Raw genomic sequence first — 288,358 nt, forward strand, 5'->3', positions numbered from 1 at the left:
TGTGCCAGCGCTGCAGTTTCCTCACTTGGGGAGGATAAACTATCAAAATAAGCAGCAATGTTGCCTTGATATCAGGCAGAGAAGCTGCAATTTGTGGGGTTTTGTCAGTTGTAAAGGTCAGCCTCATCAGCTTTGACATCCACAAGGGGAAGCCAAGCAAGAGCTCTGTAAATACACCTCGAAGCAGGAAAATCACACCTGTGGTAAATCAGGAGTTTGTATCTGGTGTGAAGCCAGTGACAAAGCAACACCTTGGTGGGGATGGGGAATTACAAACAACCCCTCCTGACTGGCCACCAACACTGCTCTCCTTCATTTCCCAGAGCAGCCTCCGTGCAGAAAAGTTGGGATTTGTGGTTTAGCTTCCTTCCACAAAAGACAAAAATCAGGTTGATTTTCTTTGGAAAAGTTGTAGCTACAACTGAGAGAGCCCCAGCTTTTTGTTCATCTTGATGGCACACAGACTCCTCACCAGACCTGCAGATGTGCAGCTCTATCTTGGTCTTGGCACACGCAGGCAGACCAGAGGTTTCCACAGTTATTGTGTATTTAATATCTGCCAGTTTCTTGTTGTCGGGGACTGGTGCAGCAATTAAATACTTGGGAAAATAATTGTGAAACATTAACAGGTCCTTATTGTTAACAGGTATTTTTGGCAGAGATTCTTTCAGGGCAGCTTGGACGAGGCACTCTGGTGGAGCTGGCAATGGCATTTTTCCCAGAGGGACCTTCAAACCCTCTTGTGTGGGGCTTTGTTTTGCTGGCAGCAGAAACCCAGCAGAAACCCAGTTTTCAACATCCTCCTTCATGCCCACTCAAAGTAAAACATTAATTTATTGGTCATGATGATTTTCACATCTCCCCTGCCTTGGCATGTGATGCTGCAGCGCCATTTATGTACTCGAGATAACAAGGGCTGCAGACCCATCCCTGCTCCAGCTCCTCAAGGGTCCAGGGGCTTTCTGCTTGCACAAGCCCTCACTGAGACATGCATCAAAATGGATTTTTACTGCTGAAATCATCCTGTCCCACGTGCTTACAGGAATTTTTGGGATTTTCCTCAAAGGAGGCAGCCCTGTCTCTCTAGAGGACCTTTGTGTGGTGGGTGGGGTTCTTCACATATTTTTTAAAAAGGCAAAAAAACCAATGCTTTTTTTTTTAGCTAGAAATAAAAAATGAGATAAAATCCACTGCAAATTCAAATACTTTTGCACCAAATCGCACATCTTGTTATCCTTTGTAGAGAGCACATTATCAGAGCAGTGACACTGAACTACCAAATCAATCCTCAAAGCTTCTCCCCAGCTAACACCCCACAGCAAAAGAGTTTGCAGCAAGAAACCAAACCCACACAGCCCCTACCAATGCTCTTTTCAAAGCCATAAAGATTTCCAGGTGCTTGACATCCACGTTAACTTTTTAAGTAATAAAACTTGAACAGAGGATTCCCGTTGGATCAGAGGGGAGGCTTTGCTACAACAATGGCTCTGCTGGCAAACTGACTCCTTTCAACACATTCTTGAGTTTGTATTTTAAGTGGTTTTGCCACATTGGCAGCCAAAAATAACTATTTTCTGATCAAATTCACTGGTCCTTGTAAAATATTTTAACACGCTAACTATGACCGTGAGCAGTTCTAACAGTCTTTTCAAGCTGCCTGTTCAGACCTCTTAGTTTTGAGAGGGTGAAGGGGCTCCACAAAAGGCTCCAGCAGAGTGATGCCATCCATGGCTGCTGCTCCTGCAGCATTCCCAGCCCTCATTACCCAGGGATACAGCCTCTAATTAATGTGATGCTATTTGCTGCTTTGTACTTCATACATACCCTTAATGTAAAGTAATAATTAAGGGCAGCCTTCCCCTGTGCCTGTTAGTGCAAGGCCAAGATCCACAACAGCCACCACAGTCGAAATGTCAGGGAAAAGGGGGAAAAAGCAAATGGACAGGCAGGAATTACCACACAGTCTCTACTAGCACCAATCTTGCTCTTTGATGATGATGTACAGCAAGAAGTCTCAGTGCGGTTCTTAGAAGAGAAATAAATAATTTAGAAACTGGATTTCTGGTTGAAAAAAGCCTCCTTCAGCTGCAAAAATCAGAGAATTTTCATTAAGTCACTTTGTAAGTAATTGATGGTACTTTAAGACTTACCAAGTAACAGAGAAATGACAGGCTGGTTTGAGTGGGAACAGGGCAGAACCTGTGGGACATGGGGCATTTCCACCCCAAATGTGGCTCCACTTACCCAGCCAGCATGAGCCCAGGTCACAGTGCTGCTCCCACTGGGAAACCTCCATGGGCACCTCCAAAGAGCTGAAACAACCCCTGGGTTTCTGGATGAACCAAGGGCTTGTAGGCAGAAAGAAAACACAGTACAGAACCCACTCCAAATGGCAAAGCTGCAGCTTTTGTACCCCTTTAAAAGGTAGGAGATCAGTGAGGTCACCTGAGCAGGTGGATCTCAGTAACCATGGGCCAACATGGTGGTCTTGGATAACAGACCTTAATTAATTAATTAATTAATTATCATTAGGCTCTTGGAATCACCAGGGGGAGAAGCGAGCACATGCCTTAAATCAGGATGTTACATCTGGATGGGAAAAAAACACCCAGTAGACGATGGCATGAAGCATTTAAGCATTAACTATAATATCTACACCACATGCAGCTTCTCAAGATGTTTTGCTGTCATCAGCTTAGTAGAAGATAAAGATTTATTGGGCAATTACTGAAAAGGAAGCTAGATGCTGCCAAATGGCACGGACAGTTAGATGACTACTTGCTGACATCTTTATTCATATATAAAACAACACAACTGAGTTGTGTTTTTTTTTAACAACCATGCTTGAAGGAATCAACAAAGAAGTGCCTTATCATACAGCACTTTTAAGTCATTTTTAAACCATTCAGGGGGTTTGGATGGTTGTTTTTATTGTGTGCATACAGAATATTCTATGAGCACCCCGTGAACTCCTGGTGCTGGCTAAAAGAAGAGATAAGCAGTGCTGGCTGCAGATGGGGGTGATGATTTCTGAAGGTGCTGAGGGACAATCCCATGGAACAGCATTCCCTGGACACAGTCACAAGGTCACTCTGGTCCCACATATCTCAGATATCAGAAAAAAAACCTCTACTGTGAGGGTGGTGAGGGACTGGCAAAGGGTGCCCACAGAAGTTGTGGCTGCCCCACATTTAGTTGGAAATAAATGGTCCCTTCCAACCCAAACCATTCCATGATTTATGAACATTTCAACTGCTGCAGAGGCACGGCTTTTTAAAGGTTTAAAACACAGATCAATGCTAACTCTGCAGAGGCTGAGAATATTCTGGTTTAATATTCCATGCCTAGTTTTTGATCAGCTTTTAACAGCAATCTGAGAGGTTAAAATCAACACGATATGTTGATATTACAGGATAACATCAACAGCTTCTAAGAATAGTATGAATATGTCTTCTAATAAAGAAATTACTGGATAAGTTGCAAGGATTATAGAATTATTTTTAGAACATATGTCAAAAAGATGACAAACCAAATGAACTTAATTATTCTGTTCCTTGTTGAAAACTGCAGGAAGAGTGAAGTAAATCACGCCAGACAGAACCCTGCAGCATTACACAGCTCGACTCAAAATGTTTGCCCTGAAATTTCAAAAGGAATCCAAGCCTGCTCTCCCAGAAAGCACCAAGCCAGAGCTGCCCACTTTTTCTCTGACAGCTTGATCTACTGTCCCCTCTTTGTTACACATTTTGAATTCAATTTAGCCTGCTACTTCCAATTAACCAGCGCACTCTTACTGCATTATTTGGCATTAAGCAGGCACACATGCTCCTTCAGCCCCTGCCAATGTGGGAAGACAATACCCTGAAGGTGAACCAGGCCGTTTGCTGGCAGAGCTGGGCTCTGGGAAGTGCCCAAGCAGGCTGATGGGAGGCTGCAGGTGTGTGGTTTCAAATGCCTTCAAAGCGCTCCGTGCCCAAGTCTTCCCAAAATGTTACACTTCACAACCATCCTCTCCCAGCGAGATTTATGCTGTGTTTTGATTATTTCTAATACTCTGGAGTGCCAGAAAGCTCCATTTGTCAGGCTCAGTCACTGGCCAGGTTGCCCTGGTCAGGGATCATGTACAAACCCATTTGGGCACAGGCCATTATTTACTCTATACAAACTACCAAAAGCAGGTGTGATTTCAGCCTGTTTGCCCTGAATGTCAATTAGTTCGGTATAATAAAATCTCATCCACAATATAAGCCTGTTGCTTCAAAACTAGCAATGAGGGAAAATCAAGACCAAGTTTTAATGACAAGTTTATATTAAAAAAAATCAGCATCCTTTCACTACAACACGTCTACAACAGAAAGTACAGTACAAACCCGAGATACATCCCACACATTTCTTGAAGAGGGACAACAAATTCACAGAGACATAATATTGCTATGCAAGTGCTTATTAAAAGCAATAAAAAGAACAGAACAAACAATTTATGCTCTACAAGGCTGAGATTTGGTGTTTACTGCTGGCAATTGCTTTACACAGTGTCAGAACTTAAAGCTGTGACCTTGCAAAAGAATTACTGGGCACAGTTGCAGCCCATGCATGGAGCTACTCAGGTCAACCTGAAGGAAAGTCCTTCAAAAAATGGGGGCTGAGGAGGTTTCTAGCTTAAATATAAAAGTATTCACACAAGAATGGGAGGATGGAGGCTTCTTGGTCCACCAGCACTCTCAAAGATTGTTCCTGAGCTTTACTTGGCTCTGATAAGAAGCTGAATTCTAACAGAGTCACCATTTGATCTGCACACTGAAGCCACGATGGCTCCCAAATGTGTCTTTGCCTCTTCTGGGAAGGACATGAAGGTATTATTTCCATGTTTGTCCCGTTGGCAACTCCTGACACTGTGCTGGTTATTACTTACACAAACAGAAACCTGCAGCCAATCAAAATAATATGGTTGGCAAGGAATCTGGGCAAACTTTAATAGCTATGGTTCTTCAACATAAAAAGGATAAAAGTAGAATAATAATTTTTGGCAGGGGAAGCAGGGAATTTTTTAAATTCTGATTGTTTTCCTATGAGGATAGTGTTAGTGAAGTCTAACTTAAAACATGCTGTTCTGGTTTCATGAATTCACAGGGAGCGAGGTTCTGCTGGGCCCACTGAGTTACACTCAGCTCCTTCCCTCTCCTGCTGGAGTTATCTGGAGCTCACAAGGTAAGAGAGGGGGGTTTGGCACGGGAGCTGCATGGCTGAAATAATTCCAATGTCCTTCTGAAAGGAGTTATCTGCACGTGCAAGTGCGCTGCAGAGGAATCAGAGAAATACACAGAGCTCTCTCTGCAAGGAAGTGTAATTAACTTCAGCCTCCTGGGAAACACAAAGGCCTTCACCAAGAGCAAGATGGACATCAATTCAACTATAAACCCCATTTTCATTGAGTTTTTCACTTCCATTTTCAACAAGCCCCAGTGCTGTGCTCAGGACTGCATCAGCCTGACACTCTTCCACTGGAATCTGATGAAGCAAATAAGCAGAGTTGTGTTAATTTAGTAGCAACTGCACTCACTTGCCACAAAATTGATCCCTGGAAAAGCTGATTTAGTCAGTTTTCCATTAAAAATTCCATCCTGTCTAATAAAGACTATTTTGTAGGAAAAGAATTAGGTAAATCTGTTAAACTGTAGTAAGGAGCAGAATCAGAACAGTAATATCAGAAGCAAATAAACTTCCTTAATTAGTAGTTAATAATGCAACGTTGTGGCTCTTCTAGAAAACAAAATCCTGTAAACATTTTCTCTGCCTTATGAAAAAAATAAGAACCAAGATAAGATACTCCAACTATCTTAATAAAAATTTGTCTTTTAACATTTTTGAAATATTTAATTCTGATTTTTACCTGTATATGACTGTGCTTTGTTTTGGAACAAAAGTCATGCAGAGCCACAAATCAGAATGGTCTGTTTGATGGCACTGAAGTGAACTTCTTTTCCAAAGGTAATAACATAAAGAAGCTAAGAAGCATTTTGAATAAAAAAGTCTATTGCATATAGAGTGGTTTGTATGAACTGGCATTTTTTGATTTAAGAAAAGTTTGCTGAAATATTTCCCAAAGCAGATCAACTTGGGCCCTTAATTCATTGGCAAAGACTCAGTATCAGTCATTTAAAATATGTGTTTCATCATGTACCTAAAACAGTGACATCCTTTAAAAACACGTAATACAAAAATCTTTTATTTCCTTATACTACATATTTACAATTCTATTATCAAGGTACTGTGGAAAATGTAAACAAGAATACATGGGTGTAAATAATATGGCTTGAGAAAGGTTCCCCCTTTGATTAGCTGCTCAAATCACACATCAATCTACAAAAATAAGAGAAAAACAGTACATTTGATACACTCTGCTGTCTGACAGCAGTGTAAAGGGTTTTGTGTGCTGAGTAACCACACCAGTCTCTGGGCAGCTGGAAGGAACTGGAATGCCTGAGGTACTGGAATGTGGCCAGTGGATGGGCTGTCCTCAGAAGAGAAGACCAAGGCTGTAGCCAACATCCCCACGGGGGCTGTGGGGAGAGGAAGCCAAAGGCCCCTCAGAGATCCACTCTGAAAGGATGAGAAGCAGTGGAACAAAGATGAAACTGAAGAAATTCTGATTAGGAACCGAAGGAAAAAAAAAAAAAAGGAAGAAAATGAAATCTCCACTAGGACAGGTTCAAAGAGGTGGTGGGATCTCCATTCTTGGAGATATTCAAAACTTGGTGGGATGAATCTCTGAAATTTTACTTGAATGATGAAATTCTGACCCGTTTGACTCTGAAGTTGATCAGGCTTTAAAGGGAAGCTCAGACCTCCAGAGGTTTTCTACAGCTTTACTCACTCAATCATTCTACAAAAAAAGTATCTTAAGTTCAGTGTGACACTTGCACTGCTGTTGTGTTTAGCTCTGCAGTAAATGCAGGGCTAAGACCAAAATATGCCAACTGCTAAACTTGAATTGTTCTTCTCCAGCAGTTGCTAAGATTGTATCTCATTGTCTTACAGGAGATTTACCTTACAGGTTCCTGTTCAGTGAAACTGCCCCAAACTCACACAATTGTAGGATCAGACCCAGGCCATCACACCTCTGAAAGAACATTTAAAATATCACTGTCTTGCTGAGAGTCACACACTTCTGGGACCATAATTTTGCCACATTTACATTGAATGAACTTTCCAGTGACATTCATTGAGCTCTACAGAAGAAATTAAAAGAGATCATCATCAGCCTCAGTGATTTTCTGGCTGGAAGCACAGTTAGTTAATTAATTTTGACACATTCACAAATACCTTTACTTTCAATACCTACAAAGTGATGAGTAACAACAATAAGACTTCCATAAAGGTTGGAAAACACCTCCTAAAACTGTATTGCCTCCCATAGATGACAATTTGAAATAAACTCCCAGGGGAGCAAGCACCACTTGCTTTGGCCTGGACAGTCATTGACTGCAGATTTGTTTAAGCCCTGGGGTGAACCATGGGGGAAAATTGTTACCTCACCTTCCCATCCAACCTCCTGGATGCTGCTTCACCAACTCATCACTTACCCAACCACAACAACAAACTTCTTCAAAAATCCCAAGTTGCCATCAGTTATTGTCATTTTGTCTCTTGCAAAACAAAACCCTGCTCTTGCAGAGCTGCAGTTTGCTCTGGTGGGGAATGGAGTGTCAGCACAAGAGCTGGAACTGCCCATACTCTGTGTCTACCACGGTCCTGATGCCCCTTCTTAAGTGCACTTTTGATACAGTCAGAATCAAGTGGTTACTAAACAGATTTGCATCTCCTAACCTAAAGAGAGGTATAAAGAGGCACTCTGAAATCTTTTAGTCTGGTTAACAGAATATTAAAATACAGAACATACATTTCTTTATAATGAAATAGTTCAATATCTAACGAAAACCTGTCTAAACAGACAAAATAGCACCAAAATGTCTCTGCTCTATGAGGTGGCCACCAGCACCTGAACGGGAGCAGGACTGTTGTGAGATGACTTGATAAAAAAAACCAAATTGCTCAATACAAACACTAACCCCAGAGATAGTATCTTTAAGCATCTCTCCTTGCTTACTATCTGCTTTCTCCATTCAAGATAAAACCTTCTCCGCATTAGCAGATACTGTTTGATGAGAAGTGCTGCACAGTTTGGCTTGACAACCCACTGAGAAATTCATCTGGCAAGATGTGAGAACACAGGGTGCCAGGAGAGTCTGGCAGATGACACCACGCTTTTTGGAAGACAGATTCAGACAGAGACCTTCCAATCAGTCAAACCACACCAGAAATGCAGAAGATGCTCTTAAATAAATTAACAGCATGTTGAGGACTCTTGTTGGATTGTAGCAGATTCTTCTTCAGCTGCAAGTTCAAAATTAGACTGCATGCTTCTCTAGAACACACCACGTTATTCAAAGAGGAATTAACTTGATAAATCCCTCTAGTTTCTGTGCAATGTGATTTTGCAATGAATCTGTAGAGAAATAATCTGTGGAATACTCTTCAAACTTGGTGCTTGTTGTCAAGTGGGTTTAGAAAGTCCCTGATAGGGAGTGTGGCTCATTCCATGGTGATGTGTTACATGCTGCTTATCCTGATACTCTTTGGAGCTGCTCTGATTAAAAACATGTCCAGGCTTTCAAGAAATGAATTATATTAATACCAGAAAGAATGTCCAGAGTAGATTAATGGAGGGGCAAGAGGCTAGGAATGAACACATGAAACAGATTCAACTGTTTAAAAGGATCCAGCTACTAAATGGCCTCTGTAGTCTTCCATAAGAAGTGTGAATACTTCAGTACAATTCAAGCTGAATTGAATAACTGTTTTCATATCCAAATTCAAATACCGTCTGTGCATATAAAACAGTTCATTTATTAGTCCAAATGTTACTGTTGTAGAGCTCTTGGAAAAATACTCCCTCTTTCTTGAGCTTGTTCTTCATAAAAAGGAAGCTTTGGAGGGCCACCTAGAGAATTAAGTAGAAACACGGTTTCAGGTCCATATAACCTAATACTGAAATATTATATAGATTATACAATTTACACTTAAATAATTCAATCAATGGCAGCCTTGAAAAGAAGGTAGAGGAGGGACTTACAGCAGCCTCCTCATAGAGGCAGAGAGCAGGCAAAACTATAAAACACCTCCAAATCTGAAGGTTCCCAAAGTTTTTCCTAAACTAAAAGAGGAATTGTGATTACATCACAACTGAGAGGAAACTTTCCCTCCGCACTCTATTTCATTAAGAAGAGAAATTACCCAAACAACTTAACGAGTTGACCCTCCCATCCAAGCAGACCACCAGCACAGCCAGAGGTGTTTTCCCCCCCAGGGAAGGCTGCACCCCAGGCTGGTTACCTTCAGTGCAGGCTGGGCCCCTCCAGGAGCCGGGGCAGGCGCAGCTCCCGTTGCGGGGATCGCAGCGGGATCTGCCGCCGCACTGGCACCGCAAGGAGCAGCCGGGGCCGTACCTGTCTGCCCTGCACCCTGCAAGGACAGGAGGGTTTGGGGCACGGGGAACACTCCTGGCAGCCTCCCCCTGCTGTGGGATCAGGAAGCTGCTCAGACACCCACATCTGCTCACATTCAAACACGACATTTGGGAAAGCGCGGCAGTCGTCGAGTTTCGTCTGCCACACGCTCTGCCCAAGCTGCAGCCCAGCTGTCCCCAAGAGTTCCCAGAATGGAAATCATTGCTGGTGTAAAAACAGGGGTTGACAGCCCAACAGAGAACATCTTGGGATCTGCTCAGGAAAGTTGCTGTCAGCATCCTGGATCCACACTATCTCCTGCCCCTGTCCCTCCTGCGTGGCTGGGCTGTCAGTACGTGCTTTCCCTCACAGAATGTGACACTGAGAATTAATCCGTTTTATAGACACTCATGTCTTGCACAATTCTGCTGCATCCTGGCAAATTAAACCCACAAATAAAACCCAAAAACCTCACTTTCAAATGCAAATACATTCATACCTAGGCTGGTAAATCCTCGCTGCAATTTTTTAAGCATCAGAGGACAGGCAGGAAAGGAAAGTGAGCAGCAGGGTCGCAAGGCAGGGTGTGAAACACACAGCAAACAATGCCCCTCTCTCCCTCACCTCTCTGAAAACCCTGTAAGCAGGGAATTTGCCTTCTCCCACGAGCACCCTCAGGTAAATAAAGTCCTGCTGAGCCCTGAAGCCCCAGCACGTGGGAGAACTTGCCCCGTGCGCTCCGAGCTTGGCCTTTTCAATTAGGAAATGTTATGAGAAAAGGTCTCCCCAAACACCTCTGGACCTGATTTTAATTTATGTAATACCACATTTTCATGTTAATAACAATGTGTATTTAAGACATCTGTTTGAAAGTCTGCAATGTTAATTTACCACAGAAAAAGAACGCCCATAAAAGTCTGTTATATTCTCTCTCTCTTTTTTTTTTTTTAATTAACATTTTGCCTGTTTAATGGGTGCTTTACCAGAGTTCAAATTAAAATCAGGCCTTTTATCTTTATGGCTGCTGCACAGTCACAGCTGCTCACAGTTATATCACAGATGAACTGAACCTAATTGAAAATAAAAATGCAAATAAAACCTACCCCATAACAGCTTTTCATGGATGGGGGTTACCCTCGCTGATTTAAGAAAAATAAAAATGACTCGCAGAGTTTGTGAGGAAGAAAACCTCAATTCCCATTTTTGGTGCTGAACTTCCCCCTTGCGTTCCAATTCTGCCTAAAGTTTTACTGGAAAGGCCCAGGGACACCCAGGGCTGTGTGGGCACTGAGGGTGGCTCATGTTCCCACTGGAGCAGCGCTGCAGACTGAGAGATTCATTTCCTGACCACAGGACACTGCCCAGAGGGAAACAAACGATTTTCCATTTTAGTTCTGCAAGTTGCACTAACGCTTAAGCTCACAGCAATTTGTATTAATAACAGCCTGCTTAAATCTATTTCTGCCCCATCCTAGAACAAAAGGAGAAATAATTTTCCCCCTCTGCTCCAGGGGCTCAGGAGGATTTTGGTTCCTGGTGAAGCTCCACAGCAGCACATGGATGTTCACTCCTTTTATCTTGTTTGTCACAGCATTGGGATCAAATTCTGACTCTCAGTTTAACCACTGCAATTCCTTTTACTCCAGTGATTACCCTAAAACTGCTCCATCATAATCACAGAATCCCAGAACAGCTGGGTTAGAAGAGACCTTTAAACTCCCCTGGTTCCATCCACAGGCTTGGGACACTTTTCACCAGACCAGGCTGCTCCAAGCCCTGTCCAACCCTGCCCTGAGCTCTGATCAGAGCCACAGCTGTAACCAGAGACTGGCTCAGGATCTGCCACTGCTGCCTCTCAAGCCTGCACCCAACCCCACCAGGGTACAGCAGTGGGGCTGGTTTTACCTACAGGAAAAATTCCTCACCTATTTTTATATCCTTGTTACAGAAGAATTCTGCTCCTGTGGGCCAGCACAGAGCCCAAGTGCAGCCCGTGCTGCAAAGGAGGGAATTACATTTGGGTTAAAAGTCCCTGGGCTGCTGCAGCTCCACACCCTCGTCTGTGGGGATTTCAGGAGAATCAAATTCAGATCTGGACATACTCCTGCATTGGTCTGAAAAGGGTTACAAGTGTCAGTGTGACAAAGCACACAGCAACTGGAGCCCCTGGTGACCAACTGCACCCTCTGGAGTCCTCCCCACTACATTTGCAAAAGTTTCTTGATCTATTCTTCCTGTGCTGTGTTCTCCAAAACTCAAGGCAAATGACATTTTACAGCTGACCCATGAACAGTTTTCCTATCAGGATATCAATTTAAATATTGATTAAATCAAGAGGTACAAGCCTGCTGATAAAGGTGTCGATAACCACAAAGCGCAATTTTCTACAAACAATGTGTTCTTGAACACCAGCAAATGTCCTTTCACAGTTATTCAGAAGCCAACAGGTCAGAGTGGTTTAACAATTCACAGTCCAGCCCTTAAAAATATTGCCCTTACCAATGTCACACTTGTCTCCAGTCTTCCCAGGTGGGCAAAGGCACTTCCCAGTCTCTGGATCACAAGGAGCATCTCCACAGTCACACTGATGCTGGCACCCCTCACCAAACCAGCCCCTGGCACAGCCTGACAGCAAGAGAACAGTTTAGATGCATGTTTGAGTGGCAAAATGTACAACAAACCCAGAGTTTTCCCAGGATGTCTCAGGGGAAAGCTCATAAAAGAAATAAGTGTAAATGCCAAGTTTAATGAAGAAATCAAACATAGTGGAATGGGCACGTTATTTATACGAGCTCTCCTTCTGTTGGGGTTGTCTAATCTAAGTTCTCAAAGGTATCTGTAAATCTGCCCCAGAAATGTAGTTGGCACTTATTTTTATTTTTAATTAGAACTCTCTAGAAGACCCCTCCATAACACTCAACAGGTTTGACATGCACCTATTTAATAAACTTATTTGGAGTTTTAGAAGCAAATTTAGAATCAGTAAAAGGGACTTATTTTTAATAAATGGCATGTGGAACTCATTGCTGCAAGACATCACGGAGACCAGGACTTTCACTGTATTAATTGGAACCAGATTAGTTAATTTATAAGGGAATGGGAACACCCAGCTGTAGAACAGGAAATCTGTCCCAAATTCAGTGTTTCAGGATATTCATTAAGCTCAAAATATGGAAGAAGTGGCTCTCAACAAATATTTCAGTAATTATATGATGTTTTTTACAATGAGTTCTGCTTTTGGGGTTTTTTGGTGTTTTTTTTTTAATTTTCTTTTTTTTTTCCTTTTTCTTTTTTCTTTCCCATCAGAGGTGTACCAGTACCTTTTTCACAGAGGACACCATGGTAACCCAAAGGACAAAGACACTGTCCTGTCACTGCATCACAGCTCGCTCCATTTTTACAGGCACAGGCCTGAAGACAGCCCAGCCCATAAAATCCAAGGGGGCACCCTGAAAAATTAAAGTGAAGAAGGTTCATGGAGAAAATCATACACACCATTAAAATCCTCTGTATTCTCTGTGACATTCCCTGGCAGCCAACAAAAAATTGTATTTATCCTTATATCTTATAATGCCATGGGCTTTTAAACTTGTACCACCCAGCATCAGAGACATGCAAGATCTGGAAGGAGGTGGATGATTTGGGTCATGCCAAAATTTTAACTGAACCAGTGAGGTGGTTCTTGACCCCTCTGAAGCCCCAAACCTGTGACAATTACCAATTATTACCAATTATTACCAATTACCCCGAGTGCCTCCACTTACTGTGCTCACAGGAGTGTCCGTAGAAGCCCCTGGGGCAGCTGCAGCACCCTGTGAACCTGTCACAGGTGCCATTGTGCTGGCACAGGCAGTCCAGGGAGCAGCCTGCCCCATACTTTCCTGGGAGGCACTCTGCTGACAGGACATGGACAGAAAAACAGACAAAAATCACTGCCCTCACCCAGAAAAGCTGATATGTGATAGACTGCATTGCCAAGGGAAGATACCCAAAGAGTAATTTGCAGACCAATGAATATTTGTTATGAAGACACAGGATTTCTGCACAACTATGATGCATTTACATACTTTGGTGAGAAATCTTTTATGATATATAGATGTTTGAACAGCAATTTCCTCACTTTTAACAGTCTGCCTTTTTCAATTTCTCTCTTCACAGACTCGATGCTGAACCCACACCATGTGTTGTAAAGCCTTGTAGTGAATAGCATAAATTAGATTTTCTTTTTTCTTTCTTTATCTACAGCAATATTTTCTTTTAGGCACTTAAAAAGTGTGAAAGAAAACATGAAGCTTTTCCTCCTCTGTGTTATCATTGGAGTTCACACTATTCAAATTCCTAATAAAACCAGGAGGATCTTTTTCACACATAGCAACAGTCTGTCCATGTATAATGAGCTATCTGCCTTTACAGAACTAAACACGTCTCAAATTACTGAAAGGCAAGTCATGCAGAAGGGACTGTGCCAATATAATTAACCTCAGCATCATCTCTGAATAAGTTAACTTCCCACTGCTGGGATAATTTGAATCTGGGCAGACGAACTTAAACGAGCGTGGCCGTCCAAATAATCAGACTGAGAACCCTGCAAATGCCAGACAGGATCTTCCAGGAACATCATATCTAAGCTCTATTAAAAGGATGCCTGATTAGCTGTCTTTGATTTCCAGTCACAACACACTCAAACCCACACTGCTGTGGAGATCAAAACTCAATTTTCCAATAATTTCACTCCCTCTGTCAGAAGATAAATAGTGAAGCTCTCTCTAGTGATACAACACACAGTTCCTTATGCAGTGTGTGCATGTCTGCCTCCTGTGCTCCACTCTAGAGATGTTTTATCTATGAGATACACCCATAATCCACTTCTCCATGTGGGGCTACCTGCACCATCCTGCTGAGCCTTGGCAGCCCCAACTCAGACTATGGGTGACTACAGGAACAGGCAAATGGAGATGACCACAGGTGGCCTTTGCTAGGTCACCCAGACATTGGTTAAGTGCAAATGTTTTAGAGCTGTGCCCAGAGAGCATTCACAGCCCATTGAATCCTCACAGCACTCAGACTGTGAGCAGCTGCATCTTTCCTGTCCTCCCTGCTCCTCCTCTGCACACAGATGCACGGCAGGGCTCTGAGTCTCCTCAGATGCAGAGTGGAACAGCTGCATCTCTGAATGCTGCTAAAAAGTGTCATTTCTAGATGACACTTTTATATAGGGACACTCCCCTGTAACAACCAGTTCTTGGTACAGATAGATATGGAGTTTGAGGTGAATATTTGAGGTGTCAAGGACAAAAGCGCTGTAAATGAGAATCTGGGAAGGTGTTGAAGGGCTTGAACCATGGCAGTTATGATTTAATGATGACATTTGTCTTGAATGTGTACTTATAACTATTTACTTGTATTTCATATGAGTAAACTTGTTTCCTGAACATTCAAGTCCATAACTGTTCAGATATCTCTTACCTACAGAGAAAAACAGGAACACAGAAATGCAGAATGGTTTCTGGGAGATGGACAGGACAGTTGTGGGAAGACAGGGCTGGCAGGAGAGATTCTGGAGTACGAAATGAGCTTATTCTGTTAGTGTGCTTTGTCTTGCACAAGGGACAGGTGTCATGGAGAGTAAGGGTGAGAGAGCAGGACAATCTCAATTGATTTGGACAGATGTCAGAATATCTAGAAAGTCTACACATGGGAAGCTTAACTCCAGAGTCAAATGAAAGAGAACACAACCAGTGAGGGGGAAGACAGGCTTCTCCATGCTCTGAGGATCACATGGAAGAAGACAAAACCCAACATTCGTATAGACAAAAGAACACAAAAGTTGGACTGGAGAAGAAATAACAGAGCAAAGAAGAAATAAGGAGTGTGCAAGGGAATTCCTGAGCAGGACTCAGGAGGAAAACTATCCTTAAAAAAAGACTTGAAGCTCTAACTAGGGGCAGTTCTGAAACTGTCCTTGTCTGTGGGTATCTGGGGACACTGCAAACCCCAGTTTGAGTGTACAAATCCACTGTGATGGAAGCAGGAAATCACCTTCCTCACAGGATCTTCCTGTCCAGCCGAGCCCGCAGGTGCAGTTGCCATCCACGTGGTCACAGATGCCACCGTTCTGACAGGTACACCTCCCATGGCAGTTGGGGCCATACTGTCCCTGGGGACACACTACAGAGAATTAACAAAGTTTGAAAAAACCCAAAAATTAGCACCCCAAGGAAAGGATGAAGGTGACAGGGAATAAATACAAACACATATATCCCCAGTTACTGGAGTCTACCTAGGGTGGTGGGACACCACCATGATTATTATCAGTTTCCATGATTATTATTAGTTTCCATGATTATTATTAGTTTCACCCAAACACTCTTTCCTGACCTATCCCCTTAGCTTCCTGCAGAGCCCAGTGCCCCAGAGGGTGGCAGGGAGGTGTGGGCAGGATTAGGCTGGGTGATGGAGCGGGGAGGGACAGAGGCTGCATGCCCCAAACCGCAGCCTTATCAGCAAAGGCCCTGGCTGTGAACAATGTCTGGCACTGGGTTTATTTGCTGGGTACTTTAATGTGCCACCCCTGGGAGGTGAGCTGGTGCTGCTCTGTTACCTTGCTGACAGGCAGGTCCTGTGTGGCCGGGGGCACAGGCGCATTCGCCGGTCCGTGGGTCACACTGGCCTCTGCCACAGGCGCAGGGCTGGGCACAGTCCTTCCCATACCAGCTCTCAGGGCAGGCTGAGGGAACACAGGATTTGTTAAACACCCACAGGATCCAATGGCAATTTTCATTTTTAACATAGCTACAATCTTTGGGGAAGAGCTGGCTTTGTTTTTATTCCCCTTAATGCACTTCAAAGCATCAACTGTGAAGCCAAAACCCACCCAAAGACACAACTGCTTTACCTTCTGAGACTACTTGTAATTATAAATATAACCCATTATTATAATGTGATTATAATAATTAATAATAAATGTGTGATTATAAATGCAATCCATAACTTCACACAGAATATTTACTGTCTTTCTTATCAGAAGGGTTAATGTACAACTGAAATATCAGCTGCTCATCCTTCCAGCTTAAAACATCTTTCCTTCCTTAATACTGATGCTGCCCAGCAATGAAGAGCAAAGCTATAGGCAGCCAAACATTCAAACATTGCCTCTCTGTGAATAAGCTGAAGAGAACTTCACAGAGACCAGAGCTTCGGAAGCAGCACAGAAATTCAGCCACAGCATTTAGCTCTGAAACAGAGAAGTAACAGTAGGGTTGCCATGGAGTCTTTACCAGTTTTGCCATGACAAAACTTGATCTTTTTCCCATTTATTGAAACTAATGGCACCATAGTGTGAAGCAAAATATTGAGATAATTTCTCAACCTCGAAATTTTGGACAGGAAGAAGGAACTTGAGCAATTCATGCTGAGCTGGCTCTAGAAATAAACTTGGGCAAGCAGGTTGTAATCCTGGGGTAAGTGTCCTTGCTTCTATGCATGCAGGAGTGAGGGAAAATATTTTGCAAGAGATTTTTTTACAAAGCTGGAATCCTGATTTACAATTCAAGGAAGAGGTAGCTGGGATCTGTCTGTTTTTCTTCAGACAAGCTCTTATGCAAATGATTCTCTTTGCTGTGTTTTGACAGAAGCAGAACATGAATGTTGGCTTACTTTTGCTGCAGTTGGCTCCGATGAAACCGGGAGCGCAATCACAAGCTCCTGACGCGGGGTCACAGCGGCCTCCGTTCATGCATTTACAGGGATTTTGGCAGTTTGAACCATAAGTACCTTCTGGACACCCTGTTTTAAAAGAAAAAATAGCCAGCAATTAGGTTAGGTTGCTCCTGGGCCTGTTGCATTTCATGCCTTATGCGCTTTGTTGCTTTCAATCAAAGTTTGATTTTCATTTTTCTAATGTTATTCGCTTCCAGAGGGCCAGTAGTAGGCATTGAGGAGGAGGTAGCTCCCTGGGACAAAGTGCCCTTGGGACAGCTCTGATTGCACTGTCAAATCCTGGAGAGCTGGACTGAGCGCTGCTGCTCCTGGCTCTGTGCTCTCCCATTCCCCTGATGTGACAGTAGCAAAAAAAAAAGCAAAAAAAAAAAAGCAAACCCCATTCTACAGAGGTTTTCCTCTTGGGATTTCTGTTCCAAATGAATGTACACCCTGTTTCCTTCCTACACAGGAGAGATGGGTAATTCTCCCTCTTCCTTGGGCAGCAGCCACCTGGTTTGTCCAAGTCAGTGAGAAGCTGTGAGCCATTTCTGCCTCTTTTAGCAGCTGTTCCATGGACATAGGTTAGGTCACGTCTTCTTAAAATGTGTAAATTGGAGAAAGTTTGTTTCCTCTATAATCTACTCCTTCCCTGCAAACTGGAGCTGGCATTGTTAGCAGTTGTCCTGAGAAGCTGTGGATTCCCCATCCTTGGAAGTGTCCAAGGGCAGGCTGGACAGGGCTTGGAGCAACCTGAGATAGTGGAAGGTGGATGGACTGGAACTGGATGGGCTTTAACTTCCCTTCCAACCCTGTGGATGGAAGACCATGAAAATGTGCACATGACAACAACTCAGAATTTCAGAACACCTCCTCAGAAGATAGATATGACAGGAGCATTATTTAAATGCAAAGCCAGAAATTCTCTGAGAAAAAAACCAAAACAACAAAACAGCTGTATTTTGTAAAGAACCACGAGAATCACCACACCTGGATGGATTGCTGAGCCTGTGTTACATGGCAACAAACTGTCTGTGGAGAGGTTTTCCAGGGGTAGTCAGGATTTCTGGTTTCTTTTTGGACAGCTAATGTTCAAGGAGAATTGAACAAAAGATCAGGAAGATGTAAATGCATTTGCCACACTTTACACCTTCTGCATGATCTTTAGTGATGTTGGCTGGAACTGAGGGGAAGAGCTGGGCAGAACTGCTGGGCAGGGGCACCAGTGAGCCTCCAGTGTGCCACCTCTGAACTCCAGAAATGCAGGTTATTCCCCTAATTTTCCAGTGTAGTGGAAGAAGGAGTAGCTGGTGCTCAAGCAGCATGATCATCATCCAACAGTTCCACTTGTGCTACTACCTCCAAATGCCATTTCTTTGCTCGCCCCTTCCTTCTCTTCCCTGGCAGAAGGAAAGTCTGTGGCTACTTTAGAAAACCTGGTTGAAAATATATTTGCTCACGTCTCCAAGCAACAGATCCCTTGCAATCTGTGCACAAATAACTTCATGTATTCTGTCTTTCCTAAAGGCACGAAAGCAGGGCCTGAGTGGCTGGAGAAATCTCTGGCTTTTCTGAGCTATTCAATAGTGAGGGAGAGCTTATGGGAAGCTTTGAAGGGGTGCCTTTTAAAATAAAACTGAACCTTGGCTTCTGCTCAAACCAGGATAGCAGATCTTCAGGACTAAGCAGATACACGCTTTTATAATGTGCAGATACTCTCCCCAGCCCTTCCCAAACACAGATTCTTCTCAATGAATGCTCTGTCATCAGTGCTTCCATCTGCCAGGAGGCAAAATCTGTTTCATGTGCAAGCCCTGGCATCAAGGAGGTAGCCCTGCAACACCCCCTTCATTCCCACCAGGACTTCAAGTGAAGGACTCATCCAGATTCAATGATTTAATTACTCTGTGTGAGTTTCTCTTTTCCTCCTTCTTTTCCTTTTGGTCATCATTTGGATTTTCGCCTTTTTAAAAAAATTCTGTCTCCCAGACTCCAAAAGATGCTGCTTCTCCCTGGCAAAGCTTTCAGAGCTATTCCTTAGCTCAAGGCTAGCAGAAGCTGCTCCATGCTAGGGATGCAGTAATTCCCTCCTTCCCAAATTCTTTGTCCTTGCAGTATTTCCTGTATTTTGGCTCAAGAAGGAGCAGCACATGCAGGGCATGTTCAGCTGCTGCACCGTGCACATGCTCAATAACAAGGCCACCTCATCTGTTAGTACTTTGCAGAAGAATTTTGAGGCAGATAACGAGGGCAATTTGCACCATGTCCCACCATTTCAGTAGGCTCTGCCTTTGCAAAGAGGGCTATTCTTGCACCACCAGTTATCTCATAAAGACATTTTCTAATTTAACAGTTTCCTGCGCTTCTGAGTTATGTTTTTTCTACGAACAAAAGAGTGGCAGCCAGATTTCCACCTCATTTCCTGATTTTCCTTCTGCTTTGAGTGGGTTTGTCATGACCAAGAGCTCCTAAATCTTTCCATAGCAATTGCACACACTGAGGTTTTCTGACCAATGCTATTAAATCACATTGTCAAATAATCCCTTCTGACACATCCTGTCACTTTCAGCCTGAGGGTGAAGCTGGTGAGATCTTTCTGGCTCTGGGTACTCCCAGCCCAGTCAATGTCACAGAAAAATACCATGCTTTTAAAAAAAAATAATAATTTCACCACTACTTATTGCTTTTTACTCCTTTTAACAAGTAGATCTGCCCATCCACCAAGTTATGGACAAGTGATGGGAACCTTATTGCTAGTTTGTCTGCTTCCTCTGCACCATGCCAAGAGACTTTTTCAGCTCCTCACTCCAAAATTTGTGAACATGAAAGCCCCGTTGCTCTTGGCTCCTGGAAATTTGACTTCCCAGCCAACTACACCTTTTATAGATACTTTCTTGAACCTTTTTTTCATAAATACAGCAACAGTTGCCAGGAACTGTTTCCAGCAGCATCCAACCACATGTTGACTGGACCAGAGCCCGTTTGGGAGCGGCTCCCTGTGCTGGTTTAATATTCCATCGAGAGCTTCTTCACCCTGGAGCAGCCCCAGCTTTCCCTGCAGGCAGGACAGCAGGAGCTTGGAGCATTCCCACCAAAGTCACGCCAGCCATCTCTGGTTTTCAGTCAGTCACTTCAGAATCAGGCCCACAATCTATCCTCCCACTGATCTGAACTTAAAATAATCCACAATTAACTGTTCTCCTTCTATTTTTTGTGTCTGTCTACAAGTGGCACAAGGGAGAACAGGAAAAACACCAACATAGATGAGTATTTTTCTGTGAGCTTCCATCATTTCATTATTTCTCCAATAAATATCCAACAAACCCATGCTGAAGAATTTGCTGTACATTTTTGGAATGTCAGAGTACAAAACACCATGAAATCATATGCTTTAGGTTTAACCCCAGCTACACAGAAATCCACGGCAAAAATACCCCCTGAATGCAGCAAAACTGATTTTATTTTGCAATGAGTCTTATTGTATCTTTTCTATCAGAACTTCAGTGTAATTGTTTAAGCATTAAATTTTAAAATTCTGAAATAAAACCTTTAGTATCTAAGTAAGTTTGAGGACGTTTACTGTAATGAGAGATTTAGTGCTACACGCACAGGCAATGACTACTGAGAAATTGCTACATAAAGGTAATAGGCTGACCATGATTAAGTCTTTTAAAATGATCCTGTTAAATAGTTGATCTCCACTACTGCTTTACTACAACATTTATTATAATCTAATGTATAATGGATCCAGATGGCTCCAGCCCCAGTGTTGAAGGCCAGGTTTCGATCTCACTCACAGCAAAAACTGATGCACAGAGGAGGACAGGATCAATCCTTTGTATTTTATTTATAATTTATATTTTAAAGAATAACTTGTGATGACGTGATGGCAATACAAAGGCCCATCTCTAAAGTGAGTCTTTCTCCTATTTCTGCTCAAGGAATAAAACAATGGTTTAACCCTTACTAGAGCTCTGAATGCGACAACTGGCTTTTGTCACCCCAAAAGGCAATTAAGCCAAACAGAGCTGTGCTGGATTCCCAAGAAAGAGAAATCAGCACTCTCCAAAGAGACAAAAACAGAGCAAGAAAGACAACAGCTTTTTCTTTTTTCCCTTTTTTTCTCCTCTAAATGAGACTACTACAAGCCGTGGAGTAAAACCAAAATTAAAGTTGTAAATAAAAAGGTAATTAACTGTCTCTTTTATTGGCTGCTTTGGTATATGTTTCTTATCAGTTGCCACATTCCACCAAAAACAACTTTACAGATGTCCTAAAATACCAGCATGAGCCATGTGGATCTGGGAATTTTTTTTATGATGGAGCATTGGGCCAATTGGCATTTTGTCCTCTACACTAGTCACCATTTTTCAATCCAGAGTAACAGTTGGTTTAATTTGATTGTTCCTCAGAAGGCTCTGTAACTGAAAGGACTTTATGAATCACTTGGATTTATTGCCAATTTCAGCTTGTTGTTTTCTCATAACCATTTGTCCTTACTTGAGCACGCAGAGATTTCGGGAAGTATTTCGGACTTGGTATTTGGAAATGAGAGAGCTGCACAAAATCCAGGTGTAGCTGAGAGATGCAACGCAGAGAATGATCTTTACATTCTTTAGCGTGGCTTGAGATTGGGAAGAATTTAGCTGGTAAATCTGGTGGGCTTAAAAATTAATTTGAAGGACTGAATTAATTACATTTTTGAACTAACAATATTAATTAATTTTTTTTAGAATTAAAAAAAGTTATAAAAATTTTAAAAATTAATTCCTTGCAATAATACAACTACTTTTTCAGTGTAAATTAACGCAATCTATGCTTACTTCCTATACTGTAATTTATTTGTAATGCTGTAACTTTCATATTATAATTAGTCTCTACTTCTCTCAGTCACCACTGTACTGACACGGATGAACCCAAAGCTCCAGCAGATGTTCCTGCAAGACTCAGTTCTCTTTCAGAAAGGCAGAAACCCCCAAAAATACTCACGGAGGTGGCACTGGGCTCCATGGTAGCCCGGGCTGCAGGAGCAGTGGCCGGTGACAGGGTGGCATTCCTGATTCTCAGCAGAGCACTGGCACACTCCCTGACAGTCCTGCCCATACGTGCCCGCTGGACAAGCTTTGGGAAGAAGAAATGCAAGCCAATAAATTAAATTTGTCTTGGTAAATATAGTGCTCAAACAAAGCGCGGGCTGAAATTTATTAAATAAAATCCCTGCCTACGGAATGACGCTCTCCTGCGGGACTTTGGATTTATTACATTTACTTGGGGGTTACTTGAACGCTTGATTTTGTTTTGTTCAGTCAATTTGTGCCCAACTGTCAAGGGCCAGATACAATTTTCTTGTCACTAGAAAAAAAATCATAGGGAAATGTCAGGTGAAATTGACTAAAATAACAGTATAACTCCCAAGGGACCAGGCGTGTGGATAAAGACATTCTGCGTTTTGCAGAGAGTTTAAACTTGCAAAGCTGCTGAAACATCAACATCAACAGGTTTCACTCTGCCTGCTGACAGCCACATTGCCTACAGGTTTTGGACCTTCCACATTTAATTCTTACATCTCATTTCCATTAAGCTGCCCTGGTTGTGGGTCAGCATTTAGAGTCCTCTGGTGGAGGATAATGGACACTGATGTCAGTCCTTTCAATTCTTATTTATTGCTGGCTCTCCTTTGGCTAAAACAGGGCTCAGGCAAAGTTTTGTAGGGAGGAACAAAATCAGGGTGTGGCAGCTGGGGTCAAAACAGGAGCCTGCTTTTAAATACAGCTCTGGGGGACCAAACTCCATGCTAAGAAAGCAGAAAATGTCCTTTCCACGAGCTCTGAGAGCAGGAATAGATAGTCTAGCACAAGGATAAGACAAACAGAAGCTGAGCTGCTGCTTTACTGGCCGTGGGCAGGGCAGGGCTCCACTGGCACATCCTCAGCCTATTTGGGGCCAGTTCAGCCCCTGGCTAGCAGCCCAAACAGAACTCAGAGCTGGCCAAACCACCCAGGTGAGGGACAAGCACCCTTGGCCATCTCCCCTCCCATCACGTTGGTGTCTCCTCCCTCCTCAGGCACCACACCACCACATTCTGATTCCGTAAACAGATTACGAAGGGAAGCATTTGAGGTGTGCCAAGGAACTCACCCTTGTGGCAGCCGTGGCCGGTGGCTCCCGGGGGACATCCGCAGGCGCCCGTCCGGTGGTGGCAGGGCCGTCCCGCGGGGCAGCGGCAGCGCCGCGCGCACCCCGCGCCGTACCGGCCCGGCAGGCAGGCTGCGGGGACACCGACCCATCAGGGACAGCAAGGGGACAGAGCCACCCGCTGCAGCCCTGCCCACTCAGAATGTCACACTCGCTGCCCCAACAGGCGCTGACCGCCAAGAGAATACTGTGCGTTAGACCTGAGGGCGCGGGGAAGGCTTCCAAAATGGAATGATGGAACTGGGATTGTGGGTGTGGAGTTTGAACAGAAGTGCGTGATATCACATGGTGGAAAACTTAAGAGTTTAAAGTATTAACAGATAAAGTTTTAGAATACAGTAATTTATAGTATCAAATATAATTAGAATATAGTATATATGGAATATATATGTAGGAAAGGCACTTTGTGCTGTTCTTGTGAGCCAGCGAAGGCTTCCTGAAGATAAGGAAAGTCCTGTATCTCTCCCAAGGAAGACACCAAGGCTATCCCCATGACAACATGATGGAAGAGAGAAAGTTAAAATAAACAGACTCTAGCTGGCTCACAGAATGACGTGGCTCCTTGTTCACCTATTGAGAACTTCGTTTCTTTATGACCAATGGGCAGTGAATGTGTCTGTTAAGTAAATGTAAATATCTTGAAAAATTATAAAAGCAACATGTTGCTATAATAAATCTCTCTTATACACTTTTCTGGTGGAGCCTTGGTGCTTTGCGCCATGCCGCGCTCTACAGCGACATCTATATATTTAGAATATAGATGTGGTATTTACATTCTCTGAACATGATCTTTTTTGCTCAAGGTTTTTCTCTTGGGAAGCTGAAAGGCAGAGAGAAGCCTCAGAGAAAAGGAAAACAATTCCTATCTCATTTGCTTCTCCTGTGTTTGGCTTATGTGGAATGAGTTTGGAGATTGTTTTACTCAAGGTGATTGTTTGATTGGACTCCAGTGTGAGTTGTTTTAACTCATTGGCCAATTAGGGCCAAGCTGTGTCGGGACTCTGAAAGGAGTCAAAAGTTTTCATTATTATTATCTTAGCATTCAGTAAGTATCTGTTCTGTATTCTCTAGTATAGTATAGTATAGTATAGCATTCTTTAATATAATATAGTATAATAAAGTAATAAATTAGCCTTCTAATAAGATAGAGTCAGATATATCATTCTCTCCCCTTGTCAGTGGGCCTAAATTTACAATATATAGTAATATATATAAAGCAAGATAGAAGTTTTAGGCTAGAAGCTAGTCCTCTTTCTTCACCTTCTTCTTCATGGGTTTGTGTGGTATTATGTAATTAGACAAAACAGTGCACATAACAAACCACAAGTAGTTAGTTATTAAGTTAAAAATAAAAAATAATTTAAGTATCATTTCTTAATTAGACAGTTTATCCTTAAAAAAACCTTATAAAAATACAACTCCATTTTTAATTTATTAAAATAAAATACTATAAAACTCATGCACCCACCCCTGCGAGCACCCCCAGCCCAACCCCACGGAACGAGGGTGTGGAAATGCCCAGCCACAGCCATGAGCTTGGCTTTGGGGGGACGTGCACCCCAAGCTGAGCTGTCCCCTCATCACTCACGTTTGTCACAGTGCCTCCCTCGCCACCCCCTCTCGCAGTGGCAGGCTCCAGTCTGGGGGTGGCAGGACCTGCCGTGGGCGCAGTCACAGCGCTCCTCGCAGCGCTCGCCGAAAAATCCTGGGGGGCAGCCTGGGGGCAAGCAGAGACAGCAACGTTCCACCTGCTGGGGCATTGATCTGCAAGGCTCAGGCCACAGAGTGCAGCAACCAGGCTGCTTCTAGTTACTCTTATTAGCACCCTCAGGAGTTCATCAAGGTTACCTGTGGCATTCACTTTTTCTGGAAAAATCCCTTTGCCCAGGATTTTTCTCCTGGGAAGCTGGGAAGCCTCAGAGAAAAAGGAAAACAATAATTATCTCATTTGCTTCTCCTGTGTTTTCCTGCTTTGGAATGTGTTTGGAGATTGTCTATCACAGGTGATTGTTTTATTTGTTTCTGCTGTGGGTTGTTTTCACTCTTTGGCCAATCAGGGTCAAGCTGTGTCAGGGGCTCTGGAAAGAGTCACAAGTTTTCATTTTTATCTTGTTAATCTTCTGTAAGTATCCTTTTTGTATTCTTTAGTATAGTTTAGTATGGCATTCCTTAATATAATATAGCACCATAAAATAATAAATTAGCCTTCTGAGAGCATGGAGTCAGATTCATCACTCCTCCCTTAGTTGGGTCACCCCACAAATACAATAGTTACCAAGACATAAACTGTGCTAAATTAAGGAAGAAGAGGCTGAGAAACAGAATACCAAGACTGCAAGAACGAGATAAAACAGAGGGCTGTGAACCACCTGGACTGTAACCAATACTCTGAGAAGTGCATGCAGAACACATGGACAAGATAGAAGCACCAGTCAAGAAGTGTGTAATTAGCATGTGCAGTAGTTTGTAGAATGTGGTATAATCTGAACAATAAATGGCTTCTGCTTAATCATATTGGTTAGTCCTACAGGAGTCCTGCTTCCTGCATCCTGTTGCCTGGGGAGCAGCTTCCACTGGCCACCAGCCAGGATCCTCCCTGCCTGAGCTCCTGCTTAGGAGGATATTTAGCAGATTGCATGGCCAGAAAATATCAGTAAAGATATTAAAAATATTAGACGCAGTTAATGCTGGCTGCTAGTGAGTGCACCGGAAAGTTTGCAAAGAATGAGTCACAGCCTGGACTGCAAATCCAGACAGGTCCATGGAGAGGGTGATGCTGTTTGCTTTGAAACAACTCTGCACACAGGGACAGATGTTTGAGCAGTGTGAACTGTGCCCATGAACTGCCAGCAGGCAGGGGACAGAGATAGGAGGAGATAAAATTATTTCAACAAGAGCATGGTTGGAGAGAGACTTGCCTGTGGGTCTGAGATGGGGTGAGAGTGCACAAATCCTGACTGGCCTGCAGGATACTGGAAATTTAAGATAAAAAAATAGAAAACTGGCAGAAATGGCTGATGGTTCAAATGAAGGATGTGCAGAAGGAGCTGCCCTTACCAATATCACAGCGGTCCCCGGTCCAGCCAGCGTGGCAGAGGCACTTCCCTGAGGGCTGGTCACACACCCCATGGTGGCAGCTGCAGTTCTGCTCACAGCCCTCTCCGAACTGCCCGGCTCCACACTCTGAAATGGGATGGGGAGGATGATGAGGGCCAGGCTGCAGCAACCTCAGCAGGAACTCCCTCATGCCCCTGCAATATGATGAACCACCTAAACTGGGCTTAAAAACCTTCAGTGAAGGAAACTTTGAAGCCTCCTTTAAGAAAATTCTCTAGAAATACACCACTTTCCTCTTTAAGCCTTTCTTTCCTTCTTTCTCCTTAAATGGAGCTCATTACCTGTCTTCCCTGTTCCCAAGGGACAAAGAATAGATAATTTCTCTCCTCTGCCAGCAAATTTCCAGCACCATGGATATGTTCAAGTTCCAATATCATGTCTCATTTCTGACTAAACACCCCCTTTTTTTTTTAACTTCTCCCCACCTGTTGTTTTCCATCCTTTTTCCTCTCGGTCATCTCAAACCAGACCCCAGCACAACTGAACTTCTTTCCAGAGTGACTGAACCGAGGTGCTGGAGGGCTGCAGGGGGTGGTGGCACTCACCCAGCTCACAGGCTGTCCCTGTCCAGCCCTGGGGACACTGGCACTGGCCGCTCACAGGGTCACAGGTGGCCTGGCCGTGGCACAGGCAGCGCTGCAGGCAGTTTGCTCCGTACCACCCTGGGGGACAGGCTGCAAGGGGAGACAGGGAAAACCTTCCATCAGGAGGTGCAGGAGAAGGACACAGGTTCAACACCACCTCTCCCACCTTCTGGAAGGTGTTGTGGGAGGTACAACCAAGCAGCAATGGCAAGACAACCAGTAAGGAATTGCTCTGATCATTGTAAAGCTGGTCTGGAACAAAGTAGGTGATGAAGTGAATTAGTGATTCACCAAATAACCTTGAGACTTTCTGTTTGTACCTACAAAATCCATTTTTTTTGTTCCTTCCAGCTTTCTCAACACTGGGGAGTGCAGCTCCTGATTTCCCTGTCCTCAGAATTTCTTTGTACAGTCCTCCTACAATCACAGCTCCTTCTCTAACTGATCCTGCTGCCCACAGCTGGCTGATGACATTTCATCATTTACCTGATTTTAATTAGAGAAGTCTATGAATTCCTATCACAACCAGTTGCTATGGATAGAACATAATTTTCTGGAAAAACATCACACAGCTCTGCCATATGCTAGAGTGACACCTCTTTAAGACAGAAACAGGGACAAGATCTGCCTTTGAAAAGCACAGGCACCAGTGGATGGCTCCTCAAGTCTCACATAATTATTCTACCTCCTCACTTCAAAGAGAAAAGAAATCTCCATACGTGTATTTGAAGAGAAAAGGTGTATTTGAAACAGCTTTTGTAACTTTCATTTTGGTTTTGTATTTGTGGCCTTCGGACAAAACAAAAATTTAGGTACATGTCATCAAGAACTGCTTTGTGTCTTCCCAATTTTTTATTCCTTCATGGAAGGATTTAAAAATTCACATCAAGTTTTGAAAGGGGAATGTGCTAAATTTAAATATCACTCTACCCCTGCCAGCTTTCATCCCCTTTCCCTAGCAATCCCCTTGGGATGCTGAAGGGCAGTGTCTGAGTGGAGGTGCTGACTCCAAATCCCTGCTCACCAGGGATTGGTGTCAGATGTCACCCACAGCAGCATTCCCAGCTCCATGGTACTGCTGCCACCCCAGGGACCTCATGGGGAAGGCACAGAACAAGGAGTTCTGCAATGGGGATGGACAGACTTTTCCTACTGCCTGGGATGCATGGATTAGGATGTGCAGTGCAAGCCACAGTGCAGCCTTTCTTTGCCAGCCTCTTCTTAAGGCTCTGTGGAGCTGGGCTTGTGCTTAAGCCTCATGTATGGCTCTGATTGCCAAGGCTGGAAGGCTCAATGCCTTTCACATGTTCTGGATTTAGGCTCTGTCTGGAACAGCACAAGGTAATGCCGAGGATCAGTCTGGTGCATGAGACAGCAAAGCAGCCCAGGGAAAAGAAACAGAGCTTCATTTCAGCATCATAATTGGGAGTTTTATGGACCTTTTCTCCCTTCATCAGCCTTCCAAATCAGCTCTCTTTCCAGTTTATGGCTGTTTCACCCCTCTGCCCTGTGCACTCTGGGATCCTACAACACAGTGCCACGGATTAATTTAATGGACCAATTCACGTCACCGCAGATCCAAACCCAACCACAACACAGGGCAACGAGCTGAGAGCTAAAATACCAGTGGGCTTTCCCCAAACACAGGTTTTATTTTTCCCCCCTAAAATCCAGAGGCAGGGGTTTGAATTTCCAACTGTACCTTCTTGGCAGGTGGCTCCTTTCCAGCCGGGGCCACAGAGGCACGTCCCGGTTTCGTGGTGACAGAGAGCTCCATTGTGACACTGACAAGTGCTCCTGCAGCCCGGCCCGTAGCTGTTCCCCTGGCAGGCTGCAATGACAGAATTCCATAAAACCCCGTCAGGAAGTGTCCAAGGAAGCACAGAGCACAATGCAGTGCCAGGGAAATCAGGTTGGAGCTGTGCTCCAGTGACACTTTTCACTTCATAAGGTGCCTAAGTCCATATAAAATCACAGAATATTAAGGTTGGAAAAGATCTTCGAGATCATCAGTCCTTTGGCCAAATACCATCATGATCCTTAAACCAATCACAAAGTGCTGTGTCTACTTGCTTTTTGCACACTTCAAGGAATGGTGACTTCATAATTCCTGGAAATATACATTTATATATAAAACCCCATATATTAGCCATGTCTGACTCTAGAAACAATAATAGAAGCATTTAGGTTTGAAAAGACCTTTAAGATCATCAAGTTCTACTGTTAACTCAGCACTGCTAAGTCTACAATAGCAGCCAACACATAAACTGCAAAAGGCATTTAAAAAAATGTTCTGCAAATTAAGGTCACATAAACTGAAACTGCTCTGCAACACTCTGCAGTTTAGAGATAATGTGCCTTATGAAAGCCTAACCTAATAATGTGGGTTAAAAATATGTATCACAGCCCATTCTGGAGAGGTTTCTATGGAGGGGCTGGATCACTGGGGGTGATGGATCAGCTGTCATCCCCTGCTCTACAGAATGTCTTTGTGCTAAACTAATGGTCCAGCAGAACTGCCAGCCTGACAGAGCCCGTATTTATTTGCATCCTGGTCAGAGAACTGACAACTTCATTGTTTTCAGTGTTCATTTTTCACAGCTGAGTGCCTGTGCTCAGCCAGACTCTCATTCTTTGGTCAGAGAGGGGTGATATTTTCAATGAGTTTGGCTAAGCAGCTGGCTCCCAGGTGAAAACTTAACGCAGTCATCTGGTAAGCAAACGCTCTGCTTTCAGTGCTGCAGCCTGTGAAAAATGGCAGTGATAAAATTCCTGCAGTCTCCACTGCACTGGAGATTTGGATAGCTTTGGATGGTGGAGAACAGACAGTTCTGCTACCCTGTTTTCTTCAGATATCACCCAAAATAATACAAAGGGTGTTGGTGGAGCTCATTGCCTCCTTGCACGGTTTTTGTTCTGCATTGCAGGGGCTCCTGTCAGAGCCTCTCATCCCTGCAGCACCTCTGGCATGCACTGGAGAGGCAAACAGCCTGGATCCCTGATCCAGGAGAGTGTCCTGCACTTGCTGAATGTGACATCTTCCAGGTTTCACAGCCAAACAGTGAATTTTCACCCAAACTTCTCTGCCTTTCAGGGTGTCAGTGAACACAATGCAGTGCTGTGGGAGAGCAAGTCCCTGGAGACAGAAGGGAGGTGTGAAACCACCTTGATCTTGGAGGTGAGCTTGGTTGACAGCCTCTGACCCATTCTCAGCCCTTTTCTCCTCATTTGAGAAAGGCCTCCAGCTTCCCAGCCTGGTTCTCAGACACCATTTCTCCCTGGACTTCTTTTCTACACTGCTCGTTCTTGTCATCACTTGGACCCCATCCATGTTGAAACCACAAGAAAGAGCAGGAGCTCAATCCCATCACAGCTAAAAGTTTGCTCTGTAAATGAAGCTTGGTTGCCAAGTGAAAAGTTCGGCACATCTACAGAGCTCTGGCTCGGGTTTTGGGAGCAGAACTAAATATTTCCACAATACAGACCAGAACTATAGCACAACCAAGCCAAAGGAAAAACCAGCTCATCACCAGATCCCTTGACTGGTTACCAGTGGTTTGTGGGAGGTTTTTGGAGTATGTGTGCAAAGCTCTTGTTACACTTACCAAAAAGACAATAGGGTGTTTCTGTGAAAATTCTGGTAAGAACGCAGAAATTGGTGGAGAAGAAAATTTTAACTATTCTACTGGGTAGACACAAATGTTTTGCTTCCTGGTGGGACAATCCTGATTTTCAAAGTATTTTTGTGAAGATTTAGGAAAAAAGTGATACTGAAGCTATTTAATGGAGTCCCACATCTGAATGTACAGATATCCCTGGGCATTTTCCTTCTTCACGATGAGAGAAAAGACATAACTTAATCCAAAGGTTTAAATTAATAGATTTCCTCCTGGTTCAAAATTTTCCTCTTAGTGTCTTTCCTCTGCAAGAGGAGGATTTATTTGTTTGCAGTCTTTAAAATTCCTTTTTGCATGCAGAGTAAGGAACACATGAAACTGGAGACTTTTCTTCCAGTGTAGAAGTCAACAGCCATCAAAACAGGAGAAAGGAAAATGATGGGCTCTAATGTCCTATAGGGTGTCCAATAGCTTGGATTTCAAGTGACTTTAATGGATTATTCTCCACAAAATGAAGCTTTAGCTTTAAAAGAACAGGGAATCTGCATATTCAAGTGCTCACACACCACGAAATGTCAAACCCCTGTTATCAGTGCCTCTGGCTGAGCACATTTTTCTGTAGTTATTTGTTTTTCAAACCAGTGTGGTCTCTTTTTTTACCACAAGGAGCCACTTCAGTCAAGATTCTGCTGAGCTCCAACAGCCCCAGAAAGAGGCATGTTTAGTATACTGACAGAATTAAGGCAAAATTCAGATGTTGAATTGTGTACATCTGCTACAGACCATATGCAGCATGAGATTTTTGGAGGGTTTGGTTGGCTTTTTTCAAGTTTGCAAACTTTGGAAGAATTTGCAGTGAATCAGAATGGTTTGGGTTGGAAGGGGCCCTAAAGATCATCAATTTCCAAGCCCCCTGTCAAGAACAAGGATGCCCTGTCATGATCAGGTTGTTCCTTGCATCCAATCTGGCCTTGAAGACTTCCAGGGATGGGGTATTCAGAAAGGAAGGTTACATCACTATCACAAAGAAATGCCAAATGTCAGGTCAAAAACCAAAACCAAAACCAAACCAAACCAACAAAACCAAAACAAACAAACCCAAAACAAACAAACAAACAAGAAAAGAAAAAAGAGAGAGAGAGAATAGGCAACATACCTTTCCTAAGCCTCTTTCTTGGAAACCTAAAATACCTCAGGTGGACACTCCGAAAAATCCCCAAATAAAATCTCCAAGCACAAACTGAAGCTGAGGCAGAGCTTGCTTGGCAGATTTCAGCCCAGATTAACATAATTCATTTTCAAACAACTGAAACCCAGGGTCTGGTAATGGAAAGCATTAGGCAGCTTCAACAAAAGGCATCACTGTCCGTACTGCCTGTAATTAGATAGCAGAGTATAAAACTCACTGCATGGCTGGCTTAGGATCAATTCAAATCCCATGATGCCAAAATTATTCCTCAATATCCTCCAGCACATTGCCTGCAATCTGATTACTTCCACACGAGTGCTGTCCTTCCAGCTGCTGGAGCTGGTGGGTCCCAGGAACAGGCAAGGTGAATATTAAACACCCTGGGAGGATGGGGAGGGCTGAGCTCCCTCCCACCTGAGCAGCTCTGGAGCAGCGAGGATGTAAAATCAAAATGAAGATCCCTCACTTGGCCAAGAGGAAAGGAGGAGACAGCCTGCACTGTGAGCTGACCTCTCACTCATGGAGGCCTTGGGGGCTTTGGCACCTTCACCAGCAGGAGGAATAACTCAGCCCAGCATGAAGCTCTAATGGCTCTGGCACAAGACAATAAATAGGGTTGCTTCCCTAATGTGAGCAGAGCAGGGCACCAGAGGCCATGGAGAAGGAGCTGCAACTCTGAATTGAATTGAATGAAATATACAGCAAAGCTTCCCATCCCTAATGCTAAGGACTGGGGAAGGGGCAAGGTGACACATTGCCAATGCTGTGGCAGGAAAAACAGGCTGTGACCAAGGAGCAAATATTGCACCTGTTCAGCAGCAACTCTTCTGACCTGTGGGATGGGAAAGTGACCATGGGCTGCTTCTGTTCTGTGCTCACTCCACTAATCCACACTCAAAGGCTGTGCTACCACAGCATCTTCAGGTGGAGAGCCAAGTGCTCCTCTGGGAGGGCATGAGGAGGCAAAAACCTGCAGTGGTGGGATGTAAGGAAAAGTGTCTAAAATGGGGAAGATTCAGCAGAACTGACCCACCTGTAAACAACAGAGCCAAGGATTTTGCAGGAGAAGATGGGCTGTGTTGAGTGGTGGGGGAAAATATTATGAAGAGCAAGCACTGCCCTCAAACAGGGCTGATGATAAAATAGTGTATGGCTGAAGAACAGCACTGCCTCAATACAAGCCACATTTCTCTCTATTTTCTAAAGTAAACCACTTTTCTATTGCAGAAAGCCATGACCTATGTATTAAAGTGTTCCCTCCCAGAGCTGGCTCACTGTGAAGCAGCCCCGGAGCCCAGCTCTGCACCCCAGTCCTGCAGACAGCACTCATATTTTCAAAAGGAAGCTTAGACCATGACATCATCCTAAAGGAAAACAAGGAAGCTGAGAAGCTAAAACCTGAAAATCTTAAAAAAGCCCACTTATTTGCTAAACTTTGCAAATAGGCTCAGTGATCTCTATATGTAACGCTATGCAGCTAAAGAAAATTACCTAAATTCCCATGAAATGCAATGAAAAATTTCTCAGAATAGCCAATTTTATACATGGATATATACAAGCACTTTGTTGGCTTAAAAATTGTGGGATAATCAACACTTTTGAACACATAGGAAGCTGAAATTTATTTTAAAACAAATAATTTCCCTAGTAATTATTAAAAACCTATTTTGTCACACTCAAATAACAAAATAGTCCCAGGTCTGATTTTTCCACTTTGCACATTTTGTAATCTGACACTTTATAATTGATAATTAGATGAGATACACCAGAAACAGATACACAACATTTACTCTCTTAATGTCACACAAAAATAAAAAAGCAGGGAGCTGTCATATGGCAGGAGACAGCTCTGCTATTTAAAACCTGATGCTTATCGTGTTTGATGAGTTAAAAAAACAAACTATTAGAAAGAGCTGGCGATTTAACACAGCCACCAAAAATTGTTCCTTTTTTGGGCATATTTGGGAAGGGAGGTGAGCTGTCTGGAAGAGCGTCCTGCAGGGCACTGTCCCATTCCCAGAGGAGGTTTGGGGTGATTCTGTTCTGTACTCACGCTGCTCGCAGCTCTCCCCCAGCCAGCCTGGCAGGCAGTGGCACGAGCCCAGCACGTGGTCACAGCCAGCAGCATTCTTGCACTTGCACACCTGGTGGCAGTCAATCCCAAAGAATCCGTCTGGACAAGCTGGAAATGCAAAACATTCCTTTTTAGCACAGTTTTTCTGCACAAACTCCACCTTGTCTTTCCACGGATTCTTAAGAAGCGAAGTCGCACCAAGGGTTAAGCCTGCCCAGTTCTGCTACAGTGCATCTTGGAAAAATGTGACCCCTTTACACAAGCAACAGATTCCTGCACAGGGAAACAGGGCTGAGAATATTGAAAAGCCATAAAACAAGTGAAAGAATGGAGCTGGGTTCACACAAGCTGCTCCTTGTGCCTCTGTAATGGACAGAGGAAATAATTCAACACAACACCAGACTCCAGGGCCGTCCCTGCTGACCTTCCTCCCTTTGGAAACTCAAAACTTCTGCTCCCATTTACTGTCCTGACACTTTTCTAAAGATTCTTTAACAGTGAACCTAAGCTACAGTGGTGCAGTTCAGTGCTGGAATGAAAAACTGGCAAAGTGAATGAGCAGAGAAAGCCAAGACAAATTAAAAGTAGCAAAACAACCCCAGGGAGCTGAAGGAGCTCTGCACCTACATCTGGAACTGAACCTGGACTAAGGAAGAGCAGCCCCATGGATTCAATTTTTATCTGTACCGGTGCTGACAGCAGTGAACATAAGGATCAGTGCTTGTCAGTGGGCCACATCATACCCCAAATGCTGCATTACAAGAACAATAAGGCTGCTATGCAGAGTTTAAAAATATATTCTCCATTTAGCCTTAATTTAACTTCTCTGTGTGTGTTTAGATTATATAAGTGCATATATTATGTCACACAGTACAGTATCTTATGCTACACTAAATAATAACAGATCTATAGATACACAACTGCACATCATTCTTTCCACAGAATCCCTGAATCAACCTCAGGAGTGATGGTGCTCACAAAATAAGCAGCAATTCAGTAAAATAAGCAGTAAATTCAGTAAATAAGCAGTAAATTCAGTAAAATAAGCAGTAAATTCAGTAAATAAGCAGTAGTTCAGTAAAACTTGTCTCTTTGTCCTCCTTGTTCAATATAAACTCTTATTTAAAATCCATTTCTTACACTTCTACCATGAAATCAGAATGATTTCTGGATTCCCAAGAGAATCTTACAATGATTGCCACCATCTACACTGACCAACAGCCCTCCACACTAATTCACAGCTCTCTACCAGGTCAGAGTAACACTGGTGTCATCCAAGAATGGTTTAGGCTGAAAGGGACCTTAAGGATCACCTGCCATCAACGCCCCTGCCATGGGCAGGGACACCTTCCACTGCTGCTGCAGCCCCATCCAACCTGGCCTTGCACATTCCCAGTGAGCTCTCAGTGTTCATCTTCCACTTCTGGACTCTTCTGTCCCTTTTTTTGCCACTCACATACAGAAGCTGACTGGTGGCACTGCTAGCAGCATCCACCAAAAATGATTCATTTTCCTCTGGTAATGCGAGACCTTGTGAAGGAACAGACATTATTTCATCAGTGTTCTGCTTGTATCACTTGCTGCTTTCAAGAAAATTCAAAGGAAGCCTTTCCTAAATTGCTCTCACAGACTGAAATAATTTCTTTGTAGATTATTTTGTTTTCAGCCTTATTTGCAATCGTTACCCGCTCTGCAACTGAAACAGTTTTGCTGCTTTTGAAACTCCTTTGAAAGAGTCACAAGATTCACAAGGTTCATTTTCACAAAGCACTGAGCAGAGCTGAAAGACGGAGCAGGCATGTAGCACCTTCAGAAATGTCTAATTTTCTTTCACAGAGTGTCTTGATAGCTTTATTCTTCCCCATCATTATTACATGTGACCACAGCACAACTGCAGAGGCAGCAGCACCACTGAGGGGTACCAGATGAAGAGCAGCTGGTCAAAGGTGACTCAGGGCAGAGCAGAACTGAGGTGCTGATGGACAGACAAAAGTACTTTGAAGAGTGTGAGGTCCTTTGTCAGCATCCTGTGGCTCAGAGCACAGAAGTTCAGTCAGCTCCTGAATAATTCACAGTAAGGTCTCATGAAACAGCAGCCCTGGAGCAAAAGTGTCTCCTGCTATGAGTGAGCTTGGAAACTGTCCTGTGCTGCTGGGTGGTGATGATGATGATGGTGTGGGTTTGGCTGTTATCTGTATTACTGACAGATTATATAGATAGATTCAGACTCAGCAAGGACTAAGATTACATTAACAATTCTAATAAATATTAATAAAACATTATAGAAATTTGTGGCAAATAAACTTGGAAATGGTCACTGAAGTGGTGTTTATCAACAGGGGCTGGTAGCTAAACCTATGAAGCCTTAATTCATACTGAGGGCAGCAAACTAATGAAAGAAACAGCAGCTTCCCACAAAAATGGGAAGAAACTTTCCCAAATGAAAATCAAAAATCCAAAGGCATATTTTGGGATTTCTGCAGTCTCAGCTTGAATCCAGATCCCGTGCTGCCACAATGCAAAACACCAAAAGCAATGACTGCAGGTTCAAACACCCTTGCTGTGCAGGGGTGATATTAATTATTAATATCAACCAAAATCCCATTTTGTAAGGGACTGTCTTCTCCCAGGACTCTGAACTTAGAAGAGTGCAAAAGCCTGAGTTTCAACATTTCTGTGATGACGGAGCAGTCCTTCCCAGCCACGGGCTGAGGCACCAGCAGGATGTGTGAAGTCCAAGGCAGCCAGGGCTCGATGTGAATTTCTGCCTGCAAGGCACAGAGCCTGGCCAACGTGGGTGGATTGCCAAGAGGACGGCAAAAAGCACATCCCTGCCAGAAGGAAACCCTGCCAGTCTCCCAGTCACTCCAAACAGAAGCGCTGCAGCTCCTCCGAGGGAAGGTGCCAAGAAGGTTCTACCAAGGGCAAACCACCCACATGTTCTCCTCCCTCGGCGCCTTTTGGAAGCTGCCAAACTGTTCTGGTTGAAACTTCCTAAGTTAAGAGGTAACCTGGGTCAGCTGAGAGCAAACACTCTGCCTTCCTGAGGGAAAACACACGGAAAACGGTGTTTTACAGAGCCTTAAATTTCACTCTCCCCTCCACAATCTTCTTTCAGGAATTAAAAAAAAGACAAAAATGTCCAACATTACTGATTTGGAAGCTGAGATTTGTTCTTTTTTTTCCCACCAATAGAATCCCCCAGTTTTCTCCATATTGCTCACACCTATTCTGGCAAAGACTGTTTAGCCTCTTTGTTCCCCTTATAATTCCTGTTGGAATGAAGAGATTTACACAACACAGATAACTGCCTTGTTTTTTTCCAATAAAAATACAATAACTTAAAAAAACCCAGTAGATTTGGGAAAACATATTTCAGCTAAATTGTATTAGAAAGGGACATAGTGGAGATAGCATTAATTATGAGGTGCAATTTGCAGCAGGACCTTGGAAAGAATTTTTATTTTGTATCATAGTCCTTGGTAAGAAAGCGAGGGAAACAACAATCAGGAATATTAACTCCAACCTGTGGGTGCCTTGCCACACTCCTGGTCAGGCTGTGGACCATCTTCCTTCCCATGAGAGGGCAGCAGCTGCCTGCAAGAGTTGTCACTTCCCTCCACCCTCGCTGCTGAAACTGGCTGATAAAGCTGCTTTCCATGCAAAACAGTTGTGACTTTGGTTCAAATACCATAATTTGCAGAATCTTCAATCACCTACACTTAAACTTCACAGTGCCTGAATGGCCCTGTGTTGTTTCTCTTTTATTTTTTATACAAAAAATCTGCAAAATGATGCAGCACAACAGCAACCTCCTGTGATAATGCCACGGACTGACTCACCATAGTGTAGCTAAAGAATCCAGTCCAACCTTTCCAACATTTTATCAAATGACTAGGTGATAGAAGAGTAGATAGAATAGAATTGGATTTATTTAAGTTAGAAGTGAATCTGTTCTTGAAGAGTTCCACAGGGATGATGCACACATCCATGTTTTTCTTGAAAGCACTTCAGGGAGGCACTGGAAACAAGCAAGCCATAAGGCTAAACAAGCTTCTCCCTGCTCAGTGCTCAAATAGTGGGACTCTGCTTGAAAAGAGTCTTCACAAAGATGTGATACAGCAGAAGCCTTAAGCATATTTCTAATTTTAACCATGTGAAAACACGTGCCCAACATTTGGCACCCAGCACGATGCTCTGCTGAGTTAGGAGGGGAGCTCACATTTCAGTATCGGCTTCTAATAAAGTTCAGTGGTTCATTTAGATCCAATGCTGTCAATTGTAAAACTTTCTCTCTGAACAAAAACCAAGACAAATTCTCCATGAATCCTAAAGGGACCAGGGGAGCAGCAGTACCTTTTTCACAGAAGGTTCCTGTCCAGCCCGCCGTGCAGGTGCAGGCTCCGCTGACGTGGTCGCAGGCAGCCCCGTTCTGGCACTGACAGCTGGACTCACAGCCCGGGCCAAAGCTCCCCTCGGGGCACCCTGCAGCACAGGAACCACAACCAGAGCATGGGTTAATGCCAGAGCAGATCAGGGATCAATGGGGAATTTTTACATGCATGGGAAATCTGACTATTTCCAAAATAATCAAGGCGTAAAGGTAACGGATTAAAAGTAAGATCTGAGTGTCCCCCCTGAGGTTCAGGTAAGTTGGGCTGCATTCAAGATCTATTTTAGAAAAATTCCAGAGTGCTGGGAGACTAAATTCTGCACAGAAAACGAACACCTTCTATTGTAAAGCCTGAGACTTCACAGGTTCTGCATGATGACACTTTGCCCACTGGTCTGGAGTTGCTTATGTGCACATCTCCACTGAGACTTCATCAGCTGGGAGGGGAGAAGCTCCTCTGTTTTCCTGCAAATCCTCTTTCCCCAGAAAGTTGGAGAAAATATGAAATGTGTTGGTTGCCTTCACAAAGCTCCAAATTGAATGCTGCACATTTTACTTTCAGGCTCTGCTTTGAAAGATTCAAGTGAAAACATTACATCTGGGGGACAGATTAACAATTACATTTCCACAGCAGTTAATGTCAGGAGTTTTAAAAGATTTGCATGGTACTAACTATCAGCAGAAAGAAAACATTTGAGAATGAAAATAATTTCTTCCAGGATTATAGGAAAATCAATTAAGACCAGGGCCAGTTGCCTAATTCACATTGGATATTTTGGACAGGCTGAAACACAGAGATAGACTTGGCTAAATACAATATTACAGGGCCTTTACTCATGTTTGAAGGTCTTGTGAACATCCCTCTAAATGAGTTATGGAGATTACTGCCAGATCTCTTCTAGAAGTCTATGATTTTAGCATTTACAGCTACAAAGTGATTTTCAGGCAATCTGGAAGGAATCAGAGAGAACAGAAAACAAGAATCCTCAAAAACAGCTCTGTGTCTGGAATAGGGGGGTGGGTTTGGTGTTGTTTGTTTGGTGCCATGGGTGGGCAGTGATTGGAGCTGGCAGGAATTCAGCAGCTCCTGCAGCTCAGTGACTCTGCCAACTGTGTGTCTTACAGAGGAGCTGGGAGAAGAGCAAGGTACATTAAGTATTTCTTGGCTTTCAAAGAGTCAAAAAATGGGATGTTTTTTAAATGTATGTTAGGATCTATTTTTTTGCACTTACAGGTGAAATGCCTTCCTCTTCCCAAAGATGCACATCACTGCTTAACAAATAAATACATAAAAGTGCACTTGTGCCTTAAAAGCCTGATCCTTCTCCATGTTTCCCTTTCAGCTGAAATTTCAGTCAGAGAATCTGTGCAAGGGAAATGGTGCTGCAGTGCAGCAAGAGGTGTGGGGCTCTCAGCAGAGCTCCCTTCAGGTGTTTAGCCCAGAGCTGAGGCTTTTCAAGGTGATGGCAAAGGGTCAGAGCACTTCACAAATGATTTCACAGTCCACAGCACAGAGAATCTGCCCCTGCTCCAGCAGGAACAGGCTGCTGTGATGCGTGTCAGGATCCAGCCACCCCGACAGAGAACTGAGCTCCTGCCAGGGGAAGGAGCCCAGCCTGCAGGGTGAAGAAAGGGATGCCTGGGGAGCAGAGGAAATATCCAGGGATAGTGAGGATTTCACCTCCAAAGCAGCATAAAATTATGGGAAGAGCAATCATTTTCATAATCTTGTGCACACACACACACATATATATGTGCAATTTAAAACATATACATATACACACACACACAAAATAAGGGGCAAAAAGCAGACTAAATACAACAGAAAGCCCACAGATAGAACTTTAAAACTGCCTGATGTTTTGTCAGTGGTGATGGCTTCACTGATTCCCTTCCCAGCGAGGATTACAAGCAGCTATTTGGCCACTCTGTCTCTGCATAGATGCTATTTTGAGAGAGATCAAGAGTGAAAGAGAAGCAGAGCTGGCAGCTCCTTCTCTGGGAGCTGGTCCTCCCCACACACTGTCCTTCCATTCTCCCTGTGCCAACAGCAACAAGGGCTGCACGATCAACTTTCCAGGCCTTCTTGTCTTAGGTCACGGTTCCAGATTAATTGTTTTGACATTTCTGTGTGACACCAGCAGTTAATCCTGCCCACGCTACTGAGGCTCTGGTAGCTACATCTGTGCTACTGTAAGATTGCTAAACTAGTAGATAAAATGTTTGTTTTATTTAACAACATCAATATAATCAATAATAATAGTAATAGCAGCTTAACTATGCAACTTACTGCCACAAGACGAAGTGGATTCCAAATGCTTGCATGAAATGAAAAAGAAAATAGGCACATTAATTGGAAAAAAAAATTAAATCAAGCAGTATTAAATACAGAGATATTGCTTCTGTCTCATGGTGCTCCTGAATGAGAAATTGATGGTACCTGGGGAGACATATGAGAAATTGACTCTGAGCCTGTTTTCATATGCTTGAAGCATCTGCTACTGACCTCAGTTAGAGGTGAATGTTGAGGTGAGGGTTATGGGCCTCTGATAAGACCAATGCACATTTTTGTTTTTAATAAATACAGGACTCAAAAAATTCCTGGTTTTCCTTCTGTTATGTACATGTGAAGTATTTCCATGTGCCTGACCTGAAATAGAGATTTACGAAGGGTAAGTGTTGCCCTAAAACTGAATAAGTAAAACCAATACGGAAACTCTTAGGCCACAACCCAAATACACATCAATCCTATCCCTCTCGAGAGATCCTAACACTAAAAATAGCTGCTGGGTCCAAAACAAGGCTGAAAATACCTTTTCTGGAAATCCAATTAGGCAAAGCATCTAACCCCGGTGAAACGCGAGAGCGCGGCGCGGGGCACAGCGGGGGCGGAACAGCCTGGGAGCGTTCCTGTGGGGAACGAGCAGGAAAACACAACTTCCAGGGATGTGGGAGCTGGGGTTGGGGAGGCAGGCACTTACTGAGCTGGCAGTGCTGCCCGGTGAACCCTGGCTGGCAGGAGCAGGTGCCCGTGGCGGGGTCGCAGCCGCCGTCGCCGCCGTCGCAGGCGCAGGGGTTGGCGCAGGCCCGGCCCCAGCGGCCGCTGCTGCAGGCTGCCAAGGGAAACGGGGTCACATCCAGCACCACCCCAAAACCCTGCTGCACTTCCACGTGAGAGAACACAGAGCACACAAAATTCTGCAGGACTGAACTCCCAGCTGCAGCACAGGCAAAAACTGTGGAAATGAAGACTGGTTTTGCTGGTCCCTTTCAGCTGGAAACAGGCAGATATTGTCTCATCCACATAAAACTAATCATTTGAAGTCATAAAACTAATAATTCATTATCTGGCCCAAGGGAAATTTAGGTTAGATGTTAGGAAAAGTTTTTACTGAAAGAATGTGTCCTGGTTTAGGACAAATTTGGGAAGAACCTTTGGAGGGTTCCTCTAGAAAGCAGATTCAAGCGGCACATTCAAGCGGCTGAAGAGTGACAAAGATATTGCTCTTATCTTTATCCAGAGTGATAAAGTTCTGGAACCAGCTGCCCAGGGAGGTGGTTGAATTACCACCCCTGGGTGGGTTTAAAAAAAGAGTGGATGTGGCACTTGGTGCCATGGTTTAGTTGAGGTGGTGTTAAGGCATGGGCTGGACTTGGTGATCTTAAAGATCTCTTCCAACCCGGTGATGCTGTGAACCCACACCCAACAGTCACAAATCTATAATTTCATGGAAAAAAAATCTCAGCTATTGACTCACTCACTGAAAATCTGCATAACCAGAATTAGCTAATGAGTTTAACCAGACAGATTTGGGAGCATCCTCCATGATTTCCCCAAAATACTGGGAAATGCAGCATGGACACAAAGGAATCCCACAATGTTTGTTAAAGCAACTTACTGCTTTCATCCTAAAATCACATAGCACTGACACAATTACACCAGTGTACCACAAAATGTCCTTTCTTTCGAGTAAAGGATGGAGATGAAAGTGCCAATTAGGGCAACAGAAACCTGGTTTTGGAGTTGGGAATCTGTTTAATGCCTGGTCTGCAATAGCTGGAAGAGCTGCTGTACCAAGATACCACTGCAAAACAATTTTTCTCAGATCTTATCCTGAATAGAAATAAAATCTTTCCTTTGTCATGGTCTCACAATTCTCTAGACAGCTCAGGGAGTTGTGAAAAGCCATCTCAGTGGCTCTACACACTACCAACTGGCTTGATTTTTAAAATATGCATACGGGTGGAAACTTCAGATTTTCCCAGCATTTTCTTCAGTAGAGAGCCTGAGAAGTCAGGTGCAAAACTTGCCGCAATCAACACTGCCAATTAAGTGACTTTATGTGTTTAAGACCAAGTTTAGAGAGTGGTTTGTCTCTGTTGGCTTTTTGCAAGAAGCATCACAATGAATCAAGCAGAAGAGATGTGTCACAGGAAAAGAGAGGATGGCTTCACATTTATATGGTGCCATCCAAAAAGGGCAAATCTACTCTCTCACACAGCCACCAATATGGAGAGCGATGCTAAAGTCAACAGAAGGATGCTCTGCTCTTCCAGAGAACAGAAATTTTCACAGCATTTATATTCCCAAGTTAAAAAGTGACCTTTAGACACACGACTGTACATGCCACTCACTTGTTGAATAAATCTCCCCTAAACAAAATGAGAAATGGAAAATTAATCTCAAAACTAATCTGCACTGAAAATGAAAAACAAAACTGTCTGTCAGTCAAAATGCTGACAGGACAGATGGTATTGGGCAAAGGGATCCATAGTGTTGAAATAAGAGCTTATATCAATACTTTGCGCTTCATCAGCCATCTATTTCAATGCTTTGAACCTGGATAATGTAGGATTATAACCACCCAGGCTGTGCAAACCCACAAACACACCGTTTCAGAAGCAGCAAGATTAGCAAAACTATATTAAAAAAACTGTAATAAACTAAGAGCAAACAGAGCAGGTCCCCAGGAGGCGCCGTGTGCCCTGACTTACGGTGCTTGCAGTCGTGGCCAGTCCAGCCCGGGGGACAGGAGCACTCCCCGGTGACGTGGTGACACTGAGCACTGCTGCCACAGCTGCACAGCCACAGGCAGCCCTGTCCATAGTGTCCATCGGGGCAGGCTGCAAACAGAGACAGCTGAGAGTTCACCCAGATCACAGCCTGGCCACAAACAGCCACAGCTCACCCCCTAAAAATGGCTTCAGCTGAATCCAGGAGTCAAAACAGCAACACTGAAATATCTGGGATCCCCACCCTGGGCATCTGGGGCTGAGTCCTGGAATGTGGGAACAGCCTGCATGGCTTTTGGGTACTCCTGTGCATCAGGCTGTTTCCTCAGAGGAGGAAAACCTTCCTCAAAAGGCATTTTATGACTAACAAGAATTAAAAACGTGCCACCACCAAGGTTTGCACAAAGCAGAGCTGTTCTGAGAGCCTCTGTGCAGCTCAACAGCCACACTCAGGCAGCCTTTTAACACCCAGAGGCTGAAGAGCAGCACAGAACAGTTCCCTGAACTGCTCCCATGGTCTCTGGCTGCAGGGATAGCACTGATACTGCTCCCTCATCTTCAGTATTATTTAATCCTAAATTATCTACACCAAGGAGTGCTGCTGCAAACATAACTCAAGATTGATGGCACGGGGGCCAGCTGGTCACACCTCTTGCCAGACAGCCAGGATTACAGCACCAGTGGTGTGGCTGTTAAACACTGTATTTTCAAGTACAGCTTGCCATAAATTAGGTCTAATGATAACATCCATTTGGGATGCAGCTTAGCTGATCACGTGCATTTATCTGCAATCTGCCTCCCACAAATAATGTCAAATCCAACCTGGGGAATTCCTGGAGATGAAGGGCACTTAATCTCAGATCAGCATGCTTTATCTCACAAAAGAGTAAGAAGGCAGAAATCAGACCATAACCTGAAATTTTACTTTCTTTCCTGGGGAAGGCTGAGGCAAGGACTTACTGTCAGAGCAGGATGGCCCAGTGTAGCCAGGGGGACAGTCACAGGCTCCAGTTTCCCTGTTGCACTGTCCCCTGTTGGCACAGGGCTCGCAGGAGTTCTGGCAGTCTGGTCCCCATTGACCATGTGGGCAATCTGCAGAAAAAGCACATGAGGTGTAACCAGTGCCATTTGCTGTTTCAGGACAGTTGTAGATTTCTGCTGCTACCCTGAAGAATTTAAAAATAATAGTAAAACTGAGCTGGATTGTGACATTATATTGTTATATATCCCTGTCAGCCCTGTCATTAAACTGCAGCATGCAAGAACACAGCTAGAGAGACCAAAGGCTCTCTCCCAATTTCCACCACAGTTTGTTTGTTTATTGGTTTGGGAAACAGCCAAATTCTACTTCTTATCACATCTTCCAAAGCCAGGCACTCCCTACCTTGGTCCAGCACCTCACACACCTTGCTCACACGTAGCACCAGTTTTCCCAGCTGGGCAAACACACTGCCCTGTCCTCGGATCACACGGGGCTCCTCCACAGCTGCACCTCTGCCTGCAGCCCATCCCGAAGCTGCCAGGCTGACAAGCTGCACAAAAAACCCCAAAGTCATGGTTAGGAACATTTTGAAGACTTTAGGAGGCACCACGGCCACCAATTTTAAACTGAACTGTGCTGGTAGAAGTGATCAGTGTTAGCAGTGGAGTCTGAGCAACTGGTGGTCTGAAATGAACTGCAGCAGAGCCCTGCAAAATCTGTGCCTGAAGCTTTAAAAGTAACTATTGTTACCTGGGCAAATGTTAGTTTGGGTAACTGGCCTCAGCCTTGTGCCTTGACCTTTGCAGGGAGAGAGAGAGAAAGAGAGACAGCATTTGCCAGGCTCCAAATTTCCCCACTGGTTTCAGTGGGGAACTGCCAGCTCAAATCAACAACAAATGTACCTGCTTATCTGCAGCTTCTAGATCTGAACCTAAGTTTCCTGAATCAGCTTTCCCATCCCAAGTGTATCTCCCAGGGAAACACGCAGTGAGTACCTACACAAATGGCATTTTTCTCCATGAAACCCAGCTGGACACGGATGTTTGCAGGCTCCTGTCTCAGGATCACACAGAACATCAGGAGGACAGCTGCATCTCAGTTTGCAACCAGCCCCATAAAACCCCGGGGTGCACTCTGGAAATAGAAGCAGGTACAGAACATGCGTAAGAAAAAGGAAAAGTTAAGAGAAGTGAACAAAAATCAGAAAATAATTTGGCAGAAACTTGCAGAGAATATATTATAATGTACATTTTAGAGGTGTTGCTAACAAAGTGTAAATACTTAATAAATGCTTACATTTCAAAGAGGTTACTGCTTAAATGTAACCCAGAAACAGAGTGGCAGAATGCTTAAAGATTTATTCAATTGGAATACTTGAGGATGTATTCAATTAAATACATGATGGAATTATTTTCTTTGATGTCTAAGTTCTGCTGCTCTCTGCCTTGGTGCACAGCCAGTGCTGGGCAAGGCATGCTCCCTGTCAGAATTCAGCCCATCAACAAGAATGATAAAAGTATTAAATATTGTCATTATTGCTCTCCACCAAACCCACCAGAATTACTGCCATAAATCCAACACAGTCCTGCCTGGCCAGAGAAAAATCTGAAGGGAGAATCTTTTTTGTGTTACTCCACTGCTGTCTGGAAAGGGCTACTGAGACATGCAAACATGAATGCAGGATACAATTCTCTTTGAACTACCCCCAAAAACTACAAAGAGTAACTTGAATTCAAAGAGCTGCAAATCTGAAGGAAAAGCAGCATTACTGAACCTGTTTACAAATCACCCCACTGCCATAAACCACAAATTTTGCCACTTATTTACTGACTGTGTCAAAAAAGCACAGAAATGAAAACTCACATGATTTTCATTACTTAAGGCTGTATTAGGATTTAGGTTCTGCATTTCTGTTGTCATTTAACCAGGCTAAAACTCCTTCAGTTCCTGAGCTCTATTCCCCTCAGTGTCCCTGCAAGCCTAGCAGGGTTCAAACCCCACAAAACCATTAGTAGGATAGGAATATGTGAGTAGCAGCAGCCAAACAAAGCCAATGGGTGGAAGAGGGAGAAGTTGCTGGGACAAAGGCACAAGCAAATGTGGGGACCTGGCTGGGGGTGGTACCTTTGTGGCACTTTTTGCCGTGGTATCCGGGCTGGCAGGTGCAGGAGCCGTCCCTGGGGCTGCACTCCAGCGTGTGCTCCTTCACACACTGACACTCCTCCGAGCAGCCCGCGCCAAAGGCCCACCTGGGACAGGCTGCAGCCACAAGGAAAGGAAGCATCAGCTCTGTAATTATGCAGGAGCTGGCTGAAACTGCACACTGCTGCAGAACACAACTGCTGCAGAAGCAAAACCTCGGGTCTGCTTTCAGCCAGCACACCCCCGTTCCACGGCAGCACCTGTTCATGTGTGGGTGAGTAAGAGAAGAGTTTACATGATCCCTGAGCTGGGTCATTCAGTTCATGTCAAGCAAAATGTGGTGAATGCAAGAACCAGAAACATTTCAAAGCAAACTCAGCTGATTTTTCGAATGAAAAAAAACTTGGGTGCACTCCAAGACAAAAGCTTTCATAATAAAACCCAAAACAAAGCTAAACAAAAGATTTTTGATATTGCAGAGATTTTAAAAACAAAATCTGTAAGTACAAAGAAACTTGATCATCTATGTTGCAAAGTTTTTGTTTTAATTCTTTTTATTCTATCTAATGTCTGATCCTCATCCTGTCCCAGCCAGCCCTGCTCCCCAGCTCCCACTCCAATCCATCAGCAGTCACAAACTAGCTCCAACCAGATTGCAACCTCAGCAATAACCCTAATGTTAACCTGTCCACCCCACCTATAATCCTCACCTTTGAGCATCAGTAAATCTCAGTCCTTATGGCAAAAATTAATCACTAGAGAAAAGGATTAATGAAGCTTCTGGGGCTTCCTGGCACATTTCAAAAGGCCTGTCCCTCCTGCTACTCCCAGACTATTGCAGAACCCAAAGTCATGATCATTTTATCAGAAACAGAAGGGTTTGGGTTGAAAGGTCCCATAAAACCCATCTCATTCCAGCCCTCTGCCATGGGCAGGGATGCCTTCCACTATCCCAGGCTGCTCCAAACCCTGTCCAACCTGGCCTTGGGCACTTCCAGGGATCCAGGGGCAGCCACAGCTTCTCTGGGCACCCTCTGCCAGGGCCTCCCCACCCTCACAGCAAAGAATATTTGCTGTTAAGCAACTTTTTTCCAACATCTAAACTAAACCTCCACTGTTTTAGTAAATCCATTCCTCCTTGTCCTAGCACTGCCTGACTGTGTAGGAAGTCACTCTCCTTGCTTTCTGCCAGCCCCCTTTAGGTTATGTGGAATCTTTTACAGACTGTCACACTGTGCACACATTGAGCAGATCCCAAAAACGCCGGGGACTTACTGAGGTGGCAGAAGCGGCCGTAGAGCCCGGGGTCACACAGGCAGGCTCCATAGAGTCTGTGGCAGTGGCCCTTGTTGGCACAGTTGCATGGCTTGTTGCAGTTCTTCCCAAAGAAACCTTTTGGGCAACCTTTGGAGTGCACAAACACAGGAAGGCATCAGTGGCTACAGGTCCAAGCCCCAAACCCAAAGCAGTTTGTGAGGCTGAGCTGGGGCTCTGCGCAGCCTCACCACCACTGGCTTGTCTCACCCTCTGTTCTGCTCATTACTTCAAAAAGGATCAGGGGGCAAAAGTGGGGAACTGAGGCAGAGCTGGAGCCATACCATCCTCGCAGAGCTGGCCCAGCACCCCGGGAGGGCAGTGGCACTGTCCTGTGCCAGGGTCACACCAGCCTCCGTTCTGGCACCTGCAGACACCGGCGCATCCTCTGCCGAACGTCCCAGGGGGACAGGCTGTGGAGAGAGCAGGGAGTGTGAGCACTGCAAGAAACACCTCCCCTCTGCTGCAAAGGAAGCAAAACAGGGCTCTGGGCACTGAGAAGGGCAGCAAGGCTGATGGAGGGTCTGGGACACAAGTGGTGTGAGGAGCAGCTGAGGGAGCTGGGGGCGTTCAGCCTGGAGAACTCATGGAGACCTCATTGCTCCCTACAACTCCCTGAGAGGAGAGTGCACTAGCTGGGGTTTGATCTCTTCTCCCAGGTAGCCAGCAACAGGGCAAGAGGACACAGCTTTAAGCTGCACCAGGGGAGATTCAGGTCTGATATCAAGAGAAATTTCCTCACAGAGAGCGCGACTGGGCATTGGAATGGGTCGCCCTGGTAAGTAGTGGAGTCACCATCCCTGGAGGTGTTAGAAGAGACTGGATGTGGCACTCAGTGAAGGTTGTGTTGGGTCATAGGTTGGACTCGATTGCAAAGGTCTTTTCCAGCCTAATTGTTTCTGTGATTCTGTGAAAACTGAGCATGGACAGAGTTTTAGTTGAGCAGGCTCTAAACAAAGTCATATTCTTCTTCTTGTAAAGGACATCAACCTGATATTTACTAGGACATCTCAAAGGACACTGAATTAACCAAGTTTTGGGAAGTACTGTCATGTATCCAACCCTCCCCAGAACATGCTGCCCTCCCCACAAAGCACAGGCTCAAAAACCATTGCCTGTCAAGCCCAAAGCTTAAACATCAGAGCACAGCTTGGAACACTTGGACAGAAATATTTTAAACATTCTTTCTTTCTCTCCCAAACACTATTATAAAAATAATATCTTGTTTTTCAAATGCAGTTTCTGAAAGTCCCCAGGTAATCATGGCAGCAATGGATCCACAACAGCAAAAACAAGCCGTGAGATGCAGCCCTGCTCTGCTGTTTGCAGCCTGAGCTGCCTGAGTGGATACAGTTGCTGGAGTCATCTGACTTCACTGACGTTTTATCAATGTACATTAAGAAAGTTGACATTTCACATCAATTTCCATTCGGCTTCTTTAGTGCATTATTAGAGAAATTTAGTTCCAGTTTTCTCCGCTGTTTTAGCTTATCCTAAACCTGCTCACCCTAAACCCATGAATTGTGCTGTATATTAAAAAATGCAAGAGAAAAGAGTGAAAGCAATCACAGATGAGTAATTAATACAGATTAGATACTGTGTTTATCACTGTCCCTGCTGACTTCATCAGACAGCAGGTTTAGCTCAATAATACAGTCCTATTAAAGTTCTTTAAATTCCAGAGGTGAATTCCATTAGACTACATGCATGGATGTCTAGTGCAAATATACATAATAAATTTTATTATTTATGAAATGAACTAAAGAATTTGGATACTGCCTTGAAATTTTTATAATCTATCCTGAACTACCAGCACACCAGGGACAGAAGTAAGAATATCCTCACTTGATAGCTTGAACTGTCATAGACAGACTGGAAATTATCCTTTTAATCCTCCCCATTCCTATTCTCTTAGGTGCCCCCAGAGTTTACAAACCAAACCCACCATCAGTCTCCCAAAATAACCACAGGCAGACTGCTGGTTTCAATCACTTGCTTGATTTTTCTACATTTCTGTCCATGTGATGACGTCTCCTAAACAATCTTGATGGCAATTAACCTGAAGAGTGCTGTCTACTGATGTCAAGTAATAAATTTTCATCGACTTTTTGTCTCCCCAGTGACAGCAAAGACTTTCTGAGAATGATGGGCCATCATGTCACACACCACGAAATGGAGGGACCCATCTCAAAGAGGAAATCTGCTGTATGATGTCTCAGACAAGCAGCAGACAAGTTTTGCCAAACTGCAGATGAAGAACAGCACATCAAGAAATCACCACTCTCTTTCCTATGGGTTTTGACACCTACTTCTGAATCAGAAAGATCTTCTGCCAGGAAACAGGAGCAAGAAGACTGAAAACCTGTTATAAAGGGCACTGACTTGGCAAGAGAATTCTGAAAAATACCATTTCCAATGTGAAAAATTAACTGCTCCAAGAAAGTGATGCTAATAATAAAAAGAATTATAAGGAAAAAGAAATGGAAAACATAAGAAAAAAAAATTTAAAGGCAATGTCTTGGGGTGCTACAATGGAAAAACTCAATTTTAGCATACGTGTTCACCCAGGCTGTCACACCAACTTCTGGGACTGATTTCTGGAGTCACCAAGGCAGGTTGTGGAACAAAGCATGGCCAGCAAACTTTGGCAGCTTTTTGCAGCAGAGCAAATATGAATGAACAACCACCAAATACTCAGGACAGGGATGATTCTGTCCTGACCTCCACCGGAGCGCAGGGACCTCTGTGTACTGCAGCATCATTTACAGCTCCTATTTACCGTGCCCCAGCACAACAAATCTGGTTGTGAGACAGCATAGGAGCCTCAGGAGCCTCACAGATGAGAAGCACAGGACGTTCCTCCCATTGCCCACCCGCAGAGGCCCTGCAGGAGGATCAGCCCCCTGCCAGCCCTGTACTCACTCTCGTTGCAGATGAGCCCAGCCCGGCCGGGCGGGCAGACGCAGCCGCTGCGCTCGCTGTTGCAGCGGCCCCCGTGCAGGCAATCCTCACACCTCAGGCTGCAGTCCTGGCCAAACGTGTCACCCAGGCACACTGCCAGCAAGAAACACACAGGGCTGAGTGAGCAGCTGGGCAAAAACCTTTCCACAAGCTCTTACCTGCGGCTGGGTTGTGAACGCCGCCGGTTCAGCACAAAAGGCACGGCAAAGTGGGCATTCCTGAATTTCCCTCTTCGTGTTTCTGACTCTAAGTACAAGGAAAGCTGGGTGTTTAGCTGGAATTTGCTGCCCTAAATGCTGTAATTCTTCAGCTAAGAGCTACTTTTTAAAAGCAAGAGTTTTGCCTTCAGAAAAAGTGAATTTGCACCTAATGCTTGATAACATTGTATATAACTAGAAGAATTTATTGGGACTTTCCTTCTCCCCTTGCTAGCCTATCCCTGTTGTTTGATTGCAGTAAATGGATATAGTGCTATTTAAACATAGTTCAGTGGTATTTTCAACCATTCAGTGTGTTCTAGGAAAACAAAGCAAAATACACATTTATCATGTCTCTTCTCTTCATGGATATGAAGAGTTTTATATAGGAAACCCGACATGAAAATGCATTTTTTTCCTCTCCTTCCCCACCCTCCTTTTATCCCTTGCCACCCTCACATTCTCTTTGTTGGGTATATTGAGACAGGCATGCAAAATAAAGTGACTGTCTGGTAAAATACTTCAGTGGCATTGAAGATCCCATCCACACAGTTTAGAGCCTTCAAGGCTTAATGGCTGTGGCTGGAGGCTTTTTGAAAGGGGATTTTTAACAGCACCTGAAAGTGAGCTGGCAGCTTATTCAGCCTTATTTCAGTAAGTTACAGGCTGGTTGCATTTCACCAACAGTTTTCTGTGTGAGGCCAGATTTCCTCTAGGTCTGAGCACCCAACTGTTCCCTTTTCTGTAGCTGAACAAATGCCCAAGCTTTCAGGGACATTTAGAATCCCAGTGCTACCACTTAGAAAAGGGTACAAATTCATACTTTAGGAGAAGAATACAGACCACCATTGAAAACATCATGCTTCCATCATAAAAAGTCATTAAAGTTAGAGAAAATATTTAATTATTTGCACCAGCTTACTGTTAAAGCAGGCTTTTTTATAATACAGATAGCAGCACAAAACCAGGTCTGAAAACACAAGGAATAAATTGCTATTTAGAAGGTAAAAGAACTTACTAAACCATTTAAAGTTCCTTTTTTCCATCACCTTTTCATACAAACCACTACATGCTGCAAAGCCTGAGCCTTAGAAAAAGTGCAGCTGCTCAGCTGTGACTGATAATACCCAAATTTCTGTAGCTAAATATAAATAAAACATGCAAAAAGTGGTCAATAAATATTTGATTGTGGTTTCTAGGCCTGATAATTTTGCCTGTGGTTATCTCATTTATCAGTTTCCCAGTCGGTTATCAGTGTTGTTGAGTCTGGCTTGATGCTGTGTGATTTGGGAGGGCCTTAACAGTTTTGTTCACAAAAATAAGGTAATTTTTTTATTAAAGTCAAGACCAGCTCCTGATTTTTGCCTGTAGGGCACAGTCCTCAGACGGGTAATTATAGAGTTTATATAAAAATCACAGGGCACACATAGGAAAAAGCAAGAAATCCTCCCTGGTGATCCACCAGCACTCAGCACAAAGCAAACACAGGGTTTCACCTCATAATACTCCTAAAATTGTGAAGTTTCCACCTTTGGGTGGAAAGACTGAATCATGCAAAGCCCAGGTGGGTGCAAAGCTGTCCTGCACCCACTCCTGTGCTGTTTGCCACCACTTGAGCTGAGCAACACGTAGATGGGTTGGTGTTTTTCCCAGAGAGTCAAGGGAAACCTGAATCTTCAGAGGACTGTTTTTAACACAGATAAAATGCAAATATTTTAAACAAAAAGCCTCCAGTTGTTATAAAATGGTTTGTAAACAGGGACCCATGCTCCTAGCTCTAGGAGGAAGGGAGTTTCTCCAGGTTATAAACCATGCCATCCTCTTAGCCCTGGCATGATGAGCACTCTGTGGCTGCTGCCTGGGCTCTGGGCAGACACTCTGCTTTCCAAGGAGCCTGTGCTGCTCACTCTTCCCCTGCCTCCCTCCCAAAACATCTAGGCACCTCCTGGCTCCTCAAACATGTCCCATTTGGGATGGAACATGGCGACAGGCAGGATGCAGGATGCAGGATTAACGCTCCTGATGCTGAGCCCCGCCAGCCCAGCCCCAAATCCTCTCCCAGGACGAAGCCCCCAGGTTGCAGTGCTGGCTCAGGGCCCTGCTGGTCACTCACCGACCCTGTGCACCAGGGTGAGCTCTCCTCGGGGGTCTCCATCCTCAGCCAGGGCCCCGAGGGCGAGGTGGAGCAGCTGTGGGGGCCCTCGGAAGTGCAGCCCCGGGGCACCAGCCAGCCCTGCTGCCTCCTCTGCATCGGCCTCCTCTGCACCTAGGGCTGGACAAACACAGCCATCAGCACCCCAGCCCGCCCCCACCACCTCTCATCTACATCTTTTCTTACTATTATGATGCCTTTAGATGTTCAAGTCACACCTCTCCCCAGCATTCCCAGCCCAGGCATCTTCTCACAGAGTTCCTGCTATCCAAAAAAAGAAAATAGACAGGAAATGGGAGACACCCTCCCCACCCCATCTTTCCCTTTTCCTTCTTCTGGAAAAAAAAACTCTGCTCGCGGAGAATCAAAATTAAATGAGGAGATTCATTTTCCTCACTTGAAGTTTGAGATTATTTTTAGCTAATGAAGGTCATTACTCTTGCTCGTTTTGGAGATGACAAATAGAAAGTGAGGCCGGCTGTGCAATTTATTTTAAGAAACATGAAAACCTGGGCCTTAAAATGACGGGAAATCAGTTGGCTTTCTTTTTGGTGTTGGTTAGAATATCAAACTCTGGGTTAAGGTTTAGCAGTTTCTAAACTTGGTTATAAAGCTGAGTTGCTCTGCTAAACTCTGGACTGGTTACACTGGCAGAAATCCAGAATAACATCACTGACTAATGGAAAAGTTGCCATGGTTGATCAAAGAAAAATCTGGCTACTTTTTTTTTCCCCACAGGATGTTAAACTTCATCAAATAGTGCAAGAAAAGTGTCAAAATAGTCTTAATTTCTAAACCAGGAGCTTTAGATTTTCAAACGTGTCCAGGGGATTTAAGCATTCATCTGCCATTAATCTTTGGCAAAAGCCATTACTGGAGGATGAACTTGGATCCACACACTGCACGTAGCCCTACCCTGGCCACATTCAGAGATGGCTCAAGTTGGGCTCCCAAAATCCCAGGATCTGTGAAAATCCTCACTCCAAAAACCACATTTTAATTCAGTGGGAAGTGCTTAATGGCCCACAAGTTTTGAGAAGAACTCACCCACGCAGGCCCATCTGCTGTCCCCAAGCCTGTAACCCTCCTTACAGGCACACTCGTAGGACCCCAGGGAATTCACACAGAAATGGTCACAGTTGCCGTTATCCAGATGACATTCATCCACATCTAGAAAATCCAGACATAAATGGTGATTAGGAACAAGTACTTCTGCTTGCAGAGCCCATGCTGTGCCCAGCTGCATCTGACAAATTATTCTGTACATAAGAAAACACAATTTTTCTTATGTGTTTTGGAGCTCTCCGTTTCTCTCTGGTATTGGAGGTATGAAAACATTTCAGGGCTACAGGGAGCAGATTATTTCACTGATGTTTTTGTCTCAAGTGAAAACAGATGCTTTAAGCTGTTAAGCTCAGTTGATCCTTCAGTTATTTTGAGGGATCTTTTTTTGGGGGAAGGAGTGTTTTAACACACATCAGCATACAGTGTCCATGGAGAGAGCAGGGAAAGTTTCTCTCTGCTGGCTCCTGTCCCACATCCCCAAATTTGATGCTGGGTTATTCCTGTATTCCAGCCTCACAAAGAGGAAATTACACATTTGTAAAAACCTTACCAGCAAAGCTGGCATAGGGTCAGTGACTCTCATTAGGGCAGTGCCCACAAAGCCCTGCAAAGGGCTTTGACAGCATTTCTTCTACCCTGGGCTGTGATTAGTAAGACCGAGCCACGGGTACCAAAAGGCTTTTGACAAGGGCAGGACTAGTGGGAATGGCTTTAGACTAACAAAGGGAAGGTTTAGACTGGATATTAGGAGGGAATTCTTCCCTGTGAGAGGGGTGAGGCCCTGGCTGCCCAGAGAAGCTGTGGGTGCTGCATCCCTGGATGTGTTCCAGGTCAGGCTGGAGCAGCCTGGTGTCACCACATTTCTCTTCACAGAGAAAAGCAAGGCACAATTTTTCCCAAGAATATTTCTGGGTTTCACATTCTCTGAACCTTAGAGAAAGAAAAACCAATTCTTATCTTATTTGCTGTGCCTGTTTGTGCCAAAGCAGAATGCAATATGGATATTTTTTACCCAGAGTGATGGCGTTTGTTTCTTTGGCCTATCAGTGCCAAGGTGTGTGTGTCGGGACAGTCATGAGATTCAGTGCAGTGGAGTGCAGTTGAGTGCTTGGCAGATTCAGTTTAGATGTAATGCAATATAGTATAGTATAGTATAATAAAGTAATTAATTAGCTTTCTGACAAGATGGAGTCAGATGCCTTATTTCTCTCCCTTTGTTGGGGGCAAAAATATCCACTATGGCCTGGTCTAGTGGGAGGTGTCCCTGCCCACAGCAGGGGTGAAATAAGATGACCTTTAGGTGCTTTGCAGCCCAGCCCAGGCCAGCCCAATCTGGCCCAGCCCTGCCCATCCTGGGCCATCCCAGCCCAGCCTGGCCCAGCATGGCCCAGCCTGGCCTAGTCCGGCCCAGCCCGGCCTAGCTCACCATCGCAGGAGCAGCCGTCGGCGCTGAGCTGGAACCCCGCCTTGCAGGCACACTCGTAGCCCCCCGCGTAGTTGATGCAGAACTGGGAGCAGCAGGACTCCCCAGTCTCACACTCGTCCACATCTGCAAGGAAAGAGCAGCATGTTCAGCCCTTGAGACTCCCCCAGCTGCTGCCACAGCTCTGCTGGGAGCTTTGGTGCCACAGCACTCGCTGCTTTGCACCTTCCTTCAAGCACATATTGAGACATTCACTGTCTGAATCCTGAATCCTGACAGCCACTCCCTTCTACCTTCCCCCTGTCTGAATCCTGAATCCTGACAACAGCTGCCTTCCACCTTCCCCCACAGCAGCCAGGACCCTCCATGTCCTGGGAGAGGCATCTCCTCTCCAAGTCTGAGCTGCCATGAGGGGATTTACAAACACCAGCTGGCATCAAGGATAGGACCCAAGGGAATGGTTAGAGTTGTGTCAGGTTGGATATCAGAAAAGGTTCTTCCCCCAACCCAGAGGGTGCTGGGCACTGCCCAGGCTGCCCAGGGAATTGGCACAGCCCTGAGGCTGCCAGAGCTCCAGAGGTTTGGACAATGCTCCCAGGGATGTACAAGGTGGGATTGTTGGACTCAATGATCCTTGTGTGTCCCTTCCAACTCAGAATATTCTATGGTTCTACGAAGAGACAACAGCAAGGACCCACCAGCCCTCAAAAACATTCTGTTTAACAGCAACCTACATTTGACTATTTAGACCTTCTCTACATTCAACCTTACTCAATGCAAACTACCAATGCTCTGATCCACCCAGGCCCTTGCTGGACAGCAGCAGCCTGGAAGGTTCAGCTGCAGCTTCTGGAAACTGATTTCCTCTTGCCTCCTCTTGCTCTGTGCCCGCTCAGAAATTGGTATCATTGACACCACTGCTCTGGTGATTAGATAGGAGAGCTGAGCTGTTATCTGTGCACTGCAGGCTCCTGGCTGCTGTCAGGCTGCTGAGCAGGTCAGTGGCCATCCAAGGGCCACCTTGTCAATGCTGAGTCTGCAAAATGCTTCTGAACGTGGCCTGGCTGAGCAGCTGCAGATGGGAAAGGTCAGTGTCTCAATTAACCTTGGAAGGAGCGCCAACTTTATGAGGAAACAAGGACAGGAGAAAGAAAATGTAATTAATCAATCGAGGTGAGGAGGTCAGTGTGAAAATGATTAATGCAGGTTATTTGAAGGCAGTGTTTTCAGAAATGTCACAAGCTGAGCTCCTCTGCAGTACATCAGGTGACGCCTCGCTCTGGGCTCCAGCAACAGCTCCTTGTTTGTGCAGGAATGCAAAATCTGCATCCCACAAAAAGGAGATTTTTGCTGTTAAGAGCAACTTTTCATGTCTTCAGCCCTCCTCTGTGTTCTCCCCCTTCTCTTGCTGTGTCTGGAGTATCTGCTTCCCTCTGAACTCCCCAGCAGCAGGTCACTGAGCTGGGGTGTGGGCAGCAGGCTGCTCTGCCTCCTGTCAGCTGCACAGACAAGACTGTGCAACCCACCCACCCCTGTGAGGCTCTGGCTCCAAATCTGCCTCCCAAACTTCTTCTGGTTTTGATTTTTAAGCTCCATCATCACCCGCCCTTGCAGCCCTCAGTGCTTCCCTCCTCCCCTGCTCCTCCTCTCTCCTGCACTTGGCTTTTTTTCCTTGCAAGACTCCTTTTGTCTGTAATGCCTCTCACACTCATCAGTGCTCCCACTCTCTACCTCTTCTCATCATCTCATATCTCCCTGCACTGCTTTGTGGTGCCTGCTCCTTCTTCCATTCCCCCTCTCTTCCTGGCTATTCTTAAAAATTGTAATGGCACAGTGACAGCAAGCCCAAAGCAGAATGAGATACATTTTGCATGACAAAAGCCATAAACAAAACAAAAACATGAAACAAACACACACACACACACAAAAAGAATCTCATAGTAGAATTGCTTAAAACATGAATGAATTTTTAAGCTTGTGTCTCAAAATAAACCCAAATCTAACTCGGGAGGTGAAAGCAACAAAGTGAGACTTCTCACAGGCAGCAGTGTAACCTCATCACTGAGCAAATCTGATGAGGTTTGTGCAGTTTGTGCAAGCAGCACTTGGGAGCACTTGTGCTGCTGCTCCAGCCAACAGCTGAGAGGGGAAGGCAAACAAAGTCAGCTCTGTGATGTTTGGGCTGCCCGTGGTGAGACACAGCCATGGCAGCGGGTCATGCCGTGTTGTATTGCACTAAATAGTTTGTTTAGTTGTTGTTTTGTTATTGCCACTCCCTGCCCTCCTTGGGGACCCATCCCAGCCCGCTCCTAGGTTACCTGTGCAGGTTTTCCCCCGGCTCATGTTACCTGTGCAGGTTTTGCCCCCATTTCGGGTTACTTGTGCAGGTTTTCCTCCCAGCTGGGGTTACCTGTGCAGATTTTGTCACCTGTGCAGGTTTTGCTCCCATCTTGGGTTACCTGTGCAGTTTCTCCCCCATCTCAGGTTACCTGTGCAGGTTTTCCCCCCGGCTCAGGTTACTTGTTCAGGTTTTGCCCCCATCTCAGGTTACCTGTGCAGGTTTTGCTCCCATCTCAGATACCTGTGCAGGTTTTTCCCCCATCTCAGTTTACCTGTGCAGGTTTTGTTACCTGTGCAGGTTTTGCTCCCATCTCAGTTTACCTGTGCCGGTTTTGCCACCATCTTGGATACCTGTGCAGGTTTTTCCCCATTTCAGGTTACCTGTGCGGGTTTTTCCCCATTTCAGGTTACCTGTGCAGGTTTTGCCCCCATCTCAGGTTACCTGTGCAGGTTTTGCTCCCATCTCAGTTTACCTGTGCCGGTTTTGCCCCCATCTTGGATACCTATGCAGGTTTTTCCCATTTCAGGTTACCTGTGCAGGTTTTGCCCCCACTTCAGGTTACTTGTGCAGGTTTTCCTCCCAGCTGGGGTTACCTGTGCAGGTTTTGTTACTTGTGCAGGTTTTTCCCCCATCTCGGATACCTGTGCAGGTTCTCCCCCACCTCGGATACCTGTGCAGGTTCTCCCGATCTCGGATACCTGTGCAGGCTTTGCCGTCCCCGGCCAGGCGGTGCCCGCGGGGGCAGGAGCAGCGCGGTCCCGCTGCCGTGTGCTCGCAGCCGTGCTCGCAGCCGCCATTCCCGTCCCGGCAGCTGTCCACGATTTCCATCTCGATGCCTGGATGAAATAAATCAGAAGGGAGGTAAAAAGCAAGCCCGAAGGATGTAAAACAGCAGCCAGGAGCGCTGTAGCAGTGAGTGTAACCAGCTCACAGCCCCTCCCCACAAGAGCAGCCCTTTGGAGTCACTGAGCTCCAGGTGTTTGTGTCTCAACAGTGGATGCTCCCAAATTCAGCCATGTGAGGCTGGTCCAGTGTTCAGCAGCCACCTGCTACAGGAGCCTTCCCAGCTTTCCTCAGCTTTATGCTTTGCTCCAAAGGAGGAGCAGAAGCATCTGAGGAGCCCAGGTGGTGTCCTCAACCCAGCCTGATGCACTTCCCAAAGAGCAGCTTGGAGTTCTGCATGGCAATGGCAAAGAGCTCAGTTCTGAAACATCCCCCAAGCACAAAGGCATTGAAACTTCCTCAGCAGAGTCCTGCTGGTGAAATGGACACCCAACAACAATGCAAAACAACCTCCAGGTTTTGGTTCTTGGATGTCCCTTCCAGGGGGACACAGCAGCTCCTCTGCTGAGACTTTGTCCCCTACAGGGTGGTACAGTGCCACTGCCAGCTCCCCTTCCTCTGACAGACTTCCATGCCCTCCTCATGGGGCTGCACTGGACAGTCCTCAGAACATCCTGGCCATTTCATGTCCTCAGAACATCCTGGCCTTTTCCTTCACATGAAAAATGGAACGCCTGGCCACCTCATTGCCACCCAGCTACTTCATCAGATGATTTCTCCAGGATGCAAAGAAACCACAGGGTCAGTTATGAAGTTTTTCCACAAAGGATTAGCCAGCTTTTGTTACAGAGCTATTTAGAGAGGAAATCATTTCTCCTACTCTGTAGGGAAACTGAGAAACACTCTTCCTAAAGGAGCCACTGTACTTCCAGAAACAGCCCAGCTTAGAGTGGTGGCCATCAGATCTGGCACAGAATTTCCCCAGACACATCTGTGCTGCTGGGGTCTGGTCCTACCCCTGGGAGCAACCTGCTTGCCAACAAGAAATGTAATTCCAGCTGGAAGAGGGTATAAATTAAGAGAATAAATATCTCTACGTCTCATGCAGAGTGTTATTATTTGCACTAGGGAGAAGAAATCTCCCTGGTCTCCTGTCCAGTGTGTTAAGCTGGGATTTAGTAAACCCAGCAATTAAATGCAGAATCTGACTTCATACACAATCTTCATCATTTACTTTGTCCCAGCTCTTCATCAGTAAAACTGAAATACCAGCTCTTCCCCAGCCACTGGGGAAATGAAAGAATAAACAAAGACTGTAAATTGCTCAAACACTGGGATAATCCTGATCATAAATATATGCAGAATGTTTTTATTTTTATTGTTTGTTCTGCAATATTGTACATGAGGCACAGAGAATCACCATCCCCTGAGATCTGCTGAACATCCAGAAAAATTATTATCAGAAAAGCACAATGAAATCTAAGTGGTCTAAACCTCTTTTTTATGACTATGACAGAAGATTTCATATCTATATATTAATCACATTTCCTCTGCCATTGCACCACTCACAGCTCCCCATCACCTATGAAACAACTCTCCAGGATATCTCCCACATAATTGGGTTTTGTTTTTAATCTATGTTAATGCCTTGAAACTGGATTTCATTCTTAATAACTATTTCTTACACACACATTCTTAAATAAAGCACTCATTCTCTGGCATGCAGCATATTTTCCTAAGGAAGCTCTGCTGAAAGCTCTTGCACAGTATTATTAGATTGAATGATCTTTGCCCACCTCTCTGCTAAAACAGGTCATGCTTTTGTCTGCATTCCAGGGAGCTTATGTAAGGTCCATAATAACCCCAACTCTTCCACATCACCTCTTTTATTAATCTAAATTTGCCCTCAAGGGCAGGCCAGGGATCACCTATCGGCTAGCAGCACTGGGAGTCAGTCCCCCTCTCCAGAAACGCTGCGCTGATTAAGAAACCCCGCTGGCAAGAGGTAAGCATGTGAGGAAAGACAACAGGGCTCGCTTTAGCTTGGGAAGTTCGAGTTGTTCAACTAGTTTTTCATCCCAAATCTTTCTTTTTTTGTTGCCTTTTTTTTTTTTTTAAAGCATCCTCTTAACAGTGTCAGTAATCTCAGGAGAAACATAAGCAAACCCAGACAGGTAAAGACAAGAGCAGAACATCATGTTGGTTTTCTCTTGCATCAGGTCTGTAAGAAAGCTGGCAGGAGGAGGAGGAGGGCAGGAATAAATGCACTTCACAGAACAGCAGCATTCTGGTGGCTCTGCAGCAGAATTCACCAGGCTCTGAAGATAAACCAACAGGGCTATTTGCTCTTTGAAAGGCAGTAATTAAGGTCTGTGAACACAGGCTTAGGAACGCGTCGCCCTGCAAACCCAGCAGCAGCAGCAGAGGAAGAAAACAGTATTAAGCCTGATCTTTTGCATACATTTCCTCTGCTGGGGATGGAAATCCCAGAGAATCAGAAGTGAGGCCTGGCAGGGAGCAGAGATGAGAGGAAGAGGAGCAGGGCTCGGCAGGGTCACTCACGGTAGCAGCGCCGCCCGTCCGCGCCCAGCTCGAAGCCGGGGCTGCAGGCACAGCTGAAGGAGCCCGGGGTGTTCACACAGCGATGGGCACACCTGGCACTGCCCTCTGCACACTCATCCACGTCTGCAAGCACACAGAAAGTCGTTCAGCTGGACACTGAAATGAAAAAATAATGCTGCTCTACATGGATGTGGCTGCGTTTCCAAATATCTGCTGGGAGGATTATCCTGGGGTCAGCCTACAAAGGACAGCACCCGGTGAGCCCAGGAACATTAGAGTCACATTATTCTCCAGAACAATCTTTTTCTGAGCACCATTGACCTTGAACTTCTCAGTGTGAACATTTACAGTATCAAACACTATATTTGCAGTATCAGCCAAAGCACCTTATTTATTATTCCTGTAAAAAGAGCAATGGCAAAAGAAGACCTTGTGTGAAGAACTCAGAAGAAACTTCCAAAACTCTGAAATGATCACCGTGTCCTCCAAGCCATTATAGTTAAATGAATGGAACAAGAAATAGCTGATTATTCTCTGAATGTCAAATGATCTGGATTAAGTGGTGGTTGGGTTTCAGGAGGGATGATGGAGACAGATCATCCCTGAATCCTGCAGCTGCTTTACAGCAGTGCAGTGGGAGGCACCTGCTGCAACCACAGCAGCTCCAGCAGCCCTGTGAGGGAAGGAAAAGCTGCAGAGCCTTAAGTGGGGAGGCTGCTCTTCCCCCAGCCCTCTGCCAAGCAGGCTGCTCCTCAGCTTCACACCTGCTGGTCTGTATTTTGGAATTAAATGTCCCCAAAGATGTCCATCTTCCTAAGATCTCAGTGGAATATAAAGTAATTTTAAGGAGTTAGTTAAAACTTTTAATTATTTTAAGAAAACAAACAAACACACAAAAATTTACATTAAATACAGCTGCACAGAACACCGACCTCTATGCAAAGACTGGTATCACACATGGCAAACCCCTGATGCATCTCCTGCTCCTTCCCATTCTGACACCTTTCTGGCAAAATACAGATTATTTATTGCACCAATGCTGGGTCAGTGTCTTGAAGATGGCAGGGAGCAATCTGATGTGCAGCTCTTCACTTTTTATCCCACAAACCACACTTTCTAACAGTTTTGTCCCTCCACACGTGCTGTGCCCAGTGCTGTGCTCGCGGCCCCTGCACTCGAGCACAAGGAGCTTGATGGATGCAATCAGGCTCCTTGCAAAGAGAGGCCCCAGGCAGTGCAAACACCACACACTGGCTCATGAAAATTTCAGGACAAATGACAGCTTCTCTGAAGCAGCCATGGGAGCAGCTGCTGCTTAGAATAAAATGGGTTATTCCTCCTTTTTCTCTAATTGTCAGTTTGCGAGTACACTGCGCTGGCCAGGGCTGTAAATATTCTTTTCTCTTCTTCTTTTTAAATAGAAAAAATTAAAAGTTGAACCACAGCCACCATCCTGCACAGGTTTCTTCCTGTCCTAGAGCTAATAGCTGAAGTATGACACTCCAGCTGCCCTCTGTCTCCTTCCAGCTCAGTTTCCAGAGAGTCAAACAACAGCTTGAATTTTGCAAAAGGCATTGAGTAACTTCTAGGAGAAAAAACCAATAATTGTATATCCATGGTAAGACACACTGCTTAATGATTCAAAAGACTGTTGCCATGAGGCTGGGGAGAAAATTTGTTCCAATGTATAACACTGCAAGTTAACTCTGTGATTCAGTTTATACATAAATCAACAGAAATGTCAATGTGTATCTGAGATAAAACAAACAACAGGCTGACCCTACTGCTAAACCCACTGTTGTTTCCATCCACTCATTATCAGTACATTACTTGAAAACAGTTTTTATTTTCAGTAATTACTCATGAGTAATTCCAGTAAGAGAGAATCACTAAGATGTGCCATTCTACTCACAGAAGGACTTACAGGCAACTAAGTAAAATACTCAGGGTAGGAAGTAAATATTTTGAAAGGCACCCAGCACCCTTTATCTGAGACAATAATTTACATTTTGGCCACGTTTTCAAAAGAGGAGTGCAAAATTAGTGTATGTATGTGTATATATATATATATATATATATATATATGTATATACACACACCTTGATCCTGACTTGGCTGTTAAGAATCTGTGCACCATTAAGTCCACAAATGCTGTTTATTTCATAAAACTGCTAAACTATCTTCCAAGAACTTCACTGAAAGAGAAAAGCAGGTATTTTGATCTCTAGTTCTCCCAAATTTCAGGTCAGAAATGCTACAGATTCTTTTGACAACCCCAGACTAAACACAGGACTTCAGAATTCAACTTTTTAAGCTCCTCTCTTTGGAAATCTTACACATCATGATTTCTTCCTTCACAGTAGTTTCTCCATTAATATGGAAACAGCTCTCCAGCTAAAAAAGCCCTTTGAATTCTAAATAGGTTTTCAGTGACCTGGTTCAGAGTTTTACTTGAACCAATTTTCCAGGAGCTGTATCTGGGACATTATTTTAAAGGCACCCTACAAGAATAACACTACAGCATTCACAAATCCAGTTGCTAGAAAGCATGACTTAGGAGATCACAGGGACATTTTCATCACTAAAAAAGTCCTTCAAGACTGTGGGCTGATGTGAGTATCACAGAGAGAAAGGCAGTTTCAAAATGCACACACATATTTGTCTAATATATTCCTTTCCACTCACAGCTCAGTAAGGCAGAGCGCTGATTAATAACATTCTTCACAATAAAGAGTCCAGAGTTTCTTACCTAAACAGGACTTTTTGTCTGCAGCAAGAGAATGCCCTGGATGACACTCGCATTTTGCAATTCCTCTCTCATTCTGACAGATTTGTGAGCATCCTCCGTTCCCACTTGTGCAGGGGTCTATCACTGAAACCAATTAGAGCACACTGTCAACTGAAAGGTCACTTTTTGCCTGGAAATGGTCTTACCTGCCATTGTTACAACTAATGACGAAGTAGCTGTAAGAGATTAGACTGGGGAAAAATGTGACAGCATCTGGTGAGTGAAGCTGCTGTTTTTCTGGATGCTTTTTGTTGCTGGACAACATTTTTCACAGAGCAGCAACAAGGCTTTAAACAGCAGGAAACCAAGCTTGTATTACATTGGAAGTAGGACAAAAAAAGTACATTTTATTGTTATTTTGCTGTACCTGAACAGATTTCAAGAGTTCTCTAAACAACAGCAATTAGCACTCCAGTATGTGTGAATCCATAAACACACACAATGATGGAGTTCACCACAAAACAATGAATATTTAAAAGGCTTGAGAGGAAATAAACGCTGAAGAGCCCCCAAAGACATCTTTCAGTCTATAAACATATGCCATTCATGTTGTACATCAAGGCTTTTTCCTCTTCTTGAACAATAACATACCTTTTCAAGGATAAGCTGCCCTAAGTGGCAAGTACTTAGAAAAACTTTTATGAAGTGCCTACAGAAGGCTCCATCTCGAAGATTTCATTGTGTTGTATGGGTTTATTTCTGGAACATGTGCCCAAATAGAGACTTGGCACACCCCAAAACAGACCCACCACGACTGTTCAGACAGGTCTGACTTGGGTTAAGCCCTGACATTCTGCATCAGGCTGAGGTTTTGCTTTGGAGCACTCATTACACCAAAACTCTGGTGAATAACATTCCACAGGCAAATTTGGAGGGCACCTTGAAAATGTGTCCTCTACAGTTCTGTTTAGCTTTGAATAAAATTTCTGAAAGTTATATTTGTTTCTCTATAATTCCAGCTCTGATTCAGCTTTAGCATTTCACTAATTACTGTCTGATTTGAGACAGATGAGCAATATTCCTCACTTGCCCTGCTCTGTACAAGCCAACTTCTCTCAGAGCCCTAGAGGAAAGTCACCATCAGTTCAACACCACTGGAGTCAGGGTTTGAGGAGCCCTGGGAAGGGCTGAAGGAGTTTTGCTCTGACCTGGCTGCTTTGCTCTGTTACACAGAGGGAGGGAACAGGAGAGAAATTCCTCTTCTTCATGTGGATTTAAATAAATATGGGGCAGGGCATTTTTTTGTCCCTTTTTCTGTGCAGCCAAGTGGCATTTTGTGCCACCATTTGGTAAAGGAGGAAGCAGCCACAGAACATCCTCAAACTGCCTCATGTCACCTCCTGCCATTTCAGGAACACACAACGCACAAACCGTTCCAGTCCGCAGGGCTGAGTTTGACTTGACAGTATTAAACAAAAAAAAACCAACTAAAAATATAAAATAAAAGCACAGTTAGGGATGTAGAACTGAAATTGGACTTCTGACACGATAGGTTGCAAATAGGTTTCCAAGGAACAGCAGCACTTCATCGTGCATGACACTTCCAAGGCTGACAACTTGGCTCTGCAGCTCGACAATTTGCGGTCTACAAAGGATTTAGCTCCAAGCAAGAACTCGCTCCTTGCTGATATGAAATATTGAGTTATTTGCCGATTCCTTTTCTATTTGGGTAAATTAAATGAAATCACTATCAAACAGCATCTGTTAAACCTGCATATTATGAAGGTTTTCAGAGCAGCTAAAGCTTTAATTTGAGAATGATTACAGCGCGGGGTAAAGCTTGTAATGCTCTGTGACATGACAACAGGCAAACAACAAATTACACGGTGGATGTTAGTAAAACATAGTAATTCAAATAAAGGTAGCAGCCTTGGAAGTCCTTGCATGAGGTAAGTTTGTAAAGGAAAGATCTTCAGGACATGAGGCAGTCAGTGATTGACTTGCTTTCCAGTGATATGTATGTTCCTGTTAGAAGCAGGTTTCAGGAAAAGCCAAAAATAACTCATTAGTGTTCTTTTTTCACACATTTGCCTCTTACTGGTTCATTTAATAACGTTAGTAGATAACAGACTCCATCCTACAAAGCTCTACTCCAAGCTGTTAAACACTATGGTGCAAAATTTACTGGCATGGTTTCATTTCCCAGGTGCCTCAGGACACAGAATCCCAGAAAGGTTTGGGTTGGAAGGGACCTTAAAGCTCATCCAGCTCCACCCTCTGCCATGGGCAGGGACCCCTTCCACTATCCCAGGCTGCTCCAAGCCCCATCCAGCCTGGCCTTGGGCATTGCCAGGGATGGGGCAGACAGGGCTGTAAACAACAGGGTCTCCAGTCCTATCAGCCATGACCTCTAGAGCACCTCAAGAAAAGAGGCTTGGGCTTTATTAAATAAATTTTCTTGTTCACAGCAACCATGACTTCACACTGGAGAAAATATAAAGTGATAAAGATGAAAACTGCCAGGCTTGAGTGTTTCTCCAAGCTTTGCAGGGCTGTGGGTGCAGTATTAACTCCTAAAAGTCCACATGGATGAATCCATATCTGCACAGCACCTTCACCTGCTGTGGCAAACACTCTCATGACACTGTGGTTTCTCCATCCAAACCATGACTCCAGCAGCCAAGCTTTGGGTGGAAAATAAAAAAACATCCAGACTCACCTCCTCTCACCTCTTCTACTTAAAATATCTCTGAACTGACAACCCAAATGCATTCATGACCACTTCATCCTCATTTGTTCTGGTAAAAATCTTGTCCATGGCCTTACCTAGCACTTTTCCCAGGCATTCATTCACTCAGGTATTTATGGGAGAGAAAAGCATCCTACTCAGTCTTCATTTTGCAAGCTGAGCTCTGCTTACAAGGCAGATCCTCCTTCCTCCAGGCACAGCTGCTCTCCTGGGGAGGGCTGAAGTGATTTATTTTGGCTCAAACACCCTGGGGTAACCAGGTAATGGGTGCCCACCTGCAGAAAGGCTGACCTGCCCCTCTCTAGTGTTCAGTATCCACAGGCTGGTGACAAACCACTGCCTTTGGTGAGTGGGTGACTCTCTTCAGCCTCACCACGTGAGGGGGTGAACAGTGGTGACAAAACCTCCCCTTTTAGGGGTCCCAGCTGAGACAGAGCATGGAAATGGTCCATGGGAGCTTGAACTGTGTCCTGGGCACTGCAGGAGAACTCCCACCCCACCTGGCATCACTCAGACCCCTCTGACCCAACCACTGTCCCACCACTCCAAAATCCCACCCCAAAGCCCTGTTCAGGCTCTGCACAGCCAGCTGGCCAAACACATCTCGAGATGTTTGGGAAAGGGATGGAGAACAGCAGAGGAAGCTCTGTGACACCCCATTCTCCCCAAATCTCCCCTTTTCTGGCTCTGTGATAATCTCAGGGAAAAACGTGGCCACCTCATGAGAGACAGAGAGGCCAGCAGGCTGTGGGTGCTCCCTGGGGTGCAGCCCCCATTTGGGGCAGGATTTGGGGGGAACCAAACCAAAGGGAAAGGGTTCTCTGCACCCAGCAGGAGCTGGGAGCCATCTGAACAGCAGCATTTACTTACACTTCATCCACAGCGTGCAAAATCTCCGAGCAGAAGAGGAGCCATATGGAAACGGTTTTGTGACAGGAATTTCAGCTCAATAAATCCATAAATTTGGCCTTATCTTTCTCTGGCATGTTCAAGGGTGTGTGTGTGTGTGCTTGTGTTGGGGAATGGAGGGGTTGCCTTCAAAACTGATGAATATGTTAAGATATACAAGAAAAGAAAAGCAACAATCAAACCCAAAGGTAGCATTGCTTGAGAGGGTGCTTAGAAACCTGAAGGGCAGGATGAATGAATCAGCCTGTGATAAGCCAAAAGGAGATAAAGAGAAGACTTTTTTGTAGAATAAAACATGTAATGCAGGCCAACTCTATATGCAACTTGATGAGCAATAAAATGTTAGAATTAATTCACGATTAAGTTCCTAACCTATGTCATCACCATCATTGTGCAAGGAGCAGCCAGGGATCTAGGAGGCCAAAATCTTGTTCAAACCTGTGATTCAAAGTGAGCTTCACACCTCAAACACGTGTTATATTTAAAAGTCTGTCATTAAGCAATTCCCAAAGCTGCTTTTGGAAATAGGAATGGACACAGTGACCCAAAACACCATCCTGGGGTCTGTTAAATTGCCTTTACTGTGTGTCTTTAGCACAGGACTCACCTTCACAGGATTTGGCATCTGCCTTCAGCTGGTAGCCTGGCTGGCACTGGCACTTGTAGTGGTCCTCACTGAGCTGAACACAGTCCTGCTCACAGCCCCCGTTGTTAATGCTGCAGGAATTGACAGCTGGAGCCAAGGAAGCAGGGAAGGAAAGCACATCAACAACTTGGGAGGACCTATTTCCTATTTTAAATACATAAATGACAGCAGAAGCAGGCAAACCTCGCTGAGCAGCTTCCAGAAATGCTCCTGTCCCCTCCCCTGAGTGACTGCCCTCCCTTGTGCTCACGGAGCCTGGCTGGCACAGCATCCCACACCAGTGAAACCCTGATTCACAGAGCCTGACGGACACCACACCAGTGAAATCCCAATTCACAGAGCCTGGCTGACACAGCATCTCACCCCAGTGAAATCCTCATTCACAGAGCGTGACACTGTCCCACACCAGTGAAATCCTCATTCACAGAGCCTGCTGACACAGCCCCACAGCAGTGAAATCCTGATTCCAGGGAGAGGCAGGTGAGATCTGAGGGCTGTAATGCTGACTGAAGCACAGCACCCTTTGATCTGACAGCACCAAAGCGCTGCCAATCCACCGAGGCAAGGAGGGGAGAAAAGAACAGCCCTGCTGGCACTTGCCCATTGATTATCTTTTTCTATTCCTTGCTTTCATTGATTAAAAATAGTAATTGTCGTTCAGGCTGATTTCCTCAGCCTCATAAATAAAAAAAAAGCCTCATAAATAAAAAAAATTCAAATAACAGGAGCCACAAGCCCTGCAGAACAGAGTCACACAGCAAACCACAGGAACAGAGGGTCCTCTGTACATCTTTAGAGATGCTGCTTCTTTCACCCCAGCAAATTAATATTCTTTTTTGTTCAACACATATCCCTGGCCTCTGGAGAAACATTTCTCCTCCTGACAAAACATGTTAACACACACCCACACCTATTCACAGGCTGCATGTAAAAATAAGAGTGATGGTTTGACTCTGCTATTGTGCTGTGCTGATGGGTGTGTGTGGCTGCATTGAGACTCCCACAGCAGAGATGTAGTATGGAGAGATTTAAATGGATATTAGGAAGAAATTCTTGACTCTGAGGGTGGGCAGGCCCTGGCACAGGTTGCCCAGGGAAGCTGTGGCTGCCCCTGGATCCCTGGAAGTGTCCGAGGCCAGTTTGGATGGGGATTGGAACAATTTGGGGTAGTGGAAGGTGGGGGATGGGGTGGGACTGGATGAGCTTTAAGGTCCTTTGCAACCCAAACCATTCTGGGATTCTGTGTTCTCTATGGGCAGCTGGAAAGATTACTTGGTCCATCATGGGCTGCACCAAACTCTGAACCCAATGAAGTCAGCGAAGAGCTTTTATAATTATTTATTCATAATAATTTTAGCAATATTTGTCTTTCTTGATGTATCTGTAACAGACATTAGTAAATGTTAGCTACAAAACCCACTACAGGACTCGTTTCACCCTGTGCCACCAATTAGCAAACACTGAGTTTGTGCAGTCAAGTATGTGTTAAAAAGGCGAAAAGAAAAGCAAATTTTCACGTTCTCCTGGCTGCACACACAGCAGGAGGCAGGAGGCACCTCAGAGCCCAGAAACCTGACCCTGGCTTCTGATCCCCACCTGTGCCCAGGAGCCTCCTGCCCTGCCACAGACAGGCCCTGAAAGCAGCTCCAGCACACCCCACACACTCTGGGCTCCCAGCTCCCTGTACGTTTGCATCCAAAAACCTGTTTTTCAGCAAGAATATTCAAATAAGATGAAAATATTTCAGGAGACGAAAAACATCTTAAATCCAAGTGACAGAATATACATGTTGGCTTTTAAAAGTGCCGTTTTCTCCCTCAGTTTCTGGGCAGGAGCCAATCTGGCTGCGATGGGAGATAACAGCAACCTGTCATGGTGAGGGTTTGGGAGGCTCTGAAGGTGGGAGGGGACAGGTGTGAAACCCACGAGCCCCCGTTTGGTGTGTGGCTGTGCCAGCTGCCAGGGGCTGCTCTGGAGCAGCCAGGGCAGGTTTGTCACCAGGCTGGATCCCTGAGAGGAGGTGCCAGACTGAAGGAGAAGAGCCCCAGGGACAGGACAGGGCTGTGCTGGTGGCTGCCAGGCACCAGCAGCGCCTCTGTGAGCACAGAGAGACTTGGCATCTCCTGGATATGGCTCCAGCTGTCACCAAGGGGCTGTGGCTGGAGGGATGGGCACCTGCACAGGCAGAAATATGGCCTGGCATTCATTTTTCAAAGATTTACTCTCAGAATTTGGTAGGAACCCAGCCCTGATGTGGATTCCAGACAGGCTGGGTGTGATGGCAGGTGATGCCAAGAGAGGGAGGGGGTATCTGGGCAGGGGGGCAGTGGTGGGAGACAGCAGGTGGGAAACACAAGGATCACAGAATGGTTTGGGTTCATCCTAAAGATGATTTTATTCCACCCCTTGCCATGGCAGGGACAGCTTCCACTGTCCCAGCTTGCTCCAGCCTGGCTTTGGACACTTCCATGGATCCAGGGGCAGCCACAGCTGCTCTGGGCACCCTGTGCCATGGCCTCCTCACCCTCACAGGGAACAATTCCTTCCTAATATCCAGTCTAACCCTGCTTTCTGACAATTCAAAGCCCTTCTGCCTTGTCTATCACAATATGCCCTTGTAAAAACTCCCTCTCCAGCTCTCTTGTAGCCCCCTGATCTGATAACAGTTAAGAAATACACATTTCTCAACCCATTATTTTTTATAATAAAGGTGATATTTTTACAAAGAGCTGGCTCTGAAGCCATAGTTAGACATGTGCATAGACACCATGGGGTTAGAACATGCAATCTCTTCCAACCTGTGTTTCACATCACCTTAAATCCAACCTTAGCAGTGACAAGAAATGTAACTTCAGACATACAGGGCTTATATTTACATTGGAAAACACAGATTATAGGGTTGTAGAGACGTTTTCTTTGTTACTTTCTCAATATAGAAGAGCCTTAGTGTGCTAAAATCTCCATAAAAAACAGCATCTCAACAGCTTCTCCACATAAAGCAGACATCAAAGGTAACAGCTGGCACCAGAGATGAATCAGGGTCTAATGGCTGTGCCCTGTTTCCACTTCTAGGAGTTCAAACAGGAATAAATTCCACTGAAGACAATGAATCTATAACAGTCCAAACCCACAGCCTGATACCACAATAAACATGTTCTTTCTGAGTTTCAGCTTTTCAGATACCAGCTGGTTAAACTCCAGCGAAGTCAAACTCATTGCATTAACATAATCAAGGCATTACAAACAAAGCAAACAAAAAACTTGGACAGGGTTGCAGTGAATATTTGGTCTGGCACGTGTGTTTATAAATTAATTCAATGCTGAACAAAATTTGTAGGACCAAAAAGCTGAAGGAAAAAAAGGAGCATTGAAAGAGATGGGATTTTATCATGGCATGAAGTACTGGGTAGCATCAAAGGATGAAGGAATTAAATAGTTTACTCTCACACACTGGTCATCACTGAACAAGTCAACTCATTCTGGAGATTTTTGGGTCTGAGCAGAGTATGAGTGGAGTTCTCTGCCTTAGAGTATGAGCAGAAGTTTCCAGTCAGAGCAGGAAGAATGGCAAAAGCAGATTTCCTCTCCCGTATTTTAAGGCTCATACTGGCAGAGGAGGGATGGACCACCAGCAACAAGTCAGGATCCCAAACACCCTGTGCTGAGGTGGCAGGAGGGCAGATTTACTGCAAAACTTGGACAGTAGCTCACTAATATTCCATGATCACACGAGGAAGTATCTCATCCCAGGTTTTAGAGTCCTCAGATGTAGGCTGAATATCTTTTAAGATGATAGATCCACTTCCTTATGTATGGGAGATTTCCAAGCCATCCAGGCTGCAAAATCTGCTTCCCCTCAAATGATTTTGGCACTTTTGTTCCCACAAACACAGGGCTGCCAAAAAAGAAGAGCAGGACGTGGAAAGAAAGAACCTAACAGCAATCTGGGCTGGGCTCCTCTGAAAAGCCTGTCTAGGGGGACTCGTTTCTTATTTCTGCAGCTGAGATAATCACCTTCCATAAACAGCTCAGTGCCAGAATGGGGTCCCTTTTCTTTCTCAGCATGCAGGAGAGATCCTTACATTCTCTGAAGTATCCATGGAATAAACAGCAGTGCTAATCCAAGCCTGTTTGAGATGCTGGATGCTCTGCTGAGCTGCACTGGGTCAGAGGAGAGGGGCATTTGTGGTTTGCTCCTCATCAGATGAGTGATGGAAGCTGAATGTGCAGCCTGGTGCTGCACAAGGGGCAAACCCTCCGTCCCCAGCAAGCAGCTACAGCCCAGATCCTGATCCTGGGCACTCCTGATTTATATGGAATGCTTCTCCCTGTCCTCATCAATTAGTAACTGTCTTGTTCTCCAATGCATGAGAGCTTATTGTACCCATTTGTTTTGGTGTCTTGTCTAAACAGCTGGAACAGGGCTCAATATCCTCCCTCGGTATCTTGTACATCCATTATTATGATAGCAGAGCTCTCTCAAATTCCTGCCTCCCATCTCAGGATTTATTTTTGTTTCTCCTTGATAGTTTCTGAGACATTGCAAACAAAGCTGGTCACTGTATGAAGTACTCTGAATAACTTCTTGAGAATATTTACATTTACAAAATGAAAACTTGTTCTCTGGTATTGTTCACAGCTTGGACAAAGCTAAACTGAGCTTGCTGATTATGTGAGGCAAGAAAAAACCTAATTATTTTGTGTCCACAGAAAGTTTTACATATTACACAAGTAAATTCATTTAATTGCCATTAACATCTACTTTTTGCCTTTATCACACAGTTCTTTTTCTCTTTTTCCCCCCAAATTCCCTTTAGTCTCCTTTTCATATAAAAATCCCTCTCCACCACAAATGAGACTATTCAGAGGGAGTAATACAGCTCAAACAACACATCTTTCACTTCTGGGTCTTCCCTGGTCAGATCTGAGCAAGATTAACTTCTCTTTTAATCCAAAGAAAACCACAATTGCTTCTAGTTAATTATGAATCACTCTGCTTTTACATGATTTTTTTCCCCTCTCACTATGGCGTTCCCTTGTCCACTCCTTCACCAACTAAGACTGAGACTTCATCACATTTTTAATTGCACTTAATTACAAAACAGTGAAAGTCTCTGTATGTGATAAACTCAAAAAACCTAAAAGAATAAGTTTTAAAATTAAAAAAAAAAAAATCCATTATTCCCACAGCTTGAGCACTGGTACTTCCTGTGTCCTGGTGGCATCAGGGAATGTATTGCTGTGATAATTCCAGCAATGACTGATGACATCTCTGGCTGAAGTTCAGCACAACCAAGGGACTTTGTGCAGGAATTGAGGCAATGCCCAAACTGCGAGTGAACTTATTCTGCAGATGTGGTCTGACTGTACTTAACTGTTCTTCCCATCTTACCTCAAATCAGGCTTAAAAACTTAAACAAAAGGTGCCCTTTTCTTCTTCCCAGATGAAAGAACATTTTAATCCTTTCTGTAGAATTCAAAAATTTGACTTTTGTACTGATTTAAACACAATGCAAGAACCATGTATTTCATATTATTGTTTTTAACAACAAGCAGAATTAACTCAGGTGTGCCTTGTTTCAGGCTTTAGAGTCCAACCTAAGAAACACAGAGTTTATTTTTGCAATTCTCTCCACATAAACAGGCAATGTGTCATGGCTGAGCTCCATGGTGCTCTCATGGACACGAGCACACACAGGGTGACTGTTTAGAGATTGTGTAAATCACAATCTCTAAACTCACCAAGTCCCAGGGCAGTGCTGGCATGTGCCACAAAGAAAAAGCACTCAGAATTAAAAAAAATGCCATTTGAAATGAAACCCCCTAAGCTCTTCAATGTCTCCTGCAAAAGAATTTTTGCCAACATGAGACACCATCAAAAAACGAAACAAAATAAAGAGTAATTTTAGCAATACCTTTATCCTCACAGGTTGCTGGAACCAGAGTCGGTAATATATTTAGTGAAAACTCAGATTGGAGAGTCTAGAAGATTTTGCAGTTAGAGAAAAGCCAGAGTTGGAGGATGAGAGGGTTCCTTACCGAGGCAGGTGCGGCCGTCGGCGTGGAGCTGCAGTGTTGAAAGGGGGGTTCTTTCAACAAAAAAACCCCCAAAACTAAACAAAATAAAGAGTAATTTTGGCAATACCTGAACTCTCACAGGCTGCTTGAACCAGAGTGGGTAATATATTTAATGAAAACTCAGATTGGAGAGTCTAGAAGATTTTGCAGTTAAGAGAAAAGCCAGATGTAGGGAGGATGAAAGGGTTTCTTACCGAGGCAGGTGCGGCCATCAGCATGGAGCTGCAGTGTTGAAAGGGGGGTTCTTTCAACAAAAAAACCAAATAAAGAGTAATTTTGGCAATACCTGAACCAGAATAGATAATGATATTTAGTGAAAACTCAGATTGGAGAGCCAGGAAGCTTTGCAGTTAGACAAAACCCAGATGTTGGGAGGATGAGAGGGTTCCCTACCAAGGCAGGTGCGGCCGTCGGCGTGGAGCTGCAGTGTTGAAAGGGGGGTTCTTTCAACAAAGAAACAAAAACCAAAACAAAATAAAGAGTAATTTTGGCAATATCTGAACCCTCACAGGCTGCTTGAACCAGAGTGGGTAACGATATTTAGTGAAAGCTCAGACTGGAGAGCCAGAAGGCTTTGCAGTTAGATGAGAGGGTTCCTTACCGAGGCAGGTGCGGCCGTCGGCGTGGAGCCGGAACCCCGGCTGGCACTGGCACTGGAAGGAGCCCTGGGTGTTGGCACAGCGCTGCTGGCAGCCCCCGTTCAGCACCTCACACTCATCCACGTCTGCAGAAAGAAGGGAGGGACACGGTGAGAGAGGATTGCAAGAGAGCCTGGTTCTCCTGCAGGGCTCATCCAGAATGCAGGGAGCCCGGGCTGGGTTGTTGTTTACTTCGTTTTGGCAGCAAAGAAAAGGGGAATTTGAAAAGTGGAATTTTATGGTGTTTTTCCAAGCTCCTGCAGGCACTGCCTCTGTAGTCTCTGCTTCTGAAGTCCTGGTTAATTAGAGTGATTTGTGACATGGCTGAGGAAAATATAAGGGAAGAATTAGGGTTAGATAATACATCTGAGCCAGTAGGAACTGCTGGTCAAACCTTTGGCTTTTATGAAAACTTGCTCTATGAACATTTCCTTCTGCATCAGGCTTTAAATCCTATTGTTCTTGGGGGTACAAGCAGGTAAAACTGACATGAATGGAAAACAGACACATTCTCCATCACCATTACATTTTCAACCATGGATAGCACAGAGAGCTTAAAGAGAAAACTTTAGAAGAGTGAGGAACTTGCGCTGCATTTTCTGTGCCCCTTGCCATACAAACATAGAATCACACAATGGTTGGGGCTGGATGGGACCCTAAAGCTCCTCTCATTCCAACCTCCTGGCCCTGTTCAGGGACACCTCCCACTATCCCAGGTTGCTCCAAGCTTCATCCAGCCTGGCCTTGGACACTTCCAGGGAAGGGGAAAACATCGTGCCTTGTTCTTCCTTGTGCTCACCTAAACTGTCCACAGCATCTTCTCAGACAACCTCCCAGAAAAATGATGTGAGCTCCTGCTGATACCTTTTCCAAAGCTAAGCAGGCATCATTCCATATTTCAGGGGATTTTAGAGGATTACATTCGGTCAAATGAAGAGGCAAGCAAGCATTAAACCAGCTTGAGAACGCTGCTGCAAAGTTCCAGCTGAAAATGATGGACAATGATGGACAAAGATCAAGAACAGTTTAAGTAAACAGGTGAAGGTCTAAGACAGAATCATAAAAAAACTGAATTTCCAGAAGTACCACATAAGCAGTTTCTGCACCTCTTCAGCAACGCTGGCCTACTGTAAATAGCATTTGATTGACATGTTGACACCGTTACCTTAAAAATCAACACGGGGTCGTTGGAAATAAGGGTCAATTAGTCCATTCCCTGAAAAAAATCCACCTGGCAGATATTTGCCTAGATTTTGTCTCTCCTTTCCTTAGCAGTCCCCAGGGACAGCAGCTCCACCTCCCACCATCTCCCCCAGGGGCGATTCTTGTCCCAGATTATCCAAATGCCAAAGATATTTTCTTCCCCAAGTCAAGCCTCCCTCCTGCAACAGACATCTCTGAAAACCCCCCCTTTCAACACTGCAGCCTCCTGCTGATTTAATTGCTCTTCAGATCATGTTCTGAAATTATCTAATGGGAGGCAAGTCCACAACTGCTCCTGTGGGGGAAGTGAAGGAATTTTCTCCTCCATATTGCTCTTGAGGAACAAGGGGTCTGGCTTTCATATCTTTGCTCTGGTTGTATCTGTTTTGCATTTAACTTTCATGGTTTACATATTTTTTTAATGCTTTTATGTTTATTCCATTTTAGAAAATCTAATCGTAATTAACTGAAAGAGGAAGCTTTAAAGAAGACTTGGAAATGCACAACATCCCACTCCTGAGGAAATACGTTTATGAAGTTCAATTTTAATACTTCACATGTGAATTCCCCTCACCTAAAATGAAGTCCTGGTGTTGACTGGTGTTTAAATTCAGACCATTTGCTAACATGCACCACTTTTTGATCCTTCTGCTGTATTTGTTGTTTTATTAGACTGTATACTACATACATGTCCTGCTGCCTGGAGACATCTGGAATATGCTTTTTTGAAACAGAAATTTTGCCTTTTAAAATGTAAACAGTAAACAGAAAATGTTTTTCACCTTGTTTAATTCCATGCCACTAAGAACCAGACTGCTGAAAAATGCCAGGACGAAATCAGACCCAGGACACCCTTTGTACGGAGTGTCAGAGAAATAAAATAAGCAAAAAGACTCAGAAAAATAGAACAAGGAAGCAGCTGAACCACATAGTACACCACATTCCAGTATTTATACCTCAATAAACTCAAACACTGGGAGATTCAGTATTTTAATTTTATAGGCTACGATCAGCTGGAGAATTTCTCTCATATACCAAACACAGTTTTAAGTTCGGATATTGGCACTTACGAAGGAGAGAAAATAGTCCAGCTAATAAAAACGAGCTGAGAGTTAGTGATATTTGTTAGTCTCCATTTGGAGATTTAGAGGAGCGGCTTGGTTTATGGGGCAGCTCTGCACCCAGCAGCAGCTCTTCCCTGAGCAGCACTTCCCTCGTGCTGGCACATCCCAGAGCAGTGATATTGCTGAAAGGCAGCACAATTCAATGCAAAATAAAAGATCCTAAACCACTTGTGCCCACGAGCTACACCCAGCCCCAGCCTGAGCCTCCCTGCAGCAAGAGGAGGCGAGAGGCAGGAGCTGAAAATGCAGCTCCACGACGCCACATCAACAGCAAATCTGATGACAGATGATCCCTTCCAGCCCCAGACTTCCTCTGCAAGATCAATATTTTAAGGATTATATGCTGAAAGATCCCTTCACATCCAGCAGATAAAATCAAGAGAAATGCAAGGCGCAGTCGCCTTTCCACGTCTCCTCCATCTCAAGGCCAGGAAACAGCTTCGCCCCCAGTTACAGCAGAAAAATTCCCTAATTATTTTGTCTGGGGAGCAGTCTGCAAAGCAGACACTGATCTAAATGCCTGAACTGCATTTGGAAATTTTAAATGTCTAAACTATTTGGACTTTCACATTTTAATTGCTGTACTAGTAAAGGACACATGTAGCAGCAAAACAACAGCTTCTGCTTTTGTAGGTACACAAGTGGACATATTTTTTCTACTTGGCTACAGAAAGATGAAATTATTCTAGAATAGCAGATGTATAAAAAAATATTTGAAAGCATTCTTGAAATATGAAGCCCTTCCATTTAAATTCTAGACCATCACAGGATTATGGAAGATTGTATCTGCATCTGTGATTAAATTTGGATTAGTTTCCAGTGCAGATCAAACTGAAACACCTTCCTGCTCGAATTTCTATAGTTACAACCCATGATGCTTATCTGAATAACCTGAATTTCAAGCCACTTATGGCTTGCTTATCACAAGCCAGGCTGTGATGAAAGCAGCTGCATCCCCACAAGACAGAGGGAGAGCAATTCCTGGAGACAAGAAGGAAAATGAGAGCTGTGTGCTGTCCCCAGGCTGTCTTGCCAAGGAGATTACACTGCTGGGTGAACACAGCAAAGGGGGTGTGTGGATGTTCCCCTTCTCACCTTCAGAACATTGCAGAGATGCTTTACAGGGGGATTCCACACTGAAGGTACCTTCCTGTGTCTTTGTTTGTTCACCTTTCATCAGGAATTACCTAATAGTCAAACAAACCAAAGCCTGTGTGTTCCCAAGATATTTTAAAATATTTTAACCACATCTTTTTTAGCTCCTCATGCTCCTGAGGGCTGTGCACTTGGACTGACCCTTCCTGCATCCCAACACCTCAAGTTCCAAACACAACAGAAGAGGATGTGATGTACAAATGCCCAACCCACTGCCAGCTCCTTTCCCTTTCCAAGGGCAGATCCCTCAGGCTTGTTATCCTGTTTTTCTTTCTTTTTGGAGTTCCAGGTTGTGAAATCCTCCACACCCCTGACTGAGGGCCTTGCTAATCACCAAGATGGTTGGTCCCTAATTGACTTGATTAATCACATTAAAAGTCCATTTGCCCCGTCCAAAACCAGTTTCAGCGCAGAGCTGTGTGACTGCTTGTTTGGAATTCAGGATTGTCACATTAGCAGCTATTTTTCATATCACTATAAAAATGCTCAGGAACAGCTATGATCAATCAGCTCCTCAAAAATACACAGAGAGCAGTAATAAACATGGATAATTAGTGAACCTGCAATCATGGTTTTTATAAAGGAAGAAAGAAAGCAAGATCCTGCCAGAAATCAATTCTCTACTAACAGAAAGCTTTGCTTTTTAAGACCACTAAGAAATGCAAACAAGATACAGAACTGAACTCCAAAAAGAAAGAAAAACAGGATAACAAGCCTCCATTTTGAGAATCCTGGATGGAGGAGAGATGATGTGCCAGAGGTATGCCAGGGATGGTGTTCTCACTGAGGAGGACACTGCCAAAAGCTTTATGTGACACAAGGTGACAGCAAGGTTTGCCTCTCAAGGAGCTTCCCCCAGCCAGGGGCATTTCTGGAGGGTGACAAATGAACAGGCTTTCCCTCCTTTGACTATTGAAATTTACAGATTGAGAACTGTTCAGAGTCAGTGTTTTCTGAGAGATAAGCAGACAAAAATCTTCCTAGTGCCCAGTCACCGATGGAGAAAGAAACCAGAACTGGGCAGGACCAACCTCACCATTTAGAGCAGATACTGGGAACAATTTGGTCCTGGAAGGGGTCATAAAGCATTGGAACAGGCTGCTGGGGCAGTGATGGAAATGCCACCATCCCTGGACATGGCTTAATGGTGAACACAGTGGTGGTGCTGGGCTGACTGCTGGACTTGGTCTGGAAGGAATTTTCCAACCTCAGGGGTTGTATGATTTCAGGATTTATTCAATAATTAATTAGTTTTCGGCAAAATCTCTTCACTTTATCAACCAGAGAACAACACAGAGAGGCAGAGATCAAACAGCTGTGAGCATCACCTACCCCACAAACACCAGAATATGGTGGTTTTCCATATGGATGGAAAGATTTCTGTCCAGCTGGGGGCTGATGTGAGAACCCATTCCTTGCTGGTACCTGCACACAGGGACCCAAACACAGCATCTGTGGATCTGGCCCAAATGACTTTCACTACACCCTTTTTATTAAATTCCTAAGAAATACTACATGAAACAGGAATGAATGACACACAAGCATTTCCTCTTTCCAGCCACCACAATCCCCCAGCCTGCTGCAGAAAGGATGAGACCAGCAGAAGCAGGGAAACGCAAACCCCTACTTGGATTTACTCAGAGAATGGTTTATGCTGATGGTTTTAAAGTCAGATTATAATTAAAAATAATTACAATGATTATTTATTTTAAAAATCCAGACCAGAAAGAAGAAACATGGTCTAGTTTTTGCAGCATTATCTTAAAATTCACTAAAATCAGGGTTTGACCCCTCTGTACCCAGGGAGCTCCATGGGTCACTGGTACTCACAAAATATTCACTAAAATCACTAAAATCAGGGTTTTAAAAATCACTTAAAATTAACTAAAATTCACTAAAATCGGGATTTGACCCCTTTTTACCCAGGGAGCTCTGTGGGTCACTGGTCCCCACAAAATATTCACTAAAATCACTAAAATCAGGGTTTTGAAAATCACTTAAAATTCACTAAAATCAGGGTTTGACCCCTCTTTACCAGGGAGCTCTGTGGGTCACTGGTCCCCACAAAATATTGTGAGGCTCAGTCAGGAATGATGGTGACAGAAAAAGAGGAAAGATTGGGTCTTAAGTAAAGTACCAGAACAAGAAACCTTAAGAGTCTCCATTTAAAATTATCACAAGTGGATAAACTGTTCAACTCCAACACAGATTTGGAAATAAGCTCCAACAATCTGGCTCACCCCTCCCTTGCCCCCAGACTCTTCAGCTGCAGATCATTTCGTACATCTGATAGGAAAACTCTGATTGTTTGCTATTTAATGTGATATTTTAAATCAACAAAGATGCATGACAGTGCTTTGCCTTCTGTTATTTGTAACTACACTGTTACTACTCTCTTTTCTATATTCCAAAGGGTGTTTAAACCTCACAAAAGTTACGGAGTGAAAATATCATATGGTCTTTCCCCGCTAATTACATGGAGGATTTTACACATTATTTAGTGTGTTTTTCAGTTAAATAATTTATGTACTCATGGGAAGGAAGGGAAAAGGCTTGGTTCCCAGACATTCTTAAGCTGATCACAAAAGTCAGAAATTCTTCTATAAAGTAAAACTTAAAATAAATAAGCCTCTGTTATTGTTGTAAATATATATACATATATAAATTTATATATAAAAATTTATATAAATATATATAAATTTACCTACATATATATATATATATATATATATATAGGTAAATTTATAACAGATTCAACTCACAGCTTCCTTTAAATCACAGAACTGCTCAAGTTTCAAGCTCAGAAATGTCCAAAATTTGAGAACCATTGTGAATTCCCTCACAAAGCATGGCATGATTTGCTCTTGCAGCAGAAGTTTTGAAAAGGATCTCTCCCCTTTTACTAACACAGAAATTATTTTCAGGGTCTGAAACTCCTGTTGCTAGAAAAATATTTGGCCATCTTTTCTACAATGAAAGTAGTTTTACATTGGTATTGACTCTAGGAAGGAAAATACAAGTTTGAAGTCTGGTCCAAAACAAAGCCTAAAATTAAAACAAAAAAGAAAAAACAAAACCAGTTCATATTAATAAAAAACTTATTTCTTTTTCATTGAACCAAACTGAGCAGCAAAGATTGAGAAAAGCAGTTTTGGGTGGCTGGGAAGTTTTAAACTGCAAAACTCCTGGTTTGGGGCTTTTTTTTAATGTTCCACAAAACACCACAAATACTCCACAAGCTCCTTTGAGTGGTTTCCTAGAACCTGGCGTTGAAACACCTCCACCAAACAGCTTCCAGCACAGATAAATGTGCTCCTGCAGAGCCAGCTGGGTCATTTGGAACTGTTAGTGCTTTTATTTTTGCTCCTCAGCTATTTGCTCTGCCCTTTGCTGGCCCTGCCATGGATGAGATGAGCATCCCTTGTCTGAGCCAGCTGGGTCAGCCCCGACTGCTGCAGGTTCCTCACTGCCAGGTGTCCCATCCAAGGCTGCTCCGACAGGATTGACTCATGGCAGGGCTCCAGCAAGCCAAAAGGAGCTGGTTAAAAGGCAAGGTTAAGGATTCCTCACCCAGTTTAGCCCCTGCAAACTGGTTTCACAATGGAGGAGCACCCTCGTTGGAGCAGCCAGTTTTCTACCACATTTCTTCACCCAGGATAAAGGACAAAGCAACTTCTACCAGCACCCATTTTGCAGGCAAAGAAAGGTGATCTGATTATTTACCTGCTCCTGAAAATGGGGAAGGTCAATAATGGCATTAGACCACCACAGCTTCTTTGTCTGACAGTCTCCCCCTGGAGATTTGGTCCATCATGGAGAGACATTTTCTACCCTGTAGCTGGTACCCTGTCCTACACCTCATGTGCTTTCCCAGGTGGCTTTAAGGACTTCCAGCTGTGCCTAGGCCAGGTTTCACTTCTCTCCTTCTGGTTTATATCTCTCTACATACAGGAAACACCAAAAGATGGAAATCACAGTGCTGTGAAACGCTGAACAGCAGAGTCATCAATGGGACCTTGTGCTAGGTAATAAATATTTATGTCCAGATCTGAAAGGAGATGCATCTCCTGATGCCTGTTTTCAAGGGAAAAGGACAGAGGCATCTCCAAGGTGCCTCCATGGCATTCTTGACAGATCCATGGAGCAGGAGCTGCCCCACAACCGGCTTTTAGGGAGAAGACCTCTGTGAGCACTGCAAGGGACAATCCACACCATCAAGTCTAAGAGAATTGAATTTCATTTCCTGGTCTGTCACTGGCCTTACTGGGGAGTAAAGAGACGAATAAATTGTCATTTATTCATGAGAAATCATGCAGCCCTGTTAGTGGGGGCCACAGGTGACTGGAAAGAACAACATTGACCTGACACAGATCCTGAAAATGTGATTTCATTGACTTTGAACTTGGTATGGCAAAGCCTCCATTCTTTTCCTTCCTTCCTTTCCTTCCTTCCTCATTTCCTTTCCTTTCCTTTCTCCCTTTCCTTTCCTTTCCTTTCCTTTCCTTTCCTTTCCTTTCCTTTCCTTTCCTTTCCTTTCCTTTCCTTTCCTTTCCTTTCCTTTCCTTCTCTCTTCCTCTCTCTCTTTCTTCCTCTCCTTTCCTTTCCCTTTCCCTCCCTTCAATATTCCTTTCAAGCTAAGACTGGCACCAGACAACCACTTAAATTGGTGACTTGTTTTTCCCAATGCCTGGACCCTGCCACCACAGTTCATTTCCCAGCTGTCCCCCAGGACAGAGATCTCCTGCACAGAGCGATGAGAAAAGAGAAAATTGGCCAATATTTGTGCTGCCCATTTCTGCTTACTCCCCATGCCTGACATGCCACTCTCTCACGAGATATTTAACAGTGGTTTAGCTCAATAAACATCCAAGAGCCCCTCATCCACAGCTCTAAATGCAAACCATATGCTGCAGATGAAAACCCTGAAGATTATAATTAGAACTGTCCATTCAATTTAAACAAAGTCAAGAATGAAAACTATTTCAAATTCAATAAACAGGCCATTTCAAAGTGTAGACACTGTGGAGGACAAGCTTAACAACTTAATTGACAGGTAAAGCTTCATTTCTAATCCTCATTTTGATATCATCTGTAGCCTCAGGAGTCAAAACACATCACTGCTCAGTGCTCAAAATATGCAGAGAAAATGAAAATGTCAGCTGAATGAAAAAAAAAGGAGAAGCATCTGTTTGATAGCTGTATAAGCCTGTGATATGTAAACTGCTTTGGAGTCAAGCAGCCCTAATTAGAGTTTCAAGGAATTCTTCATTAAATATACAGACAGAGACATATATATATATATATATACACACACACACACACACACACTTTAAGCAATTATTGAAACCAGACAATTTGCAGGAAAACCAGGCTATAGAATTAAAGCAAGGAACATGACAATTTCACGGCCAGACCTCAGACAACACTGTGATGTTTTCACACAGCCGTGCAGAAATACATTTTCCCATCTTTTCACTAAGCAGTTCTGTATGTTTTTCTCCGCTCAAAGTATTTAAAACAGAAAAAGAATTATCTTTTTTGGGATCTTGGTGTAGCACACAGCATCTCAGCAAAGCAAAGCCAAAAAGGAAGAGTGATGGGGTTACCAGCCCCCTCAGTGGGGTTAGACTAATAGATATTTTGGCAACTGCACCCCCTTGACGACTCCAACTCCCATCAAAATGAAACCCACACAGATGGACACAAACTCTCACTGAAGAGCTGTGCCAGGATAAGTGAATGACCACATGAAATAACAAGGGAGTACAAGTTGAAGAATGACAAACCAGAGAAAAGGGTAATTTAGGCTCCCAAAAAAAAAACCCCAAAAAACCCAGCTTCATTAATATTACTGCTTCCAGTAGAAAAGAAGTAAATGTACTGGCTGTAAACAGGGAAGTTGGAAGGGAATGTTTTAAAGCCAAATATCAAAATTACAGGTGATTTCTGCTAGCAAAAAGACTTTGAGATCACCAGTATCAGCAGCTACTGCAAGATTTTCAGATGTGGGGCGGAACAGCAGAGAGAATATTTGTTATGGGTCTATCAATTTTTAAATACAGCTCCTCAGCACAACCCAGTTGGGCCCTGCTGTGAGGTGGGAGGGTGGCAAAGGAGGAGAGGATCTCTACAAGGAGCTGCACTTAATAAGTGACAGCATGATACAGCCCAAGCTCCTTGTGTGGACTCAGCTCTGAGCTGTGTTAAGGAGGTTTATGTGTTGGGCCATCAGCATCTCCTCTCAGCAGGACGTGGCAGCTTGCAAGAGTAGTCCTGGAATAAAAAGAGAAATGCCTGATGTGATGAGAACACCTGGATTTTGCTAGCAGCAATATTAATGCACACTTGCTGAGCTCCGTGCCTCTGCCACGGCAGAATGCAGAGAAATGTGTTTTCCACACACAGCAGGTAAAACATGCACAAGAAAATTATAATCATGCAAACACCTTCATAATCCTGTGTTTCCAGCTTACAGCACGTGTGCTGGCTGGAATACAGATGTGGCTTGTGACAGGGGGGGCACAGGCACCACTCAGCCTCCAAGCTCCACCTCTGCCCCTCTGAAGCTGAGACCGGAGCACGAGCTCGTGCCCCTGTGTCACAGCTGGCTCTGGCACCGCTCTACAGCCATCAGCTCATGGGCTGCCTCTCCAGGTGCCACCACAAGCACTGATCCCCCAGGGAAGCCATCCCAGCTCCAGGACAATCTAAGAGATAAACTGCCAGGGAGCAAAGGACAGCGTTTTACACAGGTTTTCCAGCTCTCCTTCCTTTATGACATAAATCACCTGTGACTCTGCAGAGGTTCTAGAAGAAGAGTGAAGTGACATGAGCACATCCAAACCTACTCATGCCAACTTCCAGAGCTGGATCCTAACCATCAATCACAGAATGGTTGAAGATCAACCAGTTCTAATTCCCCTGCCATGGGCAGGGACACCTTCCACGAGCCCAGCTTGCTCCAAGCCCTGTCCAGCCTGACACCTTGAACTCTTTCAGGTATTCCACGAATTCTCCGGGAAACCTGTGCCAGTGCTTCACAATCCTCACAGGGAAGAATTTCTTCTCAGTATCTGATCTAAATCTGCCTTCTGTCAGTTTGAAACCATTTCTCTCTCTCTTATCACTCCATGCTTTTGCTGACAGTCCCTCTCCAGCTCTCTTGGAGCCCCTTCAGGCTTTGGAAGAGGCTCTGAGTTCTCCCCAGACACTTCTCATCTCCAGGCTGAGCCACCCCAACTCTCTCACCCTGTCTTTGTATCAATAATGCCACCAGGCATGGAAAAATTTATTTTACTTTCTTTTTTCCTTCCTCTTCCTGAGATTAAAATTCACATCAAATTAACCACTTGATTGCTCCATTTTTATTACTAGGTTATTTTTTTGAGCTCCTTGGCTGACACTGAACCCCTCTTGGGACAGGAGCTGTTCACAGGGTTCTCAGGTGGGCCTTTCACAGAGCTGGCGTGCAACAACAGCAGGTTCACTTCAAGTTGTTCTTCTAATATATCCCAGCTAAAGCCCTCAGGTGCTCCTGTAATTGAAGTTGGAGTAATCCAATATGATGTTGATCAAACTACTGATCTTTTAATAACGCAGTGTAGCTCTCCCAGCAGTTGCTATCTCGCTGACAGTCGTGTCTGGATCGCTTCCTTTGGGCCAGGGCTTTGAACAGAGTTTCTGTTTGCTTTAGATTTTATCACAAATTGTTTTAAAGCTTTTTAAGGTTGTATCAGATGGCTCATAAAATCCACAGGCATTTCAATAATAATAAAGAAAGAAAAAAAAAAAAAAAAAGGGAGTTCTACAAGATGTCCAGGTGAAGAACAGTATTAAATGCTCCCAAAGAAGAGCACAAACACCACTCAGGAGCTGTGCTCTTTCCCGTCCCTATACCTGCCATCAGTTCTTGTTTACACAGCCTGTAGGCAAAGCTACAGAAAAAGCTGTAGCCACTCTGCACAATACCCTCCTCTGAAAGGCAAATGTGCACATTTTTCCGCTCACAATTTCCATTTAAAGTACAAATTTAAGGTTTTTCTAAGCCTTGCCTCTCCACACAAGAATAATTCAGCTGCAATTTGCATTTTCGATGTGCTCGAAATGAACACCAAGATGACTCATGTGCTGTTTATAAGATGCCTGTATTTGCTGGTAAATACCTTGCTACAAACAAGCTATAATTTAAGTATTCAGAAGTCTTGCTTCTGCATAAAATTACTACTAAGTGTAATTTTGGAGACCATGACCAGAGCTTCAATTTCAGGCTTGCAAAGCTCTTCCTACACAATGATTCTTAAAAGTACGAGTGGTTTTCTTCTCTGATAACAGCAATCATTGTATCTCTGTAATTGCAGAAAAGATTACCTGGCTTTTAATTCACATTAGTCAGCTCCAACAATACCCTGCTTCTTTCCTTTCCTTCAAAATAAACTAATTATTGTCAATCAGCCCACTGGAATGTTAACATTCTCTATAACCTGTCTTTCAGATGTAGTCATACATGCAAAAAAACTAGCTAATGTAAACTAATCAGAGGCCTAGAAACATCTCAAAACATATTTGTACTCCAGTCTATCATTTTTTGTCACATTATTTCCAAATATTATCTTTCATCTGGACAATAACAGCCTTTTCTATGAGGCTTTCCATCTAGCTATTCACAGCTCCCCCGTTAATTAAAAGCATTGAGTCCCTGAGTAATATGGCAAACATTTCAGTGCTTCTGAACTTTAGATGTTTTCACTATCAAAAGCTGATCAATACAGCTTTATGCATCAAGTGGTTTGGACAAAGAAAACTCTCCAGGGCAGTTTTTTTTGCCCATGCCCAACTTTCTTGTGCAAAACTCGGGGAGGAACCATGGAGGGGGTGACAGCCGCTGTCCCTGCACATCCCACAACCTGAAGGACATTCCTTCCCAAATATAATGGCAAGTTGAGGTTCCTGCTCCATATTTTCTCCCAGCTGGTGGAGCTGGAGGAAGACAGGGTAGCTGGAAGGCTGGGGAAGCAATCCCTGTGCCGGGTCTATAATCAGCTGTGACGCACGGAGAGCCGCGTGCGCCATATGGGAAACGCCGTGGAGATGGGGCTCCGCCTGTGCTGCTACCTGTGACACCCAGAAACAAGCCTTCCCCTTCAGATCAGCGATCAATAATTCATCTGATAACTGGAATGCAAAGGGAAAAGGTGCCAACTTTCCCTGTGGTATGAGCCATGCTTTTTTAAGAGACGCTGCTGCCTTGGAACGCGGCACAAGCTGAGCTGCAGGGAACGTGTGACACGGTGACAAGCTGCACTACACCTAACCCTGTGTTAGGTAGTGTTCTAACAGTGTACTAACCCTGTAGTCTGACATAACCTGAAAATTAAACTGCCAGTTCCACGGTTTGTTTATGCAAAAGGCTGTTATTAAAACGTGGCAGCTGAATTAAGCGTTCAAAGGCAGAAAAATCTAGGCACCAAAAAACAAGCTCCGTGGAGAGAAAGAGATTTACCAAGATTATCTGGAAATAATCACGGAATCCTTGAAATATAAGTTGTCCCAAAAGTCAAGGGCTTTTGGGTAGAACTCCTTCAACCATTGCATTGGAGCCTCGGATTAGGACAACAACGCCCTTGACCCAACTGGTGCGCACAGAACTTCTGCTTGAAAAGTGACTGCAAACCGACTCAGCCTGTTCTCAGCTCCCGTGGATGAAAACACACATCCAGGATAAACGAGCCCAGCCTGCAGTGGCAGCGCTCGCTTTGGAGGGAGCTGTCACAACTGTGAGCCTGTGCACCCCGAGGGACGGCAGATGTGAGAGTCTGGGGGGTTCGGCTCGCAGCCGCCTTTGCTCGGTGCGTGAGGGAGGAGCAGGGAGCCTTCAGCAGCAGCCAAGCAGGAACTGGGGAGAAACTAAAGCAGGGCAATTAAAAAATTCAAAAATAAAAATTAAAAAAATATTAAAAATTCAAAAATTAAAAATTAAAAAAATAAAAATTCGAAAACAAAAAATTCAAAAGTACAAAATCAACAGTAAATCAATTATCAGAGCATCAGATGCTCTTCTCAGCCCAGACTGACACAGAAATGCTCTGAGCCAGGTGGGAAGTGTCTGCTCTGGCCCGAGCAATATGTCCCTTCCCTGGCTGAAGAGAAACAGACACAAAATGCTGGGATTTGCCGAGTTTAGTATTCAATGTGTTTTTATAAGATTGAGAAGGTTTGTGTAGGTGGGTGATTTTGCTGGGCAGGGCTCACAGAAAGCCACGGGACTGCCCAGCCCAAGCCACTGCCAGCCTGGAATGAGCACCTGAAATTCAGCTCGAGCTCCTGCCTGCTCAGGCTTGCCAGGAATCAGCACTCAGGTAATCCATTTAAAAAGTCCAATAAGCTGAAGTCAGTGTTACCCTTACTACGGCTATGTTGTCATTTTTACCACTTATTTGGAAGGCTTTTTTTGCTGTAGAACTACCAGGAACAGACAAATGCAGACAGATGACACAATTTGCCTGGGAGAGTGTAGCAGCTCCACACAGCTATTGATCCCAGCTGGATCCAACACAGCATGGGAGAGCACGAGGGAGGTCAGGGGAACAACCCCCAGCCATCACTCCTGCTCAGAGAAACGCCTGAAATTGGGAATTCCAAAAGAATGACTCGGGAGTGGAAATAAAATTAGATTTCCCCATCAGGTTTGCAAATGTAGAACATCTCCAGCAGTTTCTGCCCGGAGCTTCTCTGCAGCCATGCACAAAAATCACACAGTCCTCCTGCCTAAATTCAGCAGTCTCCAGAAATACACTGAATATGCTCTGAAATACACTGAAAATACTCTGAGTGCACAATGCCAAACAGTGTTTATAATGCACAATTAATCCCTAATCTCACTTAATACAGTTCCCTCTGTAAGACAAGTAGGGGAACCCTATTTTCTTTTAAATTTCCAACTGGGATCTGAAATCAAAAGCAGTTATTAACCTTTTTACTCATGACTAAAAATAATGATTTGACAGGTAGGAGCAATCATAATACTTAAATGTAAAAAAAGATATTGCTTTTTGTTGAATTCACTTCAAATATAAGACATTTACCAGCATTCTGGATGTACAAACTAATGGAGAAGAAAATGTTTACTCTTCATCCCCCCCCTTGGCAGATTACTGTGAGCTTTTTATACTTTGGAACATAAATACTTGAAATTATCTGACTTAGCTCTAAAAGGCCAAGCTGGAGTCCCAGGATACCCGAGAGCCACTAAAAACAGGTTTGGAAAAATCAGAAATTAGGCTTTACCTCCTCTCCTCTCACAAGCCTTTTTCTTTTGCCTATTCTTTTTCTCTTCTTTTCAAAATTGCTGTAAAATTCCAATACTCTGAAATGCCTCAGTTATCACGATGGTTCACCCAGGTGAGGTGATGAGGTGGAGTCGTCCATTCCCCTCACTCTTAGAGGCAGACATTAGGTGGACAGAGTAATTAATTTACAGATAATTAGATAATTGTGAAACAATTCCTGCAACTGGATTTATTTCCTTGTCTCAAGACAAGGTCTTGAAATAGAGGAAGATGAAGAGGGTTGGGTGCCTTCACTTGAGTGCTGTAAGATTTGAGTTCAGCTGGTCTGGCACTTGCTGCATCTGGAATAAGAACTGGTACTTTTTGATATTTGTAAAATATATTCTCCTTGTTCTCCTTCTGCTGAAGTGTTCCTGGCAATAAGTACCTCAGTGTCGTGGCCTGCCAACAATGTGTGTTGAATCAAATGCAACTGTTGGAGTTACGATCATGCAAAAGCATCCCGAATCCTTCCAGTAGACTAATTTCTGTTAGTCTTCTCTTCTAATAAAAATTAGATAAATATAATTAAAAATTCCTTGGCATTTTCCTCCAAGTGCATGGGGCTATGTCCTTCAGTTTTTTATCACAGGACATGGCAGACACCTGTACATTGATTTGTTGGGCAGGGAAAGCAGCCCAAATGCAGAATTAGCATTTGTTCTCTGCAACAAAACCAGAATTTTGACAAGAGTAAGTTGTGTTTCAGACCTCATTGACTTAATAAATGCTGTCACCTTATTAATAAACACTTTCTTGCTCTCAGACATGTCCCTCAGTATTGCTTTTAGCCCACCATTAACTCTTCCAAGGCAACAAACAGCGTTTGAAGAGTCCCCCCTGCCCTGGGAGCAGGCTCCAGCGGTGACCCCGGTGACTCCTCCATTTTGGGGTAACCAGTGGTGGCCCTGGCACAGTCACACTCTGGCTCTGGAGGCAGCCGCTCCCAAATTCCCCCTGGCAAAGGTCAGGGAAGCAGCCAGAGCTCCGAGGATTGACTGAAACCCCCAGGGATGGGGTTACAGCCACTGCAATATCACTCCAATCAACCACATAGGAGCTCCTTTCCATCAACAGTTAATCACAGGACTTCACTTGTCTCTAAGTTCCTGCAGTTGCCTTGACAGATGAGAGCACAATAATATAAATAAGAAATGACAGTTTACCAAAGAAGGTTAACATAAGGTCACGACCTTTTTCTACTTGACTTCTGCAGCTTATTCATGTGTGAAAACACGCTTTTGTAGCTGTAGCCTCAGCATCCCTTACAGATCTGGACTTCTGCCAACAACTGAGCTTTAAAATTACCATTTAAAATACCATTTTAAATGGTATTTATGTTCAGAAAATACCATTTCTGCATTTCGCGATGCTCGAGTAGAACTGCTTCGCTTCAGAATAAAACATGAAATGAGGATATCTCTGCATTTCACAGCCCATCTCCCTGACACAGTGGTGCCTCTGCTGCACAAACAAGGCACAAACCCATTCCCTCTGCCTTCCTCAGACCAGGGCACACCTTTCTGAGCAAACCCACCTGCCCAGGCTGCCCCAGGAACAGCACACGGATGCACAGGGCACAGCATCAGCCTGACAGTCCTACACTGGTAAATGTCAAATATTAATTTGTCACATTATTTGCGCAGTGATTTAAAGCCAAATCCTGTCTCATCATTCATTTCCATCAGGCGCACGAGGAGCGGGAGGGAAGCAGGAGCTTTCTGTCACAATCTGAAATGCCTGCGCCAGGAGCTGCCAGGAAATATTTCTGTGTCAGAGAAGCAAACTGAAGTTCTGAGCATGAAGGCTGGAGAGTGAAAGCTGCAGAATAACATGGAGATAATTAGCTTTGAAAGGCTAATCAGGTCACTGCTCTGGCTGGCATTTCTATGGGGATGCACAGGCCTCCAGCTCACCACATCTTACTCTCTATACGAGTATCCCTCACCAAAGTGAAGAAAGACCTTACAAACTACATAACTCTGAGTGACATATCCTGCCAAAAGTACCCCCAAATAGCCAGGAAAGATCCCTACAAATAGCCAGGAAATATCCCTACAGCCCTTGGAATGAGGATGGACCCCACAGCACAGGTCTTCCCAATCCCCTTCCCCATGTGGGTCCAACTCACAGAATCACTCAAGAAGGAGAAGGTTAAATCAAAGCTGATGCAATAACTATTTTAAGATTATCCCACCTATTTTATGCTGTTGTCTTGTGCATATTCATGAAGTCTTGTGTCTTGCACACACCTTTGACACCCTAAAAAGTGGAGATGCTGAGCATTGTCAGCCCATTCAAGCTGTGAAATGGGGCCTTTGGGTCTCCAAAAAAAAAATTGCTCACAATCCCCCAGAAATGCTTGATCAAAACAGCAGGGCTCTTCACTAAGTTGTTGGTTAGTGAATTTTTATCCACTTTCCCTTCCTTAGCATTAAACAGCTACAAATGGCTAAAAAAAATATTTTAAAAAACCCAACAATTCTTTCCCAACATCTTTCCCTTTTGTCAGAAGGATGCTCTATTTTGTTTCTGAAAAACACGATCAATCTTTCCAGTAATAATGACTTGCTGAATAAGATCTGTGCTACTTTCCATGCTGCTTTTCTAACAATGCACCTTATTTGTACCTTGGCTTATAAAAAACCCCGTACACTGATCGATCATTGCAGGCACCCGTGAAATAAAACCAACCACGAGACAAATAATGGCAGCAGAACAATGGTGCCCATCTATTTAATGCCTGAGTTTAGACTAAGGGGTAACATAAAGCACAATGATGCCATAAAGGCAGAAAGAATGGAACAACCCAGAACAACAATAAACTTGATTCCTCCGAAACCACTGGTTAACCTGAATGAGGAGCTGTTTTACTCCTACCTGCAAAGTGACTCCTTTGAGCAGTGCAGAGGCATTTATAAAACCCCAGTGCACGCCCTGGAAGTCCTTCCAGCAGCACTCAGGTTTGTTTGAGAGCTCACTTTTCCCTCATGTAGCAACCAACCACTGAGTTACTCATATTGTACCACCTGATGGCCAGAGGTTGGCTGATAGTGGCCTGCTTGCAGGTCAGAACAGCCAAATTCTGTCATTGCCACCTCTCAAAAGTTCAGGTGTATTTAGTGACACCACAACACCCACTCTGTTTTATGGCTTGAGCACTTCCAGTTCATTGTTTTACATTTTTGCCTGAGGACTTAAAAGAAATGGCCTCCCAACACTTAATAACATATTCCCCCTGCAAATCCTGATCAGACAAAATACAGCACAAAAATCAAACACCTTAAGCTCTGTTTGAGTTTTTAAAGACTGTCCAAATGCTTGAGTTTAAAGTGTATTGTCAGAACTGAATTGCGCAGAAGGAACACTAATTTGACTGAATTATTAAAATAAGACTAGTCTAAAGGAAAAATTACTCATGCATGCTAAGGATTATGATGAGTAGGACTCCTGCTTTCAAAAACCTTGGGGTTTGGACAACTTTTAAGCACTGGAAGCAGTAAGTAGGTATCAAAACACAGACCTGTGCACTGGCCCATGGGCATATTGCCAGTCAGCCCCCCAAAGAGGCAAGAGAGGTGAAGTAGCAGGGATCTGTGAATCATAAATGATATTCCTGGGCTGAGCTCTCCAAAGGCCAAAATGAAAACATGGAGGACCATAATGAAATACTTCAATCAAAATAACATAACCATCTACAGCTGATTTTCACTGTCAAGGTGGTTTTTAACTGTCAGGCTGACATAGAAAATAATTCTATTGTCTTTTAGTGAAAAAAGGAGTGCAGTCAAATAAATTATAAAGGTGGGATAAATATGACCATAGACGAGAAACACATTGCATTAGCCAAACCTTAAAAAGGAGTTGAACAACGGTAAAAGGGAAACTTAGAAGAAAGGGGATTTGTGAGACCCTGTGCAATGGGAAAAGCCAGAAAACACAGTTTCTTGTGAGAAGATGATAATACAGCTCATGAAAAGCTGCCCTGAGATTAAAAAAATATCATCACTGATGCATTTACTGCAGTACTAAAATGAAGGGGAGGTGCAATCCAGGCCCACAGCAGAGCACACCAGGTGATGTGGCAGCACATCCCTGCTACCTGTGTTAGGAGAGAGCTCAGGAAAAGAAACTGCTCTGGCCTGCAGCACAGCACACCTTGGGTACCTCACACCTGACCTTCTGCAGCACCCAATGATGCACAAAATGTAGTGACTCTAGGTCAGCACATCATCTGGGCTTGTTTACAGCCACTCTGTTTGCCAGTGAGCCACATATTTCATTTTGTGTACTAACACATTAAGTTTTTGCATAAGAACGAATTTTACCCTATAATGCACTAACTAGACTTAAATTTCCCTTAGGAAAAAGACAAATGGGTTTACATAGCATGTGGTTTTAAATCCTTTTTTATTCAGTTAATCTCTAGCTGTGGAATTGTGATTGAAATATGAAAATGTATGTGTATTTTCTGATAAGAGCCATTTTGCTTAAGAGACAGATGAAATATTATCAAGCGCATACACTTCCCTCAAGTTTTTCAGCTGATGACTGAAATCCCATAATCAGAACATGGCACAGCCAATCCAGGTTAAGTGATAACATTTTTTTTCAACAAAATAAAACAAAGCCCCAACCCTTTGAAGTGTTCTTACAGTTACATCTTCACAATCCAGACACGAGAAGATCCGCGCTCTCGACAACTCTGAGCACACGCTCTTCAGCTGGCTCCACATAAAAGCCAGCATTTCCTTCCCCTTCCTAAGTCTGCTGACTCCTTAATAGCAGTGAGACACGGTACAAAGCATTACCTGCACAGGATTTTCCATCTTCCCCCAGCTTCTGGCCAGCTGGACACTTGCAGTGGTAGCTGCCGATGGTGTTGCAGCAGCGCTCCTGGCAGCCGCCGTTCCCCGTGGTGCACTCGTTGACATCTGCCAGGAGAAAGCACAAGAAACCAGTGAGGGATGGGCACTGACCACAGTACCTGAAGGTCTGAGGGTGGTTGTGTCTGACTGATGTGAAAAAATGAGAATGTTTCTGAGATAACCAGCTCAGGACCCTGAAGCAACATCAGAAGCGACGACTCCCAGCTATGCTGCTGAGCCCTTCCACTCAGCCAGGCTGTGCCAGGGGAGGTTTAGATTGGGTACCACAAAGCATTTCTTCACTGAAAGGATTACCAAGCACTGGAACAGGGTGCTCAGGAAGTGCTGGAGTCACCACCCTCAGAGGGATTTAAAAGATAAATATCATAGAATCATTACAGTTGGAAAACACCTCTGAGATCCTCCAGCCCAGCCATTAGTGGATGTGGCACTTGGGGACTTGTCCTCTAGGTGGGCTTGGCAGTGCTGGGTTAATGGTTGTACTCAATGGTCTTAAAGGTTTTTCCAACCTAAAAGGTTCTTGCTCTCAGGTGAGACAGCAGAAAAGCCAGAAGGAGGAGGATTAAGCAGCAGAAGATAAGCATCATCATGACTGTAAAAACCACAGGCAGTTACTTCGTAATTATGGCACTCCTCATTCCCAAGGGAGAAATGAGGCTTTAAAAAAAACCACTAATTAGTTTGTAAAGAAAAATCATAAAAAAATAATTTCACATTCATGCAAGAGAGGTGAAAGCCTTTCAACTGCAACCCTTCAGTGTTAAAGACTGAGATTTACCAAGGTTTGTTAGTCCTTTGATGAGCTCAAGTTTCACTTGACTGGTTCATTTCTGATCCTGGCTAAAAGCCACAGGTTAAAAGAAATTTTTGAGGAGGCTTCAGACTATTAAAAATCTAAAAGAAAAGTGTATCACAAAACACCAACTTTTGCTAAAGTGTAGCTGAAGAGGCAGAAACCTACTAAAACCACCTCATTTCTCTACAGCTTTAGATTCAATGCAATGACCGACAAAATGGTAATTTCTTTGTCCTCAGTGATACTGGAAAACACTGGCAGGCTAAAAAGAAATAAAAGAAAATTCAGCTATCCCAGAGCTGCACAACAAACCAAATCCTAACTCGCATGAAGCCAACGAGGCTCTTCTCAATTTCACGGGAACGCGATTCAAACAGAAACTTTTCCCGGAGAAAAAACACTCTCCCCCTTCCTCCCCTCCAAAAACAAACGGCACCAAAATAACAGCGTGCGTCTGCTCGCTTCTCCTCAGCAAGAGATGGGGAGAGCATATGACAGCAGGCAGATTTTGGACGTGTTCCCCCGAGCTCTGGGAGGAGGCACGCGAGCGCGCGGAGAGCGGCGCGCGGCCCCTTCCGAGCGGTTTGCTCGATGCGCCTCGTGGTGACAAACAGCGACAAGCCACAAAATAACCCAGCTCCACAGCTTCGACTTCTATTTATACTAACAGGATTGAAAGCTAATAAAATCCCCCTGCTCTTTTTATTATTATTTTTTAAACAAAACTAAGGGAAGAACTGGTGTATTCTTTAGTGCCCACAATGTTACGTGATCTCCTGGCGTAAAATATTGACTGGGTGAGTGGTCTGGGATCTACAGCCCAATTTATTAACACCAGTGTCTATATTTTGAAGCAAATTATTGGAACAAAACCTTTCTACCTGAGGAGCTCATCATTATCCCCTTGATTTCACCAGGGTACAATCCATTCGGAAGTGTACAATGCTGTTGCATGCTGATATATAGGAAGTGTCTCCTTTGATTGCAGAGTGTTCCTGTTAGCAATTAAAAATCTTTTCCTTCCTTGTTCAGCATAAAATGCTGTGGTCCAGCTGTTGGTGCGGTATGACTGAAAATCTCATTTCCTCCTTCTTCTAACCCTACCTTCTTAATGCTCTGTCCAGGATTTCTTTGTCTCTGCCTTAATATTTGTTTTCGTCTTTTGATGAAATATTTTCATTTCTTTGCTGCTTTTTACACCAGAAACCCAACAATCTTCTGTTATACTTGCAAAACCTGACTTTCCATCTCCATGTGCCTTTAAGACAAACACCTTATTTAAAGCTAATCATCATAAAATAAACTATGATTTAATTTCTGAGTAAAGGCACCAATTTTTTTTTTTTTTTTATACAGCTTTACTAGAGAGCAATCACACTAGAAGGAATACACTGAGTGGGAATAAATCTCACCAATTTTAGCCCTAATACTATGAAAATCTGCTCTCTAAGCATCTGCATCCTCTGCTGTCCTGTCTCCTGTTCAAGACCTTCCCCACTGCCTGCTCTCTGCCAAGCTGCTTTCTGCAACTCCTTAATAAAGGTCAGATGTTGCCTCAGTCCAAAGAAGCACAAAAATAAATGATCTGAATGTGAAGTAATGAAGAATGTGTTTTACATTTGTAAAAGGCCGGGTCATAGAGCTTTTACAAGCCACAATCAGCTGTTCCATATTCCTAAAACAGAGTAGTCAGGATTTTAAAATCTGATTACAGCTTTGCCACTGAAAAAAAAAAAAAGAGGAAACTTAAAATAAACTCAACAAAAACAATTCTGTCAAAAGATAAATTTCTGTCTGCTTTCCATATTCAATGTCACTCAAGGTCGCAAATATATTTTGCCTTTTGAATAGTGAGCAAAATGACAGAAAATTTCTGACACGTAACAAGTCTGCCACGTTAGGTCTGACAAAAGTTCAATGTTATCAAGCCTATCAATCCATCTGTAATGACATGCTGTAGGCACTTCAAAAAAAAAAAAAACAAATGTGATGTTTGCTACAGCAATGTTTCACATTTATTTATAGAGCCAATGTTGCAACACAAAAACATTATCCATGGGACATACTGGATGTGAGCCTTCAATCTTGCCATGGGAAAAATAATTTAAAACACCTTGCATCTAGATTAACTTGATATTAACTTTATGTATGATCTGTCTAGCATATATGTGTGGAGAAAAAAATACACAATATATTTTAAATCCAGTAGTATGTTAAAATATGGATTGTTGACATGTGCCCATGTGCCACACTCCCTGCACTCGTGGTATTATAGACAGAACTGTGTGAAAAGGTGTTTTTTTCTCCAAAAATCTTATAAAATACATGATATGGAAGGGAACATACCTTTTTTTTCCATGAAGCAGAACACCTTTGCCCAGTTAACCCTGCCTAGGAACTACATGCTAAATGTAAGGACAATTCCAATCCCTTCACTTCTCTGTTCTTGTTAATGCTGTTCCATCTGAAAATGTCACACATCCTCAGCTCCCGGGAAAACAGGCCTCCACCAAGTTTTTATGAAAATGTAGGTGATTTCAGATTTCCTACAAATAAATGAAGGTTTTACGTAAAAGCAGACACTGGACAAAGTGGTTTTCATTGGTAATTCCATCTTGAAATCTAACAGCAGTGACCTGCTCTATCACTAGCTCTCAAAAGTAGAAAGCAGATGAAGAAAAATCAGTGTGAAAAGCAGAAATAGGTGTTGGCATCAGGGCAGAAGTCTCCTCTCCACTGAGCTGCTGGTGAGGGCTCTGCAGGGTCTGCACCTGGAGCTCAATTGAGCACCTCTAAAATCCAGTGAGGGATTAAACCTGTCCTGGGCACAGCACTGGAGAAAGCACCTGCAATGAGCAGGGGCTCAGCTCTGCAACAGGAAAACCATTAGGTCAAAGACCATCTAATTTTGGCAAGTTTGTGTGTTTAAATCAGTGGAACACAGCACTTAACTCACTGCCTACAGCTTAAGGTATTTTTATTTTCCCCATACGACGAGTTTAATGCCATATTCATTACTATCAAGACTAATTTTTAAGATAACAAAAGGAATCTCATGACTGCCGCACAGTATTTAAAACCCATTTTCCAAGGTTTCTGTATTTATCAGCTGCATATGAGCAATAACTTCATTCACTTAAGGCAGCCACATGCAGATTTGCCATGTGGGTGCCCAGTTTTGGGCTAACCCATGCTCTGACCCGTGAGCCACTGACCCCAGCACGTGTCAGAGCTCCCTGGACTTGAAATAAATCACTGAAGTGGAATAAAATCTGTAAAATCATTGCCATTGTTATTGCAATCCTGCCTGAACAAAGCCCACCAGCACGGAGCAGGGAGGTGATTTTGATTAGTTTAAAAGCGTTAGGGGAACACACCCAGCTTCAGTCAGGGGTCACAGCAACCACAGCACATTCATTTAGAGGGAAGACAAGATTGCATTACCAACACTTGGGACCTTCCTATGAAGACTATGATGAAGATGGGCTGATGTCAGGAATCTAAATGTTAAATATCTTTCAGAAAGCAGTTTGATTCCTCTCTCCAGCAGGCACTGGCAGCTTCTATGAGTTTTATAGCCATTTAAAGATGTGAATTCCTAACTCAGAAAACACTAATGCTGTGGGGCAAAAAAACCCAAACCAAACCCTCATAATGGTTAGGATCTAAGTCTAAATATAGCTTATGATGTACACCTCAAATGGTCCTATATGCATACTTTAATATATCTGAGGGCCTGGCACAGCAAGGTGTAGAACTGCAACTATCTTACAATTTGCTTGTATAAGGAGGTATTCTAGGCAAGTGTCTGTAAATCACAATGCTCATTTGACAACTTCTCATACATCGATCTAAATAATTTGATTCAAGCTTTTAAAAATGCTGAAGATCCAAAAAAAAAGCACCTCCTTAAGTTTTAGATGCTGTTTTTGTTTTTTGTTAATTACAGCTTGGATGGTCTGCAATCAAAACCATATGCCTAAAAAATCTTGAAACCTGAGAAAGTTGATTTGAACTTTAAAGGCCACTCACTGCTACAATGCAACGTAGCACACATGCACATATATCAAAATTACACATACACATAATGTAATGAACAAACACACTGGGACAGGCTGCCAGGCACAACACTTGCACCCCAAAGGCTGCGTTTGTCTTTTGGTTTCCTGCAGAAAGCTTTGCAGCAGTTGTCTGTGAGCAGTAATTGTCTCTAAAACATAAATTACATACATCACTTCCAGCACTAACCATAAATTATCCGCCTGAATGGCAAACAAAGCTGCTCGTTCTGATAGTCAGCACAGCCCTGCCCGGCTATTGATTAAGCACTCTCAATGCTTTATTAGGTTTTCTACCCCCACAAAGTCAATACCAGGATGAATATTTCTTCTTGGGCTGTTATGAAGTATCGTAAATCTGAGTCATTATTAACAAGCGCCTGATTAGTGGAGCAAAGTTATCGGCGAGTTTGGCACAGGCTCCTGGAGCCTCCCCTCCCAGCAAACACCCATCACTGCCACTGCTCCTGCTGGCTGCTCTGCTCCTTGTGCTTCCACAAGTTAGCACCTCCTTTTTCCATTTTTTTTTTTAATATTTTAATTAAGGAAATTGCTGCTGCACTCATTGCTCCTTATCCCCATGCCACATTCCCATATGCAGAGAGCATCCATCACATAACGAGTGTGTGCATGGCCCCAGTTCCCCAGGGATGGGGGGCTCTGCCATGGTTTGCTTTCTTTTCTTACTGTGGCACTAAAGCATTTCATTTAATTCAACTTAGATGCAAAACCAAAAGCAAACAAAGCTCCTTGTTAAATATACTTAGCTAGCATTCATTTCTCCTTATTAAAATCATCATCTGAAGGAAAAAAAAACCAAAACCAAACACATTCATCAATCATTTGCACTTGCTCGCATTAAGAACAACTCCTTTGAAGTCAGAATAAAATCCTGTGGGGGGAAAACACAGACTCAAAGTTTAAATAGGTGAAACCACAAGCTCTTAAAGCCCAAGATGCTGCTGTGTTAGACTGAGCCTGTGGCTCATCTTGTGCCACTACAGAGAACACTCTGTACCTGCTGCAGCTACAGAGATGGCCCCTTCCACCTCAAGCTCTCCTACACTACAGACCAGACTCAGCTCTTAAACCGGCACCTAAAAGTCCTTTTAAAATCTCTGGTCACAGCAGTCCTCCATAACCATATACATGCCTGCTCACTTTTTAAAATTTTTCTTTTTTATTCCTTAAATCCTGCACATTAATGACATTTTGCAACAACTTCCAAAACCAAACCGTTACATGAAAAAACAACAGCTTTAATATCTTTTGATATCTTTCTCTTTAGAATTCTGCATCAAGCAGGAGCTGTTTCCTAGAAGTGAAATGCAGAATGACCTAGATCACGCCCGAAGTTTCCCTCTGTTCACTAAATAGAACTAAACTGAGAGGTGGAGCTGGGAGAAGGTCTGTCAGGGTACAATGAAACCCTGTAATGGTGCTCATTTTTAAACTATGTTTTGCCAGCCAAGGTATGAATAATGCAACCAAACAGCCCAGAACATCTGAATAAAGCAGCAGCAGCCTAGCGGATGCTAATTGGCAGCAATTGGCGCTGATTGTGGAGTGCGGCTGGAGCTGTGATTACAAACAGAGCTGACGCAGCCAGCCCAAACCTCAAGTGCTGCTGCTGCAATTAAAGATATTTTATCAAATTAGACAAGTGTTTGCCTTTCCCTGCTATGATGGTTATGAGCAAAACACAAAAGAGAGCCTGGCTGGCGGTGCGGCACCTTCCCCACTCTGCCGAGGCGAGCTCCTTTCTGCTTTGACTTTCTATGCCACAAAATGGAACCCTTTTAGAAATGATTCAGGGCCTCTGCAGTGCCATCCTTAAAAGCCCTTGCTTTTGTCTAGAAGTGCTTTTGCCCTAAGAATGCATCTCTTTGCAGTGTACCTGACTTCCAGCCCCAACAAGTGCTGGTTATGCATACACAAACACGGAAAGGCTTTGAACTTCCCAAGTCTGATCTCACAATAAGCCCTCAGTATTTTTGCAGGCAGGTAAACACTCTTCAAACATCATTTCCAAGGCAGTGACTCTCAGTGAGGCTTCAGGACTCTTGGCAGCTGGATTGGCGTTTTGAGTGCTAAACCCCGAGCACAAGCCCCACAGGTGACTCCAGCCAAGCCAAGTCCTGGTGCCCAAAGGAGAGCTCAGAAAATGCACCCTGAACTCCAGACATCCCTGCACCCTGCTGCCCTCTGCTTTCCTCAGGGAGCAAGTCACTAAACCACTTGGTCATGAACTAAGGCTGGCTCTTTGCTCGTATTTTCTGTTACTCCAACTCTCCTCTTGCTTCTGGATCTCAAGAAAATTAGCATGAACTTCTGCCTTTTCTCCAGTTTCCTGTAAACATCTATAAAGAGGTCAGCAAAATTGAATTAAAAAATATATAGAAAAAAACCCCATGTGATGGGTCATTTCTGAAAGCTTAGCATTTACAGTAATTTTTACAGATCTCCATGAGAACCAAAAAAAAAAAAAAAAAAATCAAGGTTATGCAAATGTATGGAAGTTGGAAGTTTTCAGGCCACAAGAGCTGGAGAGTGACAGCCAGTGTCATATGAAAGTGTGAATAACCTTAAGATACCCATGGGTTAGCCAGGGCCAACATCCTCAGGACCAAACACAAGCTCAGAGACCACAGCACTGGCATCAAAAAGGAACAGCAAGGAAGCAAAGGCAGCACTTAGTGTACTCTGCTCAACCTGTATTTTAAGGGATTTATGTCAGGTGCTGTGAAGAGCACGGCACTGATCCAACACAGCAATAACAAAAACCAGAGATAAAGATAGATGAGCACGTTGGTGCTGCCTTTGAGGCTCCCCAGGATGAAAGGCGAATGAACAATTTCAAGCAGAAATAAATGCTTGTTCCAAGTAAAACCCGTAAGGATGGGTCAGATTCTACCAATTTAGTGGTGGCACACCACGAGCAACGTGGGTGTTGAGAAGCTCTGCTGTAATATTACTCAAAAATCTGTGTACAGCAGCAGTCTGAGTTTGTGTCAGCAGGAGTGTGAGGGGATGAGCTCGAGCCAGCAGGATGCAGGAACACGGAACTGAGGGCTGCAGGGATGGCTTATCTGGAAATCAGCTCCCAAACATTCAGGGAAAGGACACAAATCACAGCTTTAGCTTCTAGCTGCAGAAGAGACAACAAAGAAAAGTCCTGTTGGAAGTGGAGAATAAAGTTTATTCCAGCTTTGTCCCTGTATTTACTGTGTCCTCAGAAGAACTCATCCATCTGAGCAAGAGAACGCCTCCTGTCTACACAAAATATGGAATAAATGTCTCAAACCCAGAGTGTCCTTGTGTCCACTGCAACGCTGCGGGAAAGGGACACCTGAAGCACTCCACAGCCAATTTTGGCACTCCACCGCCAATTTTGGCACTCCACAGCCAATTTTGGCACTTCAATCCACACCAGAGCAGCTCTCCCCTGGTCCAAAGCAGTCCCTGATGCTGCAGTGCCAGGATTTCAGGTGATGAGTGATGGTGCTGCCACAAGGGAACCCCCAAACAGAAAATGTCCAAGCCCTCCCTGCCCACAGTCCCCTGTGCAGGACCAAAGCCCAGAAGTTGCTGCTTAACCTACAAACAGGCTGAGTGTTACAACAGAATGGGCTGAGCAAGCTGACAAATTAGGCAGCTTAAATCTCAGGGCATTCCTATTGTAATAAGCCAGTTCCTTACAAACTGTGCTTTTTCATAATATAATTAACCCCAGCACTAAGCATGTGAGCAAATGAGTTCATTTTTCACATGAATAATGGAAACGTTTCTTTCTTTTTTTCTCTTTTCTTTTCCTAAACCATTACAAGCAGAAATGAATATAAAAAATTTCTCAGCAGAGATAGGATGATGTGTGCTGGCTTCTAGTTTAGAATAGGAATTCATTACAGAGATTTAAATGGAAGCTCCAATTTTCTTTCCTTAGTTTCTTAATATTTGTCCTTGCCAGTCTAATCCAAAACTTTGCTCATCATCAAGATCTAGCCTGGGGTTAGATCAAACAGCCTATGGCCTGAAATGGGCTGAATTTCTCTTCCTTCCCATATCTCCTTAATATTTTCTTCCATCTTTTGTTTTCCATTTCTAGAAGATCTTTCTAGCAGTCCTGTGGGCAGAATTACTCACTGCCCTGACAAAAATCCTGTGCTAACTTTAAATGTAAACTCACTCCACTTCCTACTACAGAAAATAACATTTCTGTCATCATTTTTGCCTGTTTGCGTGGCTGAAACACAACCACACAACCAGGTCACTCCTTTACAAGAGACACAAATGGGAGCTGGTTATTCAGTTTACAGGAGTGTAAGAACTGGCAGAAGTGTAAGGCACAGCCACTTCCAGAAGCTGATCTTGTGTGTCAAGGGCAAAGCAACCCACAGGAAGGAAAAAAAAAAAAAAAAGAAAGATTAAATCCTCATCAGTTTAATTTGTAAAGAAACCCAAGGGAAGTCATTATTCCCAGAGACTCCATTACCTGATTTGTCTTATGAATTCTTCCAACTTCTCTGACACCAACAGGTGCTGTTAACTATTGCTGACTGAAATTACTGCTGGCTGGCCCTGCTGAAAGGGAGTCCCTTCAAAAGGCAAAAAATGGCATTTAGTACTGAACAGGAGCTAAATATTGCACAGGTCTGAATCCTGCTCATCAGAAACAGCAGCCAGGTGAGCATCCTTTAGCTAAAGGGAATTCCCAGTACGGAATTCAACCAGGGCACTTAAACTTGAAAATGGAGTTACACCAAGCTTGAAAAAAGAGAGATGTACAAACCATTAACTTCCATGCAGATTTCACCAGTGACAAGCTGGAAGCACAGAACTGAAGAAACAGGATTTTCTCTTTCCAGTTAAATTAGCAACGAGGAGCAGAGCACAGCTGGGACTCCTCAGGGCCTTTCCCAGCAGGACAGAGCAGCACAGAACCCTCCTCTAAACCAAACAAACCAGCCCCAGCGTGGTGGGGCAAGGCAGAAACTCTGCAGAAGGAACAATTTGGCAGCCAGCTCCCTCAGCCTGACAGCAGCATTTGAACCTGGGACCTTCCCAGCTCCTGCTCACACATGTGCTCACCACGTGTGTAGCGCTCAGCCTCACACCCCAGCAATTCTGCTCATGAAAATATGGGATCCCAAGGTTTTTCCAACAGACCAGTGTCAAAGGTGATCACAGGCAGAAATTAGAGGGCTGAAATTGTTAATCCTGCATGGCTGAAATTAATTCGTACCAGAGCAGGAAGAGTCAGTTTCGTGTAACCCAAACTTCACATTCTGGTTCCCAACACAAACTAAATTTGCCTTTTAAATCTCTCTGGATGTCAGGCATCTGGTCTTGATGGAAAGCCATACCCTATTTTTTCAGGGGGTATAACCAAAGAAAAATTTGCATTTATGTTTTCAGTGAGACATCAGTGTCTCTTCAGCTTAAATAATTTAAAACTTCAAAGTTACTACATGACTTGGTCTTTTTATATATGATCATTTTATACCTTAAAACATGTGTTCCTCTATCTCTCTCCCTGCAAACAGCTGACATATTTTCATGTTCCTCACTCTTAACAAAGTGTGCACCATAGTAAAATATGAACATCACACCACACTCCTGTAAGATTGTTTGGTTCAGGATAACAAACTCTGGTTTTTTGAGCAACAGTAAGGTCAAAGTATTAAATTTACATCTATTAAACAGAATGTGCATTAGAAATAAACTCAGAGTTTTAAAGATCTATTGAAAATATTCAAAAAATTAAAAACAGACAGCAAAGGGCAAACACTACAAGGAGAGAAAAATTCTAATAGGGCCAGAGGGCTGTGTAAAAATAAATACATATCCAGCACACACTTGTGTGCAGCACACCTAACGTAGGCAAAGACAAGTATATTCCACAGACACGTGTATTGTTTGGAGTCTGAGCCCTGTTTTCAGAAGAGTGAGGAAGTAAATCAATAACTATGTTTACCTTGATCTTTGGCTCACTCTTACAGACCACTCAGAGCATCTCATTTAACCAAAGCTCTTCAAACCCAGCGCTGCAGCTCTTCAGCTGGCGGAAAAACAACGCACGTCAGAGCATCCAAGGCTGAGCAGCCTGGCCTGAGCACATCCCAGCCAGGCCTGGGCACTGATTAAAACCAAAATCCTTTCAGCTATATGAATAAAACACCCCCAAACCTGAGCAGCACTGCAGGGCTGCCGCAGCGCCGCGGGTCGATGCCATTCACAGCTCAGGTTTCCGCGTTCAGAATTCCACCCTTCGGTTCCAATCAAAAAAGAAATTCCTCACATTCAAGCCAGGCTAATTACTTTTTTGCATGGAAGAGGCAGCCAAACTCCCCGTGACGCACAAAGGGGAAGTGTGATCTATGAGCAGAGCACATCCGCCACAGCGTTATGGATGGTTCTGGAAATGCAGCCAGAAACAGACGTCGCTCCCAACATCGCCGCCGTTGCCAACAGTTACCACCTAATGCTGTCTGAGAGGCTGCAGTGATTTCGTGTTCAAAGGGAAAGGCAAAGCCTCTGGTGTCTCAGATCCCACGTTAAAGCTGGCAACGGGGAGCTTTAACACCTGGAGGATATTCTGGGAGGAGGCAGCGATCGCCATCCCCACGTGGGATGCGGCCGCTGCCTGAGCATCCCTGCATTTTACACAAAAAACAACAAACCTCCCCAAAACCCCAAGAGCTGGCCTGGAGCTCTCTGCTGAGGGAATGAATGCAGCAAGACCATAAACTATTCCTCCATTACAGGATATTCCAGTTATTAATTTCACTTTTTTTGCGCTGCCTCTTTGTCCCAGCCAGGAGTGTAAAATGATTGATTCTACTAGATACTCATACCTCCTAATTTTACTAAATACTTGTATCTCTTCTCCAGAATATCTGCAGTATGACCATTAACAAAGAGTGAAAAGTGCAGATAATGTGTGAGCATTTCTCCATATTTATTTTTTTTAATACAGGAAAAGTGTGAACAGTGACCAACACAGGTAATGCTAATACCTGGTTATTACACCACTAGGGCAAAAGACCAGAGGTTCAAAGATGGAAGAGGAGGAAATTAACAGTTTAACTTGACAGGCAAACTTCTACAGAACATAAAGCTAAGAAGGACAATTTATAAGTATTAGACAACCCAAAACTATTAATGGAAATTTTTAGAATTCTTGAGCATCCAGCCACACCATAGACCTCTGAAATGCACATTTTAAAACACAGCTCCTTTTCCTTCACATCTTTCTCTTTTTAGGGATCACTTTCTGAAATATCTTTTGTGCATTATCAAAGGAACCAAGAGACAGCTTTTCCAGGAAGAAATCTCTAGGACTGGGCAAAGACCAACAAATCTCCTTAGGCCAAGATTTAGGCTGTGTTAACTGCTCCCATAACCCTGCAACCCAGAGAGGCAACACTCCCCTGTAAAACAGACCTCAAGCTTAACTTACAATATCTGCTTCATCTTCAGGTGAAAGTTCTTCACATGGTGCAAAATACTTTCAAACATTTTTTTCTCCTTATTTCTTCCTTCTCCCTCACCTCGACAGTCCCATGCTTCCAATTAAATCAAAAACTGGACCAGTGCAGTTTTGTGGGATTTTCCCCTCCAATGCTAAAGTATAATTATAAAATGGGGGGAATAAAATTACAAATTCCACCAAGGTCATTAATGTACAAAATGCAAATTGTCTCCCATTTGTCAAAGACCCTGGGGAAGTCTAGAGATAATTGAAATGATAGATGAACAGAGGAGACTAACTGCTAATGGTCTGTATATCAATGAATCAATGTCACATTTATGAAGGGCTTTGGGAAATTATTCTAAATACTTCATCTACAACAGCTGAAGTTTAGCCTACTTTTTCTTTCTAATGCTGAAAATATAATGAAAAAGTTCACTTTGTAGTTACACAAGTATAAACCTGGGGTAATTTAAGGTGGATGGCACAAAATTGAAGTGCTACTTATGTTTGTGCCAGATGTGGCCAAAATTGTCAGGTACTGGGGATTATGGGATAAATAAAAGCAATATGTATTTCAGAGATAATCAAATATAGGACCATCCTTGCCCTCAAAGCATTTAACTCAGCTATTCACCTTTGCAACCCATTTTCTTCAGAATATGAATAAACTAAAAAAACAAGGAGTACACATAACACTGATTTCTGTGCTTTCCTATTTTCTTCCTATTTTCAATTACAAACTAAACTGCTCAGATCAGGGGCTGTTTTCAGATGCATTTATGGGGCACTGACCAAACAGGAACAGGGAGCAGAGAGGGGAAAACCCAAAATATTTCCTTTTCAAATGAAAGGTGAAACAAATCCTGCAGGTAGCTTTGGCACAATTTCATAGAAAATCATATTTCCACTTCAAAAGAAGAAAAGCTACAACCAGTAAGTCCCTCTGAAGAGCATTCTCCCAGTTGTGTGCTGGTCAGGCTACACTAGCAAGGGACAGTGAAGAGGAGACGTAAATAAAAAGAAAATTTGAACATTAAGACGTCCTTTTGTTTGAATCTGTAAATAATTTGGGGAGCTCAGTCAGTTTAGACAGTTTCTTCTATTATTATAATTATTATTACTTTTTTTTCCTGCTTTTGCTTCCCACACACCAGAAAGGTCTGGATGAAGGTAAACCAGAAGGACAACTGCAGGCTTCTTTTGCGAAAAAAATCTTTTTCTAGCAAAAATAAATAAACCATCACACCCCACACAGAGGCAGTTTACACTGCAACAGGTACCATCACCACCAAATCACACACATTAAACCCTTTTCCATCTTGATTTCACTGTACAAAGTCACAGGAAGGGGATGGGGAGAGGAGGTGAATTTTCTTGTCTGTGGGAATGAGGGAGATTTGTTTCATCTGGAAATAGCACCACAATTGTGGAAACATGAAGAATCCAGAAAGACACCTGATTTCCCCAGAACCTGAATGAAATGGTCCTGTCTGAAACCCAGAACTGCTTCTCCTGTTACAGCACTTGGCACATGAGACAAGAAGGGAACAAGGCTCAGGAAAACAGCACTGAGAGGAAACTCTGCTGCTGTCTGAGAAAACATAACAAAACCTGCAGGTTAAATGATCACACTGCATTTTCTGTTCATTCCAACCACAAATATTCATAAAATAAATCAAGAAGTCCCATCAAGCTGCTGAGAAAACAAGGAGGGATATCCACGTGTTGGAAGCTGCCTTTTCAATTATAAAATATCACTAAGGATGATGGAGATCTGGAGCAGCTTTCCTTACAATAAAACTTGGGGCAAAACTGGTCAGAAATGTAAAGTCCACATCAAAAAGGAACCCCCAAGACCAATCTGCTGGGTCACTGACATTAATCAGCACTGGTCATACTGACTGTCTTTTCTAATAAAGATCTGTGAATAAATACTCAAAGAAAACCCCTCCATAGGAAGGTGATGGTGCTATGGGGTAAAACAAAATTTTCAGTGCCTATTTTAAGGGAGAGAGGGAGGGAAGGAAAACTAGCAGCACAAATGGAACAAGGTATCTTGCAAACTACAGGACACTTGTGGAGATAGCCTGTTTAGGATGTTTCAGTTGGTTGTCAAAACCTGAAAACACACAAAACCACTGTCTGCTTGATGCTGATTTGCTAATATTCTGTCTTTTCTCCCCCACTGCCCTGTCAGTCTTGCTCAGTGCAAGCTCAAACCACTCTAAACCCAGCAATCTAACAGCCCAGCTTAGCTAAATGAACACAATTTGTCTCCTTTTATCCACTGTTAGATATTTACCAGCTAGAGGGGAGCAGGAGTGTTCCCTCTCCAGGGTCTCAGAGCTGCCCCAAATCCTTCCCCTGAGGAAGACCACAGAGAGGAGAAAGAAAAAGGTCCCCACCAAAGAGCAAAGCTACCCCAAAGAAATAAACTGAGTTTTACAGAACTCCCTAGCTGCCAGGGAAGGTGGATCTCAAGGGCTTTCTCTGAGCATCTCAGTTTTACAGCTTCCCATCCCTGCTGGACTCCCACCTGGGCTTTCCTGGAGATGCTGAAGGAGCACAGCCCTGGCCTTTTTGGGTTTTCATGCTCTGAAATCTGCTCAGGCTCTGATGCCTGTGAACTCTGGAGCCAGGTAACCCAAAAGGGCAGTCAGTAACTTCACCCCACAGGCGTGCCAGGGGGTGAGGTGCAGCCCCTCTCTGCTGCTGCCACAGCCTCCCAAGGAGCCAATTAACAGAACATCCAATTCCTCCATTTGCTGAAGCACATTTGTTCTGCTAGATCTTAATTTTCTGAATGAGTGAAATAGGAGTTAGGACAATTTATGTGAGTTAATGATACAGTGCAAGTTAACTGATGGGTTATTCTGGCTTTTTGCAGGCAACAATTTGCACGCAGCCTTTCTTTCAGGGCCATAATTACTCGCAATGCCAGAGCCTCGGCACACTCTTCCCTTTTTTATTTTTTTGCTGTTTTACAGATGTGTCACTCTCTCAGTACTAAGTGAAAACAGATTACCTGCCACTGATCACCCAACACATCCTCAGAGGAAGGTGGGGGAAGCGTCTCTCCAGTGACAAGTTTTGATTTGTGGATTAAATTCCCCTCTTAATTGAGCCATGCTTCTTCTGCTAACAAATTCCTGTGGAAACCCCAGGATAAATTTACCTCTTTGCAGAGTAACTTTTCCTCACATCACATCCTCCCCTTTCCTTCTCCCTATTTCATTAAGATCTTGAGCTGTACGTGCAAACCCTTCATCTCAAACACTCATTATGGAAATACTGCAAACCCAGAAGATGTCACAGCCGTTTCTTTTACAGCTTTTCTTTTTGTAGGCGACATTCATATTGCAGAATAATTTAGACAGTAATTTAATCACAGGGTTTAGAGGTCCAGCAAATGTTACATTTACATAATGTCAGTCTTTCAGCAGATAATTTGGTCCTTTGCATGTGTTAAAAGACGACATTGCTTGTTAAGTTCATGTTAGTACGTTTAACCCAGCAGATGAATGGCTGCTTCCTTAATCTGCCATATATTTCTAATTTTCCCAAGGATGATTAGAAAATTTTATTTAGAGTAAATTCACGAGCACAGTCATTCCACTGGAGTGACAAATCAAAAAGATTATTAAATCTCAGGGTCCAGAAATCTCCATAAAATGGTCATAAAGTCCTTGCAACACAGAAAGTGCCATTTTTTTCCTAGTATAAGTTCTTCACTGGTCAATATATTGCTTCTGCCTCCTTTGAGTACGTGATTGAAGTTATTGAAATGTGCCTCATTAGTTTCATAATATTCTCCTAAGGACACATGGGTACTTTGTAGTTTGGAAATGTACTGTTCTTTGTCTTGGCAAATGCTGTTAAAGAGAACGAAATAGGTTATAAGAAATGTGATTTCATTTCAGTGTGCCAATGCTACTATCCTGGGTATCCAAAAGATAAAATAAAAGGTGGTAAATCATCATTACCCAAAGAGAAACAGCAGGTCTGTACAAGTGATTTTCCAAAAGTACTACTGTATTTAAACTTAGAAGAATAATAACCTAGGCAAACATCTCATGAGCCTTAACACTGAATACTTACATTTAATACTGGTTTTCTGCCTTTTTATTTTGAAGTTACACATTACAGACTCACTACTTACCATGTAAATTGAAATCTCCCTTTTAATTTAGGCTTGTACAATATCAGGATTTACAGCAGGAAAAAACCTGTTGCATCATCTGGCCAGCCCATGCCACTGTAGGATATTCCCTTATTTCCCACTGCCTCACTTGTCTGGTTTTAAATCTCCTGAAGCCAACCACAGACCAAATCAATGAGCCAAAAACCACACCAAGAGCTGGGAGCACATTTTGATTATTTAGTTGTAACTTGGCCCCATTTCTGCACCCTTTAAAACAGAAATGTGTTTACCTAGAGGACACATTCATCCAGCCTCCTCTCAATGAAACAGGCAATAGACATCCCCCGTGAGGGGCTGAGAGCAAGGCAGCACAACAGAGCGAGGGGAGACACTCATTATTCTCCTTAATTCACTCAGCTGACTATTGTCACCAGCCTGACTTCTACAGCACACAGAAACCTTTTTTCTCCTGGCTTAAAGTCTTGAAAGATCACATTTCATTCCTAAAAAAAAATTATCTTCTTCCCACCACACACTTCATGACAAACCAGTTTTCAGTCTGTGTCCTTTATCAGTTATTTTTACTTATTAAAGGAGATGAATGGGGTTTTCCATTCATTATTTGTTTTTAAAATTAAATCCAAACACTTTTTCCTCTTATAGCAAGTTTGGGCTGAGGACTGCAGGAAGATAAGGAAACTCAACTTCTTCCAGATGTGAGACAACTGTGGATCCTCTCAGCAATGAAAAAATTGAATTGGTTAATTTGCATTAATACTTGGACGATAAAGCTTTAAAACAATCAGGATTAAATCAGATAAAGATTTAATTACCACTAAGGTTAAAAAAAGGATTATTTGCTATTGCCACTTAAACAGAGAGCGTTCCAAATTTAGAGTTGACACAACTGACATGGGCAACTCAGCATGCACTGATAAGTTTGTCATCAAAGAGATAAAATTCCAAGCTCAAGGCGCTTTTTTTGATTATTCTTTAACAGAGTTTGCAGTGTGGCTGGTAGGACTGGATGATCCATCCCCAAATGCATTTCCTGACTCAGCTGCTGAGTTCTTAGAGAAGTTTAAGGAAATACCTGGATCTCCTTGAGAAGGTCCCACCAGGTGACCCCTTTGTCAATTAGACTGGCACAGATACAACAATTTGTAGATCTGCACCAAGAACACATTGAGAAAACGTGCATGATCTCAAACCAAGCCAAAAATCAATGTGAATATTGATGTACAATGAGATCTTTAATGGAAAAATCCTTACAGTTCTTTACATCAACCAAATAATTAAATTAAAAGGAACTAAATGTTTTCCTAATTAAGCAGCATGAAGTGCCAAATACTGATCTATTTTCATCTCCAACATGTTTCTATCATTTTTCTCCTTGCAGTCCCTGATGTTCCCTGGTTTAAAAAAAAAAAAAATCATAGAAAAAAAAGCTGTCTTACAAATCCAAACTAAACCTCCAAGCCTCACACAAGAAAGCAGAGAAAAGTTATAGAAGTCACTCCAAAATGTTCTCATTAGCACTTCTTTAGGTAAGAATGAGAATGAAAAAATGAGCTCTGTGAGGGCTGAGTGTCACAGCTATTTGCTGAGGCTATTATAATCATATCAGTGGCTTATTGAATTTCATAACCATGGTTCTACATCCTTCACTGACAACTACCAGAGAGCTTAACTCAGAATAAAACTCCAAGTCAGAATGAAGGCATAGACACAATGTGCTTACACACTGAAGAAAATAAAATCTCCGAAGGTCAGATTTGTTTTATGGTTAAATAGGGACACACATAAAGCCCCAGTGCCTGCCTTAACCCCAGTGAAGCCACAAAGGAGTAGGATGTGAGTACACATTGTCTGTGTACTGCCTGCTGTGTATCACCACAGCACAATACACCCTGAGAGAGAACAATTCTCGGGTTTTATCATGGATGTGAACCTCGTCCAGTGTCAGGAAAGAGGCACTAATTCCATTCCTGGAACAGAACTGCCACAAAACTCACTGGGAATCGGCCCCAGCACCACCAGGACCAAACCTGGAGTGGGCAACAACCCTCTACTGGTGTCAGGGACAGGGAGAGCCTCCCTGAGAACCCACAATATGAGTAACTCCAAGCAAACCTTGCAGCATCCTGGCACAGCTCATCCTCCCCTGAGTGCACCACTGAACTGAGTCAGGCAGTGCACAGGGAGGCAGTGCCTTTATGATATATAGGTTTTCCTTACACACAGGTTACACATTTAATTGGCTATTTACTGAAGCCTTCAGACTTGGCAGCAGAGGGAGACTGCATGATTGCCAAAATAACCGGGGAGAATTAGGGCTAGATGGTGCAGTAATGACAAAAGCCTTGGGAGAGATCCCACAGATGTTTCCTAATGCTGAGCAGGAGCTGCATGCAAACGCAGATAGTGAACTGATACAAGTCAACAACCAGGCCAAAAGTGGAATATTCAGTGTGCCAAACCTGCACTGGTGCCATGGCAAAGCCTGGGAGGTGCCACTCTCCAAAGGGCAAGGAGACAAACGAGGTCTGTGACTTCATCAGGCCACAGCGTTATTAACCTGCCTCTTCAGGGAGCTCCCAGTCATCTCTCACACGGGGTACAACCATGATTCATTTTTTAATCATTTCTGTCTGGTAAAAAGCTGTGTCAGTGTTTCCCTCCCTCCTCCTCCTCACAGCCCAGCTCCTCTGAGTAACACAGAAGGATCCAGGTGTGTGTGGGTGCCTTCACAGCCACCACCCCCAGCTGCACCCCGTGTTTTCTGAGGACAGTTTCAGCCCCCCAGGGATGTGCTGGCACAGAAAACACGAAGCTATCACCGTCATTCAGCTCCTCCTGGTACCAGCTGAGTGCGGAGACAATTAACAGCTCCCTGCGCAGCATTTCCCACTGGGAAGGGAGACAGCAACACCTCAAACAGAAACCCTCACAAAGAACACGCTCTATTCAGAGGGCACATCCAGATCCCTCCTGCTGCCTTCTGGCCTTGTCACCACCTGAAAGGCAGGTCTGATAAATCCCTGTAAATCCTCCACACACGGCCCCCGTGCCAAATCCCAAATGGATCCTGTTTGCAGGCAGCACAAACACGTCTCAGGGCTCTTCCTGGGGGGAATGAGCACATCTGGTCCTGTGCTGGCCGAGCAGGAATGGTTCTACCTTTGCTAAATTCCAGGGGAATTGCCTGTCCATTTGAATGGCCAGTGAAGAGTGGAACCAAACACCAGCTCTCCTCATCAGAGTATTTTATAGCAAGGCTCCAGCCTCAGGCACTCTCAGATGAGGACATGACAATGGACTTTTATGGCACTTGCAACTTTTGGGCCAAGTCCTGGGCAGGCAGAGCTCCAAAAACTCCAGAGTTACACCACGAGAGAATATGTCAATTGTCTGGCCAAGAGCATAAAAACCTTCTTGTTATTGTTGTTAGAAACCAAATGACAAGCAATTCATTACTGCACTGCAATTCAGTGCAATTTATTGGTTGATTTGCTGCGAGGGATTTTAGCTACATACTAATACACATACTATAAAAAGAATGCAAATTCAGTAATGCAAGTCTAAATGAATGAGACATAACATTTTCTCACAGTTTGCAAGAAATTAACCTTTAACGTCTTTTCTATGCTTTGGGAACAGCACTTGGCCAAAAGCTCTTACAGTAATAAAGCAGTGACCCATAGCAAAGAATAAATGTCAGAGTGAAATGATAACAGCAAGCCTATTTGCCAGAAAGTGGTAATTTATAAGATTTTAATTTGAGATCATCATGGGGGGTCAGCCTTATCAAATAATTCAAAATGTAGGTCACAATTATAGCCCGCAAAGTGTGGCTCTGCTCTGAAATGTGACTGCAAAAATGGCATGTTTATTATTTCTAAATGATTTTTTTTATCAGATGCATTGAGTTTACAAGTAAAATGCTAATGGGACAGGCTTGCTTTTTGCTTTCTCCTTTTTTTTACATTTGTGTAGCTCACTGATTTCAGTGCTTCTTTCTGATTTACATTCTCCTAAAAGGAAAAACCAAACCCATCAGTTTCCCACCTTCCAGCCTGAAAGTTCCACAGAGCCAAATTACGCCCTTGTTGTTCCCTGTGTCACCAAAAGCATTCAACGAATTTACACTTTTCTGGGCTAACTAGCATGTAAAGCCCTCCTAATTCTCTAAGTAATAAGGAAAAAAAAAATCCAATCCAGCTGTCACTTCAGGCAGATTCCCTGGGTGGTGTCAGGAGTGTGGCTCCACCACAATCAATGGAGTTCTCCATCAAAATCAGTGGAGTTCACCTCACAGCTCTCTCTGCAGCACTGCCCTTGGCTTTGCTGGCTCCTCAGTCCAACAGCAAAGGAGAAAAGGCTTTTAACAGGATTTTAAATCACCCTGCCCAAACCAGTAACTGTGAAATGCTAACACCTGTCTGGAGCAGAGCTGGAATCCAGCCTTTGCTTCAGAGCGAGCCAGGCTAGGACATGGTCCAGGAAGTAGGAGAGAACCATCAAACACATGTCCTACCTTTTCTCACAGCGTTTTCCAGCCCTGAGATCTCCCAGCTCCAGGTGGGTCCCTGATGCAATGCAGTGTAATTGTTCATTACTCCCAGCCCTTCCTCAGAGTTGCACTCGGGGCATTTCTCAGCCCATTCCCACAGAAACTGAATTCTTTCTCATGAACCAACAGAATGAATGGATAAAAAGTGAGTGAGGCCTGGCTGAAGAGAAGAGTGTTTGCTCCACCAGTGCCTGGATGGAGACAGGAATGGTTTTTATGTGCAGGAGGGACCTTGCTGTCAATAGCACACACAGGGAGTCAATATTGTTGCTGCCAAGCAAGTTCTGTTCATCCTCTTGTGCCTTTAGGATTTGTGCCTTTGCTGCTTCCTCCTTTAAACTGCAATGAAACTTATGAAGGCTGAAAAAACCCTTATTCCTCTCTTTGGCAAAACAAGCTGTACACATGGAGAACAAAACCCACCCAGAACAAGCTGAGAGTCAATTAGAGATTGATTTAATAGTATTTAACACAATGCAAATGAGAAGATGACATGAAACATCTCCACAGTCTTCACTCAAACAGGGCCATACTCTAGTTTTATCATATCTCTAATTTGATTTAATAATTGTATTCCATAATTAAATTTCTGCAGTAATTCTGTCTTTTGACATCCTTCCTCTGTCACAGCTTTCTGTGCATTCACAAAACTCAGTACTGACATGCCAATGGATCATCAAAATCTGCATTTGCCTGTCATGGGATAAAAACCAAATCCAACCAAAAGAACAGAGATTTCCCAAGATTGCAACAAAATTCCAACAGAATTCCAACAAAATTCCAAAATGCTTTAAAATCCACATTACCTGCTCCAAGGAATATTCCCAAGTGAGGGAATGACTGGCCAGTGACACAGGCTGAAGAGCTGGTGGCATTGTCTGGGGGTGACAACTGAACCCAGGCAAGCATGACATTAAATACAACACCTTTCACTATAAAACAAGGTGGGAGAAATGCAACAAATTATTTCTTACAGACAATTTGTTGCTTAATGGCCTGAAGCAACTCCAAGGGCTGTTAAAGCTGATAAGACCAGTCCTTAACCACAGTAACAATCTATGCACTGGGATTAATGCCATCATAAAGTTTAAGCAATGGTTTATAACTCCAAACATTGGCAGAAGCAACCAATTTTCTGTCTCTTGGAAAGCAGAGCATCTTACATTAAGAAAATCATAATTCAAAAGCAAAGATGGGGAGAAAAGAAAAAACCCCTGCCCTCCAAAGGAATAGATTTCACTTATTATAGTAGGTGTGTTGAAAAATACCTAATTATGAGTGAGGAAACAGGACAGGAAGCAATGAGAGCACCTTGCTGCTGCTTTCTGCCAGGCTCTCTCAGGCTGATGCACAGGGCTCTGCACACACAGAATAAGCTGCTTTCAGGAGGCAAATGCCTGCCAGTGCAGGCTTGGTCACAAATGCACACGAAATGACTGGAGATCTTCCAGAAGCAGCTGATAATTTGTCTCTGATAGTGTGCCAACAAAAAGAGAGCCTGAAAACCACATCCTCTTTGATGGTACCTAGCTCTTCAAAGCTTCAATGGACAGTCCAAAGCTCTTGGGAAAAAAGGATGAAAACCTCAAGGGTGACAGGGAGAGTCAAAGCAAACCCAAAATCTGCCCTGAGAAATGCTGTGCTCTGGTCAGAGCTTTTAAGGAACTCCACTGGGGGCTCCAAATCCCACCACAGCAAATTACCTTGTTACAGTTCCAACATCCAACTTCTGATCCAGACTGGGAAAAAATTCAGGGATCATTTCTCTCCTCGAGTCACCCACTGCATTTGAGTTTCCAGATGGGTCTGGAGCAGCTCTAAGTTCCAGGCTGGGCTCCCATCACAACAGCTTTATCACAAAGCATCAACATCAGGTTAATTGATATTAGAGGTATCTCTTTTAAGACTCTGTGCAGTAAGAGCTCCAAGATGAAAGCACAATATGTTTCAGTGGGCACAGCTGAGTATTTTCTATCTTTGCTTGCACTGGAGGACAGCGTTGAGGGACTTGGCAGAGTGGCACCATTTGATTTATCCCTGCTGCCTCCTTGGACAGTGCCAGCACTGGGGTCTGTCCAGAACTGGGGAAAAAGACACTAAAAACCCAAACCATAAAATCAAACAGCATTTTTTTCCTCTTTTCTACTGTAAAAATCTAAAAACAAAACAAAAAACTCCACATTTTAAGTTTTAAGCTTTCAGAAAATACACTGCTATTCTGGTGCTTCAACACCTTGTGTATCATCTCACCACTTTCTTCTCTCTAAGTGGCTACATTACTCTTGCAAACTAGCAAAGGGTGTGGAAATATTTATTATCATCTACATTTTCTGTAGAGATCATCAAAGGACAGTGAAAAGTATCTGTGTGCAGAGCTGGGGAAGGAGAAATGCAATTACTCCTGCTTGATCTGTTTATTCCACAAGTTGGACACAAGTCATTGCCGTGACATTTTCATTTTCCTGGGTACACGACTGGGCTCTAATCTCATTTGTGCTGGTGTAAGCACAGGAGGATCAGCAAGCTTTCCCCCCATTTAGGTTTTGGGAAGTAACAGCAGGAATCAGGCCCCCCTAACCCTTGGTCATTAATTCTGGTTCACCTCCTGCATGTAACAGGAGCTGTCAAAAAGATTTTGGAAAACTGTCAATCTCTGGTAAGAGATAAAATCTTGATTAATAAAAATAATTTGAAGCTGAGTTTGTTCATTGGAAAGAGAGGTCATTGGCACTATGGTGTCAAGAAGCCAATATTTTACAAACACATGGTATTCTATGGGGAAATCAAAGCAAAGTCTGCACGGAGCCTCCTGCCAAGTGAGCTAACAACTCCATTTAACAAAACAAAATCATCCCCATGCTTAGAAGAACTCTTTCCTTAACAAATAAAAATCAAAGCAAAATGCAGACCAAAGTGAAATTACTTCCATGATCAAATCAGAAGCGAAGGGCCAAGCTGAGCTGTTGGGGGAAGGGGAGGAGGATGGGGTTTTGCTTTTAACAAGGAAGAAGTCTGATGGAAATGATCAGCGGTGAAAATTCAGTTATCTGGGCTTCTGTTCTGCTGGCCCATTATTTACAGTGAAGCCACGGAACACATTTGAGTGAGAAAGGCCAGAGATGGAGCCCGGAGGAGCTGGGGCCAGCTCAGCCTGGCTGCCCTTGGATCTGCACCCATCACCAGGTGAGCATCTCCTCCCATCCCAGCTGTTGGGGCAGCACTGCCCAGTTTGCTCAGCAATAACCAGGTTATTTCACCTGCACTGGGCTTGGGCACTGCCACTCCTGACCCAAAGGAGAAAACCAAGGAAAGAGAAACCAATCCACCCCACTGAGGGCATCCCTGTGCTGGGCTGGTGGTGGTTTGGGGAGTAAAAATCTCCTTTCCACCTCTGAGCAGTCACCCTTTTATAGCACTGCTTAAGTGGGGAATTATCCCACCAGTTAGCAGATATATGGGAGTGCAACACTTTCTAGTATTTAGCTGGTGATAAATTTCCAGGGTGCACAGAGATTTTTGCTCCAGATTTTAATTTGGATGAGCTACCCCCAGACGCAACGCGGATCAGCGAGGGGCACCTCCACCTAAGCTCAGAGAGCAGTCAGAGCCGTATCTTTTATATCTCCAGCACTCAGAATCCTCAGATCAAAACCCAAAAATGCCTCAGCATCAGGTTTTCCGTATTGCAACTACAAGAGGCTACGCCTAAGAAGGGAAAAATAAAAGCCAGGCTCCATCCTGTGCCTCTCTGAAGGGCGCTCCTGCGGGTAGGAGTGTGTGTCTATGTTGCAGATAACTAACTAGCTACATGACAATATGCATTGGAGATGAAACCAAAGCAAATGCCAGCATGATATATTGTGTCAGTAACATCAAAGGAGAAGGGGAGGGGAAGTGAGTGTGAAAATCAAACAGAGTACTTGGGAAAGAAAGCTAATTTTGAGTTTGATGTGCACGAGTGACACTCATTAAAAATTGACGAGTGCATGTGAAAGGATGCCACCTGGGATTATGCAACTGCTAATTAACATTTAACACCATTTTCTAACCTTATAAAATATTCTTAGCCCGCTGAAGGCTTCTTCATAACAAGCACAATGGAAAAAAAAAAAAATCCAGCACCTAGCAACAGCAAATGGAATGGGGAAACTTTATGAACTTTATAAAGCAACACAGAAGGCACGGAGGGCTTAAAGGGAGAGTGACAAGGCAGCACCATCCTCACAGGGGAAACGCCTGTGACTGTGCCCTGCTCCCTATCCTGCTCCAAAGGGACACAGGAGCACAGGGATGTGGCTCACATCTCACAGAGATGTGTGTCCTGGGGCACTGATGCTCCTGCACACAGGATTCACTGGGTTTCCACAGAATCATCAATTTTTGGGTTGGAAAAGAGCTCTCAGTTTATCAAGTTCAACCTTTAACCCAGCACTGCCACACCCAGCTCTAAACCATGTCCTTATGCCAGGTCATTACACCTTTTAAACACCTTCAGCACATATTAATATTAAATTTATATAAAATCCAGCATGTTTTAAATATTTTCCAGCACAGCACCCAATCTCACCCTAAATGACACCCTCCTACTTACTGTAAGACACAACTGAGAGTATTACGTGAGGTCTCCCACCCTTGGAATTTAGCATGAGCCTTGCAGTAGCTGCTAATTTTCCCCCCAAAAATCCTTCTCCTGGATTCCTGCCACTAGCCAGCAGGGAAATCCTGGGTTTTTAGTCTTTTTTAGTCTTTTTCATAATGGTGGTCAGGGGAAATATGGACTCCAAAGCACGAGCATCTGTTCTAGCTGTAAGTTCACATGGATTTGGGGTCCCAAAATAGCAATTTTTTTAGAAGCTGAGTAGGAAGTTCTCCAGAGAGAAAGGGAGGATAATTAAAAAGAACAGGAGAAAGTAAGAGAAAGTGGAGGGGAGGCAGATGAGGTGACAACAAGACCTGAGCCTGGTGGAACAGATCACTGCAGTGAGGGAGGAGAAAGGGGCAGCTCTGCTGGTTCAGAACAAAGCCCAAGGAACATCCACTCCAGGGCAGCAAAATTAATAGATTACATTTGGGTCTGGCTATTCCAGCCGTGTGTTTACACTGTGTTGTTTCACAGTTTAAACAAAGAAGGGAGCCCAGAGGGACAAACCCAAACAGACCTTGCCTTTGCAGGGCCCAGCGTGGGGCATCCCAGCACATCTCCCTGATGAAATCACAATTATGGCCCTTTGCAGTCATCAGACACTTTTATAAACCCAGGAGCCTTCCAGAATTTCACACACACATATCCCAGAAATAAAGTGCTTTTTGAAAGATAAACACCTAACGCTGTCTGTGTACAGTGGAACTTCGTGATATAAAAGATATGGCTCCAACTGCACAATTCTGACACATTTAGGTGGATTTTAATTAATACATTGGTATTCATACAGCTTGCCCAGGAGGATTCCTGTGTCTTTTTTCACATGCTTCCAGATGAACTTGCTAATTGAATGGTTAAATGCTTTCCAAAGAGGCGAGACAGAGATTCTCCCCCTTTTCACTGGGAAAAGGGAATGGGATTTATCCTTACAAATAATTCTCCAGCGCAGTCAAAATCTTTTTAAAGACAGTAATGCCTCTGCCACTCTTAGATGTGTCCCAGATTAACCAAGCTGTTGATGTAACGTCGTTTATCCACACCCAAAAGATGTGAGGTGTTGCCTTGCTGCAATGAACTGCTCTGCTCCTTCCATCCTGGGATAACAAGAACAGCACACACTCAGGCAGGGCTGAGCACAAACAAAAAAAAAACAAAAAAAAAGCAAAAAAAGGACAAAAACCTCCACAAACAAGCAAAAAAAAAAAAAAACCCAAAAAAGTGTAAAAGAGGGGTAAAAGGCAATCACTAGATAAGCAATGTTCCAGTTACAACAGAGCACAACAGGAAAGCCCAAGACAGTCGGGGACAAGCCCCAGCAGGGGCTGTTTCAGCAGACAGAGCTGAGGCAAAGCAGGGAACTGGAGGAAAATTGATTTTTAAGTTGAAAAAGAGCAGTTTCCCCTTGCTGAATTTGAAGCAGTGAACTTTCAGCTGTTTATCCTGGGACTGTCCAGGCTCTCCCAGTGCTATTTTCAAGGATTCTCTGTCATCATTACCACTGTTTGCAAACTTTTTAAAGTATGGCCTTTTCTGAAACGGCCCCTGTTTAAAATGTGGAACTATATTTTCACATGTAGAGATACTTATTTTGCAGAAAACCCAGAAAGATAAAGCCCACTGATGGTCATGAACTGTCATCTTCACAGGAAAAAAAACAAAGATCAAACACTTTAAAATCTGTCCAAAGCTTCTAACCCTTAAGCTAATAAAAGAAAAACAGTAAATCAGCTTTAAAAATATACTACCCAAAATGGTATATTTCTAGAAAAGCATGTCTCTATAAACTATTACACCTCAATTATGAGGTAAGAAAGAAGTCTATACCCTGTGTTACATGCCAGGAGGAAATAGGGCAATTAAAAAAAAAAATTAAAAAAAAAGGAAGACACTGGAAAATCCTATTCAGAGGATTGGGGAGCAGGTTATTTTGATTGCCAGTATGCAAATGAGGAAGGATGTGGATAAATGGCATGCAGGATGTGATTTCATTTCTTTTTTTTTTTAAACTCTCGCTAGAGTCTTCCAATTTTTGAGCTTTCTGTTTCTATAGTGAAGTATCAATTTAAGGCTTTCCTTATTTCTTTATTTTCTAAGTGTTTGAGCTTGGAAAGCCACTGATAGCGAATTCTGGAGCATACTTAGAGCAGGTGGCTTGTTTTGTTTGAGATTATTGTCAATAACTGTGTAGGAAATGCTTTTATTTGTCCATCCTTCCTTGATTTATATTTTTCTGTCTGTACCCAGAGGCAAAACCAAAACCCAAAGACATGGAGTGGATTTTCTCTAGCAAGGTGCTGATTCCTTGGTCCACCACATTTGTCACCTGTTTCAAGGGACTCAAAATCCAAGATTTACTGGAATAATTAGTGCAGAGAGCTACACCTGCACAGGCAAATATGATCAGATCCACAACCAGGAGAAATATTAATTTTACGTAACTTACCACTTACTAAAATCAAAACGCGATGAATTTATATCACTGTAATTTTAGAATGTAGAAGGGGATTATGTTTTTTTATATGCTGTATCTAGTTTCCCCTAAATTTTTCTTCTTCAAGAAAATTCAATTAGCTTTCCTTTTGAGAATGTTGGTTTTAAACAAGAAACTCATCAAAAATATCCTATAGTAATGACTGGTTGTCTTATCCTTCCAGTACCCAAACTTCATTTTTTAAGCATCTTGGACAAACCATTTGAGTTTTCCCAGTGAATGTGGATAAGAACCACATTCACTGGGAAAAATAACCCATTTCAATACCAGGCAGCACAGACTCCTCCTGCTTCCTGCCAGCTTTTCCTTTAATTTATTTGCAGTTGATAAAACCACAAGAGTTTGTTGGAAATTTCCATTCTAATTTGGCAAATTGGAATGTCAGTAAATCCCTAGCTGTGCTGAATGAAAACGCAAATGGTTTGTCCAACAAACCTAAAAAATTACATTTGGGCGCTGGAAGGATAAAACAAGTCGTAAGTATAGGGTATTTTTGATGAGTTTCTTGTATAAACCAACACTCTCAAAAGGAAAACTAATTGAATTTTCTTCAAGAAGAAAATTTAGGGGAAAGTAGGTGCAGCATAAAAATAAACCATGTTCTCCTTCCACATCCTAAAATTACAGTGAAATAAATTAATCACGTTTTGATTTTAGTAACAAGTAAGTTATGTAAAACGGAGAAGGAAATAAAGAAGCTGCAGCCAATGACACCAAGGTGCTTTCCACAAGAAAAGTACCATCTCTGAAGCCTCAGGATAGGATAAATTTCATTTTGTTCCCAGCCACTGTGCCTTAAAATCTCCCTTTAAATTTACAACTCGTATGACAAAAAGGACAGTGACATTTCAAACCCTCCTCTGCTTCCCTCTCGAAACCAACCAACAAAAGCAAAGCTGGTATCTCCCAATGCAGAAGGCTCTCTCCATTCAGCCTTTCCTCTTTCCAGGCTTTTCTGGAGCAGGGGAGGAGCAGAATTCCTGTCCTGGGCTCTGGGTGAGCATCGGAACCCGGCGGAGACGAGCGCCCACAGCCCCTGAAACCAAGTATGGGTCGCCTTTGAGTTTGCTCACCAGGTCTTACCCACCCTTGATTTCTGGGGCCATGGGGCTGCTGGGGCAGGGTCTGCACCCTCCGGTCTTGGGAAAGATGAGTTTGACAAGAAAGTCTCACAAACATGTGTGCTGGGCAGAAAGATTTTTGAACATAGAGTCTGATGAAGGAATAGAGATGGAAGCAAGTTTTGATACAGAAGAAAAGAATTGCTGAGCCAGTCTCACTTGATAACCAAGGAGGCAAAGGGTGTGTTGGTTAGAAGGGGTTTTTATGGCTTAGAGCAAAGGATAAACCCACCCCAAACAAGATGATGTTTTTGCCAAGCAGAAAGAAGCACAGGCAAACAAGGCAGCAAATGGTGCAAGTAGAAAAAAGGTCTCAGTATTTTCCACTGCAAGAAAACTGAAAACCAATTTTTAGATTAAACTGTAATGTACTAACTTTTAGTGACTGGAGAATAGTGACATGAATATGGTAATTATAGCAGTTATGATAGGCTACAGATAAAAGTTAAGGTATAGATTGGTTCTACTGTATGAAGATGCTCAGCAAAGAAAAGTATAAAATGCAATGTAACCAAAAGAAAAGTATAGAATGTACTGTAACCAAAAGAAAAGTCTATAATGCATTGAAACCAAAACCAAAGGGTCTCCAGGCCTGCCTGCAGCTGGAGCTGACAGCTGTGGGCACAGCTCTGTCATCCACCGCCCTGGACTGCTGGAACACCTTGGATACAATAAACTGCATTTTGGAGAGCCCCTGGAGTTCCACATCTCTCATTTCAGCTCTTACACTCTGGGACCAGCACGGGGTGAGGATGATGAGGGTGGTGTCTGTCTGCAGCCACCCCTCACAAAACAAAGGAGTTTTGGCCAAGAAACACAAATGCCTGATCTTGCGACTGATATTTCCTGCACAGCATTCCTCTTACATCATCTGTACTGTCTCCCTTGCACTTTACTGGGACTAATAAACATTCCACACTTACTCTGCAATGCATTTTCTCTCTGCAAGACAACCTACTTGCTATTAGCATGTAAACTGCACACTTGCCAGTCAGGCTAACCTCATCAATCTTGTCCAAGGCAGAGGAGCTTGTACCCTCTTACAAGATTTCTGGGACTGCACTTTTTAGTTATTCATCCATTTATTTGAAAGGAGAAAGAAAAAAAAAAAAAACCTTACAAGATTTCATCTCTAGACTTCAAAAATAGGACATATTAATGGAAAGAAAAAGGATCACTCGAGTTATTTTTATATTCAAATTTGAATTTTTTCCCCAGAGGAATCCGTTTTTGTGTTTCCCAGAAGAATATAGTACAGCTCCATCCCTGCTTTGAATTAGGAAAGCAGAATGAAGGAATTAAGATTTTTTTAAAATAACTATCAAAACCATGCCTTGGATTCCTGTGTTTGTGCTCTGGCTCAGTAATGACTCTCCACTCACACCCCGAGGAGCAGAATAAATTAAGCATGTGCCACACTAACAAGCCTCTGTTCTGGGGCTGACTCCAGCACCCCTGCACTGTGTGGGGAAGATGAGCTCCCCAGGCCTTGGAGAACAGGAGTTTAACCTGGCCCTGCTGCCCTGCCCTCCAGGGATGGCAGTCCCTGCTGGCAAGGGGAGCAGGAGAGCAAAGAGGGTCCCCAGTGTCCCCTCCATGGCCACAGGCTGAGCTGGGTCAGCATCCTGCCTGCTCAGCATGGGAAATGCTCTGCCTGCCTGATGGCTGGGGATCAGCACCTCAGCAGGGAAAGGGAGAGTTAGAAAAGCACAAAACAGCCTGAGCTGGAAGGCTTAAAGCCCATCCAGTGCCACCGCTGCCACAGGCAGGGACACCTTCCACTATCCCAGGGACACCTTCCATTATCCCAGGGACACCTTCCACTCTCCCAGGGACACCTTCCATTATCCCAGGGACATCTTCCATTACCCCAGGGACACCTTCCACTCTCCCAGGGACACCTTCCACTCTCCCAGGGACACCTTCCATTATCCCAGGGACATCTTCCATTACCCCAGGGACACCTTCCACTCTCCCAGGGACACCTTCCACTATCCCAGGGACACCTTCCATTATCCCAGGGACACCTTCCACTATCCCAGGGACACCTCCCACTATCCCAGGGACATTTTCCATTATATCAGGGACACCTTCCACTGTCCCAGGATGCTCCAAGCCCCTTCCAATCTTGCCTTGGACACTTCCAGGGCAGCCACAGCTTCTCTGGGCAACCTGTGTCAGGGCCTCACCAAACCAACCTCACAGGCAAAAACTTCTTCCCAATATCCCATTTAACCCTGCCCTCCTTCATTTTGAAGGCATTCCATGTCACACCAGGCCCTAGTAAATCTCTCTCCATCTCTGCTGTACTCCTTTCAGGTGCTGGAAGGCCACAATTGGGTCACTCCAAAAAACTGGGTCACTCCAAAGCTTTTCTTTTCCAGGAACCCCAATTCTCCCAGTCTTTCATTGTAGGAGTGGTGCTTCATCCTTCTGAACTCTGAGATTTTCTTTTTCTTTTTCCTCTTCTTTTCTCTTGACATTTCCCAAGACAAAACTTGCATCTGGGCCACACAAATTAAGCGTTGCAGATGGGAACAGAATTTGTCTAATTTTTCAAAACTCATTTGTACTTTTTTTTGCTTCTCCACACAGTGTAAAACTGAGTTCCCTCATTTTGTGCGGCTTGAAAAAGTAATTTTTCACTTTCTCTAAAAAAAGGATACACGGGCAATTTTGGTTTGCAGTAAGAAGAGAAAGGCAGAGGGAGATTATGAGCTTCGTTCAAGACTGTACAGGAAAACCACCAAAATGATAAAAAGACCTTTTTAAATTTCACCCCTGATATTTCAGAACCAAGTTCTGAATGCCTCTGGAGGATTTGTGAAGGAAGAATTTCAATATGTTCCCTCTGCCAGAATTAACATGAGACTTCATTAGACAGAAGTGCAGCTGCAACCTGAAAGATTAGACCTGTAAGTGCAAAAACATTGGGCATTTCAGGAACTCCTTTCTTCAGCAGAGCTGCTCCCTTGCAGAGCTTTTCCAGATGATATCCACAAATGGGGCATTGCTCAGGATGTGAGCTAAACCTTTCACCAGCAGGAGGGGGGGAAAAGCAGCCACATTATTTCATTCTGAAGAGTGGTGCTTTACAGCAATTACTTTGCATAAAATCTTCCATAATGAATTAAGAACCCCGAGTTGGTGCAGCAGCCGGGCTGACAGAGCAGGCAATCCATCAGAGAAATGATTCATAAATTAAACCATCCCCAACTAAGGCCTTCACAAATCACTGTGTAATGGCTCCTAAGGACTCATTATGGGTATTCTGTCAATAATGCATAAACTTCATGACCCTTTTAACTCCCACCTCTCCTCAGATGCAAACAGTAATGGCCCATCACTCCTTCCCCAGCCCTGATTCCTGGGTGCTGTTTTCCCACCCCATGGAAGTCGATGGAAGTGCTGCCATTGATCTTCAGCAATGCAAACTTCCTTAACTACCTTAACTCTAACAAACAGCTCAAACTTAGGGCTGCCAGGGCTGGAGCTACATGCAGAGAAAGAACAGGGAAAAACCAAGGAGATGAAGGATTAAACATCAATCTTCCTCATATTGCCAAAGCTCTGTGCAAGCCATCCTTGGTGTGTTACACAACATGCAGAGAGATGGGCTGAGTTTAACTGTTACCAATTTCATCAATCCCCCTCAATTTTCTGCTTTCACATCACACATTCACATGCACCTTCACTGATAAGAATTGAAAAAGCCAGGAGAAAGCATCTCATTCAATGTTGAGATCTCAACATCTCAATGTGAGACTTGGTGGTGGTTCTGCAATATCCCACCACAGCTCCATATTCACCAGACTGAAACCACAAACCAAACATCAGCTGAGCCCTGCCAGAGGCACCTCCTGGAGCATCAGGGTCCTCAGGAGCACCTCAGCAGTGACTGCCAAGGAGAGCAGCTTTCCAAGTGAGGTGTTTTATATCAAGAAGTAAGTAAAAGCATCGTTTGAAATCTGAAATATATTGGCCAGGGAATAAAATAAGAGAATGTGAGTCTGGCATTTTGCAGCCCTTGTTTGAAGCCAGCAATTTGCAGAGAGTTCTTTCAGTAAAAGAAAAATTATGGCCAAATTCAGAAATAAGTGTATTAATATTAAACCATACATAATAAGTCATACTTTATTAGTTTAAGGACTCTTTAGCAGAAGGAAACTCTTCTTTCTTTTAAATTTCTGAGTAAGTTAAGCAACCTATTTTGTTACATACAAGAAACCATCGTGTAACTTCATATGAAACAACACAAAAGCAATGCTCCAAACACCACAGGGATTTTAATCAGAAGGAAGGTTTATAAAAAGAAAAAAAGAATCCCTTTTTAGTACAATGTATATGCAAGAGAAATTATACCTCCCATAAAATCTCTCAGTTTAGAGATCTGTTAGGAATGAATGAAAACTACAATTCTGGGGTTAGGTGAGGATGCCCTTTGGTGTGCAGCACAGAGTTGGTTTGTGCAACCTGCACAGACCAGAAAAGCAGAGTGAAACAGAGGCTGGCTCATTGCTGCAGCTCCTGCAAGTCATTGCTATTCCCCTTCCACCTTGCAGGGTTCACTGGCAGATCAGTGCCATCAATTACTGCTCTGTGCCATGAGGCTCTGATATTACCTCCAGGAAAAGCTCTGCACATCCAAATTCAAAGGCTGCCAAGGTGCAGTCGTGACTTAAACATCATCATTTAGTTTTCACACGCAACAAGGAAACCCATCATTGGGAAAATGGGTAATCAGCCAAATAATCCTGCCTTCACTTCATTTACAGCTCTGCAGCTTGTAGTTTTAAAAACACAGTCAAAGTGTTGGGGTGTTTTAGCAGTAAATATTATTCATGGTATACTGGAATTTTCCAGGTAACAGAAAGAAAACAATGAGAGTGAGATGATGAATACCAACTGCAAGGAGCCACACATCCTGGGTTTCTTTCCAGTATTGCTCTTCAGGATGGTTCAGATACTTCTCTTTCAGGGATTTTATGCATGGTAAGCAGTAAAAGTAACCAGAAATATTTTCATTGCCCCAGCCTTCTGGACCCACAAGAATAAATCACCTCTTAGAATAGTAGCACCAAATACTTCATGTCAGTTCAAACCTCTGGATGCCTAAACCCATCCTTTACTTCACTAGTAATTACTTTTTTCGAAAAAAAAAAAAAGAGAGAAATATTACGTGCTTGACAACTTAAGGCAGCAGTGACACATTAATCTTTCTCTTCAGGTGGTGTCTCAGACTGAGCATTGCTTCCAACAGCAAAGCCCTGACTTGGGGAGGGGTGAGACATCCCCACTCTGCGGAAGGTCACACTCCTCCTCACCCTGCTTCTGTCTGAGAGTTCTTAGATTTGGAAGAGTTAGTAATTTTTTTTCCCCTAAAAAATAATCCAGGTGGAGTTTTATTTTCATTTTTTTTCTGTGTTGTTTCCATACGTGAGCCTTGAACTCTCCCACTGCTCCCAATTGTGTGTGTGCCAAGGCTGACCCTGATGCTCACCCTCTTTAGCACCCACACAAACATCTTTTTCTCAGGGTACCCAATAACCTGAAAACCAACATTTCCACCAGTAAGAACTCTGAATTTTTCAACTCTGTGCTCCCATTAAAAACAAACCAGAGTTTCTGCTGCTGTGCAGGTGCCAAGCAGAAGCTGCCACAGAAGCACAGGAGGCACGAATGGGGCAGTCACACAGTGACACAGTGGGTGCAGCAGGGACACTCCCCAACACCAGTGAGAGAGCCCTGCCAAATGCAGCCAGGAGGATTTACAGGAGCTGAGGCTCCTCCCCAGGGCAGGCAGGAATGGGAAGGCACTGCCTCATGCCATCCCACAGCAGCACCAGGGCTCAGGTGAGTTTGTGCACTCGCTGAGGTGCTGATTTTACACCTGACACAGCTGCACAGGCACTGCTGACCCTCACCTGCTGCTCTGAGAGCACCAAGGTGCTGTCACAGTACACCTGTAAATTTATTTTTTGATAATAAGTGCTGGGAAAAGCAGCCAAGAAGATGCCTGTGCTGCAGGGGGAGAAGTCCTGAGAGGGGAGGTTTTGTTGTTGTTCTCCTTGGGCTATTTAATATACAAATATGGAATTCAAAAAAAAAAAGTAATAAATATAATAAATATAATATAATATTATAAATATAATGTAATATAATATTATATTATAAATATAATGTAATATAATATGATATAATATAATATGATATAATATAATATGATATAATATAATATGATATAATATAATGTAATATAGCATATAAAATAGAATAGAATATTATCTATTTCATATTATATATTTTATTTATATAAATATATAATAATTTGTATATATAATATATAAACAATATATATGATATATTTTATAGTAATATATACTATATTATTATTTATATCATATAATAATATAATATATAAATATATAAATGAAATATAGAAATAAATAGAAATAAATATATATCAAATAAATAAAATATCTATTAAGATAACTAAATCTAAATATATATGAATGTGAGATCCTGGCTGCTCTGTCCCTGTCACTGAGCAGTAACTTTTCAGGTTGAATGGTGGCATTGGCATCCCATGGTGAGGTTGAACATGAGAACTGTCCCTGTGCATGGGTTTGTATGAGGAAAATCAGCCTCATACTTGATATATAATTTCAAGTGTATTTGGTGAAAAATAACACTCAAAATTCAGCTGCAAATTTAGATCTAAGGGGCTATTCTGGACCTGGAACCCAAGAAAACCAAACTGCACTGGGCACAACCACCCGACACACACCCCCTTCGTGGGCTCCTTGGAATAAAGAAATAACTCTCCCAGAATAAGAATTCTCCTTTCACTGAGTTTTTTATGTACCCACATGCACAACAAACCTTACTTGATCTCTCTGTAGTGTTTGCACTGCTTCTTATTCAGATGAGAACACAAATGCAATCCACTGGCTTCACATCTCTGCTTCTTGCAGATTGACTTTTTTATACCCTTACCTGGCCTAGTTCCATTTATTAGGAACATATAAAAAATTATTGCCTTCTATAACTCTTCTTCAACAATGCCTCCAGCCTGAAGGCTTCATGAAGTTATAAGCAAAGATTTATATGTAATAAATTATTGAAAATGAAAAATATCTGTCTCCAACAAAAGTAATATATTTCAGGTAACAATGACTTTTCTAGTGAAGGGGAAGATAAAAGTGTATTTAGCAGGTATTCTGATACCATAAACTAGAATGCAATATTTGCATGCTCAAATATATTACAGAAAAACATGCTAATTCAAATCTGACATTAAGAAATTACTTTCTACTGCAAATTGGAATTCCAAATGAAACAATAAGCTGCACTAGACTTAGACAGCTCCACAGTCCACTTGGCAAAGAGAATCCACCATCCACCCATAGAATTAATAAAAAACCAAAAACCAACAAAACCACCCCCCCCAAAAAGCATATTACTGTTAAAACGGAAAGAAATACCAGAATGAGATTTCCTGCCTATGCAGCACATACCTTCTCCCAAATATCCACTCATAAATTTCCCACAGGAGTCCCACATCCACACCCCATCACTCAGTGCATAAAATGATTCACAGCTTTTGTACAGAGAACCTGCTAAGTGGATTAAAGCTTATTTTTCATGTGTGACTTCATGATTTACTGTGTTTGGACAAGATTCTTCCTTGACTGAACTTGACCTAATCCATCCATGATTTAAAGGGGATTTTATGTATACAAACACATGAACAGATAGTAAAATACTTAGATTCATTATACAAGAAAACACCTTTGAGATTCAAACTCCAAAGAGGGTTCTGAAAACTACAGAAAAAATCAGATGTGATTTTTATGTTTTTCCTTCAAATCAGAATAAAACCCTTTTTACTGTTGACTTTGACTCCACAGTTCAGGATCAGATTCCACTAGTTTTAGATGGTATGAACTATTTCTATATTTAAAGTCACAGAACCTACAATGTACATAAAACTGTCCAAAGAGAATTTATACTTACCAATAACAGATCAAGCATGGAAGCCAAAACGGGAATGACACATTCCCAGCAACAGAAATGAAATAATTTTGAAATAATACAATATAAAAACCTTGCAAGAAGTTTTTTTTTCCTAAACTGCAGTGTTAAAAATTTGTGCCATATAAAATGTTTCAGTCTATTAAAACTTTCTAGAAAAAGTTGTTTTCATTCTCAATACACAGAAGGAAAAGAAGAACCATTTCAGAAATTCAATGTAATTTTTTTTAGGATTCACCACTCTGTGAACACCAAAAGGCACCTACCACCAACTTAAATTTGGGCAGAGGCCGAGGGAAAGGGGACCCCAAGAGTGGTCACTGGATTTTGGAACAGGAAAGGGAAGAGAATGAAATGAAAACACAGCAGCAGTCTGAAAATAAAAATATGTAAGGACTTAATGTGGCATGGCTGGCCCACAGCAGCAGAAAATTGGAGCTGGTCACCCAAAATCCTGGCCTTTGGTATTCACCTAGCAATGCTGGATGGTGCTGAAACTAATAAATATTAGGGCCACTAGCAATACCCTATTGCTTTTGTGCCAGATTTGTCTGTCTCCTCAGAATTTTAGGAAGTGATCCAGCTGCCCTAAATTCCCCCCAAATGGGCACTTCCACTTGGCCACCATGGTCCTGAAAATGCCATTGCATCCATGGTTCTAGGAATACATCAAAAGAATCAGTTTTTAGTTCCCAACTTGGTTTCCCTTTGCAGCCTTGTGTACTGCTGACCAGGCTCTGCACAGAATTCAGATTTTCAGTTTGCATTGAAAAAGAAAGATAGAAACACAAAAACCTGTCACATTTTCCCTACAATGGAACATTTCTACACTTCCCTCCAACCAGTACTTTTTTTGAATGGTCCAGGAGATTGTCCCATTCCCAGGAGATCTTTAGGTTTATCCTGATCAGTTTATTGTCCCCCTCACACCAATTTACAACAGCTTAGCAATTAAATTTTGAATCTAAAAGCATCATCAATTTTCTTTTTTATGCTGAATATATTCCTGGCCTTGATAGATCCTGCTATCAGAGCTTTCCCAAGGATGTGTGGATTTGCTTAGCCTTGAGAAAAGCTTCATTTCCAGGAGCTGGTCAGGAAACAGAACCTATTTCAGCTTCTTCCATCAGCAGGTTGGGCCATAAATACCTGCAGGAAGCAGATCTGCAAGTCAGATGGAGTCATCACTACCTACTTACTCTGAGGAGAGTGCCTGGCTTTAATACCTTCATAATCACAATTTACCATGGAGAAGCTGCCCCAAGCTATTGCCAATTTATGGTGGACACCCACGATGAGCAATAATGGCTTGTACTGTGATAAAATAGATTTATTGTCAATATAAATATACTTACTGCTGCAGCTTTTCTTAAATCTTTATTTATAAGGCACACCAGATAGCCCAATGAGGGAAAGGAAGTATTTCTATATACCAGACTTTTCACTTCATTTCCTAGAAAGATTACAGAACATCATGGACACAAGGATCATACCAAAGGTTACATATTCTAATTTCAGAGAAAATAAAACACTGTGAAGAAAAGTAACTGTAGAGAAATCCATGCAAATATTAGTCTATATACCCAGGTTTTACTCTAAAATGAGCCCCAGACTTCAAAAGGAATGGAGCTGAGTTGATGGACCCTCTGGAGATATTTATCTCATAAAAGACTTTCAAATTATCCTCCCACCCCCAAAAGATATTATCTTCATAATGTACTTAAAAAAAAAAAAATCCTGGCCTTTGGTATTCACCTAGCAGTCCTGGATGGTGCTGAAATTAATAAATAATAGAGCCACTAGCAACACCCTATTGATTTTCTGCCGCATTTGTCTGTCTCCTCAGAATTTTAAGAAGTGTTTAAACAGATATATCCATTATGTGTTGGAAGGAATTTTGAAACTCCCCAGTAGGGCTGTAGCTGATGACATATTGACAGTATCTCAGCCTGAAATAATTTTGGACATTCTGCCTGTGTTGTCTGCAGATGCAGAGCCAAAAACACCCAGCTGAAGGGCAAAGTGAAGGTCAAATGCCTGGAGCACTCAGAGAAAGCAGCCACACTTGAGGACTATTGCTTCAACCCTCGGACATCAGCTCGTGAAGACAGAAGCAATTCCTGTTATCAGCTGTACAAATAAAATTATTAAAGCATCAGACTGTTTTTCCATGGAAAAGAGTGCCCCAAGGACTGAGATTTTTAACTCTGCTGCGAAAGAACTGAGGAGTTCTTATCTTCATTTGCTAATATAAACAGAATACCTTCACTAATTCCCCATAGCAGCTCCTCTGCAGAGCTTTCCTCAAAGTTCCTTCCCCGTGCTCCACTTCTACTGCAGCCCAATTTAAGAGAGCATTTAATGCATTAAAACTGGAAGGCTTCAAATTTTCTATTTGAAATGCAGGGCACCAGAACACTGTCACCTTGCTAATAAAATGGAATGATGTGGCTGCAGAGCCATTTACCAATCCCTTGGAAACTTTTTTTTTTACATTTTAATGTACAAGTTAAATGGAAGAGCATATAAGAATTTTGATACTACTTTGACAGCAGACTAAAACAAGAACATGTTATTCAGCTGTGTAAATGCTCCTTTTTGCACTGATACTATTTGCTGCTCCTTTGCTCGAGCAGGAACATTCTCATCATTATGGTCCTGATTAAGAAGTTTGATGTGCTGACCTTGAATATCAAATTAAGCTCCACGCTGCAAGCAAAGCATCCCATCTCCTCTAGTGGCTTATAAATTCATTAGACACTTTAGACAGAGTTTTAAAATTTGCTGACACTAAATTCACTCAATACGGAGCAGAACCGTTAAGATTTATGAGGCGAATCTGCCGCTAAGTGAAACACGCAATCTCCAGGTGATCTCCGCCAGGAATCCTCTCCATCCAGGCCCTTGCCTTGTTTTTTAAACAATGCCCTATTAAATTTCAGACTGTTAATTATCTCCTCATTTTCCAGCCAAGTGATCAATAGCAGAGGACAGGCAGCTGCTGGGGCGAGCCCGAGCCAGGGAGGCGACGGCGCAGAATTCGGCGTTTGCCCGGAGCCGGTGGCTCCAGACACTGGGGCTGCACACCCCTCACCAGTTCAAAAGGAATAACTTCTGTGCAGAACTTCGCCTGCTGCTCTGGGGAGAGAAAATAATTTATCTCGGGTGCCATGTTTCCGAAGCAGCCGGATCAGAATTTTAAATCTTTTTTGCCATCTATATTCCCCAAGGGCGCGAGAAGTGAATCAAGGCTGGTTTTTTACTTTCATGGATTCCAGGCTTTGACAGGAGCTCACAGCAGAAAAAAGAAAAAATAAAAAGTAACTTCTGAACACCAGGCAAGCCCTGTGTTCCTGGTCTTTGCTTAATAGGCTTTATATTCATTTTGGCAGAACTTGTTTTGTTTGCATTTAAAAAGGGGCATTTGATATCAAATACAAGTTCTTAACTAGGAAGCAGCTCCACCAACAACACCAGCCTAACACACAGGATAAGACTCACAAAAGTTAATTCAGTCATTTGTGAAGACACTTAAAGGGGATGTCAGGATGTAAAGCCTGCTCACAACAGGAAGGAGAGATGGTGAGAGGGAGACATGGGGTAAAATCAATCACTGGAATAATATTCTCACCAGACGAATTTATCCGATACAGGGAAGGGTTTGAATCACAAACCTTTGTGCTGACAAGATTTAACTAAGCAGACACACTGCAGAGAAAGGGTCAGGATGAGGACACAGAAGCACCTAAAGTACCCAGCAGCCTTCCCTAAATACTCAGCTGAAATTATTCTCTCTCATCTCGCACATGGTGTGCGACACAACAGTCTCAAGCCGTATGGCACCAAGGATGCTGATGTGCTCTTCTGCTGCCATCCTGGCCAGGAACCCAGAACAGCAGCAGCTGCCGCAGGGATGTCTCTTCTTTCACATTGATCATTTTGTAAATAGAGAGGAGCAGCGCAGCTGCACAGCTCACAGCTCCGGGGTGGAGGCAGCGCGGCTCACACCGAGGCTTTCTTGGAAGTCTGGTGTCAGTCTGCAAGTTAGTCTGCATGAGAGGATCCAAAATCCAAGTGGCAGAAAGGATGCTTAACAAAGTGATGCAGCCTGAAGCACAAAAATACTCCTATTTTTGGTGCAGAATTACACTTATAGCCAATTCTGCCTCAAATCAATGTATCAATATGGAATACAAACACAAGCAAAAGTTTGCTATGCTGATAGAAACCACATAAAAATAACTGGGATAGAAATGTTTATCTGGAGAGAGACTCAAAGTGGCCTGAAGAAAGAGTGGCATCAACAGAACTTGATATCAGTGCTCAGTTGACTTCTCTGCTCTCAGAGCTGTAGGAGGGGAAGCAGATATATCTAATATCAACCTTAACTGCTGGAGCTGCAATTCCAACCAGAATGGCAAGGTGGAAACAGGGGTCACACCTTGACCTTGTAAACAAAGAAAATAGAGAGCATCATTACAGACCCCACAAAACAAACACACAAACACAGAAGGACAGCAAAAGGACTTTATCCCACATTCCAGATGGCATTTGTGGGATTTATTACAGAAATGAAGGTTGAAAAGAAGTGTCACACAGTTAATGACATCAGAGAGGAGCACGACCTTCATCAACCCAAGTAAAAATGAACTTACATAAAATAGCCAGTTAAAAGACGAGGTGAGAAATGAGATGAGACCAACAGCCATTTCTGCTTCCTCTTGAACCAGAAACAGAAAATTAGGGGAAAGAACTACATTCAAAACTGTAAGGGGAGAAAAACATGACCTAAGGTCTTCTACCACAGCTAATCTCTTCTCTATCCATAGACAAATATGACTGGATTTAAGATAAAACAAAGTGAGCTAATATCAAGGAGTGTTTCAATGCCACAAATCTGCTTTCTGAAAACCAGAACTCGTGAACTGTGGTTTAGTCACATGTAAATAGACAGAAAAACAAGCTGGACCTCATGTCCATAAATGCTGTACAAAAGAATCCAGAGTTTTGCCTGCATTTTTAAAAATATTTTGCATTTTCACCTACAGCAGAATGTCCTTTAAATGAAATGTCATAGCAACCAAAATACCATCTTCAAACATAATTTCGTCCTTGTTCTCCATCACTTTTTCTTCTTTCCTGTTTAATGCTGTAGTTGCTCACATTTGATATTCCTGTTAATCATCACCACAGCATTTTACTCGCTTTTGCCATGAAAGGTTCTTGATGTTTCCTTCCAACCTGATACCCTGTGATTCACCTCTCCTATTGCTGCCCTTCCCAGATTTATCTGACTTTATTTCCTGAAAAGATAAAGCAGGGACTTGACAAGTCCAAGACCTATAAACATTTTGTGCTCTGAACTGTGTGTTTTACTAGACACATATGAAAATGCAAAATTTCCATCTCGACAGTCAAAGTTCAGTCTGTGGCTCAAATGAATGTTGCCTGCACATGGGCCATAAAATAAAAGCATTGACAGTGGTTTAGTCCCTCAATTCTTCATTTCTGTGTAGTTACATTTGGTACTGAACCAGGAACCCCAAATCCAACAGGAGAAATTGAAGAAAAACTTAGAAAAACTAGAAATGTGTCCACGGCCAGATGGTCTACCAGCAACAGCAATGAAAAAAATATTTGATGACAGTAAGATCTGAAAGGAAGACACAAATACAGAACATAAGGTTTTTAAAGCAATTGCTTTACAAATTTATAAAGGGATTAATAAGACACATCTGCTCGCTCTAGCTGGAAATTGTCAGTGGCCCAGGAGTTTCTTCCAGCCCTAGGTTTATGTCATTTCATGAGAATCTCCTAATTTCCTATCAGTGTTCTCCTGTGAGGTAAGGAAACACAAATATTTCATTTTAGGAGGAAAGGGGCAGTTTGAGAGCCCAATCTGGGCTCCCAGGGGGGAGAATTCAGCTGCCCCAGGGAGCAGAGCCTGGACACCATTCTGTGACTGTTCACAGGGGTCTGAGGATGAGGGAAGAGATAAGGATTTGACTATATGTTCAGAAGGCTTGATTTATTATTTTATGGTATATATTACATTTAAACTATACTAAAGGAATAGAAGAAAAGGTTTCATCAGAAGGCTGGCTAAGAATAGAAAAGGAATGATGACAAAGGTTTGTGGCTCGGACTCTGTCTAAGCCAGCTGACTGTGATTGGCCATTAATTAGAAACAACCACATGAGCCCAATCCCAGATGCACCTGTTGCATTCCACAGCAGCAGATAACCATTGTTTACATTTTGTTCCTGAGGCCTCTCAGCTTCTCAGGAGGGGAAATCCTAAGGAAAGGATTTTCCATAAAAGATGTCTGTGACACCACCCCACACTCCCTCCTTTCAGTCCTTCCCGTGCTGCTCGAAGTGTCCCTGCTCAAACACTTCATTCATTGTTTTATCTACCATAAGTCTCAAATTCCACACCTTCCCTGGCTGCTGCCAGGCACCTGCACACTCTGTGCATCCAGAGTGTCACAAACACCAAAAACTTTGTGCTTTCAAGCTCTCCCAGGCCCTATACAAGCTCATTTCTGATGCTATTTACTTTAGCAAATACCAGCTGCCTGTTCTCCCCTTCTCCCACTGAGCAATTTCCATCCCGTCCACCCTGCAGGAGGATGCTGAGCTCCTCTCTGACGTGATCCCATGGAGGCTGCTCCCACCACACCAACCATCTCCCCCTAAATGATTTCATCTTCTCTCTGATGAAGTAATTACCAATTCTGCCTTTACCTAGATCAGTGAATCTCAGTCAGCCCTCATTAGGGCACTCCCTTATCACAGCACACAATATCAAAATTACCTCCTGAATCCTTCCTACTCTTATAAGAAACAGCTTCTGGATGGAAGAGTTTTGAACACTGAGATGTGATTTACAGTTTACTGCACAAACCTCAGAACAACTTACATCAAGTTGAGTGCATCAGGCTCTGTGCTCAAATTCAGTTGCTCCTCTTCCACCCCAAAGGAAGACAACGTGTTAAAAGAACCAGCAGAGTGGCTTAAACTAAACTTTAATTCCAAGTTCCTTCTAAGGCAATCAATCAGGAACTAAAAACCTCAGAAAAATTAGCTGCAAAATTATCTCAGTCCTCCAGCTGCTACAGATTCATAACCACCTTCCTGTTTTGCAGCCTGACTCCAGAGGTGAGTTCCACATCCAGGAAATTCATCTTCTGCCAGGGAGGAATGCTGAAGCAAGGGGCAGACACCCCACAGCAGTGACAGTGCACAGAACAGGGCACCTCTAAGATTTGGCCCAATTTCACTGCCAGGGAAACCCAAATTTGGTGGAAAAAAAGGTTAAATCCTCCCTTTACTCTAGTACAAGTGCACAGGCTATTTTATTTTTTTATTTTTTTTAATTAAACAGGTCCTGCAAGTCAATGCCATATTTCCACGATGTCCTGCCTGCCCCTGTCAGAGATCCTGTTGGATCAGGATCTAACAGGTTAATGAGAACCAGGAGTCCAACATTCCTGCACAGCTCAGCCCCAGCTGCCCTCATCCAGAGCAGACCCCTAAAAAGCCACCAAAATTTCACCTGGCAAATTCAGTTTGGACCAGAAGTAAACCTGTCTCAATGCCCAGTTCATTTTAAGGACTAGATTTCAAGGTGCCTAGCCACACTTTAAATGCAGCAAATATGATAATGGCTTTTTTTCCTCCTGGAGGAAAGATAAGTCAGATAAGGAGGGGAAAAAATCAATTTTTTGTCATGAAGCAACTTTAAGTTAATTTAACAGTATTTCAGGATGACTGCACATGGATTCTCAGACTGTCAACTGCACAAGTTACAATCCCTTTACAGTCTCATGCTGCACCTTGGGATCTGCTCACTGTTTTAGTCTCCTAAAATTAGTTTGGAAGCCTTGCTTGCACATGGCTTCTTTCCTCTCTTTGCCATAATTTTACTTGAAAAATGATCCCATAAATGCTTCTAAGTATGATCAATGTTTCTGATAAAATTAGAAGGTGCTTTGTGGTATGGTTTTAATTTGCTTTTATGGTCTAAGCTTCCCTTTCCTAGCAATTAATTAATTCAGGAACAGGATTTTATAGTTCTCCTGGAGGAAGGAGGATTCCTGGAAGCTTCTCTGCAGAGGACAGAGATGTCTACATGCACCTTTTGTGCTGTTTCAGTGCATCTCCAGCTCAGGGCTGTGTTTTATTCAGAATGATGAGTAATGCAAACCTCAGTCATCATTTCTGCCTTTCTCTTTTTTGGACTCATGCACAATGCCTTTAGGAGCTGAGGTACCACAAAGAAAATGAACTTGAAAGAACATGGTCCCATCTATGCAATAAAAAGAGTTTATGTTTGAGGGTATTTTCTTCTTACATCAGTGGCAAAAGGACAGAAGGAGAAATCTGCCAGCAATCAGCAACAGAGAGCTGGGAGAAGATTCTAATTTGAATCCTCTAAGGAAATTTAGCCAGACAAATTAAACATCCCAGTCTGAGCTGGTTAACACGTCATTAAAGGGCAGTGAGAACCAAGTTTTGGATTTAAAACCTACCACTATCCTTTTACATCCAGGCTTTGGCCTTTGCTCAGTGCAGGAAGACACAATCTCTGCTCACACTACCTTAAAAAGCAATTTCTGCCTCATCCTGGGCTCACAGAAAGACCTGAAGGCCTGCAACAAGAGGACATGAAACAGAAGGACAAGGGGAAAGAAATGCAGCAGAAATGCCAAAAGAGACTCTGGATAGCAAAGATTATTCCAGTCGTCTTTAACTTCCTACCCCACAGTGCTGAGAACTTCCAGGCACTTGAGAGTCTCTCAGAAGAGATGTCAGCGCTGCTGGAACTGTTCTTTATCAGGATGATTCTCTCAGAGCTGCCCACAGCCCCCTCACACAGCGCCTAAAGGCCAAAGTTCCTTTGGGATTTGCTCTGGGATTGGTGGAAGAGGAGCCATTTGCTTGGGAGGTTTGTGGCCCTTCCCTAGGAAATGTTGATTAATTTACTTCAGAACGTGCAAACAGGTCCGAAACCTGAGAGAAAGCATGCACAAAAATGGGGGGGTTTCATTTTGGGACAGCAAAGAATTAAACTAGGTTTTAAAGTTTAACTCCTGAAAGAATTCAGCTTTTAACATCCTGATAATCTTCTAGAGAGGTTCCCACCTAAGTCACTCCACAGCAAGGTGCGAGTGGCTTTACACATCCACACCATCTTAGAGCCTTTTATCACAAAATCCTCCATTTTCAGGGGCAGTTGCAAGAGCTGTTATTCCCAACTTTTATAATTTTTTCTGTGCTGCAGCCCCGGCTCAGTGCACTGGTTTAACACCACCCAGGCTCTGAGGAGATGCTCAGGAGCCTCTGCAGAATGTACCTGGAACCAGAGGCTGGCAGGAGGATCAGCCACAGCCTGCTGAGCTAATTGAGCACGTTTCACTCATCCTGGCACTTAAGAGCCAGAGATTCCGAGTGTGCTGGTGAATAAAAGAACATCTGCCTGATAACATCCATTTCATGAGAGTTACAAGTTTCAGAGAGCAATTACACACCATTTTTGTTTCTAATCCAAATCAGATGTTTAAACCATTTTGTGATTGCACAATTATCTTGTTTTATGAGGCAACCCAAACATCGTTTAGCAAGATTTGAATGCCACTGTGTATTTTCTATTTATTAACAAAACTACAGAAGTCAAGCCCCCAAACATGACAGGGAGAGGCAATGGGAGGAGGATAACAAGGCAAGTGGTGAAAACAACCTTGCTGGGTAAACACCACAGCACACCTGAACAGGAGCAGAGATGCTCCCAGCTCTCCTGCTTGGTTTTTGCAGGATTATTAAGCAGGAACTGCTGAGGAAGCAGAGGCAGCTCATTTCTACCAGCTTTCCCACCTGGGGAGGACACAGAGAGGGGCAGAAGAGCCTGTCCCCACAGCACTGCAAAAATCCAAACACCGAGAGATGCTGCTGCACTTAAAACCCTCCTGGATTTTTGGTCCACACTGGGATTTTGGTCTGCACATCTGGTCCAGCCACACAGCAAACTGTAAATACATAAAGTTGGAATCAGATTTTTTTGCATGTCTTTTCCAACTTAATGATTCTGCGAATCCTTTCTCACTGAGAGTCAGAAGATCAGAGAGACAAACACATCATCCTTGCGTTTGTGCACTCAGAGACCTCCCATGACCTGTTCCAGCAGAGAGCTGGGCAGGGATTGCAGCAGCACTGGGGTCCCTGAGTTACTGTGGGATCTGCAGCACAGCCCAGAGTTTTCTCATTCTCTATCCAAATGTAAAATTGGGAAGGAGAATAAGCCAGATGCTGCCTTGGAGAGAAGAGAGGCTGAGTAGACAAACATAATTCTGTTACTCGGGAATTAATTCCCACAAAAACATATTTCTGCCACACTGAAATTGTACTATTTGGCTTCCAAATCCACAAAACTCATTCCAAGATTATTCAGTACAAATTACACCCTTATAAAAAAAAAAAAAAAAAAAAAGAAAGATCTTTGATTTATCACATCTCATTTATACAACCTCCATTTACAGTCAAAAGCTAATTTAGTGTTTTCTAACAGATTTCCAATGTTACTGTACTGAATTAAGCAGCAACACTGAAAAGTCCAGGCCAAATCCCAATCCTGAGCAGGGCCAACAAGCAAGACTTTAAAAGCTCTCTTGCACCTCCCATTTTCCACTGCAGGAGCACAAAGATGCTCCAAGCAGGAATGACCAGTCGTGACCTTCACCTCCAAAATTCACTTTTTTAAGGTGAAGCTCATCACACCCCTCTAGGCTTTGGCAAGCTATTTTAAGACTGGGCTTTTTCTTAAGAGGTCATGGAATTCATCATCCTTGCTGTGCAACTTGCACTCTCAGCATCCAGCTGCTCATGCAGCTTTTATTCTCCCACCCCTGCTTGGACCTGCCTATTTCTTCTCATGATTCCCAAAAAGGCTGGCAGAACAAAACCCTGAAAAACTCCACCAAAACAGACTCTGTTGCAGTGAAAGAGCAGGAGAAGCCAGGAGCAGGGACCGGCAAGCCAGGCTGAGCAGCGCACTGTAAAAACCTTGGAAATGCAGAGGGATCACCCCAAAATCTGACTGCATTCTGCCTAATTGCTTGGGAGCCAAACAGGGCTGCAGCCTGAAAACTGTGGCAGAAAATGAGGGCTGCAGGCAAAAGGCATTGAGAGAACAATGGAAACCACAAAGCCCGGAGATAATTATAACCAAAAATAGGAACTCACTAATTTTTCTACCACTAATACTGTTAGTAAAGAGCCATTACTGCATTCAGTCTTATGGGGGAAAAAAATGTTTATGGAAGCAAAATAATGTAATCATTTTTCTACATTTAGGAGCTCTGAGGTCCAAGGAACACAGAAAGCAGTGAAATATGTGCTGCTCTTATTTTTGTTTTACCACTGAGTAATTTTCATGAGCAGAGTAGTCAGACATCATCTCCCTTCTGTAATGTTTAAAAGATGTACAGCACAGAAAATAACCCAGCACCAGTACAGGCACAGACCAGAGCACTGCAAGGTCTCCCAGAGCTGTAACTTTTTAACACTCTGATTTTCTGGACTTTCAGTAGAGCTTATATAAGTCTATATAATTTGCAAACACATTTCCTCCTGAGTCATCTTTTATTTACCTTTTTTCTCCTCGCTGACTTACAGAACCAGCTTTGTGACTAAACAATTTTGGTAAGCCTTGCAATCAACAGGATTAAGCAGTGTGTGCTGGGTGAACTACAGACAGAATTCATTTGTCAGATCCCCAGTGCCCTGACTTTAATCAGGGGTAATAAAGCCAGCAGTACTGCTAATCCAATCAGCAAGACCAATGAAAAAATAAATTTGTTACTGCAGTTCAAAAACTGCCCTTTCACTGTGCAAGGCAAAAGTGGAGTGAAAATCTCTCCCTTTTCCTCTCTCACTCCAAAGGTCCCTAATGAACAGAAGAGGGAGGAGGCAGAGGAGCTGCATATCAAAGCCCAGTTGTCCCTTGAAATCCAACTTTAATTATTAATACATGTGATGTGCTGAGCAAAGACAACATGTTTGAGGTCTTGCAAGCTTACACTGCAGAATGCAGTGGCTGGAAAGCTGCATCACTCAAAGCCAAGGAGACTGCCTTTTCAGGAAATGTCTCCCAATGAATTGTTGACCTGAATACACTATTCTTCTACTGAAAAATAAAAAAAAATTCAACACTTAAGCTACTCCTTCTCCCAGGAAATTGCTCTCAGCGAACAGCTGCTGCTTTAATTCTGTTCAGAGGGACAAGGTGCAGCTCAGAGCGCTGGGAGCCACAGAAAGGCTGCAAGGACTGAGCAGGTCAGGATGATTAATGAGCACTTGCTGACTCTGCTGGCTCAGGCTGGTGCCAGGGGCTTCTCCAGCTCACCTTCAGCAGATCCCTGTGGCAGCACTGCTTGGAAGCAGAGCAAAAACCAAGGAGGGGGAATATTACAGCTCCACCTGCCCTCCCCTGCTCCAGGAATTACCATGGGATCACAGATTCCAGGGGCTGGGAGGAATCTGAAGGACTCCAAACCCCTCTTCCTCCAGCTCAGGCTGGCAGGCGTCACTATTTGAGGATGGGATATGATGAATATTTCAGGTAATCACAGAAATGTTCGTGCCAATCATTTATTACTGGCTGAGGACAGAAGTGTTTCCCTCCTAGAGGGAACAGACTCCCAGCTTTTACAGGATTCTCTGCTTTCCACACTGAAAGGTCCCTTTCCTTCTCAATGGCAAGGTACCAGCTTCCAGACACACCTCAGTGAGGGCAAGGACTGCAGTGATAAACCTTTCATATGTCATAACTTCATGCCAGGTATTTTCAGAGAGAACCACAGCAGTGAAAGGTGGAACTCACCTCCCTCGTGTCCTGTGCTCCTCATCCTGAGCTGCCTCTCGAAATCTGAACTGAAACATCACTGTGGCTTTTGCATGACCAGAAAGGAAATCCAGTTATTGCCAGTCTCTGTCAAAGGGGGAATTTCCCTCAGAGCTGCTCCTATTTTTATGGCCACAACAGCCTTAACATTCTTTGGCTGATTTACTTCAATGGAAAACAGCTCTTCTTCAGTCTGACCAAAACTGAGATGTTGGAATATTCTTGTAGGGACATTTGTATTATTGAGCTTGGTTTTCTTCCCCTACAGGCCTCATATCTCCAAGCTTTTCAAGAAATGAAAATTGTGTCTTTCAGCATCACCTTCACTTGTTGTTTGTGAAGGTTCCACAGATATGGGAACTCCCTTGGTCTGTCCATCAATTTCAAAAATTTTAGACTCTAAGAATGTGGCTGAGAATGGACATTTCTTAAAATAGTTTTTAAACCTTAATAAAATTTCTCTCCAAAGAACAAGTTCTTTTTTAAATAAATTGTTGAAAATGCATGCCAAAAGTAACGTGGGTAAGAAAACAAATCCCCATCTCACTACAACATTAAATGCTCTGCAACTGAGATAAGATTCATCTTCTGGACCAGATTTTGAAGAGGTCCAGTAATTGTTATAAATCAGAAATGGTAGCATGAGTTGGCATTAGTGACAAGATGGCAATGCCTTTTGGAAGGTTTTTTTATCAGAATTTACATTCTCACCTATATCATTGTTACTTTAGCTGGAGAGGTTGTTCCAGACAACAAAGCAGCTGTTGTAAAACAACCACTGCTAATACTTTAATTATAGCCACATCATCATTAACTTGTGCTCTCTCAATCTGCTGCCTCCACCTGTTACTGTTAAGTTTATATTTATCTTATTATTGTATCTGGGAAATAAATTATCTTCCTGTTATGTGGCTTTACACTGCTCAGCAAAAGAGGAGCCTGGGCACGATCAGGACCTTCATACACTACCAAAAGAGGAGAAAAATATTTTTTAAGTTCTTTTTCAGTTTTTTATAAGGCTACTGGCATGTGCTGTAACAACTGAGGAACTCCAGCCTGCAGGTTAATGCACTCTCACAAGGAGAGAAGCAAAGAAGTTCATAAACACTTCACAAAGCCCACAGGCACTGATGAAAAGCAGAATATACATCAAATACAAAACGTTTTCCAGGATACCAACCTCTTAGCAGGTAGGCACTGCCTATTTGAACAGATATTTTTTTTTTGCACTGATGATGGTTTAATGAAGCAACTTTCGCTAGGTGTTCAAAGGAAAATCGCTGTCTCTTCATTCTGCCTTATTACCAGAGCCTGTTGATCACTGGAGTGGAAGCTCCTTTGGTCCTCTGAGTCACAGCAGGAAGCCAACACACAGCCATGAGTTGATTGAAAGTCTGAAACACAGACTTTGGAGCAGCTCCTCGACAAAGGTGTAGATTTAGAAACAGTGACAGACTGTCTGGAGCTGGAGAAAAAAACTGTCACACATGACAAGCCCAACACGAGTCCCTGACACCTCACCTGTGAGCTCGCTCAGAAAACCAGGGAAAAGTCGAAAAAACTTTCTGAAACTCTCTCCAGACAGCAAAATTACTTCAAATTTTCCCCAGACAACAAAAAAAGACTTCAATTAATCTCTATTCTGATAGACTGTTTCTAGGCATATTTGTAAATGGCCTAGGGAACTATAATTAAGCAGTTAACTTGATGAACAGCTGCACTTTTTTGAAAGCAGTCATTAAAAGTAAGGACAGAGTTACCGGCCTCATTGTTTAACAAGATCTATTAGAATAAAAACATGAAATAGTAACGCTGGAGGAAAAATAATTTTTCATAAAATATTAGATGGTTGAGTTTGGTTTCCCCACAGAGTTTCTTTCCAGGCTCCATATTTCTTTGGAAAGAAGGCAGCATCTCATTACTGCTCCTGTTCTTTTCAAAGAACAATGCTTGTCATTTAGCTAAAGAGGAGGCATTCCAAGGAAGTGGGTGACCTCTAAATCCTCCTTGGATATAAAAATTCAGAAAAGGCATGTATGGGTCTTGGCTTCCTGGAATTCTCAATGAAAACAACATTACCTAAAGTATTAAGATGTCACACAGTCACAATAGAGGTCAGAAATGTCATAAAACATTTCATCTTGAGCGGTTTTCTAACGATAACTTATAATTACTAGAAATTTTATTTATTTGTAAAAACTATACATGCATTAGCATAAAAGTTTTTCATGCTGTCAGGGTTCAGTGAAAAAAACCCCAAGAATCTAGGATGCTTCAGTTTTGGAAAAAAGTTGGCTGGAATAGACAAAAATATTTTATTTTCTTTGTAGTCAATAGAAAGACTACAAAGAAAATAAATTCTATATAGCAGTTATAGTATAGAAATTCTATAGCAGTTCTATCAAGCTGCTATAGGACAGATAAAAGAAAAATATCTGAAGCTATAGCTCATCCTTATTAATCTTCATGAAAAACTCCTCTTTATTTCTAATATATTCTATTGTATATATTTTTTTGTATGACCTTGGTTAGGGGTTAATGGGAAGACTCTACTGATTTCCACTCCTGATGGTGCCAGAATGTTCCTAGAGGGGACATCAAAACCCAGTGCAAGAGCAGCATCACCACTGTTATTTTAAAATATCAGCTCGCCTTATTAAACAGAGTCAACTTTAGTGGCTTCCAAAGTCTCCTCTCTGTTCAAACACAAAAAGAAATTAATTCAGTAAAAGAAAAATAAGCAGTCAAGAGGTCAACTTTTCATTGCAGGGACAATTAGAGCCTGATCTATTCCCAAAGCAGCAATGGAAAGACTTAAGAGCATTTGGCTCCCACTGAAGACAGAAGGAGTAAAGAAGCCCTGACCTGGATACATACTGCAGGTTTGTTTCAATTTACGGTGCCATTAATCTGGAGGGGGAGGAACTGTATTTCAGCTTTTAGCTTTGGACAGCTTTGGTTTAAGGTCTCATTTATGCCCCACTGCACTTGACTCCAACCACAGCACTGAGCACTTGATTATTTACCACTGCCACAGCACCAGTAAATGAAAAACTGCTTTTCTGGAACTGAGAAAAACAGTTTTCCCAGAGAAAGTGTTGACTGTCTCTCACTGTAGATATTCCAGAGCCATCCAGACACAACCCTGAGCTCTGGGTAGGACCAGTGACCCACTTGGTCCCTTCCAGCCTGACCCGTTTCAGGACTTAACTTAGAAGGCTGCGAACAACATCTTACAACCCAAAAGTCTCATTTTCAAAGCTGCCAAGCTCAGGCACCCCAAATGAGCTCCCAGATGGTTTGGGTACCAGAATTTCTGGAAAGCCAGCTGTGCTTCAGAAAAGGGAGCAAGTTACCATCCCCTTGATGGCAAGGGTTAAACCCTGCACAGACCAGCGCCTAGGAGTGACAAAAATAACTTCAGATAGGGAAATTTGGGTTCATTATTGCTCTTTTCACCAAGTTATTGCTTTTTCCATTAGGGAAATTTGGCTCCATTATTGCTCTTTCCATCCACAAACACTGAACAACAACGTGCCTCAGTTTCCCTCGTTTGTGACCCAGTTTATACAACGGAGCTGCCACGTGCTTGCAGAGGGGGTGGTCAGGGTCTGATATTTTAAAACCATGGGTGTATTGATGCCTGCAGCTCAGCCCTGTGAGACAAAACCAATTTGGCACCCGGCCCTGCAGTTCTGGTGCCTCTGCAGCATTTGGATCAGCTGAGGAGCTGCAGCAGATGAAGCTGCATCCTGCACCTCCCTCATCCTGCAGCTTCTGTGGGAACAGCAGAAAATATCCCCGAAGCCCTAACCTTGTGTGAGCATGAAAGGTTAAACAGGCAAAAACCAGGCCACATAATGAGAGACTGAATGAAGGGAAAAGAAAACCTTCCTGGCCGGAGGATTCTCTGCTGGTGGAGCAGATAACCAGGCAAAGATCACACAGTCTGCCCCCAGAAGATAAAGCCTCTGGTTCCTGTTCAATGCAAGGGCTCCTGCTTGTTCAGCACAGTATTTTCTCTTGTATTTGTTTCCCTCAGACCTCGGTGATCTTTCCTGCATTCAATTGCTCGGCTCCATTTCTCATCACACTGTGTGCTACAAAAGCAACCATTCAGGACTTGGAGGTGCTGAAACTCCTTATCTTGAATTTTAAGGACAGATTACACTAACCTTGCTCACAGTGAGCAGTGTTTTGTACAAAGTGTATGTACCACAAAGTCCTTGAGAACACCCGTGCTACAGAATATGGCACAACAGGAACAGAGATAGCACAAAGGATGGAAATCTTTCCTTGGCACCTCATGCTGCCTGATAAATACACCAATAAAGTACAAAATTTAATGCATACTGGAAGTGTCTGACATTTATTACCAAAAAAAACCACTTGCATAATAAAATCCATACTTGCTCCAGAAGAATAGGGCAAGCTGCATTTGCAAAAATCTGCTCAAATTAACTGTTCTTACAATGTTTCTCTCTGTCTGGATTGAAAGATCTTGTAATATTCTGACCAAACCCAAAGGGGAGGGTAGACCTTTCTTGCTTTGGAATAGATTCAGATGCCAAACCACAGGGATTGCTTTGGCTCTAAGACCACGTCTTCTGAATTTCCGTTCCTGGCAAGAAACACAAGAAGTAAATCAGGAATAAAAAGGAAACACGATGTCATTTCCAAGAAAACAAAACTGCAGGACCTCATCTGTTAAATTTTGGAAAAGTGGGGATGAGCAGAGTAAGCATTTGTGGGCACAGAGAGGCTTCCCAGAGCCTCCTCTCACAGATGGAGCCAGGCTGGAGCCTGGCAGCCCTGCCAAGGCCAGGCTGGCACAGCCCAGCCAAGCACTCCAGAACGAGCTGCCAAGCAAAACTCACACCCCGACCTACAAATGGTGCCCATCAGTGGTCTGCAAGTGAAAAACAAGCACAGGATTCTGCAAAACTCACACCCCAACCTACAAATTGTGCCCATCAGTGGCCTGCAGGTGAAAAACAGGCACAGAATTTTGCAAAACTCACACCCTGATCTACAAATCGTGCCCATCAGTGGCCTGCAGGTGAAAAACAAGCACAGGATTTTTGTCCAGGCTTCCTTCAAGTTTCAAACTGGTTCTTCATTGCTCTGCACTGGATCACAGGCTGAGCAGGTTTTTGTGCTTAAGATGAATTTGCAGGTGCAGTGCCCCAGAAATCCCATCACAGATGTTCCTCTGGGCCCTTACAAACAGTGCAAACCAAGCAAAGGCTCCAGCTGAGCAGAGGGAGCCAGGAGAGACCCAGGGATCCTGGCACCCACAGCAGTGACAGAAAAGCTCTGGAGGCCCCTTTCAGCTAAAACCATCTGTGAAGGTAAATACGTTGTTATAGCATTTTCTCCCCTGCACTGATTTTTTTGCTTTCCACTATTTTTTTCCTCTTCACAAATTATCTTAGCCAAAATTAGTGCATGTATGTGGCCCAAACAAGAGGTTGCCTTTTTTCCCCCTCATTAATTAATCTCATGGATCAGCTACCAGAGCTTATCTGCCCCAGAGATTAACCCTCTTTTTTTTAAATTAAATCCTTGAGGAGGTTAACATCAGTATTCCTTAAAATCATTTTTGAAAAAAGCTATTTTCTTCAAACCTTGGGCTGGGATTAGTTTTATCATTTGTGCTTTTCAGTACACTCTGAGTAGGGTTGTACACAACTTCACAATAACAAATTTTCTATTTTCCCTGAAGTATCATTAGTTTAATACCCTATTCTCATGGCTTTACACATGCCATTAATTTCAATCATTTTTTATTTCTTTGTATGAAGCAAGTAATGATGAGAAGTGAGTCAAATTAGAGACCAAAGGAAAGTACAAAAAGACACAACCTGACTTTATCTTAATCACCCTGTACGAAACCAGCAAAAATATGGTATCATTTAGAGGTCTCAGCTGCAAGAACCTGTACAAAAGCAAGCACGGTGCCTACATGGCAGAGCAAATTGCCATTTCCAGCACTTCCCACACACTTTGTGCTATGTTAGCTCAGGTACCAGGAGCAGAGTGGCTAAATTAGCTAAAAAAAAAAATAAAAAATAGCAACAGAGACTGGGGGAAATTCCAAGTTAACACAGCTGAGAGCACACAGCAGTGAGAAACTGTGCCCATCCTGAATTAGCTCAAACAAACCATGAAGGTGAAAAACAACACAACAAAGCCAAAAGAGCTCTCTAACACAATACAATCCTGCAGCCACACCAGAGATCTGCCACACCATTCAGCAGAACTCTGAGATTATCAGCAAGTTACATCAACTTCAGGCACGGTAATTTTTATATTTCTGCTCTTTGCAAGAGGGGCTTTGTGCAGCAGACACCTTCTGCTGAGCAGCACAGGAGATGGGAGTGCTCCTCACAGCTCCTGAATCATTCTGCTCTCAGATGGAAAACTGCTCCCCCAAATGCTGCTCTTTCCCCCTTCCCAAAACAACAGAGGTTCTGGCTGGCAGGATTAGCAAGGACTAATGCATTGCTTGGATCCACCAGCCAGGAAACCCCTCCTGGAGCTGCCCCTCTCTGCCTGGCACTGCCTGGGAGCGTTTTAGGGGACACAGCCCTGCTCCTCCTGCCCACAGAGCCAGAGGTTGTTCTGCTCCCACTGCAAAGATTCCCCATCATCTGCCACCAAAGGACACCAATACCTGCGCTGTGTGAACACAGAGATGTTTTCCTGAACAGAGAATGCACATCCACTGGCTCTTTGTGGCTAAAGATAAATAGATTTACAGAATGTAGATGCTGCCCTAAAGTAACCAAGCATTAATACAGTGAAATAAGGATAAAACAATACTGAGCAATTGTCTATATAGTTTTTACCTATCATAAACAAGAAATTAAGGCCTTTGATATAGAAGAAACACTCTTATAGACTTGAATCCATTTAAAATGGATTTTGTTTAGAGTCACTTTCAACTCCCACTGCTTTCTTACGAGCCTCAGGACTTCATTTTTAAACAAGGAGCCCTTTGTATTCTGTCACACATCCTCAGCAGTGAAAGCCAGATGTGAACTGCAGAGTCTCATTAAAAGCATCGTTGCAAAGAGGTGATGGAAGCTTGGAGGACTTATGACCAAGCAGGGAGGTCTGAGATTCCAGTAATGGCACAAGAATACATTTTCAGAGAATAAAGCTGTTTAATGTGAAACAGCCTTTGAACTTTTCAATGCGTGCAGTGCTGAGAGCACCACTGCTTGGAACAGAGTGGAAAGAAATAAAGATAACCAGTATTTGTTAGGTGTATTTTACTCTACATATGCTGAACATAACAATGGTTCCCAGTCAAATAAATCCTGCACTCCCAATACTGGTTCCAAAGCTAAATGGCTTTTACCCAGATTACAGCTAATACCTCACCAGGCTGGAAATATCCCCAATTTACACAAATTGGAGCTGATGTGGGAGCAACGGCAGCTCCCTGCTTGGAAACATTTCCACCAGGGACAGCACCACCGAGGCACATTTGGTGGTCCAATAACCTGGAAGGATCCAGAGCTGATGCTGCACATGGTCCTGTTTCCCTGTTTCTCACAACAATAATGCTTACAAGGAATATAAAATAAAACGTGGAACCAGCAGAGTCAGGGCTTTAAATACCCCTGGGAGTGGTGCTGTGACCATCCTGAATGTTGCTGATGGGGCTCTCCTGGTGGTAATTAGGAGGATGCACTCACTCTCTGAAGGATGATGGTAAAGGCTTTGTGAGCACTTTTGAGCTTAAAATAAACTCATTACAACACTTAGGACAGAAACATACACAGGTTAAATTAACATTGTAAATTCAGCATTTAACTAGTTAGGTCTTCAAACTTTGTGCACAGTAACAGTCAAGTTATTTCAGTAAAATAACTGAATTTTGAATTTTTAAATTTTTTTTTTTAAATCTGCTGCTCTTCACATGAAAACTCCAAGCACCCCTGTTTCCCTAGACAGTCATTTTAGTTCAAATGAAGCCACATCTCCCCCTTTCCCTCTCTCTGAGGCATAAAGAAGAAGACATTGCACCACAGAGAAACTGGGCAGATTTAGCAGCTCAAAATGATTTCCTCTCTTCAGAACGACGTAAGCGAATTTAATCCAGAAAAACTGTATCATTAATATGTGCTTACAGGCATTTCCTTGAGCTTTCAAGTCTGTAGAACAGTGTGAGTTATCATATCAAAACCTTAAGCACCAGACAGGGAAAGTGGGAGCTGCATTATGATTAAACATTAAGATAAGGTGAGTAAAAAGTTTTATTTTCACATATGTAAGTTCATTTTTCTTCAAAAAATAAGCAAGAACTTTACCAGCCTTCTCAGCACCACTTGACTCTCCTTGTATTAGCTCTGCTAACCATGATTAAAGGGGGTGAAGTCCAATTCTCCTCTTTGTGACTAACAGAAAAAAAAAGATACCAGTGATGAAATATTTCCATCTGGTAAACAAAGTGCCAGGGAAATATCAGAACCACCGTCAGCACTGGCAGCAGCAGCAAGGCAGAGATTTCCATCCAACCTTTGCCTTTGCTCCAGCTATCTGAAGCACTTAACATTTTCTCCTGCTTCAGAGCAGGCTGCTTGAAAGGAAAAATAATTCAGCACTGTCTGCACAGAGAAAGAACAAAACTGTATCTTATTATAGCAATGTAGCTTATTTTTTTTTTCATTAAAATTAGTGTTTCCTAAGTTTCAGATATAAAAACTGTCCTGCAAGTATCAGTACCAGGAGTGACACAGACAAAAAAAATTACAGGTATTTATACTATATTTATATTTACTATATATATATGTGTGTATATATATATACACACTATATATATATTATAGTATATCTATATATACACACTATATACATACATATATATACACTATATGTATATTATATGTATTATATATATAATACATATGCACTATATATACACTATATATATTATATATATATTATATATGCACTATATATATACACTATATATATTATAGTGTATATATATACACTATATATATAGTAATTATACTATATTTCTACTATATATATATTTACTATACATAATATAGTGATTCAAATCCAAGGATGATAGGACACACATAAATTTTAAACTGAAAATCCTTGTGGCTTTTTTTTTGTGAGGAATTATCTAGATGATCTTTTTAAAGCAAAAATAGCAGTTTTCTGGCAGCTGTGTATCAGGCATGGCATCGTTATTGTTGTTTTTTATCTCCAGCTTGCACAGGCAAAATTATTAATAAACATCCCCCTTGTCTGTGCCACAGCTTCCAGTTTGCATTAATGTTGTGATAGCTGGATTGCAAATCCTGCCCAGGGAAGAGATTCCTGACCCAAAAGGCTGCACAAATTCCTCCTGTGAGACTCCCCCCACTGCCAGGGAAGGTTCTGAAGCACCTGATAAAACAGGCACCTGATAAAATTGGGTATGCAGAGCCAGCGAATGAGCTGACAGAGACAAATTCCCCACCAGAGCAGACGAAAGGGAAAGCTCCGGGTGCAGGGGGCACGATCACAGGGCAGAATAAAAAAACGCTGAGCTGCTCCTCTCACCTGAGCCAGAGAAAAGGTGCATTTGTTCCCGAACAAACAGCCTGTTAGACATGCAATCAAAGGTTGTAATTAGCTACTAATTACAGCAGCCAGGATCCAGTCATGGTGTAGTCACTCAACAAGCCAGATCTGCATTTCAAACAGAAGTTCCTGTAGAAAAAAAAATATTTGTGGAGAAAAAAAATAGAGAATTGGCTCTTTGCAGTGTCAAGCATCAGCAATTAAAAGCAATTATAAGCAGAGGATTTGCTTGCCTGCATAATGATATTCACTGCAATCTGTCTGCTGGCTGTACAAGGGGAGGTCAGGCAGGAGACAAACACAGAGCTGCACAGGTCAACTCAATTTATTTGGAAGCCTCAGTGGACTTCCAAAATAAAGAATCCTTATGGAGAGGGAGTGTGTCAGCCACACAGCTCTGAAGCTAAACTTGTTTTAGCTCCAGAAAAGAAGATACAAAAGAAGTCCACGATGAAGCACAAAAGATTAATAGTTCTGGTCACTGCCAGGCAATTGATTAATTTTCTCAAACTGATATGGTGGGGAAAAAAGGGAGATCAAAATAATTGCTAGCAACTAAATAATTAAATATTAAAAGGAGAAAAAAATATGAGGACAGATCTTACTGCAGGTAACAAGATTGAGCACACACTTCACAGTCAGGAAAAGTAAGATCCATCCAGTCCCTGGGGTAACTTTTCCATTTAAATGAACTGCTCGAGAATTGGTTCATCAACTCCATCTGTATTTTCCTAGTTCCCCTATGGTTTTGCTCCAAACAGCAGCGAGTTCACTGCTCACTCTTACCTGGACATAAAATTCTAAATCTGCTTTTCCACAGAAACTCAAATTCCAGGTATTCCAATTATTTCCTTGCATGCACTTTCGAATGTATGAGCTAATTAACAAACTGTTTTGATGCTTTAATGAGACTCCAACTCCTCTGAGGATTTAACTGCAGTGGGGAGAACAGGGCTGACATGTTTTCTGTCGAGGTATTCTTTGGAGAGAACAAAAGCTACTGCTCCATCTTCTTTTGCCTACCAAGCACCTCCTTGCCACCCTGGGAGGTGACCTCCAACTCTACATCACTTTATTTTGGGGTTTTTTTGAGTCCAAGTGTTACAATTTCCCTTGTTCATATCCATACAGACTTGGGAACCCCCCAGTCTGGGTAAGGGGCATTTTCAGCCAGATCTCAGCACCTTTCTGCTGCTGCTCCTCCATCTCTGCGACATCCAGTATTTATTTTCTTGCCTTTCCCTCCTTCCAAGGTCCCCAACAGCTCTGTCCCATCCATCAAGGTGTCAGGCTACATTACCCATATGATAAAAATAAAAGCAAACAACTCTCCTTGCATATTGTCTTACATTGTCTCTCACCTTGCAGGACCAGGGACTCCACTCTCCATGAACAAACAAAAACCTCTGTAACAACTTTGTTACTACAAAGCTCTGCTAAGTTTAGGTGGCGGATATGACAAAAAACCATGACCAAACACAATAAATACCTTAAATTCTCATTGGTTTTCTACCTGTCTACTGTCTTTTACATTTAAGGTGTAATTCTGAGCAGTGATAAGCAAAATTCTTTTGTACTTTCATCACTCTCAGGATCTCACCCATAATGAACTCCACGGTAATGATGTTTCAGTGAAACAGCCTAAAATAGTAAAATACTTTTTATCCCTACAAGTTAATCAAGAAATAAATCTACAAAACCACATCTTTCAGAGTTTCATGGCTCCTGTATTTTGTCACTTTTTTCCACAAATCACAAGGAACATCCTTATCTTTCTCCTTCTGGCCCCAACCCAACCTTTGTGATTTGGCAGTTCTTTGCATGTTTATACACAAGCATTTTCTAGTATTTTCTAGTGAACCAACTCAAGCCTTTTCAATATCTTTGCACTTACTTATGCTAAAATGGTTTTATTACCACAATTTTCTATTCTTGCAATGTTTTTAACTGTGGAGTACACAGAGTGTGCTGGGCAGGCACTGTGCATTAATCCTACTGCCAGAAAAAGAAAGAATTTCTCATTGGAAGCATCTGGTAAAAGCACACTAGAGGCCTTGAAATCATGACTGGTGCTCTTACTATTTGCAAAAAAACGAGTACAAATACACACTAATTTGATTTCCCTGACCCTGTTTGCCCAATAGGAACCATCTGCTTCTGTTCATCGCCTCCCATCCACCCTGATCCAAGATCACAAATCCAGCAGCAATCATCCCTTCTTTGTCTGCAGTGTCTTTGCATTAACCCAAAGCAGAAGATGAAATAAAGAATGTTAAAATGAGCTTTAACAATCTATAAAATCCTTCCATTACGCAGTTTATGGCGAGTGATAATCGCTACACTTTGGATTCCCATAATGAGTTACTTTCTTAATAACCTCCTGAGGGCATCATAGAACAGAGTCAATGGCTGAAAATTATAGGGCAAACAAGAGACAGCTCCAAGCCAGTGTTTTATATTCAAAAGGAGTGCAACTGGACTGAGCTGGGCTCTGCATCCTGAGCTGATTTCAGTAACGAGCCTGAATGAACTAAGAGAAGAATTAGCAGAGTTCCTCTCAACTCCACTCAGCAACACCTGTGTGATTTTGTCCTCTGAAAGCAGAGATTTGAGACACTCAAGTAACAGCTAGTTTTGTCCTCTGAAAGCAGAGATTTGAGTAACAGCAGATAGAGCTGGTGTGGAGCACCAGATCTGCACGAGGAGGAGGAGCTGTGAAAATCCCACGTTCTGGCCAGCACACCATTACTCATCCCAGACAGCTGGAATGGAAACAAGGACCACATGAATCATCCAGGCTGCTCTCTAGGAACACACTGGGCTGCTCTGCACAGGCCATAATAATAACATTTGTTATTCCACAATGGACTTTTAGATTAACTGTCTTATCTGGTTTTACGATGCTGCGCTCGGCGCGTTTCGAGGGAAGGTAAATCACTTCACCAGCCCTCCACCAAGAAAGCCACAGTAGATCTTCCAGGAAATAAATATTGATCAAGCCTCTGTCATAATCACAGGCTCTTCAGAACATTCCATTTGCACCAAGGAAGTTTTGCCATTACTGGGGAGGCCTGTGCACCTGCAATGAGATCCACTATCTCAAAAATTAAATTGGAAGAATAACTTTAGCTGGAAGTCAGGTTCATATAAGCACCAATATGGCCAATATTTATTAGAGCCCTAAATCAGGTCCTTCTGTAAATGATAACCAGTGAACAGATGTAGCATTATTAAGTGAAACCACAAACAAGGAGATGCTGCAATATGCATAAATTCTTTGAGCACTTAGCTTAATGTAATTTTTCTGGAGAGATTACAGGTGGCAATGCAACAAATAAAACCTAGGAAACAGTTTTCTATGTGCTGGCTTTTTTTTTTTTCACTCCCAAGGATGGCAGTCACAGAGGTACAACCTTTGAAAAAAAGTAATATATTTATATTATGCACAAGGTTAGTAGAGTTTCTAAAGCTCTTTCTGTGACTACACTTCCTCATTCTCGTTAGCTATGTAACAGTTGTCAAACACCTCATTACAAGATAAGCTCAGTTTTATTTCAGAAAGCGAGGAACAGACGAATTAACTGACAGCCCCAAGAACAAATTGGTTGTAAGAAATGGGCTCAGAAGCTGCTTTTTATAATCCCATGAAATTCATATCTCGAAAAAGCATCATTAATGAATTTCCTCAGAAGCAATCTTTGAAAAATCCTAAGAGGTGAGCAATACAAAAATCTAAAAATAAAAATAAGTGGGCATAAACCTGCAAGATCTTCAGTTATTTCTGAATCTCCAGATACAAGAGAAGCGGAAAAATAGCATAGGAAGGGAAAACATTGCAAGAACAGTTCAACTGATAAATGTGTTCATATCTTAAAGGAGTTAATAATTTACAGAATGTTAGAAATAATTACTTGTTTAAGCAAGCTACCCACTGGACAAATTTTTAGAGCCATCAGGGATTTTTTAATTCAGCGTATTGGCTCAATTCTGATTCAAAAAGAAATGCATTTTACTCTGAAAATAAACTGTAGACATGATGCTCTCTTTGAAATCCAGCACGAGCCCCCATTCTGCTGCAAGAAACGCTTTGGGGGAGAAGCTGTGTTTCAAATTTATTAATGATTCCTCAAGTTGTTATAGAAACACAACTGCAGCAAGGCAATGTCTGGAGACACGAGCCCCTTTCATGTTCCCTGTCAGAGGAGCTGGTTGCTGAGGTTACCTAACAATGGAGGAACTTGTACATCCAATTCCCTCTTCACAAAGGCCCCACAAACCCAGGGCTTGCCACACAACAATGCTGGCCAAAGCAACCCCTGGGCCTGTTTGCAGTGTGCAGACTGAGGAATCCCTGCTCTCAGGCTGCTGCAAATACCTGGCGGCCACTGCAGCCAGAACCTTCAGGGAGGGCATCAAAAGGAAACAGAACAGGATATTTCTAAAACAGGCTTCAACTAACTCCACCAACTGCTTCAGAACCTCCAGCATGTGCTAGATTCATTTTTAATTTCTGTAGGACAACTGAGTGCTCAGTGAGACATTTAGGGTGAGATCTCAAAGGCTTCCATGCACTCTAATGGCTTCAGTCAGGACTTGCAGCTCCTCTCAAGAACAACTCCAGGAACCAACACACTGAAAAGCACTGACCTCTTCTCTCTGGGGGCCAGGGACTGCACCCAGGGGAACATCTGGAGCTGTGTCAGGGCACGTTTGGGGAGAATATCAGAAAAAATTCTTCCCCCAGGCTGCCCAGGGAACGGTCCCAGCCCTGAGGCTGCTAGAGCTCCAGGAGGGTTTGGACAACACTCCCAGGGATGCCCAGGGTGGGATTGTTGGGGTGTCTGTGCATGGCCAGGGACTGGGCTGGATGATCCCTGTGGGTCCCATAACTTGCTCATTCAAAAGAAATAAAGTTTCTTGTAGTTACTACAAATGCAACTAAGAGCATCTGAACACCTTGCAAGTGAGCAGGGATGAAACATTTAATAGAGAGGAGAAGGCAAAGGAAAAAAGAAAAAAGAAAGGTTTTGTTTCCAGATTTCAAATGGAAATCTCAGTTTAATTACAGTCAATGAGTGCTCTTCTATCAATTTTAAGGGAGCCATGACTTCACTCCCAGACAATTATTAAGTGCAACCAACATCTTTTTTTTTCCTTTAAGCAAGGAGAGAAACAGTAAAATGAAAAACCTTTGAGTCTGGCAAATCCCGGAACAGCAGCTGAATATAAATGAGGAGATAAATGATAAAAAGTGTGTTAAAGCAATTCTTCAATGGGCTGGAATAAAACAAAAGTTTGCGTTCTCACTCCACGTCCCCAAAATGGTTTTTGCATAACTGGAGTTAGAAAATCATGGCTGGGTATGGGGAGGAGCCTCAAGGGTGACTGAAGAACCTCCATGGGTGTGATAAGAAACTCCTGTAGCACATCTGGGAGGTGAGAACACACATGTGTGTGTTTCACACAACCACATTCACTAGAAAGAGACAATACTTAAACAGTGTCAAACAAAGCACTTCACTGGGAATTTACCATTTTTTAAGTTTTTGCAACAAGATCTCTAGACAGTATTCTCTGGAAAAAAACAAAAGCTGCAAGTGCACTCTGTGCTTTTTTACCTTTGGCCTCTCTGCAATTTAAGCCACGACCACACGAGTTCTGCATGGGTTGGTTTCAGAGCTGGGATTTAAAGAGACTAAAAAGTGTTTCTGCACCTACCTGGCCTTTCTCTGGGGCAGGCACAGGCTGTGGGGCCACGCTGCCATGGTCAGTTTGCATCCAACACCCTTCCAGACATATCCAGAAACTCCTCCCTGCTGGTAGAGCTCACACTGGGTCCCAGCCCAGCAGAATAAACCAGCACTGGTCCCAGTATAAAGCCACTGGAAGAACCCTGTACCTATGCAGCCAGAGGAACTGGCCTTATCTACAATTCATTCATCCTAACTGTTAAATTCTGCACAGAATGAAAGAGGCAAGTGAATTTTAAAATTAAGCAAAATATGCTTAATTTTAAAAAAAAAGTAGGTGTTCATGATCTATTTGATTTCACAAAGAAAATCAGGTTTTTCTTTGTCAGCCTTCCCTCTACAGACTTTCTACTCATGTGTTCAGTCCTCAACACAGCCCTCCTGTCACAGCGCCTAAAAACCCCAGTCCAACACTAAGCAATACAATTCTCCAGCCAGAGCTCTAAAAGACTATAATAAAAGGCTGTTTTTCACAGAAGAGGTGTAAAGAATACTCAGTAATTCCAAGTGTGTGAGTTGTGTATCATTTCTGTGTATGTATCATTCATATGATTAAAACAGCAATGGCACATATGGCTAGAACTGGCAGGCTTCACTTAATGAAAATACTGAAAAATTAAATGCCTGATTTTCATTATGCCGTTCAGAGGGTGTTGTTGCCTCTTCTCTTGGCAAAACACAGCCTGAAATCTGGATTCACCCACAAATCATTTCTTGCAAACACCTGATCTGTGGACTAGAAGGAAAATTCATCCCAAGCCCTTCCTACCTATTCTCCAATTCTCTAATGAAAAGATCTCGGGGGCTCTGAGAACAGGATTTTATATTTTCTTTAATGGTTATAGTTCAATAAAGCTGACATAATCCAGAATGGCTTGAAATGAATAAATCTGCTGGATAAGATCCACAGATCTCACAGTCTGCTCCAATGAGAAAAAAAATGAGTTGCACTCAAATAAAAAAATTGATTATGAACCTGTCCTGAGAATGGATCCTTAGCAGTGGACAGCATGCCTGTAACAACTGCAGTCCCATCCTCACAGATGACTGATGATCTGAGAGCCCTGTGTGCCTCACTGAACTTTATTTAAACTCATCACAGCCACAGAATTGCTCTGGGGTTCTCACAGAACTCCTCTGGCTCCACATCCGAATGTTCATCAGTAGGTTTTCAGCAGGCTGAGGCTCTCAGTGCCTTGTGCTGCAGTCAGGCAGGGATTTGGGGAATGCAGGTGTGCCAGAGCATCCCTAAAAATGGGTTTTAAATGGTCCTGGACCTGCTCAAGCAGAAAGCTGAGCCAGTGGGAGGCACCTCAACCCTAGGGGACTCCGAGGTGTAAATTAACTGGGCACCACAACACACATAGCACCAGCACAGGAGGACTGAGAGCTCCTTCTCTGAAGAGAATTTCTGCCACAAAACCTTTTGCAGGCTGCTTTTCAAACTCTCCACTTTCAATTACATAAAGAGACTTCAGACTGGGGCCAGTCAGGCTGCTCCTGATCCACAGTGATGGAAATAGAGGGAAATTTAGCAGCAGAGTTCACAGAAAGTTAATTGGCTGAACTTACAGGCACAGAGACTTTTCCTGCATGAGACCATTATAGAAAATATAGCATTAAGAACCAAATGATCCCCTGAACTTGTGAGCACAACTTGGTCCACAAGACAACAGAAAGGGAGACAACAGCAAGTGCTCAGCTCCAGCACTGGCTGAGCCAATTCCCAGAGTTCATCTCCAAAGCTGAAAGCAAAACTGATTGCCAGAGGAAAAATAATAATGTGTATTTTATAGATTCCCCCTCCATCCTTCCAATGTTCTGTCCTCATTTCCAGCCACCACTGCCAGGTCCTGCAGGTTTCCATGCCTCAGAAGGGTCTGCAGGGCACAGTGGAAGGCGGCTCAAGGAGAGGCACCAACCTGACCAGGAGCTCCAGCTGAGTCTGAATCAGGGTGCAATATTCACAATAAACTGGCTGCAGTGGGGCAGAAGGACAGCTTCAGGCATTAACTTCTCCTGTACATCCTCCCCTCTTTCAGGACCTGCCCTCAGAATCTGGATAAAATCACACTCTCAAATTCTCACACAGCACGTTGATGGTGAGTGTTTGAAACTCCCATTAAAGTGAACCAGATGTTGGAATGCAGCACTGGAACCAGGAGTTGCATCACAGATTTTTAAGAATTATTTACAAGTGTTTGAAAGACACAGCATTTCTAGAATTAGGCCAGCTTATAACAAGATGAACATTTTTAGCATTAATATAGAACAGAGCTGAAGGCTCAGCTCTCAATTCTATCGACTGTAACACATTTTTCCTGAAAAGGGGTGATGAGAGAAAATGTGTTTTCTCTCAGTGCCAGACATGCACATGGACCTGACACTGAGGAAAGTGTTTCACAGTATTCCCCAGTGGCTGCAGCTATGATCCAGAAACTGATCCTTTAAGAGCATTTAGTCATAACACTGGTACTTTTTGAATAAATCAAATCAAAGTGGCCGCAGCATTAGATAAGACATTGAATTATTTTGCTTAGGACCATATTTACTAGGGCTGGGAAGAGCCTACTCCACTCTTACTACAATTTATTTTACTTTTAAAAGGGCTGGAGTTTAGAGGCAAGGTGTTTTTTTCTATTTTTTTTTTTTTTCTTTTTAAAAAGTGAAGCTGTAATTCAAATCCTGGTAACCTTGGAAACAGCCTCTCTCCTCAAATATGTCTGTGTCAATTAAAGTAATTGGGACACTCCAGCTAATGGTGCCTAGATTTCAATATCCAGGCTAGTGCCCAAGCATTAGTCCTGAAGGACTTTCTGCAGAGACACAGATCCTCAGAAAAAAAGCATCTCTTGGAAAGGTTCTGCTCTTCTTGTGAGCATTTGTAAGCAGGATGGGTGGGAAGAAGCCACCCTAAAGAATGGTGGAAGAATTCATGTGTGTTCACCATGCCCAGAGTATTCACAGTGAACTTGGGGATTATTTGTATGTGTATGGCAACAAAATTTCTAAGCAAAGCAGGAGAACAGCATTATCACCTTTAAGATTGGCTAAAAAACTCTGCAGATATACAGAATTAGGCTTTTTTCCTCACCCTTTGATAATATGTGAACACAAATCATGCACAGACACCCCTCAAAATTACATATTCACTAAGAGACAACCTCTATGAACAAACAAACAATACTGGCTTTACTAAAATGCCTTAGGCTATCCTAAAAATGGAATAAGCCAGGATTCCCACCTTGTAACACTGGTGGCTGGGAAAAAGAAAATCAAGAAACAATTCAGAATTTCTGACAGCACCCAAAAGCAGCTCCTTCCTTCTCCATTGAAACCAGAAAGGCTTATTTAAGAAAAGGAAGATCCTCTAATGTGTTTTGCAAACCACAGACATCAATCAATCACTCAGTTCAATGACAGGCATCACCACCTTTCTGCAGATATACTTTAGTAAAACCCTTTTTTTTCAGAGAGTACAAATATATCTTGGGGCCCACCCCCTAATTCACAAAGGAAGGCATTAAAAGAAATATTTCTTCTACAGAGAATACTCATTAAATGAGTGAAGTACTGGCATGCTGCATTGATAATTAAAATTAACTTTTAAAGTCTTCTGGAGATAAATAGCTTTTCAAGGCATTTTAAAGATATTTATTTCTGTACATTAAATTTTTGTATAGCTGAAAGTGATTTTTAGTAAAAGTTTTTTGTTGTTATGCAAATGGTAAAGTGCCTAAGCCACATCTAAAATCTATCCCTTCCATCCCTATCACCAGCAGAGAAGCAGAAGGAATTACATAGCCTTTGGGAAAAATAATCTAAATAATGATGGTTTGAAATTATTATGACTGGATATTTTTGCTGTCACACATAATATAGGGAATAAAATAAAGTCCAAGCTCCGAGCAGTCTTTTCCCATATGAAAGATTTACGGTAATTCTTTTTCTAAAGCACAGATGATCCAGGCCTTCCATGGTGGAAGAGCAGAACTGGCCAGAAAAGGGGTGCTCAGACCTAGGCTGAGGTGCCTAAGTGATGCTCTGACATTAATAATGGAAAATAATGTAAAAAAACGCAGGCAGAAGAGTGCAGTAGCTGAGTCAGGACCCACAAACACATCACTGCCAGCAAAGGCATCAGAGATCAGAAAAGTCCCAGCCCAGAACTGTTGTTTCAGTCCCTTTGAGCCGTGGGGTTATTTATATAAGAAATCTGTAATACAATATGGAATAACTCCATTGACAAGACGTGAAGTGGGACTGGTCCAAGTCTGCAGCAGAGCAGCTGCCAAACTGGGCTTGGACAGCTAAACTCTAGAAGGCCATTTTTCAGTTTAAAGACTACAATAAGCAAAATCCTGAAATATTATGCCTGTAAAACACTTTGGAAATATGCTGTAATAGTCACTAAAACCAGCAGAGATAATAATGCAAGTTTGAGCTTGTTACAGTTTGAGTATGGAAAACACATTCTAGTCACTGAAAACCCAGACAGGAAGGGGTTTTGTAACAATTTACTTTTACAAAGTAAAAATTTGTAGCTTCACTCTTCAGATGGGCCCAATTGTCCTCCCACTGAAGGAAGCTGAGTTTGACATTCACATCAGCAGCAGCAGAATTAGGCTATAAAGCTACAACTGCATATAAACAGCTGTCAGACAATCGCATGGCAGAACAAACATAAGCCCAAAATTAATTCAGAATAATTATTTATACAGGCACAAGTGAGATCAGCATTGTGGATTTTTTTCTTTTGGTGGAGATAAAGATTATCTTTGCTTTATTACCTTCTTTTATGTGAGTAGATGCTGAATACTGTATCTTGCTGTAAAACATTTCATATTTTAGCCTAAATATTTATACTGAGCTTCATTCTGAGGCAAAGCAGTTTAAACTTGGTGTTTTATTTTACTGGATTTACATTAGAATAGAATAGCCACGTTCTCAGCAGAGATTTTAATGCTGTGCTAAACCCATCCTGCAGACCATCTCTGAGAAGAGGCCCAACACAGTGCACTGTGCCAATCAGATCTTCCAGAAACACCAGCAGAATTAAATTTACAATAAAGGCTATTGAGACGTTTCCAAGGAAAACAAGCTTGTTTAGTTTTCAGATCATTCAATAAAGCATCCCGCAGCAAACACGAGTTGGAGCCCAGCTCTGGTGAGACACGGAGCAGACATACGCTCGTGCAGAGCAGAGCTGCTCAGAGAGCAGCTGGAGATCCCTGGGCTGCAGCAGCCCTGAGAGCCCATCTGGAGGGGTTATGGACCCCAAATCCCCTGGGGTTCCCTCAGTCACAGAGCTGGGATGGGTTTGGGATGCTGTGCTGGCACCAGCCAAGCCTGCACAGAGCCAGGGACGCGTCCATTGTGTGACTGCAGGGATCCTCATCCAGAGAGGGCTAAAAGGGAGCTCTGAACATTTATCCAGCAGGGCTCTGCTCACTTACAGGTGTTCTCTACCTGAAGCACAATAAGGGAGATCTTCAGGCCCACAAACACCTGAATTTTGTCGCTCTGTTCCAAATCAGGGCGAGATGAAGACAAAACATATCTCTGATCTTGAAAACAAGCTCAGAACAGAAATCCTGATGCCCAGCCAGGCCTACACCACATCACATCTTCTTCTCATGCTATTTGCAAAGGCATCTGCAACCTCAGCCTTGGCTGTCTCTAATATTCAGTGTTTTGTTCACTTCAAACTGAGTGCAGGATGATGAAAACTCACGGAGCACGCTGGTGCCAAAAGAAAAGCTGCACCACCATTAATTGCTACACGAGTACATCAGATCTGTCACCAGCACTGACATGCCAGGCATAACAAGCATCTCTGAAGTCAAACTCCCCTTTTCTCTCTGCCACAGAGCAGAGGATGCTGATGACAGATGGGCAGAGTTAAGCAAGACAACCGGCCAAAATCCTGTAGCTGCTTTTCACTGCCAAGACCAGAACCTCAGCTTATAGCACAAACCACTGACTTTCAGGCATCAGACAGGGGAAAAAAAAAAATCTATAAAAAATTAATGGTATAAATAACAAGAATTAAAAATGAAACAATCATCCATTCTTCTGGCACCTATTCCTAAATTTCTCCTCTGGCTCCAGGACTATTCCCTCTGCCTGCATAGTCCCAGAGCCACGTAATTGCAGAGCTGCCACTCCACATCACTTAACACTGCTATCCACTGAAGTCAGAACTCCTCTCCTCTCCTCCGGCTGTCCTTTATCCTCTCCACCTGCACTAGGATGGGCTTTATTCTGCCATGCTGACTGGCACCAGCCTGGAGTCCCTGGACTGAGAGGTTCAGTCACGCCTGCTGTGTCTGAGGTCTCCCACCTCTTCTAGCAGGAGGTGATCATTTCTCATTTACTCCATGGTGACAGCACATCTTTTATCAATAATGAAGCTTCCAAACCTGCTCAGGGTGTGTGCAGCCAGGAGAGACCCTGCCAGACAAAGCCACTGTATATAAAGTGGTGTTTTAACACTTTGCCCCTGCTCTCTCCCAAACTCTGCTGGGAAAATTTGTTTTGGGTTCACCCGTCTTAACCTGAACTTGCATTGTTTCACATTTAAACCTCCCAGTGATTTCAGTCTGCAAGTAGCAAAGCCAAGAAGGTTCTCTATTTTAGTCTGGTTAATGGTGCATCAAGTCTTCTGCTGCCTCATATCACTCCCTCAAAGTCAGCAGGCCTGAAAAGAGTCTAAGTCAGGGTAATTTCAGCCAAAATCCCTTCAAGTATCTGCAGCATTCACATTTTCCTGCCTATGAATTGTAACAGCAAGTCACAGAGCACTATCATTTATATAAACTTGCATTTTAAACTTAAATATCATCTCAAGAAAATGAGGACAATGATTTACTTAAGTACGAGAAAGAATGAGATCATTACAAGTACACTACATCAAAAATGGCAAGAAACTTTTCAAAACTTTTTTTATATTGGCAACTTTTGTAGACTTACTTCACTATTCATTACTATCTGGTCAAAGTGAAAACAATCAATAGCAAATTTCTACCAAAAGAAAAACCTAACAGCACAATATCATATTGTGTGCATTAAATCAATAGCACTCCTCAGTTTTAATGTAGTTGCTGCAATACTTTAAAGAGAATTTTGAAATGAGTGTTTTTTAAACCACAGAATCTCACTTCCTTCACTGTGAGCTGAATAGGCTTTTAATGAGTGTTTCTCCATACAGATGAAATTCTCTATAAGGGCTTCAGAAAGCTTTGCAATTATTAAGATAAATAAACCACCCACATGTCTAATATGTGCTTCACAGATGGGTAAGATGAGAAGGTCTGGATGCTGTTTGCCCCAGACACAGAGCAAGCCAAGGACAGACCCACGGTAGGGGGGCTAAGAGTTCATCCTCTCTAGAAAAGCAAAATGAGCCTGATGCAGAGTTCAAACCTGCCTTCAGAGAGGGAGGGAGAGGCCAAGGCCAGGACAATCAGCTCCTGCTGGGCTGGGATGAGCAGGGATGGGGCAAATGCTCCTGAGGAACACACAGGGCTCTGGCTGTGCTGCAGGGTACAGGGTACAACCTACAGCCATCACTGCCACCCCAATCTTTGAGACCTGCAGCAAGGCAATAAATCCTTCCTGGCTTGGGGAGCACACCAGGTGCCTCTGCAGAAGTTCTGCACCACTCACACTCCAGGGCAGTAAAACACATTAAATGCTTCCCAGGAGATGGCAACACCTTTGTCTGAGGGACTGTCACACACAGCCACCCACCCTGAGCCTCACATCCTGCAGCATTAAACACAGGAGAGGCAGAAAAAACACTGCAGAGGATGACATGAGCCTGAAGTGCATTGGCAGGAAAGGGACTCGAGGAAATTCTGGATAAAGCAGGACCTCTCTGTCCCTTGAGTGGGATGGCAACACAGCAGCACGGGAGGAACCTCCAGCCATTCACTCTGCCCTCACACAGATGCATTTTCCTTTCCCCAGGACTGTGTACACTCTAAGACATGGGCACTGATGTGGTTTCTGGACCAGTACCACCCCCGTCCTTTGTCCTCCAGCCTGAGTGCAGCAAAGCTTTGTAAGCCCCCAATTAATTCAGCCCAAGACATCAGAGAATCACTAGGAACAGACTGGCACATCTGCCAATTGTGCTATGCAGGCAGAAGATCTGCACCATCACTGCTTAAAAACCTCACAGGTTTCCTGGTAGCACTGAACAAAGTTAATAATGACCACACAGAAAACCTTTGAAATGGTGGCAGAAATATGGGCCTCCCAACAGAGCAAAAAACACAGCCTGCTTAGAGCTCCTAAGGCAGGAAACTTGATATTGGGCAGGAACAAGCCCAATAAAATAAATCAGGTGAATGTTACTAAGTACCTGTGTCAGGGTGAGGGGCACACAAAACTCACAGCATCACATCCAGGGATGGACAGACAGAATGAGCTGCAGTGCAGGTCAGCCAGGGGGAAGGGAACACACACTGGGATGAGCCACACTTCCCTGAATCCCAAGGCACAGTAATCTCTGGATCTCTACCCAGAGAGCATATTTTAAATCTGTTTTGATATTTATAAGAGAGAATGTGCTGTTGCTATACACATTTTGATCTCAATGCATTGATACGTCTATTAAAAATAAAAGAAAGAGATACTGGCATTGAATTTGCATTTTTGAAAGGTTATTGAAATGAGCATTTATGAAGAGGCCATGAGAGCAGTGTATTAGTTAATAAGGAGAATGTGCACTAAGAGAATAGTCCTAACTCAAAAAATTCAAGACCATGTCAGAGCAGATTTAACCTCACTCAGCTCTTCTCCCATGCCAGCCTGTGCATCTTCCTTTTCTAAATGTTTAGGTACACCCAAAACATCACAAATATGTGACTACATATTTTGGGGTAGTTCAATTGTTTTTCTTTAGACAGTCTTCCTTACTTTAACACTCAAGGAATTGAAAAGAACCATTTCCGTGATGCAGTAACAATTCTGAAATGCTGAGCTCACAAATTACCTGACCAGGCTTTTACAACAACATGCTTGTAGTACACCACCTTTTTGGGTTTTGGGGTTCTTTTTTGGTTTCTCTAAATAAAGACAGCATTCCTGCATTACAAATAATTATCTAGGAATACACAGGAATTTTGAGGAAAATGAGATGAGGCAGGTACCATCAAATCTCCCTTTGAGCTGCTCTGAATGCACCTTTCTGTGGTATTTTAATGAGTTGTGCTACTCTTCACACACTTCTCTAAATTGCTAGTTAGCTTTATGCTTCACCTCCAGCAAGCTGTCCATATTCTATGAGAGGAATTATGGCATTTCAGGTTTTGGTGAACCCATTTGCCATCCCCTTTCCACATAGAACAACACAAAACCAAGAGAATGTTTTCAGCAAAACTGAATTAGCCGCCCAGCCCAAAACTCCTGAAGTATTTATTCACAGATACAGTTGTTCATCAGCTCTGCAACTCCTGGCTTTATTATGTGCCTGTCAGGATGAATGATAATGCCAAGGGGCTGGCAGGATAATGAACAACTGCCAGGATAAATGGATCCTCACACAAAGCTCTCTGCAATACAAAGATGATGACGAGAGCAGCGCTCAGAGCTACACCTACAGTTTCTCCTTTGCCATTTTCCCCCCCCATGTGTTGTGCAATTTTCTCCTGTCTCCAGTTTACTTGGCTGGAACAAAGGTGGAACATGAAACAAATTGTGGCAAAATCCTCTGGTGATGTGAAGCACAACTCTGCTGCAGTCAATGTGTAATCGCCTAGTCATGCCACAGATGAACCTGCTCTCCATGCAAAGAATTTAGCAAGCATTGTAATGTATTCACTTATTTCACAGTTATTAAGTCTGCCCTCTGATGAACGTCTCTCCCTTATCTACTGGGTTAGCACATCCTCCCTCCTGTTGCTTCCCACACCACACAAAACTACCAAAGAAAGATTATTACAAGTGGAGATTGGGTGTGAAAATAATTCCAAATTCAGTTCCCACATCTGTTCATACAGCACCACCTTCCAGTGCATGAAAGAAGATTTTAACCACAAAACACAGAAACTGGGGAAGAGCGGATTTAACTGAACTCTCCATTTCTTTGACTGCACAAGATCCAGAAAGGATGCACTGCAGATTCAGCTTGGAAAACATCACTTACATTAACAGCCCCTATTTATACCAGCAGCACAAGGATATTCAGTTAAACAAGATTTACACACAATTTCAACACTACTTTCGATAGGATACCAAGATCCAAAATGAGAAAATATTCAGGAAGTTTAGGATCATATTAAGTTGAACCTTTTTCTCCCCAACCTCCCAAAAAATTACATTTACAGCTTCTAGATTATTTACCACATAAATGCAGCACACAGATCTAGAGACCTCAGCAAGAATTCAAAAGGGTCAGTGGGGAAGGATGAAAGTCACACTGCAGGTACATCTCAACTTGGAACAGGTGTGGGAAGAAGAGATGGATGGACAAGTGAAAATCTGCCATAAAAATTCCCATGGAATGGGTTATTTCCCCCCTCATGTCACATTATGTTAATGCTAACAGGATTTCCAGCACTCACATGTGAAGGAAAGCATGTCAGACAGACATGCAGCAGATCTCCCCAGCTCCTGTCAGCTCTCTGAGCTCCCAAACACTGAGATTACAGAGAGAAAAAGCAGATTCAGGTCAGCAACCCTGCACACAAAAGCCACCCTTGCAGCAGGGATAACAGAGAGAAAAGCAATTGCCTGTGAATTCTTGGTGAAGAGAAAGCAATTAGGTTTTACAAAAAAGGAAACAGTGAGAAATAAGTTTTCTTTAAAAGGATAGCACAGACACCAATTCCCCCACTTCAGCACCACCATGAGAATCTCTCAAATGCCTGAAAAACGGGAGCAACCACTTTTATTCCAGGTGGTCACGAAATAGATTTGGCCTTTTCAACTTTTGGTGTACTTGGAAGAGCTTATTAGAAAGTACCTGAAGAAGCAGAAAACAATTTTGAAATAACTGGATCTAAAGTTTAAGTCACAACTTGAGGTTTGGGAAAGTAGCAAGGATGGGGAAAAAATGAAGAGGGAAAAGGAAAAAGAATGATGAAGACACTCAAAAATAAAAGAAATTCTACGAATCAGAGGGGCAGTGTCTTCAGGGACCACTTCACCCACAGCTGCCTCTTCTTCCACAGGAGATGCAACAAAGCAGAAATTAGTTATCTGCCTAGACAAATAACAGCTGCACTTCCTTCATGCAGACTAAGTCAGTACTTTCATTATCATTGGGAGAAAAGGAAGCATCTAAGAGGAAACTTTAAAAAGAATAAATTTTCAAACAGTCAAATCTGAAATATACCCAACCTTCACTGCTTTTTATGTGACCAACAAAATCTATCTGGAAGAGCACCAATTCTCAGAAGATACCAAATCTTACCATAGAAAAAAACACAAAAATGTTTCCAAAACCCCAAACTGCTCACCTCAAAATTCAAGAGCACATGGGAAGTCATTTTAGGAAGCAACTGACCAATGATGCTGGAAAAATCATTCAGACCAAGTTCTTGTTCCAGCCTGACTTGGAGAATATTTTAATTTGCCTGTGGAGGTTCTAGCTATTAGTTTTAGTTTTACAAGGCTCAAATTCTCTTTAGAATTTTCGATTTTCCATTTATAAAAGCTGAAATATATCAACAACAAAAGAATGAAAATATAACTCCAGTAGCCACGTTCTTTTCCATTTGAGTTGTGGTAGTCTATTACTGACATATCATTAGATAAAATGACAAATACAGTGAATTTTTAAGGTATCTTTAGCACATGTTTAACCTTCAGCCATCTCTCCCTGTTCCAGGCAGGGATAGTGCTTTCTTAAGATTGTTACAGAAATACAAAAAAGTCCAGTAAGTAACATTTCCTTCCTAACTTGTTGAGGTTAATCACACAACCAGTGCTTAGATTAGATAATCTAAGACTTTTTTTTGTGAGCAGTCTCACATTTTTGGGTGGAAACACGCCTGACATATCTGAGCAAGAGCCAGCGAGACAAAAAACCAAACCTCATCCTGCAACCTCCCTGGGGAAATCTTTATTCATTTTAATACTTGTTCAGTCAGCTGTCTCAGTGAATGACAAGGTTTTATCTCTAACGTGAATGGCTCTGAAGGCTACTTGCATTATCCATTCTTCAGCAGCTGCTGCTGAAACCACAGGGTTGCAAACTTATAATTAAATCCAGCTGCCACTACTGTGAGCTCAGCTCTATCGAAGTGAGCAGCAGTGCCTCGTGGTTGCTGGCAACATTCTGCCTCCCCTTCCAGACAATGTAATTAACTCTTCTGCCCCTTTTAGATGAAATAAACATCAGCACTGAAAATGCTGTTAAATGACTGTAAAACAGCATTTATGCTGAGGAATTCTGCTGCAGTCATTGCACCTGAGAAAACAAATTTCTAGGTTGACAACAAATGGCTGTTTCCTTCAGAGCACTGAGAGGACACCCAAGGAGACACAGGATGGAGTTTGCTGTAGAAAAAGTGACAGATACACATTAACACATCTACTCTTAAGCCTTAAAACACAGCCTCTGGCAAAATAACACATACCCAAAAACCCAGCTTGAGAGAATCGCAGACAAGGGCTGGAAAGGAACCAGGACAGGCACCACAGGCTTTCCTTTGATGCTAAAATAATTTTTAAAGGCCATTGTTCCTGGCTTAAAATAGATTTTCAGAGGTACCAGACTAGAGAAATTGGACATCCCCCTTCCTGAGAGTGTTCAAGGACAGGGCTTGGAGCAAGCTGGTCTGTGACAGTGGTCACAGGGGTCTTCAGGGGAGGGAAGAGATGAGAATGTTGACTCCATGTTTAGAAGGCTTGATTTATTATTTTATGATCGATATATTACATTATAACTATACTAGAAAGAATAGAAGGAAAGGGTTCCTCTCAGAAGGCTAGCTAAGAATAGAATACCAAAGAAAGAATGATAACAAAAGGCAGCTGTCTCGGACTCTGTCTGAGATAGCTCGGCATTGATTGACCATTAATTATAAACATTAAGATGGGTCAATCACAGATGCTCCTGTTGCATACCACAGCAGCAGATAACCATTGTTTACATTTTGTTGCTGAAACTTCTCAGCTTCTCAGCAGGAAAAATCCTAATGAAAGGATTTTAATGAAAAGATGTCTGCAACACTGGTCCAGTGGAACATGTGAAAATAGATGCTCTCTAAGATCCCTTCCAAAAGATGTTCTCCAAGGTCTCTTCCAAACCTGTGGCCCAGTCCTGACTGAACAGCCAAACCCACACATCTCTAGAGGAATCCCTTTTCTCCTTTTGCAGTACAGTTCTGTTCCTATCTGTGTGTCAAAGTGTTTAGGTTAGCAAAAATAATTAGCCACCCAAAAGTGACTTTGGCAGGTAGGGTGCTTGCAGGGCTGCTCAAGGCTGCTCCACTCCCTCCCTTCCACAGGAAACTCCACTTTCCCTTCCCCAGGAATCACTGCAGTGACAGTGCCTCAAGAGCATCTCATGGCAGGAGGGCAATCAGCAGTGACACTGCACTGATGCCACTGAAGGAGAAAACAGCAGCCAGGCTTTGCTTGGGAAGGGTTCTCCTGCTGTTTGTACCTCTGTGGAAGCACACATCAGTCCAAAGATTTTTGAGGGTGCAGCAGAAGTGCTTGATCTCTGGCTGAAGGGGAGAACTCTCTGCAGACAGGACAATGAAATGCACAGCAACCATCCCCAGCTTCACTCTGAAGAGCTAGCAAAGTACAAGAATATTCCTAAAGACACAACAATCTGCTGGATATTCTGCCAAATCAGTTAAGATTCCATGTTGTCTAGATGCTTTATTAATAGAGGGGTTGCATCCAGAGCTACACAAGCACTGCATGAACTGCTCGGCCATGGTACCTTGGGTAATTAAATCCATCTGCATTACCTGATCAAATTCACTGGGACCCAGCTCAAACCCCTGAAGCAAGCTGGGAGCCCACATAAATCTGCCCACAGCCACACAGAGGCCATGCAGGTGTCATGAAACAGAATCCAGATGTTTCTAGAGACTCACAGTCTGCTCATTCACCTTTTGATAGTGTGGGGGGAAGGAATGTACCTGCACAGCCCCTCTGCACAACGCTCACTTTGCTGGCACTTGCAGCCACGTTTCCTCACCCAACAAACAAATGCCAGCAGCCAGACAGCAGCTCTTCCCCTGTGATTTTTAACTTTTCCCTTCTGCAGCAAGCACAGCCCGAACATCGTTTTGTGGCAAAGACAAGGGGGGTGAATTCTCTCTCTCTGCAGTGCTTATTCTGAGGTTCATTTCCCCCTGACATATTTGTTTGCAGCTCCAGCCCTGCTGTCTGTCTAGCTGTCTCTCCCTCCTAATGGCAGTGGAGGGCAGGCAGTGCCTCCCTTTCAGCAGGATGGGCTGATGATTATATCCTGTCACACCCAGCAGAGAGCCAGGCATGATCTTTCAATCAGCATTTTCCACTGCTCCTGGTTCAGGGCAGCGGAGCTTTTGTTCCTCTCAGCTTTTCAGTGGCTGCTTTTAAGGGTTTTTTATCTGGGGAGGCTGATGAAAGGTATTTCTGTTGGCAAAGAGCAGGTGGGTGTGAGGAGGGGAGCAAAGAAGAGAGAATGGAAAGTTTGGAGGAAGCCATGCTTTCAGGGTTTTTTGATTCCTGCCCAGGGCCTCGCTCACAACTGGAATTAATCTCTGAATCAACCTTTATCTATCACCAGAACAGATAATGTCATTTTTATCTCAACCATAACTTTTTGTTTTTTCCTTGAGAGATTACAGATGGCTTGGGCCTCCTGCAGTGATCTGTGCACTGCATTTGTCTTCTGCAAACCTCTCCCCAAGAGAACATCCAACCCACCTCTCTCATGGGCTTCTAACCAGCTCCAGACTTGTGACACTTCATACTCAGGTCTACTGTTACCTTCCTACTAATTTGTAGTTATATACATCTATAATTTAAATATACAAATCCCATTATTTGTAAATTTATATTTTAAGTATCAGGACACCTGTGAGTTGTCACCAGAGCACAGGAGATAGGTGACAGAAAGGTTTGTGTCACCTTGAGGGGCTCATTACCACAGTTCCTGATGCAGGAACAAGAGATTTCAGCACATCCCCAGCTTACAGGATGCTCACTGGGGCTCCTGGATGGCACCAAAGCAGCTCCCCCTTCCCATGTGCTGCCTGCCAGGGCTCCTCTGTCACAGACAACTTTTATGGAAAATCCTTTCCTTAGGATTTTTCCTCCTGAGAAGCTGGAAAGCCTCAGGAACAAAATGTAAACAATGGTTATCTGCTGCTGTGGAATGCAACAGGTGCATCTGGGATTGGTCTCATGTGGTTGTTTCTGATTAATGGCCAATCACAGTCAGCTGGCTCGGACAGAGAGCCAAGCCACAAACCTTTGTTATCATTCTTTGCTATTCTATTGTTAGCCAGCCTTCTGATGAAATCCTTTCTTCTATTCTTTTAGTATAGTTTTAATGTAATATATATCATAAAATAATAAATCAGTCTTCTGAAACATGGAGTCAGATCCTCATCTCCTCCCTCATCCAAGAACCCCTGTGAGCACCGTCACACGAGGAGCGTGGTACCCAAAAAACAGGCCCAGGATGGATGGATCACTGCTCTGGGGGCCAAAAAGGAGCAGAGGAAGAACAAGACAGAGTCCCACTAGGACAGGGGATGATCACAAGGGTTCTTTCTGCCAGAGGACAGGGACTTTCCTACCCTCATCACTCATCTCTGCTTCCCTCGCCATGACAGGCTGGCATTTCACTCATGAGACTGAGTCATTTGGGGCAGGAGGAGGACTGTCCTAAAACAGGAAAAAAACCAAAGCTGGTATCTTTAAGGTATTATATGCACTAAACTAGAGCAAGCTGAGCATAAATTATCTTTTGTGCCATCCTCTCCCACTCTCCCCATGGGCTAATGGCAAATTTTCAAGTTAAAAAGGTTGGCTTGGGTCAAACTTCGGGGAACTCATGGCCAAAATATGAAAACAAAATGCTAAAAAACCCTGGGACAATGAGGGCCCAGCTATCAGAGCCAATTTACCCCCCCAAATATTTAAATATTTCATAGTTTCAGTGGAAAACAAAGATCCATGAAAACTGAAGACATCCCCAAGGGAAACAGATCCATGGGAGCCTTCAGCTTGCCATTTGCTATTTTAAAGAAGGAAAGTTTGTAGCACTGGTTATGGATTTACCCTGCCCTGTAAGGCTTGTGTAGGTCTCCAGCCTCAAAGAAGAACAACTTAGAGACCAGGATGGCAGACAGGACATTAATCAGAAGTTGTATCAAACAGCTCTTTGCAGGAAGAAACATTTCCTAGAGGAAAAATGGAAGAAAATTCTTTTCTTTTTCACAGTGAAAGAAAAGAATATTTTTGTTTTTAAGAAAATATATCAGAATTCCTGCCATTTTAATCAATGGTTAAAATTAAAAAAAAAAAAAAAAAAACACCATTGTTGTAAGCAGTTTTATAGTGTAAACTCTGATCTACCTGCTCTAGGAGGTGCTGCTATTTTTGTTTACCAGAACCTTTATAAGTTCAATATCTTAATAGCGTGTGACCAGAGTGAAGGCAGAGATTGACAGCAAGTCAATGAACTGATGGATATCTCCCTCATAAGCATTTCATTTAGCTCCCCTTGCAGTGTGCATCCTGCCTTTATACACACATGCCAGTGCCATTATCTCACACTTAATTACTCAGGTCTCAAAGCACCTGATGAAGGAATGAACCACCATTATCAACATTTCATGTACAGCAAAGCCCAGGCAGAGTGGGGTAATTTGCTAAAAGTTACTGCATTAAATATCCAAGGTCAGTGGCAGGTGGAAAAGAAAGTTCTTATCAGGTGAGCACTGCACCCAGCAGAGCACACTGCCCCTCCAGATGTGTGCTGGGCAAGCAACAGCTGCAGAATCTAATCATCTGCACCAGGCACTGCAAAAGAACTTAAAATTCCACTTGTGTGACAGCAAACAGTGGTGTAAAAATTAATCTATTGACACTTTATTGTCACAGACATCTTTTACGAAAAATGCTTTCCTTAGGATTTTTCCTCCTGAGAAGCTGGAAAGCCTCAGGAACAAAATGTAAACATTGGTTATCTGCTGCTGTGGAATGCAGCAGGTGCATCTGTGATTGGTCTCATGTGGTTGTTTCTGATTAATGGCCAATCACAGCCCAGCTGGCTCAGACAGAGAACCCAAACCACAAACCTTTGTTATCATTCTTTGCTACTCTATTCTTAGCCAGCCTTCTGATGAAACCTTTTCTTCTGTTTCTTTAGTATAGTTTTAATGTAATATATATCATAAAATAATAAATCAGCCTTCTGAAACATGGAGTCAGATCCTCATCTCTTCCCTCATCCAAGAGCCCTGTGAACACTGTCACACTTTATCTGTTAAGCACTGGAATATTGTATTGAGGAGGGCAAACACCATGCCACCATGAGAGGACTTTGCTGACAAGTCCTCCCTGGTCATTCCTCACCTATTTTTAAACACCAATTACACCCATTGTCTCAGATAGACTCAACTGTACTTTTTCTTTCATAATTATGAAAAGAATAATTGCAGAACATTAATCATGCTCAGATTTTGTATCAGTTAAGAAATGACAAAGCCTGTTCAGTTCTCACTCTGGTTTTTTACTTCATGTTTTAAAACCCATCAGGAGGCACTCAGCAAAACCATCAACAACTTGAGATTTGATGACAAAACACTTAAGAGTCAAAACTAACCCCTCATTTTCCATTGATTACATGTACACATAGAGTACATAGAAGAGGAGTAAATAAATACACCCTTGTTTGTAGAATTTGGAATGCTTTCACTGGCTGCATGTCCAAGTAAAATTCCCAGGGCTGAATTAAGCAAGCTAAATGAAATTCATTTACTCCCATGTCCAGCTCAGGTGGCCACCAGGCCTTGAACAAGATCACCAGGACAACCAGTGAATATCAATGACACCAGCACTGCAGCAGAATCCATTCTTGGCACTGAGTTTTACCTTCTCTCTTTTTTGTTACAGGTTTTCCCTCCCTTCCACCGGGACAAACGGGGATCACAACTTTCCAAACAAGTTCCAAAAAATGGAAAGAAACCCAGCTTGCAAGTTTACATTGTAATTGATATAAGTCTATTATTACAAGACAAATTGCAGCAGACAGGGCAGGAGACAGCTCAATCTGTTACCCAGTCCCTGCAATGGCTGCGTGAAGAACTCCACCATCTCACCCATAAATCTTTCTCTAAGTTTGCATTGCTGCTTGTGTGGGTAAAATAATAAAACTGGGGAGTGACAAATTAGTATAAAAATATTACTTTATTTTTTATAAATAGTAATTTCTAAGTAATTTTTAGAGTGTACAAGGGAGGCAGTAACACGTTTCTGAACACAATTACATTAAGTTTGTTAGAGGAGCCCTGACCCTTGCAGCATCTCATCAGGAATGTGTCTGTCCCAGGCTGCAGGAACACCCCATAATTCCTTTTAAAAGTCACTATCTGCTATCATGCCAATTGGGAATAATCATTTCTGCTGAGATGGCTGTGATGCTGCCATCAGCCATCCTGAAAGATCCATCACAAACTTTCTCCAGGACAAAACTCCATTTCCAGGACAATGACCTACTGCCTAACTCAATGGCAAATATAAACTCCACAAAAGGAATGGTTAGAAGATTCCCGAGACATATGTCCTCATTTATTTCCTAGAGTAATTGAATTTAGTAATATTTTTATACTAATTTGTCTATAGTCTGTAGTTCACAGCACCCAGCAAGGAGATTATGAGAGCTGCTGCACAAGTGAAACTTTAGAATCAGCTGCCAACACTGATGACAGAAATAGAGAAGAAAATCAAAAAGGCTGGAGAGGGGGAGATATAAAATGGGATACATGAAGCAATTTTGCTCAAATGGGTTCAAGTGCAGCCATGAAATGCCTGTGGTTCCTCCTCTGTCAGGAGACTGACAGGAAGCCACAATACCAGAAGTGACAGAAACCAAGATTACAAATGTGAGAAATGGATTTATGGAAAATTCTCAAAGTCTGACAAAAAGCTCACATTGTATACATCTACATACAAACCTTAAAACAAAAATTACTAACTTGAAAATACCATAAAATAAAGCAAACATTATTTTAAAATAATTAAACTAAAAAACAAGTTTCAAAAATAATGTTACAAATAAAACTAGATACTTTTAAAAAACCTATAAAAATTATAATTAATAAAAATTAATAAAAACCTAATAAAAATTATAACATTATAATAAAAACCCCACAATAATAATTTCAAATAACTTTAAAACATTTACAACATAATAGAACTAAAAGTAATAAGCAATAAAACCATTTATAATATATCATAATTAAAAACTAGTTAACTTCTAATTGCTGCTCTTGTAACAATTGGTGGTACCAAGTACCAAATTAACCTCAGAATCAGAGTGATGGAATCCTTAATTCTTTGAAAGGAAGAAACCATCTCTCCAGCATTAAATCCAAGCTACTTTAGGAGCAATATTCCAACATCAGCCAGGAAAACCAGAGGCTGTGGCTGTTAATCCCACAGGACATTTCCCCTTCCTTTTCCTGCACAAATATGATACAAGCCGCAGAAGAATCTGACTGCAGGCACCTGCAGCAGTTGAGAGGCCTTACACTCTGAATTACCTCGCTTTTGTTAGGCAGGTGAATGGTCCATAACAGCCTTGCTGAAAGAAGGTTTTCCCCTTCAGAATTCAATTTACAAACTTCCTCCTGCCAGGCTGCGATAGCAGCTCCGCACAAACCTGAGGGTGATGGCTCCCGGAACTCCATTCAGACCTCAGGAATCAACAGAAAGCAGGCAAACAGAGGGCACAGATAAAAGTTACACCCAAGTGCAAAGAGCATCCTGCAGGATGCCCCTCATTGTTTTTACAATCCCTCTGTGAAACAGAGACCGCACAATCCCATTGCAGCTGGAAAATCCGACCTGGGCTATCCACAATCTGCCTGCTGGGAATGCCTCACATCCACGGCAAAAGGAGTCTCAAAAGGCAATTTATCACAGCAAGGACAATTTATAATTTGCTGAGATATATTCCATTTGGTAATAAGTTATTAGAAGGCCTTTTTGGAGATTGTGATCCTGCTTACCTTGAAGCAGCAGCTCTCCTGTAAGTTAATCACAACCAGCCTGCCTTGGTGTCACCCTGGCTCACCTCAACTCACCCACATAAACTTGTTTTTGTGGGCAGTAAAGAAATTCCCAATCACAGCTCAACTGAGCTGAAATTGTCTGCAGGCAGCAGCAGCTCCATTGTAAACAGCTCTGCATTTTATTTATTGTTATAGTCTCTCTCACTCACACTGCCTGACAGACAAGCCAGGTGAGGACACAAAGATATTAGAATTTAAAAGGGAAAAAACCGAAATACTTAAAAATCTGCCTTCTTTTGAACAAAGCACAATATGCTTCAGTTGAAAAGGAAATTATCATTTGCCTAATACTAAAGAAAGCCTTTGTCCCAATCACAGCCTACTCTGAAGGAATGACTTTCCTCCCTCCCTTAAGAAGCCAAATGGATGCAGTGCTGTAATTTTGGAGAGCTTTACACAGTGTGTTAAATTACAAGACAAGCCATTATGGGTTTATCAAATTGTGAGCCAGTGTGCGAGACAAAAAAGGTTCTCATTCAGAGTGGGTGATAGAGTCTAAGTCACACAGAATTCAGACTATAGCATGCTAGAACACAGTGAAATGAAAGATTGGTGCATATATTATTCCATGAATACTATGAAATATTTGGTAGCGAGCTCTAAAACCTTCCTACTTTGAGATGCACCAAAAAAAAAAAAATCCCCATGAACAAATACAGTGGTTCATTTGCTGCATTCTTCACCTACTGCCCGCCTGCTTTGACTCAGAATTTCCTCTCACATAGGTGAAAGCAAGGCTGAGAAATTCACTAAGAGCACCACAGGAACATCCAAGTTGAGAAGCAATAGACAGATACACCACTGCTGATATTCAGTGATATTATCCACCACAGACACATTCATCTGATACCAATCAAACTAAATTTTCATCTTGCTTTGTTAAAATCCAATGCAAAAAAAATTCTGGAAAATCAGAGAATGATCAAATAACCACTCAAAAGCGCAGCAAAGGCGCCTTTAATTTTAAGCCAACATTAATAAAATATTCTTGTTTTAGCAGTGAATGCTGAAGTTGCATTTTACCCCAACTTGGGACCATCCCAGTGCACTCACCATACTGGCAGCGAGGCCCCTGGAATCCTGCAGGGCACTGGCACACCTGGGACCCTCCTCCAGAGCACTTCCCTCCATTGAAGCAGGTGCCAGCAGAGCACAGCACTAGAAACAGAAATGGACAGGATATTTCAGCTCATTTTGGGCCAAGGATCCTCCAGAATTCCCTCTCTGACTCAGTCCTGATGCAACATGGCCTCCCAAATAACAAACCCAGATTTTTATTGTAGTGCAAAGGCTGGACTGCGGCAGGACTTGCTATCATAGGTGTAACTACCCTGTTGGTATGAAGAAATTTAATAAAAGTAAGACTCAGATATTGCAGTTTTACTTAAAGGTGCTTCAGAGGCAGAAGACAGGACTGAAAGCACTGCCTGAATCCAAAATAAAATAGGAAAAGCTGCCAGACAATAATGGAGGAATGGTTAAAAACCACTGATGCACTGGGAGATATTATATATGTGGAGGGGAAAGGGGAATTGCAATTCTTCTCTTCCTCTAACACAGAACAGTTTTATTTACAGCAACTTAAATTCCACACGCTTGAGCCAAACTTGCAAAGAGTATCAAACACAAAAGAGTAATTCAACCATTTTGGGGCCTTAAAGAATTCAAAGCAAGCCTGCACTGCTCTTTCAGGAAGAAAATTTCCTTTTGCCCCTGGTGCTCACATACCTTAAACTCCTTTACACCAGAGATTAAAACACAGATTGTAAACATATTTTTGACTTCTTACAACTAAACAGGTGCACACTAAATATGTAGATTCAGGCTGAAACTAACAGGAATACCTCTCAGGCTATTTTTTTTTTGTGTGTTTTAACTACAAAGAGACAACCATAAAAGCAAGCTCTCTGAATGCAGCCCTGAAGTTGGTATGAAGATTAAAAAATAAATAAGAACAGATGCTAACTTTCATACAGAAAACACAATTACTGACTAAACAGTAACAAAACTAAACACTGAGTAGGTTGCCATCTTTCACTGATGTCTTGTTAGCAGTGGCTGAAGTGCTGCCTTATCTTTTAAATTAAATTCCATCTTTTAGGAGAATATCCAATCATTGTTAGAAATTAGTGATAGAAACGGGTTCTCATCAGATGGAGAACCAAAGGGTAGAAATAAAACTGGCTCAAGGGCACCAGCAGAAGGGAAAATGCCAAAACCAGTCAGGTTAGCAAGTGCTACACCCAAGGAAAGTGCCTCACAGCAGATTTCTCTGCATAATTCGGGTAACAGCCATAAATTCGGTTGGCCTGTCAAAGCCAGGCTGGCACAAAAACGCTGCAACAGCTCCAATTAGAGTTTAAACTGTTAATCCAAACTGTGTGGATTAAAATTAGATCTATTTGCTGCTTTTACACGAGCACTTTTATCTTTTTAAAGGACATTTACTCCCCCATCACTGGGGAAACGCCAGTTACAAACCACAAGAAGCAAACCCTTGTGTCTAGAGGTGGGGATTCAGTAGGAAGGCGGGGTCTGAGGGTGTCATTTGGTGGTTTTGTCCCAGCTTTGTCCCAACTCACAGTGCAGACAGCCGGGTTCATTGTCCTGCTGGGCCCAGCCAGGGCAGCACTTATAGACGGTCTGCTGCTCCATCCTGTACACCTGCTTGTAAACCGTGTAGTAGCCAGACCTGTGGGGACAGGAAGGGTAAGAGAGCAGTCACAGCTCCCATCCCACCCACTCCCACCTCCCCAGCAGCACACTGCACTCATATGTCACATTTATGAGACTTTTGTCAGCCTCCATCAGGAGTCGTTGTTAAAATCGAAGCAAATACAGCACACTGCATCCTGATAATGCCCAGTAGCTCTGATATGCTCTATCCACACACTATTTTGAAGAATTTATATTCAGGTTAGTCAAAGGTGAGTAATTTTTATTTTTAAATATTTTTTTTAATCAGTTTTGGGTTCAGCTGTGGGGGGAGTCAGATCTCCCATCAGTTCCAAGCATGTGGCAGAAACAGAAAGAAGTTCAATTTTTCAAAGTCAATGACTTGACAGCTGGGCTTCACCTGAGCAAGAACAAGACAGGAACATCTTCTGATAGTGTAAAATTCTCAATCTAAAGCCAGCCACGAGGCTCACGAGCAACCCAAAAACACATTAAAAAGTCACATTTTCCACTCAGTAATAACAGATTTCAAGTCAAATCTCAGGAGGACACTATGTCCATAACATTTCAGATGAAACAGCTGACAACTCCTCTCACAGAAAAGTTAAACTTGCACAAAGATTAGCAACAAAGCCCATTTATAACAACAGGTAATGTGTTACCTTCTCTCATAGCTCACACACCACCTCCTGTTCGTGCAGCCCTGCTTCCACATCCTGACCATGCGGCTGAAGGACTGGATGCAGGGCTCCTGGCGTCCCACCAGAGCCAGCTCCAGCACTGGGCACACATTGGGCCTGCAAAGGGGAAAAGAAAAACACAATTTTTATTTCTGACACCAAATTTAGACACCTAGAGAAGCACACATAAAGCTCTGCTGGGTGTAACAGTTTGAACCAGAATTTTTACAGGTGTTGGAACACACTGCAGCCCCAAGCCTTAGCATGTGAACAATGCACTGAAATTCAGGCTTCTCACAAGTCAATGAAAGATTTACCAGAGATTCAAGGGCAGATAGGATTTATCTGAACTATTGCTAGGGAAATTGTGTATTCTGTAAGAGCCCCCCTGATATCAGTCCCCTCAGGGAAACACATCAAATTGGTAAGAGGAAGTATCCTTGTTCTCTGCTGATTATTCCTAAAATAACAAGACCAAAATAAAAGCTCTGCTTTGGAGGATGATATGTAATCTTCATCCTGCTACCTAGCCAGAGTTACAAAAATAGCAGGATTGCAGGAGGTATGGAGGGTCAAAATAAAGGTTACATGCTGATGGTTTTGCAGAGATTTCGTCTGCCTTATCCCAATTTCTCTGCCCCGGTATAAATCAGGAAATTTTGCATGACAGAAAACAACAGCAGCAAACACTCAAGGTCTAAATAAAACCATAAAGAATGGGGGGTTTTGTCATCTTTGACGGCAGGAACCTGTTGTGACACAAATGAAATTAACTCACAATTTTTTTCTGAGTAGTTTATAGATCTTTAGTGCAATAATTGAATCACCATTTCCCCAGGACAGCCTGGTGAGGCTTTGCAAGCACAACCCTCAGTAACTCAAACACAGTGGGGAACAGGGACCTTCTATACCCACCCTGGCAACAACACCATTCAGCAGACAAATCCTTCCCCAAATTTCAGTCTGAAGAAGGTAGAGAGTGATCAAGTAACAACCTGACACCCTTGTTTCCTCTGTCATAGGTAGGAACATGACCCTGTGCTAGAAAACCTGGGATTAGCATTAATAAGAGAGCAGTTCTAGCCCAGGAGCTGCCTGGCGGTTGGTCACCATCACTTACAGTGGATATTGTTAGTCTCTCATTCAGGATTTGTGGAGTTTTTTAACTCCTATGAAGCCTGAACACCACACAAGGTGTCCTTGCTAACGAGAGAACATCTTTCATCCACAGGTCTTCAAGTGGTTTACAAATATCATTAGATTAAGCCTGTGCAGAACCAGAAAACACCATAACCACGATCAATTTTCCTGCTGAGCTGAACACTTGGGAGAATCCCTGCCTGGATCAAATCCCACAGGATTTGAGCGGACAAAAGCCCCAGTGCTGTGCAGAATGCTGTCATCACGCCATGGAGAATGGCACATCCAGCCAGGCCACCAGAGCCACCACAGCTCCAAGGGAACACCTGGGACACATCTCGGGGCAAAGAGGAGCTCTGCCCAACAAGGACACTCCAGGAGAAGGAACAGAACGGATTTTTTTTTTTTTTTTTTTGCAATCAGTTTTGGGTTTGCTGTTGGGGGAGTCAGATCTCCCATCAGTTCCAAGCATGTGACAGAATCCAAAAAGCCCTCAGAAATTCAGGCAGCCCATGGAAAGGAAGGCAGGAGAAGAAAGCCCACAGCTGTAAGCTCTGGCTGTCCTACATCACCATGGAAAAAAAGTAAAGAATCCATTTGTGCTGGAACACCTGGCCTTGGCAGTATTCCTGAACTAGAATATCTATTTCTCCCAGGTTTCAGAGGAATTATCGCCATCATCCCAAACCACACTGCCAATGGACATCCCTCCATGTTCCTCCTCCTCAACTGAACAGTCCATACTCAGTATTGCTCCATATTTCCCATTCCTCAGTGCCAACACCTCAGAGCAGAACAGGAGATGGTCACAGCCCAAATTCCTCAAACAACCAGGCTTCCCCCTCATTCCTGATGTCATCTCCACCATTTATCAATCCTTCCCATGTGTCCCAGCTACCCCTTCCCTCCAGAATTACATCCCCATCTAACATATTTAGCTGAAGTTCAGAGGCATTGTTCCCAAGCCATTCTTAGCACAAAGTCTGCCATTTGTTTCCCATCCAAGGAAGATCTTTGTGTGCCCAAAATCTTGCCTGTTTTTCCTCCTTTCCATTACGTCAGTCGGTCTAATAAAACCCTTGCCTTACTTAGCAACCATGCCTCACTTAGCAGGCTTTTTAAAATGACTCTCCCTCCAGTGAATAGAACATCATGTTCTGATAATTCATGCATATCTCCTTTTATTAGAATTGCCTAAAACTTTCCAGATAAAGGTACATTCATATGCATCGCTCTTCCATAAATAAAAGAGAGGAGCTGACAATTGTTGTAATGACACGCTGAGCCCATCCCACAAGTTCCTCCTCATGTGATATTGCCATGCTTCCAGGAATAGCAGCATTGACTTCTAGGATATGGTTAATGGGAACAAATGACGCTCGCAGAACAAAACAAGCCAGCAGCAGAGTCATATGTTTATGAAGATTTATTCAAAGTAAGCCATTCCTCCTCGGTGCCCTTGGGATAATTTAAAGGCAGATATCAAAACTGCTGAAACACTATAATTAAATTGCAGCAATTGCATAACATGTAATCCCGTGCTGGCAAAGCTGGGAATCAAGCATGCCCTCTCCAACAGTTCAGCATCGTCACAGCTCCCCACACACACACAGCCAGCAGGGCAGGTTTTGGGATATCTGACTCACTGGAGACCTCTAAACCTCAGAACAGCTCCTGGAACCAGTGAAGGCACAATCCAGCACTGTGGCACTCTAATTAGAGGCCATCCAGGAGTGAGCTGAAGCCTCAAGTTGATGTAGTGGTGTATCAGAGAACAGCTCCTGTTTCACTGCCCTCTGCATTCAGAAGATGTTTCTTAATGGGAGTTTAAGTGTTAAAACAAGCAAAAGTCTCAAAGGCATATTACGGGCCAGTGTTTGATTGATACAGCAGTGCCTTTAAACCCTTTTGCACTGGTGCTCTGTGCCAGCCAAGGCTAACACCAAGGCTATTATTAGCTTGTCAGTCTGACTCAGGCAAGGCAGAAAGCTCTCTTAATATTTGCATTAGGAGACTGCCCTTTAAACAAAGACACCCTACACACTCCCAGCTCAGGACTTGAGATTCTAATGAACAGATAATTAGACCAACACAGAGCAAGAGCAGCCTGGGCTAATCATCTGGCTGAGGTGCCTGTGAACCTCGGCACAACGGGAAAAGTTCAGAGAAAATTAAAAGCATCTCCAGGCGGGATGTAATTCATTCCTACGTTTGGAATTTTAAAGAGAAAAGGAACAGATCTACCACAAAAATTGGTTTGAGTTGGAAAGGACCCTAAAGATTACTCAGTTCTAACCCCTGCCATGGGCAGGGATACATTTCACTATCCCAGGCGGCTCCAAGCCCTGGCCTTGGACAGTTCAATTTGTAAAGGTCCATCATATCTCTGTGATAGGGATATTTTCTTTTTCTGCCCAACACCTGGAATGCCAAAGGAAATCTCTCATTCTACCCATCTACTTTTATCCAGCTCAACACAAGGAGCTGAAGGTAGGCAGATTTAACAGCAGTGAGAGAGCAAACACACATCAAGATATCCCTAAAGGTTTCTTTCAACAGCACAAACTTTAAATCAAAACATTAACGAAGACGAATTTGGCTGTCTGATTTCAGGTCTTTCCACAGAGACTGCCTGAATGACACCACCTTCTACACTGAGTCAGACAGCTGTTAGCATCCCCCTAAAAATGAGATGTTGCAGCCTGCATTGCCTCAGCTGACGGATTTGCAGCCTGAACACTATTGATCTTCCCATAAATCAGTCAATAGACGAAACCTGTCATCAGGAGCAACTTGCTGGAATCCTGGATTTTTCAAAACACTAATTGGTTGCTGCTCCTTCCCCTTATGCTGCTATTAAAAGTTTAGAAAACCTCAGTCTGCTTACTCAGTTTTAGTTTGAAAAGATCAAATAAGAGTTTTCTGAAGGGAACCAAGATTACAGTCAGGGCTAAACTCTCCACTGCTGTGATGATAACTGGTTTTGCACTGGAGGTACACTGATGTTGATCTGAAAATAGTTGTACACTGCTACAAAGGATTCGGTCAGGAGCTTTTGTAGGCTAACTGTCTGAATCCCCTCACACCTCCAACATCACCACTGTCTTATAAAAAAGACTTTTAGAAAGACAAGGTGGCAGCTTTCAGAAACATGTGGCACTGCAGAGGAGAAACAGCCAGCAGCATGATGTTGTGCGCAAAAGAGATGCTGATTAAAAGTTTTTAATCTATATGATCTCAATTGGAAAGGAGAAAAAACTGTGTTCAAATAACACAGAATAAACTGTGTTATTTGAACACAGGAAAATAAAAGTCAAATTGGGAAATAGGGCACAGAAACAAAAGGTCCAAAGAACAAGTTACATATATTGGCTTATATATATAAATTTTGTCTCTAGGTACATAGTGCTTAATTGTACACTGCTACAAAGGATTTCATTAGGAGCTTTTCAGGTGAACTGTCTGAATCCCCTCACACCTCCAACATCACCATTGTCTTATAAAAAAGACCTGCAAAAAGAAAAGGTGGCACCTTTCAGAAACATGTGGGAAATAGACCACAGAAACAAAAGGTCCAGAGAGCAAGTTACATATATTGGCTTATATATATAAATTTTGTCTCTAGATACATATTGCTTAATAATTCACAAAGGCCAGAATGACAGAAAAGGCTTTTATTATTTTTTTTTTAAGCTGCCAAGCTCCCCTTTCTACCCTTAATCTATTTTAAGGCTCATTTCCCTGATCAAATTAATCAGCACTACCAGAGACAATTAGGACATCCTGCTCCCTTGACCACTAATCAATCCCTGCTCTCTCCTGATCCTGTATCAATATTTGTGATGTTCACAGCCCCTGTGGGACACAGCTTGTAAGCACCAGGCTCATTTAGATTAGGTTCTCATTATCACAAGGTCCAGCACACCAGGCTGCCCCATCCCACAGGTTGCTAATGCACTGCTGCGTCTCACTCTCATCCTCCCTCTGATTAGATGGAGCAGCCAAATAACATGAGAGTTCCTTCAGCCTTTGTGCCCTGCATCTAGATGAAGAGCAAATCGATAGGAGATGATTAATTACACACTCAGCTATTATAACAACAATAAGATTTTTGGTTCTTGCCGCTATCAAAGTGCGGCGCCCGTCGTTTGCCTTCCACTTAACCATCCTCCTCTCTCCCCCAGCACAGAATCATCTATTTGGGTTGGCAAGGAAAGCAGAAGGTAAACATGCACATCTACATCATTTAACCATGATTGGTCAAGCCACTTTTTTTTTTCTTAAATAAGGGAGTGATTTTTATTTTTTTTCTCTTGTAGTGTCATGTAGATTCAATCCCCAGTAACACCCAGTTTTATAGTTCTGTCTACATCCAGGAGAGCACCAGAGACCAGGCCAGCACAAACACTCAGCTTTACAAAATTTAAGGACCCAGGTCCCAAGGATCTGTCTCTTAATTAGAAAATCATATGGGATATCACATAAAGGAGGCTAAGAAATAGCTGGCATGCACTCATTGTTAAAACAATGAATCTTAAAGTAGATAAGGGTCCAAAATCCACATTAAATTGAGGGTGTAAAAGTCTGAAATCAGAGAGGGGAAGCTCTAGGTGCAATTTCACATTAACTACACCCACTGCCATTATCACTGCCCTGTGTGTAACACCCCAGCAAACTCCAGTCCCCAATAAACCAGCCAGGTGCACACACCTGAGCTCCCTGCAGCAGGAAGGCACAAAGGGACCTGATGTTCAAATATTCACACAAGAATCATTCCGAGTGTCACACCACATGTCACGAGGAGAGAAAGCTCACCCTGGTTTACAGCAGGTGCCACACTGTTTGACAATGAAATGAGCTAGAAGGCACTGAAATCCTCAGTTCTATTTCAGCAACCACATCCAGGAATTGGTCACTGCTTTTTTGGTGCCTGCCAGATTTTAGCAGTTTCGAAGCAAAACTTTTTTTTAAAGCTTACTTTTAAAATAACATGGAATATATACCTTCCAATCAAACATGATAACATCTAATGTATGCAATATATGTAAAAAAAAAAGAAAAACCCCTACATGCCAACATTTTAGGTGTTAAAATATTCTAAGTCTTTTACTTCACTATTAATCATTACCTTGATACCAATGTCCATTTTTGAGGGGTTTGGGATTTTTTGTTTGGTTTGAGGTTTTTGGTTGTTTGCTTTAACATTAAGAAATTTTGGTTAAGCTAAATATTTAATTAATTTGGACCACAGAAAAACTAACATGCATTAGTGGATTAGTGTTCAACAGTGGCAAAGTAGAAGGGGGAAAAAAATCTCAATTGATATCTTTTGGGTTAGAAACTTATGCTGAGGTTCTAAATAACCCACAGTTCCTGGTGTTAATGTACAGAGAGAGAGATGGACAGGCTCTGACTCACAATTATAAGATACAAGCAATATCATGATGAGAGAAGTTTATACAGCTGTATTTTCACCCTTGATGGTGCACTGGTCAGGCAGGGAGAGCACCAGCAACTACAAAACAAAGGGCAAACACTGAAGAGTCTCCAGAGGGCTGAGGTGTATAAAAACTCATTTTCTATAGAGGAATATTCCAACCTAAAGACCAGGCCCAAAATACCCAATTGTTCCACAATTTATGGGGATTTCTTCATTAAAAAACAGCACAGAGCACTCTATAAAGCCTATTATCAGGCACACCCTGAGACATTATGCTAAATTTTCAATATTGAATTAGGCCACGTACATAAAAACATGGTCTGGGCATGGCATTCTCTTCTAAGCAAGATTTTGTGCCAAGCTCTGCTCTGATTTACAAAGGGAAGACAGCAAGGTGTTTCTACGAGAGATCACAAAAACAAATGTCAGCACTCTGACTTGAACAACACTCCCCTTTCCACACACAAATATCCATCCACAGAGCTCAGAGATGGAGCTCAGGACACACATCACAGCCCTCACCATCTCCCAGCAAAGGCAGAAATATCAAGTTCCCCCCTGGAACAATTAATGACTAGTTTTAAAGCAAGGCTGGAAGCTGGAACCCAAAGCACAAGCTGCATACGTTCAGTACATCATTTTCAAATGCTTTGATTTCGCAGTAATGAAAGGAAATTTCTTTCTGCTCAGAAATAAATTAAAAGCAATAGATTTGAGAGGGGAATGTAAGCAATAACAGGCTTGGATTTCAGAGGAAGGAAATCTATTAACTGTGTTCAAAGAGAGAAGGTATTTAATTGGTGAATAACACAAGTCTGCAATATGGGCTGTTAACCCTCTGGGAGCCAAAAGTGTCACTGCCATCAAAGTTCTGCTAAAAAGTCACCTGGAGACCAGGCCTGCCACCACAGATAATCTCATCCCTCCTCACCAGGGGGCTTCTCCACATTTATTAACAATATTCCACAGCCTGTCATACCTAGATCATGGCATGCCTACAACCAGGAAAAGCAAAACAATGCAGAAGAAAAGTCAAAGCAAAAATCAGACAATTTTCTCAAGAAATACTGCAAAAACACATTTCAAGCACATTAAACTATTGCATAAATAACTAAACTATAGCAGCATTCTATAACAATTACACCTAAAGAAACCTGACAAGATTTTTCCTCTTAGGGTGTATTTTTGGAGAGTAATGTGAGAAGTCCAATCCCATTAAAAGTGAAGGGGCATTACCCTTTACTTTTTTACCTTAAATGTGCAGATTTAAGAATCATACAGTACATGTGAGCTACTGTGATTATAAAGAGAATTTCTAAACCTCTTGTGAGATTTAAAACCATTTTATGATGTCTCTGATTCAAACCCAGGAGTTTCTAAAACTGGAAAATATTTACAGTTCAAGTTCATCTTTGATAAATATAACAACTTCAGGCTATCAGATTTTACTGTGCTGTCTTGCAGCTATTTCAGAGTTTAGGAGAAAGTCTTGATCTCATTTTTCTCCTGAAGAGCAGGAAAACGTCATAAATCAGGAAAAGCACAGCACCACCACGACACTCGTTCATTATCCTCAAGTCTCCTGACAGTGAATACACTGGGGCAGAAAACGAGGAAAAGAGCGCTTTGCCATCTGTTAAAAGACTAAATTCAAAATTAATATTCCTCCAGGAGCTGTGAAACAGAAGCTTGAAGTGCTGCAAAGTCCTGAGGAATGGATTCTGTGCTGCAGAGCTGACCAGCATGAGCTCTATCTGCTGGCAGCAGCCTGTAGTGCACAGGCTGAAAAAAAACTATTTCTGTTCGGTGTGATCTTCACAAAGATCAGAAACATCTCAGTCTTCAACGGCAAATTCAAGGGTTGGGGAAATAGGGGATGAAACCACCACGAATTTTATGCCAACGCATTTAAACCATGCTTGCTAAAATCACATTATCCAAGCCTCAAAGGCTGATTTTACTGCAACTCTATGGAGTCTGAGCAGACAGGAATGGGAAGAAGGGCTTCAGGTTTCAGCTGACAACAAGTTGGGCAAAATTGAGCCTAAAATCAAAATTTGCCAATGACTCTCTCAGTTGCCAGCATCACTTCAATCAAGGTTTAAAGGGAAATATTTACTTTGTACATCTCACTTGATGTACAAATTTAATATAAATTTAAACTATGCTACAAATTTGAATACACCACTAGCAAACCTTACTTTCACCAGAAAAACTTGCAAATTTTAACTACAAAACCTTCAAGTGTAAGATAACCCATCCAAAGAAGTCAAGGGGATTCCACTACATTATTCAGCTCAGCTCTAAAAAGGAAACATACTTTAAGCCCTTATTTAACGCTAGGAAGACAAGCTTTCCTCACACCTGCAAATTGACATCGCTGGAGGTGAAAATAAAGCATATTGGCTAAACAGCCAATACATTGAGACAATTTCTCACCAAGAAATGATTACACAATCTACTTTTCACATCATTTTGGTCAGTATTATAACAAAATTCCAGGCTCCAGGTTTAAGTTGTATCTCTCTATACTTTGTGGAAGCATTTCTCGTTTTGTTTTCTGCGCTGCATTCCAAATATTCAAATTGACATGCAATTTGTTCCGCTGTAACAATCACAACTCAGAGGCATCCCCTCATGTGGAAACACTCTGCACAACAGCAGTTAATTCTTGAAATGTGGGAAATAGTGGACTTTGCCTTTTTTAATTATACCTTAAAAGGAATTTTTATTTATGTAACTTGAAGAAAGTGTCTACAGGCACATCTGTTTGCAGGGGTGCAAAACCAGCCCTGTGTCACTGCACCCAACAGCTGGAGCAGCTGAAGGGCCAGGTTTACTCGAGGCTTGCAGATGCAGATAACATGTGGATGCTAGAGTTTCCTTTTGGGAACGTGATTTATCAGGAGGAGGCCAAGAAAGCTGATACTGCCCCAAAGAATTGGAGGAGCTGGAAAACAGCAACTCAGCCAGGAATCCACATCCAGGTGTTCCTTGGAATGCGACCAGACTGCTCGTGGATAAAGTGAAAATATGCAGATACAACGCGTGAGCAGTGAAGAAAACCAGTTTTATTGCAAGATTGAGACTGGATCCTCTAAAAGCAGAGCAGCCCCTTCAGATGTCATCCTGGACCTGCAGAGCCACAGTCAAGGGGTTTAATGCTGACAGAACCAAACTGATCTCCTGCCTTTGGCAAGGAAATCCTCACCCACCTCACCTGGGAACAGAGGAATCCATTCTTGAGCCCTGTCCCAGTCCCAGCTCTGAAAGGTGACATTTATTGCACAAAGGGGGTTCCCAGCACACAGCTCACACCTCCACTGCCTCTGCTCTGCCCTGCACCCCTGACTATGAGCAGACATCTGCACTGCTCCAGCTCCCAGGGGAATGCTTGTCTGGGAGAGGATTTACCACTTCTGACAGCAACTCAAGTCCTCTTTAGTTCCCATTTCTGCCCTGTCCCACAGCTCCCCCTGATTTCTAGATAACCCCCCTGATGCTGGATAACCACACATCACACTTGCATTGTCTTACATACCCCAGTTTTGGGCTAGAGAGCTCACTACAAAGTGTCAAAAATGTGCTTTTTATCATCAGATATTGTAATTCCTCATTTAAAGACCCGAATATGCTTTACAATGAAAATGGCATATCTGTTCTCTGGTCATTCCAGAGTTCTCTGAAGTTCTATTAGAGGACCATCAAGGGCTAATTGTATGGAAAAGCAGTTGATAGAAATATCTCATAATTCTCTAATCTGTTCTACATTAAATCTCCTCAGGGGGCTTGGAAGCAGAACACCAACATCCCCACAGATCCCTCCCATTCCTAGCTAGGAGCAAATGCTCAAGTTAGCAACAGAACAAAAACAATTATGAAGAATATCCTGTGTAGCCTCAGCCACATAAGATCTCAATCAAAACAACAGCAAGGAACACACTCAGCATGGCGTGTTCCAAGGGATGCATTTGCTGTTCTGATTTCATTGACTGCAGATGACCAAAGTCAAACCAGAATTGTTAGAAAAAGGGGATTCATTTCAAAAATCCTCCTGGACATGTCACTGTTTCTTGGTGAAAGCTGGCAGAGTCATTCCTGAAGGGTGGTGACATCTTGCATTTGTGCTTACACTAAAGTCCCTAAATAGCAAGAAAGTTTGGAGTAATACTTATACTTGCTCCAGCTTGGGAAAATCAGGAAGAAAGGCAGCAATTTCAGCATTATGACTGTTGGGAAAAGCACTGAAGGCTCTGACACAGTCTGGGGGTTTGGGTGGCTGCTCCTGATTGCTGCTGGCTGTCAGTGCACTGCTGCTGCCACTGACTCCAGCATCCTCACACAGCATCCCTTCCAGGAGGGAATGCCTCCTCTGCTCTTTCAGCGACACAGCCTTTAAAAAGGTAAAGGCAAACAAAAAATTCTTTGGAGGCAATTCACAGTTAACAGCACCTCCAGCCTCAAAAGTGCAGAATCATAGTTATTACTGATGTCAACTGCAAACAGATTAATGTAGGCCAATGCTATTCCTCCTCCTGATGGAGTAATTGCTCAGAAAGAGAGCACAAAGCATGCCTGAAAGGAACACAGAGCACTTTTAACAAAGGAAAATGTTTTACCACAGAATGAGCTTAACTTCTCTAAGCACTGTGATGGATACTTCGTGCTCCAGCAAAATGGAGTAATATAAACCACCTTAAAAGCACTTCTGGTAAATGCTGTGTAAATATGTATTGCATAGAAAGCCAGTGAGCAATAGGCTTGGAAATCTCAATTTTCAGACAGAATAAAGAACTAAACTGAAAGCAAATACAAGACATTAATTATGAAAGAGTGGCATGAAGTTGATGAAGATAAAACCCAGGAAGACAAGAGAGGTTAGAAATTAGGGTATACACAGGTATTTGAAAAGGCTCTTGTCAGGTTGCTTTGAGGGGGGAGTAGGGGGGTACAACATTCCTTAAAACACAAGACGAGAAAGGTACACGAGGAAAAGTAAAGGTACACAGGAAACAGTTTCCATCAACATTCGATTTCAACACGCGAAAACTTTAACCACAGATTTCGTGCATGCAACCAGCTACTCCCTTCTAGAACCCGACCCGAGAGCCACCTCCGGACACAAACATTCCACCGCGTTTACAACAAAGAGCGTTTGCTGCTCGCGCCGTGCAGAACCCCTCGGAGAAAGTTCCCCGGCGCCGCTGCAGCCGCACACGTGCGGGCCCGGCTCTTTGTGCGCTCCGGCCGCGGCAGGATGGAGGGATGGACGGAGGGATGGAGGGATGGGATGGATGCTCCTCACTCCCTGCCGTTCCCGCACGGATCCCCGATCTCTGTCCTGCTGCTCTCCCCACGCTGAGAGCAAAGGCAGGAGCAGCCCCGGAGGTGCCTTCACCTCTCACAGCAAAGCCAAGCCCAGCCCAGCCCTCCCTCCCGGAGCACCGCAAGCCCATCCAGGACAGCCCAGCGGGTTGGGGGATGCGCGGAGTTGCGGCGAACCCACCCAAACTTTCCCCGGAGCCGAGGGGAGCAGGAGCCGCCCGGCAGGGCCACCCACAAGCGGCGTGTCCCGGCCGAGCCCGCACACTCACACGGCCCCGCACTCTCACACGGCCCCGCACTCTCACACACAGCCCCTCACACTTACACGGCCCCGCATACTCACATAGCCCGTACACTCACTCACAGAGCCCCGCACAGACAGTCCCATGCCCCACACAGACAGTCCCAGGCCCCGCACAGACAGTCCCAGGCCCCGCACAGACACTCACATGCCCCGCAGCAGCAGCGGCCCCGCGGCCAGAGCGCAGCCCAGCAGCGCGGGCAGCAGCAGCAGCGCCGGCCCGGCCCGCATGGCGCTGCGGGGAGCGAGGCCGGAGCAGCACCGACACCCGCAGCAGCAGCAGGAACAGCAGCGGCAGAAGCAGCAGCCCCGGCCCCCAAATCATTTAAAGCGGCGGCAGAGCCGCGCCACGGGCGGGGCCGCTCCGGGCCGGCCCCATCCCCGCCCCGCCGGGCCCGCCCCGCAGCGCGGAGCCGTGCCGTGCCGTGCCGAGCCGAGTCGAGTCGAGTCGTGCCGTGCCCAGCCGAGCCGAGCTGAGCTGTGCCCGCGTCCCGTGCCGTGCCGTGCCGTGCCGTGCCGTGCCTGTGTCCCGGGAGCTCCCCGCGGGAACGCTGCTGTGCTCCGGCAGGAGATGGGCAGGGATGTTCTCCATGCCCGTGCAGTCTCCAGCCGCCCGCCCTGCTCGCCCTGCGCTGCCGGGATGCTGACGGACACGGATCTTGGCCGCTCTTTATTTCCTCTGGCCCTTTGTTCTGTGCAGGATGCCCAGTGCAATCGTGTCTGAGCGCTTCCGAGAGGGAACCGTGAAAATAAGCGTTGAACATCTTGAGGGAGGGATAACACCGCTGCTGCCGAGAGTTACTGACAGCAAGAACATAAAACTGGGAACTCAGGAGTGGTTTTTAAATCCCAGGGCTGCCTGCCGTCCTCCAGATCATCCTCTCATCTTTATGATCTCTCCAGACCTTTACTGCTGTCAAAACACAACTCTTTCCCCTTTACTGCTGAGGGAAGGGAGACCAACTGACCTGGAAAGGGAGCTGCGCATAGTAGCACATAAAAAATTGAGAAAAACACACCTTAAGCGTTTTATGATCTAATGCAGGTCTCCAGGTGCGTTACAGCACGGCTTCCCTCTCTCCAGAGAGCTGTGACTAACCAGGCCCTGGGCTGTGAACAGCAGATGGGCCCTGAGCCAGCCAGGGCTAAAATCTGCGATTCCTTCCCTTGGTCTCCCCTTGCTCTGAGGGAGCTCCTGCACAAATCTGTGGCAGGCACAGCTGGGTGGGTGCACCAGCATCCTCACCAGCCAGCAGTCAGCCTCTGCTTCACAGAGCATTCATTTGTCTCCCTCGCAGCCCTGTAACACGATACACCCACTTCTCATTTTCCACACACTTTACAAGTGGTTTCCTGTATGGTTTTTATTTTTCCAAGGCCTTCGCTGGAGTAGGTAAACATTTACCATTCATAACAAGAAAACTGGTTTTATATTGTTCATTGCTTTGAAGCTTGCATGGACATGATCCCTTGGAGATTTTATCAACTGATTTCTTTTTCATGGGGAAGAAAACTCACAGCTGTTATCTGGCCTTCGAGCAGAATAATTGTACCCTGAAATTTCCAATGAATGGCTGAGTCTTTCTTGTGTCTGGAGTAGTTTTAACTCCACAGGACCTTGTGTTGAGCTAATCTCATTACCTCCTGCAGACAACATAGTTTTTAATCATTTTATTTCTTAAATCCCAGAAAATCTTTCTTCATTAAATAATAGACCTTCATTATGTCAAGGCTGAATGTTCATTATGTCCTGTGATGTCATCCCAACCTGGATTATTTTCAGGATCACATCATGGCAAAATAGCAAAAGATCTCATTCCTCAGTTGTTGGGGATTTTTCCAGGAGAGGTAAATTAGTCTTAAAAAAATACTTTAATTTTTTCCATCTTAAGGAACAAACTATTCCAACATTGTTCTTCAAAGCTGTGTGTGATCATTACAAACTATACGCAACATTTATTATACCCAGTTGTTAGGAATAATGGACCAGCAATATGCAAACTGGGAGGTACCGAAATGCAGAGTGAAGGCCACTAAATAGATGAGACCTTTGCCTGGGGGCCACACAGCAAAATGCAGCTGCAGCCAAACCCTGGAGTAAAATATCCCTCCTTTCTGAGGAGGCTTTAGCTGCTGTGACCTTGGCGTTGTCCTGAGCTCCAAAGCCAACCCAGCCAGTGCAATGTGCTCTTCTCACAAATCCAATGCTTTCTCCTCTGCTGTGTTTTATTTGAGAATATCCTGCAGAGCTGTTGGCTTTAATGGGATGACTCCCATGGGCAGAGTTGCAGCATTGGTGGAAGGAGTTTCAAAGCCTCCTGAGATAATTGATCTGCTGGGATCCCAAGTCAGTTAAACCTTCAGACCTGACTCAGAGGTAGAAGCTGACTCATTTATTCCACTTTTTACGCTGGGCTCTGGTAAAAAGGGCTCTGGGAACAGCATTAGTGACTTCTTTATATTCCACATCCTTGCTGTGACCAACCAGGCACCTTCCTGCTGTTCTGAAGTTTATTTTCTATAACTTCTACATCCTTGACCTCAGCATCTACAAACAGCACCCTGGCCACTACCAAAGCAGTCACTGGACAGTTGACCACAGTGAACCTTTTCCTGGCTGGGAAAAGGAGTAAATTAAATTGCATCTTGCTCAGCTAAACCAGCTTTTGAGCTGAGCAGGTAAAGTGCCAATTCCCCTTGGTGGCTTTGTGCAGTTATAATGGGATGCAATTGCCTGGAGTACAAGTGGTTAGGGGAAAAAGAAAACAGCTTGTGCCCTCCATATAGTACTGAAGGACTTTCTAAGGGATGGAAATTGCATTATTCTCCTCTCCTGTTGATCAGAAAATTGTTCTGTCACATTCCAGTGCAATCCAAATTCAGCACGGTATTTACAACAACGTCCAGATCACGAATTCTGTAAAAGATTTGGTATTTGGTATCTCTCACAATGTTCCATCCCATCCTCTCCACTTTAAAGCATATTTCCCCCCTCATTAGCATTTTAATTTTGATGTGTAATTTCCTGCAAACAGGCTGTGACAGTTGTTGTGTATCCCCAAGCATGAACGAGTGTTGCCCAAAACTTTGAGTCAGTGTCACGCCATCCTGTTCTATTTTCATTTTTCTGTCTAATTCTCAGCATCTCCATTGCCAGTCTTTTTAAATTGTAGCTAGTTACAGGCTTTAACAGTCCAATCTGATATAAAGAAATTTTCGTGCAGAGATTGTAATTAGGAAGGCTGAGCTCTGTTCTGTTATTAGCAGAATTGTGATTTTTGGAGTGGTGGGTTAATTGCTAATAACCATATGCAATGCTTCTGTCAAGATGTTTCCCATTACAGTAATTAACTTAGCAGCTGGGGTAACAGACATTTACCATTTGTCTTCACAGTATCCCTGATTTAGGATTGCTCCAAAACCCTTTTTGGACTCTGTTTGTTCAATTCCCAGGTGAAAGATGAAAAAGAGGGGAAGCTGAGGAGGGGAGATCTGGGAAGAGAAATAGTACCTGTTCCAGATGTAACGTGTCTGTCAGGGGATCCTCAGGAATTCTGGATTTTTCTTCACTAATCCCAGCCTTGGACCATCATTTTCATCAGCACCAACAGAATGGAGAGCATGGCAGAGCAGCCTAAAACAGAGAATGTTTTCAGAAATGATTACTCAGCTGCTCAAATTAATCTGATCATTATTGAGGATTTATTAAATGAAAAGTGCAGAATTTTTCATTGCCTATTCATATCCTTAAACCCCAAAATCCCTGTGGTAGGGGATTTTTTTTCTTCATGTTTTGTAGTCAACTATACAGATATAAACATTTTTTGTTAATTACTTCCTTTCTGTGCTGTCTCACTGGAGCTCCTTCCTCCAGAGCTGTGCCAGAATTGCAGTAATATTATTAAGTATATGGCCAACCTGAAAATTAAGAAGAAAATAAAGTTGTTCTCTGAAGCCAGATCACACGACAGAGCAGCAGCAGTTTCATTGATTTAATTCATCAACACAATATATTGAAGTAATTCATTTTGTTTACGAGATAATTTTAAAGACTTTTAAAACCATGATGCCAGATTTATCCTTTTTTTTTTATCTTTTTAAAGTTTGATCTGGCCAGAGCAAATTCTGTACAATGCCACATTAAGGAAGGTTTGTTAATACCCTTAAAGATGTAAAGCAGCATGCCAAGGGCACGGGAAGCTTTCTGTGTTGCGAGGAATTGGCTTTGCTCCACTGCAAGGAATTGGGGAATGCTAATTTACAGCAACTGAGGATCTGGCCCGTGTTGTTAATCATAATTATGGACTTATTTTGGGAGGTGCATTTTCCAAACTAGTTGGGGGAGACAAGAAAATTAAGTTAAAATTATTTTCTTCCACAGGAGGTAAAAGCAGCACATAAATAAATACTTGGTGTGGCAGTAGATCTTTAAAACCTACAATAGTTTCTGGCACTGCAGCGTCCTGTGATATTTTTTCCTCCAGCACACAATAGTAAGTTTCTGATAATAGTGCTCACAGACAGCTTTGATTATAACCACTTGTCAGGGAATGGATAACTAGGAAAATAACACCACATTCAACTGTAAAAAATGCTGCCTGGAGTACATTAACAGAGTGATAATTTCTGCTAATAGCAGCCTCCGAACCCCATCCATTACCTTGGAGTTGAAATCCCTGCTTCATTTCTGTCCTTGCGAGCATTTCTGCCCTCTGACCCTCTGTCCCGTTCCTTGGGGGCAGCAGAGCCATCCACAGGCACCAGGAGTGAGGACAAATCCGTGTGTGAGCACTGTGGTGGGCACTGGGGACAGGACACTGCTGGTGGGCAGGGGTGTTTGCTCAGTAGGTTTGCATTATTTGGGAATTCTCTGCCAGCATCCTGCTCCTTCCCCGGCCTCCTCCTCCTCCTCCTCCCTGCCAGCTGGAGTCACCAGCTGCACTCTCCCAGTGCCGCAGGAGTTTGGGTTTCATTTGTGTTCCTTAAGAGGAGAGGGCAGGGAGGGAAAATAGAAAAGGTCTGAACAATTCAACCCCAGAGCAGTAGGATCAGAGAATCACAGAGTTGTCAAGGTTGGGAAAGACTTTCAGGAGGACAATCAAAATCCACTGTCAGCCACCACTGCATTCACCTCTAAACCACGTCCTCAAGTGCCACATCCTCAGGCTTTTTGGACACTCCATGGACAGTGACCCCACCACTGCCCTGGGAGGTTTGTTCCAATGCTTACAACCCTTTCCACAAAGAATTTTTCCCTAAAATCAGCTGTAAACCTCCCCTGGCAATACTTAGGACCTTTTCTTCTTCTCCTGGGGAACACACCTGGCTCCCCTCACTACAACCTCCCTTCAATAAGGTCCTCACCCCACTCAGTCTCTCCAAACAGCAAAAATGTTCAAACAAAGTATTTCTCTATTTCTTTTTGACATAATTAGGAGAAGCCCATCGATATTCGAGTCAGGAGGATATTTCTGTAGGGACCCATTACATCTGATTGGGAAAATAAAATGTTACCCACATCCACAATTACTTCTATAAAGACCACTGATCTCATCCCTGAGCTTTTCTCTTCAGCATTAGTTAACCAAAACTCTGGTAAGAACAGGCTCTTGACAATATAATCCTAAAATAAGTTTTATGTTGGCAGGCAATAGCAACTGGGAGTACTTTCATCTATTTCTGGATTTGGGATAACGACACTCCAGTGAGTGGATAATCTGGTGTGCTTGTGTACATTCCAATTAAAATCCCACACTGGGGGGAAAGTCACATCTTCTCTGACCTACACAGGTGAGAGCCAAATGTACCTCTAAATTTAATGCAGCTATTCCAGCCTCATCTCAACCCAAAGGAAAGAATTAGGGCTTAGAAAGTTTAGAGCAATCCATTTTTTGGCAGGGCCGTGTATTACTAAATATTTTCTAGGAGGAACTATTTTATTTGGTTTTTAACATTTTTTTTTTTTTCCACAGCGATTTTTTGGCCACGCTGATACCCACCTGAAAGCAGCTGAACAAGCAATTCATTCAAAAATTTAGCAGAGAACCTTCATGCTTGTTCATTCAGAGAAACCAAATTTGGGATATTCATGCTAGGGATGTTTAAAGGTTCATCAAGTCAGGAGATACTGAGAGCCCTTGGAGGCTTGGCCAATCTGATTATCAAATATTCCTGATTCATCCAGAGGACAGGAAATTTCAGAGAGTTATCCTCTAAGAAAATTGAAACAAATAAATGAAAATACCAAAAAAAAACACCCAAAAAACCAACACAAGAAACTCTTAAAACATGTGATAAAAGAGGTTTGCTGGCCCTGATGAATTTTTCAGTTGGTTCACAGCACAGCTCAGTGAGTGCCAGGGCAGCACTAAAGGGATGAAGTCAATCACACAAAGCAGGCACTAACAACACTCCAGCAGCCTCAGCCTGTTAAACCCCAGCCCCAGCCAGCACTGATACTTCAATCATTCTAATTTATCCTCCGGGGTAGGCAGCCCCCTCAAAATTTGGGTTTTAGATGTTCGAGCTGGCAACTCTCATCTACATCACTGAAAATGCAGTCACAAAATAAATCAAAGTGAAAGAGGGCTCAGAAGTGGGATTCTCCTCAGGGTTTGCCCATCCCTTTGGGATTGCTGGTGGATCTCAGATGTGAGCAGCCTGAGCTCCCCCCTTTGTCTGACACAGTGCTGAGCACATCACTGGCACTTAAAACACCGAAATTCAAAGGAATAAATGCTTTGTTTGTTTGCTTGCAATTAGGAGCTAATGAAATCCCAGGAATACACTTGCAAGTGGTTTGTCACAGAACTGAAACTCAGTAGTGTGTTGCAGGGTGTACCTTTCCTCTCTGTTCTGCTGACACAACTAGACCACACTTCATTCTCCCAAAGACATTAGAGCATTACTTTACTGGTTTTTCCTCCAAATTACCTGCCTGGCTACTGTCACCATTGATCTTTTAAGTCCTTGACTGAGTAATCAGTCAGAGAGCTAATTAATGTAGTGGCTTGGAGGGAAGGATGAAATGAAAAAGGAGATTTTTTTCCCTTATTCTTGATGTTTTTATTGCCTTTGAAAGGTGCTTTATCCGCAGCATAAAGGAGCATTTGTCTGTGCCTGTTCCTCCTGTCAGTTCACCTACTATAAATCTATTTCTCAACTATTAACAGAAACCAGGAGAATTTCATGGGAATGGTGATACTGAAATCTAATGGAAAAAAGAAATCTAAGATTTTCTACTTGTTTTTCCCCCATAGACACTCACAGACTGCAGTGTGTATTTGGAGTAAGTAGCAACTGCAAGACCTGACCCAGATTTTCAGATGGTTTTAGAACTAAAGAGATGTTTTAATATTAGGATAGCTTTGTTATATTTTATAGAAAAAGGAGGGCTTTCTTTCTTTCTTTTTCTTTCTTTCTTTCTTTCTTTCTTTCTTTCTTTCTTTCTTTCTTTCTTTCTTTCTTTCTTTCTTTCTTTTTTCTTTCTTTCTTTCTTTCTTTCTTTCTTTCTTTCTTTCTTTCTTTCTTTCTTTCTTTCTTTCTTTCTTTCTTTCTTTCTTTCTTTCTTCCTTCCTTCCTTCCTTCCTTCCTTCCTTCCTTCCTTTGCTCCCCATGTGTGATCTGCAACCCCCTAAATTTATCCAGATTAATTTTTAACCAAAATGGGTCAAACTCAGGTGCCTGAACATATAGTTTAAACACCACCACTCAGTTTGCCTTTAGTCTGAGACCAAGGACGTGAGAAATGGGAATTTCAGAATAGTTTGGGTTGGAAGGGACCTTAAAGATCATCCAGTTCCACACCTTCCACTATCTCAGGGTGCTCCAAGCCCCATCCAACCTTGAGCATTTGCAGGGATGGGGCAGCCACAGCCCCTCTGGAATGAACACACATTCCAAAAGTACTCATCAAGGTCCATGGTTTAAAAGAAAAAGAAATATTCAAATGCTAAGGACCAATTTCTCCTAAAAGAATAAATGAACTATTTAAAAGTTAGCAGTACAAGGATCCTGTTTTCCTTATGCTGGATATCTAAGAAGCAAAAAGTATTCTTGTTGCTGTAATAACTCTGATATATGAGGAAGTATTTAATTTCCTTTATTCTCAAGGAATTCTACATGCCCTGGAACAGCTCTTTTAATCCACAGGGTTAACCCCACACTGCCATGCACACAGAGGTGGGTATTTACATATTCTACAGCAGGATTTAAGCACTGCTGTCCACAGGGAGCTGATGAACCGAAAATGGTTTAATAAGCTTTCTCTTAAAATTCTTCGGGGAGGCAGATATTAGCATCAGCAGTATTTGTTGCTAAGTGCAAATAAAATCATGGTGCATGTGGGAATTGTGCGGCCCATGCTCCAGCAAACAGCGAGCCCAGGGCTGCAGCAAGCAAGTGGCAATTAAATATTTCACACATGCCTGCGTGGCTCTTTATCCACAGAGCCATGGCCACATCCAGCAACAATCAATGGTGTTGGGATGGAACCCACAACTCATAATTCTGTGATGAACTCGTGGAGAAACCCCGTTCTTACAAAGGGTGACACAGGAAGTGCCTGAGAAACCCAGAACTACACAAAAAGAAATACAGCAGTCCAAAAAGCAGCCTGCCCTCCAAGAAAATCAGCAGTGCCTGGGCTGAGTACTGCAAACTGAGCATGTTTTATTAATTCCAGCATCAAGACAACAATAAATTAAGCACCTAGATATACAGGGGGAAAAGGCAATGTCAGCAGTTACAGGCTTTTTAGACCTGACCTCCTAATTTGTGCAAAAATCAAAAATATTTCTGAAGTTTACTATAATTAAAGATTAATATAAACGCTGTAAAGTTCTGAAAAGTTTATGAAGCTAAACCTTGCCAAACTAACTCAACATTTTTCTTCTACTATTGACTTTTTAGATGCAAACTCTGATCTATACAGACTTCAGCAAAGCATTTCATAGATATGAAAAATTCCTTGTTTAACCTTGAGCAGTTCCCTGGGCAGGAAAAGCTAAGGAGGATATAATGGTGAGTTGTGTCAAAAGAGGAATTGTTCAGTTGTGGGATGCTCATTAATGAACTTCCAGTGATGAGTGTCAAAGAAAAGATAGCAATATCTTTGTCCCTGGCACAAGAGATGGAACCAGCCTGGTGGAGTTTGCTGTGGAAAAGGCTGATGTGGGTGAGAATCTCCTGGAAAAACAAGATTACTTTGGTGCTGAGGTCTATGGACACCTATCATGATGGCAAGGGCGTCTCCAGCAGAGGTGCCAAGGCAGTCCAAAACCTGCTGGCTGGGGTTGTTTGCAGTGTTCCTGACATTGGGAAACTATCGGTTTTTATATTTAGTTAGAATTAGAAAATAATACGTGCCAACTTTCTTTTCAGTGCATCAGCACCTCCTTTTTGGACCAAATATTTACTGCTCAAGGTTACCACTGCAGGGCTGTCAGAGGCTTCTATCACATCTGGATCACAGCAGCAAGTTGCCTCCTACATTTTCTTTATCCTCAGCAATGATGCATGCAGGACAAACTGCTGTGGATTGATCAGCAGTTACAAACTTGATTTTGTGGATCTAAGCAACTGCAGAACATTTTGTGCAACAGCATTTTGGTACTGAACTCATGAGAGGAAAATTCGACAGAAACATTTAATTTCATAAAGCTGGCGTGGTAGACAACACTCATTTAACATCAATTAGTGTTATAGCTGGTAATTTGGGCCAGGGCAATATAAAATTGGCAGGCAGAGCTTGGTGTGGGCATGTTATGGATAAAGGGGATGCCCTGTGGGTAAAGGGGGATGCCTCTGCAGCTGATGCTCCTCCCCTGTCACACACTCTGTGTGTGCTGAACAGCAGCAGGACACTGCTCCTGTTATTAGGAATTGCTTCCATGTACTCAAACCCAGTTTGAAAGCACTTTCTCTTTGTGTCCATTATATTCAGTGAAAAATGGGATTTGCTTCCCAACTGCTTGGGATGTATTTTGGCTGTTGCAGCCAAAATCTTTAAACTTTAAATCTTTAAACTAAGATGGTTTTTGTGTTTTGTCTGTTTAAGTGTCGAGCACAGCAGTGATAATGTTCAGATATACATTATTTACCGATAAACCATCCTGTCCTTCTTAAGGCTTGGTTTTACTTACTGAAAGGCCAGCAAATGCAGCATGGGAACCAGAATCTGATAGCTTAGGAATTAAAAGTTTATGGGAATTGGGTTTGTTGCTCCCAAAGCTCACAGGTGACCTGAAATGAGTCATGAGAAGAGTTGTGAAGTGGTAATAAAAAGACAAGTTCAGGCTGTTTAGCCCCTAAGGTAGAGCTGCAGGATCTAAACTTGGAGGAGAAATGGATCCACAGCATCACCACAAGGAAGCCATGTAAATTATCCCATAGGAAAACATAAGGGACAAAGATGTGCCCTAAATCTCGCTTTCCTCTGGCCCTAAACACTGGGCTATGAACAAATTCCTGTCTCTCTGGGCTCTGCAGTCTGAGATTACCCTGATCTTGATGCTGAGTGATCACGGATAATTCAGCAATCTTTAGATGAGGCGTCAAGGCCAAGTTACCTCTTTTTCAGCTCAGTGCCTCCTTCTGCTCCTGCTCTGAGCACCTCCACCCTGTCTTGGCTTCCTTTTCCTCTCAGCATTTTTCCAGAAATTTGCAATTTCTCGTCCCAATTTCTCCTTTGTCAGGTTTCTCCAAAGGTGAAGACTGGCAGAAGCACAGGAAACACTGAGGGAAGATATTTTCTTTTGAACTGTTGGGCAAGAATAGAGTCCTGTGTTGGGGATAAATCCTGCTGGCTCCATGGCTTGTGGAGAGGTTATCTCAGGCAGCACAGAGGGGTGTCAGCAAGGGGCAGGCAGAGCCCTGCTCTGAACACAGGCTGGAACAGATTGTTAAAAGCATCAGGGAAACATCACCAGCAAAATCATGGCCATTGTGAGCTCTGGGCTGGCAATTCTCACTGCTCTGCCAGGATTAAAGCACTTGTATTTCACCTCCATGTCTTAGGGCATTGGGGGGGGCATTGTGCTTTAATTTCAAATTTCCCTTTAAGTTCCCCCTGCCTTGCCAAGGTGGCCTAAGGACAAATCCATTAATCTGTGTGATGTGCAGGTCTGTTTACATTGTGGGGGTTATGTAAGCAGGTAGAGCTCATCAATAATTAAAGGTAAAGTAGAGATGTGGCCATTTTCTTCTACCTTCTCAGGGTTTCTGTGCAAGCCTCACAGTCCTTATGTTTTTTTTCTGAATGATGCTAAGGGACAGTGTTTTAAGGGGTGGCAGCTCCAAGCCTTCCATCTGCAGAGGTTGTGAGAACCTCTCTCACTTCTCACAGAAACGAGCTGGAGGAATTACCAATGTAAAACAGGGATTAGAAAGGGAAGGGGATCAACCTCCCTGGTTCTGTTTTGATGGCAGCCTGTACAAGGTGTAATAAAATCAATCGTTTCTCTCACTGAAAGGGTTCTTTCTATCTCCAGCAATGACAAGAGGATAGTGGGCAAAGAGCTCTATTAGCTGTTCTTTAAGAATCAATCACACTTAAAAGCAATAGTCAAAATGACAGCAACTGCACAATAGATGAATAATTTTTCACACAAATAGCCCGAATTTCAGAGAAGTGACACACTTTTAAAGAGATAGTAGATAAAATATCTGCCTCTCTGAAAACCAAGAATATACTAAGCATTTATTACTAGAGACACTGAAACAAAAGCGCTCAGATCCTTAAGGGGTAAAAGCCAAAATATCAATTCACCGGAGCAAGAACACGAGATAATGATCAAGGTTCACTGGATTCAATTTTAAATGTCACATCAGGAAGTGCATAATTCCTGAAGAAAATCCTCATGGCTGTGTCACTTGTGCTGTCAGACAGGGCTTTCCCTCCCACAGTACAACAACCCCTGAGCCTCAGGGGCTGGCATGAGGCTGTGCCAGGACAGGTTTAGGTTGGAAAGGAAAAGTTTATTCCCCAGAGGGTGGTGGGCACTGCCCAGGGAATGGGCACAGCTCCAGGAGGGTTTGGACAATGCTCCCAGGGATGCCCAGGGTGGGATTGTTGGGATCTCTGTGCAGGGCCAGGAGCTGGGCTGGATGATCCTGGTGAGTCCCTTCCAAGTCAGGATATTCTGTGATTTTATGATCTGCTGAGGATGTGAGCTGATCCAGCACAGAGCCTTTGTCTCACTCCAGATGAGAACCAGCTGTGTTAAATCTCTGGATTATATCTACATCCAGCATCAAGATCTAATTGGCAATTAGAAAGCCACATTAAACATTATGTAATGAGCTATTTAAATACATCAGAACTGCGTAAAACACCAGGAAAAAAAATTATATCAGGTAAAAGCCATATTCATGCATAAATAATGAGGGGGAAATAGAGCAGTCAGCTTGTTCTGGTGTATCACACTGAAATTTCCATATGGCCCCAGCAGTGTGGAAGAGCAAATGGAAGCCAGAGCAAAGAAAGGAGAATAATTCCTTCTTGACTCTGGGTGAGCTTCTTGTGGCTCCACAGCAAGCATGAAAGCACCATCAAGGCCAAAAAAACTCTGGTTAACATCTTCCCCCTCGTGCCTGGGGTGCAGGGTTTGAGATGCTGGAGAGGAGGAACACTGTCACTCACTTTGAGGCAAAAGCTGAGTGCTGGAGCTGCAGGCAGGATGACTTTGTAAATGTGGACAGCAGACTGTACTCTGTCTTTTCATGCTGTCGTGTTTCTTTGTTGATGTCTCTGTTTTAAGATCTTTTTTGCTCCATGCATCACCAATTGCCTTTTGTTTTCTCACAGCAGGAAAGGCTCAGTTAATCCATATGTCAGGACAAAAAATCCAGCCTTCTCTTTGATAGGAACCAAGCATGACAGCAATCTATTGAAAAGGTGTTTTGGACTATCATTTCTTCCAAGCTAATTTATTGACTGGATGGCTTTCAAAAATAATAGGTCTGTTTCCCAAGATAATGAGCTGAGATGTGACTCACCAAGTCCGTGTGAGCACACAGACAGCCTAATTATGAGAAATAAACTAATAATAAACCATCAGTCTCCAGAAATCACTAGCTGTTGTGATATACAAGTCCAAACATCAGAGAACATGAATGTTTCCACCTGCTCCCTTCTGCGGTGATTTTGTTTTATTATTCCTAGATATGTAAAATAAATGTCTTACCATTAAGCCCCAGACAGATCAGGATGCTGAGAAAGATCTGATCTTTGGAGCTGGGGGGGTGACAGCTTTGCTGAGCAAACTCCAGCTCTAGAATGTGGTTATGAGGGGAAAATGCTGTTCAAATGGATATTTAGTCAGAATCCACAGATTTATAAATCAGAGCTGGCAAAGTGAATCATCCATGCAAATAAAAGCCCTTTAGCACACCCCATTGACCACGGTTTTTTCCCCCAGTATATTTCACTTTAAGTACAGATCACAGTGTAACTACATAAAGAATGTTTCTTTTCTGTAGCATTTGTGGAGCAATTTAAACCATTTTTAACAAATAGTTTCTGTCACTCATTTTCCCATTTCTTGGACAGATGATGGACAGGACACAGCCACATTTTGCCTGTAGAAAAGGCATATTAAAGAAATGTGGCATGCTTAGGAAACATGAATTATTCTCACTCAGTGTATCTCCTGCTTCTAACAAACAGGATGCCCACAATTTTATCTTCCAGAATAAGGGACCATGCCCAACTTGTGCTGAAGCTCCAAGAAGGCTGTCACTACCTGGTCCAGCCAGTTTTCAACTCGTGGAGCCCAGAGGGAAAATCTCACCCTGCAAAGAGCTTTTCTGACATGTTTACAACATGCCAGAAAATATGGGTATTCAAAGAAACTTTCCCCATGTTCTCCTCCCCTCAGGTGTAAAAGCAGCAGGGTTTTTTATGATTACTGACTACCTGTGCTCACTGTGGAGTAATCAGCTGTAAAACCAGTTGAACAGTGGAAAATTCTGTGTTTATCACTCTTCCAAAGCTGACACTTTTAAGTCTGACCCTGAATCATCCTGACCTCTACTTTGCTGTTGAAACATCTCTGCCTCATGCTACCAAGGAAAGAAATTGCTGCCTTAAAATGCTTTGACCTTGTCCAGCACATTCCTTGTGCCACAAGTGACTCACTTTTCATTGCTGGTTTGAAAAGCCAGGTGTCTGCTAAGGAAGGCAGGAGCCTCCCTTGAAATGGAAAATGTAAACCTCCTCCCTGAATTATTATAATTTTTGAAATTAAGGGGCTCTCAGGCGAAGATATGGGAATAGGAATAACAGTTCTTTACTAGGAAAATTAAAAATACAAATGCAATAGTACAAAACAAAAACAAACCACTGGCAGAGTGAGAGCAGTCCCTGTCCCCTGTGTGTCAGGGTGGTGTCCCAGCCCCATCCCATGGGGGCTCGGCCCTCCTGCAGTGCCAGCTGTGGCTCTGCTGCAGCAGGGATCCTGCACAAGGGGGGAGTTTTCCTCTGCAGCTCCAGGGCTGCTGGAGATGGGCCTGGGCTCCTCTGGCAGTGCAGGGCAGCACAAAGCTGCTCCTCTGGGAATGCAGGGCAGCACAAAGCTGCTCCTCTGGCACTGCAGGGCAGCACAAAGCTGCTCCTCTGGCAATGCAGGGGGCAGAGGCTGCTGTGCTGTCCCAAAGCTCAGATTGTACCCAGGTAGGAATGCTTGGCTCCTCCCCTGGGCGGAGCATCTCCCCATGGGATGGTGGAATTGAATCAGCCATGCAGGGACACTCACTGGCCATGAACAGAAGATAATTAATAATTGATGGCCCATGAACAGAAGATAATTAATAATTAATGGCCCATGGACAGCAGAGATCTCCTGGAGGGAGGATTGGCTGTGGGAGAGATAAAGAGAACTGCCCCATGAACAGCAGAGAACTGCCCCAGCTCTGACAGATGACAAATAGAATACACACATATCTTACAGCCCAGGACAATTGCCAATCAAGCAGAGCCCACGTGCTCAGAGATGACAAAGCAAAGCTGCAGAAATAGCATTCCAGGAGCATTTATAATTCCCCCACAGGATTTGGAGCTCCCCTCTAGCAGGGTGAGCTCCAGGCTGCTGGGGATGCTCTGGCTCACGTTTCCCTGAGCTGTGATGGGATTTCTCCCAGCACACTTCAGACTGTTGCACTCACATCAACACTTAACTGATGCTCAGCAAGGCTTTTGACAAATCTGGTTTGTTCTGGGGATGGACAAACAGGGGAGATAATCTGGAGCCACAGAGTCATCATTATTTTCTAAGCCTGTTTTGTCTTCAGCACAGCAGATGTCCATTGAAAAGAAAAACATGTTCCCAATGCTTTTAAGCTCGCCAGGATATTCCCTCCACGAACATCTCCTATAAAAGCTGTTCCTGAGAAAAGCAAGTGACCCAAAGCCCCATTTGGAGCTGCCCTGAAGAATCCCATTTACACAGATTTCCACTTTCCTCTCCTTTTAGGGCCCTGACTGAGGCCTTCAGTTTGAGCAGGTCCCAGTGACTGTGGGGCAGTGCAATGGTAAAAAATCCACTTACCAGAGATGAACAAATGCATTTTGAGTGGTGAAATAAAACCTGGACCTTAAGGGGTGAAATTCTGAGACATAAGCAATCCTATGATGCCACAGCAACCCTGTTACAATAAGTTTGAAACCAATTTGCCATAAATATTTCTGTACAAGCCCAAGTGCACAAACTCGGTACCAGGTAGGCATTTCTAACAAGTGCAGGCGAGACAGGTACCTGTTGGTTTCAATTAAGCTTTGCAAAACCCCCCTTGTGCCAGGAGAAAAATAATGAGGCTACATGAGCCAAAGAGCTTCACTTCCAGTGCAGACTTCGGGCTGTGTGAATGAAATTTGCACTGAAAATAAGCAACTCACCAGCACTGTGAGAACAGCAGGTCAAGGAGAAGCAGGATGAGAGCTGCAGAAGGGGGAAGAAGGGAATTAAAATGTTTTGTAAGCCCCCAGTTTCCATCAGCTGGGTACAAACTCTTTATTCTTGTTTCCAATGAAACTCTGTGGATTGTTTCAAGGTAATAAACATCCACTGTTAGTCATCTCACCTGGCACTTCTGAGTGTTCATCCCACAGATCTCAAAACACTTTACAAACCTCTGGCAAAGGCTGCCTGAAAGTTCTGGAAAAGTTTTCCTGAATGTTATCAGCTATTCATAGACGGAAGGAAAAAAGATAAATTAAAAAAAATCACAGCTAATATTTTTCATTATATTAATGTCGAGGAATGACCACTGAAACAAAAAAGTTGCAAAAATTACACAGTGGGAGATGACATTTTTATGGTTTAAATAAACCACATATTGGAAGAAGAAAATCCCCATCCCTCATTCCCAGGGGAGGAAAAAGCAGCTTGGGACATGTCCACAGTGAGGCAGAGATGGGATGCTCAGAGCATCAGATCATGGGAAGCTCAGGTGAACGTTACCAAACACAGTTTTATGTTTTGTGACAAAATGAGATCTCTGAACTCAGTGAAGAACTGCCACAAACTGGGCAAGGATTTCTTTCCCCCTGTTTTTTATTTTCCATTCCTTTTTTGGCTCTGAGATAAAACTGGTGAATAAGAAGACCCCTTTGAATCACAATATGACAATTAAATTTTCCTTGAACAGATTGTACTCTCAGTGAAGGGTGGAAGAAGAGTGTCAGTGTAGTATTTACTGCCTTGTGGAGGAGGAAACACTGTTTCCTTCAGTTCTTTAGGCCCTGTAAAATCCCAGATGTTCCTCAAACACCTGGAATGGCACAGGAGCAGGAGGTGTGTGGAGAGGGGAGCAGAAAACCAGCAGTAGCTCAGGGCAGACACAAACACCTGAGGAGCAGAACCCATCCAGCTGCAGACCTGAAGGAATTCTGTGGCACAAAATTCCCAAGGAAACCAGGGATAGGAGGGTGAGAGCAAAAGGCTTTCCACAAAGGTGAAAGAACATCTCACAAAGATCCCCTCATCAAGATCCTTCAGATCAGGAGACTTTTTCAGGAGCCAGCACTTCCATGGACCCCCACAAAACAAATGTGCTGGATTAGGGAACTCTGTAACCACAATTTGAGGGATTTTTTCCCAACAAGTTTAATATTTGGAGTTCAGCTCAATCTCTGTAGTCGCCTTCTGGGGAATTTCCATTCCATTAAGTCTGAAACCTAAACCGAAGTGGTTTTACCTCCCCAGGGCTTCCCAGGGCCGGACAAGAAGGAGACAAAGGTGGAGCCAAAGCTCTCCGTGCCCAGCCCAGAATCCCGGGCCAGCCCCAGCTCTGCCCGGGAAATGCGGGAATCCTCGGAAAAGTGGGAATGGCCGGGACGTGCAGGAATTCCCGGGGGATGTAGGGATGTCCGGGACGTGCGGGAATGGCCGGGAAAAGCGGGAATGCTGGGAAAAGTGGAAATACTCGGGATGTGCGGGAATTCCCGGGGAATGTGGGAATGCCCGGGAGGTGCGGGAATGGTCGAGAGATGGGGGATTTGCCGGGATGTGAGGGAATGCCCAGGAAAACCGGGAATGCTCGGGAACGACGGGAATGTTTGGAAAAGTGGGAATGCTCGGGATGTGCGGGACTTGCCGGGATGAGCGGGAATGGCTGGGAAAAGCCGGGATGACCGGGAGGTGCGGGAATTCCCGGGAGATGTGGGAATAGCCGGAAAAGTGCGAATGGCCGGGGAAAGCGGGAATTTCTGGGATGTGCGGGAATGACCGGGGGATGTAGGAATGGCCGGGAGGTGCGGGAATACTCAGAAAAGTGGGAATACTCAGAAAAGTGGGAATGCTCGGGAAAAGCGGGAATTCCCAGGAGATGTGGGAATGACCAGGAGATGCGGGAATGGCCGGAAAAAGCGGGAATGGCCGGGAAGTGCGGGAATTCCCGGGGGATGTGGGAATACTCGGAAAGTGCGGGAATGGCCCGGAAAGTAGGAATAGCCGGGATGTGCGGGAATGGCCGGGATATGCGGGAATTCCCAGGACATGCGGGAATACCCGGGAGATGCGGGAATGGCCGGAAGGTGCGGGAATTCCCGGGAGATGTGGGAATGGCCTGGAGGTGCGGGAATGGCCGGGAAATGCGGGAATGGCCGGGAGGTGCGGGAATGGCCGGAAAAATGCGAATGGCCGGGAAAAGCGGGAATTCCTGGGATGTCGGGAATTGCCGGGGGATGTGGGAATGGCCGGGATGTGCGGGAATGGCCGGGATGTGCGGGAATGGCCGGGAAATGCGAATGGCCGGGAAAAGCGGGAATTCCTGGGATGTCGGGAATTGCCGGGGGATGTGGGAATGGCCGGGATGTGCAGGAATGGCCGGGATGTGCGGGAATGGCCGGTAGGTGCGGGACTCGCCGGGCTGTCCCCCAGCCTCAGGGATCTGGTGTCACCTGGCGGTCGCATCCCGAAAAGGCAGCGGGCGCGGGGATCGCAGGAAAGCCCCAGGTCCCACCTCCCCGCGTCCTCTGGAGCTGGAATTTGCGGCTGTGAGATTCCTGCTCCCCGCAGGAACAACGCCCACGGTGCTGGCCCTGCATCGGGTCTGAAATGTCACTGACTGGGCAGCCACATAAACCAAAGTTCTCAGGGTTACCCAGCACGGGATGGTGCTGCTGAGGAACATCAGAGTGTAAATAGAAGAGAAATATAAATAAATCAGGGTTAAAGATCATCGAACAAGGAGAGAAGAAAGAAGAGGAAGAAAACAAAATCTCAAACTGATTGTTCCTGAATGGTGAAGAGAATAACAATGTTTAAAAAACCCCCTTGTGTCAGAGAGAAGAACCAGATGGACTGGAGAAGTTTCCTCCAGGCAGGGATCATGAAGCCATGGAATATTTAAGGTTGGAAAAGACCTCTGAGGTCACTAAATCCAGTGCCAGCCCAGCATCACCGCCGTGCTCACCTTTAAACCCTGTCCTTGAGTGCCACATCCACACCTTTCCAGGGATGGTGGCTCCACCACCGCTCTGGGCAGCCTGCTCCACTGCCTGGAAACCCTTTCCATGAAGAAATTCTCCCTAATATCGAATTTAAACCTCCCCTCGTGCAAATTGAGGCTGTTTCCTCTCATCCTGTCCCTTGTTGGAATGGAGACCAAGTCCCACTTGGCTCCAGCATCTGTATTTGCTGAGAAGTTCGCGTGCCAATGCCATCCCTAGACTGGGATAAAAATGATATAATGGATAAAAATAATGTAAAATGAACATTGGGATCACACCTGAATAGCTTTAGGAGCAACCACCCCATCCTGACAGTGCCCCTACCCACAGAAAGTAGAATTGTGCTGTGCAAATTGAGAGCCAGAACACCTCAGCATTTTCCCACCAGGCTGCACTTGCAAGAAATATTTCTGTCACTGGATGTTCTTGTTACAAGGTGTTAAATTTGGCTAACAAATATACTGCTCCTTTTCAATGTAGAACACGGCTCCACTTCAGTCAGCGTTTCTCCCCTCATTAAAAAGTAAAACAAAACCTCATCAGCACAAGGTGATTTGCATACAGAGGCTTCCCTGCCATGCCTAAAACATGAAGTCATATTTCTTTTAAAAACCCCCAAAAACCATTATGCACTCACTTCAAAGGGCCTAATTATTATTCATCATGTGAGAGGTTACTGAGAACCCCAGAAGGATTTGCTGGATTTGTTTCTGAAAATACTGTCACAAATGGGCTCCAGTCATTTACTTTTGCAGTGCTTCTTGTCATGGAAAGATGAAGTTAAAGGTCACACATGGAGGTTCCTAAAAAAGCTTGGAGAAGCTTCTTGCTGATGAACAAGAATCAGAAACCTAAAATGTGGTAAAATATAGGTGGCCTTTGTCCAGAAGGCAGCTGCATTCCAGGAGGAACTTAAAAAATATGACACACCAAGGAGTTTGGAGTGTGTTTGGAATTTTTGGTGTGTTGCTCTACTTTTGAAAAGGTTACTAATGAGCTGGGGATCATCAATCAACCTCTTTGCCTCTTCCTTTCTCTCCTTGTTTCCCTCATCATCCTCTTCAGTGGCATCAGCATTGTTGGCCACTTCTGGAGGGGCTCCATGGATGGAGAGACACCAGTTGAAAGCTCTTTACTGCACATTTTACCCTGTATTTTCTAATCCCTTTTTCCAAATTCCATTCAACTACAGAGTCCTGATCTCAGGGGTAAATATGGTCTCAAAGTAAAGTCCACATAAACTTCAAGGCAAAAGGAATTTATAAGATATTGGACAGAGAAGCAGTATGATCAAAGTAAAACATCAAAAAAAAATCCCCATTTTTTCCAGACTCAATCTTTAGGTGCAAAGGAAAATAACTTAAATTGGCAGAAGCACATTCCTGGTTGGTTGTTTCAGTAAAAGCAGCTCATTATTTGAAGGAATAAACTCTTCCCCCAACCTAAAATAAATGGAGATTTACAGTGCAGCCCCCACCTGGCTTGGGATGACAACAAGACTTTTCAACAAGGGATCCAAAACAGTCAGAACCCAGAGTTGGGAATATTTTACTCTTAGAACCATAGAAAAGAATCCCAGAATGGTTTGAGTTGGAAGGGCTTAAAGACCCTGTTCCACCCCCTGCCATGGGCAGGGACAATTTCCACCATCCCAGGGTGCTCCAAACCCCATCCAGCCTGGCCTTGGACACTTCCAGGGATGCAGGGACAGCCACAGCTTCTTTCTGTGCCCAGAAAGTGTGAAAATCCCTGGCTGAACTCTCCTTCCCCGGATTCAAAGAGGTCTGTAACTTCCATGTGCCACCTCTGAGGGAGGTGTTATCCATGCACTTTTCCCTTGGGAGATGTTGGTGTGGGAAGCAGCTCAGATCACAAAGGCCTGGCTGCTGGCACTGAGCACAGAGCCTCCTCTGCTTGCCTGTTTTTAAAGGCAGGGTCCCAGGCAATGTTTCTTGTAGTCAAGGAGAATTTGAGTGGAAAGGAATTCCAGTTGCGTCCCAACAAAGCACTATGGCATGGAAACAGAATAGAAAGCTTGGATGCACATTCTGGATCTGGTTTATAATGAGAATTTTGGGGCCCAGGCAGTACTAAAGAGATTTCCAAGGATTTCAAGACCTATGGCCAGATCTCTTGGGCAAAGTTTCCTGTTATAAGGGACTGCTCTACCCAGGCACAGTTTCGTGAGTGAAAAACATCCCAAGGATGATCATTAGTCTGTGGCTGTGCACTCTGCAGTTTTTTATGTTTACATGAGTAGATGTGACCAGTGGTAACAGCTCTGGCACCTTAAAGGATGTTTGTTGTTGCCAGAGGAATTTCTGCACTAACTGAGAGTGTTGGACATCTGCCATTACAGGTTTGTCACAGGACCCCAGAATGGTCTGGCTTGGAAGAAACCTTAAAGCCCATCCAGCTCCACCCCTGCCATGGCAGGGGCACCTTCCACTGCCCCAGGCTGCTCCAAGCCCCATCCAGCCTGGATTTGGACACTTCCAGGGATCCAGGGCAGCCCTCAACCCAAATGAGGCTGATGTAGAGCATCCTTTGAGTTAATTGCCAAACATCAAGTGTAAACCAACTCTTGCTCTTCTAGAACAGCTGTTTTCCCAAGAAAGGACACTCAGGAGTGTCAGCCAGCCTCTGGGAACCCTGAAGTGTCCAGCTGTGTGTTGAATCCACATGAATATATCCAATATGATGTTTTATCTGCATGGGCTTTGGAGTGAGCTCTAAAAAGCACATTGCCAACAGTGTGAGGCTTGTTAAAGTCAGGGGTTTAGCTCTTTCCTTCAAATAAGGGAAGGAACCTGTTTCAAGAAAAATGTCCTAGATACTGTAATTCCCACAGGAAAAAAAAAAAGGAAAATTATCTTCTGTTTAAGAAAAACTTTGCTTCAGATGAGCCCATGTGCCTTTGGCATTTATAGAGAAAAACTGGCAAATTTGGTTGTAAGTGACAAAGAGGATGTGTAATCCTGACTGATCCTGAGGCTTTATGCCTTGAGAAAATCATATAAAACCTACTTCTTGAACAAGTTTCAAAATTTGCACTGAAGCACATGAAGAGAGCTCTAAAAAGACAGTGGACACTGAGCTGAGGGGGGAAAAAAGACAGCAAACCCATTCTTAAACCTGATAGATCATCAAATACCATAGTGATAAATGCTGTAAAAATTCAGGGGTTTAGGATGGACACATCAAAGTGGAATCAGAAGTTTCCAACCTCATCTACCCTGTGCTTATTCTCATCTATTAACCAAGCCCCATTTATGTGTCCCAAAGCAGAGACAACCTTCTTTTCTCAAAACACCCTGCACAAGTGGAAAAGGGAGAGTCTGACTTCAAAAGCTTTCCAACACTCTAACAGTAGATCAAGTGTATTTTAATTAGAAAAAGGTTTCAGGCTGCAGAATACAGGTCTGGCTCTGGACCCAAAGTGCTCTAAAATGCAGCCTGGCTGTCATCTTTCAGCTGGGGCCTCTTACTTTTACTGTGGAAATAAAAATGAAAAAAATCCTCCACTGTAGCATTGGTAGGAGTCCAAATTGACAATAAAGTTCCTGGAGTTCCTTGGGATTTACCCTAACAGGAAGTTTTATCGCTGCACATCAGCGTTACTCATGCCTCAGGTTATGAGTCAAGTCAAAACAAAGCAATCACCTCTTAAATTGTGAAGGGAAAAGAAAGTAAAAGTGAAATTTGGAGTATGCTGTAGTCAATAACCTGATGTTGGCTTTCACAGAAGGAGGGTGTCACCCAGAAAAGTGTCTGTAGGAATTCCAGTCTTGGTTTTATTTTTCACATAATGCACATCAAATAGCAGTTCTGAGAAGTGCAGCCCTTAGGCAAACATAGTTCTTACTTGATTTGATTAGGAATTGCACTTTTAATCAATCATCCTTATAGGTAAGAGGTCAGCAATTATTTTACCTTTAGATTTGGAGATTTCTGCCATCTAAAACTGGAGAAAAATCTTCAGCTCTTCCTAACAGTAGGTTTCTTCTACATGTGCTGCATGAACTCAAAAGCTCGATTGCTTTGCTGCAGCAGCTTTCTCCATTCTTTCAGTCTCTTTAGAGATAAAACAAGTTAATTTTAAGCAATCAGGAAGTCTACCTGAGCCATGCAGAAAGCTCACCATAATAAAATCCTACTTTATCGAAATTTGGCAAATTCCCTCTCCTCGTTGCTGGCATTTGAATGTTAAAATACCCAATAATGCATTTTGATTTCCAATTGTTTTGGTTATTTCACCCCTTGGAATACCACAGCTCTAGTCCAGATGTATTTTAATCTTCCTTACTGCCCCTGCCAAATTTCTGTTTCCTATTTGCTGAGTGTTCTCATCATGAGCAATATGTCTATGTCGCTTCCTCCCTGTGTGCTCAGGCTTTTCCTTGACTCATGCAATGTGGAAGAAGCTAAGCCCAAAGGAAAACTGAAGCCCTTTAGGGTTGCTATTTTTACATACAGGAACTTCCGTGGGGCTGTTTGAAAAGGAGATTCCTTTTGAAGATAATAAACAACACATGAGAGATAACATTTGCAGTTCCTCTCCAAAGTGCCCCAGCCCTGGAGCAGGTCAGCAGAAATGACACTCCAAAAAGCATAAAATATCCAAAAAAGCAGCCTCAGAGAACCAGGTTTCCACAGCCTGATGCTGTGGGGTTTTGAATTATTTGCTGAAACACGTGGACTGTCCCCACTGATCGTGGATGCCCCATCCCTGGAAGTGTTCCAGGTCAGGTTGGAGGGGGCTTGGAGCAACCTGGGATAGTGGAAGGTGCAGGGGATGGGGCTGGATGGGCTTCAATGTCCTTTCCAACCCAAACCATTCTGGGATTCTGTGCTCTGCATCACCAGGCTGCTGGGGTCTCCTCCTCTCCTCCTCAAGGACTGGCCTGACCTCCTGCAAACAGATCTGTGATCCCATGAGGTGGGGAGGAAGGGAAGGTCCCTTTGAGCCCAGAGACAAGAGAGGCAAAAGTGTCCCAGGGGCAGCACACGGATCAGGAGCTCATTCCATTCCTTTTTGTTTTTTCTGTGAATTGCCATCCCCTTTTAAATGAGTCCCTTCTGGCAGTCACACACGGCAGTTCTGAGCCCCCTGTACACGAGGTGATCTCACATTTAAAGCAGAGTGAGGGGCAAACAGCAGGAATGTGCTCAGAGTGCACCAGGCTTGTCTGCTCTCAAACAGCAAGAGCCAGCCGGGTTAGGGAAACACTCTGGGTTTGTGCCAGGACCTAAATGCATTCCAGCTGAGAATGCTGGTGGCATTCAGAGGTGCCAGGGTGCCAGGCAGTGTGCTGGGATCCCACTGCAGGGTGGAATCAGTAGTAAAAAACCCTCACATTCCTCTTTTACTACCACTTTTCTGTAGCTTTTGCCTAAGCAAACACTTCCAGCAGAAGCTTATCTTTGAAAATCTTGTGGTTTATAGTTTACTATGAAAAGTAATGGTAGCTTTTTTTCTGTGCTAGCAGTATGTATGAAGTATTTTTCCATGTTATTAGGGGCCAGCTGATGGAACTTTTCTCCCTGGCTGACTCTCCTCTACCTGGACACTTATTTCCATGAAACTTTCAGGAATGTCATATCTGAGATTGCTGCCCTCTGGTAAATCTGCTTGAGTTAGACAATGAATTGCAAGGTTTGAAAGTGAGCAACATACAAGCACAATGCCCTTGTCTGATTGCAACATCATTTCCTAAGGAAATGAAGTTTTTTTTCAGTAAAACAAGAAAAGGCATGCACTGAGCTGGGCTTCGTGGCTCTCAGGGACTGTTCATCATCACGGCCAGAGCACAAGAATGCCTGATACTGTCGGTGAGCAGATTTTGCTCTCAAGGCTCATTATTTACAAGGCAGTAACTCCGTGCAGAGGTTCTTCCCAGCAGCTGTAGCACTTCTTTATTCACAATGTAAATGTGCTGTGTAAATGCTTGTAAAACTTTATGAGCTCCATTGCCTCCAAGCACTTCAGCCCAGGTATGGTTAATAAACCCTGCATGTGCACTGTCTCGACCCCTCCCCAGCCTTCCCAGGGCAATATTCCACAGGCAAGGAGCTCCCCTGCACCCACTGAGCACTGTTAGGGGCTTTTTGTTACCTGCCTCTAACAGCCACAGTCCCCTTGTAAGAGATTTAATTAACTTTGCTTTTTCCATCCACTACCTGTAGCCTCCATCTCACACACTCCCAGCCCTCCTTACTGAGCGCCCACACCATCATCAATGATTTCTTTATTTCTCTAAGGGATTTTTTTAGGGTGAAAAGCAGCAGCCTGGCTCTCCTCGATCTTCTGGAGAATTCCCACTAGGTGGCACCGATATCCAACATTCCCTTTCCTGCGTGTGGATTCCCCTTGCTTTGCTCCAGGTCTTCTCTCCCTCTTTTTTTTTTTTTTTTTTTTTTTTTTTCCCAGCATTTCCAAACTCTGAGCTCATCGGTTTTAATAACTACAAAAACAAACAGCTCACGGGATATTTTTTCCTCTCCTTACAGTGCTGGATGGATCCAAGCCAAAAGCCAAGTTATGTGATTTTTTTTCACAGACAAAAAAGATCAATTTCCAGTGCGGTTTCTACAGCTGGTTCAGGAGCCTGACTGGTGCATCCATTAATTATTTCTTTTAGGACCTTCATAATTCGAGTCCTTACAGGTTCTTTACTTTGCCATCCTCACTCTTGTGCATAATAAACCTGACCTCTGCAGGAACACCCTGACTCCAGACAGAGCAGGGAGCTGGGAAACAGGGAAAGCTGTGAGGAAAACTGATGCAGCAGTGACTGAGAGCTGCCAGCAGCCATTCATCTTCCAGGAAATAAGAGAATGCCTCAAATGAAGCTTTGGTAGCAAATAAAACACAATAGTTCTTTCAAGAGGAAGTAGTCAAGAGTAATTAACACTAATAGGACTGAAGTAATTTTGGAGATCTTGCAGAAGAGATTGGGATTTTCCAAATTCAGCCCTTTTCTCCACTCCTCCATACTTTTATACGTTCCCAAACAAATATGTAGAATTCCTTTGGACTGGAACTAATTTTAGATGGTAATGTAATAGCAAAGCCCTTCCAAGACTAACAGTTAGGAAAGATAGTTGTGTTTTGGGAAAAAAGCCTGCACGCATTTTCCTGGTGAACAGCAAGAAGTCAATAACTCAAATTAAATTAAAACTACTATTTGGGGATAACCCTGTAATTGACTGGATAAACAGCTTCTGTTTCTGAGTCTGCCAGACCATGATAATATCATTAACAGAGATAACAGTCCCATGAAAATGAATGTGGATATGGCTGTTGAAGTCCTGCATTCATTTTAAGCTCATTTAAAATTCTTTATCTACATTTTTTCAGATTTTAAACAGAAATTCCTGGGTGGTTGTTTTTCTCTCCTCAAATTAACTTGACAAAGTAAGAGTTTCCAAACTCCATTTGAAAGACTCCATTTCAGATCCTTTAAAAGTCACAAGGACATCCCAGACGTAAACATCAAGGAATGTGCATTAGTTCCTCACTCTCTATCTTACAGTGCAATGATAATGTAAACAATTATGAAGATGGGATTGCTGGAAGGCCAGGCAGCTTTACAGCTGTGGGATATCAGACTCTGGCCTTTACTCAGGTGCTGGAAAAACAAAGACTGTGAAAAAAATCGGAAACGTGTGACAAGACTGGAAAAAGCAGGGATGGAATAATTCAAAATTCACTGACCTATTTACTCCTGCATCTGCCACAGCCTCTGGACAGCCCAACAGGAAATGCACCAGGAAAAAGTAATCACTGGAGATTATCCTGTGTATGAGAGAGAAACAAAGTCTGCAGCCAGCCTTCCCAAGCTCAACAATTTCCTCTAACTCATAAAAAGCAGAATGCAACTGCTGTCCTTTGGAACAGCACCGTGGGGCAGCCCCTTCCCTTGCAGACAGGACACAGAATTCCCCAAAACTCCAGGCATGGAGAGCCCACCAGGCTCCCCTGTCCTCACACCTGCCTGGTGCTCCCCAGGAGCCAGGGATTTTTCCTCCCATTTTTTGGGATTTTTCCTCCCATTTGGGATTTTTCCTCCCATCTGGGATTTTTCCCTCCTGGGATTCATTCCCACCTGGCTGCAGGCACAGCCCCAGGGCTTTGATCTGCTGTTTTTCATCCTGGGGCAGCCCAAGCTGCTGTTTTTGTTTCATCCACTGATGCAGCATCAAAAAACCACACAGAAGCAAAATACCAACAGATCCCCGTGAAAAATGCACAAAATGTGTCGTTAGATCAGTGCCCAGAGGCTCAAATATTCTGCCCCTTAATTGTAGGAGTATCCAGATTATCATTAGCACCCCACCATATATTATTTGCCTTTTTTGTTCCTCAGGAACAGGGGTTTCCAATTGCAGATTTCTCATCAGGTGGATCACCTGACCACTGTTTAAAGTCAATTCACTGCTTAAAAGACATGGGATCCTACTCTTTGTTTTAAGTGTTTACTACTGTTTTTATGGAAGCTGTCATGTTGAGAACAACGGAGCATGTAATGGCATGAGGAAATTTGGGTTTTTTCCCTGGGGATTGCAGCAAAAGGCTGATCAAATTTCAGTGTTTCTTAGAAGTTGTTCTGCCTTGACAGGCTCCAGCAGGGGATGCACTGAATTTCAGCTGTGGTGACTGCATGGCAGTGACACAAAGTCAGGTATGGCCATTCCAAGTGCATCCTGTGTGGAAATGCAGTAAAGTGAATTTGTAGCTCCGTGGCAAATACAGCTCCAATACTACTTCCAAGTCCTGCTATGACAGCTGTACATTTGAATGCATCCACTTACCTGCATGAATTATTCACAAAGGATAATGGTTTTGAGCCAGTAAAATGACAAGAGTGTTTTAAGTCAGGAAACAAGATAAAGTCGCAGTGTAGCCTCCTCAGGCATCTCCACCAGGAACCACATTTCTCACATTTCTCAGTGGGGAATTGCTTGAATTACACCTTGTACCTCCACAAAATTTTCTCACCATTATTACCATGAATAATGAAAGATTTACAAAAAGGTGTCTTTATATGCATCCATGAAGTAAAAGTCAATCATCAACTCCTATTTCACATCCAGAACTGGGGGCACCAAAAAATGAATGTCAATGCTCTGATACCTTGGAGTGTCCAGTTTGGGATGCCTTATGTTTGATTATTTTTTCCCCCAGAATATTAAATAGCACAGAAGTTTCTGTATTAAAACACAGCCCTCCTGTTTTCACCTCCAATCTGGACATCAGCAAACAGAGCTCAGCTGATTATTCAAGCTGGACACTCAGACATAGCTCAGCTATAAAAATCCTGATTTCCCACAATGTCACAAACTATGACCTCAAGCAGGGGTATGTTCAATTTTTCCAGGAGCATTCACCTCTTCAAGTCCAATCTTTTTATTCCTGCAGCCTTTGATTGCTAAGAGATGACACTGCATGTTAAACCAATCTTTGTATGTCTCAGTAAGCTTTAGCCACTGGACAAAAAGGTTAAACATCTGCAGCTGGAATGTTCTTGTTAGCTGGAGAAGTAACAACAAAATGCCTTGCCAGGACATTCCTGAACTTGTGGTAGGCAAAGAAATGTTCTGTGACTTGTGTGGGACAACCTGCACTGTGCATTTGCATCACTTGGGATCCCTGATCCATTGACTGAGAAGATTAAAATAAAATAAAAATAAATAAAAGACCTGCTGCCTGATCTGTGTAGCTGCTGTGCTCATTCCACCATTCTGGAAAAATTCAAAGTTGTTCAATGATCATTTTTATTAGAGATGTAATAATTGTGGCATCAAGTTTAGTGAAAAACAGTGACAGAAAATACAAGAAAATTATCTTACGAGGAGGAAAACAAACAAAGGAAACAAGCAAACCAAAAAATGTAGTTCTGTGGTGTCCAAATTACAGATGGGTGCACTTCCCACATCTTGTGGTTGATGATGAGAACCTGTGTCCAAAGGAAATGGGATTTTTCTGACATCTCTCCCCTGGTCAGGTTCTGTTACCCAGGTCTGAGTGCATGGAACATGCAGGGTTATAATTTATACATTTCTCACAGCTTAGAGGAACTTCATTTTGCTCAACGTTCCTTGGTTAACCTGATGGAATTGGCCAATCTGGGGCTTGCCCAAGCCTGCTGTGGCCAGGAGATGAAAGGAGAGCTGACAAATGGCTCTGTGTGAATTCCTGCCCCCAATTCCCCCTGCTGGACACCGCCCATCCCTCATCTCTCCTGATTACCTCAGTAACGTACCCAGAGATTAGGCCAAGTTGCATTTCTCTCCTAGCAACTAATTTAATGCTTTTTAATATATTACAGCCTCTTTTAGGGCCAAACCTTTCTATTTTGGGACTTCCAATTCAAATTTGCCTAATAGCTTTGCATAATAGTCCCTTGCTCCCAATAAATTCCTCATTTCAACTTTAATTGGTTTGTTCATGGAGAATCACAATTTACACGAGGTGAAGAGATCTATCACTAGCAGCTACTGAACATAAGTAATATTTGATTAAACAAAATGAGATAGTCATTTGCTTTTTTTTCCCTAGTATTTGTTAATGATATTGTCAATTTCTACCACCAGAGTATAAAGTATATTTATACCATAATCAATTAAATGTATTTGGAATAGATATTAAATAACACTGTGGGTTCAGTGTCCTTTTAAATTTACATTTTATCATTTTAAACATTGTAAAATGTCAGCCAATTGTTCTCCAGTGCAAAGTGATAAAAACTGAAGACGCAGAATGGTTTTATGAGTGGTGATGTAAGCAACAAGTGGAAACACAAAAAAATTAAATCATTTGAAGAGCTGTGATGCTGAAGTATAAATCACCCCCAGTGATTTGAAAGTCTGAGTCCAGAAATAAAGAATTATCTCATTTTACTCAGCAGAGCTCAGCCTGAAAAGCCTGGAAATGGCAAAAGCACGGGAGAGCTCTGAAGGAGTTTGGTAGAGGGAGGGGAGCTGGAGCTTGGGTGATACTGAGAAACTTCCTGGAAATATTTTTGTGAAAGAAATGGATACTCTAACCCAGCATGAAAATACCTCAACTTGAAACACTCATGATTGGAAGAAAATATTTTAAATGTAACTTTGATTGCCCCAGGAAGCTTCCTAAAGACAAGGGAAAAGGTTTGTTTGGTTTTTTTGTTTTGTTTTTTTTTTTAATCATCACTGTTTCAAAGCAAGTACAGTTCCTTCTAACTCATAATTTGAAACACTTTGGTCCTCAAATGAGAGCGAGGGATTCCATTAAATGAGAATATATCAAACAGATACACACATAGAAATCATATTAGCTTGTGGTACTGACTGTTATTAATTACTGGAATATGCAGAATATTTGAATAAGAATTTCTTGAGCTTCTTTGATGTTGTTTTTCTATCAAGGCCAGAATAATGCCTATGCAAAACACAGATTTATGAGTTAAATACATTTAGGAAAAAAATAACTTTGGCATGTTAATTTGATTTTTTTTTTTTTTTTGCTTATTTTTCTAGTTTAGCTTGAGAGTTGGTTGGGTTTTGTTTGTCCTGTAATAAAATACACTAGGAGAGGGAACTGTATTTAGGCTAAGTCTGAATTTAAGCTGATGAAGTACATGTGACACATTTTTTGGCACCACGGGGGGATTTGGGAGCACTGAATTAGGGTGGCACATTTTTGGGATGCACCAGTGGCCTGGGCTGGGCTCTGGGGGAAGAAAAGGCCAAGGACAGCGAAGGCTGTGACAAATAACACCCAGAACAAAGTGCAGCCAACAAGCTATGAAAAAATAGATTCATGTGATGAGTAGGTTTAGATGGGATACTGGAGAGGAATTCTTCCTTGTGAGGGTGGGAAGGGGCTGGGATGGAATTCCCAGAGAAGCTGGGAATCCCTGGCAGTGCCCAAGGCCAGGCTGGACGGAGCTTGGAGCAGCCTGGCACAGTGGAAGGTGTCCCTGCCATGGCAGGGGTGGCACTGGGTGATCTTTAAGTTCCCTCCAACACAACCCATACTGCGATTCCATGAGCACCTCAGGGGCTTGGCTACAAGAGGCTCTTTGGGGCTTTGCCTTCCCGGTGCCCCTGAGCCCCGCACGGTCCCGGCGGTGCCACCGGGGCACGCGCTGTGTGTCACCACAGCTACCACAGCCCCGGTATCACCCCCTCTGTCACAGCCCCGGTGTCACCACAGCTATCACAGCCCCGGTGTCACCCGCTCTGTCACAGGCCGGGTGTCACCCCCTCTGTCACAGTCCCGGTGTCACCACAGCTATCACAGCCCCGGTGTCACCCGCTCTGTCACAGGCCGGGTGTCACCACAGCTACCACAGCCCCGGTGTCACCCCCTCTGCCATAGCCCCGGTGTCACCACAGCTACCACAGCCTCGCTGTCACTCCGGCTGTCACCCCCTCTGTCACAGCCCCACTGTCACAGCGCCGCTCATCACCACATAAGCTCCGTTCCCGAGGCGGTCCCGCACCGGGAAATGCGGGAATGAGGGGCTGAGGGGATGCGGGAATCCGGGGATGAAGGGCTGAGGGGGATGCGGGGCTGAGGGGAATGCGGGGCTGAGGGGGATGCGGGGCTGCAGGGATGCGGGGCTGAGGGGGATGCGGGGCTGAGGGGGATGCGGGAAGGCAGGGACGCGGGGCTGAAGGGCTGAAGCCGGAGTGTGGAGGGGCGGGCGGGAAGCGCGGCCCGCTGCGGACGGACGCGGCGGCCACCCAATGCGCTCCGGAGGGAGGGCAGAGCCCCGCGGCCCGACCCAATGAGGCCGCGCCCGGAGCGGGACTTCCTTCGGGGATCCCGCGGCGGGGGAGCCGCGACCGAGCGGGGACACGTCAGTGCGGGGCCGGGAGCTGCCTTTGTTCCCCGCAGCCCCCCATCCCGGCCGCAGGGACCCGCACACGGCCGCAGGGACGCGGAGCATGCCCGGCATGAGCCCCGCCGCTGCCCGCACCGCAGAGACCGCCCCGGGCGCCGCGGCCGTGCCCAGGGGCTGAAACGCTGGGCCGGCCCCGCCTCCGCCGGCCCTCCTTCCCTTCCTCCTTCTCCTCCTCCTCCTCCTCCTGCTCCTGCTCCTCCCGGGGCCTCCGATGCCGCCGCCTCCCGCCCGCTGCTGAGCCGTGACGGGCGGGGGCCCTCGGGACCCCGCCGGGGACATGGGCAACGGGATGTGCTCCCGGAAACAGAAGCGGATTTTCCAGACGCTGCTGCTGCTGACCGTGGTGTTCGGGTTCCTGTACGGGGCGATGCTCTACTACGAGCTGCAGGGCCAGCTGAGGAAGGCTGAGGCCACGGCGCTCAAGTACCAGCAGCATCAGGAGTCGCTCTCGGCTCAGTTACAAGGTACTCCCTCGGCAGGAGCCTCTGCTGCCCTTTCCCGAGGCTTGCCGAACACCTTCCTCTTCCTCATCATCCTCCTCTGGCTGTCGAATCTCTCTCAAAGTTTTGCTCCTTCTCCCCCTTCTTCTCCTCCAGCTTGCGGGGTTGTAGTGTCTCCCTAGGTGAGGTGTTGTGGATTCCTGCAGAGCTCTCATGCCCTCTCTCCCCACATATCCCGTAGTGACTCTTATTTATTTATTCCCAAAGGACTGCACATCACTTGGGATTCCTGGCGCAAAAGGGAAAGGCAGGCGTGCAGTGCAGACTCTGTCCAGTCTGGGATTTTTGTGGGCTTCTCCCACAAAAACTCCCTTGTTTTACAGGGTTTTGTGTTGAGCATCCATCTGCAGCTCCTGGGCAGCATAAACCGTAAATGGCTCCAGGATGGAGGAGAGGAGTATTCTAATAAAGTGGTTTTAAAGGGTGATTTAAAAGTAAAGTTCAAGTAAGTTACTTGGGTAAGGCTGTTCTATTACTTTTGGAATAACTTTGAATTTATTGGCTTAAAGGTGCCACATAAATACAGATCCTTTTGTATCTTGGTTTAAGGATGCAGCAGATGTGGGTGTCCTGTAGTTGAAGGTGAAAAGTTGTCCCTGTCTGACATCTGCATGCCGAGATACCAGAAGCAAAGCAGCAGGGCTGTACCTGAAACATCAATGGTCTGGGAACTGAAGGACCTCAGGACCTCTAATTGTCAAGTGCAAGGTTATCAGGTCAGCACAAAGCCCAGAGCCAACTTTCAAGTTTTCTCTATCAAAATAGCATGAAAGAAGAATCAGAGGATCTGCTGTAGCAGCACTAAACTTCAGGGTGATCCTCAACCATCCTTTTCCCTGTGAGAGCATCCATCAAAGCATGCCTGGCAGCACAGAGTTTGTGTGCAGAGAGCACAGAGTTGGGTTTATGCTCTTAGATTCTTCCAGTGGTTGCTTCCTTCAAGGTGTTCAGTCACCAGCTGACACCACCCTCATTTAATATTTCAATTCCAGGTAATACCAGGGAGCTCTTTGCCAGGAACCTTCATTTTAGTCACAGGAAGGGTGTGAAGGTTTGGCTGGGCAGATGGCTGAAGGGCTGCTCTTGCTGGGCTGTGCATTTGCCAACACGGGACACAGGAACATCTTGTTCTCAAGCTAAAATTTGACAAATTGGCTTTTTCTGTTGCTCCAGAGGAATGTGCAACACACTTTGTCCTGCCACAGTGGGGAGATCCCTGGATCAGATATGTGAGGTCTGGGCTGTTGATTTGAGCTTTCCATGCTTGAAACATGATTTTGAGTAGCCACCATCTATCCAAGCATGTTCATGGGAGCTGCATTTTCTGTAATTCTCTTGCTTGTTTCAGTGTATCAATGGGAAATGTGAGCTATGGAGCAGGATCTGGTAACATTAATAGATTTGATGATCCATGCAATAAACTCACATGGTTCTGGGATCCATGCCAGTGTATCAAGCCCATTAAACAGGAGAATTTATCTGTGCCAAGTATGGTAGCAGTAAACCCTGTTTAAAAAAAATAATCACTGGCAATTAAGTTGCAGAATACAAGGGAAAATAAAATGTAACAATAAAAAATGGTTCTTTAAGTTTTCTTGTGTTCTGGAAGGGGCTGTTAGACCACTAAGAGGTTTTAAGAGAGGGTGAGAGCCCAGAGAAATACTAAATGCAGCAGCAGCCCCTAGCTGCCTAATTTCCCACTAAAGTAAAGGGAAGTTATATTCTTAAGGGCTCCAGAGGATCTGGGAAATAAACTTTTTATCCCTGTCTTTCTGTAATGGCCTCCCCTGCACAATCACCTGGGTTTTTGCAGCAGGAATTTGTTAGTGAGGACAACACAGAGAATTCAGAGCCTGTGCCCAGCTCACCTGGAGAGACATAGGCTCATTTGTGATATCCACCACCAAACTCCTTCCTGAACCTGTCCTGTTTAACTCTTTGTTATGGAACTGCAGGAGGGAAGAGACTTGGAAACAACATAAAATACTGACAGCAGTTCCAGTTTACAGGTGCAGTATGTGACTGCACTTTGAACTTTTGATTTTAAACAACCTAGCCTTTAAATCAACAATGTTCCTGTTGCCAAATTGAAAAAAAAGAAAAAACCAAACAATAAAACAAACAAAAACCCCTCTACGTGTATCTGAGCTACATCTCCTGGCTGTCCAAAGATTATTCTTTGAGTTTATTGCTTTATGAGAACAGTAAAATTAAAGTATTGGTAAAGTAATGCAGCTTATCTTTTCCATGCAGCATAACCAGTTTCTCTATAGATCCTGGACTAGAGATAACTTTGGGGCCTGAAATATAATGGAAGCACCCTGAAATGTTTTAAAGAGAAACCAGTTAAAGGGCAAAGGTAAAGGAAGGGAGGGTGCTGCAGCCACAGGTGTTCACAGCTCTCCTGGGTGATTGGATAACACTTTAAACTGAGCAGAAGAGGCTTCCTTGGACTTCTGTTTCCTGAACAACCATTTCATCAGGAGGCTTTTATAGGTTTCAATGTAAATACAAAAATAAAAAGGCAGCTTGTAAAAGTGTTGTTTTTGAGAGTGCTGAGGCTGTGTTGTGGCAGGCTGGCTGTGCCCCAGGAAGTCTGACTGGAGTGAATCTGTTGGAGGGCAGTGGAGTGTCACCTGTTGTCTGACTCTGTGTAGGGTTTTGTTGTGGCTGCTGGAGCCCACAAAGGCAGTTCCTTTCCTGATTGCACTCAGAGGAGCTTGGGAGCTCCCCTGTCGGGGTTTGTGAGTGAAACCTGAGTCCATTTGTGAAATTCCTGAGGTTCATGGACACTCCTGAGTTTATGGGCACAGGGGCAGTTTCGGACTGAATGCCTTTGGTCTGCCCAAAATCTGAATCAGGATCCTCAGCTGTAGCTCAGAGTGCAGCTCCCTTCACTTCCTGCTTTCCCCTCTACTGTTTTTCATGCTTTTATGGTTTTTTTCAAAAATGTAGGTAATAACAACCTTCTTTTTGGTACTTGCCAGTTCTCTATGCCCGAATGAGCTGTTCTTTCTGTTTTTCCATGAAAAGCCAGCTGTCTTAGATTTTTATCTTTTTCATTGCCTTGTTTTGCTCAAACACAGCAGCACCTGAAGGAGGCTCAGTCTCCTGGGAGTACGTGGGAGAATACCAAGGCAGAATGCACAGATCACTGGGAAATGGGGCAGGAGGAGTCTCAGAATCATTTCACACACACCTGATCTGAAGAGAGCTGTGGGTTTGGGGGTTCTGCTCTCCCTGGTGTTCGCAGCTTCAGCCACTCTGCTGAGAATGCCACTCTGTGCCCCTTGGAATGAGCTCAGGGTACAAAGGGAAGGGTGGCAGACCTGGGAAACACAATAATTGGGTTAGTGAGGCTGGGATCTTAAACTCACCCCCTTTAGAGGATCAGAGTGCAGAAGATTTTGTAGAAGAATATCAAACTTTGGTATTTTTCTCTAACAAAGTTCTGCTGGGCACGGAGAAAGTAGGGCTGCTTTTATAATCCACAAAGGGAACTCCAGGGGCAAAATTCAGAGATGACACAAAATTTTCTGACTGCTGAGAAAACCTGAAGTCATTGTTATCTATAAGGTCTTTCATAGAGGAGCTGATCTTCCCAGTAAGCTGATTATTTTAAAGTCTCATTCTCTGAGCACGATATACATTTGAAACATGGAGATAATCTTACTTAGTGCTTCTTAAAGTGATAAAAGCAAAACTTGATGCTTTTCGCTTCCTTTAAAGCTGTGTCAGTGTAAGTATTGAACTATTGGGCATACAGGAACAGGCTTCAGTTGCTAGAACAGAACCACACTGGGAGTGCAGGTGAGCCTGATGGTACCTGTGATTGCTGCAGGATTGAAAATACCCACAGACATCTTTTTAGCCCAGGCAGCTTCTGTCTTCTCATCCTCTGGGTGTTAAGTAACCCCTTGTGTACTATTTTAATCTGTTTAATCTGCTTTAATCCCTAATCCTAATAACAGCCTACAGTTAGTGCCTCTTACTACCTTATTTTTTTCTGCCCTTCCTGTCAGCCTGATGGCTTTGTGCAATCTGTGTGCAGCCTGGGACTGTCCAGTGATCCTGGCAGCCAGCCCAGCAGGGACTCTGGCCTTGAGAGGTTTCCCTGCTGTGGCCAAGGTGTGGATTTCCTCAGAGGTTTCTGATGCAGTGCCAGAAGGCAGTGGCTGTAAAGCAAATGTGGATTGCTCTGTGCCTGGTGTGCCAGTTGTCCCAAAAGAAGCTCCCTGAGGGGTGACCTGCTGGGGCTTGGCAGATCTGTGGTGGCTTTATGAGTGTGGAATTGCACCATGCACTGCAGCCCGAGATCACAGCTCTGTGTCACCTTAGTGGTTCATATTTATCATATCTGTGTGCAAGCTGCACAGATGCCAAAGCTGCTCTGACATCACACAGTTCTGGGTGTACTTCACTATTACATCCCTTTCTTACAGTGCCTTAACTTGGACCTTGAGTTGGCAGGGCTGGGAAGGACCAGCGCTACCTTTAATTTTTCACTTATTTTTCAATGCATCAGACAAGTAGAGCTGCATCTGCTGCAGCTGCTTTGTGTTTGGTTGCTCTTCCTAATCACAGAATCCTGAATTCCTGTCATTCCTGTGACTTCAGGCTGCACATAACACTGCACATAACACTTTGATAGTGTTTTGCTGCCGCCTGGGAGATCCCTGGCAGCACTGTAAGAGGAGAGCTTGGTTCTGTGTGTTCTTCCCCTGAAATGGCAAGTGCAGCATCCCAAATTCTGCTGCCTGGCTTCCTGAAATGGAAAGCTTTGCTTTGTAACCTCCTCTGAGCACCTGGCTCTATTTTTTTACCTCCATTCACTTTTTTTTTTACTTGCTGAAATGGAAAGCTTTGGGTTGTTGGATCCTCTGAGCCCCTGGCTCCATTTTTTTTACCTCCATTCACATTTTTTTTTACTTCCATTCACATTTTCAATTGATATTTCATATTCTACATACTTAAAAAAACATTAAATACTTGAAATTGTGCAGAATGTGAGTATGGAAGAGGTATATGGTATAATGTATATTTGTATATATGTGCATAATATAATATAATATAATATTATATTATATTATATTATATATATATTATATTATATTATATATAATATTATATTATATCATATTATAATATATATTATATTATAATATATATAAAATATATATAAAAATATATATAATATATTATAATATATAATATATATAATATAATATATATAATATATAATGTATATAATATAATATAATATATTACATTATATTACATTTTATTACATTATATTACATTATATTACATTATATTATATTACATTAATAAAATATTATATATCTTATTATATATAAAAACATATAATAATATATATTAATATATAATAAATATATATTTATTTAATATAATCTATATATATGCATTTGCATGTACATATATGTATAAACTAGATAGAGATGTGTTTGTTTTGCAGCTCACCCTCAAGATTTTGGGTTATCTGGAATTATCCAGCTCTTCCTCATAACCCAAGTACAGAAAAGGTGCTGGAGCTTTGTTCAGATAATTAACTTAGAGAAGTTTGTTTCAGGGTCCATAGCAGAATTTCCATGTCCAGGAGCTGAATTCTGACTTGGAAGGTAAATTGAGCACGTGCCCATATTTATGTGTAACCCATGCCCAAGTGCTGTTTCATTGTGGAAACACCAGATCCAGGATAAATCCTGGGTAACCAGAGCTGCAGAATTCCCTGTGCACCCCAGCTGGAGCCTGGCTGAGGGTCACAGGGCAGGAATTTTGAGCAGAATGAGCTCATGGGGTGGGTTTGTTCCCTGCTTTGGTGCTCTCCCTCCCCACTTTGACACAAAACCTGCATCACACAACGTGGTGCAAAATATCAAATATTTGTTACTGCTGGTGGCTTAAGCCTCCTGAAGCTTTTCAGTGGTGGAGCTGAGTGGACACTTCAGGAGGGAGGCAGGATGGGTTGATGGTGGTGAGTTTGCATTCTGGTTTCTTGGCCACTCATATTGGCTCACTAAATTCCTGAGCCTTAGAAATGATGTTCCGAGCACATTCATTGTCTCACTGGGCAGGCTGTTGGCTTGTCAGCCTCTGAATTTGGGTGGAGCAATTTATGAGTAAGGTTTCCACCCTCTCAGGGATGTGAGTGCCCATTACAGCATCTCTGGTGTGCTGCTGAGGATATTGCCAGCAATTTGTGGCCAACAGAGTTCACTTTGCTCCTTTTGGAATGGGATCCTTGCAGGGAAAAAGTCATTTAATCCCCCCCTGCTGAAAGTCAGGTGCTGCTTTGAGGTTTGATGGTAATGAAAGCTAAATAAATCAGATTACTGGAAAAAAAATGAGCTCTACAGAACGAGTAATTAAAGCTGAACCCTTTGTTGGGTGATTTTCCTTGGGATTTTCAGGATTCAGGGGTGTGAATTTCTAGTCATGTCAGAGCCTGAGGTGAGCTCTTGAGGAGTTCAACCTGTTTGGATGCTGTCCTTGTTTAAGGAAGGGTCTTGTGAGCTGGATGCACTTCTGATCTTTTTTGTGGTCACCCAAACCTCCTGAGATTTTCCACTTTGTATTTTTAACTAATCAATGAAAGAAACTGCAATTGTTCCACCTTGTCCTCTGCATTTCCCCTTCCCCTAAAGTACCTGAAATTAGCTGCTATCTTATTTTCCTGAGGTGACTCAGATCCCAGAGTTTGGCAGTCATTTCCAGGGCTTAATTACAGACATGATGAGAGAAGCCTGAGCTCCCAGAGGGCAGAGTGAGGAGCCTGCTCCTGTCCACACCACCACACTCAACCAAACCATTTTCAGTCAAAAAATGAATCACAAACTCAAACTCTGGATTTCTGGGTGCAGTTTGTGCATCTCTAGGTTGGGCTTTTTTCTCCAAGCTGTATTTTGTACTAATTCCTGAATATAGATATTTATGTACATCCTGACACCATGTAGATGCAATCACTAACCCTTCATAAAATTGAAGAAAGTGCAAGAGAGAAAGAGCAGGCCCTTGTTTCCTGGGGCTGAGGGTTGAGCAGACCCAGAGATTCAGAGATGATGTGAGAAGAAAACTGTTGTTCCTGTAGCTTTTATCAATTTCTATGTGTTTTTCTGCTAATTTTAGTCTAAAATCTCTAAAATCACAGGTTTATTTTGAACTATTTGCATTTATCATCACTCCAAAAAACCCAAATCCTTTATCATCTACTGGTTTATAGAAAAGCAGCAATGCTGATCCCACCTGTGGTACCAGGGGTTGGAAGAAACCTTTTGTGGAGTGCACTGGAAATCATTTCTGGAAACATGATCTCCTTCCTGATAAAGTCAGGTCTGAAGCCTATCTGTGAGGGATTAAATATTTAATCACATTTAATACCGCTTCTCCAACTTATTTTTAGCAGCAGCTATTACAGTTTACTCTTTAAACATGAGAAATCCTTCCTTCTGTCCCAACTTACATCTGTTTTTTTCCTAGAGGTGTTATTGACTTCTAAGAAAGGCAGGCTGCAGTAAAAGGATTCTATTAAATGTAGATGTTTGCTCCAGTTTAAAAATTAATTTTCCTGTCATCCTTACAATCAAATAGAGGCCACAATGATCCCTTAGAAGTACAAGTGTGTGGGATGCATTAATGTGCCAAATTCTCGAGTAGTCCCCATTTTTCAGAACTGCAGGGAAGGCAAAACTAGAATTGCTTACTGGAACTTCTTCCTGGAATACTGAGTAAATCAGAGGAACAGGTTTATTTTAATTGATAGCTCGTTTTTGTGCAGGATCTCTGAAAGCATCTTCTGCTTTCTCATAAAAAAGTCCCCTGAATGTAAAGATCCAGATATTATATACAAACTTTCCAAATTATTACTACTCTGAACAAAACAAATGCTCAGGGAATTCAGTCAAAGCAGGGGTCATTTTTAAAAGCACAACTGCCAGTGTGTGGTGTGGTTTTCCAGGAGGAATTTGACATGACTGGTTGTAATTAGACAAAACCATTACTTGATCATGTGAGTAAATTGCAAAGTGTAGGAGTTTGCTTGGAAGTCAGGGTAATTCTCACAGTCCACACAGTGCCAGCTGTGGTTTGCAGAGAGCAAAATGAGAGCATCCATCCCTGCCTGGATGTTCCACTGTGAAGCCTCACACACAATCAGTTTCACCTTCCCTTGGTCTCTATTTCTGTCCTTTTTTGTGGCAATTCAAACCAGAAAACTTCTAGGACATACATAAATTAATAAATTTGTATATTATGTTGTTTATATATTGTGGTGTTTATATAATATATTGTTCAATATATTGTAAACATTGTGGCTTGGAGCAGCCTGGTCTAGTGGAAGTGAAGGTGTCCCTGCCCATGGCAGAGGGGTGGAACAAGCTGAGCTTTAATGTCCCTTCCAAGCCAAACCATTCTATGATAAATAAATTTTTTGTAATGTTTTTTTTCTTGCTCTATACTTAAACCAGAGATTTCCTAGTCTTTATTGTGTGAATACTTCAGTTTTCCCCAAGATATTTGCAGTGTCACTGGAATATCCATTTATTGCTAAGCCCTCAGTTGAGTCTGTGAAAGAGATGGAGCTCAGGCTGTGATACTGAGGCCAGCATGGCTCGTACTGTGGTGGGGAATCCTGCTGCTGCAGCTTGATAAGCTGTTCCTGATAAGATTATCACTAGTGAAATCAGTGGATCTTGTTTGAAAGCAGATTCACTGATTGAAATACAGGGCTGGAAGCTTGGGGAGCAGGTCTTGTTACATTAATAATATCTCCTACCAGCGTTAAATGTGTCAGAGTTGGCATGAAATGTCATCGGAGGTCAAAATTGTAATTATTGTCATTGGATTAGAGAATTCATCCTACACCCCACATTGAAGGGGTTCCTCTTTGACTCGTGGAAATGCTTTACTCTCAGCAGAAAGGCTTTTTCCATGGTTCACATTTTAAATAGTTCTATTTGCAGGGACAAGAATGGGGAATTCACTGTTTTTATAGCAAGTCTGTGTTCTGCAGACCTTCACAGCGTCACCAGAGAGGTGCCAGGGTGGTTTACCCCATGCTGCTGGCTCAGTTCAACTCTGCCACAGTGCGAGGGAAAACAACGCTGAGTGTTGCCAAGACTACTGAAATCTGCTGGTTTGAAGTGAAAGCTACTACTGTAAGCTCAGAGAGAGATTTCAGAATTGTGTAACAAGCACTCATGTTGAATTTAGTTAAATTTCTTGTATCATGTATATTTAAATCCCAGTGTAATCTTAATTTTCCAGGGAGCTGTGGCATTTTAGACTCTGGATAATCCTTCTGACAGACCAAATAATTAAAGTAACACAGTCACAAAATTGCTGATAATGTAAACAAGGAAATGCTTTCTTTTAAATGTACAATAATGGCTTATTTTGCTTACTAACAGCCTTATTGCTTAGAGGGGCAGAGCAAAGATAAGAGAAGGAACGTTGGCTGTTAAATAATCTCAATTTCATCACCTCCCTGCCTGCTGTGTTGTAATTAACGCTCAGCCCTGGTGGAAGTGGTGCAATCTGGGAACATGCAGGGCATTCCACACCTCCCTGCTCCCTCACTTCCTTCTCTTTATGGGGAAAACCTTGAGGAATTGATTTTATTGGGGTGTTCTCCAGGAGTTTCAGTGTTTCCTTGTTGAAGGTGAAAGGTCTTTTATTGACCTGTGAGGTTAACAGTTGAGTTTGTGGGTCTTTGTTCATTAGTGTATGTTATACGCTATAAGTAATTTCAAGAATTAAGCTGACACATGCAGTAATTCCAGCTTTGGAATAGTGCCTATTAGCCATTAAATGACAACATTGCCCCCCCTTTCACCATTCTATTAAATATAATGTAGAAATAAAGTTCAATTATTTGTGCAAAGATCAGTGCAAAATTAAAAGCTTACCTTAGGAAAAATGATTTGTGCATCCCAGCAGTGGGATTTTGTCAGATTCCTTATATAGGTTCCACTTTTCTATAAAACCTGTTTTTCAGTGTATTTATTTCTTTCAGATTGTTGCTCAGACATCTTATATCCAGGCTGGCAGTGAAGAAGGAGAAATTCCTTCTGTAGTAACAAGCCCCTTAGATAAAGACTAGGAAATCATCTCTGTTTTAAGTTAAATTCCCTAACTGGTGGAAATAATTCAAATTTATAGGAGATTAACTCCAGTATGTATTTAAAAATCTGAGCAAGTGAGGAAAGATGGGAGCTGTGCTTTGTTAATAATTATTTTTACTCAGCACCTTCAGTGCATTGCACTTGATGGACTTTTATCAGAGGGGAACGTGCTGGGCCAATCAGTAGCTGAACTCAGCGGGCAGAGGTGAGGGAGGAGGGTTTTCTTTGCCCTTTTTAATCACCTGAGGGGTTGTTTTAGGACTTCTCCAGCTTTGGGCCAGTGTTTCAAGGATTGCTACTCAGCAGGTAGAGGAGGGGCTGCACTGCCCGTGTTCAGACCCTGCAGGTGCAGGGTGAAGCCCAGAGCTCAGCAGGGATGCTCTGAGAGGTCCCCAAACCCCAAATCCTGCCTTCTCTGCCCCTGTGGTGGCTTTGCTGTGCAGGGTTCCCCCCCACAGACACACTTGTTAAAGCAGCAGCAGGAGCTGGGGAAGGTGCGCTCGCAGATGGAGAGGTGGAATGGAAAATGTTCCCTCCAAATCCATTTGTGGTTTCGTGTGTCTGCCAAAACCCCTGTTCCACCCTGATTGCATGGGAGGGGAAGCCCATTATGGATTTTCATTGCTCTCCTGAGCTGCTCTGCTGCCACTGTTCCTTTTGCACAATAATTCAGCATTCACCACCTTCAGGGCAGAAATAAAACCATCACTGTAGTGCTCTGTAGTGCTTTTTTTTTTTCCCTTTCTCCAAGCCTGCTGGTGACTTTTTGAATATTCATTCCTGCTTGTTCCCTTCCAGAGGGTGTTGATACACTGGCTCATCCTGACTGATGCCCTTGACTTTAGAAGATAAATAGCAAAGTGAAGATAGGTGCCAGGGATTGATTAGCAGTCCAGCTTCAGAGCTAAAACATAAACACTTAGAGATAAGGCTGCAGGATGCACCTTGGTGGAATTAAGAACTTGTTTTAAGGTGCAAGAGGAGTTTTCTGTAGCTGCCAAGATACAAATCTTTATTTGATGCTTCTTGTTGAAGGCTTGCATTCATCAATGGTTTATTCTCAGACAATGAGTTTCCTGGTTTTGATGGAGAAATCACTCATTGTTTTATTACAAATTAATAACTCATTAAAAGAATACAAACCATAATTTGGACAGTGAAAGATACTTGTGTTAAACTGAATTTAAACACGTATAATTGTAATTTCGAGGTTTTTTAATTGATATCTTTGCTGCAAATTTTGCTGTTTCAGATAATGAGAGGTGAGGAAGGGTAAATAGGGAGTGATGTGCCACATCTCAATCTCTATGTCCAGAGCAAAATGGGGAACCATTTTCCCAAGTGGGGAACTTTGTGCCAGAGGACATTGGATGTCCTAAACACGCCTGGCTACAACAAACAAAGCCGTAAATGTAAACCCCATTTTGGGATGGTGTCTGCAAAGCATGGGCAGCTCGGACAGTCCTTGGGAGTCATTTTTGCAGGGAGGCAGTGCAGAGGAATGGTGCATTCCCAGTTTTTGGAAGAATTTAGGGTGGGTCCCAGGTTCCCCATGGCTCAGCTGCTGCACCTCCAGGAGCTGTCCTGCCCCTGGGCATCTCCCTTCCCTCCCTGTGACACTCTGTGTGCTGCCAGGAATTCCTCTGGCAGCAGAGCTGCCCTGTCTTATTTCCTTGTCTCTGTGCAAACAAGGCAGGGGAGGATGGAAACGTGGAAAATGTCCCTGCATTCCTGAGAAGCAAAGAGCCTTTGGTAGCTCCACCACAGCTGGCTGCCTCCACAAACAAATCCCTCACCTGGTTATCACATTCTCTGTTAGCCATGCAAATAACCCAGGGTTTGGGATCGATAAAGGGAGCAAAAAGGGAAAAAGTTACTGTCACAAGGGTTACAAACAGCCCTTTATCCCATGACCTCATTCCACTTGTATTTTCCTGGTGCGTTCTGTGCCAACACTCCCTGGGCGTGTTGGGGTGGATGTGAGGTTTGTGTGTGTTACTTTTGAAATGAATTGTGAACAAAATTTCTCTTTTCAGTTGTGTATGAGCACCGGTCAAGATTAGAAAAGTCGCTGCAAAAGGAAAGGCTGGAACATAAGAAAGCAAAGGAAGGTAAAAATGTACTTTTCACTTTGATATTTAACTTGATTATAGCAGAAAGTAATTTCAAATGGTTTTTCTTCAATTTTAAATCATTTGGGCAATATATAAGCAATATATTAGGATCCACTTGGCAGAGCTGTGTTGCTCCTTCTAGTAGTTCTTTTTTATTTAATCTTTTTTAATCAGATATTTTTAAAAGCAATCATCCCATTAATACTATTTACAGCTGACTGCAATATGAAGTAATAAACACAGAGAATATGTTTGCATCCATGTACATAAAAACCCAACGTGTATGTGGGGTATGGGCATGTGCAAACCCTGTCCTGGTATGCCAAAAATTCAAAACTTGTACCAAAACCTTGGGATCTTTTCCTGCATTCCATCAACTGGGAACTAAACTTGGAATCAATACTTTTACATGTGCTTTAGAGTGAGCACATACTTATACACCTTTTCCTGATTAAAACTAAATTCTAGGTGTGGGTGAGGCAAACACAAATTGCATTTCATACACCTCTGTGTGCCCTCTGTGGAAGTTCAGCAGGATTCAATCCCCTGACTTTCCCCAGCCTCTAAATTCACTGTATTTTCAGAGTAGAGCCTCTGTTCTTCCTAAAACTGAGGCCTCAGCTGCTGAATTAAAAATATGACTTTAGCAGAGCTGGCAAGGAGTGAGCAATGATTCTCACCGTGCAGGTCTCGTGGGTTTCTGGTGCCATCTAGTGTGGAACGCTCCTGCTGCTACCCGAGGGGAGGCACCTTCTCAAACCCTGCAAACAGACAGAGGTCAAGAAATAAATGAGGAAATGCTTTATTATTTCCAAGAATACACAGTTAATAAATGCCCTTTTCCTTTTGAATGATTCTCTTGGGCCTCTGCTGAGAGAGTTCATGTGTCAGATTTAATCACCCATCTGTAGATTTGAGCCTGAACTCTGCATCCCTCACTATGGTATGAAAACTTTACTTGAAAATATTTTATGAAACTTTTTAAAGTTTGTGCGTTTTAAGAATTTGCTCGTTTTGTCAAATTCTCCATAGGTTGTTTTTCTTTTTCTTTTTTTTTTAAAGATCCTTTGAAAATTGTTTCTGCATGAATATTCAGCTCTTGAAGAGAATTTATGTACTCAACAGTCGAGTTATTCAAGCACAGATTCTCATCTTCCTGGCGTGTTTTTTTTTTTCATCATTACTTTCCCTTTTATGTTGCAGATTTTCTTGTTTATAAACTAGAAGCACAGGAAACACTAAATAAAGGAAGGGTAAGTCATCATGCCTAGAACAAGTTTTTAATAGCTGATGCTATTTGAGTTGCAAGGAAAAGGAAATACTTTGCAATTATGACTGTTCAAAGGAAGAGATCTTGCAAAATACTAATTGAAAGAGCTCTCACTCATCCCAGTTCTACTCTGCATTCAGAAGTGCTCTCCAATTCCTAATTATTTGAGCTATAGTGGGAGATACTAATACCTCTCCAGAAAATTAATTTGGAAAATAATCCCCTGTTTATATTATGGTAGTTCAAACGTGATGTTGTTTTATTTAAGGGGAAAGGGGAATAAGAAGGTGTTAGAAATCTTTTTGTAGCTTAGCCCCCAGGGAAAATAACAGTGACAGCTTTCTAACACATGGGCTTTGAACTGGAAAGCATAAAGACATCAAGAAACTTTGTTTTATATACCAAGCGCCAGAAGGAAAGCTCTGTCTGGCAGAGGACCCAGAAACCTGTAAAGAACTCTTTATAAAGCAAGTAAATTAGGATTTTATGGCTATTTCATGTTGAAACTGGGGAGCAGTTTGGGAGCTGAGGAACAGGAGTTAAAATAGGTTGTTGCTGCAGTAGGTGCAGAGTGTGGGAGCTTGCTCTGCTCCAAACCAGGGGGGAAGAGATGGATTTGTGTCCTGGGGAGCTCCAGACCAGGCAGGGATGGATTTGTGTCCTGGGGAGCTCCAGACCAGGCAGGGATGGATTTGTGTCCTGGGGAGCTCCAGACCAGGGGAGGGATGGATTTGTGTCCTGGGGAGCTCCAAACCAGGGGGGAGAGATGGATTTGTGTCCTGGGGAGCTCCAAACCAGGGGAGGGATGGATTTGTGTCCTGGGGAGCTCCAGACCAGGGGAGGGATGGATTTGTGTCCTGGGGAGCTGCAAAACCAGGGGAGGGATGGATTTGTGTCCTGGGGAGCTCCAAACCAGGGGAGGGATGGATTTGTGTCCTGGGGAGCTCCAAAGGCAGGAGAGGGATGGATTTGTGTCCTGGGGAGCTGCAAACCAGGGTGAAGATGGATTTGTGTCCTGGGGAGCTCCAGACCAGGGGAGAGGTGGATTTGTGTCCTGGGGAGCTCCAAACCAGGGGGGAGAGATGGATTTGTGTCCTGGGGAGCTCCAGACCAGGGGAGGGATGGATTTGTGTCCTGGGGAGCTCCAAACCAGGGGGGAGAGATGGATTTGTGTCCTGGGGAGCTCCAAACCAGGGGGAAGGGATGGATTTGTGTCCTGGGGAGCTCCAAACCAGGGGGAGATGGATTTGTGTCCTGGGGAGCTCCAAAGGCAGGAGAGGGATGGATTTGTGTCCTGGGGAGCTCCAGACCAGGGGAGGGATGGATTTGTGTCCTTGGGAGCTGCAAAACCAGGGGAGGGATGGATTTGTGTCCTGGGGAGCTGCAAAACCAGGGGAGGGATGGATTTGTGTCCTGGGGAGCTCCAAACCAGGGGAGGGATGGATTTGTGTCCTGGGGAGCTCCAAAGGCAGGAGAGGGATGGATTTGTGTCCTGGGGAGCTGCAAACCAGGGTGAAGATGGATTTGTGTCCTGGGGAGCTCCAGACCTGGCAGGGATGGATTTGTGTCCTGGGGAGCTCCAAACCAGGGGAGGGATGGATTTGTGTCCTGGGGAGCTCCAAACCAGGGGAGAGATGGATTTGTGTCCTGGGGAGCTCCAGACCAGGGGAAGGGATGGATTTGTGTCCTGGGGAGCTCCAAACCAGGGGAGAGATGGATTTGTGTCCTGGGGAGCTCCAGACCAGGGGAGAGGTGGATTTGTGTCCTGGGGAGCTGCATCCCTTGGCTGGTGACTCCCAAAGCTGTGTGTGCAGAGCTCAGGGGGTGTCAGGGGGTTTCACAGAAGTGTTTTTGTTTTGCAGCAAGACTCCAACAGCAGATACAGCGCCCTGAGCGTGCAGCACCAGATGCTGAAGGTGGGTGACTGGGGCAGCAGAGCACCTGTGCAGCTGGTTCTGCTGGGGGGACACAGCCTGCTGGCTTCTGGCACCACTGCACAGTGCCAGGGTGTGGACAGTGCCTTCCTCTAACAATTAAAATCTGGTTTCCTGCAGTTTTTCCTAGTCAGGCTTTCCAGTGGGTAAATCAATCTTATCAGATGCAGTTACTTGTAGGGAAGGCTGACTTATCAGCCCTTTTGAAGTTTGGCACGTAGGGATTTTCTGAGCCACATTCAGCAGCTCCCAGGGGGACAGTGCAGCTCTGGGCTGAGGTGACACAGCCCTGGGAGAGGAGCCTGCTCGTCACAGAGATCATTTTGTGTTTGGAAGGAGCTGCAATGTGCATGCTTTGAATAATAACCTTCCTGTTATGAATGCTTCCTATTCATCTGCACTTCCTAAACAAATTGCCAAAGACAATATTAGCCAGATCTGCAGATACAGAGCTGTGCCAGTGTCCCAACTTGGTGTTTGCAGAGTCAACACGAAGAGCTGAAGAAACAGCACGCTGACCTTGAGGAAGATCACCGAAAGCAGGGAGAGGAGTTCAGCAGGACATTCAGTGATCACAAGGAGAGATACCTACAGCTGCAGCAGGAGAAGGAGCAGGAGATCTCCAAGCTGAAGGGTAAATTTAACCTGTGCCTGGCTGCCCACGTTAAATTGGGTGTTTGGCTTTGTGTGGTGTGAGAGAGACATTTTCTCTGTTCTCACTCACAGGTCGTTCGTGCATCTTCTGCCTCCTGACAAGTTCCATTTTATTGATGGTTTTCTGAGGCCTCTCTCTGAAATCTGCTCTGTTTCTGTCTGGGTCTCAGAAATAGCAAAAAACCCAGCACTTAAAAGCCTGTCCAGTGTCACAGGTTATTGAATCAGTCTTTAATTTTTAACTCTAAGACTGGTATAAACCTGGGAAGAAAGGTTTGCCTCTTTTTGTTTGTAGCTGAAAGGCAATCTAAGAATACTTGCCACTGCTAGCAGAGGTGTAATTGTGCCTCTTTCTGAAGTGACTTTATTTACATTTTATGCCTCCTTTTTCCCTGTATGTGCCAGCTCCTCTGGAGCACATTGCCCCTGTACACTTGGGTGATGAATTCAGTTTTTACTCTTGGCATCCAACTTCCTGCTGGAGATTCTGGGCAGTTTTCAGGCCTCTTCCATCCTCATTACACAGTTCCTTGGAGCAAAAGGATGGGGCTGTGTTCATCAGAGCCTTCTCTGCCACCTGTCCCTAACACAGGGGTTGGTTCTGGAGCTGTTTATGTGCACTGCAGGCAGAGGTTGTTTGTTGGCTTCACATCAACATAATGTAAAAATTGGGAATAGAAGGCTCTGTCCCTGATCCCAGAAGCTTTTGGAGCCATCTGGGCATCCCTTCCAAAGGAATAGCTGGGTCCTGTGACAGAAAATTGTCACTCACCAGGTGTGATGTGGGGAAAGAGGGGAGGGTGCCTTCCTCTGTGCCTTTCCTGGATTCAGATTTCCAGAGGGAATTTTGCCATCTGCAGCACCCAGCGGGAGCAGTGATGCAGAATTCCAGGTGCAGGCTGGGTGCACTGATAGAAAATTTCACCAAATGTTATGATTTTCTGCTTGAAAATGGAAAGCTTTTAATAGGCGAGGGAAGGAAAACAAGCCATACAATTATTCTACCTAATTTTTACTACAGCACTTGTGTGGGATTTTATGTAGATTGTGTTATAATCTTGACTTTACTGCTTAGCCTGGTGTTACAAATCCAGCCAGGTTTAAACTCTGTATTTTTCTCATTTCTTTTCAACAGAATCCCTGTATAACTTACGGGAGGAGAACAGGCAGCTGAGGAAAGCTCACCAAGACATTCACACCCAGCTGCAGGATGTCAAGGTAGGCCTTGCTCTGAGAAGCACTTTCAAGACCATGAGGAAAAAAATTTCCCAAGTTTTCCCAAGCCCAGAACAGACTGTGCTGTAGATTTGTAGTTTCTGTTATGTGGGAAAAAGGAGAGGAATAGGCTGAACTGGATTTGTCTTTTGCCACCTGCACTTTAGGTGTATGCCCATAAAAAAAATAAAAAGTGTTTAGTATAAAAATCAGGATTTGGTTTCACAAGTTAAAAATCAAGTTTGATTGGCAAAACTCAATGCCAAAACTAATGTTTTCCATCTGTTTTTTTTTTTTAATGGACATTAAAAACTTTTTAAAATTAAACTACTTTTAATTTTATTTTAGTTATGCACATCCTGGCCTCCAAATTGCCTTCCCTGGTGTGCTTGCTTCCTCTGCCTGTTTAACATGCATTCCACATGAAATAAATAAATTCCAGCTAAGGATTTTCTTTTCAAAATAAATTGAATTATCTTCCTAGTTCAAACCCCCCCTAAGTGATCTTTAGAATGAACTTTACGTGAAACGTGTGATGTTCTTCTTTTTGTGTAGCAACAGCATAAGAACTTACTGTCCCAGCACAACGAGCTTGTGGTGACATTGGAAGACCACAAGAGTGCACTAGCTGCTGCTCAGGTCAGAAGGAAAGCAGCTCCTGCTGGCTCTCAGCTTCCCAAACCTGTCTCCAAACCTCTCCTGGCTGCAGGGTGCTGCATGTGCCTCTGGCATGGGGACCCAGGAGTGCATGGCACAGAGGGGCTGCTCCCCAGAGGGCTCAGGGGACAGAGCAGGCTGGGGGCCAGCCCAGCAGTGCATGTGGCCCTGGCAAAGAGTCTCTGCTTCCCTGGGAGCTGTCAGTGCCTTTCTGTCTCTGTCCTCTCTGGTGGAACTGCTGTGAGCACCCTGCACTCTGACCCTCACATTTATCTCTGAGCCCTGGGTGCTGGTGCCAGATCTCTTCTTGGGTGTGCCTGGGGAGGCTGTGAGGTTTTCATGCAATTCCAGAGTGGGCTGGAAAAAGCTCATCCAGTGCCAGCCCTGCCATGGTGACACCTTCCACCATCCCAGGGTGCTCCCAGCCCCAGTGTCCATCCTGGCCTTGGACACTTGAGGGATCCAGGAGCAGCCAGAGCTGCTCTGGGCCACAGCAGCAGCAGAGCATAGATGGAGATGTGTGTGCAGGTATGAAAACTCCAGGTGCAGCTCAGATTAGTTTTTAGAACCAGCAGCATTAAGTTCCTTAAATGTCATTTTCAAGTGAACTATCCATGAAGCACAAACTGTTGCAGGCTCAGTCAGCTGTGCCAGTGCAAGCTGTGGAGGCCACAGGGAATCTGGAAGTGGGAGTGATGTTGGAGCAGAGGAAGACTTTTGGTGAAAGATCACAGGGAAAGGCAATGAGGCAGTGTGAAGTTATTTTTATTCCTGACTGATTTCCTTCATTTAGGCGTTTTCACAGTCCACAAAATCGTTAGCAGCATTAGAAGCATTGAATTTTTTTTTTCCCCAGTTCTGCTTGTTGTGCCTGTCAATATGTGTAAGATACTCAAAAGATACTCAAAAAACAGGGAAAGATCAGGAAGGTCCCTCACAAACTGAATATCTGAAGAATCATAATCTGCAGTGCTAAGCCACGCTGACAGCTAATTCTGAGCTCTTCTCCCACTGGCCACATTTGCTGTGTGGTGTGTGCTGATAACATCTGAAATCCCACAAGGCCACGTGGAGGGGCTGATCTGAGGTTCACCAAGCCCACAGGGAAGCTCCCCACTCTCCTGGCTTTGATTCAGGTCGTTAATTAGAAATCCTGTGCCACACAAAGCCTCTCTGTCTGCAGCCAGGCTGGGACATTTGTCCCAGAGGGAACCTCCAGGGAAGGGCCTTGCACATGCCTTGAGAACAGAGGGCATTTCACACTTTTGTGTGGTTTCTCCTGCAAACCAGCTGCAGAAAGTCCCCAAGGGATTCTTTCCCAGCTCCATTAATGATCCCTCTATTTCTGGGTGTATTCTAGAAATTGAACACCAGTAGTCAATACTGCACTAACCTGAATCTTTAAAGTGTTTTGGTCTTAGTGCTTTTTCCCAGCCGGGCAGATTCATTATATATTTTAATAAACCCTGTTTTCTGCCAGTATCAGCACCTTTTAAGCTGTGGCATTGACTCAGAATGTTCGTTTTAGTGACTCTGCTGTGCACTCTGCTTTCCCTTTAGGCCATTCTGTGTTAGGGATCCATAGGCCTGTGGAGGTTCTCAAACACACCCACACATCCCCTGGAGCAGCAGGGAAATTCTCTGGTGTGGCACCTGTGTGTGTGCAGCTGATCAGCTTTTATACACCCTGCCCACCCCAAAAAATCCTCTTTGATTGGAAATCTTCTTACTGCAGAGCCAGGGATTGGGGTACCAACCTTGCTGGATTTTCATTAAAGCTTCCTGTTCCTGTCCAAAGTTAAACAGCAAATCAAATTCCAACATTTTACCATTGCATTTCAGGAAGCCATTAGAAATTTACATTTTCCTTCTATTTCTCTTCTTTTTTTCCCTTCTGCTTATCCCCTTGCTCTTCATCACTGTGACTTTCTTTGCCTCAGTTCTGTATGTTGGCTGTTGTCTTGTCTAACACCTGTCTAAATGTTGAGCACTTGGCATTTTCATGACATGTATGTGTACTTTAAAACTTCTGTTTCTGAAAGAGCTGCACTTCTTTCCACCAGCAAAGGAGAAGTTGTGGTGCTTTTGACTTCCCTCACTTTAGTCTGCCAGGAAAGCTTCATCATCCTCTTCTGACACTTCTCCTGCTTGGCATGAATAAAACAACTCCTCTTCTTTGTCCCACAGAGATGTTTTTAATACACTTTGGTATGCATGTGCACTTTGAAAAGATCCTGATGGATCAGTGTCATTTAATGTTTGGAGGAAAAAACTATATTTTAAAAGCTCCCGTCCCTGGAATATCAAGCTTTCTACCACATGTCCTGCCAGCAACTTCACTTCAAGGTGACTACATTTGAAAGAAATTAATTTGGACACACTATAATTAACATGTTGGCTTTAGACCCAGGTGGAGGAGTACAAACAGCTGAAGGACACGCTGAAAAAAATCCCAAGTTTCCAAGACGTGGAGAAGGAGGAAGGAGGGAAGGAGCAGCAGCCCGAGGCGCGGGGCCCGTCCCCCCAGAGCCGCCCCCCAGAGCCCCCCGCAGCTGGGGCTGAGCAGCAGCAGCAGGTAAGGGGCTCAGGCAGCCCAGCAGGGCTTCTGACCCAGCACAGTGTGCTGGATGTCCCTCAGGAGAGGGGGTTTGGCTGTGCACCCCTGTCACTGCTGGAGGGGAGCGGTGAGGAGTGGTTTTACTGTTGAGCGGTGAGGAAATCTATTCATGAGGGTCTTTTTTCACATGACCAGTTTTATGTGTATATACACCAGCTGTTTTAAGAAGTTGCTCAAAATTTAAATTTTTTAAATAAGAAATCTAAAATTTTAGCTGTCTCAAGTGTTACAGAAAGCTTTTAGATGTTTTGAATAAATTTTTATTTTATAAGGTTCCAGTGGCACATTGAAGTCAGCGAATTTAAAATTGGCACACCAAGGTTCAAGCAGAAAACGTGTAATCTAGAAGTAAAGGAAGAAGTTAAGAAAAACCAGTTGTGATTTTGTTTACAAGTCAAAATTTAAATTTTTAAAATAAGAAATCTAAAATTTTAGTTACCTCAAGTGTTACAGAAAGCTTTTAGAAGTTCTGAAGAATTTTTTGTTTTATGAGGTTCCAGTGGCACATTGAAGTCAGTGTATTTAGAATTGGCACACAAGGTTCAAGCAGAACCAAGGTTCAAGCAGACACACCAAGGTTCAAGCAGAAAACGTGTAATCTAGCAGTAAAGGAAGAAGTTAAGAAAAAACAGTTGTGATTTTGTTTTACAAGTCAAAATTTATATTTTTTAAATAAGAAATCTAAACTTTTAGCTATCTCAAGTGTTACAGGAAGATTTTAGAAGTTCTGAAGAATTTTTTATTTTATGAGGTTCCAGTGGCACATTGAAGTCAGTGTATTTAAAATTGGCACACCAAGGTTCAAGCAGAAAACGTGTAATCTAGAAGTAAATGTAGAAGTAAATGAAGAAATTAAGAAAAACCAGTTGTGATTTTGTTTTACAAGAATTTCTACAAAAAATAAAAAGCATGGAATCATTTAGTTTGGAAAAGAACTTTAAGATCTTTGAGTCCAGCCGTGAACCCAGTTCTGCCAAGGCAGCACTAAACTGTGTCTCTAAAACACAAAGCTGGCTTTGTAGAATTGTAAGAGTTTTTCATTTTTCAACTAAAATGAGGCTTAACTTACTCTGTGGTGGAACTGTACAACACCTTGTGTAGCTGTAGAGCCAGAAACCAGGTAATGACCCCATTTGGCAGGAGGAGCTCGTTCCAAAGCAGGCATTTGGCCCTCCTGACAACAGCTCTGGGCTGGCATAAAGGATCCAAGCCTGTCCTTGGCTCTCTTGAAACTGAAATCCATAAATGTGTTGTACACACATAATCCCGTGTCTGTTTTGCAGAGTGAGAAGCCAAGGCAGGGAGAAGAAACAAAGAGCCAGGAGCAGGACAGGGCTGAGCCTTTCCACGTGCAGGGAAGGGCTCACCAGAATGCCAGGGAGCTGAACATCCAGGAGCAGCAGGAGGCTGGGGAGGATGAGCAGCAACGGGCAGAGCAGATGGAAGAGGAACGCAAAAAGGAGCTTGAGGAGGAGGAAATGGAGCAGGCAGGGCAGCCTGAGCACCTGGAGGAGGAGCAGGACCAAGCCCCAGAAGAGCACGAATGGAAAAAGCAGGAGCAAAAGGAAGAGGAAACCAACATGTTGGGTGATCACCTGCACTCAGAGGTAGGGAGCTCATTTCTAATTGATTAAATCTGCTGTTTCAATGGAGGCTTCTCTTTTCACTGCTGGCCTTGTATTGCAGTCACCTATTTCCAGGAAGAATAAAGTTTTTATAGAGATTTTGGGATTCAGAGCACTCGCTGGTTTTTAGATAAAATTACTGTCATGTTTATAGAAAATTTGGGATTCAAAGCACTTGGATGCAATAGGATTCAGGCTCAACTTGAGCACACTTGTTCTGCAGTGCTGGCCAGATCCTAATGAACATTAATTCTGCTGATCAAAAGCAGCAGATGGAAAATAAAAAAGAGAAAAAAAGAGCAGCAGACTGAATTCTGTCTCCCACTTTAAACCTGAGGCCCATGGTAGCTGATGGAGAGCTCAGCAGGTGAGAGGGAGGCTGGGGTGGAGAACTGCTCTGCTTTGGTAACTTGATGCATCTCAGCAAATTGCGGAGTGTTTCCTTGTCAGAGGTACCTGCCCTCTGCAAACACTGCCAGCTCAGTGCTCACTGGTGTTTGACAGGGAATTTTAACTGCCAGACAAACATGACTGAAACAACCAGGGGAAGTCAGTGTGCAGCTCTAAATAAAACCAGCAAATAAAACCTGGATTTGCATCCTAGATTGGATCTGCATGGAAAATGTATTTCACTGCTCTCACTGTAGGCTTTGTAAACACTTTCTGTCCTGGCAGATCAGTTGTGTCACTCTGGTGTAATGAGGAGCTGGTGCTGGAGAGTTGAGGAGCTGCAGAGGGTCAGAACAGCAGCAGTGGGTTAAGCTGTGAAGCTGGAGTTAGTCTAAGTTATTGCTGAGTATAAAAAGATGTGCAGTGTCTCACTTAAGGCTAAAAGCAGCTCCCCCTGAGATTACCACTTAAATCAATGGAAACTTTTTGCTGTCTTATCAGTCAGCAAAACCTCCTTTTACTGTGTGATATGTTGGGAGGTTTTATTAGGATTTACAGGAAAAGCATGGCTTTCCTTAGCCCACAATCTCCTCTTTCTTCCCTGTGTACTCCACAAACACCCCAACACTTCAGTCTGTGTTCCAAGAAATGTTTTAACTTCAAGCAGGGACGCAAAAACTTAAAAATAACTTTGCTGCAATTGCATGGAGCTTGTTTTTCCCTGTGGACAGCTCTCTCCCTGCTTGTTTCTGATCACTGAGAGGATGTTTAATGTGTGACTAACACGTTTCTGTGGCAGGTAACACCAACCAAGAGGCAGAAAGCAGCCTACGAGCAGCAGCTGGAGCAGCAGCACCTCGGAGCGCAGAGGGCAGAGGAGGCCGAGCAGCTGAGGCAGCAGCAGGAGGCCCTGCAGCAGCAGAGGCTCAGGGGGCAGCTCCTGAGGCAGCAGCAGCTCCAGGAGAGAGAGCTCCAGCTGCAGAGACAGGCAGAGCAAGGGGAGAAACTCTTCAAAAACCGCCTCAGGTGCGACTCTCCCTCTTGGGCTTGTCGTGCTCTGGGTTTGTGTTGTCAGCTTTGTTCTGGGCCCTTGTTCCTGAGGGCAGATTTCCAGGGGGTTCTGTTGGTTCATTCCTTGAAGGGCTGGAGCTTTGTTCCCTAAAATTCAGAGTCCTGACTTTGCTCTTTGCCTGACCCATATGCTTCAGGACTGCAGGCTCCACACACAGAGACACTACACAAAGTCAGGGTAGCAGCACAACCAAGTCTCTGTTCTATCAAGCATTTTTCAGGAAAGGTGATGTGAGAAAATACCAGATAATAGAGCATGAAGCTGGGGCCTGCTCTGGCAGCTGCTGAGAGAAGCAGAGCTGCAGGTGGGGAGGTTGTTTATTAAAGCAGAAAACACACTTTTGAAACTGAAATGATGCTTGGCTTTTAATGTTCTCAGCCAACAGGCTCATTATGATAACATGGACCAGGACATTGTGCAAGGGGAGGAAGAGCAAGGTATTCAGGAGGAGGAAGGAGGTAAGAGAGAATTTCTGTCCCTGCCATGCTCACAGGCTGCCTGTGTACTGCCTTGCATGGGAGACTTTAATATTCATTTCATATCCAGATTGGATTCAAGTGAAACATAAACTTGCAATTTAAAACCAGAAGCTCAAATAACCATGGCTGAAGTGACTGAGTGAAATAGAGGAATTACTAAAGATCATATCCACATTCCTGAAAGGAAAAGTGTCCTTTTGACTGGGCTGTTATTACCAGGCTCTGTGGATCTTGGTTATGCTCCTGGCTCTGCCTATGGGTTTCTTTGAGCTCTTTAAATTACAAAATCATGGAATTGTTTGGGTTGGAAGGCACTCAAATCATTCCACACCCCTGCCATGGACAGGGACACCTTCCACTAGCCCAGGCTGTTCAATGCCCCATCCAGCCTGGCCTGATCCTTTGACTTCTGTTTCCTATTAGGAATAAATCAATTCTGTGAGCATTATCTGTTTATGTAGAGGCTTCCCACTGCTAAAAACACATGTGGAACCTTGTAGGAGTCTGTAGGAGACTCCTAAAGGGATAACTAAAAACTGCTGTAAAACAATAATCACCTAAAAAATTCCTCAGCTTATGAACACGACAACCAGCACCAGGATGAAGGTGAAGATGATGATCAGAATAATGCAAATGAACAACAAGAAGCAGAACATCAGGCAGAAAATCAGCAGGCTGATGAATCAGTAAGTATGAATTAAGATGCTGAGGGTTGCAGTGCTACTGAAGTGAGAACCCACAGGTCTCGTCTGACATAATTGCACCTTATAGAAATGAGATAAGCAGAGGTCTGCCAGGAAGACAGGCTTGACAGTTGAAAACAGCATCTAAAATCTATTTAAAGGTGTCCTTACTCATTTGGGAAGAAATAAAAGGAGAAAGCTCCCTTGTGGGAAGCAAGGTGTTTATTTCCACATTCCTTTGATCTGTGCTTTCAGTGGAATAAAGGATTTGGTCTTAGCTGGGACTTGAACGGGTACATTTGGCTTCAAAAAATACCAGCAGTGCCCAGTCAAAATGAGAGGGGATGGGATTTTTCATGCTGTCATTAATGAAAGGCCAGCTCAAGAGGCTCTGTAGCCAGCTGGAGTCAGTACAGAGGTGTGAGGTCCTGACAGAGGATGTAGGTCAGCACTGAACTGAGCCCTGACACCAACTGCACAGAGATCTGGGGCAGGAGATTCACCCTGGGCCTTCCCCCACACTCCTGCTTACCTGGGGCTGTCCACATCAAGTGCACCTTCCTGACTCCCCTCCCATTCAGCAAATTAAGTACAGTGAATATTTCTGAGGGATCTTTAACTTGTTGTCTATAAAGATACAAAACTGCCTTTATTGAATGATAAGCAGAAAATGCTCCTTTTCAGCCTGGCGAAGGTGAAAAGTGTTTTGTTTTCTTGTAGACATAGCCAAGGTCAGCAGAGCAGGACAGGCTGATAGTGAGTGATGCCATCAGCTCTGTGGAGCTGTGAGCATTCAGCTCTTATCTCTGTTCACATGGCCTTATCAGGCACTGTCAGCTGGTCAGTAAACACAGGCTGTGCAGCAGCTCTGGGACAGAATTCTGTGGGTTTCACAGACAGGTGCCTGCACCTCTGTCCCTGCAGAGATTCCAGCTGCTGCCCGTGGGGATGGAGCTGGCTCTGACTGCCCATGCTGCTGTTCTTTCAAAGAAAATACAGCTGGAGCATGGCTACAGGTGTTTAACACTCCCTCCTGTGAATTACAGAAGGCAGCCATGGAAGATGTGAATCCTGCTGATGACCCCAATAATCAGGGAGAGGATGAGTTTGAAGAGGCTGAGCAAGAGAGAGAAGAAAACCTGCCTGAGGAAAATGAGAAGCACAAGGAAACGGGTCAGAAACAAGGACATCCAGGAATGGAGGAGCACTTGGTGGTGGGTAAAGGCAAAAGAGGCACCTCTGGGGCTCCTTCAGGAGGTTAAAGCTGCACATTTCAACTGTGTTGGAGCTGTAAACTCCTCCAGGCACAGAGAGTCTGGATTTTTATGGCACTGGTCTTCAGCGGGGTGAATATTCCATTGTCTTCCTGCTTAGTATGGAAACTCTTGCTTTATTCTGTGAAGTGATTTTTCTTATATTCCTCCTGCTATTTTTTAATTGAGGGCAACTTTAAATCACAGAGCTGGGCTCTCACTGCTGCTAATGAATGCACTAAAACTTCTCCTGCCATTATTGTTACTTCAGCTTTACAGAGAGCTTTAGTTCCAGAACAAGAAGCTTTAATCTTCAGCCCTCTGGTTATTAGGCAAGCTCATAGATCTGAATTTTTATGTGATCTTTGTGCAGATGGCAGGAAATCCTGACCAGCAGGAGGATAATGTGGATGAACAATACCAGGAAGAGGGAGAAGAGGAGGTAAGAACACAGACCCAAGGCAGGTGTGGGCTCAGGCAGCAGAGCACAGCTCCATTAACACTCTTTGGTGTCTTTGGGAACTGCAGGATGAACCCAAATCACTTGGTCTGACTTTAGAAACCTGGGAAGTCTTTGCCATTACTCTGCTGTCCCCTTCTGGATACACTCTGGGTTACTCTTGCTCCTGTGCTGCAATCCATTAGTCTTCCATGCCACACAGCATTAATTGTGCAATAATTGAAAAGATTAAGCCTTTCACAACACAAGTAAAATTTCCTGGAAACCTCAAGGTCACAGAAAACCTCATTAATCTCTAATCACACAGTGCAGTTCTGAGCAAACTGCTTCCTTGGCCACTTACTTACTCTGTAGCTGTGACTGTGATTTATCTGTGCTCCTCCTGAGCAATCCAAGCTGCAGTTGTGGAGCTGCTCAGGAAGCTGGCAGCCCATGGAGCTGGAGCAGAGAGGGAGGGAAGGGACTTTTCCCTTCATGTCCTGCTCACCATGCAGGCACCACCTGAGCCCCTCAGCAGTCCCTGATTAATTCCTGTTTCTGCTCCCCACAAAACCCCTTCCAAACAAAGCCCTGGGAGTGGCTGCTGTCACTCCCTCATGGGGAGCACTTTGGATTAGCTGGGATGCACTTAGCAAAACGCTGCTGCTCACACCCAAGCAGGCCACTGGGAGCTGGGCAGAGCTGCCCTTTGGCAGCTGCTCTTTGGCTTCCAGGCACCATTTGTACACATCTCAGGAAGGATGTGCCCACTGTGCTGAGTGGGAGCAGGGATTGAGTGAGCAATTAAGAGAGAAAAGAGATGCTGCAGTGGGGATCAGTTCTTTAGTGGGTGGACTCAAATATTATCCATTGCTGTTCAGATCTTTCCCAAAGTGACCCTGGTGTGATGGATGCCTCTGACCCAGCTCACAGGACACTGTTTGGGGCAGACAAGCACAGCAGCACTTCCCAAAAGGAAATCAAGTTCACTCAAGTTCCTCTTTCAAATTTGCACCTAACATGGGAAGTGGGGAATGGAATGGAGGGAATGTGCTGGCAGAACAGAGGGGAGTGAGAGATCCAAAAGCTGAACATCAGGGAGACATTCAGCATGACCTGCTCTCTCCAAGGAAGAGATTGTCTGTGAGAATTGTATTTAAAAGTTAAATGCTCTCAGAGGAAGTGAGTTTCCTGACTGTTGGGTGGTGATGGTTCTTTTTATCCTCCTTTAACCTCTCCCTGCTCTCTTCTCCCTCCTTTAGAATCTTCATTCTGTAAGAATATCACATAATACCATTCTGTAAAAATATTCTGTAAAAATCCGTGAACATGTGCCCAGTTGTGGCACAGGCCACTCTTTGAAGGGCAGTTAAACCACACAGAACATCTCTTGTGCTCTGCAGGTGCAGGAGGATCTGACTGAAGAGAAGAAGCGAGAGCTGGAGCACAATGCTGAGGAGCCCTATGGGGAAAATGAGGAAACTGTGAGTTCTGTGCAAGGGCTCAGGGAGAGGATCAAACCCTGAGCACACTGCTCATGGCACAGGGATGTGGCATCATAATTGTCCTAGCTTGCTTTGGGCCATAGACCTGAACATTTCATGCTGTCCCAACTTCCTTTGCTCACCCTTCCATCTCTGTGTCAATTCTTGCTCCCTGCAGACTTTAGAATTTTTTTTCTGTTTCTGCCTATCACTCTCACAGCTCCAGCTGAAAATCATTTCGCTGCCTTAAAATAAGCTATAAAGAAACTGGCACTGCATCTGTTGTAAGTTTGTTTTGTTTTGTTTTGTTTTCCCCAATCAGGCAGATGAAAAGAACAACAGAGGGACAGACCAAGAGCAAGAAATGCAAGAAGACAACAACCAGAAAGCAATTCATGAGGAAAATTATGAGGAGGAAGAGGAGGAGGAGGAGGAGGAAGGCAGAGCTGTTGCAGCAAAAACTCGCAGACGAGGGGAGATGTAGTTCCTCCCTTCATTTTTCTTTTTCCAGTACACAAATTCCTGTCGTGTTTTTGTTTTTTTTTAACCAACTTTTTTTAGGGTATTTAATTTCAAAAAAAAAGAAAAAAGAAAAGCTTGTGTTTTCCACTTTTTACTTTTCTATTAGGTGCTGTCCTGTGTTTATATGAATACAGTATTTTGATACTCTCGATTAGGATTTCTTTTCTATCCAGGCTGTACATAACCAGACATCCTCTCGGTTAGATTTTTTGTAACTCTGGGCACGGTTTGTAGAGGCCATTTTGGATACACTTTCACCTTGTCCAGGCCTGACAGAATGTTTGGTGTCATGTCAGGTGCACTCACCACTGAAGGAACATTCCTAGTGCCTAAATCCAGGTGACTTCAGTCACTCCAGCTCGTTGTCTTCCATGGATTTATTCTGACCAAGGGCTGCAAATTCCTTGTAACCTCACAAAGCCAAGCACAGGCCGTGCCCTTTGCAGGACCAGGCCTTTCCTAGGTGCAGAACAGTTATAAAATATGCAAATTTTACAGGCCTTCAGAATGCAGCCAAGTTGCCAGCTGTTAATTTTGGCAGCTGTTTAGATACGGTTCAATTATGCATTTATTTTAATGAGCATTCCCAGGTACTTCAATTACAGGCAGTACCTGGCTGCTCATGCAAATGGGGCTGTGCTGAGAGGAGCTGGGAGCTGGAAACCAATTTAGAGATGGAGCTCCATTATGCCAAATCAAAACACTACAGCTGTCACAGGGATGAAGATTTACAGCAGCAGCAATCTCCTTGTCCTCGTTAATGTATAAAATATTTGACCAGAGCCAGAATGATGTTGCCTCAGTGCCATGTTTCCTGGAGGGTGTGGTAGCTGAGCTGACACTGTTGGTGCAAGATGCTGAACTTAAGGCCTTTACCTTCTTTTTCCTTATTTATTTACAAAAATCTGCTGGAAGGATTTCTGTGAGCCCCAGGCTGAGCCTCAGACTCGAGCCAAAGCCCACAGAAGTTGTTTAGCAAACATCTCCAGCACTGCATGCTGAAACCTGGGGAGGGGAGGGGGGGGAAAATGACACAAAAATTGTGCCTTGGTGTGGGCTACCCTGAACATAATCCCAGTGCATGAATTATACAATATTTGTATTGGTACAGACACTAGGTATTTAATATATGTTAAAGGAGAATGGGAATCTGGATTTCCCAGGCTATGCCCCATTGCTGGAAATGAGGCACAGGGGAGCTCCCCATCAAAGGCTGTGTTAATATATAAAGAGAGGGAGTGGGGGTATTTCCCTTTGGTTTTGTTTTTTTTCTTTAATAATGATGCATAGCAATGTTTTCAGTTCAATTTTTTATATGAATGTAATTTAATTCATTTTTTCTACTAACTTGATTATATTATGTTTTATAGTTGGTTTGCTTTCATTGCAATTTTCCTAATTGTCCCAGATCCAGTGCTTATGTTTCATAGGAAGATTTTTGTCAGTGAGTAAGTATTTTGGGTTTTCTAGTTACCAGAAATCAGATTTACCATATGTATAAAAAAAAAAGTTTACATGAGACTGTAAAATGTATAATATGTACATAAACTTCAGAATACAATTATTTTGGTAAATTGGCCTGTATTTTTAATGTCACGGTTGCAGTATTTAATTATTTGAGGCATAATAAAACTTGACTGCAGTCAATAAACTAGAATGTAGTTACTGATCCTTCACATGCTGAGGGTTTGTGTCAGTTTTCCTCATGATGTGCTTGGATTTCATTTCAATACAGGAAGCAGGGGAAGGGATGGAGCCCTGGCAGCATTTTCAGGGAAGTGGAATATTTTTGTTAATGATGTTCCCACCTCTGTGCCTGACAAAGGTCAGAGTGCCAGACCCAGGGGGACCACGGGGTAGCTGAGCTGCTCCTCATTGCCACAGGAGGATCCCTGGAATTCAGGGAATGCCAAATGCTTGGCTAAAGCAAGAATTTAATGAGTTTCTGTGACCTAAAAGCAAGTGGAGCTGGGCCAGAGCCCCAGCCCTGGGCAGAGGATGAGCAGCACAGGGGGTGCTCAGTTCTCCTGCTCAGTGTGGTCCCAGGTGATGCTCTGCTTTAGGACCAAGCTGAGGGGAAGCTGGAATTCAAAGGGAAAAGTTCCTTCACTTCGGGATTTGGCAGCAGCAGAGCTGACAGGGACTCATCAAAATATACATCATGTGTATATATATATATTATATGTATCATATGTAATTTAGGTATGTATTATACATCTGTAATATGTATAATATGTCATGTATATATATATATATATAATACATGTATGTATAATATATATATGTATATATATATACACTCATAGATATATAATGGGTACAAATTGAAAGGGAGAATTTAGGCTGGTTATTAAAAGAAATCATATATATATACACACACATATAATATGTAATTTATGTATATATTATACATCTGTAATATGTATATGTCATATATGTATATCTATAATACATGTATGTATAATATATATGTATTTATATATATATTATTTATATATATACACACACATATATAGTATGTAATTTATAAGATATATGTAATTTATGTATATATTATACATATGTAAGATGTATAATATGTCATATAGATATATAATACATCTATTTATAATATATATCTGTGTATATATATATAATGGGTACAAAATGGAAGAGGGAGAATTTAGGCTGGTTATTAAAGAAATCTTCCCTGGAAGTGCCCAAGGCCAGGTTGGATAAGCCCTTGAGCACCCTGGGACAATGGGAGGTGTCCCTGCCCATGGCAGGGGGTGGGACTGGATGAGCTTTAAGGTCCCTTCCAACCCAAACCATCCTGAATTCTACATCCCTGAGTGCACAGATATACAGAAATATCTATTACACAAAGCAATTTGTGCAGAATTGTGTTCACCTGAGCCTTGGGCTCCAGGCTCTTGTAGCTGAGCTCAGTTCTGAGCTTCCAGACTCTCCAAGCCAGACCTCTATGACTATTCTGTATCCCACTGCCCTCCTTTCCTGAGGAACAGCAGCATTGTGTGGCACACAAGAGCCAACTGCACTCCTTGGGCTGCCAAATGCTCCAGGAAACAAAGGCAAACTGGAACTGGAAATGTTCCCCTCCCTGCTCTGCGCCATGCCAGATGGCCACGTTAATGCATTGATTTGGTTGTAAAAGGAAGGGATGTGGTGCAATAATGAAAAATGCTGAGCTGCTTCCAACCTCAAAATCAATATTTTGATGAGTTTTAAAATAAATTTGTTGAAAATAATGCTGTGATTTGAAGAAAGTCCTGGTGGAAGTGTTATAATTCACAGTGACAGATCTGCAAAACCTCAATCCACGTTGTTCCTGAAGAGACAGATTTATTCTGAAGAAAGTTTAAAATTAGAATATTGGAAAATTTTTCAGCAGTCTCAAAATTGGGAAATTGCTCAGAATGGAGCTTTTGTACAGAGCTTCAGGAACCCAACCAGGAGATCTCCAAAGCCCCAAACCCTGAGTTCCTGTGGATGACTTGGGGGCTGTGCTGCACAGCAAGGGGACTCAGTGCGAGGATGAGGGAAGAGCAGGCAATAATTTCCCACGTGGATTTGGGCTGTTCTGTAATGAGCAGCTCTCCAGGTTGTTCTGCATGGTGGCTCCACGCTGTCAGACATCCCCCTCAGGGCTTGTCCTCACAGCAAACATCATTAAATTTGCAGTTTACCTCAGTGCCTGCTGCATTCCCCATCCAAAGCTTCCTGTCAGGTTGCCTCCAAGAAACCCCTGCTCCAGCCCTGCTGAATGCAGCACAAAGCCCAGTTCTGCCCTTTCTGCCCCTGATTTATTCCTCCTGATGCCTTGAGAATCTGACCTGAAGCAGAGGCTGGGCAGAGTCCCAGAATAAAGCAGGGATTTATCCAAAGCATCTCCTCCATGGATCCACCTTGGGCAGCACCAGAGCCCAGCCAGGGCTGCACCCAAGATGAACCAAAATGGCCCCAAAATGCACGAGCGCTCCCGGGGTCTCTCCCTGGGATCAGTTCTGCTCCATTTGCACCTTGCAGTTCATTGTCCCATTCCAGCTTTAGCCCAGGCAGTCCCACCCTGCTTGTTTTTCTCTCTCCAGCCCACGGGGTTTGTGCTCCTGGGCTGAGATTTGGGTCATTTGTCCTTGGTGCCCAGCTGGAGCAGGAATTGTTTTGTCTCCCTGCTCTGTGCACAGAGCTCACCATCCCACAATATGAAACCCAGACTTACACACTAAAGCAGCACAGAACCTGAAAAATACAAAAGCTGAACCTGAGGCATCACTCCCACTCAGCTCTCCTGCCTTCAGCAGTTGTGGCTTTCCAGAGCTCCATGCGGATCCCCATGAATGGCACTGACATCTCAGGCCTTCCCCTTGTCACTAAAATCTGCTTTATTCTTATTGAGCCTCTTGCACTGAAGCCTTTGCAGTGACACCCCCATTAAATTAACCCCAGCCTCACACCTGATCTGCAGCACAGGAATTACCACCAGTGTCCTGAGGAGAGAAAGGAGGGGCATTTCCATCTTGCAAAGGTTTCCCAGCTCACGGTACTGAATGTTACAGAAGAGGAGATTATTTGACATTCCTCTGTATCTTAGGAAACTGCTGAAGATTCATGAATATTTCAAAGAGCCCTGGCTTTTCCAGAAAGGTGCCTTAAATCTCTTTGGTGTGCAACAGATGTGGTGTTTTTCATTGCAGGTACAGCATCACAGATTAAGCTCTAGGTTGGGTTGCTGCTATTTTATGCAGCAGAGGACAAAACAATTAAATAAAATCAATATTTTTTCCCTTCCAAGGCAATCCCACAACCGCCAATTCTGTTGGTGAATAACCTGATCTGGGATTTGCTTGTCCCACCTCACCTCTCCCTGTTTCCAACAGCTGGGAAAGTGATGCAGGCTGAAAGTTATGGGCTGCTCTTTCCTCATCCTCGCACTGAGTCCCCTTGCTTTGCAGCACAGCCCCCAAATCATCCACAGGAACTCAGGGTTTGGGTTTTGGGCTTTGGGGATCTCCTAGTTGGGTTCCTGAAGCTCTGTACAAAAACACCAGAGAGAAATTTCATTCTGAGCAACTTCCAGCTTTGCTAAAGGTGCCTCCTGTGGGGAGCAGCATCCAGCCTGGGTAAAAGCACAGATTCAGCTTCCAGGTTTGTTCCCTTGCCTCCATAAAGCTGCAGTTTGCCTTCTGATGGTGTTTTTCTGGGATGATTGTTCCCAGACCCAAAGGAGCTGCCTCCAGGTCAGGTTCAGAGCAGCTCAGAAGTCTCTGCCTGTTTGTGCTGATGATCCCTCACCACCTCCGTGGTGTGCAAAGTGGGCTTTGGAACCCCCTCCTGACCTCCAAAACACACAAAATCCATTTCAGAAAATTCAATCTCAGAGAAGGCAAGGAAAGCAGGGGGAAAACAAGGAATCAAAGCTTTGCATGAAGAGCTTGGTTTGTTTGGTTCCTCATGGTAGGAAGGGAAAGGCTGTTCTCATTTTGTGTTACCAGGCTTACACACAATAACTGAGCCAATCCTTGCAGGGCAGCACCCCCAGCCCCTGTCAGGATGGGCATTGCAAACCTGCAGGGAATTCCCCCATTCCTGACAGGATTTGGGCCCTTTTGGGCATCACCTCCTGCAAATTGTGACGGTGCTCACAGGGGTTCTTGGATGAGGGAAGAGATGAGGATCTGACTCCATGTTTCAGAAGGCTGATTTATTATTTTATGATATATATTACATTAAAACTATACTAAAAGAATAGAAGAAAAGGTTTCATCAGAAGGCTGGCTAAGAATAGACTCAGAAAGAATGAAAACAAAGCTTCTGTCTCAGACAGAGAGTCCAAGCCAGCTGACTGTGATTGGCCATTAATTATAAACATCCAACATGAGACCAATCACAGATGCACCTGTTGCATTCCACAGCACAGATAACCATTGTTTACATTTTGTTCCTGAGGCCTCCCAGCTTCTCAGGAGGAAAAATCCTAAGGACAGGATTGTTCATGAAAAGATGTCTCCGACAGCAAATGGATTTCTGGGTCACCCTCAGTGTCCAAACCCCTGAAATGCGCCCAGGAGGTGACAGCTCCTTCCTTGGCCACCCTCCCCAGCAGGCAGCAGCTCTGGCAGCCCAGTAATGCAATAGCTAATAAGAGGATTAAGTGGGGGAATTGTGGTTAATATTGCATCAGCAGCGGCAGATCCTCCCCTGCCTGTCCCAGCTCCCTCACAGGATACAATGTCCGCGCTTGTAAGGGAAGCTCATTGACATCTGAGCAGCCAATAAATCTGTTCTTGGTTTTTAATGACCCCAAGAGCTGTTTCCACACGCTCACATCATCTTACCAACAATTTACCCTCATTAATTAATTAGTTCCTTTAGGGCCTGTTAAACCCTACGACCTGCTTTAGCTCCTTTGCAACAATTCTCATCTAATTGTGAACCAGGGCTCGGGGCAGAGCAAGGTTAAACCTCACCAGCACAAACAGAGCTGTGCAAAAACAGAGGCAGAGACAGGAGGCCGCTCTGGGCACAAAAACAGCAATAAAAACCTTCTCAAAGCACCCAGGAATCACAGGGGATGGAGAACAGCTGCTGTGAGGAAAGGCTGGGAGAACTGGAAAAGTTTGGGGTGATCCACTTGCGACCTTCCAGTACCTGAAGGGAGATACAGGGAGTGTTTGGGAGGGACTGGAAAGCCAGAACCAGGCACTCTCTGCCTCAAACTCATAGAGAGTGAGGTTAGAGGGGATATTTGGGTTAAATTCTTCCCTGTGAGGGGGTGAGAGCCTGGCACAGGGTGCCCAGAGCTGCTGTGGCTGTCCCTGGATCTCCGAAAATGTCCATGGCCAGGTTGGACAGGGCTTGGAACAGCCTGGGATGGTGGAAGGTGTTGGAACTGGATGATTTTCAAGGCCTCTTCTAACCCAAACCATTCTGTGATTCTACAGCTTAGAATAAGTGGGTTTGATTCCTCTGTTGCTAAATCCTGCACGTGAGATTTGCAATAATTTCCCCTTCTGTGCCTGAGTTTTCTGCCTGTGTAAACAGGGAGGACAGCCCTCTGTTATCAAATAAGGACCTGATCAATAAGAATGTATTAAAGATTCATCCACAGGTGTATTAAAGCATCCATGCCATGCTAATGCCTCCCATTTAAATACTATAAAAAGCTCAGTGGGCTCTTGACTGAGCCATTAAGTGAACGATGGGCAAATTGGAAATGTCCAAGAAAAAAAAGGAGCAGAATTACACTGTGCTATGAAACACCAGGCAGCTCCCATAAAAATCAATGGCACTGCATGGCAGTAAATTGCAGGGGAGATGAGCTTTATTTCATGGCTCATAAGTGAGCATGAATCTCTAACAACCTGTCAGCCCTGACAGCTGGGCCTCTGCAAGGAGCTGCGTTTCTGGGAGCTGCTCCTGTGGGCAGCGTCCTTCTCCAAGAGGGAGCATCACCCAGGGGAAGGGGTGTCCCCACAAGGGTTCAGGGCACTCTGGGGTGGCAGAAAGCCTCTCGAGCATCATACTCCCTGAGATCTGAGCTGTGCAAACACTGCTTTTGGATTGTTGGGCTTGTTCCTGTGTGTTCTGCTCTTTCTCAAATGCTGGGGTTGTTTCTGAGTGTTCTGTTCTACCTCCAGCTTCATGCAGACAATATATTCCCTAATGATGGTATGGCTGCACCTTAGGGAGGGAAAGAAAAGAAAAAAGGAAAAAGAAAGAGAAAAGGGGGAAAAAAAAGGGAAAAAAAGGAAAAAAAGGAAAAAAGGAAAAGGAAAAAAGGAAAAGGAAAAAAAGGAAAAGGAAAAAAGGAAAAGGAAAAAAAGGAAAAGGAAAAAAAGGAAAAGGAAAAAAGGAAAAGGAAAAAAGGAAAAAGGAAAAAAGGAAAAAAGGAAAAGAAAAGGAAAGAAGCCAGCCTGAAAAATGGCACAAAAACCTATGACAAGGCTACAGAAGGGAGCAGAAGGGTTCCCACCTTGAAGTGTTGTCCTGCTCCAGAACAGAGCAAGGAGCTGCAGGGTTTGCTGGCTGTGTTTATGGCAGGGACATTGCCCACACCTGGCAGTCACCAAACCAGCCTGGCAGCAGCTGTGGGGCTAAAAACCCATCAGGGAGGAGCAGGGCCAGGACTCAGAGGGGGTTTTGGTGGGGTGGGGGTGAGCTGTGCCTGCAGGAGGGGATGGTCTGAGGCACTGCAGGACATTGCACTCTCTGGCAGGACCTTCCCCCAGCCTGGAGTGCCACAGACGCAGCAAATGCCAATAAATGCTCTCCTTTCTCCTCTGAACTGGCTCTGCACAGCGCCAACTCCAGAGCAAACAACAGAGGCCAGCAGGGGAATCTGCACAAAGCAGCACCTTGTGGCCTTACCTGCAGATAAAGGTCTGTGGGAACAACAGATAAAAATCTAATAAGTGACATGAATCCCTCAGGTTATGGAAAAAAACCCCAGGGTTTTAACCATTGCCCCCTACTTCATCACACACCCTTTTATCTGACAGTGAAAAGCAGGAACTGCCAAAACACTGAGCCTAAAAACTTTATTTTCCCTCAAGGCAGGTTCTCCACCTTCTCCTGTCCCCAGACACTGCCCTGGCCTTCAGATTGGGATCAGGTTCGGGATCGGGATTGGGATCAAGATTTGGATGAGGATCAGGGTTGGGATCGGGACAAGGATCAGGATTGGGATCTGGATCAGAATCAAGATTGGGATCAGGATCTGGATCAGAATTAGGGTCGGGATCTGGATCAGAATCAGGATTTGGATCAGGATCTGGATCAGAATCAGGATTGGGATCCGGATCAGGGTCGGGATCAGATCCCCCTTCCAGCTGCCAATCCCCTCACACAACCCAGGCAAGCACTCCCAGCTCTCTCATCCTCATCTTTCAACCATTTCCCTTTCCCACAGTGTTTTAGTTCCCCTGATGATTTCTTATTATCCTCCAAAAGGCCTTTGAATCTGTTTTCCCAACCCGCCCAGCACAATAAATGATCAGGAATTAAATTAGCTATCAAAGGGCTAATAGACTCGTTCCTTCAGGGGCTAAATTAGTTATAGCAAACTTTATCTGGAAGGGGGAAGGTTTAAAAAATGTATTCTTCCAACAGGTTTTAGTCCTTATTATACACTCTGAAGCTTATCTGCAGCAGCCACTCAAGGGACCACAAGAATCAGCTGCTCAGCACAGATGGCCTTGCACTAAAGGTCAGAGAAAAGAGCATGAAAAACGTGGAAATACTTTAAAACCATTCCTGCTGGCTGGAGTTACCTTTGTGGAGAGGTTTCACTGCCTTTGAAAAGCTTCCTCAGTGCTGCTACTGCAATTTCATTGTGCAAGAATTTTGTTCTCATTGTTTGGCTTTGCTTTGTGCTTTAAGCAGGATTTCTGTTATCTCTCAAGAAAGCAAAATATATTTGCTTAATTGTGAAAGGATTAGGGGCTGAGACACTGTGTGATGTTAAAGCAGCACAGACTCTCTATCATACAATAAAAACTTAGCAACAAAAGCCCTCAAGAACTGATTATGAGAGCAAATTTCCCATGTATATAACAGCCTGATCCCCTCTGGCAGCTGAGGAGATGAAAAAGCTGTACAGGACATTGTTCCTGTAAAAATGGGGAAATGCTGGGTAAATGAATACCTGCTGAGTAAAGTTCATGAAGTGGTACCTGAGCAAAGCAGAGTCTGCCATTTCTGGGACAGAGCAGCCCAAATGCTGCTCCCAGAGCCCAGCCCTGCACAGGCATTTCCAGCACACCCACGGCAATGGAGGGGACATGGAGGCAGATCCTGTGGAACTGGCACTGCCCCAATGCCCCAGAACAGAGGCTGGGCAGAGTCCCAGAATAAAGCAGGGATTTATCCAAAGCATCTCCTCCATGGATCCACCTTGGGCAGCGCCAGAGCCCAGCCAGGGCTGCACCCAAGATGAACCAAAATGGCCCCAAAATGCACGAGCGCTCCCGGGGTCTCTCCCTGGGATCAGTTCTGCTCCATTTGCACCTTGCAGTTCATTGTCCCATTCCAGCTTTAGCCCAGGCAGTCCCACCCTGCTTGTTTTTCTCTCTCCAGCCCACGGGGTTTGTGCTCCTGGGCTGAGATTTGGGTCATTTGTCCTTGGTGCCCAGCTGGGGCAGGAATTGTTTTGTCTCCCTGCTCTGTGCACAGAGCTCACCATCCCCTCATGTGAACCCAGACTTACACACTAAAGCAGCACAGAATGTGAAAAATACCTGAGACATCAACCTTGAGCATTGCTGAGCTGCAGCATTTGTGGGGCAATCTGGGCACTTTTGGGTGCAGCATCTCCCCTTACCTGGGTGAGGCTGGTCCAGAAGGATCCATCCCAACCTGACCTGTCCAAGGTGAGCTCCATCCTGTCCATCCATGAAGCAGCACTGAGTTACCCCCACCTGACCACCACAGCAATTTCCAGCAATGAGAAACACCTGGGAGAGGAGCTGAACAACAAGGAGTGACGGCTGTGAGAGCCCAGGCAGCTCCTGGGGCTCCCTGCTAACACCCTCCCAAACCAGCAAACATCCCCTGGGCTCTATCTCAAGGTGAAATTATAGGTGGGAAACTTGAATTTCATCATTCTCAGGAAGAAATGGTTTGACAGTGCCCAGCAGAAACAGCCTGGGAGGGATCTGTGAGGTGCTCTGAGTGTGCTCAGCCCCATAGAGAATTTTGGGAGTCTCTCTGCACAGAACCAGCCCATTGTGACTCTAAAAGGGACCTTCAACACGAACATCTAGGCAATTTTAAGGAGCTCCATAATGAGGGGATGTAATCCTTTTAGAAATCCTGTGAATTGGAATCCTTTGAGGCCCGCAGGAAGCGCAGGAGAATAATTTGCACAACCCAAAAAATTAGCACAAAGAGGAAAAAAGGCCCTTTAAAGCCAAGACCCAGTGGCAGCTCCCTCAGGTGGGCTCTTTCAGGCATGCTGGGTACAACTTTCAGCAAAAACTCAACAACCAAGAGACCCGGAATGGCTTAAGGAAGAAAGAGTGGCAAACTGCAGCTGGTTATTATTGTCCAAAAGTTCAGTGTTTCTCTGTGAAATCTGTGTTTCTTTTGGCTGCAGCTCATTCCACTGAATAAAACTTTTTTTTTTTTTCCTAATTCATTTGAACTTGTGGCAGCTGCACTTGAGCTGATTGGCCAGGGTTTTGTGGCTGCTCTGCTCTCTCCAGTGCTCATTGTTGGATGGTTCAGGTCATGTTATTTCACCCCAGCCAATATTAATGGCAGGGGCAGCTCCCAGGGCTCAGACAGACATCCATCCAACAGATGAGCCCCTAATTCTGTGAATGGCTCCTCTTCCAACCCATGGGGTTTGCTCAAACAGAGAAAAGGAGACTCCAGGGAACAGCTGGGATTGGTTCTGAGGGAGGTTCAGAATGAGCCTTGACCCAGCTGAGTTCCCTTCACCCCTGGGACAAGAGCAGAGGATGTCTGGGCAGAGATTCCTCCTCTCTGGAATTGCACCCTGGCCCTCCTGCAAGCAGCCCCAGTGCAAATTAGAGGATGCAACTCCGAGTAAATGAGGGAAATAATTTGTTTTAAAGAAAGAGATGAATTACAACTGAATTAAAACAACATGAGGATGGAGGAGAAGGGCAGGACTCAGGAGTGTGTTTGTCTGATTTGTTTAATCCCACAGAATTTGCTCCAGCACCCATTTCCTTCTGTCCACAGTGCTCCAGAGACCCCAAATGCTCTGGTGGCCCTGGCAGGAGCAGGGAATGGGCCAGGAGATAAAAAGCTCAGCCTGGAGGAAATTTTGCCCTAGGATGTTAGAGCAAGACTTTGGGAATGCTTTGCTAAATTTTCATGAAATGTCAGGTCCAAAGGAATCTTTGTAACTAATTGGAAATTGATTTCATGACACTTTGATACTGAGCTCACCAATGGCAGCTGCTATTTTACATTTCAGAATGGATGGAAGAAATTCTTCAGGGCAGACCCTGGCACAGGGTTCCCAGAGAAGCTGCCCCTGGATCCCTGGAAGTTTCCAAGGCCAGGCTGGACAGGGTTTGGAGTAACCCATGGCAGGGGAATGATTTAAATGGGCTTTTCTGTCCCTTCCAACCTAAACCATTCTGTGGTTCTGTGATCTCCTTTTAAACCTCTTCACAGCAAAATGCTTCAAACATCACCAGCACATTCTTGCTCCTGGATGCACTTTAAATAAAATCAGAATTACCTCACATTTCCCTGGGATCCCAGAGCCAGAGCATTAAAATAATGAAATGAAAAATTATGAGAGCAGAACCAACTTCCTGTTTGGAGAGAATAAATCAGTGTGTGTGCCTGACCCAGCACTCAGGTGCAAACAGCAGAGCCTCTGAGCCTTTCCCAGGAGGGAATCCTGATTACAGCTGCAAGAGGTGGGTGGGAGCTTTGCCAGGAGCTGGGAACTGAACCCTCTGCCCAGGGGACTGCAGCAATTCCCCATCCCAGCCCCACTTTGTGATGCTGAGTTCTGGGAGGAGAGCCTTGAGTGCTGGGTGCTGTGATTCCAGCGCTGCTGCTTTGAGTGCTCCTCAGGGGCTGGCTGACCCTTGAGGAAAAGCCTGTCTGTCTGTCTGTCTGTCTGTCCTGTCCCCAGCCACAGCGCCAGTGAGGTGGTCAGTAAGGGTCAAGTGGGCAGTCAGGCAGGTCCTTCAGGCTCTGTTTTCCCTCTGCTCCTGGCTTGGCCAAGGAAGCCTCAATAAGGTGGTCAGTAGGGGTAAGGTGGTCACTAAGGGGTCAGATGGTCAGTGAGGTGGTCAGTAGGGGTAAGGGGTCAGTGAGGTGGTCACTAAGGGTCAGGTGGTCAGTCAGGCAGGTCCTTCAGGCTCTCTTTTCCCTCTGCTCCAGCTCCCTGCCTCGTTTCCAAAATCACAGTGTTTTCTCACACATATCTTCAGCTGAAAATAATATATTCTATCCTTTGTGTTCAACCTTCTACTCCCAGACACCACAGGGGTTCTTTATAATGAAAATGAGTTATAGGGTGTCTGGATTCACTTCTAGACCTGATGTGGACCACCATCCCCAGTCCACAGAAAGCTTTCATGTCATCATGTTGTTCTTATCCCCTCCCCAGCAAGCATTGCTGCTCTCTGCACCCATTTGCCATCTGCTCACACAATGTTCTGTTTCCCTGCCCAAAGCCCTGGCTGTGTTGCTGTTTCTCTGCAAACCACACTATCTCTCTCTGAACCTGTGAAAGCTCTCTGCTGTGGGCTGTTGACTTTCCCTCCTGATCCTGGGGTGTTTATGGGGGGATTTGCCCTGCCTGCTCTTCTCCCAGTGCTGGGGTAAATCCCACTGACTGGATCTTCTGATCCAGCCCTGTGAGCCCTGCTCTGCTTCCCCACATTTCAAGATTTCCTGAGGGTGACCACCAAGCTGTGCTCCACAGCCTTTTCCCGTCCCAGCTATACAAAATCCTCCGAGTCAGATCCTGTAACACATTTAAAATCTGATTTCATTCGTGCAATATTTTGGTCCCCTGTTTAGGCTGCTGAGCTGTGGGAGAGGCAAGGGCAGCCCTACGGGACAGCCTGGAAACTCTGCAAGCTGCTGGTTTCCCTTGCCTGGGTGCAGCACAGATGCTGATCAGAGCTGCTGTGACCTCTGTGCTCCAAGCCCTGGCACTGCAGAGCCCTGCAGGGCTGAGCCCTCGTCCACCCCTGCTCTGAACCCACCTGAGCTGCCCTGCAGCCAGCACACAGCACAGGATTTACTGCCTGCCTCTGGAATGAGGCAATTCCCTTAATTGGCTTCATTTCCAGGGCTCTGTGCCTCTCCCCCTGCACTGCTGGTGGCACAGCTATTTGTGTGCTGGTGGGGAAAAAACCCCCAAAGATTGGACAGCAAATCAATCAAAGGAAGGACAGAGACCTCTCAGAGATAATTGCATCCAGAAACCCAAATCCCTGTCAGGGCTCTCCCTCCTGTGGTTTGCTTTCAGGAGCCTCTATAAAGCAGCAGGACATCCCCAAACAATGCCAGCAGAGACAAAAATCTCCTTTCCTTTTCATGATTTCCCTTCCCAGTGCTCTCTGGCCACACCAAACTCCAAAGAAAGATCTTTTTTAATTATTAGGATCAAAATGGTTGGGGTGGCTGAGCTTTTCCCATGTACAAAGCTCATTAAAGAGCACTTGGACATTGGTGGGGCTTTTTATTAATTTGTTTTCCTTTTCTATGGGTGTCCATCCCTGTGTTATTTCCCACAATGAGCTTGGGGTCTGAGCCTGGATATGTTCTAATTAAATGCAGTGGGAATCAATAATTGTGAGTTGTTGTTGACACAGAGCTCCTAGATGGGAAAATCACACACTATTTTTAATAATAAATTTAAAATTTTCTATTAATAAATAATAATTAATTTTGATAATAAATTTAATCAACTCGTGATATCCAGTATAACATTATGTCTTATTTACATACCCATACTTACTTGGCACACACTATTTTTAATAATAAACTTAAAATTTGCTATTAATAAATAATAATCAATAATTTTAATAATAAATTAAATAAACTCCATTAATTAAACTCAAAATTAAATTTAATAAATATCCAGTATAACATTATGTCTTATTTACATATCCATACCCATACTTGGTATCACAAATGCACTCAGAAATGTTTTATTTCTGTCTCAATATCTCTTTGACCAGTAAAAAAAACAATAGAACTTCCATAAGCAGGATTTACAGTCTGTTTTAAGCAAGGTGGTTGTAGCACAGTTGAGATCCTACAAAAATATTGTTTTAGAGTATAGTACACATTCTGTAAAAAAACCTGACCTCAGGGGGTGAGCAGTCCTCTGGCAGTTTTGGGATGCCATCCAGTATTTTCAGGTTTGGCAAATTGGAGAACACACTTAAAGAGAGGCAAAAGAAAAGAACAGAAATTGAGAAAAATAATCTTGGGAAATGTTGAGAACAAAAGAGACACTGATAAAAAAGAAACAGTGGATTCAAAAGTATCTAAAATGGATTTGGGTTGGAAATCTTGATTTGTCATTTGTTGCAGAATTTATCTGATAAAGAGCTAATTAAAACTCTCAGATTTCACTTCATTGCACCACCTTTATATCCTCAGACCCAATAAAGCACTTCAAGAATCTGTCTTCCAACACTGACAATGAACACAATACCAGAGTTACACCAAATTGCACCAATATTTAATTGCCCTAAGAACTGGCAGATTGAGAGCAGAAACACAGTTAGGAATTGTTAAAAGGTGGTTTCTGCTTTTGTTCTCCTGGACTTGTAGATATGCAAACAAAAGGTGAAATTCATCATTTAAAATGTACTTTTTCCCCTTCCATGCTGATATCTGCCTCCCTGCCTTTATCAGCACCACACTGCCAAAGGGATGCCCACAGGACTGCTGCAAACTCAGAAAGGTTTTCATTAAATATTTATTTTAAACTTCTCCTTTCTTTTTTTCCCCCTCTCAGGAAGCAATGGGAAGAGATATGTCCCACATTCTGCAAGGTTTATCTCCAAAATATCAACACCTGGCTATGTTTGTAGTGGGACAAAGCATGCAACCCTGCAGATTTTCCGAGAGAGAGGTTTAGAATACATGACATCCTCCTGGATTTCTTGGATTGGAATTTCCATTGCCAGTGTCTGAGGCTGCTCTGTTAAATCTCCAGCCCATCCCAAAGGCTGCTCAAGGGACAGGGGGAATCCAGAAAAATCAAATGAAGGGAACTTGATTTTCTGCTGCTTTTGCTCCCATCTTTCAAGACATCCCCCTGATTCCAGCTCTGACATGTAATGCAATTTAGGCAGAAGCCACCGAGGATGCAAGGAGGCTGAAGAGAGTTTGAGTTGTAGGTAGTTTCTATTAATAAAAGGGAATCTAATTTATCTGCCCTGCTCACTGTCTCTGAACTTGATCCATGGGCTTAGTTCAGTTCCAGAACTGCCAGTCATGTCATTAAAAAGCATCACAGGCAATTTCTGAATATTTGGGGGCTTTTATCACATAATAGCTCAGTAAGCCATGTTCCTGGAGCATTTCAGAGCATTAAAATCACAAGAAAAGGAAAACCTTCTTTAAAAAGTTTGTTTGGTTTGAGATCCCATTCCTTTGAAACTCTGGCAAACATTATTTTGTGTTTATCACTTTTGTTAGCCACGAGAGGGTCAGACTTACAGCTGCCTGTATCTTTCCTGGAACTCACAGGGATTCCTCTTGAGGATGAGGGATTCCAGTGGGGTGTGCCTGAAGTCTGAAATCCCACTCAGGCTCGTGATGTTGTTGTCAGCAAGAGATAAGTGCTGAATCTGAGGGATCTTTGGCAGCTGTTTGAAGGATGTAAAGTGGTTTTTATTTACATTTAGCTCTCTGCATCTGTAAAGTACAAAGTGTTTGGCATCACTATCACATCTGGGACAGAGCCCCTACAACAGGGATGGGGTTTATACACTGGTTTATATTTTATTCCCTTATTTCTTTCTCTTGTGCAACAGATGCATCATTTTTTTCTGTTCTCAATACTACAACTCTCCATACACCTAAATACACAACAGCAGAGTAGCAACAGATGGAATGTAAAATAAATTTACAGTTGTCATGGCCTCTCTGTTGGGGTTGTGCTCCCCCATCTCTTCACAGAGATTCCTTTTGTGTGCAACAGCTCCCCTTTTGGCACAGATCTCCCTGAAGTGGGCTGGACTCATTAATTATTCCCCAGGAATAAAAGGGTGTGATGTGATCTCCTGACTGGGTATTTTCAGCAATGAACTGATGGATTCTCACTCCAGCACCCCCAAGAGCAGATTTAGCAGCACTCAAGAGCCCGCTCCAGCTGTCACTTCAGGAAAATTCGGATTTCTGGGCTATTACATAAAAATAGAAACAGATTACATGAAAATAGAAGCAGGACATTTTGTCTACCTTGGCAACCTTATGGCACTGAGGTCTGTCAGGGAATTGTCCACCAACCAAAGCTTTTCCACCCGGATTAATCTGTGGAGGATTCTTTTGAGGTTTTCCACCTGGTAAAGATCACCCAGGTCCTGGAATGAAAGGTTCAGCTCCTGGGAAGGGTAAAAATAAGAGAAATCACTTTTTTTTCCCCCCTTGCTTTGTAATAGCTATATAATTAAATATAGAATTAGTCAGAGGCAGTTAAAATGAGAACACATTTTATGCTGCTGCTCTTCTAACAATTGGTGGTACCAAGTGCCAAATCCACCTCAGAATCAGAGTGCTGGACTCCTTAATTATTTGAAAGGAAGGAAGAAACCATCTCTCAAGCATGAATTTCAGTGTCCATCTCCTCCTTCCTCTATGAGTGGGGTTACCAGGGTGTGGGAGGGAGCAGGACTGAGTGGTTGTGGCTTTTTGGTTTGGCCTCCAAACTCAGCTGGCACCAAAGTCCTGTGCAGCAGCCAGATTTAAATATTCATAGAGTCCTCACAGAATGGACTGAATTGGCAGGGAATTCAAAATTCATCCAATTCCACCCCTGCCACAGCCAGGGACACCTTCCTTATCACAGGTTTAAATCTATTAAATGCAGTGAGCAGCCAGCACGTGATTATTTGGCTTCTTTACAGCTACAGTCCAAAGTGTTAATGAGAAAGTTTTACAGCACAGTTTTCCCAGTTCTCTTGCAGCCTCTTTTCCCATTTCTCTGTGTCAGTTACTTGTTTTCTTCTTTTCAGAGTATATTCTTCTTTCCTGAAAAACAGCTCTTCTTCTGAGGGCCCTGGTCAGAGAAAAAGATTTACAGTTGAGGATTGATACAGAACTGGCACTTAGTCACTTGCTGGAAGAATATATATTTATATTGCTGGGAAGATTCTGTAATGAAGAAATATATATAATATTATAGGTGTGTGACTTTCCAGGCTTCTGAGATTTAAATTAATGGGAAGATTTTTCTGCCATTCCCAGACCCATAATTCAGCCAGCAATCTGCAGTCTTTGTGCATGGTTGGTAAATGACAGATCTGCTACAGATCAGAATGAAAACCATTTCTGAAAGGTTGTTCATAAGGACCTGAGCTCTAAAATCCTTCTCATTCCTTGCCATGCTGTGAGTTAGCCTTTGATTGTCCTGAGAAAGGAAAATGTTTCAGCTTCCAGAGCAGTGCCAAAAACCAACAGCTCCATTCCAAACCTCATTTGTATTGAGACACACACACACTAAGACTTAAAGTCTTAATGAAAAGTTTAGAGCTGTGGGCATCTTCAAATTCCTGATTAAAGCAAGGACTGGCTGGAAATCTTCCACTGTTTACTCCCAAACATGCAAATACTGGATTTTAAAACCCATCTGTTCTTGAGAGTGTCTGTAGATTGTAATTGAGCCAATTTAGTCTTAAAATACAAGAAATGTGCCACTGTTTGCAGGGCTGGGCTTCCCTCTTGCTTGGCTGTTTGGCACATGGCTACTGCATTCTGAACAGTCAAATGTTAATCAACTTCTGAGAGAAGTAATCAGCAGCACATTAATACTAAAAATTTGCAGTCTGCAGCTCAGGCAGTTGTTTTTCATTTTGGAAATGACAAAGGATAATTTCCTAATGATTAAAAAATAAAGCGAGCGTGGGCACTGTGAGCTGAAATCCTGGAGTTTGCCATTCTTTTGAGAAGGGGCAGGATTTCAGCTCATCCCTTTTTAAGATGCACTCTTTGACTCAATGGAGTTAGGGCTGAGATGCCAAAGTGTCTTTTTGATCTTTACCTTCCCTCACTCGGGGGCAGAGCAGCTGATTCCCTTTCACACTGTGTTCCTCTATGTCACACCAGCCAAGGTACTTGAAGGAGTCAGAGGGAAGCTTAAAAAAAGGGAAAATAAAGATGTAAAAGAATCAGTAAAAGCTCTCGAGGTTTTGGCACTGCATTTTCTCTTATTTCTGGCCTTATTACAGCAGAAATCCTCCAGTCAGAGCCACATGCAGGAGCTGGTGAATGCTGTGGGAATTCACAGCTCAGTGGAGGTTGCCACAGCCCGTCCTGGTTAACTGCAATAAATCGGCTCAAATATTGGAGGGAGCCAGCTCAGGGCTCATTATCCCCCTGCCCAGAGCTGCAGTTTGGTGCTCAAAGGCTGAGGCAAATCCCCTGCCACAGCTCACCCCAAAGAACAGAACCTTATTTACATTCCACCCCAGTTTTGGAGGATAGAAGGAGGTAAACAGAATCCTCTTCAAAGCTGAGGAGGAGATTTCTGCCTTAGCTCCTCTTTCTCAATTTCTCCTCTTTCTCTTTTCCAGAAACCTTCAATCAGACTGGGAAACCCAACACTTACTGGGAAAGGGAGCCTGGGCTCCCAGCTCTGCCCGAGGGTTCCTCTGTTTTGGGGTAAAACCAGTGGAATATTGTGGGCATCCCTCAGGATGGAGCAGTAGGAGGAGTAGAATTTCAAGAACTTCTGGTTGCTTGTAGTCAGACCTGAGGAGCTAGAGAGGAGATGTTGAGCCAGCCTAGGTTCTGTCCAGGGAAATGCAAATTTTGTTGGCTTTGTTTTATAATTACAGAAAATACAGAATAGCTCAGGGTAGGACTTGCCAGCAGGCAGCAGCCACATCCTGAGGCCAAACCATAGCAACCTCCTCACCTGAGCTGCATTTCCTTACACACAGGAGCCTTTCACAGCTGTGTCCAAGCACCAGAAAGAGGAATTTCCTGGCATTTTGTTAGAAAAACTGAGTTTTGGAGAAAATAGAGAGCTGAAATTGTCCAACAGCATGATATGTTTATTCCCTTCCACCCAGGAGAGCCCTGCTTCTATGGATCTGGGCTGGATGAAAAGATACCTCAGTTTTTTATTTTATTCCATTGTGCATGTGGTTTAGCTCATTGTTTTACTAATATTAGTGTATTTATTTTAGTCTTTTGGTTATATTCTAGGATCTGGAGATCCTAGAACATCAGAGATCTGGAGAAAAGCTGAACTTTGTTCAATAGAGTCTTCAAATCATAGAATCATTATGGGAAAACCCTCCAAGGTTACCAAGTCCAACCTTCAGCTTGAAGCCATGTGTTCATGTACTCTCTTAGTCCCTTGCCTAAGAACACTTAAAAGTCACACTTTATACACCCCAAACGGGGCAATTTCTCCAATTGTGCTTCAGAGGGATTGAAGAATTTGCAGGCTGGCAGCTGCAATTTAGGAATTTGCCACAGAACTGTTGAAAACAATGATTTAATTTAGTCAGGGTGTGCATCCAGCATCCTGTAATTTGATGTTTATTTTACAGGCTTGGGGAGCTCTTGCCAGGGAGCCTCAGCATCATAAAGCCACTGGAGTCAGGAGCAGAAATAAATAAATAAACAGGAAAAAATAAAATAAAGAAAACAGAAATAAATAAATAAAATAAAATAATCAGAATAAAATGAAATAAAAATGCAGCTTTAAAATGGTTTGGGGAGAGAGACAAGGAAGGTCTCATAGTGGGAGTAACAGGCTGAACAGAGCATTGGTTAAAATGCACCATGACAGATTATTGGCAAACCCTGGTGAGGAGAGGTGTCCTGGTGGGCTCAGTGCAGGAGCAGCCCTGGCAAACACCTCTGCTCCCTTCTGCTTTTTGGGGGGTTTAATGGGGTCACAGCCCCAGTGAGCTGTAGGTGACTCCCAGCGTCCTAGGGTGACGTTATGATGTTTGTATCCCCATCCATGTGTTCTGTTTATGCTGGATATTATGTTCTGTGCCTTCAAGATTGGCTCTGAAGGGTGAATGTTTTGTTTTGGTTTCTTATCAGCTGCTCCCCCATGGCTGGCGGGACACAGAGACAGGGCAGTACATGGTGCTGCTTTTGCTTTTTGCTTGGCTTTTCACTTTGCTCTTTCTCTTGCTTCTGCTCATTAGCTAGTTTAGCTAAACAGTTCAAATTTCTTCCTGGATTGTTTCTCTTTTTCCTTTTTTTGGACCTACTTAAACCTGCCCCGGACTGGGGCCTGGGAACACCGAGAGTTTGCACCTTGGGCCTAGCGGGGCCTACTCTGGGCAGCGCTGCCTCAGCGCCAATGGGACTGAGAACAGAGCGACAACCCCCAGAGAGACTTTCTGAATTTGTCATCTTTTTCAGAGTGGTGTCACTCAGTATTGTTCATTTTGTGTGCTGGGGAGTGCTGTGCCTGTTAAATAAACAGGTTGTTTCCACTTCTCTCCAAGGAATCCTTCCCGGCCCGGTTGGGCACAAGGGTCGTGTGGGTTTGCTTTCTGGAGGGGCCCCTTTGGAGATTCTCTACCGAATTTGCCCTGAACCAGGACACCCTGGAAGCTGTGTGGGCTCAGCATTTTGGAAAGTAACAGATATTTACTGAGGGACTTTTTGAGGTCACCTGGAGGCAAGCAGCCCCTTGGGGGATGTGTTAGAGAGCAGCAGGAGCTCACTCACAGCAGCCCTGTGAAAAGAGGATTTGGCTAAATGGTAAAAAAACCCAGAAAATAATAAAAAAAAGTGCTGGGAATTCTTGTTTAGCTCTATCTGTTAAAAAAACCCCAGAGAATAAAAATAAAAGTGCTGGGAATTCTTGTTTAGCTCTATCTTGCTGTTTGTTCTGCTTTTACATCCTTTTATGTTAAATGAGATCAGAGCAAAGAAATTTGTAGAAATTCTTTTGTGTTTAAGAAAAATATCTGTTATTTTTCTCAGTTTGGAAGTGATCTTTTAGGATGTATTCAAATGACTATTTATAACTGCAAGACTTTTCAAAACCTACCTTCCTCTCAGCTAGATACTACCTCCTCTGCTGAGACAGGAATATGCACTCCCAGCCCCTGGAAATGTGGTATAAAACATTTCAGCTGAACCATTTAACATGATATCTATTCTGATCTCCTGGCAGGAAACCCACTCACAAAACTCTGTACTGGTGATGGCAAGTAAAACATAAAGTTCCAGAAAAAAATAAAGATGTGGTGGATACAACTTCCCCAGTCAGGTGGGTAGTGAGATTTCCATGGGAAGGAGTGACAGAAAGAAACATCTTTCATCTCAAAACTGCCTGGGTTTAATAAGCACCAGCTGGACCCCCAGATTATGTCACAGGAGATTTTTCTGGAGTGCCACACAGCTTTCCCCTCCCTTGCATTGTTTACCTTCCTGTTTTGCTGCAGAATTGATGCAAAAGGAGTGGCAATGAAGGAGGCAGGATGCAATTCCAAGCAATTACAGATCTCACAATACATGAAAGGAACAAAATTTCCTGCCTTGATTGTGAGGCCCTTTGGCTGGATATGAATCTCCAATGACACCTCTGGGAGCTGCGCACTAGATTATGTCAAGCATTAAGGGAAAAAATTAGATTCATGATGTCTGTCCAGGCTGAGTCATTTCCTCTCACTTCGCCTGCAGTGAGAAATTGGTGGTTATCATAAATCATGGGCCTAAATTCTTATGAGAGAAGAATTAATTTCACTAATGGAAACCCTCTGTGGCAATTGCATTCCTCCATTCTCCCTCTTTTTGGGGGCTGTGGGCGACTATTTATGATGTCCTTTAAGCAGAGGTGCTTGACTATATTTTAAGAATTCTGTAATAGAGGTTTGGAAAGGAAACTTCAAAAGGTAATGGGGGGAAAAAAAATCTTGTGTGTGTGACCAGCTCCTAATTTCTGAGGTTGGCCCTCAGTCCAGTTCCTAACACAGTCACAGCTTTGCTGCTGACACCAAAACATTACAAAATTATTTTCCATCTCAGTAATAAACAAAACCCCACAAAACTGTACCAAACAATTCTTTGCAGGCACCTTGGAGTCTGCAGTGCTCCCTGTGAGCTGACAAGAGGGAGCACAGGCTGGGGGGTAACTGGAGGCACTTGTGGCCAATCCCTTGCATTTTACATTATTCTCCTCAGTGGAAGTCCCAGGGAGGAATTCAGTGCCTGAAGTGATTTGCAAACTGTCAGGAATGAGAACAGAACAGCTCCTGCCTTTTTCAGAGCATGACTGAGGAGATAGGCTGTACCCTGGAAAACCCTACACTGCTGAGCTCCCTGATCAAAGCCCAGCTCATCAGGATGTGGGGCTGGGAAATGTTCTGCTCTCACTGACACCTTGGCCAGGTTTGCAGAGAGCCCAGGGAAAGGTTCTGCTCTCAGACACCTTGGCCAGGTTTGCAGAGAGCCCAGGGAAAGGTTCTGCTCTCACTGACACCTTGGCCAGGTTTGCAGAGAGCCCAGGGAAAGGTTCTGCTCTCAGACACCTTGGCCAGGTTTGCAGGGAGCACAGGGAAAGGTTCTGCTCTCACTGACACCTTGGCCAGGTTTGCAGAGAGCCCAGGGAAAGGTTCTGCTCTCAGACACCTTGGCCAGGTTTGCAGGGAGCACAGGGAAAGGTTCTGCTCTCAGACACCTTGGCCAGGTCTCCAGAGAGCCCAGGGTGCTCCAGGTTCCTGAGTGCAGTGCAAGCCCCTCTGAGTGCAGCTGCCCTTCAGTGCAAGACACATTAAAAGCCATGAAAAGACTTTGAAGACCTGAAGCTGAGCTGCTTCTGAAACTGCACCAGTGAAAGATACTGAGTGAGAAACAGAGTGAAAAGTCCCTCCTGTGTATGTTTTAGCTATTTGGCTGTTAAAAAAGGAGTGTCAGTCAAATGCTTTCTCCTCATGGAACAGCAGCCTCCACAAACAAACATCTGAGACTCTGTAGCTCAGGTTCAGCTCTGCTGCACAGAAAATGGGGAGCTCAGCTAAAGTGGAGTGAGGATATGAGCAAACTCTTGCATTTGGGATTTGAAAGGCTTTTTGTCCCAGCCTTTTGAGCAGTTTTGGGCTCTGGTCTAGCTTCTAACAGCCTTATCCCAGCTGCTCTTCAGGAATCAGCATTCTCCAGCAGGCTTAGCTTTCACTGCTTTCCCCTTAAATCTGAAATCCCTGGATAAAAGGTTTGGGAACCAATAGTAGGGTTATTTATAACTCTTCACATATCAGGATTCCCGTGGTGCTTGCTACATCCCACCAAATCACAGCCCACATCTGATGGAAGGGGCCCTGCTCCTGTGGTTGAGCTCAGGGAGCTCTGGTCAGGTTCTTATTTAGCAGCAAAGTGCTCTCAGATCATTCAGTCCTGATGCTGTGGGAGTGAAAAATGTGCACCATTCTAAAGGAAGGAACCAAATCAAATGTGTTTCAAGATCATCTTGAAGGAATAGAAACAGAAAATTCCAAACCAGAGAAACTAAGAGCAATAAATCCTCCCAAAGCAAAGAGTTTGTATCACTGGGTGAGAGCTGCTGATTGTAGGCTCCAAGAGAGGTTCTGGACCTGCCCAAAGCACCTGCACACATAAGCGAACACTCCCAGGTTCTAAACACCCAATTATTTGTGTTGTCCCAGTCAATGGCAAATGCCAAAGCCATAAATGAGCTGCAGGGATAAGTTACCAGCACAGCTTGTGAAAGTATTTAAGAGATGGCAAACTCAGAATTCAGGCTGTGCTTCATTTCAAATGCACACAATTTACTGCTCCAAAGCAGCTCTGCTTGTATGCAAACATTTATTATGAGAACTCTCTGAACTTAGGAGAGTAGAAGATATGGACACAGTGTTTGCATGCTCTATTACCTTTCAATTATTTTTATAGGAGTTTTAGGAGACATTATGCAACATTTTGAAGCAGTTCTTCTGAGCGTAATTTAGTGACAAACACACCTGTAAGTTATGGCTACAAAGCATCCTTGCTGATAGCTGCAGCATCAATTATCTTGCTTTATGCTTCATAAAATTGCCCCCCCCAAGACATAATTAACTTAATTAGGTCCCATCACCATAATGATACACTCTTAGCTAATTAACTAACATTTTCCTCTTGGATCCAGCTTGCGCCAACACAAAGCCCACATCTCAATCCACACATTTTCACAGCAAACTCAACATTTTTGTTGGGACAGCTTTTTCCTTCCAGCAATCAGGCACTGACACCAAGAAAAACAGCTCTGTTTGAGCTCCTGTTTTCCCTGCACAGCAATCTCCCTCAGCAATACAGGCTGGTTCATTTTAAAAAGACACTCAATCCTGTAACTCTATCTTTGTTGTCAAAGCATGTCAAGCAATGACTACAGGTTCGTGTCTCCTTGCACCCTCCTACCTTTCAGACATGTCTGGCTGCTGCATGAAATCCTCACATCTTGCACAGGGCTATTTGTCTACAGGCAGGGCTTATCTTCCCATCTCTGGCCCTGCTCAGGGAGGGAGTTCCAGGCTCTCTGGAGAGGGGGAACCTGCCGGGATCCCGATGGATGGATTCGCTGTCTCCAAGGAAACGCTGTCACCGCGCAACGCTGCCGCCGCTGTCACCTTAGGAGCTATTGTTACCAACCTCTTAAGCACACCAAACAAATTCCTGGGCTGATCCAACTGCTATCAGTGAGCTGGCTCTCCAGAAGGTGCCTAAAGATAGGTTGGTGATACCTGTAGCAGGATACGTGATCATCCAGCTGAATCTCTGGTCTGCGCCTGCCGGCCGCTCCACTTTCAATTCCTTTCACGGTTTTGCCCACTTGAAGTTGGTATTTTTGTTGCCTAAAAGATCTCCTGCTTCATTAGTGGCTTGTTAAATGCCTTATTAGTGTATCTATCTGTTGGATGAAAAGAAAATACTTAAAGAGGGTCAGGTTTTATGTAATGTTCAGGAAGGTTCTTTATCGGCACCTCTTCGTTCTGTTGGGCGTTCTTGCCTCATTTCAACGTGCTTAGCCATTTTAGGAACATCTTCCAGGCTTCCTTCTTCAGGTTTGCAGCTGAGAATGAGAACAAGAGATTCTTCTCTTGGTGGGAACCAACAGGCCAGGTTTGTGTCTGGTTTTATATTATATTTTTCTTAAAACATTAAAGCTGTATGTTCTGAGAATCGGCCCAGTGAATTATTCCCTTCAACATGAGTTTGATTTTTGTTTGTTCACCCAGACAAGTGCAGGTGCTGGCAGGGCTCCAGGGTGGGATTGCAGCAGCCCAGTGTGGTTGTGGGCACTGGTTAGTCCCTGCTGAAGTTCCCAGATGGCTTTTAAACTCCAACAGTGGTGGTGGGACCCAGGTTTTGGGGGAAGGTTACAATGGAGCTGTAAATTGTGCCCTATTGATCTGCAACTCCCGCACCACAGGCACAGCCTCCTCCCCACTTCAGCTCCTGGGCTCTGTGCTGAAAAAAGAGGGGGTAAATAGATTAAAATCAATGTGGGAAAAGTCCACAATCCTCTCTGCCCTGGGTTATTCAGTTGGAAATGCCGTATTGTCAAAACCTCTGTGGTTTAGACTTCTACCTCACAGCTTCTTCACGTACAAAACATTCCTTATCCTCCTTTTCCTTCACATTTTTCTCTTTTAGGTCACTACAAAGGCTGATCATTATAAGGTCGTTCTGCACAGAAAGGTCTGTGCTTTCCCCAATGGTTGCTGAAGGCTCCAAAACCTTCTCTTAGAAATTCTGCTGCCAAATTTCACTGTGCCAGGAAAACAGAGGGGAATAATGGTAATTAGAGAATTTCAGCTCCATGCTCAGGCATTCCGTGGTTCCAAATGTTGAACTGACAGATCATTATGTGAAATTTAACAAAGTAGTCATTCCACTCAGGTTTCATTAAAACTTTATGTGCGAAGAACTGAGTTTATTACTGGGTGGGCGAGGACAGGGTTTTAAGAGATTCATCAGGTCACTTGAGCGAATCATTTCTCTGTCTGCTAAGAATAAAGAAATTAATATCTAAATCAAACAAGATTGTAATTTGGGGCCTTTCTACTTCCCATTTTTTCCTCTGTCTATAAAATGAAAGGTATTGGTCCCCATCACATCCTAATGGGCTTCAGATCTTTTATGGCAAATGCATTCCTCATAAAGCCCGTGAAAAATTATCTCTGTGCTATTCCAGAGGAACGACATATTTTATATGGTGTCAGCCTTTCCATTATAAACACTATTTTTCAGATCTTTACAACCTGCCCATAAAAATGTGCTTCTGACAAGAAATTCAGCAGTGTGTCCCCAGCTCTGCAAGAAAGAAATCTTTTTTCCAACTTTATCTAATTTTGACCAGAAATTTTGTCTTGGAATTGGGTAAACACAGGGTGGGCATCAGTCTCAACCCTGTGTCTCTCACATCTTTTTTTTGTCCCTTTGGATTCTTCCCTGCATGTCCATGAAATTTGTAGGATGGGCAGAATCCAGCTCATCCTGAGGTCTGATTAATGACAGAAACAATCCCAATTATTCTCACTGCTGTAGGCCACCAGAGGCCCCGTTGTTCTGGGCACCACAGAAAGTCAGGAAAACAGAGTTTGCTCCAGAGGGTTTGTGCTCTAATTGAACAGAGCACACAGACAAAGAGTAGGAAGAAAGGAAATAATATTATCCCTCCTCCTTTTATACAGAAATAACTGAGATGCTCAGACCATGAAATCCTGGCACTGTGGGAGCAGAAATTCTGTTCCTGTGCCCAGGGTCAGCATTCACACAGGATTCCCAGCCACTGACTTTGTTCAGACCAGACTGGATGAACAGTCTGGCTTTAAAGTCTGCAATTACTGGCTGAGTTTCTGAGCTGACATTTTCTGATCGTCGTTAAAGGATACTTGAAAGAAATTCCTCTATTCTAACATTTTTCTGATTCAGGAATAAATCAGTTTAGATAAATCTAATTTTGGGATAAATCAAATTATTGACATAATTTTATGTTCTTTATGTAAAATCCTATTTTTTTTGGTGTTAACTTGATACAAATTGTTGATATCAAACCATCAGGTCAATATCACCAGCACAATCAGACCTAAACACGTAACAACACTTCAGCACCAGCAGAAAGCCAACTTTTATTGATCTTACCTGCTTTGAACATATCCAGGAATCCAGGGCGTTTGTGTTGGAGGAGTCAGTTAGAAAGAGAGAATTTCTTGGGGCATTTCAGAGGTGTGATGTGCATGGCCCTGAAGATGAGCTCACTTTTGGTGCCCAAGTGCTGCTCTGCGCCTCGGCAGGCAAGCAGCACACACTCACTCCAACCAACAGGTTTGGGTTGTTTTGCTGAGTTACCCAGGCAACCCTTTCCTTTCTGGGCTGGCCATTCAGGATTCCAGGAAAACATTTGATTCCCACTTGGAGAGCATTCCCAAGGAAAAGCCAAGGACAACGGAATAAAGCCTTGGGCAGGAGGAGAGCGGAGTTAGTGAAACACTTCATCGGGGTCACCAGACAAAAAGGAATCAACAACTAGCTGCATAAATAATTGAAGGGAAAGCTGTGCACGCCTGCTTTTCTGAGGTGTTACAAACCCATGGGTTCCAAGAGGCTTGGAGGGGCTGTAGCCAAGCAACAGGGACTGAAATTTTGTTCTCTCTCCTGGAAAAACAATGGGCTTGAAAGTGAAAATGCCAATGCCTGGCACTGAAGAGTGAGTGAGCCCTTCCTTGGTTTAACAATCTTTGGATGAAGCCATAAGAAAAGATGATTGTGGAATGAAGAAAACATTTTTGTTTGGTTTAGGAGAGGCCTATTCCAGTATCAAATCTGCCTTTTCCTAAACAAAATGAATGTCAACAATTTCTGGATGAATCTCACACTGAGGAAAGACCACAAAAAAGTAACATCTCAAGGTTTTCTTTCTCAAAACTTTCTTTTCTAAAGAAATGATGGACATAAAACTCACTGCCTCTTCATTTGCCTTCAAATTTCACCAATTTGTATGAAAGAGAAAACATGATTGCATCCCAAGTGGAGCTGGTGGCACACAACGCTCCTGGTTGATTATTCCTCCCATTATTTACCTCACTGAAATGAGGTCTATTTTCCCTTTCACCTTAAAGCATGGTTTTGCATTCAATGTGAATGTAGAAAAACCCCAAAGGGACCAGCTGGGAACCTGCCAGACCTCCCCAAAGGGAATGAACCCCACACAGGCCATGGTCTGGGGCTCACTGCCACCCATTTAATGAGCTCCTGTCACTCTCCACTCCCCCAGCTGCCATTGCTACCCAATCCTCAAAATTTCAAACACCCCAAGCTGCCAGAACAAACAGATCAGGCACCTGGTGGAACCACCCAGGGATGGAACCTCCATCCTGGGGTCAGCCCCATTTCCTCCACCCAGGTCTTCATCATGGATCTCGTGTCTCATCTCCTCACGAGTTAATTGTTAATGATTCCCCATGGGGTGCAAGATTCATTAGGCACTTCCTAATTTATCAAACACAAATCTCATCAGGTAATTTTAATCATATGAAAATCATTTTAAATTCATTTTGATAGACAATTTCCTGTTGCAGCCTCCTTTTCCCCTGTGTGGTTGGGAGCAGCATCTCTGATTATTCTCCTCTAACTTCCCCCATTGCACTTCCATCATTTTCTTGTATTTATTTGAAAATGCTGCCAGCTGCTAAAGAGTTTTGTTTCCTCTTTTTTTTTCTTTTCTTTTTTTTTAATTGATTACCTGAAATATATTGAAAAAATCGGTTTATTTCATCCATCAAACCCCTGCTGCCTTCCTGAAAATCAGATCTTGCAAATGTGGGAATACCTGGGAGTCACCAGAGCATTTCTTTATTAAAGTGGCTTTGCCAGGTTGTCATATAGGAGATATTTGAGACAAACAGACATAATCTCTTTAAGAGTGGGATGGGAAAATAATTGTATTGCTGGGCCAAGGTGGTAAAAAGTGCCCAGCTCTGCAGGAGCTTAGAAAGGAGGGAAAAAACAGGAAAACATGGAAAAACAATGCAGTTGAATGACAAACATAACTCAGTTGTTTAAAATTCAGAGCTCCCTGTCCCCATTCCAATCAAAGGAGCTGAACATGTATTTACAGGCAGAACTTGTTCCTGACATCTCCCATTTTTTTATCCCTATTATTTCCCTGAGTCTTATTGCCAAAAAAAATTAAGCTCAAATGAATGCCTGGCTATTCACTGTCTGCAAGGATAACAAAGATATTCTCTGGCTGAAAGCAGCAAGCAGGGCCTCCTGTGATGGTGGGGAAGAGAGGAGAGGAGCATGATGAGAAGAATCAAGTGTTTTTATTAAAGGTGTTGTGTTCACGCAGCTTTTGTCGGGAAATCCAAACAATTTACTCCCACTTGCTTTCATCTGGAGCAGAAGGCAGCCTCGTGTTCCATGAAAAAAGAATGAGCCTTGCTCCTCTGCAGTGCTTCCTTTCTGGGCAGGAGACAGCCCTGCCGTGGCTGTCCACAGCATTCCCTGTAAGTGCAATCCCTGCATTTACAGCTGGGAGCTGGCACGGCCTGCCAGGAGAAATTAAATGCAATGGAGATGTGTTCCTGCTCAAAGTCAGGGGCTGTGTTTGCTGTATCACATCCTTGTGCCCTGAGGGCTGCAGCACCTTCTCCTCCCAGCAGGGCTGGGGGTGCTGAGCCATTCCTGGCTGGTTTTACACCACTCTGTCCCACAGCTGTAATTACAGGAGTTATGGTAGGCTATAGATAAAAGTTAAGGTATAGATTGGTTCTGCTGTATTAAAATGCTCAGCAAAGAAAAGTATAAAACGCAATGTAAGCAAAACCAAAGGGTCTCCAGGCCTGCCTGCAGCTGGAGCTGACAGCTGTGGGCACAGCTCTGTCACCCACAACCCCGGACTGCTGTAACACTTTGGATGGAATAAAATGAATTTTGGAGAGCCCCTGCAGTCCCACATCCTCATCATGGCTCTTACATCACAGAATCACAGAAAAACGAGGTTGGAAGAGCCCTCCAAGATCATTAAGTCCAACCTGTGCCCTAACACCTCAACCAGACTGTAGCAGCAAGTGCCATGTCCAGTCTTTTTTTAAACACATCCAGAGATGGTGATTCCACCACTCCCTGGGAAGAGCATTCCAGTGCTTTATTATTCTTCTGGTGAAAAATTTTCAGTGGAATGACTTCAGCCAGTGCCTCACTCTGCTTTGGCTCTTTTCAGCCCAAAACCCCCTCTGCAGACAAAGCTCTGTTTTCCAGAGGTCATTCCTCACCTCACATTTTGCTTTAACAGAGATGAGGTGATGGGAGAAGCAGCTTTTCTTTAAGGGAAAATAAAAGGGATTAAACCCCATGCACTTCACACCCATCCTGATCTTTGGGCTTCAAAGGGGCCCCAGGCCATGCTGGCCCAGAGGGGCTGTGGAGGTGCTGTTAAACCTCTTTGTGTCACAATATTGCCCAGCCACAGCCTGCCAGCTCACTGAACCAGTCCCAGCCATTGACCACACCATCTCTCAGCTCCATGCTGAACTCCCAGTTGGGAAATCAGAATTCTCTTTTTGCCTCGCACTGGGGGAAGAAGAGAGCCCTGTCTTCATTTATTAAATGACTGAGTGGCCAGGTATTCTTTTCTTGATTAGGGCAGGTTAATATT

At 43.6% G+C, this 288,358-nt stretch overlaps 3 protein-coding genes across 7 annotated transcripts; 1 reads left to right on the forward strand and 2 right to left on the reverse strand.

The window, feature by feature from the left end:
* Positions 1-5,396: 5,396 nt before the first annotated feature.
* On the reverse strand, positions 5,397-196,423 carry LOC128940680 (multiple epidermal growth factor-like domains protein 6). The gene is made up of 38 exons (XM_054282277.1): positions 196,300-196,423; positions 183,928-184,062; positions 183,172-183,281; positions 181,643-181,747; positions 94,674-94,796; positions 75,020-75,142; positions 68,302-68,427; positions 64,058-64,180; positions 61,309-61,431; positions 58,662-58,799; positions 55,626-55,748; positions 54,182-54,304; positions 53,096-53,254; positions 50,747-50,878; positions 48,109-48,237; positions 47,786-47,914; positions 46,493-46,627; positions 45,368-45,502; positions 44,793-44,918; positions 44,347-44,478; positions 43,369-43,497; positions 41,355-41,486; positions 38,337-38,465; positions 33,960-34,088; positions 28,803-28,931; positions 27,062-27,190; positions 26,457-26,582; positions 24,988-25,116; positions 23,343-23,471; positions 22,194-22,325; positions 17,163-17,291; positions 16,108-16,233; positions 15,546-15,674; positions 13,271-13,402; positions 12,827-12,955; positions 12,006-12,131; positions 9,394-9,522; positions 5,397-9,001 (listed from the first exon to the last, which is right to left on the reverse strand). The coding sequence occupies exons 1-38, from the start codon at positions 196,380-196,382 to the stop codon at positions 8,922-8,924; spliced, it is 4,785 nt and encodes a 1,594-aa protein (XP_054138252.1). The 5' UTR covers positions 196,383-196,423; the 3' UTR covers positions 5,397-8,921.
* Positions 196,424-227,987: 31,564 nt separating this feature from the next.
* On the forward strand, positions 227,988-258,710 carry GOLIM4 (golgi integral membrane protein 4). 2 transcript variants are annotated; one of them, XM_054282556.1, is made up of 16 exons: positions 227,988-228,457; positions 240,669-240,743; positions 241,950-241,999; positions 243,879-243,932; positions 244,434-244,584; positions 245,740-245,822; positions 246,375-246,458; positions 248,881-249,051; positions 250,377-250,700; positions 251,908-252,134; positions 252,559-252,638; positions 253,233-253,345; positions 254,389-254,556; positions 254,969-255,037; positions 256,438-256,518; positions 256,841-258,710. In XM_054282556.1, the coding sequence occupies exons 1-16, from the start codon at positions 228,271-228,273 to the stop codon at positions 257,000-257,002; spliced, it is 2,079 nt and encodes a 692-aa protein (XP_054138531.1). In that variant the 5' UTR covers positions 227,988-228,270; the 3' UTR covers positions 257,003-258,710. The 2 variants fall into 2 exon arrangements, with proteins under 2 accessions (XP_054138531.1, XP_054138532.1); XM_054282557.1 differs by lacking the exon at positions 246,375-246,458.
* Positions 258,711-271,728: 13,018 nt separating this feature from the next.
* Positions 271,729-282,247, reverse strand: LOC128940987 (uncharacterized). 4 transcript variants are annotated; one of them, XR_008483322.1, is made up of 7 exons: positions 282,115-282,247; positions 276,329-276,479; positions 275,762-275,855; positions 274,662-274,780; positions 273,964-274,106; positions 273,248-273,368; positions 271,729-271,929 (listed from the first exon to the last, which is right to left on the reverse strand). XR_008483322.1 is itself a non-coding variant. In XM_054282862.1 (7 exons), exons 1-7 carry the CDS (start codon positions 282,138-282,140, stop codon positions 271,904-271,906), a joined length of 729 nt encoding a protein of 242 aa, XP_054138837.1. In that variant the 5' UTR covers positions 282,141-282,247; the 3' UTR covers positions 271,729-271,903. The 4 variants fall into 4 exon arrangements, 2 of the variants coding, with proteins under 2 accessions (XP_054138837.1, XP_054138836.1); XR_008483321.1 differs by having other exon boundaries at positions 273,220-273,368; XM_054282862.1 differs by having other exon boundaries at positions 273,248-273,417.
* Positions 282,248-288,358: the final 6,111 nt, after the last annotated feature.

Source organism: Melozone crissalis, unplaced genomic scaffold (assembly GCF_028551555.1).
Source record: "Melozone crissalis strain CALT ecotype California unplaced genomic scaffold, PUWL_Pcris_2 ptg000034l_1, whole genome shotgun sequence".
Taxonomy (NCBI): Eukaryota; Metazoa; Chordata; class Aves; order Passeriformes; family Passerellidae; genus Melozone; species Melozone crissalis.

Excerpts from the sequence above, each read along its gene's own strand:
- LOC128940680 (XM_054282277.1), bottom strand. The coding sequence starts at position 196,382 with ATGCGGGCCGGGCCGGCGCTGCTGCTGCTGCCCGCGCTGCTGGGCTGC. Across the intron at positions 26,583-27,061 it reads AGGGACAGCCTGTGAGCTGG|AGTGTGGAGCCGGGCAGTTC; the intron begins GTGAGTGCCACC and ends ATCCCATTTCAG. Across the intron at positions 12,132-12,826 it reads TGGTGTCCTCTGTGAAAAAG|GCTGTGCCAGGGGCTGGTTT; the intron begins GTACTGGTACAC and ends TCTTGCTGTCAG.
- LOC128940987 (XM_054282861.1), bottom strand. The coding sequence starts at position 282,140 with ATGCAGCAGCCAGACATGTCTGAAAG. Across the intron at positions 274,781-275,761 it reads CTGCCCCCGAGTGAGGGAAG|GGCCCTCAGAAGAAGAGCTG; the intron begins GTAAAGATCAAA and ends TTCTCTGACCAG. Across the intron at positions 273,418-273,963 it reads AGTGCCATAAGGTTGCCAAG|ATGCAGAGAGCTAAATGTAA; the intron begins GTAGACAAAATG and ends TGTACTTTACAG.
- GOLIM4 (XM_054282556.1), top strand. The coding sequence starts at position 228,271 with ATGGGCAACGGGATGTGCTCCCGGAAACAGAAGCGGATTTTCCAGACG. Across the intron at positions 242,000-243,878 it reads AAACACTAAATAAAGGAAGG|CAAGACTCCAACAGCAGATA; the intron begins GTAAGTCATCAT and ends TTTGTTTTGCAG. Across the intron at positions 252,135-252,558 it reads CTCTTCAAAAACCGCCTCAG|CCAACAGGCTCATTATGATA; the intron begins GTGCGACTCTCC and ends TAATGTTCTCAG.